At 35.1% G+C, this 288,358-nt stretch overlaps 1 protein-coding gene across 1 annotated transcript; it reads right to left on the reverse strand.

The window, feature by feature from the left end:
- Positions 1–6,320: 6,320 nt before the first annotated feature.
- LOC111178591 (cadherin-10) lies at positions 6,321–131,028 on the reverse strand. Its single transcript, XM_022581436.3, has 11 exons — positions 129,339–131,028; positions 63,207–63,501; positions 61,554–61,673; positions 60,828–60,995; positions 31,748–31,935; positions 29,949–30,202; positions 25,441–25,577; positions 18,739–18,860; positions 13,421–13,529; positions 10,008–10,259; positions 6,321–7,347 (listed from the first exon to the last, which is right to left on the reverse strand). Exons 1-11 carry the CDS (start codon positions 129,567–129,569, stop codon positions 6,857–6,859), a joined length of 2,367 nt encoding a protein of 788 aa, XP_022437144.1. The 5' UTR covers positions 129,570–131,028; the 3' UTR covers positions 6,321–6,856.
- Between the last annotated feature and the right edge of the window lie 157,330 nt (positions 131,029–288,358).

The following is a 288,358-nucleotide window of genomic DNA, read 5'->3' on the forward strand; positions in this document are numbered from 1 at the left end:
GATCAATTTACAAGCAGCTCATGCAGTTCAATACCAAGAAAACAAACAACCCAATCCAAAAATGGGCAGAAGACCTAAATAGACATTTCTCCAAAGAAGAAATACAGATGGCCAACAAACACATGAAAGAATGCTCAACATCTCTAATCATTAGAGAAATGCAAATCAAAACTACAATGAGGTATCACCTCACAGCGGTCAGAATGGCCATCATGAAAAAATCTACAAACAGTAAATGCTGGAGAGGGTGTGGTGAAATGCTGCACTGTTGGTGGGAATGTAAATTGATACAGCCACTATGGAGAACAGTATGGAGGTTCCTTAAAAAACCAAAAATAGAACTACCATACAACCCAGCAATCCCATTACTGGGCATATACCCTGAGAAAACCATAATTCAAAAGGAGTCATGTACCACAATGTTCATTGCAGCTCTATTTACAATAGCCAGGACATGGAAGCAACCTAAGTGTCCATTGACAGATGAATGGATAAAGAAGATGTGGTACCTATATACAATGGAATATTGCTCAGCCATAAAAAGAAACAAAATTGATTTATTTGTAATGAGGTGGATGGACCTAGAGTCTGTCATACAGAGTGAAATAAGTCAGAAACAGAAAAACAAATACCTTATGCTAACACATATATATGGCATCTAAAAAAAAAAGAAATGGTTTTGAAGAACCTAGAGGCAGGACAGGAATAAAGACACAGATGTAGAGAATGGACTTGAGGACACGGGAAGGGGGAAGGGTAAGCTGGGCCTAAGTGAGAGAGTGGCATGGACTAATATATACTGCCAAATGCAAAATAGATAGCTAGTGGGAAGCAGTCGCATAGCACAGGGGGATCAGCTCGGTGCTTTGTGACCACCGGGTGGGATAAGGAGGGTGGGAGGGAGACGCAAGAGGGAGGAGATATGAGGATATATGGATATGTATAGCTGATTCACTTTGTTATAAAGCAGAAACTAACACACCATTGTAAAGCAATTATACTCCAATAAAGATGTTTAAAAAAAAAGAACGAAAAGAAAAATAAATATTTAAAACAATAAATAAACCCTCAAAAAAAAAAAATTGAACCCTAGTGCCTTTTGGCAAGGAAGCAGGAGCATCTTCCTTGGGGCTCTGGTCTTCTGTTCCCTTTCATCATAATCTTTCTCAAAATTTTCCCTGATCAACTGCCCCTTTATCTGACCTTTTTGCAATATTAATTTCCCATCATGACCCAGACCCCAACCACACCAGAACAGAACCTGAAAAGTTAACCATTCTCTGACTGTAGTATTTATTTTATGTCAATTCCCACTATTATAATTTTCAATACTTTGTAAATATTCTAAGCACATTTACTATGTAACTTCGTTTAAATCATCGTTTTGACTTTCTCAGATTTGTGTGCCCTTCAGAATAAATCTCTAATTTCCTAAAGCAATTAGTCAAAATAATTTTTGGCTAATTAACATTTATCCTTAAAACAATACCCAAGTACTATATCAGTCTGGAAGTAAAATGGTTCCTGGTAAATGAGCAAAATAATCACTAAGATACCTCCTATAACTTTGAGTAGTTCACTATCTGGATAAAGGAAGAAGCAGAAATATCATATGCATAATATGTATACATACATATTTAAAATTAAGTATAATATGTGATAAATCCAAAATACAATATTTATGAATTCTTCCAATACGTGTTTGTTGAATACCTAAACAGATGACATGATTCTGTGTATTGGACATCACGATGAAAAAACACAAAATCCATGCTCTCATGAATTTTACATTCTATTTGAGGGAGAGAGAAAATAATCATAGTAAACAAATAAGTCATATAACATGTTAAAACTGTGGTAGTGTTAGGGAGAAAACAAATGCAGTGTAAGAGCAACGGATCAGTCTAGGGAAATTCTATAAGTAAGGTGGACAGTGTGGACCGTAATTAAAACAGCATTTTATAGAGAACTTATAAAATAGCATTTTATAAAGAAATAAGGACATGGCTGGAGATAGAAGGAGTGGTCAGTATAAACACATGAAGTCAGAGGGGAGCAGCAAAGGGTGAGAAGCTGGAGCAGAGTAAATGGGAGAAGAGGTCAAAGCGTTCTGGACAGGCCTTCAGGATATTATAAGGAGTTTGCCTTCTACTCTTGAGTAAAATGAGGAAGCAGAGTTTAGAACCAGGGAGCAATCAAATGGGAAATTCGTTTTGAAAATATTTCTCTGACCTCAGTGCTGATGGTAGAGTATAAGTGGGGCAAGGTGCAAGAGAAAGGCCAGTTAGGAAGTTAATTGCTCCTAACAATGGAGAAAACAGGTGTTGATGGTTTGAGTTGGGTAATGGAAATGGTGAGAAGAGGTGGGATTCTGTGTATGTTTTTTTTTTGTTTTTTTTTTTCCAGTACGCGGGCCTCTCACTGTTGTGGCCTCTGCCGTTGTGGAGCACAGGCTCCTGATGCACAGGCTCAGCGGCCATGGCTCACAGGCCCAGCCGCTCCGCGGCATGTGGGATCTTCCCGGACCAGGGCACGAACCCGTGTCCCCTGCATCGGCAGGCGGACTCTCAACCACTGCGCCACAGGGAAGCCCTCTGTGTATGTTTTAAAGATTAAATGAATCCAATTGCTTGCATGGGGGATTTGCTAGGAATAGTATGGTCACAACAGTTAAAAAGTCTTGATGTTGGGCTTCCCTGGTGGCGCAGTGGTTGAGAATCTGCCTGCTAATGCAGGGGACACGGGTTCGAGCCCTGGTCTGGGAGGATCCCACATGCCGCGGAGCAACTAGGCCCGTGAGCCACAACTACTGAGCCTGCGCGTCTGGAGCCTGTGCTCCTAAAAAAGAGAGGCCGCGATAGTGAAAGGCCCACACACCGCGATGAAGAATGGCCTCCGCTTGCCACAGCTAGAGAAAGCCCTCGCACAGAAACGAAGACCCAACACAGCAAAAATAAATTAATTAATTAATAAACTCCTACCCCCAACATCTTCTTAAAAAAAAAAAAAAAAGTCTTGGTGTTGAGCAAAACATTGGAGTAAAAAAGGAAAGACTTGGCTCTCTCCTGCACCCTCAGTAAAAGTAACTAGATGCTTCTATCTTACACTATTTTCAACTTATAGGGTGTCCAAGCGGGAGCCCTGTACCCCTCTCTGTGGGTGAAACCTGCACTCTTTCAGAGCAATGGGAAGGTCCAGCAGCCAGGTGCAAAAGGACACCAACAGTCTACTTTATTTCAAGCTTGGGAACAGAGGGCATTTCTAATAGATCTGTGGTAGATTTGTAGTAGATCTGGAGGGGCAGCATGTGAGTCAGGGAGGTTCCCTTTGCAGCCACCAGCAGCTGCAGCTTACCTAGTCCTGCAGCACTGCCCAGGGGTGCCCACCCATGTGCAAGGCCACTGGACAGGGAGCTGCAGCACAGGGTCAGCACTGCCAGCAGGGAGGGGGGTGCAGCTGGTGAAAGCATGGTGAAGCCATTATATATAGATACTTAGGTAGATGTGTTGATAAATGAACCCAAATATGTAGATATCCCTAAGTCTCAATTCTATACCTTAAGTTTATTTATTTTAGAGTATCCTAAACATCTAATTACTCACAGTTTATGTCTGGAACTCTTGCAGTTGTGTGACAGTATCTACTTAACATATACAGAGAAACCTCAGTCTAAGAGCATTACTTTATCATTATATAAACGTTCTTTGATATTTCATTGAAAATAGAACCAATGAGAATTGATTAACTTAATCACCATTTCTAATGACCGAAGGTTTATAAATCATTTTATTTCCCTTATCTGAATATTTAAAATATAAAAAAGTGGCTTCCCTGGTGGCGCAGTGGTTGAGAGTCCACCTGCCGACGCAGGGGATATGGGTTCGTGACCCGGGCCGGGAGGATCCCACATGCCACGGAGCGACTGGGCCCGTGAGCCATGTCCGCTGAGCCTGCACGTCAGGAGCCTGTGCTCCGCAACGGGAGAGGCCACAACAGGGAGAGGCCCGCGTACCACAAAACAAACAAAGAAAAAAAAAAAACATAAAAAAAGGATGGCAGAATAATTTCTTTTCACTGTACTTTAAAAAGTTAGTACAAGTTAGGTATTTTGTTACAAATTCTGAGAGTTTTGTTAATTATTTTGCCTTTTTCCCCCCCATTGTCACTAATACAATAATTACGTACATATATATAAATTATATATGATTTATTATTACATTTCTAGGATCTAGAATATTCTTTGATTTTTATAATAACTGCTCAAAATAATTGATAAATGAATACATGGATGCATAAATGAAAAGTCCATAGTTGTATGATAAAATCAACATGTTACTGAGTGACATTTTTCCCCACTCCACATATAGAAGAAATTGTGGACATAGAATAATCTATATATTGGGCCTGCTTTTGGGAGAGTATAATGTAAGGGAAACTTACAGTCTGAGCAGGTCCTTATAGGTGTATTTTTAATTTCAGGATCTCCAAAAAATTAATTATATAACATATCACCTTCATTATCAAAAAATATTAGGATATCTGATACCAAGGACTGTTTCAGTACTCTGAAAAATGATTTCTGTACAATATAGATTTTATATTGCCAAAGAAGCCTGCTAATCAATCTCTTTAAGGAGAATTTTTGGAAACCTGATTTGAATAATGCAAAAGCTCACTGATTCTTTAAATATATAAAAGTTGGATGACAAAATAAATGATAGAGCAAGTTAATGTCAGTCTAAAATTATCTGTATGAGGATAATTAAAAATATTTAAATAAGAATTCCAATTACTGACATCTAATATTAATAAAAGTAACTAATGCTGGAAAATTTTTAACTAATTTTTACTCAAATGAATATTATGGTTTTTTTTGTTGTTTGTTTTTTGCGGTATGCGGGCCTCTCAGTTGTGGCCTCTCCCGTTGCAGAGCACAGGCTCCGGACGCGCAGGCTCAGCGACCATGGCTCACGGGCCCAGCCGCTCCGCGGCATGTGGGATCTTCCCGGACCGGGGCACGAGCCCGTGTCCCCTGCATCGGCAGGCGGATTCTCAACCACTGCGCCACCAGGGAAGCCCAAATATTATAGCTTGAATCATAACTAATGTGAAATGCTCGTGAGATATACCTTCTTTTATCTTTTCCATTTGTTGATGATTTTATTTGAATAAATAAACCTTTTAGCATACTGAGGATTTTCTCAATCTTTTGGGTGTGTGCATGGGTTCTTGGAATATAGGAAGTTGACCAAGTTAGGTTTTACTGTGGTCTGATGTGTCAGCCTTGTAACGTGACTGTAATTTTAATTAGACCACATGGGTTGTTTTTCTTTCGTGACTAGATTACTATGCAAACTTAAATGTCTGTGGTCAGAGGGATATGTGTCTTGCAGCCTGGAAGCTGGGGAACAAAAAGCATTCAAGAAGATTGAAATAATTAATTCTGCATTAAGGATATGTCAATATTGCCCGCTGACTCACTCCAAGAGCATACCATTTTCACTAATTGGAAAGTACACAAATCTTTGGTATTGTTTACAGTAAACTCAGCAGGGAATGTGACTTCCTAGTGTAGGCCCAACAAAGTGCTCCATTTATGAATAAATCATGTTTGGATCTTGAGAAAAGAGGCATCAGTTAGTGGCAGTTGGCTTCCCTGAATCTCAGGAACTCTGGATAATTAACCGCCAGTACTTTTTTATTCCTTTCTATTGAAACATTCATTGACAGAAAAACAGACTTTGTTACCAATATGCAATATGTAATGCATTTTGGGAAACATTACATAATTCCACTGCTGTATCTTAATGGAATATTCAGCATTATTACTGTCATTACTAGGCATTTCAAAGTCACCGTGGGAGGTAAGCCTATTTTCCATTAAAAGATTATTTCAGTATGAAATCTGTCTGAACTATTATTGCCCATAAACCTGAATAGCACAAATGCCATACAAAAAAAGAAAACGTTTTATTCTTTCAGATATTATTTTAGTGAATAAAGGCAAAATGAAATTACTGCATTGCTGGTGTTTGGGGATATTTAGCATAAGGCTGGTCATGTTTTACATTTGCTTATATGGTAAATTTTTAGGTGATCTGTAAATGACTGTCACTCTTAATGTGAAGAGTTTTTCACATATCACAGCATAGCAAGACTCATTGGAAAAATAATTCTTCCCTAAATCATATTAATTTGGTTAGAGCTCTCAATAGTAATGATAATGATTTTGTGTTCTTACCTGTATTCAGTGGAATTTTGTACCAAGATATTTAGTCTGTGGAGAAACTTTTTCTCCCTAGAGAAAAAAGAAGCTAGAGACAAGGTAGTTGTAAAAACTGGTTTATTTTTTTAAAAAATAAATACAAAAATATAAATATAAAACATTAGCCGATAGAATTTGATGAAATGAAATTGCACAAACGTTTGTATACCAGGTTGCATATCACACCTACTAACACCACATGTACATTTTTTTTTTTAATTTAACATACAGAACAGGATATACCTTAAATTTTTTCTTCACCTTTAAGAAACGGAAGCGGCTTGTTTGTGAGGCTGCTTAAGGGAGAACTATCCTGTTCATGTTTCTGAAATTATCTTTTATTTCCTAAGAAGGACAACACTGAATTTCCATAGCTTTGGCTCTTGGAAGTGATTAAATAAAATGTCGTATATATTCCATGAGACATCCTACAGGGAAGAATTAATGTAATTAATGAACAAATTAAAAAGGAAATGGGAAAAAAAATTGTGCTGAGTGGCAGGAAAATTTTCCTGAATATCAAATATTGTGAAGTGGAGACGATGTCGGTAAAGTTACTTCCTCTTGCTTGAGCAGAACATATATCCTAGGTTAAGAGTCTTTGTCACTTTCCCCGCCACCGTACATTTCCGCCAGCTTATTAAACCGAGGCCCCCATTCTCGGAGGTAATCGTAGTTTTGGTCTCCGTCAGTGGTACCTGATTCTAAAGAACTCAGAGATTCCGCGATGGAATCGTTTCCTTCGTAGGCATACGTTGCAAGTGAGTCGTAGGGCGGTGCGGTGGGATCCAGATCGTGCTCTTTTAGCCTTTCATTAATGAAATCCCGGACATCCGTGTTATCCGGAGCTGTCGGAGTCCTCCGTGGGATAAATAAAGTTTCCGGAATAATATCTCGCCGCAGCTTTTTTTCCTCGATAGCTGCAGGATTCCTCAGGGTGCCGATATCAAAGGCCTGGGTGTCCTCCTCTCCGCCACCTTCATCATTATAGCTCACAATGTTGTCTCTGATATCTTCTTTAGACAAGATCAGAGGCTCTTTTTTCCGCTGTCTTTTCAGAGCTGCAAACAGTACTACTATAACTTGAAAAAAGAAAAAAGATGTATTAGAGGTCCATCTGAAACACATATTAATAAATAACGAGTGGAAGTACTATAAACGAGTTTGTTATTTAGGTTTTCTGGAACTGGTTAGAATTTAGGGTTAATTTCGTATTCCCATAATTTTTTTTTTTGCAGGGCTTGTGGGGAGGGGGAGGCGTGAGAGGAGAGGGGAGTGTTGAAGAATTTAGCCAGGATGGTTAGAGTTTAAGAACAGTGGTTCTAATTTACTTTTAAAGCAATGTGAAAGGTTTTTTCAAATACAGTGACTTATTTTATCTATTTTTCTAAGAACTGTTTAAAGATAGTTCCTGATTATACAGACGTTATTTATACTTTGCATTAAATAGTGACATAAGATGTTGTTTAAAAAATAGACACAAATCAAATTCAGCTTCAAATAAAACAATGAAGAAGGGCAAAAATACACCCATATTTTTACATCCTTATGCAATATTAAAAAGGCAGCTTTCTTCACAAGATATGGAGTATCCATATCTGTTAAATAGCTTTGCGGATGGACTTACATATTTTTTTCCCTTACATTGTTACTAGAAGGCCTTAATTACTGGGAAAAAAAGATCACATTATTTAGACATTATTAGTTTAGAAATTTATGAGGTTTTCCATGGAAATATATATCACTCATGAGATCAAAAAAAAAAATTGCTGGATCACATGATGGCAAAGAGTAAATTCAAATTACTACACTGAATTAACTACAAAAATTATGTATGAATTTCAGCTATAAGTATCTTAATGAGTATAGATCCACAAGTAGAAATGTGTATCATTCAGACAGGACATTTCCCTACTTCCATGGGAAGGTATCAGTAATAATAATAATATACTTATTATTTTAGTAATCATAATAATGGTAATAGCATAAAAGATAGGAGAAAGCTAAAATCATTTTCCCTCTGGTTGTATTAATTTCCCACCCTCATTCTTTATCCCCAAACATTTTGGTCATAATCCTTTAAAAATGATGATTTAGAGAAACAGATGTGAATTCAGTTAGATGAGGAAAGGAAGGGAAAATATCTTACCAGGTATATGTATGAAGAAATATCTATATTTATTTAGCCTCATTAGAACAAACATTTAAAGGATATGGGATTTATTACTGGTCTTGACTGAATGTGTCCCCTAAAAATTCATATGCTAAAGCCGAAATAAATTCCCAATGTGATGGTGTGTGGAAGTGGAGTCTTGGGGAAGTAATTAGGTCATGGAGGTGGAACCCTCATGAATGGGATTAGTGCTCTCTTGACATGACACAGGAGAGAGGATTGCTTTCTGCCCCTTGAGGATACAAGAGAAGACAGCCGTCTGTGAAATAGGAAGTATGCCCTTGCGAAACATGAAATCCACCAGTGCCTTGATCTTGGACTTCCCTGTCTCCAGACTGTGAGAAATAAATTTCTGCGGTTTAAGCTACCAGTCTATGATATTTTGTTACAGCAGCCTGAATGAAGGCAATTATGTTATTATGTAAAGTGGTATTAAGTTATGTTTTCTGTTTTATTAACTCAGAACAGTAAGACTTCTTGCCCTCAAGCTTGTGTGAGAGGGCAGACAAGGGACTTTTTTTTTTTTTTTTTTTTGCGTACGCGGGCCTCTCACTGTTGTGGCCTCTCCCGTTGAGGAGCACAGGCTCCGGACGCGCAGGCTCAGCGACCATGGCTCACGGGCCCAGGCGCTCCGCGGCATGTGGGTTCTTCCCGGACTGGGGCGAGAACCCGGGATGCCCGGGACTTTTATTAATGCAACAAAAAAGAAAGTTTTAATCCATTGACAACTGTTCTTGACCTTCAAACTGATTAAAAAATAAATAGGCCACCACCAAGAGAAAGAAAATGTTTATTCTTCAAGTTTTTGAGAAAATGTGACCTTTTCTTTTGGCTAAATTCATGATTTGTGCACACACATAAACTTGTGATGTAACGATTTTAAACCTCAGATTGCTTATGATCAGCTAAAGGATCTTAGCCAGTAAAAAATGTGCTAATAATGAGGATAATGAAACTTACTAAGATTGGCTTCAAAATCCCAGTTCATTTCACTGCTTCTTAAAATAACAGATACAGTGTTTTTTGATTAGAGTCACAAGAATACTCCCAATAGTTTTAAGATAATGCAACTAGAGAGTAAACAATCTGATTTTTAACTCAAAAGCAGTTAAAAAGCAATTTGTTCTGGGTTATAAAATCAAGTATTGTTTTAGGGACAAGTGAACGAGGTAAAGGGCTATGTTAACATTATATAAGTGAAGAGGTAAGATAGTGAGGCCATTGTCCAGCTGTAATAAGAACCAAAAACAGTGGAAATACTTTAGATTTACTGAAAAACTACGTATAAAGACTGACAGCAAGGTGCCTTGCCTTAGCTCAGCCACTCAGAAATTGTGTAACCTTGGAAAACGTTTAGAACATCTCTAACTTTCAGTTTCATTATTTAAAAAGGGAAGGTAATGACTCTGTCTGATCAGATAAAATATTTTAATACAAACAACATTCCACTGTTAATTGATGTCTGTCTTAAATTTGGGGGTTAGTTTTAGGGGAAGTATTTTAATAGTAACATTTCCACTTACAAACACAGTGAAGTAAGCCATCTAGGAAATAATCACGGTTTCTTACCCAGCAGAATAATGATGCAGAGGAGAATGGCGACCAAGGCCCCTGTGCTGAGGCCGGCGGGAAGGAGCAGGGCCTCAGCGCTGCAGGACTGCATGTTGCCTTGGCTGTCACATGCGCACACTCTGATGGTGAGTGTGCCAGTGCTGCTCTGAATCGGGTAATCATTGTCCGATATCACCACAGGCAAGAGATAGGTGCTTATTTCATGTCTACTGAAGCCATTTTTTCTGGTTAAAATTCTGGCAGTATTATCTAAAATAAATTTTAACATATTACAAATGGCTTTGGGGACAATACATTTGTCTCATCCTGATCACCGTGGTTTGACACAAAAATAAAGAGTTGTTTGTGTAAAATACAAAATTGATATCAATTTCCCTATCAAATATATACAAGGCAATTCAAATATAGATAAGATAAATAAGACAGTTTGAAGAATCTAATACCATTATTACTTATTAGATTTTTAACTAATTTCCAGATGCTTTCAAAATGGTGATTTTTTTATAAGTGAATCATTTATCAAGACTATAGAGATGGTAGCATATTGTTTATCACAGTTTTCGAAAAACATAAATATTACACATACCAAAGAAAAAATTATAGTAAATGTTTTTTATTTACAAATGTATGTGTGTGCACATACACAAAACACACATTAATCCAATATTCATGAAGAAAAATATGATTGGGTAAATTTTAACTATAGTTGTACTTTTAAAATCAATTAAGCATTCAAAAACCTTCAAGAGTCCCGATGTATGAAGAACAGTCATCAAGTTACTTAATATTTTTGAACTTTGATTTCCACCTATTAAAATGAATACAGTGTGTAACTCAAAGTATTGGTGGAAGACACTAATGTGGAGTGCCTAACAGACACACAGAAAGAAGTAGGGACTTAATCAAGGCTAGCATCCTCCTACCTAGTATATTGCTACTGATATTTCCTTTATCCAATAACTTACCCAGTATCCTTAAATGTGGGTTGTGCATCTATATAATGATATTGAAAAGTAAAATCAATATATACTTGGATGATAATTTCCTATTCTGTTTGTCCAATGTGCTGGGTCTTGTTTAGCCAATCCCATAAGGATGCTTAAAATGCCAATGTAGGGAAGGGAGTGAGTTAGGCAATTGCTAAATCAAACCAACAGGATAGCAAAATTTAAAAAAAAGAAAAGAAAATGACAATCTTTTTGCAGGTATAGTGGTTGAACATAAAGTAATCATTTCCTAAATTTTAGCAAGAAGTTAAATCTTAGTATATCAGTTAACTACCACATAATCTAGAATAGTAAATTAGCAAAATAGAAGATGTGCATAAGCAAATTTAAAAAATAAAATGTAATCCTGATAATGTTGCAATTCTGACTTTTCTTCCAAGAAGTATTAGGATACAATTCTTCCTTTCTCAGACCTACACTAAAACAAACACTTACATGCATACGGGTATTTTCAGAATCTTCTTGCCTTACTTTTAACTTTTCAAAAATTTCTAAATCTTAATTTTGCCTGCAATAACTTTGATACATTGAAGGGCCAAAAGAAGTTTTACCCTAAACTAACAATTCTGTTTGAATCATTTTATTAAATATTCAGAAAGTCATCATATAATAATGCTTTTGACCTGTAAGTTAGTGAAAACTGAGGCATCTTTAACAATATGATACCAACTGTGGTATCACAGAAGCAGGAAACGTATTTTAAGAAAGATGTAGAATTAAAGATTTTTAAGATGAACATATAGACAAATGCAAGGGTATTTTCTCAAGAAGGTCAACTTTAAGGTGATGTCTATGTCATTGGAATTTCTTTCAAAATTCACCCAATAACAGAATTTATGAAAGATTAGATCAAATATTCCATCAGGCTTTACTGGTATTCTATTTAGTGTATGTTCAGGTTTGTATTCATATGGCTTCCGTCCTTGCTTTGAGTAACTTATGTAGGATCAGGAACTCTACCCAGTATAGGAAATTGCTACTATTTATCAAAAATTAATTAAGATTAGCCTTGAGTTGTTTCCCCAGTAACTGTGAAGTGCGGTGATAAGATGGTACTATTTCAAGTCTCTATTACTTTTTAAAATTGAGAGGTGGCTTGTTGAGATCCGGGGCTCAGTTTAACAAGAACATAAAACAAATTAAAATACAATTAGAAAGTGGTACAATACAATACAATATTTCAGCTCAGTACTAAGAATGTCCTGTCTAAATTCTATGTTTATGTTACCAGATTCAGCGAATTAAAATGATGGGTCCTTTTCTGATATTCAGATATTACATCTGATATTGGGCATTTTGTATTTTATTTGCCAATTCTACGTTAATATTTCTAATCACAATTATTTTAGGTGTCCAGAGGGACAGAAAAGATAGGCATTTCAGAAGCTCAGATTTAGTAAATAGATGTTACCAACCGATGCCTCCCTTCAGCTGATTTGTGCAAAGATCGTACTATATCAAATATCTCAAGTAGTAGTTGCTCAGTGTAAAACTATCCATTATCTTAAACTGCTTTCTGACATTCTGAAATCCACCTAGATATGCTATAGCAACCTGGCTCTACCAGTGTACATACACAGTTAGGAAGGTATTGTAAATATGCCAAAGTAGTTATTAGATTTATTTTAAGAATAATTACATTTATAACAGCTCTAAAACAAGTATGCCTTTTTACCAAAAACTACCTTATATAATTAGTTTTAACATAAATTTGTTGAAGACAGAAAACTCTGATTACATACTTTTGTTTAGCCTAGAATAATTACCATACATATTTTCCAAAGAATAAAGTTGTTTGACTTTTTGAAAATAGTGACCTATTTTTGTATTTTTCCTCAAAAATATGTTTCTGCTTTTTTTGAGAATGCAAGAAATATGTTTAGTATTTTTGATCACAGAGACATTATAAGATTCATATGTTACACAGAAGAATAGTGCATCTTGCCATTGAAACTATGTTTTTGCACCCAATCCCCTCATAGGCTAATGTGGCTACTTTTATTTTTTCTTTGTCTCTTCTATGCCTTTTTGGCTTTGGTGAATCTGCTGCTGCTAAATCTCACTGAAGTTTACACAAGAGTCTCATTGAGCCATTCATTTCTCTGTGTGTCCTACTATTTTGTTATAGGAACTGATTATTCCGGCCTTTCTAATGTTTGCAAGATTCAGTCTTTGCATTAGAACCCATATAGAGTCTTCTTTCACATATTTTATAATCTTAAAATTCAAGAAAGTAACCACTGTTAAGAAATTACCATAATAGCGCATTAAAAATATAATGAAACCAAAATTTTGTAGCACAGATTTATAAATGAATATATCATGTATATGGTTATTGTTACTTCGGGGAAAATTTCTTGATAATGTCACCTTAAATCATAATGAACACGTTCTAAAATTTACCTTCATTGTCTTGTACTGTGAAGTTTGGATTGACAGCTGCTAAACTGAAGAAAAATTTTTGTCCACCTAAAGGATCATCTTTGTCTACTGCACTTATAGTCTGTATTAGCTGCAGAAGAGAGAAAAATGTATATTTATCAAACTTCCATGGGTAGAATCTGCTTTATAATGTGTAATTTTTTAATATCCAATTTTGTCTAACATGTTTTAAAGGACAACTGATTTTCTTCCTTGTGCATGTACCTTTGTTTGAGTTATTCCATCTTTTTATTATTACTCAGATTTAAACAAAGTCTCTCTCTCCCTCCCACTAGTAATTAATTTAATACTAAATCAATTAAATTTAATTATAATTAAAATAATAAATAGTAACATTGTATTCTTTACAGTTTTATTAGATATAGCATTTGAAATAAGTAGGTATTTCATGTATATTTAAACATTTATCTAGAAGATAAATGTATCTAATGTAGGAAAATTTAGAAAATTATTGTGATTAGGGCTTTCCTCTTCATTAAAAGTAAAGTGAAAACTATTCAAAGAATGTAGAGATTTTATAGACAATTACATATAACTTTATAAAGGAAAGACAAACATTACAGTATTATCTACTTTAACAGTAACTGTTCACTTCATTTGCACTGTCAACAGAATTATATATTTTTAAATTCAACATATACATATAATACTATAGGGATTGGTTATTTTAAAAAGGTCAACTCTGATTTATTTTAGGGTAAGAGAATATAAGAAGCTATCGAGTAACAAAGTAGAAAAGTTAACACCTTATACTATAAACAGATGACTGCTTTGAACATATTATACAATTAATTAATATTATACAAATATATATGTAACAGATAGCTATGTATTTTTTGCATATATATCCATTTTGTCCTTAACTTATTTATACAATACCATTTTATGTATTTTTGCATATTTTAATTTTGCAAGAAGATTTCAGAAGTTGTTAAATATGTGTTTCAATGCCTAGTAAATGGTCAAATTTATGTTTAACTGAAAGGAATATATTTTTTACTGCATTAACTCAATTTAATATTCTCTGGATATTTGATGTAAATATTTGTTACTGATGTTTTATTAATTTAGAAAGGATTTTTAAGTTTAAAACACTATGTAAAATAATTAGAAAAAATTAAGGAAATATTTTAAGTATTCCATATTAAATTATTTTTCTTTTAAAGTGTTCTATAAAAATTTAAATGTGGGGCTTCCTTGGTGGCACAGTGGTTGAGAGTCCGCCTGCCAATGCAGGGGACACGGGTTCGTGCCCCGGTCCAGGAAGATCCCACATGCCGCGGAGCGGTTGGGCCCGTGAGCCATGGTCACTGAGCCTGCGCGTCCGGAGCCTGTGCTCCGCAACAGGAGAGGCCACAACAGTGAGAGGCCCGCGTACAGCAAAAAAAAAAAAAAAAAAAAAAAAAATTAAAATGTGATAAAGTTGTGGTACTCCTTAATCATTTATTTCAAAATGATACAAGAAATATAATTGGACCAAACAAAGATAAATGTTTATCGTCTAGAAATAAGTAGCAAAACAATCATTTAAAACTTTAAATAATTTAAAATATATATTTAAAAATCTAACATTATGAAATTTTAGTGGTTATTTAAGATTAAATATAAGCAAGAATTTATGGCTAATGGCTTATCCATTCAATCAAAAACCAAAAGGTGGTATATATATAAAGGAATTCAAGAGAAAAATGTTAAAATAATTTTAACTAATACCCTTTAAGATGTATCTATTCAGTTACAAATATATTTCTTGACTGACTCGTTTGTGGAGCAGTCTAAAATATTTTATTTTCAAATAGTGATTTATAGAAATAAGTTGAAGAGGAAAAAATGGCATAAAGAAATAACATATCAAGAAAGATAGTAGACTAATAGAAATTCTTATGTTTATATATATCAATATTAATATATTAACTCACATACAGATACATAAAAATTATAGAAATGTAAAAGTAGAGCTAATGGTCTTTTAAAATAAAAACTACAATGTCTCATAATAAATTTACATTTGCAACTGTGATTACAAATTACAATTCCAGTTCATTTTTATGGACAAAATAACACAGTTCAGAGAATGAAATGGCCACATCTTTACATATAACTATAAGAAATTATAAAGGTTTACATAAAAATTCTCAATTAAGATGTATTATTTTAATAAAAGAGAGTAGCACTGTATATGGTAGCAATACTTCAGCGATTTGCTAATGTATCTTCATTAAATGTTATAAAGGGAATAAGTAAACTCATTTAACAATGCAGACAAAATAGAATGACATGCTGCAAATCAATATCATATCACAACATACTTTTATGACCAGAAGACTTCTCTATGCAGATGGAGACACTTACTTCCTTTACAAGATAGATTTTTTTTCCGTTTGAGATATAACTTGGCTTCTAGCATTCAACTTCCCCATATTCAGCATTTACCTTTTAATACAGTCTTCCTTTGCATTTCCAGTCATACATTAAAGTCACATTTTATTTCGGTATTTGTACCATAAAGAGTTGCAATAGAAATCAGAAGATGGCAACAAGAAGGAGGTAAAACTGTTTCTCCTGTCTCTCCCTATAAGACCTCACTATTTTATTTCGACTAGAGACAAATTCATTTTGACCCACTGCCAATAAAAGAAGTTGCCACAGTTAGGAAAAAAAAAAAAGGTGATGTCCAGTATCCATTTTGAGCATATGGAAACTAGACACAGACAAGTCATTTATATTTTATCTCCTTAGCAATTATATAATTGGTTTGCATGTTCACTGAGCTATTCTAAAATAATCTTAAATGAACTTGAAGGGTGTTTCAGGGATAAGATAATGAAGTTTGGGATGACAAATGGATTTTAAGATGTTTAGTTAGAAAACTGGTCACTGAGTTTTAACATTTTAGTTTTTTCGGTGAAAAGACTAGTAGTTTCCACTGATGCGAAAATTCCCTTTCCTCTGGTAAAAAAGCACCCTTTTTAGTTGTTAGGGAAGTAACTAAACACTGTTCTATGGAAAATATGTAATAAGATTTTGGGGGTTGGTAAGGGCCTGGAGCTTAGATACTATCAATGGGTAAATATAAGCAGCCTGTCTCCCTGGAGAGACTCCCTGGGAAATCTCTTGTGAGACTGAAATGCTATTGCCCTCTCATAAAAATTAAAAATTATTAAAATATATTTTATTGACTAAAGGAGTAAAGCCTGTGTGAGAGAAAATGGAAGAAAAGAGAAATAGCCAGTCCTCTCTTCTGCCCTTTCCCAAGGTCCCTTGACTCTGTCTGAGATGGAAAAGATGGGAGTTTAGTTGCCTAGTTCAAGCATAAGACAGGACTATTCATACTACATCACTTGTAAATTGCATCCCTTTCCCCGGGGGAAAATCTTCTACCCTTAGGCCAGGGAAAAGGCAAGAAAGGTGGAGAGGGTGGCAATTAGCTTTATTTCTGTCTCATTGAGTCCACACACCAAATGAATCAGAATTAAGTTCTATGTTGTTCTAAGTGCTGCTCTTAAAGAGCACTTAATTCAGAGGAGTACTGGGTGGACCAAACTACTCTATAAATAACTAAAGCACACTCAGAAGTTCCAGAAAGCTCCTATTTCCCCGGAAGGAGGGAAGACAGACCTAACAAATTAATTTCAAGAAAGGCTCAGTGAAGAAGGACTTTATCAAATAACTATTTTGATTTTGCCTGCTAGGATGTCATAACCTAGAATTCCATCAGTGAGTATATTACAGTTCAGTTCAAGCAACAATTTTTCAGCATATGAGACCAAAATGACATCTAACAAACGAGTCTTATTAAAAATAACTACTATGGGAGGCTTTTGCACATGCCGCCAATTAGACAAAAATTATTAATCATGTTTTTCTTGTCAAATTTGTCAAAATAGACTACTTTTTAAAATGAAAATCAACTTTGATTAGATTATTTTCCCTCAATATACCAACTTGTTTTTAAAAGTTCAAAAAATATGAAATTACTGAGCCAGATATAGGTTAAAAGAAAAAAGACATAAGAAAAATAAACAAACACAATCCCTTATTTTGTGTATTTTGAATACATTTGGGAATGGGTATTTATAATGACTCAAATGCTCTGAAAAGATATCTCTTGAAAATCAAATAGAATAACCATACAGCGAGCAATATATGCAGCAGTTGCAAAGTGGGTAATTCATCTCCTAGAGAAAAGGCTTCAACTCATATCATGCTGAGCCTGCCAAGCAGAGGACTATTTGGAATTGTATTTTTAGGGCACACTGTTTCATTAAGAAGTAGGTTGGAAGCCGCTTAGTCCTTTAAATATTCCAAATTAAACATTTCCATAACACTTTCAAATAAAAAAATGAATCCAATTGCAGCAATTTTACCATTTCGAACAATAGACAGGCTATTGAATTCCTGTTAGAATCTTCTGAAGGAAGAATTTGAGCTATTTCACAATCTAATTTGCATAAAAATGTACCAATCACATCGATGTTTATAAAGAGCATCAAATGATGTCAAAACGCAATACAGTTTCGCGATGGCTTCTCTAAAACACATTTGATTCCCAATTATTATTTATAACATGCAGCTTCCTTCTGTGAAGATGGCATTCAAACCAATTAAGAGCATCTCTTTCAGCCATACAGGCTGGGGCTCTTCAAACAACAAAATGAGTCCACTGAGGAAACGACTTAAAGAGTTATAAACAAATCTGGTATAGGAAGAATGTTTTAAAGGACGAAAACGAAGTCATGAAGCACTTTATGTGTTGCTACAATGATGAAATGCAAGTATAAGTCTTAAGAGTGAACTCTGCGGCCCTGCTTCAAAACCGTATTTGCATACATTGGAATATTGATGGAATGCTTTGATGATCCCAAGTATTTGTCTCTGTTTTCCCCAACTTTCATTTCCCATCTTGTGAGCTGTTACCAATATTTATCTAATGGTACAGCAGGATTTATTTTTTCTTTTGTTCGTTTATTTTTGTTTTTGAAAGTTTAAGAAGTTATTTCTTCTTACACTTTAACTTTTGTGGCTACAGTAAAATCTCATATTTACATTAGAACTTTACGAAGGACATATGAAATGTGTTTACACTGTTATTTAAAACATTTTTAACCCTAAAAACATCAGCCTTTGGTTTTGTTTTTTGTTTGCTTTTAATCATACTACTGGGACTTTATATGAGTGATTTTATCTCTGTTCACTCACTCCTCTCAAGATTGGGAAAAGAAAATACTTAACGTCCCTGTTAAAATCTTCCTACACTTTAAAATTCTATGGGTGCTTACCTGTCCTGGTCTGGCATTTTCACATACAAAAGTGTCATAGAACACAGCAAATTGTGGGGCATTGTCATTAACATCCAAAATTCTCACAAAAACAGCCACCCGAGTCATCTCTTTGGGATTGTCTAGAAAAAGGAAAGGAAAAAATCTGTTTAGGAAGACACATTTGTACACCAGATTTAATTTATATAAGCCTCTTGTGGATATTAAGTGCTCACATACAAATAAGCATCACCTTCATTCTACTAACGTAATGAGCAAATGCGATAAAGAAAATTACTGCAGAGCCTAATTAGGTAGTCATGAATTCAGTTATTAATGGGCTCAAGAGTACTATTAATATTTTGAAAAATCTTTTTAAAAGCATTATCCAGTATAATTGAGTTCATATTATATTTGTGTCATTCTCCAAATACACAATATAAGAACAAATATTTATTAAATCTTTATTATATGTCATTATATTTCTTAATTTATACCATTTTTTTTGGATAAAGAGTGATTTTAAATAAATTAGTAACTTGCCCGAGGTCATCTATGTGGTAGTTGTTATATTACAACCTACCCTTCTGACTACTTCTATCACTAAAATGTATTCCAACAGCTACTCTCATCCCTCCTTTTGGAAATTTTAATATATAGCTACTAATTTTACAAATTGGATGGAAATTTACAATGAAATACAAGATTTTAAATGTTTCATTAATACAATTGTTACTGGTACCATTTCAACAATCCAGGCTCAATTTTGTATAACAAAATTAGTTCAATAGTAACATGTAGTGTAATAATCATGATTATTTTTTGGCTAAAATCAAGGGCATCAAAGTTTTCACATAAAAATATGCATTTAAAAATATGTTTTGATTTGTAAATGGGATTTTAAAATATATCTTAGCCTTGGGTAACAACCGCATATTAGTCATAATTGCATTATCTCCACCAAGAATTTTTCTAGGCACTTGCACTGATATCTGAGGTGTTTGGAGATCTTAAATTCAGGTTTATATTCATCAGCCTTTGTGATGTCAAAATCTCAGTCTCTGGATATAGTTCAACTTCTTTGTGAACTTCGGTAAAGTCAAGCTCAAGATCAATATAAAAGGAGAAAGGAGATAATTCGCTAAAAATAAAGCAAAAAAAAAAATAGCAGATAAGCTGAGGGACAGTAGCCATCTTACTAAATGGTCTCTACCAACTTTGGTTATGAATAATATGATTTACCCTTGTGAAATTTATCTGATTTTCTAATTTTATCTAAATAATTTTCAGATACAAAGGTTAAAAAATATTGTCAGGTACAAACAGGGAGTATATCACTACTCAAGAGAATTTATTTCTCCTCCCTTCTCTCCATGTAATTGTAATGTTACTAAAATAATTAAATCAGCATTTAAAAAAAATAACATGTAAGAACTGATTACTTGGCAGGGGTGTTTACAAGGCTGAGTAGTATGAAGCAAGGCAGACACTTCCATCTGAAGTGTATTTACCTTACTTTACTCTTTTCAAGGGAAACTTTAAAGTGCATCTCCTCTTTAACACTCTTGTTTAGTCTTCCTTCAGTCTTCTTAACCCATATGTGTTCAGTTCTCAGGCTCTGATTTCATATTTGCTAATCTATTGCTGCATATTATTCACTTCTTAGTATGTCAGGAGGTTAGAGTTTAGATCCTGGAGTCAAACAGAATTGACCTGATTCCCAGGTCTACCACTTATTCATTGTGTGACTTTGGCCAGTTTACACTCTGTCTCTAATGCCTCAGTTTACTCAAAATGAATCAAAATAGAACTTCTGATCTTATACAGTTATTTGAATAATTAGGTGAGCTAATGCATGGAAACTTCTTATCGAAGTATCAGTTTGTTGGTATACACACAAAACAAATACATGTTGACTATTGTTATTAAGATCCTTTATTATCATTGTCATATCTTCCTTTTTTGAAATTTATTTATCTATTATTTATTTTTGTCTGCGTTGGGTCTTTGTTGCTGCGTGCAGGTTTTCTCTAGTTGCAGTGAGCAGGGGCTACTCTTCGTTGTGGTGTGTGGGTTTCTCATTGTGGTGGTTTGTCTTTGTTGCGTAGCACGGGCTCTAGGTGTGCAGGCTTCAGTAGTTGTGGCACGTGGGCTCAGTAGTTGTGGTTCACAGGCTCTAGAGCACAGGCTCAGTAGTTGTGGCGCATAAGCTTAGTTGCTCCGAGGCATGTGGGATCTTCCTGGACCAGGGCTCAAACCTGTGTCCCCTGCATTGGCAGGGAGATTCTTAACCACTGCGCCAACAGGGAAGTATCACTGTCATATCTTATTTCCTTACATTACTTAAAAGCTTAAGCTATCTTTCTCCACGTAAAGCATGTACACAATAAAAATGTGTTAACTAGCTTTCCTGCAATTCATGTGGGTCTCAAGGGGAGTACATTTGGGAAAAAGTGAGGAGAGGAGAAAAAAATGAGAAAAATGCTATTCTGCTATTTTCCTACCTCCCTCACTCCTAAACAACTTGCTAAAACCCAGAGGCATAGCGTTCACCTCCAAATGAATCCTCAGCTACCCCAAGTTACTTGATGCTATGGGGAAGAGTGGGAAGGTATGATTCTTCTGTATTTTCTAGAATGTGCTCTTTAACCTACTTTTATAGTTAATGGACATAATCTAAATGTTTTCCTTCAATACAAAGTCTTGACATAAAAATAACTCTTTTGTTGGTAGCAATTCAGTTTCTAACTGTGCCACAGAAGCCAAGAAAGACAAAAGTTTCACATCTAAAAAACTGCACTGTCAGTCCCTTCCCTAGCACAATATGGAGATTCTCCAGCCTCTTTACACATAACTCAAGGCTCTTCAAATCAAAAGCTAAATCCATGGGGATAAACACGTTTTGTAAAGCATCAGGCCTGGAGTCACCTATTCAAAAAACAGTGCTTACACTAATCTTTTTACTGGCAGATGCAGCTGCTTAGGTAGAAATAAAAATATAAAGCCTTCCAAGGAAGCATCATACTGAATAGGAGCTGGCATATATTTACCACCTGAGACTCTTGGTCATCCAGCAAACTCTACTGTAGTGAGAATGTGTGAGCAACAAAGGATCTTAAAATGTATGTCCTAAGGTAAAACCATGCCACGTATTCACAGGCTTTTCCATACCTCCAGGAAGAAGAAAGTATAAATCGTTATCTAGAAATCCCAGGCTTTAGAAAGAGGTATCTTTTCTACCTACTTAGGGCAAGGATTTCTACTAGTGAGGAAGCAGGTATAGAAAATGGAGTCCTTCAGTCATAAACTTTGCTCTACTGTCGTCAGAATATATTGCAATGCTTATAATTTAATCTTCAGATGTGGTTATAGGAACTCATTGGTTTCTACATCAAAGTGTTTTACAATCCCTGATTATGACCTTAATTTTAGATTTTATATTCTCCACATGGGATTTTAAAATACTTTTTAAAGAAGAAAAAGAGAAGTTATTCCATGGTATAGTGCATTAAATGATTACCTGGAGTAATACTTTCCATACGATGGGATACACTGATATGAATGTAGAATTAAACTGTTAGAGGCAGAGCCTGGAAACATTGGTAAGAAGTACATTTCCAGGCCATTCTGCACTACTCTGGGCTTGGTGTATGGCACGCTTACCACAAACCCAGGGTTTAAAACCTAGTGAAAACAATTCCTTACATGCTGTTTCCCTCTCACCCTCATTCCATTTGATAATCCGAACAGTATGATGGGCCCCTGACTGTTTGTGGCTTGGCAGGTAGGCATTTCCAGCAGTTACTCCATAGATTGATTTTATTTACGGGCAGAAAGTAGGTTTAATTCTTAAAATGAAGAACATAATTGACTTAGCTTTTTACAGAATTGTCATTACTTCAACTAGCTTTAGAAGTTAAATTTCTCAAAGTATCTGAAATGGAAAATGCAATTCCTAGCTCATTAGGCTTGAATAAGGAGCTTGAATCGAGCAGAGAGCACAAACAATTATGCTTCTGGAGTAATCAGACTGGATCCTCTCGGGCACATCTAAACACTGTGATATGGATACAGATAGAGAAATAAAACTTTCCTGAAGAAAAACTAAAAAATTCTTCAGTTCACCCTGAGAGACACAGCTATTTATATCTCATTATGGAAAAACTGGATTGTTTGGATGGTGGGGTTAATCTATATTTCAGAGGCAGATTTAAGAAAAAATTAAATCTAGTACTTTCTCTTGAGGCATTAAGTTCATTGCTGATGGTCAGTCTAGCCCGGTTCCATCCTTCTGAGACTTTTCGTAATTAAGTCCCAATGCCCTGCTTTACAAATCTTGGAATGATTACTTCGAATAACTTGGTATATGACCTTGATATATGTTTGTGGATTCAGCTTAGTTTTTCAGATCTGAAATGTATAGGCTTAGTTTTTTTTGTTTTTTTTTTTTTACCATGATTCAGTCCCTAATTTATGCTTCTTTTTAAAACAAAGAGTTGATCTATTCCACGCACATATCATAATACAGGAATCAGAAACCATGAACAGGTTTGTGTGTGTGGGCAGGGCTGGTTCATGGGCATGTGTAACTGAGCAGGGCCTCACACTCAGAAGGGACCCACCCACCCTTATTTAATGCTCTGCTGTTGCCATCTCTTTTTTTAAAAAAAAAACAAACTTTATTGGAGTATAATTGCTTTTCAATGGTGTGATAATTTCTGCTTTATAACAAACAATCAGCTATACATATACATATATCCCCATATCTCCTCGCTCTTGCGTCTCCCTCCCACCCTCCCTATCCCACCCCTCTAGGTGGTCACAAAGCACCAAGCTGATCTCCCTGTGCTATGTGGCTGCTTCCCACTAGCTATCTATTTTACATTTGGTAGTGTATATAAGTCCATGCCACTGTCTCAGGTCGTCCCAGCTTACCCTTCCCCCTCCCCGTGTCCTCAAGTCCATTCTCTACGTCTGCGTCTTTATTCCTGTCCTGCCCCTAGGTTCTTCAGAACCTTTTTTTTTTTTTTTTAGATTCCATATATATGTGTTAGCATAGGGTATTTGTTTTTCTCTTTCTGACTTACTTCTCTCTGTATGACAGAATGTAGGTCCATCCACCTCACTACAAATAGTGAAATTTTGTTTCTTTTTATGGCTGAGCAATATTCCATTGTATATATGTGCCACATCTTCTTTATCCATTCATCTGTCGATGGACACTTAGGTTGCTTCTATGTCCTGGCTACTGTAAATAGAGCTGCAATGAACATTGTGGTACATGTCTCTTTTTGAATTATGGTTTTCTCAGGGTATATGCCCAGTTGTGGGATTGCTGGGTCGTATGGTAGTTCTACTTTTAGTTTTTTAAGGAACCTCCATACTGTTCTCCATAGTGGCTGCATCAATTTACATTCCCACCAACAGTGCAAGAGGGTTCCCTTTTCTCCACACCCTCTCCAGCATTTATTGTTTGTAGGTTTTTTGATGATGGCCATTCTGACCGCTGTGAGGTGATACCTCATTGTAGTTTTGATTTGCATTTCTCTAATGACTAGTGATGTTGAGCATCCTTTCATGTGTTTGTTGACAATCTGTGTATCTTCTTTGGAGAAATGTCTATTTAGGTCTTCTGCCCATTTTTGGATTGGGTTGGTTGTTTTCTTGATATTGAGCTGCATGAGCTGCTTATAAATTTTCGAGATTAATCCTTTGTCAGTTGCTTCATTTGCAAATAATTTTCTCCCATTCTGAGGGTTGTCTTTTCATCTTGTTTATGTTCTCCTTTGCTGTGCAAAAGCTTTTAGTTTCATTAGATCCCATTTGTTTATTTTTGTTTTTATTTCCATTTCTCTGGGAGGTTGGTCAAAAAGGATCTTGCTGTGATTTATGTCACAGAGTGTTCTGTCTATGTTTTCTTCTAAGAGTTTTATAGTGTTGCCATCTTAAATTTCTTAATCATTTTTTAACATGAGGTTTGATACTTTCATTTTATAATAGGCTATAAAAATTATGTAGCCAGTCCTGTGTATGGACAAGAACTTTTGCAATTAGAGACAGATATAATTTTGAATGCCGGCTTTGTCTGTTACTAGTTGGGTGAAATTTTGTAAATTTGGTATAGAATTAAGTCATTCTAGAAACAGAATGACTAGTTTCAAATCCCAGTTTTACTACTTCTGGCATTGTGACTTTGGACAAGTTACTAAAATCCCTGGAGTCTTATTTCCTTCTCTGTTAAATAAGGTCAAGAAAAATATTAGGAGGAAAGAATTAATTTAACATTCTTAGAATAATACCTTCACCGAGTGTTTAATATTAGCTCTTATTACTAATACCTTTGTTTCTTCACCTGTAAAAAGGAAGTAATAATATCTATCTCTGTGTTTATTGTTAAATAATGGACTCCCAGCATTTTAGCATAGATTTTATTCATGGCGTCCAAGCAACAATTTTAATAATTTCCCTTTCTCCCAAAGAGAATATCTTTAGTTTCCAATTCTAGATCATTTTTATTAGTTAATATTAAATGTAGATTTGTGGATGCCTACAGCTATTTCTCAGTATATATAGAAACTATTGAAAAAAATTATAGGTGTAGAGAAGCCTTTTAAAACCTTAGATTGAAATTACAACTCATGTGTGCAATGAGAAGAAATTATTCTTAATACAAAATAAAACCTAAAATTATGCTAAATATGATATACATAAAACTCATCTTACTGATTTCAGCAGCGATAACAGTAAGATTGTGCCACTGAGATAGTTCACGGTCAAGTGGCTTTGATGTATAAAGGGATCCATTTCCAGAATGTATGTTAAAGATCCTGTCCAGGTCAGTGTGGCGATCCAAGGAAAATCTGAACATCGAGGGCAGAGAAAAATACAGGGCAGCATTACTGATGGTTTGCAGGAGAAAATGGTGAAATGCAAAGACACATATATAGCGATATATAATAATTTCATGAAAGTACATAGTACTGATCCAGGATGCAGACTGTGTCATGGATTTATCACAAACACACACACACACACACAAACTGACCCTCTCCCATCCTCCCAAAACCTCTTCCCAAGACCTGAATTGACCTTTGTTCTGCATTCAAATGCTGGTCTTCTGAATGTTTGTTTAATTAAATCATTGTCTATTGCATATTCAACTGACCTTGATGTATTTTTCCACAGAACTTGGAATTACAATTTTACATTACCAACGGACATTACCTAGTGATTGAGAACTCTGTTGAAGAATTATTACAAGGATCAAATGCAAAATATCATTCCCACTAGTAAAGTCTTTTAGTAAGAATACTGGAGACAGCATTAGTTCCCTCAGAGTAGTAGATCATCAATTTATGATGGTGTTCAGCAGCTTCAAAGTATGATACCCAGGCAGCTTTGGTTTCTTACCCACATGTATCATTATAAAATGTATACATTTTAACTAGAAATGTTTTAAAAATAGAAAAGTTTGGGATAGGAGTTTTTATATGTTTGTATCAAATTAAATCTTAGTATATATATTACAAAACCAACTATTCTGCAAATTGATTAAAAGCATTGTGTCGGGTGTCATTCCAAAGCCCAACTACAGGTTTATCAATCAGGATGATGTATTTGGGATAAGTTCCATTATTTGGGGGGTTGTCAGCCAAGGTTTAAAAGAGCTGTACCCCTCATTGGTGGTTCCTGCCACTTCACAAGCCTAGTTGTTTACAAATGTTTCATAATTCTTGAGTTAGCAAGCATAATCCCCCAAGTTATCTTTAATGTTCCCTATTTAAAAATTTAAAAAACAAATCAAAATAAATATGACAAAAGGAGGAGTAATATATAGTTATGGCATATATTTTCCTAAGCCACAACTGTCATTTATTTGAAGGAATAAGATATGAAATATTATTTTTAAATAGTATTTTGTAAGTAATAACACAAAATAATTTTGAAAGTGCCATAAAACTTTTTTCTTTTAGTGTTCCAAACTTGTATAATATTTCCAAAGATCAATTGAAATTTATGATCTTTTTGCGGGTTTTTTAATAAATTGCACTAGAAGAATAACTTAACATTTTGATACAGTTAATATGATTTTATTTTTGAGGATTGCTTATTTTAGATTTTTATTTTAAATCAGTTCTAAGTAGAACAGACCAGTAATTTACAAATTTCCTTAATAAACCCCAGCCCTCTCTATTAACACAATATGGATTTAGTTTTGTATTCAAACTACATGCTTTAGCCATTCACAAATAAAGCAAAACATTGTATCTCTATATCTGGAATAATTCACAAATTATATCCCAGGTTGACAAAATTATTTTACTACTGAAAGATTCAATGTAAATTTTACCTCCTCCTTGGACTGTTCCATGATTACCTGAAGTAGAAGCTATTTGTCCCCTTCCATCCTAAAGCACCTTGTACCATCATCTCTGCCATTTACCACATTGTATTAGGAATTCATTTCATCTCACATCTCAAACAGGAAATCAAACATGAAAACGGCAAGCATCATACTTAGAATCTAGTAGATACTCAATGAATCTTATTTCTTATACTGAATCTTCTTTCCTAACAGACTGAGACTTCCCTGAGAAACAAATTAGTAACTGACATGGTGACCCACAAATATTTGTTGAATGACTTCTTTGGCATTTTGGCAAATGATAAGTATCCTTATTTCTACAGAAATATGACAGGAAGTTGCATTATGTAAATCAATATAGAGCATCATTGTCTTTTCCAAATCCATTTTATGTGTGTTTTGTCTTTTTTCTTGTAGTTCAGTTTAAAAGCTAGTGACAAAATTTAAAGGATTATGTGAAATTATCTTGAAGATACAGAGAGATCCTGGTTCTTTTTCAAACCTGATATAGTTATAGTTGATGCTTGAACAACATGGGTTTGAATTTCCTGGGTCTACTTATATGCAGATGTTTTCAGAAAATATAAACTAGAGTCTGTGTTTATTGAATAAATAAATGTGAGGTTGAATCCTTGGACACGGAACCGCGGATGCAGAGGGCCAACTATAAAGTTACACTCAGATTTTTGACTGTGGGGAGGGGGAGAGGGGAGATTTGCACCCCTAATCCCTGAGTTGTTCAAGGGGCAACAGTTTATTTTTCAATTCTCTATCGGTATATTATGTTTATTACCTAACATTTTCATTTAAAAAATCAGTTCCAAAAGACATATTTTAGGTAAATACCTTTGATTATTGCATTAACATCTACAATACATGACATGGACAGTTTATAACATGACTGTATCATCCGATTATCCATCCCTAAATACATTGCTTTAGTAAAACTACTTTACCTCTTTGACTATATATATATATATATATATATATGTGTGTATATATATATACATATACATCTTTTTAATCTGCACGGTCTATCATATTAACATCCAGAAATATTCATTTGCTTTTTCTATATCAAGTTAGCATAAATTCAAATATACAACAACAATCTTAGCTAGACTCCGTCATTAATGAGCAATGAAGTCATTAATTCTGTTGCTTAGTACACATAAATGGATTCTTTTCTCCTGGTCCTGAAATTTGCATCCTGATGAAAAATTTAACTTAAGAAAGAATCCACAGACATATTTTAACATGTAATAACCATTAGTCTATGAGAATATTTAGAATCTATTTCACTGTGTGGAAAAATATATTGCCTCTTAATAATGCCACGATTTAAACTGAACTTTTTTTAAATATTATATTTTATTTTAAGAAGGCCATTTTAAAACCAGGAACACGGAACACAGGCTATTAAAATCAGTTAGGAGCTCTGCCAAGGGAATGCTTGGTAGTATTCAATAGGGAAGAAAAAGAGTGTATGTTCAATAAATGTCTACCGAAGGAATGACAAGAAAAAAAAAAAGCTTTAAAGGAAAAAAATCCAAGGAATGCAGTAATTTCAATGAAGATAAATGGATGGGAGAGGAATTTATGGGAAAATCATGCTGACAGATGGGAGCTGTACTTGACTACCATATGCAGGTTTTGACTGCCAATATGTAACCTGTCATGTATGTGACATGTATGTGACTATAAGAAAATATTTAGGTAAAATTATATAAATCAAATAATAATTTTAATATATATTCATATAAATATATATATAATATGAAGTCAATTGATGATACGGCAGAACCTACAGAATTTTAAACTTTGAGCTAGAGTCACATGGTGCATAAAAGTAGAGGTTCCGACATTCCACTGCTGCATAGTTAGGAGTCAGAGAAGTGTGTACTTGGAAATTATACAACCACTTGAACTCCTACTAGACTGGCCCACATTGTAAAAAGGATAAGCAAAATCAGTCTGCTGAGGATAAGGAAACAAATGAAATCCAAAATAATTGATGGACTAACAGTTTAAAGTGAGCAGTAATTTTGATCCTGAATATTGTATATAGATATTTGTACTTTTCTAAAATGAGAGAACAAATGTCAGTGAAAACTTTGTCTTTCTCAGTTGTATGTTTTTATCACATCTTATATGTTTTTAGGTGCCATAAGAAAACAAAGCAAAACAAAAATTTGAAATGACTCTGACCTTTCTGGAATGTTCTAAACTTTTTGATATAGCCAAAAGAACACCAAAAAAACTTCCCCCTTTGCTGGTAGGATATAGAAGTTTCTGAAATCATAACTACATTGTAACATTGTTATGATTATATAATTTTTAATTATTAAAACTCCTCTCAACCTCATATTATTTAAGAACCCAAAAGCACAGAGAAATTGATTTTGTTACATTGCAGATGCACAGCTGAAATAGTCCCTTTTATCTGTACCAGGCGTCAGAACAACAAATATCTTAAAGAGACAGGCAGATGATACAAGCCAAGTTTCAGTAACTGGCATGATTAAAACGGAATCAAACTATGAAATGTGTGCCTACCCTGCCCCAGTATGCGGGCCTCTCACTGTTGTGGCCTTTCCCATTGCGGAGGACAGGTTCCAGGCGCACAGACTCAGCCTGGCTCACGGGGCTAGCCGCTCCGCGGAATGTGGGATTTTCCCGGACCAGGGCACGAACCCGTGTCCTCTCGTGTCCCCTGCATCGACAGGCGGACTCTCAACCACTGTGCCACCAGGGAAGCCCAGCACAGCTCTACCTTTTAATGCATTAAACGCTTTAAATAGAATCTCATGCTCTCTACATTTACTTCAATTCCCTTTCTTTTCATCCTAAGCATAAGCATAATTACCTAATGGGGCTAGAAGTAGAATCTGGGTCCCTTGCCATCACAGTACCAATGATTGTACCCACTTCAATATCTTCATGAACCTCAAACAGATAGGAGGATCTGCTGAAAACAGGTGGTTCGTCCACATCTTCGATAGAGATTTTCACAATTGCCGTATCTTTAAATGGTCCTAGGTAATAAAAACGTGGATCCACATGGGTATTTTCTGCTTCAACCTTCAGAGTGTAAAGCCTTCGGCTCTCATAGTCAAGTGGCTGTATTAAAAATAATTAAGTAAATAAATCATCAAATTAGATTGAGGGAAATTGAATTATATGTTCCTTCCAAGTTACAGTATGATTTTTAAAGCATAGTTGAGTTGTCAAGTTGTTTATAAACTGTAAATAATTAAAATTAATAAAAATATATAATCTTTACACATCAGGTAGAATTCAATTTTTACTTCTTATGTACTTAAAATGTAGTACTTCAGAACATAGGAAAATGAGATTTTAAATCTTAGAAAAATTGAAAAGGATATTAAGACCTGTCTCATATAGTGGAAACTCATTACAAAACATGGCCTGGTGGATTGTGTGTGTGTTTGTGTGTACGTATGTGTGCTGAGCTGTTGGCTACTGCTAAGTTTTTCTAAGTAAAAAATTCAGTAATCTTTTAAAATATATGTTGTGATATATCCATTCCGTTCAACAGGCTCATGGCACTACATAAACTTGATGAAATTTTGAAGACTAATACAAAACTTTTCAGCAGTTATATGAAACATTGAAAATAAGAAAAACCTTGGGTAAAGAGAAAAATTTTGATAGCTAATTGGTAATTAGGTTACATTATGAAACAAAAAGGAACTTAAATATTCAGTAGGTCACTCCTTTGCTGGTCATTGTCTGTTTAAAAGTGGTTGTGTACCTTGAACTTCGCAATAGACTCTGAGGAGAGTTCCGTGATTAACTGATGGTTACTTTATGCAAATAGAGTGTTCAGGACATTTCATTAGGACATACATTTTACTGGGCCTTATTTTTTCTTATAAGGATGGTACTGAATGTACAATAAAAAACTAGTTACCTTTAAATCATATCACTGAGCATATGTCAGCAGAAAAGTTTAATTTATGTAGCAGAAGGGAAAATGTGAACAATGAAATTATTTTCCAATCCATGCTGTCTCTTTTTATTAGCAACTCTAATTATTGCTTCATACATCTGGATAGATGGCATGTTACTTTTTATGCCTCCAACTGTGATGATATATTACTATTATTAGTTATTAACTAATTTTTTAAGGAAACGATGTTAATAAGGGGCTTTTATTAACGTGGCTCAGAAATACAATCACATGTATATTAACTTGCCTTTTAAATTTTGTAAAATGTCAGGTTTCATGTTTTAATTAACAAAAACATTTGGTCAAAACATTCAAGGAGATCTTTGGCTTTATGTCTCTCATACTTATGCTTTTTTTTTTTTTTTTTTTTTTTTGCGGTACTCGGGCCTCTCACTGTTTTGGGCTCTCCCGTTGCGGAGCACAGGCTCCGGACACGCAGGCTTAGCGGCCATGGCTCACGGGCCCAGCTGCTCCGCGGCATGTGGGATCTTCCCAGACCGGGACACGAACCCGTGTCCGCTGCATCGGCAGGTGGACTCTCAACCACTGCGCCACCAGGGAAGCCCTACTTATGCATTTACATTGGAACATGGTAGGGATATATCTTAATGGACAGAGCATGAGTGGATAATACATATCGAAATCCCTACTTCCTAAACAGTCAGATGATTATTTCTGTTGATATTCTGCACCTTTTTCACAGTGATGATGCCTTCCTGTGTGTCCTTCTCAGTTCTGATGTCAAACATATCAGTCCCATCACCATCAATAATTCGGTATTCTACTTCAGCATTTTTCCCAGTATCAGCATCAGTTGCTTTTACACTTCCAATGGATGTGCCAACTGGGGAGGATTCAAGAACTCGAAGATGGATGGTGTCTGTAAAGATTACAGAAAAGAAGAGAGAGAGAAAGAGATTTCTCCATAGAGTATTCTAAGGTAAAATGTGTATGAGAGAATATTATAAATCTTAAACTCTACATTAGATGTTGACTAATAAGTAGAATACACACAACATGGATAATATAAAGTCTAGGAACAGAAAAAGTGGAAATCTGGGGGATTTGGTCTGTGCCTATTATAAATAGTGAGACCCAATCTCTAACTGTATCAGGAGTTCTGTTTTTAAAAATGAGCATGTTGTCTTTTTTTGCATTTGCACAAGTAACTAGATATCAGCTTTGAGTGCACATATGTACCTGTGTGTATTTATACAATCACAACAAATCACAGAATATACTGTGAATATTTATATATTGCAGTGAACATATTTTAAAATTGTTTTTCTTTTGTTGTTTTTAGTTATTTACTACTCAGTTTATTTCAGCTGCAGGGCAGAACATTACAAAATTCCATGAAATCAGCCATAGTGGGGAAGAATTCCACTTCTATTTGTGACAGGAGACACAAAGGATACTCTGTGGGAGAAATACAAAGATGCCCTTCACTGTGTCAGTGTGTTTTGTGTAAAAACACTAAATTCTGACCAATCCCCTTACATTTCAGAGCAAAACAAGAATTTATCTAAGCCCCTGGTACACCTACTCATGCTTCAGCATGAACAACCTCTCCTGCTAATGAGATTTATATTTTAGTACCTGATCATAAACTACACGCTACTGCCAGATTAATCGACCTGAGGGACACTTCTGGTTAGAGCACCTTCTTGCTCATAAACCTTAAGTAATTCTCCTTAATATACATAATAAAGTCCAGACCTCTTAGCTAGTCATGCTCTTGCCTGACTATATCTTTCCTAATGTGTCTTTCTGTTAGCCACTTCCAGGAAAGATCTGCACCAAACTGGACTTTTCAAAGCCTTCTTGTCAAAAATTAATTTCCTATATCTCTATAGTTCACATACTATTTCCCTCACATAAAATTCTTCCCCCCTCCACGAACCTCAAATAATCATAACACAATTTATCAAATCTGAGAAAATGGGTCTATTATGTGCTGAGTGTTTAGGGGGCTATGGCCCTCAAAATTCCTATGTTGAACCCCTAACCCCCATTCACTACCTCAAAATATGACTGTACTAGAAGATAACGTCTTTAGAGAGGTAATTAAGGTTAAATGAGAACATTAGGGTGAGCCCTAATCTAACATGACTAGTGTCCTAATTTGGACACAGACAGGCACAGAGGAAAGCCCATGTGAAGACAGGGAGAAGATGGCCATCTACACGCCAATGAGAGGCCTCAGAAGAAACCACCTTGATCTTGGGCTTCCAGCTTCCAGAACTGTGAGAAAAGAAATGTCTATTGTTTAAACCATACAGTATGTGGTACTTTGTTATGGCAACTCTAACAAACTAATACAGGCATCTATATCTGCTCAGTTTGAAAAGTCCTTTTCTAGGAGACATCATTAAGACTCAGTTTCTACCACACCCTGGTTAGTCACTTAATGCGTACTTTTTAATTATTTTTGTACATTTTTTCTCTCCATTTATCTCTGGTAACACATTGTTGAATGCAGCTCTCAATTCATTCCTTAGCTACTGTCTGGTTGGCTCTCTTTGCCTTTGCTATTTCTTCTGCTAGAAACAGCTGTTCCTAGATATTCAGATGGCTCATTCACTTTCTTCCTTCAGGTGATTGCTCAACTCTGACCCCTCAGAAGCTTCCACAAATAACCTTACTGAAAACAACTTTATTGAGAAGACCACTCCCAATAACTCTTCATATCCCTTGTCACTGTTAGGCATTATATTATTTACTTGTTTATTTGTGTGTACCATATTATTTACTTGTTTATTTGTATGTACCATGAGGATGTTGTATTGATACATGACAGGGACAACTTTGTAGTTTTTCACCTTTATATTCCCATTGTATTTCTTTGAATGTAGCAGCCTCTACATACTTATTCTTTTTTTTTTTTTTTTTTTTTTTTTTTTCTGTACGCGGGCCTCTCACTGCTGTGGCGTCTCCTGTTGCAGAGCACAGGCTCCGGACATGCAGGCTCAGCGGCCATGGCTCACTGGCCCAGCCGTTCCGCGGCATGTGGGATCTTCCCGGACCGGGGCACGAACCCTTGTCCCCGTGCATCGGCAGGTGGACTCGCAACCACTGCACCACCAGGGAAGCCTCATACTTATTCTTATATTGGATAACTGAGAAGCTTCCTAACTCGTCTACCAGGTGCTATTCTTGGCCAAATCCACTCAAATCTCAGCTACTCTCAGTACACACTGCATCCGTATTATCCCTTCGAAAACAATAATTTAATCAATAATTATTCAGAACTTCAAAACCATTTGATAGCTTTCTTTGTACTTAAAATAAAACATACAGAGGCTGGCCCTCCACAGATGGGCTCCTTTTTATTGTCATTCCCTCCCTTAATTAATAGTCTCCATAACACTCCTTTAGGTTTAGGTCCCCTTTAGGTTTTTAAAATATGCTTTTCTTCTTCAATTTAATACACTTTTCTCCCTCATGAAAGAGTTTCTACACAATATGTTGCCTGGCAACCTCTAGCTCTTTCTTTTGATATACATTTATTTTCACTATGCTTCTACCTCAGAACATCATCAACTCTAGCCTACTTACTTAAACAACTTTCTTTTAAATATTAAATGTTAGAGAAGTAGCATCTCAATGAATTGATTTATTACACTGGAGCCGAAGTAGCCTTTCTAAAAGACAGAAATGATTTAACTTCTCTACTGAAAGCACTTTTTATTGATGTTAGGATAAATTCTTAATTTCTTCATTTGGTTTATAATGTCTTATAAAATCTGGGTTTTAAAAGAAAATCTTTAGTACCATGCTTATCTATTCTCAAACCTAGAGTATATGTGGAATACAGCCAAAAATAAGTTTTTTCAATAAATGATCAGTCAAACAGACTAGAAACATTATAAATACACGGAATACTTAACAAAATAAATGCAAATAATATGGATGTTTCAACTGACTTTTATATATATAAAACCTGTATGCACCATCTAGAGAATATAGATTCTTTTCAAGCAGGCATGAAACATTGAACCCAATTTGATCAAGTATTAAGTTATTAGACAAGTTGGAATACATTTTAATAAATCAGTATCTACTAAATTCTCTGACCAGGACACAATTAAGATAGAGGTTAAAACAAAAAAGATAATCCCTCAAATACTCATATTCTTGAAATTTTAGAAGAATTAAGAAAAACTTCTACACAACTGATGGTTCAAATAAAATACAAATTGGGAGACAAAAAAAATTGAAAAAGAAATTAAAAGAAACTCAAATATGTGGTGAAGAGAAAATGATTCTACTTAAAGACAGTAACTTACAGCTTTATGTGCAAAGTCTTCTGGAGAAAAGAAAAATGAGGACTGTTTTCCAGCTCATTATGTGAGATCAGTATTGTATGCCCTTGATACCAAAACCAGACAAGAAAAGTCCAGTGGTTATATAGTGTGGGTTAAAACTCAAGCTGTACCATACCTGACTGTATAATATTTAGCAAGTTCATTTTAAATTTTTAATTCATAATCTCCTATATAGTATAAAGTTTAGTATGTGAGAAACACTATTCTAATCGCTTTACTATTAACAAAATCCAGACTTTGTTTTAATTTCACCAGCTATTCCATTAAAGTCTTTTCAGAGATCCTACTTTGTATTTAGTTGTCATGCCTATTTATTTTCCTCCAATCTGTGAAATTTCTTCAGTATTTCCGTGCTTCCTATGACCTTGACACCTTTAAAGAATACTGGTCAGTTATTTTATAAAAATCTTTAAAATTAGGTCTGTCTCATATTTTCTCATGATTAGATCGAGGTCATGCATTTCTTTTTTTTTGTCAAGGATATCATAAGAGTGATCTGTTTTCAGTGTAGCATTGGATGCAAATATGTCTTATGACTGTTGATATTAACCTTGATCTCTTGCTTAAGAAGGTGTTTCTGCCAGTCTTTTTCATTTGTTAAGTAAATATTTTTTCTTTATAATTAGTATATATTTGGGGAAATATACTTCAAGATTATGCAAATATCCTATTTTTCCTCAAAAGTCTGCTCATTAATTTTATAATCAATCAATGATCTTCCTTGCAATAACTAATGGTGCAATTATCCTAATGCACCATTAATGGTGATCTTCTATTTTCTTTCTAATGGTGCTTCTAATGGTGATCTTCTATTTTCTTCATTATTTCCACATATATTAATTGGAATTCTTCTGTAAGGAAAAGCTGCCCTTTCTCCCCTACTTATTTATTTATATCAGTAAGGACATTTATTTTATTCTATGTGTTATAATCTAATAACATGGCTATTTATTATTTTGTGCAAGTTCTTACAGGCTTGGTCATTGGGTGATCTTCTAGGTTGGCTCTGGTGTCTTTTCAACATGGCTCCATTATTTTTTTACTTTTTTGCAGGGGGAAGTACTTCCTTAATTCCCAGCATCACAAAATGTTGTGGGTTCATCTTATATTTTCCCTGCCCAAGCCCTGAAATCAACCATGTCTCCAAGTTGAGCCCTGACTTCTTTTAGTGAAGAAAGAACCATGATTTTTTAAATATAGTGTAGTATTCAAAATTTTAGTAAATGGAGCAACTCTTCTTTCATAACATGCAAATATGTCAAAAAAGGCAAAAGGAAGCTATTTGTATTTGAAATGTAAGTCTAATTATGTTTTTGATATAAAAATTTAAATAACAGTAAGTTATTGCCTGTTAACATATTAATTGATCTTTGTTTTAGAGATAAAATATCTGTAAACTTCAAAGGAATTTAGAGTGTTATGATTTAAAATATTAGTATTTAAGGCTTTTCAGCATAAGAGAAAACCCTGTAGTACAATAGAACAAAAATATTTAAATAGAAACACTGTAATATTAGAACTGAATACACAAATCTTTATTTATAAATTCATACTTCTAAAGTAGTTGCACATTTTTGTTTTAATCACAGTCACTGAAAAAGGCCTAGAATTCCATTTCACTAGAAAAAAACAAAACCCTAATGGCCAAACACTGGTCACTAATACAGTGTTTTTCTATAATATAAACAAATTCTTCTTGGAGATTTACTGTCTGAGGAATAGAAAGGAAAGTGAAATTAGAATTCCTTGAGATGGAAGTTAAATGTATCAGACATTATTGGGATCATAGAAAAGTACAAAGAACCCAATCAACTTGCTTCTACTGTACAGCATTTTGAAAATTTGATCCTTGATAAGAAAATAATTATTTAGTTGATTAAAACACATAAAATCAGATTAGGTTTCTGGAAATGTAACTTAATTCAGTTGAACTTTTTAGCTGAAAAACAGTACTATCTCTGTGGATCACAGAGCTAGAGATACACATTTGAAGGTGTTAAAAAAGTATAAGCTCCAAATTGAATGGAAAATGAGAACCTAGAGAAGTAAGTAGAAAACTGAAGCTCACTTTTGGTCTGAAGATATTTGCCATTTTCAAAAATTAATCCTTATTTTTATGGCCTCTTGAAGCAAGAAGAATACATATCAAACTCCAAGCTATCTTCAGGGTAGTTACACAACAGCAAATAGTCTCCACAATAAGTGTTTTGCATTTAGTGGAAGGGTGATCTAGACACAAGCCACCCTTTATGACATTTTGCATTCATTGTGTGGGTTTGGATGACCCTGAAGAGCTCTATTTTTACAGATATAAGCAACTTTAGCCACTAAGGGAGAAAGATGACACTGTGGCCTCCACAACACAAGGGGCGAAGGCTCACAAGGCAGGCTACAATTATTTGGTCAAAAAGTTTGTTCATGTTTTTCCCTAAGATCTTACAGAAAAACCCGAACGAAATTTTTGGCCAATCCAATACTTCATGGAGAATCTATGTGGACAAGAAAACCACTGAGATTATGATACTGGGAGGACCCTTCCTCATTACCGCTCCTCATACCTTTCTCCCTCAAGTGCCTTTTCCAAAAGTGAGAGACATTAATAGCCCTGGAAAGATGTATTACATAGCTCAATGAAAATACAGTTGTAAATACTTGGCTCATAAAGACACAAAGGAAGAAAAATGATGGAGTCAGGTGCCATAAGATATAGAACAACATGCCAAATGCCTGTTGGAGTATACACACACATATACATACATACAGATGTATGCTTATAAGCTAGTAGAAAATTTAGTCAAGGATGTAAATGGAAAAGAGTTTACAGTAGAATAAACAAGAAAGACAAATAAACATAGAGAAATATACTGGATCTTAATCAAGCAATGCAAATTAAATTAAGGACATGATGCGATATCATTTTACACCTACTAAACTAATAAAAATAAAGTCTGACAAAACCAAATGTAAAAAGTATGTGGTCTAAGAGGAACTATTATGCAGAGCTGATTGGTGTTAAATTTGACACAATGATTTTGGGAAATTTTCATTTCCTGGGTTACTATGACAAAGTACAAAAATCTAGGTGGCTTTAAACCACCTAGACAATATGAAATTTATTGTCTTACAGTTTTGAAGGCTAGAAGTCTGAAATCTATGTATCTGGCAGGGCCATTTTCTCCTTGACAGCTCTAGAGAAGATCCTTCTTTCCCTTTTATAGGTTCTAGTGTTTGCCAGCAATCCTTTGTATTCCTTGACTTGTAGATGCATCATTCCAGTTATATGGCCATCTTTTCCCTGTATGTTCACATTGTACTCCCTTAGTGTGTGTCTCTCTGTGTATCCAAATTGCCCCCTTTTTTAAGGATATCAGTCATATTGGAAAAGGGTCCCAACCCTAATGATCTCCTTTTAACTTGATCACCTCTAAAGACCCTATTTCCACATAAGGTCACATTCTGAAATACTGTGGATTAGGACTTAAAAGCATATTTTGGAGGGACTCAATTCAACCCATAACAGGATTATATGTTGTTACATATTAGCATAGATAAAATCCAGCAATGTGCATGAGGAAAATAGCTGCAGAAATGCCATTGTTTGTAAAGTTATGTAAAGTTAAACACGGAATTATTGTTTGTAAAGTTAAAAAAAAAAAAAGAGGAAGGGAACCAAATGTCAAATAGCATGAGAATAGGTAAATAAATTGTTACATTATCACACATCCCAACATAATACAAAATTGAAAACCATGAGCTATAGTTACATCAGAAAAAATGTGGATGAATCTTAGTTGCATCATATTAAGTGGAAAAAGACAAATTTCAGAAAATTATATATGGTGTGATACTATTTTTATAAACCATAAACAAGAACTCAACAATATTTTGTTTAGAAAAACATAAATACTATGTATATATATTTATATATGTGAATAATCTCTCTTGAACATGTACATATATGAGCACAAAATTCAAGGATCATGCATGTGAATGCAAACTATTTTTAAAGTCCTTGTAATGCGTTAAAGTGGTACAACTTATATTCTCTTGTAGTTATTACATACTGCATGAAAATGTAAAACAAACAAGCAAACCGATATACATCATAAATAATTGTCAAATTAAGCATTACTTAAAAGTGTTGTTAGTGTTCCTGGTACTTGATGGAAGTAAACATCTTCTATTTAAAATTCAACTTCAGGAAGAACCCTCTAAGATGGCAGTGTGGGAAAATGCTGAGTTAGCATCTCCCCGCAACTAGGGCACCTGCCACCTGCTGGTGGGGGACCCTGAAGCCCAAGGAGACAGGAGGAAACACCAAGTGAACTGGTAAGACGTGGGGGACTGAGGGGGGAGGAGAAGTGGAGGTCAGACAGGATCGATGCCCCTGAGACCAGGGACATCAGGAGAGGCAGGTGGGAGGGGCCCTCTGGGAGGAGTGGGAGAGGAGCAGAGGGCATTTACCCTGCCCACTCAAGCCCAGGAAGCCTGTTGGGCTCCCAGGTAAGGTCCCCTGGCCTCTGAGACCAGGGGTGGGGGGCACACCTGGGCCCCTTCTGTTCCTTGAGCCTAAGCTCCACCTCCCACAGCCCCCAGGGCCTTTCCTAGCTTGTGGGTCCTAAGCATAGGCTCTGCCCACTGCCCAAACCTCGCCCTTGCTTAGGCCCCACCCTCCACAGCCAAGGCCTCCCCCTCATTTTTTTTTCTTTTCCCTCCTCCTCTTTTTTACTATTGTGGTACTGTTGTACCCTCCAGTTGTTTCATCTATATTTTTATTTTCATATTCTTTCTAACATATCTGTTAGTTTCCTAGTCTAATTTTATTTTTTACTTTGTTATTGTTCTCTTTTTTTTTTTTTATTGCCACCCCACATTGCTTGTGGGATTTTGGTTCATGAGCCAGGGGTCAGGCCAAAGCTCCTGCAGTGGGAGCTCTGAGTCTGAAACACTGGACTAACAGAGAACCTCAGACCACAGGGAATATTCATCGATGTGAGGTCTCACGGTGGTCCTCATCTCAGCACCATGATCCAGCTCTACCCAACAGCCAACAAACTCCAGTGTTGGAAGCCTCAGACCAAACAACCAGTAAGACAGGAACACATCCCACTCATAAAAAAAGAAAAAAAATCACATGGCAAAAAAGTATGTCACAGATGAAGAAGCAAGGTAAAACCTACAAGACTAAATAAATGAAGAGGAAATAGGCAATCTACTTGAAAAAGAATTCAGAGTAATGATAGTAAAGATGATCTGGAATCTCGGAAATAGAATGGAGGCATGGATTGAGAAAATACAACAAATGTCTAACAAAGATCAAGAAGAAATAAACAACAAACAGAGATGAACAACACAATAACTGAAATGAAAAATACACTAGAAGGAATCAATAAAAGAATAACTGAGGCAGAAGAACGAATAAGTGAGCTGGAAGACAAAATGATGGAAATAACTTCCAAGGAGCAGAATAAAGAAAAAAGAATGAAAAGAATTGAAGATAATCTCAGAGACCTCTGGGACAACACTAAACGCACCAACATTTGAATTATAGGGGTGCCAGAAGAAGAAGAGAAAAAGAAAGAGCCTGAGAAAATATTTGAAGAGATTATAGTTGAAAACTTCCCTAATAGGGGAAAGGAAATAGTCACCCAAGTCCAGTAAGCACAGGGAGTCCCAAACAGGATAAACCCTAGGAAAAACACACCAAGACACATATTAATCAAACTAACATAAATTAATTACAAAAGAAAATATTAAAAGCAGCAAGGGAAAAACAAAAATAACATACAAAGGAATCCCCATAAGGTTATCAGCTGATTTTTCAGCAGAAACTCTGCAGGCCAGAAGAGAGTGGCAGGATAAAGTGATGAAAGAGAAAAACCTACAACCAAGATTACTTTACCCAGCAAGGATATCATTCAGTTTTGACAGAGAAATCTAAAGCTTTTCAGACAAGCAAAAGCTAAGAGAATTCAGCGCCACCAAACCGGCTTTACAACAAATGCTAAAGAAACTTCTCTAGGCGGGAAACACAAGAGAAGAAAAAGACCCACAAAACAAACCCAAGGCAATTAAGAAAATGGTAATAGGAACATACATATCAATAATAACCATGAATGTAAATGGATTAAGTGCCCCAACCAAAAGACACAGACAGGCTGAATGGATACAAAAAGAAGACCCATATATATGCTGTCTACAAGAGACCCACTTCAGACCTAGGGAGCCATACAGACTGAAAGTGAATGCATGGAAAAAGATATTCCAGGCAAATGGAAATTGAAAGAATGCTAGAGAAGCAATACTCATGTCAGAAAAAATAGACTTTAAAATAAGACTGTTACAAGAGATAAGGAGGGACACTACATAATGATCAAAGGATCAATTCAAGAAGAAGATATAACAATTATAAATGTTTATGCACCAAACATAGGAGCACCTCAATACATAGAGCAAGTGCTAACAACCATGAAGGGAGAAATCGACAGTAACACAATAATAGTAGAGGACTTTAACACTCCACTTACACCAATGGACAGATTATCCAAACAGAAAATAAATAAGGAAACACAAGCTTTAAATTATACAATAGAACAGATAGATTTAATTGATATTTATAGAACATTCCACCCAAAAGTGGCAGAATACACTTTCTTCTCAAGTGCACATGGAACATTCTCCAGGATAGATAACATCTTGGGTCACAATCAAGCCTTGGAAAATTTAAGAAAATTGAAATCATATCAAGCATCTTTTCTGACCACAATGCTATGAGACTGGAAATCAATTACAGGAAAAAAACAGTAGAAAAACCAACAAATACATGGAAGCTAAACAGTGTGCTACTAAATAACCAAGAAATCACTGAAGAAATCAAAGAAGAAATAAAAAAATACATAGAAACAATTGACAACAAAAACACAACAACGCAAAACTTATGGGAATCAGGAAAAGCAGTTCTAAGAGGGTAGTTTGTAGCAATTCAATCTCACATCAAGAAACAAGAAAAATCTCAAATAAACAATCTAACTATAACTTAAAACAACTAGAGAAACAGGAAAAAAGAAAACCCAAAGTCAGCAGAAGGAAAGAAATCATAAAGGTCAGAGCAGAAATAAATGAAGTAGAAATGAAGAAAATACAATAGCAAAGATCAATAAAATTAAAAGCTGGTTTTTGAGAAGATAAACAAAATTGATAAACCCTTACCCAGACTCATCAAGAAAAAAGGGAGAGAATGCAAATCAATAAAATTAGCAGTGAAAAAAGAGAAATCACAACTGACACTGCAGAAATACAAAGGATTATAAGAGACTACTACAAACAACTATATACCAATAAAATGGACAATCATGAAGAAATGGACAAATTCTTGGAAAGGTACAATTTTCCAAGACTGAACCAGGAAGAATTAGAAAATATAAACAGACCTATTACAAGTAATGAAATTGAAACTGTGATTAAAATCTTCCAACAAACAAAATTCCAGGACCAGATGGCTTCACAGGCAAATTCTATCAAATATTTAGAGAAGATCTAACACCAATCCTTCTCAAACTCTTCCAAAAAATTGCAGAGGGAGAAGCACTCCCAAATTCATTCTATGAAGCCACCACCACCCTGATCCCCAAACCAGAAAAACAATCACAAAAAAGAAAATTTAGACCAATATCACTGATGAAGATAGATGCAAAAATCCTCAACAAAATACTAGCAAACAGAATCCAATAGTACATTAAAAGGATCATACACCATGATCAAGTGGGATTTATCCCAGGGATGCAAGGATTCTTCAATATATGCAAATCAATCAATGTGATACACCACATTAACAAATTAAGGAAAAAAAAACATATGATCAACTCAATAGATGCAGAAAAAGCTTTTGACAAAATTGAACACCAATTTATGATAAAAACTCTCCAGAAAATGGGCCTAGAGGGAACCTGCCTCAATAGAATAAAGGCCATATATTTCAAACCCACAGCAAGCATCATACTCAATGGTGAAAAACTGAAAGCATCTCTACTAAGATCAGGAAGAAGACAAGGATGTCCAGTCTTGCCACTCTTATTCAACATAGTTTTAGAAGTCCTAGCCACAGCAATCAGAGAAGAAAAATAAATAAAAGGCATACAAATTGGAAAAGAAGAAGTAAAACTGTCACTTTTTGCAGATGACATGATACTATACAAAGAAAGTCCTAAAGATGCCACCAGAAACTACTCGAACTAATCAATGAATTTGGTAAGGTTGCAGGATACAAAATTAATGCACAGAAATCTCTGGCATTTCTATACACCAACAATGAAAAATCAGAAAGAGAAATTAAGGAAACACTCTTATTTACTATTGCAACAAAAAGAATAAAATACCTAGGAATAAACCTACCTAAGGAGGTGAAAGACTTGTACTCAGAAAACTATAAAACACTGATGAAAGAAATCAAAGATGACATAGCAGATGGAGAAATATACCATGTTCTTGGATTGGAAGAATCAATATTGCAAAAATGACTATGCTACCCAAAGCAATCTACAGATTTAGTGCAATCCCTATCAAACTACCAATGGCTTTCTTCACAGAATTAGAACAAAAAATTTTACAATTTGTATGGAAACACTAAAGACCCCGAATAGCCAAAGCAATATTGAGAAAGAAAAATGGAGGTGGAGGAATCAGGCTCCCTGACTTCAAACTATACCACAAAGCTACAGTATTCAAGACAGTATGGTACTGGCACAAAAACAGAAATATAGATCAATGGTACAGGATAGAATGCCCAGAGATAAACCTATGCACACATGGTCACCTAATTTATGACAAAGGAGGCAAGAACATACAATGGAGAAAAGACAGCCTTTTCAATAAGTGGTGCTGGGAAAACTGGACAGCTACATGTGAAAGAATTAAATTAGAACACTCCCTAACACCATACACAAAAATAAACTCCAAATAGATTAAAGACCTAAATGTAAGACCAGACACTGTAGAACTCTTAGAGGAAAACATAACAAAAACACTCTTTGACATAAACCACAGCAATATCTTTTTTGACCCACCTCCTAGAGTAAGGAAAACAAAAATAAACAAATGGGACTTAATTAAACTTAAAAGCTTTTGCACAGCAAAGGAAATCATAAACAAGACAAAAAGACAACACTCAGAATGGGAGAAAATATTTACAAATGAAATAGCAGACAAAGGATTAATCTCCAAAATATACAAACAGCTCATGGAGCTCAATATCAAAAAAACAAACAACCCATTTAAAAAATGGGCAGAAGGCCTAAACAGACATTTCATCAAAGAAGACGTACAGATGGCCAAAAGGCACATGTAAAGATGCTCAACATCACTAATTTTTAGAGAAATGCAAATCAAATCTACAATGAGGTATCACCTTGTTCCAGTCTGAATGGCCATTATCGAAATATCTAGAAAGAATAAATGCTGGAAAGTGTGTGGTGAAAAGGGAACTCTCCTGCACTGTTGGTGGGAATGTAAATTGATACAACCACTATGGAAAATAGTATGGATGTTCCTTAAAAAACTAAAAATAAAACTACCATATGACAAAGCAATCCCACTACTGGGCTTATACTCTGAGAAAACCATAATTCAAAAAGAGACATGTACCACAGTGTTCACTGCAGCTCTTTTTACAAGAGCCAAGGACATGGAAGCAACCTAAATGTCCATCAACAGATGAATGGATAAAGAAGATGTGGCATATATATAATAGAATATTACTCAGCCATAAAAAGATACAAAATGGAGTTATTTGTAGTGAGGTGGATGGACCTAGAGCCTATCATACAGAGCGAAGTTAGTCAGAAAGAGAAAAATAAATACCATATACTAACGCATATATATGGAATCTGAAAAACAAAAGTACTGATGAACCTAGTTGCAGGGCAGGAATAAAAATGTAGACGTAGAGAATGGACTTGTGGACACGGTGTGGGAGGGGGAACCTGGGGCAAGGTGAGAGTAGCATCGACATGTATACTCTATTGAATGTAAAATAGTTAGCTAGTGGGAAGCAGCAGCAGAGCACAGGGAGATCAGCTCGGTGCTTTGCAATGACCCTGTAGGTGGGGTCATTGACCCTGTAGGTGTGGGATAGGGTGGGTGGGAGGGAGGCTCAAGAGGGAGGGGAGATGGGGATATGTGTATGCATGTGGCTGATTCGCTTTGTTGTGCAACAGAAACTAACACAGTATTGTGAACAATTATATTCCAATAAAGATTTATTTAAAAATATAAAGTAAAATTCAACTTCAGGTCTCACAAATTTCAATGATTATTAATTAAATATATATATATATACATAATAACAACAAAAGGAAATATAAGTGAGTGTCAGCAGGAAAACAAAAACAAAACACTGAAAAGCAACAATAAAATAAAATTCAAAAGCACAAAACAAAACAAATTAAGCACTTTAGCTGAATCATATCAACAAAACAACTAATGTGGAGTCATCACATGAAGAATATTTTAAAAATATATTCATTATGTTTTAAGGAGTAAAAGTTATAATATTTTTACTAGACAATGAAAAGTGGCTGGCTATATTGATATGAAGCCAAATACAAAACATAGATATTAACAATATAATAGTTGAAGTCAAAACAGTTAAAAAATAATGGATGGGTTAAACAGAAAATTAAAATCACCAAAGGACAGAATTGGTGAACTAGAGGGCAATGGAAGGAAGTACACACAATTAAAAATTAATATATAATTGTGTGGTTGGAAAAAATAAAAGGCATGGATCAAAATGTCAATGGACCTTTCAAGGTAACCTCTGATCCTAGAAAGATATTGAGCAATGTCATCAAAATTTGATGATAAAGTTATTTTGAACCTTGAATATTCACTATAGGCACCATATTAATCAAGTATGATAGCCCAATAAAGATAATTTTAGACTCAGCAAATTTCTCTGCCTTTGGGCTTTTTAAAAGAAACTAATGAATGTATTCCAGGAAAATAATGGGCTAAATCAAGATACAGGAATACAGGAGATCTACAGAGCTACGTATCCAAGTTACAAAAGTGAAAAAGAAATGTCTGGGATGGCAGATTTTCTTGAGCTATAGAGATTAGCCAGCCCATATTGGAAGGGGAATACTGAGGAATCTAGGTTTGCAACTCTGAATGTTGCCAGAATGAAGCTAAGTGCTATAGAGTTTTTCATTAACACATTTTGAACAGCTGTACCCACTGCACATCTAAAGCACAAACCTGTAACATCTCAGAAAATACAACTTTGCTAAAGAGGATCTTTAATAGTCAGTAGTTGAAATCATTACATTGGAAATAAAATGTCTGGCTTTTCTCCTCTAAGACTTTTGAGAGCCAGTGTATGCTTTTGTATACATTTTTGGACTAAAGATCAAACTTTTACAGGTAATAGTATAGTACTTTGAAAAGTGTATTTTAAAAATTGTAGAGCTTTTTCTTAAGACAGTTAAACGGTTCTTAAATATATTTAGTGCTTCAGTGAGAATGCCATTGGGACAGAAAGACAGAGAGGAAGGCTGAGAATGGTGGATATAAAAGAAATTTCATAACAATTAAATTTTCTAAGCAAACCAATAGAGAAACTTTAAAAAGTGTTATCATAATTATATTAAGGGGAGCATAGACTGAGATGCTACTGAACTCCACTTTCATGAATAATGAAAAGAAGTCAAAAGGTAATGTAAAAAATATTTTAAAAATAACAAGAAAATATTACTTAGAGAATTACAGCTTAACCTAGATGAACTAAAAAGAGTAAGAGTTTAAAGTTGTTTTCTGTGATGATTAGAGCTATGGGTGAGGGAGAATGGAATGGGTGGCTTATTTTTCATTTAAAAATTTTATCTATGAATTTAATACTTTGAAGCAAATTATTTATTTATTTTTTTAATTTTTTTTTTTTTTGGCCAGGGTACACAGCACACGGGATCTTAGTTTGCCAACCAGGGACTGAACCCACGCCCTCGGCAATGAAAGCACTGAGTCCTAACCACTGGACCACCAGGGAATTCCCTGAAGCAAATTATTTTTTAAAAAATTAAATAGAAAATTGACCTGATATTATTGGAGATTATCAGGTTATGGTAAAAAGTTTCTGTATCATGGATCTTTTTAACATGGAGAGAGAGAGAACAAAAGAAAAAAAACCAGCTTTTTGGTTTCATTAATTTTACTGTACATAGATTTCACTGGGAGTATTCTCTGGGAATTTGTTCTCCCACTTTTTATTTTTAGCTTGGACTTTTATGAGATTACTTGGATTTCTAGACACAGGCTTAGATTCTGAAAAACTGTCTGCTTTGAACTTGTCATAATAGTTCTGGTCAAGGATCCAAAATCACTTATTACTTCATTTTATTTCTTGGTTGGTGCAGAGACGATCTCCATCACAAAATTTATATCATTTTGATGACAGTAAGCATTATCCATGTTAATTTTCAGTACTTTCTGAGGTTTACCAGGGAAGGGATCATGCTCCATTGATTCACATTATAATAAGCCTAAATCATTTTATATATAAGGGATACACACACACACACACACACACACACACACATAGTGAGTGTGTGTATATACATGCGCAAAAGTATATTTATTTTTCCTTGAAATACTAATAAAAGTGTTTTCAAGGAGTTCCATACTTTGCAGAAAAGCAATGATTAAGATTGAGGTCATTCATCAAAATAGCATAGATTTAGTTCTTCTGTTAAATAATTCAGATAGCTATATTAAAGGTATATATGTTGTATACACATATAGAACACACATATTCATGATCATTTTGATTATATGGTAACTTTAGTAGTTAAGTCATCCAATAAATATTTATTCAGTGCCCAACATATATAATTGGATAATGTTTTCTCTGGAACTGCGTTTATGCTCAGAAAACTATTCAGAGATGAGATTTACTGGGTTTACTTCAAAGTTTAAAAACTGCATTTCTATATTTTAAAGGTATGAAAGAGCTATTCATTCATGTTTTTAAATTTTTTTCCAAGACTCGTCTGTTGAACACAAGTATCTTAGTTTGTCAAACAAAGTGAAATTGCTTTCATTAAGAGCATGCAAGGGTGTTTACCATGTAGGGGGAGGGGATCCAGAAAGGAGACAGATTGTACTGCACACACTGACAAAGGCAAAGTAGCACCTGTCACCCATCTTACGTGTCATGTTTCCTTAAAGACGTCTATTTGTATGCTCCTTATTTTTTATCTTACAGTTGATGAAGCTTTAATTATGTGGTATGCTTTCCTGTCAATTCCAATTTATAGTTGTTTGAAATTCATTCCCAGGTGTCTGATTGAATCATTTGCTTCTCTTTTAAGGTTTAGGGCAGATAAATATTTCTTCCCAGTGGGTATGTTCTTGGTTTGGTTATCGACTTAAGTGCAAGGCACAAATGCAAGGAGGAGAAAGGTAATTGCCATTTCCATATCACCTATGAAAAATTGTATTTAGAAATAAAAAAATGGTAATATTGCAAAGAATACTTCCTAAGGACTGGCCAAAAGATAAGACTACTTAAACAAGTGTATTCTGAGGCTATTAACGACAACCTCACATAACATCTAAATTTTCATTATTAAAGACTTAAAACAATTTTAATGCATTTCTGTTTTCTTTTGTTTGTTGTTTTTTTTTTGATTCAAGATTAAGTATTCCAGGTCACTTTTTCCACCAAAAATTTGATCAATAGAACCTTTGCACTTGAGTATTAAAAACACTGCAGATTTGTGTACTGGAAACAGAAGTAACTGACAGCTCAATGTAAGAGACTTTGGAGGAAAGGCATAAGATGGGCACAGTAAGAGATGTGACAGCGTGACTTCCTCAGGAACAGCAAAATAGATGCCAGAAAACAAATGGGAGAGCTAAGAGAGCAAACACGGCTTTGGAAGCTTGGCAACAGATAGCTGCCGTTTTGTTTTGTTGATAAAACACAGGAAATATAATTGGACTCTTTCCTTTGTTCCCTGCCCTTGTTTCTATTCACATTTACATTAACTCTCTACTTTTCCAGAGTTGTGAGAAAAAATCACCACATATGTGAATAACAAAATAATTTAACATTAGTTTAATTTTTTTATTTGCTTTGTGCGTAATCTTATTGTCACATCTCTACACTGCATAATAATCTCAAACAACACTTGCTCTAAGAAAAATGACACAATTATGCACGTTTATAAACCATTCCATTGTATAATGTTTAAAAGATGTTTTTTAATGAGCTTAACAGGAAGAAATTAAAAACAAGATAAAACTCCTGAGAGGAAACTGCAGAGCAGTTAAGGAAATTATGCAATGCTAAATGGGCATTTAGGAAAAGGAGCTGAGAGCTGAAAGTCACACCAGAGACTGACAGAGGATTGAGGGTTTGGAATTGAAGACTCCCACCAGAGGAGAGGCAGAAACCTATTCTGTGAGCACTAGAGACATGATCACCAACTTAGCTTTGGGCATTTAAGTTAAATTAGAGCAAAATGAGATGCTGCAAGATGTCTTAGTTTCCTGTTCATGCCATTGAAGAAAGCAACAGGACAAAGCTTTTAGAGAAGCTGCCATTGATTCCCAGAGACTAGGGAATCCATCTTGATTCATTTCTTTGAAATTGTCTCCAAGTTAACTGGCATCAATAAATACACACAATTGCAATGTGTAGGAACATAAAAAGTATATAGAATCAGGGCGAGGTTAAGATAACCTTAGAGTCATTCATAAACATATTACATTGTACTAGGTACTCAGTCTCTGCAGTGCGTCTTCCCTGAAATTGTAGGCTTACTAAAAACTCTGTAACAGCCGCTTAACTGAGTCTAAATATATTTGCACAGCTAGTTCTGTTTCTATATATATCTCTCTATACTTACCCAGGGGTATAGTCCAAGTGTGTTCTAGAGGATACCATAACACAAAGGGACTTCGAATCCCCTGATGCAAAAATGCTAAATCGTTTAGCCTAAGGCAACTTTCCATGGGAATAACTGGAGAGCTCCAAGTGGATTTTTGTATAATTTCTATTTTTCTTAGAGAAGTATATATTTCATCATACTTGGGAATCGTACATTTCCTCAGTTATGTCACTCTAAACATTTAGCTTAGCTGAGGTCATCATGTCTGTTCTCACTTATATATCGTGCTGTGTACATCAGATCAACATAGTTCACTGTCTCCTAGGTATTTAAAACCACTATCTTTCTGCAAGAATCTTAATTTAAAACGTTCGAATCAAACTGAAATCCCTGTCTCTCTTCAAACAAACTCTTCTGGTAGAAAACTAGAAAGTATCTTTTGCTCTCTTTCTCCCTCGAACCTTTTATCAACCTAATTACTACGTCCTACGGCTCAACTACTTAACTATATCTCAAATCCCTCCTCTCCTCAGCTTCAGTTCAGACTCTCATCAACCTTTGCTCTTCCGATCCAAGCAATGTGCTTCGTTGCTGCCAGAATAATTAGACAAAATGAAGAACTGTGCCTGGTGCTCTCTTAAAAAATACTCCCTTACATAATATATGTAGCATTTTATTTTTGTATCCAACCCTTTTCATGATGCTGACTCTGCTATATTTCCATTCTCATCTCTCACAACACCTGCTTCAAGCCCTGGGATCCAGCCACACCAAATCACATGCATTTCTCTGAATGTCACCTGTGTTCATTCCATCCTCCCTAACAAAAATGCTCTCCCCCTCAATGCCTGTTTTCCTGCCTGGAAAACACTTAAATATTTTTCTCTTTCCTGGTTCCCTTACGTCTGAAGGGTTGATCATTTTATGATTTAGGCTTTAATTGACAATTATAGTGTGAATGTTATTATATCATTCTCCAGTTATATGTGTGTATATAAGTTTACATGCATATGTGCATATATATGTGTATATGTACATATATGTGCATATATACTTACATTTATGCAACCTATATACAAACTCCACCTGTATACAAAAGCAAGCAAAAGAGTGAAGGAGACTATGTGTGAGGGAAACTACAATATAATAAAATAAAAGTGTATATATGTTTATTTGTGTGTGTGTATGTGTGTGTGAGAGAGACAGAGAGAGAAGTGTTGTGTTTTATAATCTTTCAAACGGCAAACCATTTATGTATATATTCTGTTCCTTATTTCTCTCTATAAAATTATTACTTTATTATTATTTCCTATCATACATCCTTCCACATAGTACGGCTTCAATCAGTGTTTAAAAAATTAAAGAATGCTTCAGTAACATTCTTTCTTTGTAATTCTTACAAATTCTAGGTACTAGGACCATGGGGGAAAATCCTACAAATATTTGAGGCTATTTTTGTGATCACGGTAAAAATCAGAGCTATATCTAACCTATGTAAATTGTAGAACAGTGCTTTTGAATATAAGAATATTCATTTTCTTTAGATTAAAAAAGGGAGAAAAGAGACGTTTTTAATTTCATTCCCAGGCTAAAGCATCTTCCTTGGGACATACCTGACTGTTGCTCTACTTGAAATGTGCTTGATAATTTTAAAATATGCAGATCAGCCCGGGGCCTACATTACCTTAGAATCCCCAGTAGAGGCAAGGTTGACTCTATTTACAAAGCGAAAATCAGCACTTATTAAATCAAACCTCCCTTGTACCAGGCAGGGATAATGGTAGTCTCACAGCTCACTGAAAATATGTGTCTTAAATCCCTGCGTACATCATATAGACATTTCCTTGAATGACCTTGTTTCATGTAAACTTGTTTATCTATCTGCCAAGCAGCATAAGGATCCCAGCAAAGCAGTCACTCATGTTTGGTCCTTGGGTAATGCAAAAGCACTAACAAATAAAGCTTTGATTTTCCCGGGTTTGTATGAAAATGCATGGACATTGTAAGAATTCAGTATGTCCTATTTAAAGTTGTTCCTGTAATCTATATACAAGTAGTGAATCACTGAATTAACTAAAGGCAAGATGTACCAGGGAAGATAAAGAGAGTCTTTGATGTACCAATTTCTTTCTTGGTGTAGTGGTTAGAAGCACAGATTTTTGAATCATCGAACCTGGATCCTCAACCTGGCTGTTATTTCTTTTCCAGCTGTAGAATCATAAACAAGTGATTTAAGTTTCATGTTTCAGTTTTTCTTGAACTAATATAAAGGGGTAAATAAATATATGTTATATTATAATTATACAGATATGAAGATTGAGTTAATTTTATATTTTACCGTGTTTAGTCCATGCTGTAACACTGTGCCTGTTACTATTATTTTTATACTGTTGCTTTATTTTATTTAAATGTGGGCAAATCAGACAATCCATATTTATGTAATTTAATGAGCTAAATAAAGTTAGTAGCCAATAAAGGTCATGCAGTTAAAACAAACAAACAAACCTAGGTATAATCTCTTCTAGGCGCTGAGTGATTCTACAATTGCATAGTATGGCATCTGAATTAGCTATATTTGTGTATAATCTTTAAATATAATTTGATGGAAATATAAAGTGTTGGCATCAAAATACTCAGGAAATTAGAGTCTCATTTAATTTATTTGTACACCCAAGTGCCCATCATCTATAATTTATCTTAAAAAAAAACTTTCCTATAAGTGAGAAATTCTGTGTTAATTTTCGGAACTGACAACCAAATGATGAAAAACGGATTTTTGTTACCATTCTCAATAAGTCATGGCGAAAAGATATAGTAAGCAGCAATAACTTCACTCTTTTGAGTGCACTTGGGCTAGATCTGTAATCTTGCATAATAAATATATCAAATTCTCATAAATTTGATATTGATTACCTATATACATAATATTCTGAAACATCTTAAGAGGTCAAAGATAAATAAATACAAATAAGACCACCACTCAATCATATTATATTTTTTAGCAGTTTATAAATTTTCTCTCCTCATGAAATCCCAGCTCAGCTATTATTTTAATGTGTTCGTTACTGATTCCTGACTTCCACTTGTCCACCTAAGCTGTCTACAAACATGTTTGTGACTCAGTACTAAGTAGATCAGGGGCATGGTTCTATGAGAGCTGGATTTCTCTGGAGGCCATACTCACTGTTAAGTAGGATGAGAAAAATAATCTCCTCTCTTTTCTGTGATACAATGTGTGGGAAAGCAGCTACATTTGAATAACAAGTTGTGGTCTTCTCAAACTATGTTCTAGAGTTGGCTCTTTTTGTGGGTTGGAATTTTTTGCCTGATCTCAGATGTTTAGTCTTTTTTTCTTCTTGAGTCCTAGTAACTGTCCCATCCAAGTACTAGAGCCAAGTCCTAGGCACCAGCTGGTTGACTGGGACCCTGACCATCGACATAACCGCTTTTGTAAACTCTTTTGTTCTAGGCCTGGACCTTCCTTTCTGATGTCTATTTTTCATTTTGTCTTTCTTTTTCTTTTCTTCTTTTTTGGGAACGGATTTGAGAGAGTCTTACCATACAACATTCTCTTCTGTATTAAGACAAAGATGTTGGGAGCTGCTATTCAGTGCTCATCTCTGCAGATCAGCTATTCCTTAATCACTGATTCTGGTCTAGATGAAAATTAGTATCATAGCATTTTTCCAGAGCCGCTTTTTTAAAAGGTCATTTGGTCACAAATCCCATTGTCCCGGGTGTTTTTGCCAAGCCCTACAATGATCAGGTTCCAGTAATTTAATCTCTTCATAGACCTTTTCCATGGAGCCTATTTTGTTTTTCTGATGTTAGGGAAAGAAGGAAGGATGTGACGTAAAAGAGACTAAAATATTCAAGTGAAAATACCAGGTGGATAGAATACAGGTGATGGAGTATAACTTTTGTCTCTGTTAGCACAATGAAACATAGTGAAAGTCAAGGGCCATTGAACATTTGACTGCTTAGAGAGCAGGAACATTTGCTCTGTAGTCCTCATCCATGGATGTTCATTTGTTCAGATGAGGTACATTGCCGAGATTATAGGTATCTCCTGGCTTAAGGCACTTTTATTTCATCTTTTGTGGGCCATTAATGAATAGCAGCACAGCATCAGAGCAATAAAGACAAGATTTGAAACACTGGTCATACTCCTTGAGAAGGAAGAAGGAAGGGGAGAAAAACCCTTGTGTATGGAGAACCTTTATATTTTACAGTTACTACTGAAAACATTTTATATATGACCTTATTTCTTAATTGTAGCACTCTAAGTACTGTACATATAGAAACTGATGTCTAGAGGAGCTGAATTGTCTAATTTTATGCACTTTCAGTTTTTAAAATTATTCAGGCCTCCTTCGAGAAGTCTCCCCTATTCATGCTTCCTAAAATAGCACCCCTGTCATTCTCTAGTCCTTTATTCTGCTTTCTCTTCTGTACGCACTTACCCCATTGCCAGACATCATATTATGTATTCATGTGATTATCACTTTATCTTCTACACCTTCCTCCAGTAGTCCATGTCCTTGGTTGGCCACTGAAGCCCTAATTCCTGCTTTGAGCCTGGACAAAGGAGGCTCTCAAAATTATCTACTGAACCACCCTTATTCCAGGATTTATTTTTAACTATTACAATATATTCCTTTTCTATTTAATTTTCTTGTTCACCTCAGCTTCTTAAAGTGCAGGCATTATTTCTTTGATCGTCTTCCTGACTTTCTTTTATTCCTCAATTTACTACCCTCCAGCTTCTTTGAAATGATTTCTACTAAAACCAATTGGGAAAGATCATCCACAATTACTCCCATTTTGCTATTCAGCACTCATTTTATCTGACTTCGAAGCAATTGTCACATTTGTCCTTTTCTATCCTTTGTTATTCTGGTTTTCTTGTATCAAGTTACAAAAATAGATAAAAAATAGAAAAGCAAACATTAAAGGCATCACCAAAGATAACCCTCGCCACCACTTTGAAGCAGTCCTTTACCATTTTTTTTTTACCTGCACAGAATATGCCCTTTGCATATCCTACATTGGTAATTTTGCTAATTCCCAACTTCATGAACTCTCCTTCCTTTCCTGCCCTTATTGCTTTTAGTAGTCTGAAGAAAGGATTTATATCAAAAGAGAAATTCTCCAGAAAACCTTTCACTGTAAAGGATGCACTCAATCCTCCTTCCCCATATTTGGAAAAGTGCTGCTCTTCTATACACCCATTAAATTCTGTCAGACATGTCATTTCATATTGAAATATTCTCTCCCCTCCTCGACAGTAAGCCACTTGTAATCAGGAATCAAGATGTTAGGGAACTGTTGACGGAAACTGCCCGCCCTGGCCAGGCACAATAATAACTGCTTGCATTGGTTGTTTCACAACAGGAGATCTCGGTAAGGAACAAGGTGCTGCCACTGAAAACTAAATGGGAGAATTCAAGAGGGGCCAAAAGGAGGGAGGAGATGCCAGCCCATAATATGTCCTGCCAACCTCCCAGAAACCCTCATACTAAAACCCATCTTTGTTGAGATGCGCGCACCACCAGGAAGTACCCTGAGTCAGAGCAAATATGGGCACAAGCAAGATGATTGACCAGAGGCAACCGGGAAAGCTAACCCCATTACCATAAAACCTGAGACAACGAGCCACATGGCAGAGCAGTTCTCCTGGGTTCCTTTACCCTGCTGCTCTCCGCCCGGATGCCCCTTCCCAATAAAGTCTTTTGCTTTGTTGGTATGTGTGTCTCCTCGGACAATTCGTTTCAGAGTGTTAGACAAGAGCCCATTCTTGGGCCCTGAAAAGGAGCCCCTTCTGGTAACAAAACTTATTAACCTTCATGGGCTTAATTGCAAGCACAGTGCTTATCAGTGGAAGGTAAGCAATAGATTTTTTTCTTCACTAATTGTTTTTAAAATTAAAGTCACTTGAAATAATCCAGGATTCTGAAATAATTTCAACAGAGATATTGTTTTGGTAGTGAAAATACAATTTAATATCTGGAGCAAAAAACCTAAAAGACTTTTGGAACTCAGTTTTCAGGTGCACCCCAGCCTTCTAATCCATTACCTCTCTTTTAGAATCATACTAAGGTGTACATGTCCTATTAATGTTCACATATTTATATACCTCTAAAATCACTAGAGTATGATGGTAACTTAGGCACACAGTTAGGCGCTTGTTAATTCCAACAATAATTGACTATTGCCAATGTTCCTGTGCGTGTAGGGCTCCCTGATCTAATCTCCCACTAACCTCCTTGTTGTTTGGTAAGATCCAACCACTGTGGTCTTCATTTCTTGATATTCAACTTCTATTCAACATCATTCAACTTCCAACTCAGGGTTTCCCATATTCTGTTCCCTCTGCTTGAAGGACTTTCCCATCTCTTTGTATGGTGAGCCTATTCCATCTTGCAGTGTTTGGATTTAGTATCCCTTCTTGAGCAAGACCTTCCCTTATCCTCTTCCTTGGAACACTTGTGTTCCTCTTTTTAACCAGAACTGAGCCAATACCTTGTATGTATAGAATTGTTTTCTTATGTATCATCTGCCTCCCCTGCTTTAATGAAAGGTCATAGGGACAAAAAAAAGTTGTTGTTTTTTTAACAATATTCATATTTTTTTTCTAAAATAATGTTTGGTGCAAGAGTGTTCTCAATAAATATTTTTAGATAAAAAAATTTCTGATTTCACTTGAACAGTTCCTCAGATAATATCAAAGTTTCTCAACCTCACCTCTGAGACATTTTGGGCCAGGTAATTCTTTGTCATGTGAATTGTAGGGATGTTTAGCAGCATCCTTGCTTACACCCAATAGATGCCAGTAGTACCCACCAGTTGAGACAAACAAACATGTCTTAAGACCTTGCTAAATGTCCCTTGGGGGACAAAACTGTCCCTGATTGAGAATGATTGTTATAGATCCACACAATAAATAAGCTAAACAATGAAGGAGGACACGTAGGCTTTCTCTTGTCCTTGTCCTCTCCAAATGATGGAGATTTTTATCTTCCGCAGATGTACCATATTGGGAAATGTAGAATTTGGATCAATCTGTATGAAAGTTTAAGTTTTGACTCTACTTTTATAGTATTGAAAAATAATAAATATACAGCAGTACTTGCACAAATCAATATTACTGAGCACATAAATACACTAGTGCCAGCCACTGAGTCAAGCGTTTCGTATACCTTAAATCAGCGGTCTCCAACCTTTTTGGCACCAGGGACCGGTTTCATGGAAGACGATTTTTCCACGGATGGGGTCGGGGGGATGGTTGAGGCAGTCATGCGAGCGATGGGGAGCGGTGGGGGGCGGCAAATGAAGCTTTTCTCGCTCACCCAATGCTCACCTCTTGCTGTGCGGCCTGGTTCCTAACAGGCTGCGCACTGGTAGGGGGTTGGGGACCCTGCTTTAAATTATTTAGTCTTACCAATCCATGGGGTAGGCACTGCTATCCAGTTTTACTGAAAGGCACTGAAATGGCACCTTTCTACTAAAAGGTCAGTTCAATGGAGCAAGGTGAAAAAGCTACTAAGTGAAGAAGACAGCATTGGGATTCAAGAGGATGACTCCACAGTCTGTCCTGAACTGTCCCATATGGCAGCCACTAGCCAAGCCACTAACCCTCATGCAGCTATTGACTAGAAGTGTCATTAGTCTGACTTGAGCCTTGATGTAACTGGGAAATACTTAATGAAAGAGGATATTTCAAAGAATTATGGAACAAGAGAATGTAAAACATCTGAATAAGTTTTATATTGATGATATGTTTAAAGGATAATATTGGGTTAAAATATACGATTAAAATAAATGTCTCTCCTGCTTATTTTTTTTATGGCTGATAGAAAATTTTTTTAATATGGCTGATAGAAAATTTTTTTTATTTTTTTAATTTGGCTGATAGAAAATTTACAATTACTATTGTGGCACACATTTTTGTTTTGCATATTTCTATTAGGCAGTACTAGTTTGTCTTCTTTATTATTTCCACTCTGAACCTCCTTTACTTCTTCCGTATATTGGGTATAAGGATAATAACAATGAGTCTACATGAGTTAGTTGCAAGTTTCAGTGATATGCTATATATGAAGGTCTTCATAAACTGTGGAACTCCCTCCAAACCTCGGCTATTTAATGAAATGATATGAGAAATTAAAAACTAGTTTTCCGCATGTTAGGTGACTTAGACTATCAAGTAACGTTTTAATTGCCATGACTGAGTGTTCCCAACAGTAATATATGGTTGCAAATGTTCATAGGAGAAAAGATAATTGAGAAAACAAAGATCCATAAATTATGTTTCCATCTATAATTAAACAATATGAGACAAGATACAGGATGCTCTAAAACTTCTCATAATATATTGTGTTGTACATCTGGAGTTGGTCATGGACTTCAAACCACCTCTGCTATTACTTGCAGTTGGCCTTAATGTCTATAATGTTCGTTTTCTCATTTGTAGAATGGAGATCAGAATACTGACCTCAATGAGTTGTTTTGATAAAATAAAGTAGGTCAGTAAATAACTGATACAGGGTGACATAAAAACGCCATTCAGAAAACATGTTATGCTATTGCTGTTTCTTTTTTTAATTATTATTACTATTATTATTATGTCAGGCTTGTGTAATGTGCCTACCAGATACCAACCACAAATTCTGACTTAACAAAAGAAAAGAAAGTAATTAGTGAATGAATTAATAAAGGTGTTACAGTAGAAGAAAAATGATAAAATGAATTTTTATCAGATATTTTCACCTTTCAAATGTCTAGTTTTTCCATTTAATTAGAATCTATTAATTTGCTTATCAAATGCATAATTTTTAAATGGACTGTATTTTGGACACATGTATATATGTTCCTGAGAATTTAAACTATAATAATCCTTTTAATGGTCATTTATTACTCATAAAATACTTTTTTCACAAATATTTTTGCTCATTGTGGATTATGCAACCACTTAACAGTTTGTTCTCCTATATTTGCATGTCCATTCTCCTGGTAACAGGATCATGCTAAGAGGTGGTTAGAAATACATATAAAATGTGAAATTTAAATTGTAGTGCAACGAGGCATGTCTTTAGACCTGTTCTAAAAGAACTATAAAGATTTATTATTGGTTTGCTTTTCCCTGCTGATGCTAAAGGTAACCTGAAGTTGAAACTTGATAATTTGAAAACAGCATGAGCAAACACCCTTCTCTGTGTTTTGGGCCAAACACCACAGTAGCAGTCCTGAGGAGCATGTACCTTAAATATCTAACAAAATATCATAAAAATACATAAGCATATGATTAGCCCACTCAAGAATATTCTCTCTGAATTTTATAATCTTTCCACACATGTGATTTTAAACAATTCAACTAAAATCATGCACTATTAATAATCAAAGTTAGATAAAAATAGTACAAGAAAAGAGGTGAAATGCTTTTAAAGAGTCAAAATAATACAGTGAATTCTTAGACTGTAATTCTTTCTGTGTAATGCTCTTTAGTATAAAGATATAAATATCACAAAAAGCTATTGCTTTTTACACTTTAATACTTTATCACAAAGTTATTTCAGGCAAAAAACAAACTAAAATTGGGGGATCAATTTAGAAGTTAATACACAGCAAATGTTAAAAATTAAACACACAGATCATACTAAAGCCTGTGTTTTATGCCACATTTCCTAACAACGTGAGATTCCATCTTGAAGTAAAGGGTCTTTTAGATTAGCAGGAAATTGGCTGAGTCTTGGCAGTGTCCATTGAGACCCAATATCATCCTCTCTAGCTGCATGTCTACCAAATTTGTATAAGAAAGGAGAATAAATAAATGTAATTATATGGTCAGAAGCTAATGGTTCTTAACCTCTTCTTGACTTATTTTGAGAATTTGAAGGTTTCATACTAAACCACAAAATAAATCTATAAATAAATCAAAAATACAAAATGTTTTAGTATGACTGCCATTCCAAACACAGATATTACATGCAAGTCTGACACAGTGATATTAAATGGAAGTCTGATTAGTTTGTAAGGTTCCCCCTATGTAGTTCTTTCTGGCTAAGTTCTTACAATATGGCAACTTAGTTATTTTATTGAAAAATTTTACCCTTGGGTTAGAACCTTCCTTATTAAATTCTAAGTAGAAATAAACACGTTCATTGTAGAAGTATAATTTAGTTTTTATTTTAATAAAACATTTCCTTTGCTGACAGAAATAGTTCTTAGATGATAGAGTATATATATGTATATATATATAGAGAGAGAGAGACAGTACATATGTAAACTTACATGTGTGTATATATATATATATATATATATATGGAGTGGTTTTGTGATCATAGATCCCTCTGTCTCTGAATGAACTATGTTTGAAATATTTAACTTCTATCTTTTGATAACAGTGAATTCATCAGCATATATATCTATTTTTTTTCTTCGTTTTTGTGGCACAGTTTTGGTCTGTTTTAAATGAAATGATTGACAATTGCTTTTTCTCCTCTTTTCTGTTTTTACTCTAAAGCTTTTGCCCTGCAGAAACACCATTAAAGACAGCTTACTCTGGGGGAAGTGCGGTGGATTGTCATTGACGTCTGTCAGCGTGATGTTGACCGTGGTGGTCCCTGATAAGCCTCCCATCTGGCCACCCATGTCTTTGGCCTGGATTACCACTTGATATTGCTCCCTGTTTTCTCTGTTCATGTTTGGTAAAGCAGTCCTGATGATACCTTGAAGAAAATGGAAAAACTTTTATTATGCTCATTAAAATCTCAATTATTAGTTGATTAAGCTCACAATTGTAAATCCAAAATAGTAGTGATTTTTGAAAGACGAAAACGCTTTTGTTATTAATTTTTATTGTCTAGAAATTGTAAAAATGATTCTATGTAAATATTTTCCAATTTGTGTTGTTTTTCTATTTCATAAAGAATATCGTATGTGCTATCTAGTGCCCTAAACCCAGATGCAAAAACATAAAAGCAGGTATATTCCCATTAGCTCACTCGATCATTCAACTCTGAGTTCTTAAATCTTTAACTGTGGCATCATCATTCTTCTGTGAGTATTAATGTTAGGATTTTGTTCTTATTTTCCCACCTTTTTTTTTTTTTTTTTTTTTTGCGGTACGCGGGCCTCTCACTGTTGTGGCCCCGTGTCCCCTGCATCGGCAGGCAGACTCTCAACCACTGCGCCACCAGGGAAGCCCTTTATTTATTTATTTATTTTTTACTTATAAATATCATAAAGACTACTAAATGAACAAACACTGATTCATGATTCCTGACCTGTTTCAGGTTCCACAGAGAAATATGGCTGCCCTTGAAGTATGCTGTAAATGACTCTGGCGCTGTTCCCATAGGAAGGGTCATCGGCATCTGTAGCTGTGACTTGCACCACAGAAGTACCTGAAGTATCCAAATTCAGCTTAGTTCTGCACAGTACCAGAAGGAGGAGCAAAAGCACTGGTTTTCATGGAAGACTTCAATGATTTTTGGCTTTAATAATGACCTCTTAAAGAAACATTCATATATAATTTAGATGAAAATAATATATATATAGTGTATTGTAGGTAAACTTTGAATTCAACAACATATTTTATTTAGCCAACAGGTGTATTTTGATGCATGCAATAGATAATGCTACAGTGTATCAGATTATAATAAATGCAGACACTTTACAAATGCTCGGGCTTGATATTTAAATTCATTTTCACATAACAGATTTGCTTTGTGTAAAGGGCATATCTAATCACAAAGGAGTAAGTATGCTCTTTTTTCTCTCTCTCCACTAATTAACTATAAAAATAATTAACATCTGTTCTAGAATACGATTTTATGAATAGATTAAATTCTAAATTTAGAAACAATCCAAGATGATCCCAAGTCCCAAGAACTATTAGAAGCTATTTAATAAAGTTCAAAATATATAAAAGGGCTTTATATTAAGGTGATTGCCAAAAGTCCTTGGGATTTAGTGAAGTAAATATTAAATAATAATCTCTGAACAATGCTTTTGAGAACTGCAGTTGGAAATTTTCTATTAAAATTGTTACAAGGAAAAAATGTATCAGAATTGTTTCATCAGTTTATACTTCTCCCACATTTGAGAAATGATCTATTCTACTAAATCCAAATACATTATCTCTAAAAATGTTATTGTTTTTTGATGTTTAATTTTCTGTGATTCTCTATTTAGCAAAAACATGAAATCAATTTTAACTTTCTTTGCCTACAAATACACCCTCCATTTATTTACATCGAAAAAGGAATTCTATTTTCTTGAATGTTATACTTCCAGTTTTTTCATGCCTTCTGTCTTACTGCCTCTGCAACCTAACTTTAAATTCTGTATCAGTTTGTGATTAGCTGTTCATTTCCGACTGGTTTATTTGAATAAGAGATTTATATCAGCAGAGTTTTATATATAATGGTTAAATTGAAAGGATGTTTTAAAATATTTAATATGAAGTAATAGAAAATCTAATTAATTCCAATGTTCATAACATCTAGATAATCCAGACAAACTCTTTAGGCAGATTATGACTAGAGTATATATGTAGACTCTAGATTACATTTATGGTGTTCTAAGTGTACTTATAATATATTTGGAGTCAGGACTTTACACAGCTGTTCTCCAAATCCATGTGACAAAAATTTGCATTTTCATAGTTTTCTCCTGAAGGTCAATGGTATTTTCTTGGATTTTTGAAGGAAGTGTCTATTTATTGTACTGTAGAAACTTACAAACCCATAGGAAATTAGAAATGCATTAATCCTTTTTTTTCCCTGACTCGTTTCATAATTCAGAAAATTAAACACATACTCTTAGCAGGGAATCAAATATGATTTCAAGTAATTGATCATAATATTTTAAGAATTTCTTGATAATTATTTTTTATACTTTTTGAATACCGTCATAAACACTGTAAATGAACTTACCTACAACAGACATTTCGGGAACACTCGCCGTATAAATTTCCTCTGGGAATGTTGGCTCATTGTCATTGATATCATGGATCTTGATCACAAACTCAGACTCCGGTTCTACTGGCCTCAAAGTTCTTCTGTTAATAGCTTGTGCACGTAGAGTATAAAAGGCCTTTTCTTCCCTATCAATTCTTCTTGTGGCATGAATGTCACCTGTTTTTTCATCAATAATGAAAAGAGTACCAGCTCCATCTCCAGACAAAATATATTTGAGGGATCCATCTCCTTTATCTTGGTCTGAATGAAGCTAGGGGGAATAAAAATGAGTATATCCATGATAATGTCTAAAGATACATAATGCAGAAAGAATTCAAAGAAGGTCTCTCAAGTCACATCTTTGAAAAATGGGGTCAGTTATCTTAGTTCTTGAAATGAAAGTTGAATAAGTATGATCACACTCATCTATATACTTTAAACAATAGGACTAGCCTTTTACATATCAGTGTGATTTTTATTCTAAATGGAAAAAAGTAATAAAAATAAACCAAACACAGCTCCTTTCTTTGCTTTGCTCGGTAAATAACCATTTCCGTAGGCAAATAACTCCTGACAAAGACATAAGTCATTAGTCTTGATATGCTGGTGTAAACATTGCTTCTCTCATCTCTTTCTTTGAGTGGAAAATACTTTTACTCTCATATTATGCAAGAAATTTATTTCCTGTAAACTTATTTTTAATTATTGTATTTCTGTTGGGGAATTAGCAATATTTTAAGAACTGTAAGACAGGAAAAGTTGCATGAGGCATGGCTTCTATGTTAGAAGCCCTACCCATCATTCTCTGATTCACACGAACGACAACAACTGCCCCAGAAATATTTGTGGGGTTCAGAGCAAGAGTACAAATAGATGTCTATATAACACCTGCCTATATACTTTAAAGTTATAAATCAAATTAATAAACTATAAAATAAAATATGCTCATCTAGTCTCCTACCTTGTCAAATCTATCTTAACAACTGCAAACAACAAGTTCTGTGTAGAAACAATGCAATGTAGGGCAAGCCTTTTTCTTGCCTCCTTGCTTATGCCCACAACACTAATCTTCCACAATCTAGTCATCATGTCAAAGAGCTTGAAATGCATTCATGTGGATATATCAGCCTAACCCACATCCCATCCCAGTGCTAATGCTTGTCCAGGAGCCCATGTGTCATGGGCAAATTCCATCTACAATTGCCCTGTGGTATCTGTAGGGGATTGGTTCCAGGACCCCCGTGGATGCCAAAATCTGAGGATGCTTGAATCCCTTACATAAAATGGCATAGTGCAGTAAGCCCTCAGTATCCATGGGTTCAGCATCCATGGATTCAACCACCCATGGATTGTGCACTATGTTTACCACCTGTGGTTGGTTGAATCTACAGACACTGAGCCCACAGATGTGGAGGGGTGATTGTATATAGTTTTTTAACAGATGCACACTAGGCCAGCCCTCAGCATTAAGGGCACATATAACAATGGGTAAATCTGGCCGTTGGTAGACTGACTTGGAGAAGAGACTCTCCAGGACCTAGAAGCAAGTTCAAGGATGTTTGGGTGGGAAATAATGGGTCCCAAGTACTTCAAGGATCGTCTGGAAATGGATGTGCAGGTTCCAGATGTGAATATCCCCCTGCCTGTCATGGAATTCATACCCTGAGGGAGAGACTTAGCCATAGGAGGAACAGAGCATGGCTTTGTAAAACACAAGGATTGTAAGTTTTTCTCTAATTGTACCACCACACCAATAATTTTTTTTTTAATGCTAAGATCATGTTTCCTTATTTGCAGTAAGAGATTATGCTTTAAAATTTTTATTTTGCTTTTTATCTGATAAGAAATAGAAGAAGAATGTGTAGATTTTCCAAGTTTTGATAAAGCATATATTATAACTTAGATATCATCATGCACATGTTGTCTTTTTTAAATTTGAGGTATAGTTTTACAATATTGTGTTAGTTTCAGGTATACAGCAAAGTGATTTTGTTATATATTCTTTTTTAAAATTCTTTTCCATTATAGGTTATTACAAGATATTGAATATAGTTTCCTGTGCTATACAGTAAACTCTCATTGTTTATGTATTTTATATACAGTAATGTGTATCTGTTAACCCCATACTCCTAATTTATCCCTCTTCCTCCTTCCCCTTTGGTAATAAGTTTGTTTTTTATGTCTGTAAGTCTGTTTCTGTTTTGTAAATAAGTTCATTTGTAGCATGTTGTCTTTTTAATATTCATACAAAATATAGTCATAAATTGGAATAGGCATACTGACCTGTAGCCTAGAAAAATAAAAACTGGAGACAATATCCTTCCAGTATGCAAAATGTTATAGAGTTAGATATTTATCTAAGTAGGTTTGACTTTTGCTCTTTAGATTATTTAAATCAACAAAAATTTTAATCTATTTACCTGTAGAAGTATTACACTGATTATATTCTCTTTAAAGTAGAATTTTGTTTCTTTATTTGAAAGTTTCTTTTTCTTTATAGGTGCTTATATCAATGAACTTGGCTGTGAAAACATTTTTATGTGGATATCAAAAATGTTTAACTTAAATAAATATTTAACCCCCTCCCCAATATATTTTATTACTGGTTAGGTAATACAATATATAGGTAATACAATATATTATATACAACTGCTGGGTTTACAAAAGCAGTCTATATTTTTGTTAATGGTTTGTAATAATCAGCATTTAGCCATTAAATTTGAATCGAACTCCATTTTTCTGATTTTTGGATAAATAACTCAGTATTACAGATATAATAGGAAAAAAAACTCCAAATAGATATGTACTTTGGAGAAAAAGATATAGAAGTCAGGTAACAAATAATTTTTTACTGCATTTTTACTTATTCATAAACAACAAAGTAAGGTTGAGAAACAAGAAATATCTGCTTTTAACTAAACAGCTCTCAGAAGTAACATATGACTGTGTTGTCCAGGGAACTACTCTCAAAAAGTCACAAGAAGGGCTTTCCTGGTGGCGCAGTGGTTGAGAGTCCGCCTGCTGATGCAGGGGACACGGGTTCGTGCCCCGGTCCGGGAAGATCCCACATGCCGCGGAGCGGCTGGGTCCGTGAGCCATGGCCGCTGAGCCTGCGCGTTCGGAGCCTGTGCTCTGCAACAGGAGAGGCCGCAGCAGTGAGAGGCCTTCAGTCTTATGGCTTTTTTTTTTTTTTTGCGGTACGCGGGCCTCTCACCGTCGTGGCTTCTCCCGTTGCGGAGCACAGGCTCCGGACGCGCAGGCTCAGCGGTCACTGCTCACGGGCCCAGCCGCTCCGCGGCATGCGGGATCCTCCAGGACCGGGGCACGAACCCCGTGTCCCCTGCCTCGGCAGGCAGACTCTCAACCACTGCGCCACGAGGGAAGCCCAAGTTAGAAGCTTTTTAGTCACTGAAATGCACATAGTTGCTGGGAAACTTTCCAATTATATAAATGTACAATAATGTAGCAATTTTCCAAATGACAGATATAAGCATTGCATATTTCTTATTCTGTCTGGGAATCAAAATAGTTCAAGAAAAGATTATTGATATTATCAATCATCTGATCATATAACTTTGTGATTTGTACTAGACAGTTATGATGTTTATTGTCTATTCATTCAACAATTTTAATTGAGAAATATATATTTACTCTCATAAGAATCAGGTAGCTCTAAAAGTAAATGAACAATTCCATCCTAGTGCTATGGAAGATTCAAACACAGTGTGTAATGGAGTTTCACAGGATAGTCCCTAAGCTAGCCTACAGGAATGAGTGAGGATTTCCTTAAGCATATATCACCTAAGTTACGTGATAAAGAATGAGTAGAGGTTAAAACCTGGGAATTTTTTTTTTGCATTTTACAAATTTTACACCTCATAAAGGACACTGGATGAATATAGAAGGTAGATTCAGAGTGGAGAAGGAAATAAGACAAGATGGGAATCATTAAGACCAGTTCTCTTCTAATCGGTTAGATGTGCAAAAAAAAAAGTTGCTAGTATAGTGATATTTTAATTTTTATAAAGCTCAGTTTTGGAATATGAATCACAGCAGGATTTTTACCTTCACTTATACTACAGAGAGTGAAAATTAAATCTTGTAACTGGACCACATAGGGTAGCAGTTTCCGTTGGATTAGAAAACTGAACATGATAGTTGGGAATCAAAGCGATGAGGGTTGGAAACTGGACTGTTGGTTTCGTGAGTCGGAAATGAAAAGATTTCTACCTTATAATTAAGAGAAACAAATTAGATCTATGAATTTATGTGTTGCTTTTAAGAAACCAGACATAATAATTTTTTCTTGAACTGTGTGAGAGCCTGCATAAAAAAAAGAAAAAGCACTTTCTTTGCTTACAGAGGAAACAATGGAACACTAACACTAGAATAAAAGGAAAAAAGTGACCATATTTGGGGGCTTGACATTAGTCTATGTTATTGAAATATTATTTAAATAAACATATTTGAGAATTGGACAAGGAAAGAGACTGCAATAGATATGTACTATGAGGCAGCGACATGCATTTCTAGATGTCCTAAGACTTGGGAAGTTGCTTTCTGCCCTAGATGAACCTGATGGGAGACAGAGTTAACTACTAAGGGGTATGATGATGATGTTGATTTTCTAAAAGTTACAGAAACAGACCAATGGGCAAAGTTCTTTAATTATAGTCCTCCACCTAAGCTCCCTCTCTCTTTTTCAAGTTTCTCTTTATTATTGTAATTATTTCTTCTTTTGCATACTCTTCCCTCCTTATCCTGGTATTGTCTCTCGCCGGCATTCCTTGTGTGTGTGATAAAATTTTATTTTACATTCCAACTCATTTACTAGGCAATGATCAGACAGGGGTTAGTCGTTATAACTGTAGCTTTCCCACTACTCTTCCTTTTTTCATTTGGCTATTAGTTATCAATACTTGGATTTATTAAATATTTAATTAAACAAAATCAGTTGTTTGTGTTATTGAGAAGTGGGATTATGGATCAAGTGCTAAATAACTTAAAGCGTCTACTCTGAAATAAATTTTATATTGATTTGACCTTGTGCTATTTTATTATGTGAGATATTAAGGTTTCTTTAAACATAGAAAAAAATATCAGATTATTGTGGCTTTAGTTCCTCAGTAACCCCTGTTCTCCTGTGTGAAACATTTGGGCCACAAATCCTCAAGAAGAATTTTATGTTAATACTGACCTTTTCTTCCCTTGAAGAAAGCCTATTAAAAATTCACAACCTGCTGTGTTCCTTGTAAATTCACAAGCAGATAAAGGACATGGCAAGGTACATGACAATTAATGAAAACAGAACAACTGGTACTATGCTGTACATTTAAAAGTCATTTTCCTATTATTTAACTTTTTAAATTTGGATGTGGTTAGTTATAACTCATTTGCTTATATTGATTAGTTTAATAATTAAAACTAAACAATCCACTGAATTTAAATAAATATTTTAACAACAAATTATTTAATGAAAGCTTAGTAATTTTAAATGTGGCAGGTTTTTATAACATTTCATGTAAAGCATTCATTTTAATATATTTGTCTAAAACGAAGTTTGTAAGCTAAAAGGGGTCTTGTGGCTTATATAGCCTAAGGGTGTCTTTACTTTTAAGAGGAAGAAACTGAGATCCAATCAATTTTTTATCACACAGGAGTTAAATTAAGATTACACTTGAGGATCAGTGCTTTGTTGGTGGAACTTTTACTTCTTAATATCAGTTCATTTTTATTTTTCAGTTTCTCACATTAAGTTTGGAAATACTATAAAAGCAATCAAAGTATTGATCTATGAAGTACAGGGAATTTAAGTAATTTGTTACCAAAAGGATAACTGATAAAAGATTTTATCTTATACTTTCCCCCTTGGCTGGAAGAAAAATGAACAAGTTTTAAAACGTAAAAAAAACGTATCTATCAATACTGCCAGTAAAAGTCTGATTACTAGTTCAGAGGAATTTATGTTGCTGTGTGAGATTCTTTCTCATTCAGAATACTGATACACTTTTAGATATTGGTCATCATTGGTATTTGGTTTGATCCCCAACACTGGGAAAAGACAGTAGAGAAAATAAGAATTATATTTGTAGAATTATATTAGGATTGTATTTATAATGTTAGACTAGTTCTTTGAAGGATACATTTTGATAAATGAATCCAAAGGACTATAAGATACACAATCTGAGTTTAACAATATCTTGTTTGTGTGTGTTCATTAACTTCAGAGTATCAGAAATTGTTGAATAGATTTTCTAATGTACAGTGATAATTTTATGCCTGCTGTTCTTTCAAACAGCCAATATAATCTGTATTTCTTTTTTTAAAAAATCCAGAATATGGTTAATATGCTATGCTATTCTGGTACCATCATCATTAGTATTTTGCTCTAATTGCTCTAGTGAGTAATATAATATCAAATGGAAAATAAGGCATTGAATCAAGTAACTTTAAGAGTGCATCCAATAAAAAAATACCAGTGAAGATGGTCTAGCACCAGAAAACAGCTGAAAGCATGTTAAAGCAAATAAACACAATCTGGTCAGAAATAAATAAGCAGTTACACATTTTGTTGAGACTAGGGGAAAAAAGGGAGAGAGGGGGAGCAAATCTCGAATTGGAGTGTGTGACATTTACACAGTAAGATGGAGCATTATTTTAATATTAATGATATAGAAAAATATACATCAATTTTTATGAATCCCAGTGAAACAATTTTTTCTTCAAAAATAGAAATGGAGAGGAGAAATAAAGCTTATCTATCAATGGAATGGACTGTAAAAACAACTACAGTAATTTTAAAATACCCCATATATATGACTTAGATTAATAAACAATTTTCTGAACAATTTCTTTCTGTGACCAGAAGCAAGTATAGAGGATTAAATGATTGATGGGCAATGTTGTCTGTTTAATTTAGTGTCTGGAAAAAAAAAATCAAGTGGTTTGTTTTCTACATTTGACAGAGTTCTCTGGACATCTCCCCCAGGAGTACAAACTCCAGGGGGCGTCCAGATTCAAAAGCTAGAGATTCCTCTTCTTGTTTGGTCTTCTGAGGATGCAGCTTACTGAAAGTTGGCCTTGTGCTTCTGGGCCACACTGATTGATGAGTCCAATCTTGGATCATCCTGCAGTTTGGGGGGGTTTCTTAGACTCCATTAGGAATTACTCAAAACCCTGCAGCAGGTCAGACTTCTTAGCAGAGCGTGCTATAAAATTCTAAATTCTATATTCTCTTCAATATACACAAATCAATCAATGTGATACACCATATTAACAAATTGAAGGAGAAAAACCATATGATCATCTCAATAGATGCAGAGAAAGCTTTTGACAAAATTCAACACCCATTTATGCTAAAAACCCTGGAGAAAGTAGGCATAGATGGAACTTTCCTCAACATAATAAAGGCCATATATGACAAACCCCCAGCCAACATCATCCTCAATGGTGAAAAACTGAAAGCATTTACACTAAGATCAGGAACAAGACAAGGTTGCCCACTCTCACCACTCTTATTCAACATAGTTATGGAAGTTTTAGCCACAGCAATCAGAGAAGAAAAGGAAATAAAAGGAATCCAAATCGGAAAAGAAGAAGTAAAGCTGTCACTGTTTGCAGATGACATGATACTATACATAGAGAATCCTAAAGATGCCACCAGAAAACTACTAGAGCTAATCAATGAATTTGGTAAAGTAGCAGGATACAAAATTAATGCACAGAAATCCCTAGCATTCCTATACACTAATGATGAAAAATCTGAAAGTGAAATCAAGAAAATACTCCCATTTACCATTGCAACAAAAATAATAAAATATCTAGGAATAAACCTACCTAAGGAGACAAAAGACCTGTATGCAGAAAATTATAAGACACTGATGAAGGAAATTAAAGATGATACAAATAGATGGAGAGATATACGATGTTCTTGGATGGGAAGAATCAACATTGTGAAAATGACTCTACTACCCAAAACAATCTACAGATTCAATGCAATCCATATCAAACTACCAATGGCATTTTTCACAGAACTAGAACAAAAAATTTCACAATTTGTATGGAAACACAAAAGACCCCAAATAGCCAAAGCAATCTTGAGAACGAAAAACGGAGCTGGAGGAATCAGGCTCCCTGACTTCAGACTATACTACAAAGCTACAGTAATCAAGACAGTATGGTACTGGCACAAAAACAGAAAGATAGATCAATGGAACAGGATAGAAAGCCCAGAGATAAACCTACGCACATATGGTCACCTTATCTTTGATAAAGGAGGCAGGAATGTACAGTGGAGAAAGGACAGCCTCTTCAATAAGTGGTGCTGGGAAAACTGGACAGGTACATGTAAAATTATGAGATTAGATCACTCCCTAACCCCATACACAAAAATAAGCTCAAAATGGATGAAAGACCGAAATGTAAGGCCAGAAACTATCAAAGTCTTAGAGGAAAACATATGCAGAACACTCTATGACAAAAATCACAGCAAGATCCTTTTTGACCCACCTCCTAGAGAAATGGATATAAAAACAAAAATAAACAAATGGGACCTAATGAAACTTCAAAGCTTTTGCACAGCAAAGGAAGCCATAAACAAGACCAAAAGACAACCCTCAGAATGGGAGAAAGTGTTTGCAAATGAGGCAACTGACAAAGGATTAATCTCCAAAATTTATAAGCAGCTCATGCAGCTCAATAATAAAAAAGCAAACAACCCAATCCAAAAATGGGCAGAAGACCTAAATAGACATTTCTCCAAAGAAGATATACAGACTGCCAACAAACACATGAAAGAATGTTCAACATCATTAATCATTAGAGAAATGCAAATCAAAACTACAATGAGATATCATCTCACACCAGTCAGAATGGCCATCATCAAAAAATTTAGAAACAATAAATGCTGGAGAGGGTGTGGAGAAAAGGGGACCCTCTTGCCCTGTTGGTGGGAATGTCAATTGATACAGCCACTGTGGAGAACAGTATGGAGGTTCCTTAGAAAACTGCAAATAGAACTACCATATGACCCAGAATCCCACTACTGGGCATATACCCTGAGAAAACCATAATTCAAAAATAGTCATGTACCAAAATGTTCATTGCAGCTCTATGTACAATAGCCTGGAGATGGAAACAACCTAAGTGTCCATCATCGGATGAATGGATAAAGAAGATGTGGCACATATATATACAATGGAATATTACTCAGCCATAAAAAGAAACGAAATTGAGCTATTTGTAATGAGGTGGATAGACCTAGAGTCTGTCATACAGAGTGAAGTAAGTCAGAAAGAGAAAGACAAATACTGTATGCTAACACATATATATGGAATTTAAGAAAAATAATGTCATAAAGAACTTAGGGGTAAGACAGGAATAAAGACCTACTAGAGAATGGACTTGAGGATATGGGGAGGGGGAAGGGTAAGCTGTGACAAAGCGAGAGAGAGGCATGGACATAATATACACTACCAAATGTAAGGTAGATAGCTAGTGGGAAGCAGCCGCATAGCACAGGGAGATCAGTTCGGTGCTTTGTGACCGCCTGGAAGGGTGGGATCGGGAGGGTGGGAGGGAGGCAGACACAAGAGGGAAGAGATATGTGAACATATGTATATGTATAACTGATTCACTTTGTTATAAAACAGAAACTAACACACCATTGTAAAGCAATTATACTCCAATAAAGATGTAAAAAATAAATAAATAAATAAAGACATCTCCTGCTAGGACTGCTGCTAATTCACATCTTACAGTGTCTCAACTCATACATTTCTTTTCTGGTACTGTATAGATACCAAGACTACATTGAAGGCATTTATTTAAGCTTTCCATAAACACAGTTTTATAGGGCATTATCTGCTTCTCGACCATAAATGGTATGCATAATACACAGTAGACACATTCTTTCTAATTATGGTATTAGTTTTCCTTTCCAAAGAGAGTTATTGGGGAAATATTTTAGACAAGGTTCATATTCTTTTAGAAGCCTGGCATCTTCCTTCTATAGTTTTGAAGATCACTAAATTATGCAGAGTATTCCCTTGCAGGGTGAAAATGACATTGAACATTTCACACCTTATTTTCCCCACAACTTGAAGTCTTCTTAAGCATCTTAGATTTATAATATGGGAGTATGCATAAATACATGTCTAAAAATTGTTAAGTAAATGCAAAATATTTAAAATCAAGAGATTCATTTTTGATTAATAAGGTCTACAGAAATCAGAGAAGAAAAAATAAAGGGTGATCATCTCTTTTTATGGGCTTCACAGGCAGCTGAGAATCTTTCCTTCCTTCTTTTAATCAAGAAAGGTATAATGATAGGAGGTATGAAAGGAAGAAGAGGGCTAGGGATATGTATTCACTGAAGGAGTTTATTTAAATAAGCATTTTTTGAATCGGATTGAACTAAACTAAATTGAGGAGGGTAATGAGAATTCTGTGTGCCATTTTAGGACTTAGAAGTTTCGGAGATTTTGCTACAGAGGAAGTATTTGAAGCTGTTGGGTTTCTAAGTCTTATTCATAAAGATGCTTCTATCTTGAAAACTATAGACTGACAAGTACATAATTGGATGCCCAAAGGAGAAGGACTAAGCAGCTGCCTGCTGTCGCTAGGGGTTATGGTCAAGACGGGGAAAATGAAAAGAGGTTTGGATCTTTACATTTGTTGGATTTTTTTAAGACACTGGCTGAAATGGGAATCTGGAAAAGGGCTATGAATGCTACCCACCCCCCCCGCTCCAAATCGTGCATGTGTGTAAAATACAAAAAGAATGTTAATATGCGGTATCAGGGAGTACAAATATAGCCCTAGACCACTAAATTAAAAACTTCTATTCTAGGTAGATTTTATATGATTTTCCACATACTCACACACACACGTACATAAGGAATTGAGAAATCAAGGTAAATGTTCTCCTTATGAAAGAGGATTGCTCATTTGGTGGAGAAACGTTCATATCTTCATCAAATGAGGAAACCTAGCCCCCAAACTTATCTGACACTATCATGCCCCTAAAACTTGTGTCCTTCCCCACTACCTTGATTTATCCACCCTGAAAATTCTTACCCATCGATAAAGATCCTATTTATATCTTATCTCCTATATGAGGCATTTTTTCAAACTCCTTTGTAAGGCTGAATTGACCTCTCTTTCCTTAGTGCCCCAATTATCATGTGCGTCTGTTTGTATGAATGTGTATATAGGTATTATATATATGTATATACATATAAAATTTTATAACCACTTCAAATTTTGAACTATTATTTTCATAAGTCTTTATGGAACTACAAATATATTTTGAGGATGAGAACCGAATTTTCTATTCTTATGGACTCCTAACATTTCACAGTACATAATAAGGAATTATTTACTTGTAAAAGGAAATGGACATCAGAGTCAAATACCACAGACATGAGGAATAAAGAGTTCATTTTGTGCTACTTCTTTGGAAAGAAGTGAAATTCTTCTGAATGGAGTGAAATGGAATTAGAAGTCCATAATGAAAAGTGGGGATCAGCGTTACTCTACATTGAAAGTATAAATGTACATAAATAAAATCGTATTCTTCATACTGAAAAAGATTGGGGCTATAAATTAGCTATAAATTCCACTTAACTATGAGATGGTATCAGTGGGATATGATATATACATGGATTACCAGGAGACATATTTACATTTTTCAGTGAAGAGCCAGGGATAGAAATGCAAATCCAAATTTATCTCTAAAACCATATGGTAAGTCATTGTAGACGTCTGTAATTTAATTAAGAGTAGGATAAGGTAGTTAGGTAATAATAGCAGGATGACATTCCCACTGACAACATATAGAACATCCAGCTGGACTACAAAAAAAGAAAAAAATCACATTGCTAAGGCCAAATTGCTATGTAAACAATAGGAACTGAATGGATTAAAACCTGGGAGGAGAGGATTGTTCAGAGGTGAACAGAGGACCTGCAGTTGCATTTTCCCCAGGGGAATTTGCCAGTTCCGAGCCTGGGTTTGGAGGTAAGAACCTGTGATTGTCCCAAGAGCAAGGTATTTCTGGAATACAAGAAGTCAGAAAAGAGTTTAGAGTTCACATGGTAGTGGAGTGAAAACACTGGGGAAGTGAAGGTCCTCAAATGCATTGCCAGTCTTTCCATAAAACATTTGTTGAATTATGAGTCTGTAGATGGCTAAGGGCCAGGCTGAAAGCTTCTGAAAGCTAGAATGTAATTGCCACATTCCCAGAGACTGGTGGTTCTTAGGTTCAAAACAAAAAAAGACTCATGAGGAGGTGAAATTTGAAAGCCCTCCAGGGAATGTCAGACTGAACCTGAGGATCTACAGGGACTTTGCACCTAGGAGTGTTCAACAATTCTTAGTGCCTCTATAGGCTAAAAATACAGACTCACAGACTTGGTCCCTTGAAAAATGGTCACTGCCACAGAGAAAAGAAAGCAAGAAATGTGTTGTTCTTCATGCAAAGTAGCAAAACATACAGATTATTCCCTGCTGGAGAATTCTGTCAATTGTTGAAGGAGCATCAAGCAAATGATTAAAGATCTAAACTGAGAATTTCTGAAGGGCAAAACTAAATATCCTGAGGAATTGGGGGGCAAAAGAGACAGGACCCACTCTCACTTGGAGGGTTCACCTTCTTGGTAAAGGGATAAACAGTGGTAGACGTAGGCTTACCAAATGGCAATTCAATCTGATCTTCCTCAATCCTTGATTGAACTGTAGTGATATATCATTTGCCTTCTAACCAAAGAAATAGAACCAATAGGAAATCTATATTTTTATATATATAATATATATATATATATCCATCTATTTTTCTACATATCTATGTATTGTTTGGAGAATTTTAAGGAATTGGCTCATGGGATTGTGGAAGATACAAAGTCTGAAATCCATCGGGAAGGACAGCAATCTCAAAATTTGTAAGAGTATATGTTGCAATTTTGAGTCATAAATCCACAGGGCAGGCCAGTAAGCTAGAAACTCAGGCTGGGATTCTTTGTTACAGTTCTGAGGCAGAAGTCATTTTTCTTTGGGAAACTTCATGTTTTGCTCTTAAGGTCTTCAGTTGATTGGATGAGGCCCACCCACATTACGGAGAGCAATCTGCTTTAATTATAGTTTACTGATTATAAAGGTTAATCACATCTAAAAAAAAAAAAAGCCTCCATAGCAACATCTAGATTACTGTTTGACCAAACAACTGGTCACCATGTCCTAGTTAAGTTGACACACAAAATTAATGATCACAGATGATAAGCAAATAATCCAAAAAACAATCAAAAAATTCTTTCCAGGGCTTTCCTGGTGGCACAGTGGTTGAGAATCTGCCTGCCAATGCAGGGGACATGGGTTCGAGCCCTGGTCTGGGAAGATCCCACATGCCGTGGAGCAACTAGACCCGTGAGCCACAACTACTGAGCCTGTGCATCTGGAGCCTGTGCTCCGCAACAAGAGAGGCCCCAATAGTGAGTGGCCCGTGCACCGCGATGAAGAGTGGCCCCTGCTCGCCACAGCTAGAGAAAGCCCTCGCACAGAAACGAAGACCCAACACAGCCAAAAATAAATAAATAAATTTATTAAAAAAAAATTCTTTCCAGTGAAAAATAACCCATTATACATAATGTATGGTAGGAAAGGTTACTATTCATGCAAAAAGGCAAGATCATATAACCAATATGAGAGTAAAAACAGAATAGAAACAGACTGTATATGATTAATATATTGTATTTAGCAGACAAAATTGAAAGATAACTATGCATAATATATTTGAAAATGTAAGGAAATAGTGGAAAGAGCAGATGAAAAATGGAGATTGAGAAAAAAATCAAAAGAACATTCTAAACCAAAAATACAATGCCTGGGGCTTCCCTGGTGGCGCAGTGGTTGAGAATCTGCCTGTCAATGCAGGGGACACGGGTTCGAGCCCTGGTCTGGGAAGATCCCACATGCCGCGGAGCAACTAAGCCTGTGTGCCACAGCTACTGAGCCTGCATGTCTGGAGCCTGTGCTCCGCAACAAGAGAGGCCGCGACAGTGAAAGGCCTGCACACCGCGATGAAGAGTGGTCCCCACTCGCCGTAACTAGAGAAAGCCCACGCATAGAAACGAAGACCCAACACAGCCAAAAATAAATAAATAAATAAATAAATTTTAAAAAATACAATGCCTGACATTCATAAATCTATAGATAGTTTTTACAGCAGATTGGATATATAGTAAAACACAAGGTTAGTCTGTTGAAAGGTAAGCAGAGATTGCCATCAAGGAGTTAGGTATATAGAAAATACAAATCTGAAATGCAGAGAGAAAAAATTATGAGAAAAAATAAATAAGATCACTGGATACCTGTGAAACAGAATCAAAAGTTGCAACACACATGAAATTGGATTTCCAGAAAGAAAGGAGAATGGAATGCAAATTATATTTGAAGGAAAAAATGGGTAAGAATTTTAAAAAACTGATGAAAGATACCAAGAAACAGATTCAGTAAAATCTGAGAAACTCCAAAAGGATAAATAAAAGTAAAACAACAAATTATCCCATTATAGTCATATTTTTGAAATTTGAAAACATAGAGAAAACTATAAAAGTATTTGGGAACAAAAAAGATACATTAACTTCAAAACAGCAAGTCTGCCTGTTTCTGAAAAGATATGATGGAAGCCAAAACATGATGGAAAGACATCTTAAAGCAGTGATGGAAAATAATGAGCTACCTGAAATTCTACACTGTGCAAAAATAGGCTTCTCAAAGGAAGTTGAAATAAGTATGTTTTTGGACAAAAACTAAGGGTATTTACCCCAATAGGTATTCAGTAAAAGGAATATTAAATTGGAGTTTTCACAGAAGAAAATGGTCCCAAATAAAATTTGTGAAGGGAATGAAAACACCAGAACTATAATTGTGTGGTAAATATAAATAGTTACTGAATATACAAAACAATAATAGTAATACCTTTGGATGCTAGAATAAAGTACATGACAATAACATAATAGAAATAAAGAAGAGGGAATAAAATTTTAAAGGATTCTAAATTTAAACTGGTTTGTGAAAATACATTGAAATGTGCAGTTTTGATATGCACACTTTTTTGTATGATTATTATTCCTCAATACAAAGTTAGCATAATTTATCTTGATGTCTTCCCACCTTCCATCGGACCCCACCACCTTCACTCACTACAATGCTAGGCTTGTAAATCTGGCTATAATTCCCAAAGGAAATGGATGCCAATATAATGGAATATAAAGAAAAACAGAGAATAATAAAACAAACAAGTGAGTGCCAGAGTTCCATAAATGTCAATATTTTGTAAATTTATGTTGGACCTTTTTGCTTTAAGAAAGAAAATAAAATTAAAATAAACTGTGATTCATTAGTTGAAGTCTTCTTTGCCCTTTCATTCCTTTCCTTACATCTTTATACACATCATCATCTTGAAGACTGTGTGCCTCTTTTCCTTCCATATTTTATGTTTTTGCAATGTGAGTAATAGCACTTATCCTAAACAGAATGCTTCATCTCCACCTTTCCCACAAATCAACTCTTATTTTAGTAAACTGCATGATTATCAAGCCAGTTTTTCAAGCTAAAATCCTAGGGGCCATTGATTCCCCCCACCCCAACTCTACCTATTTATTCCATAAGCAAATCTTTTGGGCTTCAAATGTTTTTCCAACTACTTCTCACAGCCTCCACTGCTGTCATTCCAATACAAGTCACTGTAATCTGTCACTTAAGTTTCCACCTAGTCTCCCCATCTCTATTTGCATCCTTAAGTTTCCACCTAGGCTCCCCACCTCTATTTCCATCCTTCCATGGTTACTCTCCACCCACTAGCCAGAGTGATCATTTAAAAATGCAGATCGGTACAGCCACTACTCTGCTCAAAATCCACCTGTGGCTTCCCATTACATTTAGAACACAGTCTAAACAACGCCTTACCCTCATTTACAACATTCATTGTGAAGTAGTCCTGGCCTGTCATGCTGGCCTCAACTCTTTCCATTCTCCCTTTAACCACTTGAACTCACACTGACCTTCCTATTTCTTGAACATGCTAAGTTTATTTCTACCTCTCGCTTTAGCACTTGCTATTTCTTTGAATGATACACACTTCCTCACTTAATATTTATAGATGATTTTGTGTATTGCTTTTGTGCTTTCATATCTTTTTTCCCTTTGTTTCTCTCGCTCTGTCATTTTCTTCTCAATTTGTAAGAAATTCTTTATATATCTGAATATTAATAATCTGTTGTTATATCATTGCATGTTTCTTCTTTTAGTCTGGGATGTTTCTTTTAACACAGGTAATAGTTTCTTTTGTCCTAGAGAATGTTTAATTTCAATGTAGTTAAATTTATCGAAAATTTTATGCTTATTCCTTTTTGTACCTTATTCAAGAATTATTACCTAACCCAAAGTCATACTTATGTTTTCATATAATCTGTTCACTTTTAATATTTTTAAAGCTTTTCTTTGACATGTAGCTCACTTTTACCATATACACACATTGTTGTGTGTATGTATGTTTGTGTGTGTGTGTGTGTGTGTGTGTGTGTGTGGTGTGTGTGGTGTTAGGAACAGATCAACTTTTTCTAGTAAGGATTTACAACAGATATTTATTAAACCATTGATCTTAATTCCAACTCATCTAAAATTTTTCTATATAAGCACAGGTGTGTTTTATTAATTTTGACCATTATGCCGACAAGAAGAGCATGGCCAAGGCCTAGCTCATGCTGCATCACGCTGCTAATGGTGACTGCCTCCCAGCTGAAGACCATCATGGAGCAGGGCCTCAGTTCACCTTCTCCAACTGCCTAGTGCTGCAGACCTGCGTGGGCACGGTATTCATCTTCCTCGTCAAGTACGACCTCAACAACCTGGCCACTGGCCTGGTCTTCAGCATTGTCGTGGTCAACTCTCCCTCATGGCCTTTGGCGTCTAGAAGCCCGTGATGGATGTGGTGCCCCTGGATCATGCTGGGCCATAGACATCCAGTCCCCAGAAGCTGCCTCGTCCTTGGGGCCAACCTCTCTGCCCGACAGTCTCCAAACCCCCAGAGCCAGGCAGGCTCCCACTGGACTGCACCCCAGGATGAGCCACATGTGGTCGGCCACCCCAGGCAGCACAGGCCTGATCCGGACCTTGGTTGTTCCTCCTGGATCATGGTGAGGTGAGGCCCAGAGGCGGGACTGGAGAGCCCCTGAGAAAGGTTTTGGCCACTCACAGACATGCTGCAGGTTCCAAGATGGGCCGCCAGGGATCCACGGCTGGCCTGGGCCTCAGGACATTTCCAGAGGGACGAGAGACAAACAAAAATTTCTATGTAACCACGGGTATACTTTAGAGCTTTCTATTTTGTTCCATCTGTCTATTGTCACAAATATAGCATTATTACTAATAACACATTCAATTTCTGAAGCTCTGCAATGATTGTTAATACCCATTCAAATAAGTACCCTTCCTTATCTGTCCTTTAAAAAATTGTCTTGAGGGTTCTTGGTCCTTACCACATGTAGTTTTATATCAGCATGTTACTTTCTACTAAAAAAATAAAGAACAAAAGTCTTGCTAAAAATCTGATTGGAATTGCAATGAATTTACAGATTAAATTGGAGAGAGTATCATCTTAAACATGAACACCTCCTATTCTCAAAAATTGTGTACATCTCCAGAGCCTTAGCTGCACAGTAGAAATACCTGATGGAGTTTTTAAAAACCCTGATGCCTGTACCACACCCTAAGTCAATTAAATAAAAATTTCTGGGACCTTTCCATGGGTCCTGATGTTAACGTGGCAAGTTTCAGCTTCTTCGGATACCTGGGCTGGGGGGCTATAATAATTACCATACTAATCTCTGATTGCTGATCTCTTAGGTGCTTTAATACCTCACTGAAACTACAAGCTCATATCCACAGTGGTTTCATGTTGACAGACTGTATATTTCTGAAAGCTTAAGGTATTTTATAAAGAAAAATGCCATGTGGAAACTTTGAAGCATAAATCTGCCAAACATCTGAATAAAGAATTCCTCACCTGGTATGTAAGGGAACTCCTCACCACCACTATGACAAACCAGGAAACATGGGTCCACCTCAGCCCCTCAGAATTTTCCCGGCTTCAGAAATATGCTGACTGGGGGTGACTTGTACTTGGTTTTCAACGCTTCACTTGTGTCTGCTGTTTCTTAAAAACAACCAGCTTAAAATAATCAACAAGCCAATGAGGTATATTTTGGGGTTGTACATTTTGTTCCTATTCAGCTCCCTTCTAAAACTCAACTTTCATTTCCTTTAAATGAAATGTATGTGACAATGACCTCCAAATGTATATATGTAACCCAATCCTCTCCCCTCAACTTCAGCTCTAAATATGCAGCTGTCTAGTTGACATCTTCAATGGGATGGCTTATTGATATTTCACATTTAACAGATCCAAAACAGAATTCTTGTTTCCCTTCTGTTCCATCAAAATAAAACAAAAATTAAAGCACATTTATGTTACTCCCTTAAAGAAAAAAAATTTTATATATCTCCATTTATTAAGGACATATAGCTGCCCTTCAGTATAATTTTATATTTGTTTTGATATCTAGCCCACTTTTTCCATCTGAATTTGTGGGACTCGTTGTTTGGTCTCTAGAGACCTAAGGGCACTAGTTGGACAAGTTTATAAAGCCTCTGGAACTAAACTTCGATGGGTACAAACAAGTGTTATCCACTAAGGACATGAGATTGAGATCCTCCTGGATTCAATACAAAAAATACCCCATATCACCTGACAATTGGGAGACAACCCCTACAGGTGATCAATCTTAAAGTAAAGCTTTTCTAGAGCCAATTCCCAGTCTCCAGAAGCAGGTGGCATTATGAAGTAGACAACTTTCCCCTAGATCAGGGATCAAGAAACTTCACTTTTACCTATTCCCCACCTTTAAAGACTCCCCATACACAAACCAAAAAAATAAATAAAACAAAGAAAAATCACTTTTTCTTATTAATGAACATTTTTTTTTCTTCTACATTAATTAATCATTTATTAGAAGGCTGACTAGAGGTTGCTTGTTTCTATCTACTGTCCCTCTATGCTTCCACTATGGCTCTCTTTCAACCTATGTCTTGCTCTTATTAACACTTACTTTTTCAACAGGTCAGGGGCAAACCAGACACTCCCTTATGCCAGTTTACCAAACCCTGGTCATGTTAACTAATCAAGCTGACTGTTGGTTATGTCAGCATCTATAGTGCAAAAGAATCTGAACTAGTTTTCATTCCTTCCAGTATGGAAGGTGGAGGAACAGGGTATGGTATCCCATCAGTCTGCCTCTTCTTCTAGTGAGTTATTTGGGCCCAGCAAAACCTCTCTAGAAACTCAAGGACTCTTCCTTGCCCTGATAAAGACAATAGGTGAAATTTTTTCCCTTGGTATTGAAAACAGATGTGCCGCTGGACCTTTCCTGGTGACATATCAGGGCAATATTGCAGTCAAACTCTGTGGTTTGATTCCATGGATGGCATATTCAAACCTATCAAGGAGATGAAAAGTGGCTCCAGCACTACCTTTTATGGCACAGATGTTTGCCAAATCACCCTTGCACGAGTTGGGGGTATCTCAGCTGCTCCTCTGATTAGATTGTCCAATACCCCAAACTATACATGGATAGACCAAAAATCTGGATGAACTTGGCCAGATGACAAAACTAAGCTTTATAGTTGCCAAAGCCAAACTGCAGGCCTCCTCTATCAAATATTCCACAACTTGTTCTGCTCTTATAAACTGACAGGAGTACATGGAAAGTAGAGATATGCGGATGCTAATTTTACTAGTAGCATGGAATCCCCTGATCTAGGAAATTATAGATTCCACTCTGACCTTGCTTTTGAAGCACACTGGTCTTTTTATCTTATGTGGTGATAAGATATGTAAAAGGTTCCCACCTAAATGGTCAGGATGTTATGGACTCAGATACTTAGCTTTTTCTGCCACCAGAAAACTTTTCCTTAAATACCAGCCAAATTACAAACTTGAGCTCCTTTGTCCATAAAGGCATGCCACATAAATGGATTAGATGAGAAATCATAGAAAATCTGCTTGTGTATCAACAATCCAAGTTCTTTGTAGTGCTGAGGACCTTATTCCCAAGCTTTGGAACTTATACATTGGAAAAGACGATCTTAAAACTTTTTACAGTAATAGAACCAGAGTTCAATACCACTACGTGAACTTCAGCACTGCTCCAGTCAGTAGTGAACAGCTTAGCCTCCGTTGAACTCCAAAGCACCATGCCCATAATAGATACACTGACTGCCCAGCAAGGAGGGAATTATGGTGGAGAATGCTGCTTCTATTAATTCAAACGGGACAAATAGTATCTAACTTACATCTGTTGAAAGATAAGATTAACACTTTCCATCAGATAAATGAAGCAGAGCCATTTTATTGGACTGATCTATTCCTAGCATTGGGAAGCTGGTTTAATGGGGTGTGAGGAAATGTGCTTCCGTTGGATCCTTTTTGTTTTTTCATTCTCATTTTAATCTATGTTCTTTTCTCCCTTTGCAGATCTCTTACCTTTCAGCTACTAAACCAATTCTGTTCTCCACAGTCATCAGCTAAGCTTTAAATATGTGAAACTTCCAGGGAAGTTTCAGAGGAGGGGCCTGATGGGGTTCAGGGCAGGCTGCTCCCAAATATGTCACTTTGGTATATTGATTATTCTGAATTAAAGTTACTCAAGAAACAGTTGTTGCAAGAAGGACACTCGGGCCCTCCTTTGTCCCCCTGAAAGCTGGAAATAAATCCCCCATGTGAAGGCTGCCCTCCCTGAACCTGGAGGGTAGAAGGCATCCTTACTGCCAGAGATAAGGAATTCAGGACCAAGAAGACTGTGTAAACAAACCTTGTTACTTCTTCATTAATTTACTACCCAGAGCCCAAGCCCCTTTGTTTTTGCCAATTCTTCACAAATTATTGTTTCTTTGTCTAAAAAGTATAAAAGCTGTTTGCTTCAGTCACATCTGTGAGCCTCATAACTTTAGGACTCTGGTACATCCAAAATTAAACTTGTTTTTCTCTCATTAATCTGTTATATGTCAATTTAGTAATTAAGCCAAAGATCCTAGGAGGGAAGAAGGGAAATGTTTTCTTACCCTAAATATTAGTTTCAAACTTTCTTTGTAAATATAATTAAGGTAGACTTTTAAAAACACAGAGTTGATTTTGGTTCTATTCCTCCAGCCCCACAATGATTAATTTTCCTTTCCAACACAATATCTTTGACCCCACTCTTACTTTCTCCTTTCTTCACAAACACAAATTGTCTAAATTCGTCATTTTCTGTGTTTTTTTTTAATTCAACCACAAACTCTTCCACAACTGCCTTAATTTCCTCTCAAGCTGCTAACATTAAACAGCTTTCATCTTTCTGAAGACAATCTCCCAGAACCTTCTGACATGTTCCAAAAGGAACTGTTTGAGATTCAAACTTTGCTTACAGCTGTTAGCCTCTGATTTTTCATCAGAATCCTTTGCCTCTCCAGTCTTTAGTATGTTTTCTTTTTTTGGTTGTTTTTCACTCTGATTTTTGATGTGAAATCCAAATACTGAATTGTACATGTATTCTCTTGTTGGACAATAATATCCAAGGCTGGATATTATTTTTCTTGAGGATATGGAATACAATACTCCATCATCTTCTTCATATTAATATTGCTGTTAAGAAATCTGTAGTCTTTCTGATGCCTGACCTTCTTATAAGATCCATGGATCTATTTTTCTCTGGGAGCTTGTAGAATCTTTTGTTTGTCCAGATTTCTGAAAATGCATGGTATCGTTCTTTGGTGTTTGTATATTTCTATCAAAATTGCAGGTTATACACCAGGCCTTTTCATTCTTCAATCCCATACCATTCTATTCTAGAATATTCGAATGAACTTTTCATTGATATGCCCTCTCTTCCATTTTTCTTATTCTGGAACTCTTATTATTCAGATATTGATCCTCATTGTTTTTCCCTTTAATTTCATTATCCGTTAGCTCTGATTTTCCGTCTCTTTGCCTTCTTGCTTTACTTTCTAACTTACGTTCTGAATGTTATTCTCCACATCATCTATTGAGATTTTTATATTTATCATCCCTTTAAATTCCAAATACAATTTTTTTCTTCTATGTAAATTCATTTTTTAAAAAAAATTATTTGTATGTAGCTGATAGTATTTTCCACAGGTGATTGCAACAATATTTCCATTCTATATCCTATTCCAAGAACTTGCTACTCCCTAATCAAGAGGAAGTGCCCAATAGCCCTCCTCTTGAAGCCCCAACAAGAGGTAGAATCTAGTTCCTCGCCTCTTGAATCTTGTAATAGACAGAATGTAGCCATGGTGATAATACAAGATTTTCGAGACTGAGTCAGAAAATGTGAAGAGACATCTGCTTTGTGAGCTATAACACTTGGACTATACCCCTGAGCCACTGAGTAAGCAGTCCAGCTGTTCTGAAGTTACTAGACTCTGAGGAACCCCTCAGAGTAGAGGAGAGACCACATGGAGAAACACAGAGACTAACAGAGAGAGAGAGAAAGGTCCAGCCCACTCAAGTACTCTATCTTTCCACCTACCATTTGCCTGAAACTTCACAAGAAACTCTAAGCCAGACACGCCAAGCCAAGTCCTTCTGAACATCCTGAACCACAGGAAATATACCAAATAATAAGATCACCGTTGTTGTGGTAAGTCATTAAATTTTATGGTGTTAGGCAGCAATGGCTAGCCAGAAAGGTAATCTATTTTATCAGTGAAACATATGTTAATTAATATTGAATTATATATTAATATATATTAATCCTACATACCTGGAAACTGGTGCTTGTTCATGAGTCTTTTCACTACATATTCTCTAATTCCTTCAAACTGCTTTTTCTCCCTATTTTTCTGTGATTTATAGTAACAGCTTTCTTCAAATGTCTTGACTGATACTTCAACTAGACATATAATGTTTTGTACAAATAATTTTTCTCTCAGAAAATTTTAGAAATTGTGACATTCTTTTAACACCCAATATTGTTATTGAAAAGTCTACTCAGAACCTGATTTTCATTTGCTTATAGTAAAAAAAAAAAAATCTGGTTATATAGTATTTACACTGAAGATCTTGTCCTTGCAGTTTTAAAGGCTTGTGATAATAATTCTAGAAATTAAGCTCCTTCACTTGAATGTTTTATGGAGTCCTTTCAGTCTGATCATTGATGTTTTTCCTCAGCTTGGGGAAAATATATTATATTAATATTCGATTATCTCTACATTTTTTGATTTCTCTCTCTCTCTTTTTCTGTCTCCCTCCTTCCTTTTCTTCCTCTTTTTCTACGTTTTCTATGAGAAGCTTATTAGACATTCTGGATTAATCTTTGAGTGTTTGATTCAGATACAAATTTTAAATCTGCTTTGATTATTTATAATTTGAAATAAAACTTTTGTTTCAAGTAAGTCTATTTTTTTTTTTTTGCAGTACGCGGGCCTCTCACTGTTGTGGCCTCTCCCATTGCGGAGCACAGGCTCTGGACACGCAGGCTCAGTGGCCACGGCTCACAGGCCCAGCCACTCTGTGGCATGTGGGATCTTCCCGGACTGGGACATGAACCCGTGTCCCCTGCATTGGCAGGTGGACTCTCAACCACTGCGCCACCAGGAAAGCCCTCAAGTAAGTCTTTTTATAAAAATGTCCTACTTTTTTTCACTTTCTTAGAAGATATAATTTCATATTCTAAAGTTCTTTACTTTTCTCTGACTTATTTCTTGTTCCCCAGAGAGTGATGCTCTATTTATTAAATGAAGTTCTTCTCTTTTCCGTGTGCTGTGGGATTTTCTAAAGTGCTAGTGACATTTTGTTATTCTTTTAAATTTGTGTAAAATGTTCATTAGAAGCTTAAATGACTTTTTTCTTCTTTACAAGCCTAACTATTAAATGACCCTGAGGACTACACGTTGTCCAAATGGGATTGTCAAGCAGCCAAGCAGTTGGTTGCTGCTAGGCTGACTTGCCCCACTTCCATAGGTTTGTCCACTAAAGACACAATGAGCCAAAATTGATTTAGACAGTTTATAACTGTAAGCAGAGCAGGCACCTTAAGCTTCATGTTTGTATGGTTTCCCTTGCTTCCCAGATCCCAAGGGCTGATGCAGCGTCACAGATCCACTGTGCGTATTGTGGATCTATGTCACAGGAAATCCCCAAGGGAATTTCTAGCACTACCTTAATTTCCCTGGGATGCAAGCTAACCCTCATCAGGAATGAAAGGGAGAGGTTTTTAATCTACTGTCCTGGAACATTGCTGGTGAGTGAGCTATTTTCTATTTGTACTATTCTGGAATTTAAATTAACCTAAGCAAATTGGCTGTTAATACCTGAAAGTGAAGAAATGTGAGAGATTTATGAAAAACTGTCTTCCAACAAGGATAGGATCTGTCTATGGGGATTGAGAACTTCAAAATAAACTGTGCAAATGAGATGCATGATGATGATAAGCTCCCATCTCCACTACTGTACCCAAATACTGGATATTAGTAACACCCAATATGAGAGCCATAATCACTTCTAGGAAGATATCTGATGGGATGTTTTGCTTATACTTAGTCGAGGTGGGAGGTGGAGGAGTAGGAAGGAGAAGATATCAAGGTGGTGGATTGTTGAGGAGGAAGTAAACTAAGCAACCAGTGAGTACGAATTAAAGTTGAAAATAATACTCACTTCCAAATAATACTCATTTTCATCTCAGCTTTCTCCCATACTACTCTCATTAATGTCCACATCTATTCTGTCGATGGGTGGACCTATCACTGTGACCCACTGCACTTTTAGTTGCCCATAAAATCTTCATAATTTTTGTTCATCTGAAATCTCATCAGTTTGTTCCCTGTGCTTCTTATCTATACATATCATTTTCTTCTTCTTTATATGGTAAAGGAAATAATCAAGAGTGAGCTCCCTCATATGTAGGGGACTTACTGTATTAAATAAAATATAACTGTGAAGTTGTGTTAGTTTTTTATTCTTTTGCTGTAGAATCTCCAAATTTCAAGGATATTTAAAATCTACGAAATGTAGTAGTTGTTTTGTATGATTAGATCAAGAGGTCTTTTTCATAAGGTTTAATTAAAATCACTATGCTCCATACTCGCTGAAAAATCTCTCAAAGGTCCCTTAACCACTAATGGTTAAAAAACATTTTGATTGAACTACCCATTAAATAGTAATTACTTGGATGATTTTTTTAATTTAATGAATAGAATATTATAAGGAATAGATTTAAAATATTAATATAATTTAATAGAATATTTAATACATCTTTATTACAAAGCAGCCCACTGGTCTATAATAGAGATCAATGAATGACAGTATGTATGACAATCTATTAATAATTGAACATAATTTCTTATTATTATTATGTATTGATAATTACTACACATTTACTTGTTTTCTAGAGTTGTTTGCAAAAATATTTTTATATATGCTTTCATATTCGAAATGATTTAAAACCAAGTTGATAAGTTTTTTTGTGTGTGTGTGGGTTTGTCATATATGGCCTTTATTATGCTGAGGTAGGTTCCCTCTATGCTCACTTTCTGGAGAGTTTTTATCATAAATGTATGTTGAATTTTGTCAAAAGCTTTTTCTGCATCTGTTGAGATGATCATATGGTTTTTATTCTTCAATTTGTTAATATGGTATATCGCATTGATTGATTTGCATATATGAAGAATCCTTGCATCTGTGGGAAAAATCCCACTTGATCATGGTTTACGACCCTTTTAATGTGTTGTTGGATTCTGTTTGCTAGTATTTTGTTGAGAATTTTTGCATCTATATTCATCAGTGATATTGGTCTGTAATTTTCTTTTTTTGTAGTATCTTTGTCTGGTTTTGGTATCAGGGTGATGGTGGCCTCAATTGAATGAGTTTGGGAGTGTTCCTTCCTCTGCAATTTTTTGGAAGAGTTTGAGAAGGATAGGTGTTAACTCTTCTCTAAATGTTTGATAGAATTCACCTGTGAAGCCATCTGGTCTTGGACTTTTGTTTGTTGGAAGATTTTTAATCACAGTTTCAATTTCATTACTTGTGATTGGTCTGTTCATATTTTCTATTTCTTCCTGGTTCAGTCTTGGAAGGTTATAACTTCCTAAGAATTTGTCCATTTCTTCCATGTTGTCCCTTTTATTGGCATAGAGTTGATTATAGTAGTCTCTTAGAATGCTTTGTACTTCTGTGGTATCTGTTGTAACTTCTCCTTTTCCATTTCTAATTTTATTGATTTGAGTCCTCTCCCTCTTTTTCTTGATGAGTCTGGCTAATGGTTTATCAATTTTGTTTATCTTCTCAAAGAACCAGCTTTTAGTTTCATTGATCTTTGCTATTGTTTTCTTTGTTTCTATTTCATTTATTTCTGTTCGGATCGTTATGATTTCTTTCCTTCTACTAACTTTGGGTTTTGTTTGTTCTTCTTTCTCTAGTTCCTTTAGGTGTAAGGTTAGCTTGTTTATTTGAGATTTTTCTTGTTTCTTGAGGTAGGCTTGTATTACTATAAACTTTCCTCTTAGAACTGCTTTTGCTGCAACCCATAGGTTTTGGATAGTCGTGTTTTCATTGTAATTTGTCTCTAGGTATTTTTTTTATTTCCTCTTTGCTTTCTTCAGTGATCTCTTGGTATTTAGTAACGTACTGTTTACCCTCCATGTGTTTGTTTTTTACGTTTTTTTCCCTGCAGTTGATTTCTAATCTCATAGTGTTGTGGTCAGAAAAGATGCTTGATATGATTTCAATTTTCTTAAATTTACTAAGGCTTGATTTGTGACCCAAGATATGATCTATCCTGCAGAATGTTCCATGTTCACTTGAGAAGAAAGTATAATCTGCTGTTTCTGGATGGAATGCCCTATAAATATCAATTAAATCTATCTGGTCTATTGTGTCATTTAAAGCTTATGTTTCCTTATTAATTTTCTGTTTGGATGATTTATCCATTGGTGTAAGTGAGGTGTTAAAGTTTCCCACTATTATTGTGTTACTGTCGATTTCCTCTTTTATAGCTGTTAGCAGTTGTCTTACATATTGAGGTGCTCCTATGTTGGGTGCATATATATATTTATAATTGTTATACCTTCTTCTTGGATTGATACCTTGATCATTATATAGTGTCCTTCCTTGTCTCTTGTAACATTCTTTATTTTAAAGTCTATTTTATCTGATATGAGTACTGCTACTCCAGCTTTCTTTCAATTTCCATTTGCATAGAATATCTTTTTCCATCCCCTCACTTTCAGTCTGTATGTGACCCTAGGTCTGAAGAGGGTCTCTTAGAGACAGCATATATATGGGTCTTGTTTTTGTATCCATTCAGCTAGCCTGTGTCTTTTGGTTGGAGCATTTAATCCATTCATGTTTTAGGTAATTATCAATATGTATGCCCCTATGACCATTTTCTTAATTGTTATGGGTTTGTTTTTGTAGGTCCTTTTCTTCTCTTATGTTTCCCACTTAGAGAAGTTCCTTTAGCATTTGTTGTAGAGCTGGTTTGGTGGTGCTGAATTCTCTTACCTTTTGCTTGTCTGTAAAGCTTTTGATTTCTCCATCAAATCTGAATGAGATCCTTGCCAGGTAGAGTAATCTGGGTTGTAGGTTCTTCCTTTTCATCACTTTAAATATCATGACACTCCTTTCTGGATTGTAGAGTTTCTGCTGAGAAATCAGCTGTTAAACTTATGGGAGCTCCCTTGTATGTTATTTGTCGCTTTTCCCTTCTTGATTTCAATAATTTTTCTTTGATTTTTGTCAATTTGATTACTATGTGTCTCAGCATGTTTCTCCTTGGGTTTTTCCTGCTTGGGACTCTCTGCACTTCCTGGACTTCGGTGGCTATTTCCTTTCCCATGTTAGGGAAGTTTTCAAATATAATCTCTTCAAATATTTTCTCCGGCCCTTTCTCTCTCTCTTCTCCTTCTGGGAGCCCTATAATGCAAATATTGTTGCATTTAATGTTGTCCCAGAGGTCTCTTAGACTGTCTTCATTTCTTTTTATTCTTTTTTCTTTATTCTGTTCTGCAGCAGTGAATTCCACCATTCAGTCTTCCAGGTCACTTCACTTATCCGTTCCTCTGCCTCAGTTATCCTGCTATTGATTCCTTCTGGTGCTTTTTTCATTTCAGTTATTGTATTGTTCATCTCTGTTTTTTTGTTCTTTAATTCTTCTAGAGGTTTGTTCTTTAATTCTTCTAGGTCTTTGTCAAACACTTCTTGCATCTTCTCGACCTTTGCCTCCATTCTTTTTCCGAGGTCCTGGATCATCTTCACTATCATTATTCTGAATTCTTTTTCTCGAAGGTTGCCTATCTCCACTTCATTTAGTTGTTTTTCTGGGGTTTTATCTTGTTCATTCATCTGGTACATAGCTCTCTGCCTTTTCATCTTGTCTGTCTTTCTGTTTATGTGGTTTTTGTTCCACAGGCTGCAAGATTGTAGTTCTTCTTGCTTCTGCTGTCTCAAGTTGATAAGTTTTTAATCTCAAGATTTTTTCACGTCTTTACTTTAAAAGCATTAATATAAACTATATTTGAAAGTATTCTTATTTTCAAGTTTGCCTAAATCACCTCATTTCCTTTGCCTAAATTCTATGAAAAATATTAATGTGTATGGGTGGTGGTGATGTTGTGACAGAATGGATAGCTTTCTGTTGTTAGTACTATATACTACAACTCTGAACACAGACAAAAATGGGGTTATTAAAATCTATTCCTTTTTTATTTTGTATTTACTATTTTATTTTCTATACTTCAATTTAGATGCTTTCTATTTACCACTAATATCCTGAAAATTTTTTAAGTTGAAATTTTCTGCTCTTTTTGCATTACTTGTAATTTTATTTTGTTGCCAACTTAAGGCTTAATATTTTCCTCCTATTTTAATAGGAGGAATATTTTCCTCCTATTTTAATACCTTAAAATAATCATTCTTATTTCCCATCGTGTCATTTTCAATTCAGAGCCATTCTGTTTTTAGTAAAATAGAACTGAATGCTGGTTGAAAAAAAAAAAGGTTCAATATATGTCCATGTAATTTTGTGTTTAATTTCATTTGTGATCCTCTTCACATAAAAATAAAGACAACACATCATTAAAATTCCATAGCTTAATTTCATTCTTCAGCTAAATTGTTTGCTTGCATCCTTTAGTCATTAGTCAAGGGAAAAGAAAATGAGGTAATTTCACAGAGCTTATTCCCAGTCAGTTAATAAAGAAAATAAAAAAGGCCCAGGATGCCAATAAATATCTCTGTCTATAAAAACAAATAATGACTTCTGCTTCTGCAGCAACTAGATGATGTTCCAACTAAACCCTCCCTGATGAATTGAACAATTACTTAAAAATTGTTATAGTCACTAAACAAAATAAAGTGAATGGAATGGATTGAAGATGCAACTAATGATGCTTAGCAATTTTCTCAAGCAATAATTTAATTTGTTTTTAACTCCTGTGAGAAATCATTACATAAATTTTATATTTTGCTTAAAACTTAACCAACCCTAGAATTCAAGTTTTTTGAAACAAGAGGGAAAGTATAAAAATAAAATACTTTTGTGCTTATTAAAATTTTATGTGATATTATGCAAAATAAGCATAGGAAAAAGAAAATAAATACAAATTATATTTTTAAACTGAGAGTAAAAAATATTGAGTGTAACCAAAGATTATTTAAGTGTTGAAAGTCTGTAAGACTTTTATTAAGTAATGTTGAGAATTACTTATGTTCTTGGGCAAACTTTCTGTAATTGAAGCTGTTTAATACAATGCCAGTATATTTTATCATTTCAGGATATTTGTTTATACAGCAATAACATACAATTTACATCACTAATTTTGTTTGAAACTTCACTGTTATAAGCTATGGTTGGGATTCTGAATTTCCCAGAACATTCAAAATTTCAAATATTCTCCCAAATTATTATTTATGTTTAGCAAGCAAGGACACTATAGCAAAATAATTACAAGAATTTAAGTAAAGTAATAAAATCTATTGGGATGAAAAATTTAAATATCATAATTAGTCTGGAGGACTAATTTAGAGAAATATATTTTTATTTTAGATGACCACACTTTATATGGGCAACTCTATTCAATCCCCAAATGGAGCAAGTATATATTTTAAGAGATATGAAAATTCATAACCCTTCTCAGGGTATGCTTCTAAGATTGAACAACAACAACAAATCAGCGTCAAGAAATAAAGGTGTCAGCATAAAAATTGGAAGATAAAAAAGGAGCAGAGAAGAAAAAAATCAAAGAAATACTGTAAGAAAGGATATCCCAATTATTACAATTTATATCAGTTTGGTTCAAAAAAACACATGTGTGTACAATGTTAGAATCCAGGTGTTCAATGACAGAGAAGACTTTATTTTTACCTTGCAGTGACCTGTCAATATGAAATTTAACATATATTAGTTATCAAAATATTTTACATTTATGTATTTTAAGATTCAGTGTATTTTCTCATGAGCCTAGTTCTACCTCATTCAGCACCCTTCTTTTATTTAACTTTTTTTAAGCAATATTTTAATCTTATCCTTTAAAAGCAAATATTTTGCTTAGGGTGTGTGGTTGGGAGGGTTTGCCTAGGATGAATTATTTGTTTTAACTGGTCTTTTTAGCAGGACAATTCTCACAAAAACATACATTTGATTCCTTATTTTGTTTTATTAGTGCACACAAATAAACATGCTGTTAGGTATTAATGGAATTATTTTTCTCTTGTTTAGTAGAAATAAACAGGTAAAGAAAAAAAGCTGTGGTCATTTTACTCTTCAGGCACATCATCCTACAAACCTACTTTAACCAAGGTATATATCACAGCCAATTTTAGTAATAAATAGATATCTTTTGAAATTTATTATTTAGTCGTGACATTTCTTATTAATTTGTGTATACAAAGGTATATTTGAGCACATAAAAGAAACTATCTAACTTTAAAAATAAATCAACTGAATGTAGAGCTATACAACATGCATACATTGACCCTAGATCAATATCCAGTCAACAACCCTTCCTTCAGACATTTCACTATTGGTCTGATCACACTGGAGTACTTTTTTTATCTTGAGAAATGTGTTTATTGGAAGAGAAAACTAAGAAGGTTTCTGATTGACTGAAAACATATTAGGGGTAGGAAAGAGAAAGTGTGTTCTTAAAATTTGGGTTAGGGTCTTCCCTGGTGGCGCAGTGGTTGAGAATCTGCCTGCCAATGCAGGGGACACGGGTTCGAGCCTTGGTCTGGGAAGATCCCACATGCCGCGGAGCAACTAGGCCCGTGAGCCACAACTACTGAGCCTGCGCGTCTCGAGCTTGTGCTCCGCAACAAGAGAGGCTGCGACAGTGAGAGACCTGCGCACTGCGATGAAGAGTGGCCCCCGCTCACAGCAACTAGAGGAAGCCCTCGCACAGAAACGAAGACCCAACACGGCCATAAATAAAATAAATAAATAAATACATACATACAATAAAATTAAAAAAAAAATTTGGGTTACTATATTACAAAAAATGGATGCATCTGAAAATGAAACAGATTATAAAACAGTAAATTGAAAGGTTTTAAAGAAAAAGAAACTGGTTGCAAAGTGAGGCTTTGAGAACAAGGTCCATATTTCATAAGAAAGAACTATTACAATCTAGTTTTAAATTATTCAAAAAAGGAAGAATGAAAATTTCCATTAGGAACCGCTTTAACTGATTAAAAATGAAAAAAAATCAGTTTATCTTATAGGCCAGATTACAGTTGCTATATTGCTTTTGGCCAGAGAACAAATTAAATGTACAGTCATACATTTATTTCATGCTTTTAAAGTGTGTTTTAACATATGTTTAAAGTCACGTTTTAAAGTATGACTTTTTAATACTTTGTTACTTTCTTTACATTGATGTTAAAGGACTTACCAGTTTTCATCACTTTATCTCCAAATTTGTGACCAAGTGACTATTTCTGTCTTGCCTTTAACTTAACTCTTTTGGATGATTTTACTTTAGCAATCCATGATCCCAGCTGCTCAACTAAAAGCAAGATGTTCTTTACTTTCTGTTGATTAAATTAAAAAAAAGATTATGTTTCATTTGGAAATATTTCCAATTCTGTGTGTGTGTATGTGTGTGAATATTCTTCACATTTCTTTTGGTTCCCATGTTTCCGGCATGTTAAACAGGCCAGTAAAAAATTATATTGGGAAGAAAGCCCATCCACCAACATAGCACATGGCCAACATGTAATTAACTACTTATGCTTCCATTTCTGAGTATTTCCATTTCTGAGCCACTTCCATTTCTGAGTATTTCCTTTTGATTCCTCTTTTCATTTATGTAATTAAAACTGCACTGAATTAAATATTCTTTTTGTTAGAATCTGTTGTGCGTTTTCATTGACATGTGCCCTAAACTGCAATAATGCTATGCACTTGGAAGGGGCTTGATAGATTTTAAAGAGTTTGCATATTCATCTCTTAATTTTGATTTCCAAAATTACAACTTGCATAAATAGATGTTATTATTTCCTTTAAAAATATGGAAACTGAGACTCTGGGAGATTAGGTTATATTTTCAAGGAATCTTGGCTGCTAATGTGCCCTGAAGTTGAAACTCCAGGGTTCTTTCCTCTATAAATGTTGTCACTATTTTAAGAGTAAAGCAATTTCAGGCTGAAATTTATTGCTGATAGATTTGTGCATTCAATAAGAACTCCACCCACAAAAACAAAATAAAATGATGTTGTGTTTTCTCTCTGATGATTTACATCTATTTACTGATAGCTAGTACACTATAGTGAATTAATCCAAGTTTCCTGATAAGATAGTTCTGAATCTTAGCTGTGAAATTTATTAGCTAAGTAAAACTAGATATAATAACTAGTCTCTTTAAGCTTCAGCTTCCTCTTGGTAAAGTAGGAATAGCAATCCCTGTATTGCAATATTACAGCATCTAAATTGCTTAGCAATAACTGGCACACATTATGCCTTCAATAAATGGTAATTTGTACTACTTTTATTATTTAATGCTTAAAAGCATTACATATATTTCATTTTTTGTAAATATAGTGCTAATATTATGTTTATATACATATAGAAAAACATGAATAGAACAGAATATTTATGTTATTTTAAAGTAGAAATCTCAGGGGGATTAAGATAAACTTCATACCATATATTAGTCACTTCTGAAATATGTGTTTGATATAAATTTGTATTTGATTAAGATGGATCACAGACCTAAGTGTAAAACACAAAACATTTATAGAAGAAAGCATAGGAGAAAATGTAAAGAAACTTGGGTATGTTAACATTAAGGTACAATATCAAAGGCATGATCCATGAAAGAAAAAAATAAATAAGCTGGACTTCATTAAAATCAAAGATTTCTGCTCTGCAAAAGACAACGGCAAGAGAATCAGAGGCCAGACCACAGACTGGAAGAAAATATTTGCAAAAGACACATCTGATTAAATATAAAATGATCTCAAAATCAACAATAAGAAAACAAACAACCTGATTAAAAAAGGGATTAAATTAAGAGATTCCTCACTAAAGAAGATACAAAGATGGCAAAAAGCACATGAAAACATCCTCTACTTCATATGTTATCAGGAAATGCAAATTAAAATAACAGTGAGATACCACTATACACCTATTTGAATGCCCCAAATCTGGAACACTAACAACACCCTTGCTGGTGAGGGTGTGGGGCAATAAGAACAACTTATTCATTGCTGATGGGAATGCAAAATGGTGTAGCCACTTGAAAGACAGTTGAAGGTTACTACACATACTTTCACCATATAATCCAGTAAACATGCTCCTTGGTATTTACCCAAAGGAGCTGAAAATTATGTCCACATAATAACTTGCACATGGATGCTTATGGAAGCTTCATTTGTAATTGCCAAAACTTGGAAGCAACCAAGATGTCCTTCCGTACATGAATGGATAAATAAACTCTGGTATATCCAGGCAATGGAATATTATTTAGCACTAGAAAGAAATGAACTATGAAACCATGAAAAGAGGAGAGAAAGAAGCCAAACTGGAAAAGGCTACATAATGTTAGATTTCAACTGTATAACATTCTGGAAAAAGCAAAATTATGGAAAAAGTAAAAAGATCATGGCTGTCAGGGGTTGGGGGCGGTGGGCATGACTAGGTGAAGCATAGAGAATTTTAAGGCAGCGAAAATACTCTGTATGATAACATAATGATGAACACATGTCATACTTTTGTCTAAACCCACAGAATGTACAACACCAAGGGTAATTATAATGTAACCTTGGACTCTGGTGATTATGATGTGTTAATGTAGGTTCATCAGTTCTAACAGTTGTGACACTTTGCGAGTGGTTTTGATAATGATGAAGCTATGCATGTATCAGGGTAGGGGGTATGGGGGAAATCTATACACTTTACCCTCAATTTTCTGTGAACCTAAAACTGCTGTAAAAAAATAAAGTCTTAAGTTAAATAAATAAATGGACAAGTGATAATTCTACAAGGAAGTTATGATGACAAATTTCAGTGGAAAGAGAAAAAAACAATACTATATACACTTTTAGTGGTGTTACAGTAAATTTACTCTGAATTTAAAGGTAATTTGGTGATCAGCTCAAAGCATGCCATAGTAAGTAACCCTACTGCATTCTTCTTTTCCCTTATCTCTTGCTGTGAAATTTAATAGGCTTGTCTCAACTTTTATTCATCCCCTCTCTAATAATTAGGTGGAGATGAAAGAATATACCTATGTTTTTTAATGAATAAAGCTGCGGTGGTATATGAGAAGTTAACATTTTTAGAAAGTTCTTACATTTTGAGAGTAAATGAAGATTGTTTGGAATGATGGAAAATTAAAGCAAATTAAAACCACAGCGTAAAACAACTGACATTATGATCAGTTCACCTCTAAAACATCCTGAAGAAGCTTAAGCTTGGAGCAACAAATCATCATATTTTAAACAAGTCATGAGACAATGACCACAGTAATTAATTAAAAACAGAGATTCAAAACTTTCGGGGAGGCCAGGCTCATGCTTCTATTCCCATGCTCAGGACCATGCACAGGAATTAAAAAAATAAAAACAAAAAAATGCATCTGGCTCTTAATGTTGACCAATTGAATCGAAGTCTTTCTGAGTAGGACTGATTGTTTCCTTTTATTTTTGTTTATAATTTGGTAGATGCATATAATGAAATACTGTGCAACAGTTAAATTCAACACTGTAAGTATAGAAATAATAGTATAAATCTTTAAAATACATAGTGTTAAAAAGAAAAAAGAGAAATGGAATTAGTTTAGCAAAATATCATTCATATAAGTTTTAAAAATACATAGTATTTTTAAGTATTTATAAGGAAACAAGTATTTATAAGGAAACATACCATATGTAAATTATACCCCAACAATTTAAAAATTCTTTTCTTGAAAAGATTTATAGAGAAACGTTAAATAAGTCGAGTTATTATCTCCTCTTCTTATACCTATGAATGTATTTTTTCTTTTTATATTATTAGTCATGTTAATTTAGAATTACAGAATGTAAGGTGTCTCAAATTTAACTTCACCCAACTATTTTGCTTTTAGTCATGATACAACCAGAAATCCAAGGGGTTAAATGATTTGCCCATAGTCATAATGATAATTATGGCAGAAGCATGGGATACAACGTCTCCTAATATACTCTCCAGGAAAATATCTACAAAACTGTTAGCCTTAACTGTGTGTTTTTATTTTATTTTTTCATCAAAAGCAACTTCAAACCTTATTTTCTACTTATTCTACAAAATTCCTGTGGTTAATGTCATATAAAAGGTAAAAAGGCATAATGATTTCCTTGTAAGGTCAAAAGAGGAGAAGATTTTCCATTCTCATAATTTCCATTTAACATAACACTGGCAATCTTAACCATTACAACTAGTAAATAAAAATACAATCACAGGTGTACTAATTGCAATGGGAGAAATAAACTCGTTAAAAAATTTTAAACACTTACAAACTTATAGAAAGTTGGAACTACAATATAAAAACCTTCTTTTTATCTTAGCCATTTGAGGGTAAGTTGTCAATTTGAGGTACCATGATTCCTGAGTTCTCTAGTTGCCATTTCCTACCAACAAGTGAATTCTCTTGCATATCTCAAATTATCTATCAAATCACTAAGGTGGCACTGATATAATATTATAATTCTCAGGCTCCATTTAAATTTCACCAATTTTTCCAATAACATCTTTTGTAGTAAAAGTATTCATCTCAAATTATGTGCTGCACTTAGGCATTATGCACTTTTAAGACATACTAAGAACTAACAGTTCCAGCTTCCGTCTTTGAGACTGAAACAGCTGGTTTTTCCTTAACTTGATGATTTGAACAATTACAATAATCACCCATGAGTTATTTTGTCGTATCTTCCTCTTTACGTTTGTCTGAAATTTCCTCGTGTTGTGATTTAGGTTAGGCGTTTTTGTTTGGATTATTTCAGAAGAGGTCTTATGTTCTTATTGCATCCTGTCAATAAGGACAAATTTCAATTTATCTCTTTACTGATGATTTTTGCTTTGATCAACTGACTCAGTCTTCTCAACTGGAAAATTATAAATTTTCCCTTTGCATTAATACATGTTTTATGGGAAGCTTTTTAAAAAAGCTATGTAAATATTCCACTCCTCATAACATTTTCTAACCAAGTAATTAATAAATTATATCTTCATGAACTAATACTTTCCATCTTCTCCAAGGGGTATAATCCTTTACTAACGTTATTTATTTTGATGTTCAAATAGCCCCCAGTTTGTCCAGTGGGATCCTATTCAAGCTGCTTCTGTGTCCTTTACATGTTTCCTTCATTCTTTGAGAACTTACTTGCTTTCTGACACAACAAGATGGGTTAGGTTTGTCTTGTACACACCCTGCTCCAGCTGTATAATCATCCATCTGTTCCTCTTCATCAAAATTGGTATTTAGAAACAAATATCTGGGGTATTTGGTACACTCACTCTTATTGGGATATTGCTTTCCCCAGGCTCTTTCATGGGATACAACTAAGGAATATTTGTATACTACTATACTGTACACACTATAATGCATACTATCTATCTATCTATATTTCTAATCAATACATATCCATGTATTAAAAACCATGAGTTCCCACCAATATTTCTAATTGCAATCCAACAGCATAGAAGTGATTCTAGTTTTATTCCTTTCCCTTATTTGTAACTCCTCTCTATTAGAGAAAGAATATTTGCTATGGTGAACCTTAATATATTTACATATTTGGTCAATCCTCCTATAACAAATCTCTCATATCTGCCACCATCACTTCTCTCTCAGGGGAGTTCAGCTATGTAACAGGCTCGGATACATCATACTGGTCTTTCCCGTGAAGAAATGCCCTCCTCAGCCCACACTCTGACTCTCACACTGGGTTACTCCACAGTGAATATGCCCACCTCATCCTTTTCTGACTGTCAGTGCACAACAGTCCAAATCCCTATATAATTTTCTTTACTATGCTCAATCTCTGACACTCCACCTCTGGCTGCCATCTCTTAGAATACCTACTTACTCTGATTTTGTTCAAAAACCTCAATGTGTGCAACTAAGACTTTTTTCAGTCCCAAATTTGATGTTACTTTGCTCTGTCCCCAAAAGATTTCACTGAACAGTCCAGCATGGGAATGAAAGGGAAGGAAAGGAGAAGAGGAAAGGAAGGTGTGTAAAATTATCTTTACTCACACAACTTGATTATGTAGGAAGTCCTAATCAATCTATTTTTTTAAATGTTAGGTCTGCTAAATAAATTAATCAAGGCCACAGTATGCAAGGTCAAAATATAATTTGTATTTCTACATACTAGCAAAATACACTTGGGAAATGAACTCTAAAATTCATGCCCTTCACAACAACATTAAAGAACTTAAAACACTGAGGTAAAAATCATAACAGAATACATGTAAGATCTCTACACTTAAATTTGCAAAAAATTATTGAGAGATTTAAAGAAGTCCTAAACAGATAGGAAGATATAACATGTTCATAGATTGGAAGATGTATTATGGACTGAATATTTGTGTGTCCCCCTCAAATACATATATTGAAACCCTAATCCTCATTTTGGCTGTATTTGGAAATGGGGCCTCTAAGAAAGTAAAGTTAAATGAGGTAATAAGGGTGGGGCCTTGATCCTACAGGATTAGTGCCTTTATAAGAAGAGGTACTAGAGAGAGTGAACATGCGCTCTCTCTCTCTCTCTTTCTCTCTCCTACCTCAACCCGCCTCCATGGGACAACAGACACCAAGGAAACGCCACATGAGGACATAGTGAGAAACTGACCACCTGGAAGCCAGAAGTGGAGCTCTCAAAATAAACCAAACCTGCTGGACCTTGATTTGGAAACTTTAGCCTCAAGAACCATAAGAAAATAAATTTCTGTTGTCTAAGCCATTAGCCTATGTTATTTTGTTATGGCAGCCCAATCATATTAATATGTCTATTCTCTCCAACTTGATTTATATATTTAATAAAACCCAAACCATAACCCAGTATATTTAAATATATTTTGATGAAGCTAATATTTATATAAAAATGCAAATGACATAGAATTATCAAAAATACTTGAAAAAATCAAAGTTGGTGCACTTACTTGATTTCAAAACTTACTCTGAAGCTACAATAAGCAAGATAACATACACAATATACAAACAGATCAATGGAACAGAATCAGTCATTCATAATTAGAATACAATATAAATGTTCAATTGTTTTTTGACTAAGGCATATGACATTTCAAACAGGAAAGCGTTTTCACAAACTATGCTAGCACAACTGGTTCACTATATGGATCTCCATATGGAAAAAAGAACAATAGTAAAAAAAAAACACTTTTCACATGTTACACTATACACAAAAATGTATGAAAGATCTAGATGGAAAATATAAAACTATAAATTTACCAGAAGAAAATATGGGGGAAGAATAACCTTATATGGTCTTAAGGTAATCAACATTTTGTTAGACAAGACCCAGAAAGCACTAACCATAAAAAGAGAAAAACAAAACGAAAAAATGGACTTCATTAAAATTAAAAACTTCTCAACATAAAGAAAATGAATGAGCCAGTCAGAAACTGGGAGAAAATTATTTGCAATAAAGAGAGATAAAAAACTTATATCCAAATATAAACAACTCCTACGACTCAATTATAAAATCTCAACAACCTAATAAAATATTGCGCAAAAGTCAAAAAGACACTGCATAAAGGGATTATATATATATGTTATATATATATATATGTTATATATCATTAACCATTTTATTAAGCTATAGTAAGGATGCTCAACATCCTTAGTCACGAGGGAAATGGAAATAAAGAATATATTGCAATTTTACTATGCACTCTATAGAATGGCTCAATATAAAGACATTACCAACACCAATGTTATCCAGAACATTGAATAATAGGAGCTCTCATACATTAGTGGTAAAAGTTTAAAATGGTACCACATCAGGAAATCAGAATTTTCTCACTAAATTAACTGTATACCTAATCCATGACTGGAAACTTCACTCTATGCATTTGCCAAACACACAAACACACACACACACACACACGTACACAAAAGGACCCAAATACCTATCAACAGGAGATTGGATTAACAAGTTGTGGCATACTAATACAATGAACACCACTCAGCAATAACAAAGAATAAACCACTGATAAATACAACAGCATGCAAAAACCTCAAAAAATATTATGCTGACGAAAGAAGTTACATGCAAAAGAATACATGCTCTGTAAATTCATTTTCATGAAATTCTAAATGAGGAAATACCAATCTCTGTTGAAAGAAGTCACAACAGTGGTTGCCTGTTGTGGGTAGGAGGTTGACTAAGAACGAACACAGGGAACTTTCCAGGGTGATGGATATTTTATATCTTCATGTGATTGCAGAGGTAGATGCATTTGTCAAAACTTATCAGATCATACTTAAGATCAGTGTGTTTTGCTATAGGTAAGTAAATTATACTTTAAAATTTGAAAATGCTTTTCTTGAAGAGATTTATTGAGAAAGTTTAAATATGCCAACAAATATTATCTCCCCATTCCTATAACCATGTAACTATGTATACATTTCTTTCTTTCTTTGCTTTTAATTTAGCAGCTATGTTAATATAGAATTATAGAGTGTAATGGTATCTCAAATTTGATCTCACCCAAATACTCCATTTTTAGTGATAATAAAACCAGAAACCCAGGGAATTAAATGATTTTCCCAAGTCTTATGATCTACTCTCTCTAAAAATATCTACAAGACTGTTTACTTAACTGTATATTTTTAATTTTGTATTTAGCATGAGCAATTTCAAAAAACTTTTAAAAAGTAGGCTTGTTACAAAAATAAAGAATATAGAATACAAATCAAAGGGAAAAAATATTAATATATTGAGTGTACTTCTATAAAGAAATATTGGGCATAGAGAACATATTCTTAATTCACATGAAAAATCATTCAAAATAAAATAACTTTAATCATTCCAATTAAAAATGGGCAAAGAACTTGAATAGACATTTCTCCAAAGAAGATATACAAACAGCCAATAAGCCTATGAGAGAATGTTTAACATCACTAGTCCTTAGGGGAATTCAAATCAAAACCATGTGAGATCCCATTAGGATGCCTATTATCAACAAAACAGGAGAAAAAAAAAAAACTGTTGGCAAAGATGTGGAGAAATTGGAACCATTTTGCATTGTTGGTGGGAATGTAAAATGATGCAGCCCCTGTGGAAATACTATGTTGGTTCCTCAAAAAATTAAATATAGAATTACCATATGATCAAGAAATTCCACATCTGGGTATACACACAGGAGTACTGACAGCTGGGACTCAAACATATATTTGTACAACAGAATTATTCCCAATAGCCAAAAGTGGTAACAAACCAATGTCCATCAACAGATGAATGGATAAACAAAATATGGTACGTACATACAACAGAATATTATTCAGCCTTTAAAAAGAATGGATACCTGATACGTACTATCAATACAATACGACTGAAACTTGAAAACATTATGTTAAGTGAAATAAGCCAGACAATGAAAGACAAATATCGTGTGACTCATATGAGGTACCTAGTAGATAGGCAAATTCATAGGCAGAAAATAGAATAGTGCTTACTAGGGGCTCAGGTGAGGGGGTAAAGGCAAATTATTGTTTAATAGATACAGAATTTCAGTTTGGGCTGATGGGAATTCTCTGAATGGATACTGGTGATGGTTGCTCAAAAATATGAATGTTTCTAATGTCACTGGATTAGAAACTTAAAAATGTCACTTAAAATGGTTAAAATGGTAAATTTTAGGTTATGTATATATTACCACAATAATGAAATAATTTTACAAACTTTATTATTTTAATATAGTTGATGTGTAAAGTCTTTTATACTTATGTGAAAAGAAATGCAATAAATGCATGCCTCTAAAGATTTATTATTTTGAAAATAATTTTTATTGTCATAAACATAGCTTTGCCTCAGAATCATTAAGGTAATTTTGAAAACAATTTGTGCACATTTATATTGTTTAAAATGACTCCATACTGTTTCTTAATTTAAATTATTTATTTTTTTACAAAATTTTAGTAGATTTAGTAAATGTACTTCAAATATATAAAGTTTTCAAATTGCTATTCTTTATTGGGGAGATATTGTCATCTGTGTGTGTTTGTGTAGGCAGGTATGTATTTTCTTTGAAATATATTTTTGTCTGAAAATGATCCAATTTTTTGTTGCATGGTGAATCCGTTATTTTCTTAGAGATATTAATTTATAGAAACTTTTGCTATGTTTTTAACAGTGATAAAAATCTTTGTATAAATTTTGTTTTCATTGAAAACAACAAGGCTAAAAATATTTATTTGTGGTTTGTGTAGAGTTGTCAGCCCCAGTTCTGCCTTGAAGAACAGAATGTTGCTCCAGCTGTGTGAAACCCCTTCACAGATTGTCTCAACTCCAGAGAGCTGTCTCACCCAAAGTCACCATTTCTGAGGGAAGCTCACATCCAGAATCTGATGGAGGTAGAGGTGTAAGGGGTTAGCCATTTCAATTTAATGAAAGAAGATTCTGATGGGATATTTACACTCCAGAGACCCCATGAGGTGGGCTGAGGCCATTGGGCCTGCATCACTGACTAACTCTCTCTTCATTCAATCCAAATTCTCACATCTCCCTTCCACAGGTGTTTATGCCAAATAAAAACTCCTTATATGTGTTGTGAAAGGCTACATCATGCAACACCCAAAATATACACTGCTGAAATTTATACTAGTAAAATGCTGTCTGTATTTTTATCTAATCAGATCCAAAATTTTAAAACTATTGCTACAGAATATCTACAAAATATATGCTTGTGGTACGCTTGTGCTCCATATTTTTAATCAAATTTGCTTTGGAACCATTTAAATGTTACCAATAAGGAAAAAGTCTACTTTTGTGAATGCTTTGAAATAGTGTTGATTTTTCCAAAGGAAGTTATGATCTGACCAAACTCACTGTAGTGTGAGATTAAGAATTTATTAGTAGCTGCTGATTTTGAAGTCCTACTGGCTTCTTACCTATTTTAATAAAGATTGGTTCCTGACACAGCCTTTTTTCAAAGTTTATTCTAAAAGAAAGAAGAGAGACAGTGTCCATTGGCTCCTTCCTTCTCTTAGAAGTTGCAAATTACCCAAAATGGAATTCTGCATCAGTAAAGATCCAATTTAAGAGTTTTGGAGGAGAACCAATCTTTTCTCACTTTATTGTGGCGCTCATGATAATCAGCATCTCAGTGGTCAGTTGTGGGTTGTATATGAAGGGTAAATATATTAATAGTTTATATGCTTCAGCACATTTTAATAGTGAGATTCATGATGAACCTTGAAGTTGTAGAGACACAGGGAAAGATTTTAGGAAGTTGGCCCAAAAAAAAAAAAAGATGTAAGTAATAAAAGGAACAGCTTCAATTAAACTAAGAAGAGATTAATTAATGCTAAAGGCCACAGGGGTCAGCAGCAAGAAAATGCCTCAGAGAAAAGAATGAGTGAAGAATGATGTGACAGAAAATTAAATTAATTTAAGTCAGAGGCCAGGAAAGCATTATTATTCAGTTCTGAGTCAAGGTCAGTATAAGATGAAAAAATTAAGAAGAAATTCCATGAGATCCATGAGAACTGAAGTTAAGACACTGGTTAGCAAGCAAGAAAGAAATTAATAACGTTTATTGAGTATTTACAATATGCCAGAAAACATACTTAATGTAGTCCATATTTATTATATTCAATTCTAGCAATACCTTCATGAAAAGAATGCTACTGTACAGTGGTAAACTGGCAAAACTTTAACAACTAACTCTCCAGGGGAAGGAGGCCTGATTTGTACTGTCTGACAATTTCTGTGGTGTAAATACCACACCATACTCAATTTAAAACTACCACCATGGCATTAACTGACATGGGAACACCCTGAAAAATTTTAAATGGGCTCTTGCAAGCAGGCATGAACTAGCTCCAGCACACTACTACTGTTATGTCTGGTTTAAAAATGAAAACACTAACACAAATCATAAATCCAGGCAAGGGTGGACTTAAATTTATGTAAAGCTTTTCTGATTCAAAGCTCCATGATATTTTTACTAAACCAGTCTTCAGGAAAAACAAAACAAAGCAAACGAAAAACGTGTTGTCTGGATGACTTTGGGGAAGTCAATATTGTCGTAGTGTTGTGCCTGGGCTAGAAATTAAAATTAATTAAGAGCTTAAAAGGACCTGAGAAACTCAAGAGATGGAGTTAGAAGAATAAAATTATCTATCCTCTGGGCATCCAGAAGGGAGCTTTTGAAACTTGCGTTACAACTTCTAGTTTAAAAATAACAATATGTAGAGATTTCCCTCTTCCTCTTCTTTAAAACACATAAAATAATTTAGGAGATCAATAAGAAAAAAATGCTTGCCTTATCCTTGAAGAAACTAAGGAACTCCCTAAAGTTACCTATATGCAGTGAATTTTTAAAGGCAGAAAGAAAAGACACTAAGAAAGAATACATGGAGCTGAGTATCTAAGAAAACTTTAGCAGAGTTGAATTTGACAAAATATTTAATATTACATGGCAAGAAAAAAATCAAGGCCATTTTATTTAGAAAAAAGGTAATGGTTATGTGGGCTGATGACAGGAGTAAAGGGGATCAGTTTTGGCACAGAAATGGCAGGTAAAATGAATCAAACAGGAAAGTCATATTTGCAGGAAACTATGTTAGCATGAGACTGAAAGAGAAAAAGATTTATATTTTGAAAAGTCCAAGAGCCACTAATTTGAGCTGGCTGCAAAGAAGTATAAAATCAAACAAATGAAAGCCTTGCCTCTTATTCACACCACATTCACATTTAGCTCACATCATATTCACATATACAGAGAATTCCTGTCTTGCACTCTTACCTCTGCTTCACATATTACCTGTAAATAACTGGACTAGGGCAAACATTGTATTCAATAATTACTAAAACGGGACCAGATTGGAATTTGTATAATTGTACTAGAATAAGAAAAAAAGAGCAAAAGAATAGGATCAATAGATCAATACAAAATGTGGTTATCAGGAAATTATGATGAAACAGACATGAACAGTTTTCTTTTACAGTGTAAAACAATTTTTATGGAACTCCAAAATACCATACAGATAATGATCTATGTAGTAAGTTGTTTTAAACCACATAAGAATGATGAGCACGACATGCAGGATAACAGCATGAACTGTTAAAAAAAATAACAAGAAAATGGGTTTCATACGATGTGTCCAAATATTGACCTAAGGGTTGATATAAGATAATCTAATAACAGAGGAAGGGGTTAAAATATAAACGGACAGGATTAATGGGGGGAAAAAGTGAGGAGAGTAAAATGAAATGAACAGAAAGGCAAAATTGGAAACAACAAAAGAGAAAGTAGAACTTGCTATAAACATAGTAGATAAAAGAGAAGACTAGACCCAGAAGAGCAAGCAAAATGAGTTCGAAAGATAGAGCCAAAAAGATTTAGAGAGAATAGGCTGAAAAAGAAAAATCACATGATCATATCAATAGATGCACAAACACTTGACAAAATCCAGCACCCATTCATGTTAAAAATTTTAAGTACACAAAGAACAGAGGGGAACTTCAACTTGATAACGAATATCTACAAAAAACCTACAGCTGGGCTTCCCTGGTGGCGCAGTGGTTGAGAGTCCGCCTGCTGATGCAGGGGACACGGGTTCATGCCCCGGTCCAGGAAGATCCCACATGCCGCGGAGCGGCTAGGCTCGTGAGCCATGGCCGCTAAGCCTGCACATCCGGAGCCTGTGCTCCGCAACGGGAGAGGCCACAACAGTGAGAGGCCTGCGTACCGCAAAAAAAAAACACCCAAAAACCTACAGCTTATATCATACTTAAAGGTGAGAAATTTGAAGCCTTCCTACTAGGATCAGGTACAATGAGAGGATAACCCTCTCACCACTGCTTTTCAACATGATACTGGAAGTTTTAGCTAGTGCAATAGGACAAGAGAAGGAAATAAAAGGTATACATATTGAGAAAGAAGAAATAAAACAGCCTTGTTCACAGATGACATGACCATCTATGTAGAAAATCTGAAAGAATCAACAAAAATCCTCTTGGAACTTATAAGTGATTATAGCAAGGTTGCAGGATACATGGTTAATATACAGAAGTCAAGCATTTTCCTATATACAAGCAATGAACAAGTAAAATCTGAAAGTAAGAACACAATATCATTATATAGGACCCCCCAAAATGAAATACCTATGTATAAATCTAGAAAGGATGTACAAGATCTATATAAGGAAAACTACAAAATTCTGAAGAATGAAATCAAATAAGAACTAAATAAACGAAGAGAAATTCTACGCCCATGAATAGAAACGGTCAATATTGTCAAGATGTCAGTTCTCCCCAACTTGATCTATAGATTCAATGCAATCCCAATTAAAATCTCAGCAAGTTATTTTGTGGATAATGACAGATTGATTCTAATAGTTATATAGAGGGGCAAAAGACCTAGAATAGCCAAAACAAAATTGAAGGAGAAGAATGAGATTGGAGGACTGATACTACCAAACTTCACGACATTATAAAGTTACAGTAATCAGGACAGGGTGGCGTTGGAGAAAGATTAGACAGATCAATGGAGCAGAATAAAGAGCCCACAAATAGACTTATGTTTATATATTTAACTGGTCATTGACAAGGAGCAAATGCAATACCATGGAGCTAAGAGTCATTACAGTAAATGGTGCTGGAATAACTGGATATCCACATGCAAAAATCAATCCAGACACAAAATGACATCCTTCACAGAAACAAACTCAAAATGGATCACAGACTTCATTGCAAAATGCAAAACCATAAATGTCCTAGAAATTAGCATAGGAGAAAACCTAGATGACCTTGGATACGGTGATACCGTTTTAGATACAATACCAAAGGCACATGTATGAAATAAATAACTGACAAGCTGGACTCCATCAAAATTAAAAACTTCTGCTCTGTGAAAGACAATGGCAATTGAATGAAAAACCAGGCCACAGACCAGAAGAAAATATTTGGAAAAATGATACCTCTATAATAAAGGACTATTATCCAAAATACACAAAGAACACTTAAAAATCAAAAATAAAAAAGCAAAAAACTTAATTATAAAATAGGTCAAAAACCTTAAGAGATACCTCATCAAAGAAGGTATACAGATGGCAAATAAACATATGAAAAGAGTCCCACATCATATGTCATCGGGAAAATGCAAATTTAAATGACAATGAGATATCACTACACACCTATTAGAATAGCCAAAATCTAGGGCACTGACAATTCCCAATTTTTGGTGAGGATGTGGAAAAACAGGAACTCTCATATACTGCTCATGGGAATGCAAAATAGTATAGCTGTACGCGGGCTTCTCACTATTGTGGCCTCTCCCATTGCGGAGCACAGGCTCCGGATGCGCAGGCTCAGCGGCCATGGCTCACGGGCCCAGCCGCTCCGCGGCATGTGGGATCTTCCTGGACTGGGGCACGAACCCGTGTCCCCTGCATCGGCAGGTGGACTCTCAACCACTGCGCCACCAGGGAAGCCCTGGAAGAGAATTTGTTGGTTTCTTACAAAAGACTCTCACCATTACGATCCAGCAATAGCGCTCCTGGGTATTTAATGAAATGAGTTGAAAACATGTTTACAAAATACCTGGACATGGATGTTTACAAAGGCTTTCTCCTATAATTGTCAAAACTCAGAAGCAACCAAGATATCCTTCAGTAGGTGAATGGATAAAACTGTGGTACATCCAGACAATGAAATATCATTCAGCACTAAAAAAAAAAAGAGCTATGAAGCCATGAAAACACACAGAATAACCTTAAATGCATATTACTAAATGAAGTAAACCAACTTGAAAAGCTACATACTGTGTGATTCCAACTATATGACATTCTGGAAAAGACAAAACTATGGAGACAGTAAAAGATTATTGGTTGTCAGGGTTAGGGGATGGGGAGGGATGAATAGATAGAGTACAGAGGAAGTTTATGTCAGTGAAATAGTCCCTATGATTCCATCATAATGATACATGTCATTATACTTTGCCCAAACACATAGCATGCACAACATGTACAGTGAACTATAAAGTAAACTATGGACTTTGAGTGATTATGATGTATCATTGTAGGTTCATCACTTATAACAAATGCACCACTCTGGAGCGGGATCTTGATAACGGGGAGGGTATGCATGTGTAAAGGCAAGGGATATATGAAAAATATCTGTACCTTCCTCTCCATCTTTCTGTTAACTTGAAACTGCTCTGAACAAAGTCTTAAAAAGCAATTTTAAACAAAAAGAGAAAAAGTTACGAGAATAATTTTACAGAAGATGCCATTTTAATCCAATAATCATAGTGATTACCAGTAATGGCACAAATTGAAGTCTTCCACCCCCGATAAGATGCAATAAGAACAGCATCATTTGTGTGATTTCCTGCTGAAGATTCATAACCCAAATCTAATCATGAGGAATCATCAGACACACACAAATTGAGGAACATTTCAGAAGACAAGCGGCCTGTAATCTTCAAAAGTGTCAGGATCATGAAATCAAAGAAATATTGAGAACTTTATCAGAAGACAGAAAGAAACCAGATGCATGACAACTAAATGCAATGTATGATTGTGAACTGCCTTGCTTTTCTGTAAAGGATGCTATTGGAATAAGTGGCAAAATTTGAATGGGGTCTGAGGTAGATGTTTATAATCCATCAATGTTAATTTCCTGATTTTGATGGTGTGTTGTGGTTATATAGGAGAATATCTTTGTTTGAAGGAAATAAACACTAAATTATTTGGTTGTGGAATAAAATGACTTAGAGAGAAAATAAGAGAATGAAAGGAGTTGTTTCCAAGAAGAGATCACAACAATGAGGGAAACAACTCAGAAGACAAAAATAAATAAATAATTTAACTTCATACAAATAATCGAATAATCTGTTTACAGATACATACTCAAATGGTAAAATACAACATATACTAGGGAAAATATATTTGAAACTCATAGTAAAACTCATAGGAAGAGGGCTTCCCTGGTGGCACAGTGGTTGAGAGTCTGCCTGCCGATGCAGGTGACACGGGTTCGTGCCCCGGTTCGGGAAGATCCCACATGCCGTGGAGTGGTTAGGTCCGTGAGCCATGGCCGCTGAGCCTGCACGTCCGGAGCCTGTGCTCCACAACGGGAGAGGCCACAACAGTGAGAGGCCCGCATACCACACACACACAAAAAAAAACCTCATAGGGAGAGACTCCATTTTCAGACACAGTAGAGAAGTTATTTGGAAAAACTTATGTTCAAAACAATTGAAAATACTGGAGAGAATATAAATAACAGTTCCTTTAAAGTAGTAAAGACAAGATGTCAGAACAAAATGTAACAGGAAGTAAACACCTAGGTCAGTAAGTAGAACAGCAGATCGTAAAGCTGCGCTTTCTATGAGAATATGTTTATAGGAGAAAACTTGCTTTTCAGCTTTGTTGCACTTCTTGGGTAAGAGGTACACATATCAAGGCCAAAGATGTATACTCAACATTCAAACATTAAACAGTTAAAACAAGTTGCTCATGCTATGGAACTGGAGAGAAAATTACCTTACCGTAAGCAAAACTAGAGGAATAAAGGAAAGAAAATACATAAGTAATTAAAGGTAAAGAAAAAATAACTGGCCCTCGACAGTAAGAAGCTGGCCTTCGCCAAGATTTTGAGCCAGATTAAAAACCTGCAAGTAAACCAGAGAACCCTAAGATTCAAGATAAAACTTGAAAGCAGACAAAAAGGAGCTAAATATCTTCAAAGGAGAAGCAGATTGTCAGCTGATTTCTCAGTAACAACAATCCATTCATAATCCAGGGGACAGAAATGTTCCTTGACGTGGCTGTCACTCTCACATTCTATACCCACAAAAATTAACTTTTTAACACAAAGTCAAAAATATCCTCAGATAAACAAAGCTGAAGATTTCATCACCAGCATATCTACTAATGAATATACTTATTTCATAACAAAGGCAAATGATCTCTAATTGAAAGTTGATATGTAAGAAGGAATAGTGAAGAAAATGTAAAATGTGTGAATAAATCTGAACAAACAAGGAACGTAAAAGACAATGACAGTATAAGTCATGTTGGAGGAAAACAGCGCTAAAATATTCTGTGATACTTTTACAAACCAGCATCCAGGTAACGTTATAGATTAAGGGAATTCTTAAAAAAGATATTTTACAGCAACAAACTTATAAAGGAGTATGAGAACTTGACGAAGTCATTAAAAAAATCATGTATATGATGAAAAGAATGTAAGCACGAATCAAACTACTGTAATCTATTTTTATAAAATAAATGATTTAATTATCAATATTTCTAATCTTTTAAATTACAGCACACTCAATAATATTAGTTTTACCTTTTTTATTTCCTGTAAACTAATAGCAAGAATTAGAAGGGTTTTGGAGCTTTGACAAAAAAAATTCTAAGGTAACAGAACAGTTTTAATTTTCCCCAATGATTATTAAGATGATGTGGCACGGTTTCAGCATGCAAAGACATTTTTATGGTCCCATATGAACCCACGAAAAGAGGACTTTCTGTACTGTTACTCCTAAAGAAGCCACTAACACAGGCTCACCGTACTTTTCTTGTGCGTGTAAAGGGCAGAAAGTAAATATTTTAACATTGAGGGCCACAAACAGCCTCTGCACCATATTCTTCCTCTTTTTCCTTTTTTTCTTAAATCCAGTCTTAAAAACATATACAAATTCTCTTTAGACCATGAGCTAGGAAGCCTTCTGAATTTAGCCCACCAGCTTATTTCAAAACATATTTAACAGATGCCAAAAATACAATTTACAAAATCTAAGTCAAGAAGGAAAGAGAGCCTGAGTAGCCCTATAACCATTAAAGAAAATGAGTCAATAGCCCACGTTTCCCTATAATAAAACTATTGTATCAGAAGGTATTTTTAATGAATTCTAGACAACATTCGTGAAAGCATTAATTCAATTACACACACAAATTATATAAAGTAATAGAAAAAGTGGTAATATTTCCTATCTCATTTTATGTGACTATCATAACTTTGATGTCTAAATACAATAAAACAGTTAAAAGAGTTTAAAAAGTAATTTTACTGAGTGATATCTTGTATGAAAATGAATGATTTTATAAAAGTAGAAATTGTAAGCAAAGAAAGAGCAAGTGGAATACGATAATGTAAAGTTTTATATCATTACCAAGGTAACTCTTTCAAAATCTGCAAGTTTAGTTCAAACAGGAAAAATCATTTAAGGTAATTGCTTGGATTAACATATTGAAGGGAAAATAAACAGTTCATTATATGCATACATATATTTGACAATATTTCATATTCACTTATGATTAAAAAACATAAAACACTAGGATTAAAAGGAAATCCCTTAGTGTGATAAAAATACCTTTAAAAACAAACTTAAGAAACTTCACAATTAATGATAAAATGTTGAACATTTAAAACAACTAAGAACAAAATAAAGAGATCCCTCTCATGTCATCTATTCAATATTCTACTGGAGTTTTTAATCAATGCAGAAAGACAAGTAAAAAAAAATGTTTGTTTTTCTTGATCCCACTCACACTCCTCCCATCAGAGAGTGCTACAAACATCTGCTTCCTTTGCAGCAAGACTCTAATGCTGCCTGTGTGTACTTGCTCCAATTTCTCTCTCTCCATTCCCTCTGAAATGCACTGCAGAAAGAATTCCGGGCCCACCACAGCACTGAAACCATAAACACCAAATTCACCTAGAATCTCCATGAAACTGAAGTCAGTGGTCAAATCAGAACTCTCTACCTCCTTGACTTAGCAGCTTTTGACTCAGTTAACACACTCTGTTCTCCAAACATTTTCTTCACCTGTCTTCTAAGACACCCCCAGCTCTTAGGTTCCCTTGCAGTTCAAGGAATATTCATACTCAGTTGTATATGTTGGTTTTTCTTCTTTCCTCCCATATCATCCGCCACCTCACACATGTCTGAATGTGAGTTTGCTTCTAAATAAAGCCCTATTTCCACTTCTCACTACATTCACATTCTTAATATCTAACAGTCCCATGACTTTAAATACCAGCTATAATGCTGATGGCTTCTAAGAGGTCCCATTTTAGTTTTCCTGAACTTGTATTTGGGCTGGCCAAAAAGTTCCTTCGGGTGTCCATAACATCTTAATGGAAAAGCCTGAACGAACTTTTTGGCCAATCCAACACAGTCTCAAAACTCCCTTTATCTTAATACATCTGAAGACGAACTTGAGCTCTTACTCCTAATGCTCTCTAAATAAAAACAATCAATTTTTCAGTTGCTCAGGCCAAAATGTTTTGAGTCATCTGTAACAATGCTTCCTAACATCCATGCTACATAGATTTCTATCGTACCAACTTTAAAGCCAGAAGTCAGACTGATATTTTTAAAACTTATTTCATATAATGTCAGTCTTCTGCTAAAAAGTCTACAATATCTTCCATCTTAGAGTAAAAGTGAAAATCCAATGTCTTGTGTATTAGTTTCCTATTGCTACTGTAAAAATTATGACCAGCTTAGTGACAAAACACCACAAATTTATTCTCTTGTAGTTCTGGAGGTCAGAAGTCTAAATACAGGTGTTGGCAGGGCTCTGCTCCTTCTGGAGGCTTCAGATGAGACTGTTTCTTTGCTGTTTCCAGCTTCCAGAGGATGTCTGCATTCCTTGGTTCCTGTTTCTTTCTTCCATCTTCAAAGCTTGTTACTCTAACCTCTGATTGCATTGTGACATCTCTTTTTTTCTGACTTTAACCCTCTTGCCTCACTCCTATAGGGACCCATGTGATCAAATGGGGATTGCATAGGAAATCCAGGGTATAATCTCCCCCATCTCAAGATCCTCAATTTAATTACAGCTGCAATAGTCTCTTCTTGCTATTTAAAATAACATATAATGAATTCTGAGAATTAGGATGTGGATATCTTTGGGGCAATTATTTTGTCTACCACACTTTGTAGGATCTGGGCATCCTGTTTTCTTTCTGCCCTTCCCTTCTACCACCTGTCCCTTGCCCCCTTTTCTCTAGGCACATGTACCTCCCTGCCCTTTCTTGAATATTCATGAGGAATTTCCTGATTTAGAGCATTTGCAGTAACTATTTCTTCCTGATGCAAAAAATATTCCTCTAACAGCTGCTTAGTTACCCCTTTCACTTCCTCCAAATCCTTTGCTTAAATATCACCTTCTCAGTAAGAAAGTACTGACTACCCCACCTGCTCTGTTCCATTCCTCAATATCCCTTACCTTGCTTTCTCTCTTCTTTTCTGATAGTAACCTTCATCATCTAACATACCATAAGAGTAATATATTTATTATGTTTGTCTTTAATTTTTTGCATTTCCCACTAAAAATGTGAGCTTCGTGACACAGGGTGTGTTGTCTTTTACTAAGGGGTGTGACCTGGTCACCTAGAGAGTGCCTGAAAAATAATTGGTGCTCCACACCTATTATGGATTTGGGAATGAAGCAATCAATAAGCAAAAAATAGATGACCTGAAGAAACAGTTGATAAAACACTTGAAAAACTTGTTCACAGTGATGAAACTTCATTGTTATTTAGGAAAATACAAATTAAATCACCAGTTTTGAAAAAAAAATTTCTAAAAATGTCAAGCTTGGGTCTCTTTGTAGAACAGAAGAAATTCTCGTATAGTGCCAGTGGGAGCAGGTATTGGTTAAAACTTAGGAAACTAAAATGGCAGTATTTGGAAAAATTGAAGCTAAGCACACACTAGAGATCAGCAATTTTATTCCTAATTATATACTCTGAAGCTATTTGATGTACATAAGTATCAGGGTGCATGTATAGAAATGTTCACAGAAGCATTGTTAGTAAAGTCAAAGTAAGGGGAAGGGGCAACATCGTATCTCCATTATTGATAAAATGTATAACTAAATCCAAACACATTCACATAAAGAAATCCTCTGCACAAAAATATGGTTTAATTTCATAAAGCTATTTGAGCGAAAGAAGAAAGACACAAAAGAATATATGAACTGTGATTACACTCAATTTCAGAAACATTTAAAACTCCAGCGTGTTGTTTATGAGTGGCTACACAGATGCTCAAACTATAAAGAAAGGCATTATTAACCCCAAATGAATCTTATTGCCACCTTTAGAAAGGAGAAATGATGTTGTTACTAACAGACCCACACAGAGAGTTTCTTAGGGGCCATGAGTTTTCCATTTCTTCATCTGGGTTGAGGTCACCTGATTTGATTTATACTTATTCATTAAAGTTTATATGTGTGTTTTATTCAACTTTCAGCATGTATTACATTTGAAAATGAAAAAAAAGAATTAAAGGTCAATTAATAAGGAGAACTTATGGATCAAAAGAAAAAAACTAGATTATTAACAGAAAAATTGGTGAAGGATATAAACACTCATTTAAAGAAATGTGAGGGTTTCCCTGGTGGCGCAGTGGTTGAGAGTCCGCCTGCCAGGCAAGGGACACGGGTTCGTGCCCCGGTCCGGGAAGATCCCACATGCCGCGGAGTGGCTGGGCCCGTGAGCCATGGCCGCTGAGCCTGCGCGTCCGGAGCCTGTGCTCCGCAACGGGAGAGGCCACAACATTGAGAGGCCCGTGAACCGCAAAAAAAAAAAAAAAAAAAAAAAAAAAGGGAAATGCTTTAAACACATGAAGAAATGTTCATTCTCACTTAAAATAAGAGAAATATGTTTTCATTTACAAGATTAAAAAGCTATTAAAAATGATGATAATACAGAGATTGGATACAATGGTGGAGAAATACTTAACTTTCATACCTTGCTGTTGGCATGATAAATTCAAACTGCATCAGTGGAGAGCAATTTAGCAATACCTATGAAAGTTTAAAATTTCCAAACTTTTCTTCAGCATTTCACTTCTAGTCATATTCCTAAAGATATACCAGCACTCTGTGAAATAACATGTCATATTATTATATTAATAAATATTTTTAAATGATTAAACGTTCTTCAAAAGAAAAATGGTAAAACAAATTATGATACATCCACTGGAAAGAATACTATGCAGCTACTATTTTTTTTTTAATGAAGGATGTCTTTATGTCCTGAAATGGAATATGTCCTCAAGTTACATTTTTAACTAAAAACAAACCAACCATGTTTTATAACATGGCATAAAGTACACCACCATTTATGTAAAAACAAAATCATAAATACTTATTAAATAATTCTATAATGTCTCTTGGAATACGTAGAAAAATACAAAACAAAAACAAAACAGAACTGGTAAATGCAGCTGTTTCTTAGGAGGAGAACTCTGGATGCCTGAGGATCCTGGTGGGAGTCTTAGTTTTAACTATACAACTTATTTTGCCTTTTAAATTTTATTCAAAGTGCATGCATTATCAATTCCACACATAAATTAAATAATAAACACATAACAACTACAAAAATAAATTTGACTTCTCTATGAAGTAGCAGAAATAGTCCTGTTACCTATGCAATTTTAGTTTTGTACTGATATCATTCAGAAAAGAAAGTCAGCTAACTATCCATCATTGTACTGCTTAAATAAGAATATAATTGCTTCTGGTGAAGCAACACATAATATTGATAAAATAAGAATATTACTATTAATAATGGTGCAATGAGGGGTAATGATGGTTAGTATATACTCTGGAGTCATAATTTCTGGGCTAGAATCCCATCTCTACAAGTTACTTGATTGGTGCCCTTAGACACTAATTTAGACAAGAAGGACATATTTTCCTTACTTGTAAATAAGAAACAATAAAAAACGGTTGTTGGACTCTTAAGTAATAATAAATAAAATACATTTTAGAGGTATCATTATCAGGATATGTCAGGATGTTTCAGAATATTTTATATTATTTTTAGTTTAATTCTCACATCAAAAAAACCTATATGTGATAGTTTTTACACTGTTATTTTGCTTCCAGAAGTATGTTAAATAGTAGTAGTGAGCAAAGTGGTTTTTTTAAAAACTTATTTCACTCCTGTTGGTGATTTAAGTGGGAATACTCTCTTTGTTTAGTAATTATGTATGATGCTGGCTGTCAGCTTAATAGACCAATTTTTAATTTTAATTTTTACCAAGAGTGAGCTCACCTGTTGCACACATTCACATTCTCTCTTTCTGTCCATATAATAACATCCCATCTCCAGCTCTTCATCATTTCAAACTCTCTCTCACTCCTACTTATTTTATCTTATTGATAACATGCCTATGAGAAACTGATGTGTTGCTTCCTTCTGGGCTAAACCAAAGCCATCCGACTCCCATTTACATCAGATTATTGCAACAGCTCTCTCCTTGGTCCACACTGATCTCTAAATTGCTACAACTTTCTTCTTGATGACTTTGCATCACTTAACAGGATTAGTCATCGATTCTTTGGAATTCTGTTCTCCTTTGGCCTCTATAATAGTCCTAGTCTTGCCTCTCTGCCCCCGCCCCTTCTACTTCTTCTTGGATGTGCTCTATCTCTGCCTTTATGTTATTTGACTTACAATCATGTCCTTGACCTTTGCTTTATCTCTTTGTTGTCTCCCTTTGGAAGCTCAGCTCTTAGGAATGCATGTATTCAGTTAGTCCATGATTCACAACTCTATCCCTCTGCTCTGCTGGACTCAGGATAAACCAACACATGCAAACTAGATTTGGTGCTAAGCTTTTTTTTTTTGCGTTACACGGGCCTCTCACTGTTGTGGCCTCTCCCATTGCGGAGCACAGGCTCCGGACGCGCAGGCTCAGCAGCCATGGCTCACAGGCCCAGCCGCTCCATGGCATGTGGGATCTTCCCGCCCGGGGCACGAACCCGTGTCCCCTGCATCGGCAGGCGGACTCTCAACCACTGCGCCACCAGGGAAGCCCAGTGCTAAGCTTTTGATGGTTTGTATATACTGACAGAATTGGTATCAAGGAAAATTGAAAAATTCAGTGGTCTTGGAGTTTTGGCGGGTGTTTGGAAGCCACAACACTGAACTGAGGAGTTCACTAATGGAATTTAAGCTAAACGTCAGCCAAAATAGGAAATGTTCCTTTAGATAAAAGGCTATAATAGTACATATTCTTACAGCTCAATTTCCTACTTGGTAAAACAATTTTAATCCTGGGCTGAGATTTAAGACCTGCATTTAAAATCCTAAATTTAATAGTTTTACGTAATCTATAAATGCTTAAAGTATAGCTTTAAAAGTGAGGTTACTGAAAGAATTTTACTAAAGACAGAGTCTGAAATTTGCATAAAGTGCTTTTCGTCTTGTTGATTAGAGTTCTAAGGAGAGAACCAAAGGTTTGTATATTATATCCCAACAAAATCACTGTTCCCTTCTCTAAACTTAGTCCATCTTCCTGGAAACTTTTATGTTTTCTTTATTTTAACTTTTATTTACAATTACCAGGAGCCATGGAATGCAGTTACCCAATTAGCAACACAATAATAATACCACCAACAACAATATTAATAATGATAATAATAAAAAATTAAGATTAAATAATATTCTTTGATAAAACAAAAGTAGAAATTTAACTACATTATGTGAATATTTAATAATTCACTTCAGAAAATTTATTGAAGTGCTCCCTCCTTTTCTATTCATGCTTTCATAAGAAGCAACTGAGAATTTGAATATTTGAACATATTCTAAGTATGAGACATTGAAGAGCAAACATAATAACATACATCCACTTTCATTTTCTTTACTGAAAAGTACATTATTCTTTAGTACAAAGGGGACAAAATTTAATTGAATATATAATTGTATATTGTCTCCAAGAAAGAAAATAAGAGGTCTTTGGTAGAAATTCTTAATACTATAATAATAATTTCCCATGCTTCATGGCCATTACACACTCACCTGTTACTGATAAATTATATTAAGATATTTTTTGCAGAGCAAATTTTTATGACATTTCAATACATTTTTCATCTACAGAGATTTCTCTCGAGCTTTACCTAAAAGTCTGGCTCAATTTTCACATAATCTTCATTCAGAGATGACTGTATTTCTTAAAAGTTCTATATTTGAAAAATGATGGGTTAAATTGTAGATTTAGTATTTTTGAACTTTAATATTTTTAAATAATAGGTAAAGTTTTTAAAAGCTTATTCGTCACAGAAAAATACTTTGAGTTGTTTTTTTATTATCAATTATTATCATCAAAGTCCTTTCATCTACTTCCAACTATTACTACTCTATGTGAATTAATTGGCCTAAAACCACAGAAATAATATTTTTTAGAAAATAAATTCAAATGTCTTATCTAAAACATAATCCAATAAAACTAAATTCAAGGGACATAACATAGAGAGGTAGATTTTAAAAGATGCTGTGTGACAAACTGAAGAAGGAGGAAAAAGAGATGAAGAAGCCTTCTGTGTGGAGGGGATTATAAAATGGTGAGTACAAAACAGGGATATACAAAAATAAGACTATGATGGGAAAGAAAAGATGGAAACAGCATCTCTGGGTTACTAATTCAAGAGTGAAAAAAGAGTGGAAGGGTGGACTTCTCACAAATCACTAGAGTACAGTAAGGGCAGTGAGTGTGGTAAATGTGTTTAGGTGGTGCGGGTGTACTGTTGTTTCATGAAGGTTATACAGTGACAACACGTTATGTAAATAACTTCATGGAAGAGTTTAGTAAACATATGTTATCACTACTACCAGTAAGAACTTTTAAGTAAAAGAATGATTGTAGTTATTTATATGAGTATCCCATACTTAATTCCATTTATCTTTTTAAAAAGAGTTCAATATTTGACACTTTGCTTGAAAATGCTAACAAGAAGTCTATTTCCCATTAAACTGGAAAAAATAGAATGCTTACACATTAAACCCAAATTCAAAACTAATTTCCTAAAGAAAAGTAACTAAAACATAGTAAAGGGTTCCCCTGGTGGCGCAGTGGTTGAGAGTCCGCCTGCCAATGCAGGGGACACGGGTTCGTGCCCCGGTCTGGGAAGATCCCATGTGCCGCGGAGCGGCTGGGCCCGTGAGCCATGGCCGCTGAGCCTGCGCGTCCGGAGCCTGTGCTCCGCAACGGGAGAGGCCACAACAGCAAGAGGCCTGCGTACCGCCAAAAAAAAAAAAAAAAAAGAAAAGAAACCATAGTAAAATCTCTATATATGAATAACATGCTATAATGTTAGTATAGAAAACGCTTAAACCAGTGTTACTTGATCACTTACAGGTTAACATGAATTAGCAAGGCTTCCCGAAGGGCTTACAAAATCTTAGGTGCACGTTCTTTTTTACAGCCTCTATTAGTTTCAAAACATCTATGGGTGGCTCTGATGTTCTACCAAGTGTATCTGGAATGCAACTTAAGATCTTCCTGAATACTGCTTTGCTAAAATGTTATAGTGAGCTTTGAGGAGGTGAGCATATTTTTCCAACATAACCTCTGGCTGAAACATTGAGAGATGCATTCTGAGAGTTAAAAACCAAGAGGTGGTCTCCCTGGAAAACATTATCAGGGTTATGCAGTACATGCCTCTATTTAAAAATGCTTTAATTACCTCTTGCTTGAGGATTAGTACAAAAAGTCTTTATAAATTCTAATTCAGGATCATCTTTTTTTTCTTGTGGTCTTTACCTATCAGGGAAATAATGTCTATATTCACCCCAAAAGTCCAAATGTCTCCTCATCAGGAAGGTCTTTATTAATCATTTAATCTAAAGGACTTTCTGTTGATGTCTATCAAATCATCCTGATTTATTTTCTTTTAGGACATTTTCTAACTAAAATCACTCACTGTATTAATTTGTTTTGTGCTCAGTCCTTTTATGGTTGTCATTAATAGGGTTCAAATAGAAAATAACTATATACCAAGCCCTCTCCTACTCCCATCTCACCACTAAAGCAGGCCTATCTGTTTGTGTGTGTGTGTGTGTGTGTGTGTGTGTGTTTTATGCAGATTCTCTTCATCATGTTTGTATTAAAAAAAAGTCACCTGGAAACTTTTAGTCTCAATAATATTACAGTTTTTAAAAGGTCCCAGAGAGTGTTCCCAGCTCTCTAAACTCTAATAAAACATAAATTTTTTCCATGAGTTCACTTGAGATTTTCTTCCCCTGTAGGAAAATAGCAGTGGGGAGGTCAGGACAGCTTCTTCTGTCTTAGTTCCAACTACCCCTTCCCCTGTTGCAACCAGGTTTGACTTGATTGTACCTATATTATTAAGGGCAAAACGCATACAGTTGATATTGCCAGACTTTGTGAATGTTTGAAGTCAAGTTATTCTCTCATGAATAATGTTTTTTCAGTTTCTGGAAGATATCTCTTCTAGAAATTTCCAAGAATCACTTCATTATAAAGCATTGCACATTAAAAAACTCTTCCGAAGAAATAAATAAATAAGAACTTGACACTCCAGTTTCAACATTTAATAACACACAGATTCGTGTAATACGAATCCCCAAACTATTTTATTTCCACCTATTTACAAGTACTGCAGAAATGAAACATGGCAATATTTGGCACTTACTGTTTTGTTCGAGGCTTTTGGGGTCTGTGCTGTGTCTGAGACAAAAAGAGTCCCATAACTTCCTGTTATCCTGACTTATTATTCTCTCCTTCTCTTAAAGGCAGACATTTTGTGAGTAGAGAAATTATATTTTCACCACAGTACTTAATATCAGAGTAGTACCTGAGTAGTAACAGGTCTTCTAGATATTTGTTGACAGAATGAATAAATAATTCATTCATAGTGGGTGTGTGCAGCTCACAAGTCTACAGAGAAGAATGACCAAGAGACTGGAGCCAAACATATGCTTTAAGAATTAGACAGAATATGAATAGGAAAGTAGGTCTTGAGAGAAATCCAAGTTAGGGAAAGCAAATTCTTACAGCAACTCCGAAGGGAAGAAACATGATGATAATTGAGAGCATATTCAGAAACAAGAACCCAGAAAGAAGTAAAATAAAGACTGAGCTGTTGAGGAAATGTAAAAGGCTCTGGAAAACTAAGGAAGTTGAGGACAGGGCTTCTCAGTCTCAGCACTATTGACATTTAGGACTGGAGGTCTGCCCTATACATTGTAGGATTTTTAGCAGCATCCCTGGTCCCTGCCAGCTTGAGGCCAGTAACAACCCCCTCTACATAGTTGTGAAAATAAATAATGTCTCCATATATAGATGAATTTCCCCTGGATGGCAAAATAACCCCCAGTTAGAATCATTAATTCAGGGTATTTTGAACTCATCATGCTCATTAAGGGGCCATGAGGGCAAATAAGACAGTACTAAAGGTATAGAGTTGAGATAGACCAGAAAAATATATGGCTCATTGTATCATTTTCAATCATGGAACAGGTTAGAGTCAGAAAATGAAATATTTAATAGTGAATTGAAATATTGAAAAGTCAAGTAACCAGCAAGACACTTGTGCAAATAAAAGCAGTTGGTTCCAAAGAGAAAAACCTGTTAGGGACAGGGAGAAAGTTTCTATTGGCTACTCAGGAAGGGGGATGAAGGTTCATATTGGGTTATAAACTATGGGAGGACAAAGCCATGGTAGACTATGGGGAACCGTGTATCCCTTGGTAGAGGTGAGCTTAAGTAATCATCTAAGGACAGAAGAACTATAAATACCTATAGTATTCTTAATCTGCTAAAATAGAGAGCACAATTATTGCTCTAGCTCTTTGAAGCCATCAATTCTTCAGGAAAAGGGATATGAAATTAAGAAATAATTAAACGTGGTTTCTGTTTTTCAAGAATGCTAAGCAACTGAGAACCCAACAAGACTTACAGACAACAATATCATATGATATCGATTATACCTGGAATCTAAAACATGATATAAATTAACTTACGTACGAAACAGAAATAGACTCACAGACATTGAAAAAAAACTTATGGTTACCAAAGGGGAAAGGAGGAGGGGAGGGATAAATTAGGAGTTAGGGATTAACATATACACACTACTATATATAAAATAGATAACCAACAAGGACCTACTGTATAGCACAGGGAATTATACTCAATATTTTGTAATAACCTATAAGGGAAAAGAATCTGAAAAAGAATATATATATGTATTATATATATGTATAACTGTCACTTTGCTGTACACCTGAAACTAACACAACGTCATACATCAACTATACTTCAATTTAAAAAAAAACAACCTATCATTGGGAAAAGAAAAAAAGAATCTATGTGTCAAATGTATTCTGCATTTATAGAAGGATGATATCAGTGAGGTACTATAAAGTCTGAATGGCCTGGAGGCCCCAAGAATCTCTTTCATGTCCCCACATGGTACATGCTTTCATTATCCCAAGAAGATATAGACAGTTGCCTTGATTATTTACTAAAATTATTATTATGTTTTTACTTCCTGGAGTGAATTATTTTACTATGGTGGCTCAGAATCAGGTTTATCATTGTCCAATTACATTATTAATTTTTTGGTGTTTTTTCTTAATCTCTGGTTTTGATTAAAAATCTATTTTTAACATGTTTTTCTCCACTTGAGAATAATTATTATATAAAGTGCAAAGTTTGTACAGTAAATAAAATTAGTAATTCACTTAGAACTGTATGTTTGTTAACGGCTAAAAGTAAATTCAAGAATATCTAGTTTATTGTCATTATTTATTTGAATATTTGGAAGCCTAAAATTTTGAAATTATCTAGGCAACTGAATCAGGCAATGGGAACCTGTGATAAGAAGTTACATTAGGACATTAATAAAAATAGCTTATAATCACAATGTTTCTCAAATCTTAAATTGGTAAATTTAAAGATATTTATAGAAGGTTGAGATATAAAAGTAACATAGGGCAAAAGTAGATACTTGAAGTTTAAGTTTTAAACCTCTTGCTTTGGAAGGTAAAGAAAGGTTAGCAGGCATTGTCCTATATAGGTCAATATTCTGATTATCTCACTGAAAAGAAAAAAAAGAAATTACACCAAATATATTTTGGTTTAGAATACATTTGATTGAATGATTTAGAGGAAAATATTTTTTTGCTCATTGAGAGATGAACAAAGAAATGCTTTGAGTTCACTGCTGGTTAGCTAGTTTCTTCATAATAGCCATGGCAGTGACAATTCAGCCACTAGCTTTCTTTCTCTTTTTCTCTTTCTGTCTCTCTTTACTTCTTCTTCTTCTTTATTTTTATATATAAATGGGTTTTTAAATGCTCAAACACTTCACATTTAAAATGTAATCATATAAAAATTATATATATAAGTACATTAAATATATATATATATATATAATGACTGACATGATCATACTATAGATGAGAAAATGAAGGCCAAGAGAAGTTAATTGATTTCACCACTGAAAGCAAAAACAATGGCAGAAGAAAGTTTACATATAGTTATTCTGATTGGCAGTTATATGCTTTTCCTAAGCTTTCCTCCGCTTTAAGCCAATGAGAAGTAAGGGGATTTTCCCTTTGCTTCAACCTCTCAAGCAGTATTGGGTTTTTAATCTAAGAAATTATATGCCATCCATTCTTTGTAGAATTTATTGGCTAATTGTTTGGTATTTAAAAAATTTTGCCCCTCTTCATGCATGTGCTTTTCAGTCTTGTCCCCACTCAACCAGTGTAATTCTCTCCATTGTTCCTACTCTGAGCTCCCACCATGTTTTCCACAACAATGGAGAGTTTATCCGTGTCTTCCCATAAATCTAGTAATTGGGACATGTATTATTCCTACCTGTGAACTAACCTAGAGACATTGAATCTCTCAGCATCAATATCACATGCCTACTTTAAATGAAGTAAAAACTGAAAGTAGAATTTCTGAAAGGATGAATATGTAATAAATTTATTATAAGTAATGTTGGAAAGAATATCCAGGGAATTTAAAATTTTTTATGCTTCATGAAGAAAATATATCTTAGCCCCCAATTATATTCATTAAAATGTATGTTTATAAAAATATTCTATATCTCATAATTGCCTTTTCGCATATGCAAATCTATATGTTTAAAAAAATCTATATGTTTACTTCTAATATAAGATCTTTTTTATTGTGTTTTTTGTTTGTTTGTTTGTTTGTTTTTGTGGTACGCGGGCCTCTCATCGCCGCGGCCTCTCCCGTTGCGGAGCACAGGGTCTGGACGCGCAGGCTCAGCGGCCATGGCTCACGGGCCCAGACACTCTGCGGCATGCGGGATCTTCCCAGACCGGGGCACGAACCCGTGTCCCCTGCATCGGCAGGCGGACTCTCAACCACTGCGCCACCAGGGAAGCCCTAATATAAGATCTTTAATTGTATAAGTAATTAATACAATATAAATACTTAATAAAAAGTAACACACATATGTACTACAAACAAGGGAAATTTAAAAATAACTATTTCACAGGTCATGACATGAATAAATGATAGAAATACAAAATTGACTTCAAATACAAGCAAAAAAACAGATGCTTTGGGTATTAGAAGTAAACTCAGAGCTACAGCATCTAATATATGTCTGTTGATCTGGTAGTTCAGGGCATACTTATAGAAGAAACTGGTGAACACATTCCATAAATTCCTTATGCCTCTCCTCATTAAAGAGTTTTCTGGCTTGCTTTTATAGAGCAGAGTAAGGAAGAATAAAATTTGAGTTGCATATCAAGATGCATGTATCTTAAGTATTTACCAGCTTTAATAGCCCACAGTAATTTAAACTCTACATTAAAGAGCTAAGTGGCACCAGATGACTCTGGGAATTCAGTTCAATACAACTCAGGTTAATTCAACCAACTAAATATTAAAATCTACTCTAAGAGCTAGAAACAAAGAGAGATACGAAGTAAAGTTCTTGATTTCAAGTTATTGATATTCTTTGGGGAAAGAACAAATGAAAGTACATAGAAGTACCTTGATGATCACAACAGAGTACATAATGCAATGATAATTCAATTTACCAACATTTATTAAATCCTCATTAAGGACTAGGTGAAGGAAAATGTACGCAAATAAACAAATAACTGCTATGTCCAGGAAGAGCCAAATAAATCTATTTATAGTTTCTATGGCTCAGATTTCAGTTATTATATTTTCATAAACTGAAAGTTGCCTATTGCAGCAACCATAAAATTTACCTTAACCCTCTGAGCTCAGGAATTCTATCAGATGACCCTGTGATAAGTCCACTACTGCATGCTTTCTGGTAAAATTGCTTAGGTTGCTGGCTTTTTTCTTCACCTTACAGTCAATATGACATTTAACCTTTAATGCTATTTTTCTCATACTGTCAGACATTTTTTTAAAAAACTGAAATAACTGGAACATGAAAAAACCTATCAAAGTGTTTTAAAAATCAATGAACATGTATTTTCTCAAAAATAGTTCTTCTTAGAAGACAAAAACTTTAAAAGCCCAGTTTTAATTATGTGAAAGAAGCTATTAAAGTTGAGGTTGATGCAAAAGTCACCAACACAATCATCGATCTATCATAATTTTATACTGTTGACATGTGCTATATGAACATGTGATTATATCTGTTTTCCTTTTGTGTGTTTAACTTTTTTTCTTTGATATAGTTTCATAAACTGTCCATAAAAATAACATTATTAAAATGATTTTTTTCTTTAAGATATTACCTAATTTCGACTAGATTCAGATAGTGCCAAGAAAGAAAACTGGAAATTAATACAATCTAGTGTATAAAAGCATCCATTGTAACTTTTATGTCGTATTTGTCCTTCCAGTCCTAACCAAAGCTCATTTTCCTCACCATCTTTTATAACTGAATAGCATGAAATCGCCTCATGTCATCATATCCCGACAAGTAAACTACTTTTTCCTGCTTGTCTTCCCATTTATTCTTCCCTTATTTAAATGTACCCATGGTAGGACTTTAGAAAAACAAGTAACGCTCATATCTGGAATAAGTTTTCTTATAAGTAAGCATTATTTTGACCTTAGGTCATATTTTTAATGACATTTGTTTTCTCATTCTGTAGAATATTAAACAACTTTTAAATATATCTTTTCTTCCTCACTGAATTCAACGGCAATGTGAAATATATATAGGTATATATATATATATATATATATATGTATTATATACATGCATTGTTATTTTAAATACTAGATTGCCAGATAGTTTTCTCTTGATCATTGATTTCTAACTACAAATTCTGAAATTGCAATTTTTAGTTCCTCTTTAATACATGAGGTAGTAGGCAGAATTAATTCTAGTAAATGAATTCATACACTTATAATGCTATATTCATTACATAGTTTTTCAAATTCTAATTTGTATTCCATAAACAAAAACCGCTTTAGGGATATTTAGAGAATCAAATTTGTAAGAATGGCAATCTTGATAACCTTCAAATTTTCTTTATGAGACATATGAAAAACTGGAATGTAAATATTTGCCATTTCAACACAGACTTACCTTGCCTACGTATTGATAATCAGATCCTGTATATTCCTCCAGTAAGAAAAATTGATTCCACATCCAACCACGCTTCTGACGGTGCAGAATTTTGCCATCACTTCTAGGTACGCGTGCACCTAAAATTCTTTTCTGGGGCATAGAAGTCCTTCTGAACATTATCTCTGGAGAACAGAAATGTGGCAGGCATACCCAGAGTAGAAACAGTAGCAAAAATTGATATATTGTCATAGTTCACTTCTTGACAATTCCCAACGTGGATGAAGAAAAAGCAGTCCTATATTATTGGGTTGAATTTTACTGTGTTTCAACTCGTTTCCAGCATTTCATCAATGTTTTGGACATGTTTCCAAAAGCTTCAAACAAATAAACAAATAAAAAAAGTCAGTTGACAACATTATGAATGTTACCTGTCACTTTAAATTTAACATAACAAATATTAATAATAGTAACCAAAATATTTGCTTCCCCTCTTTTACATAAAATAATTATTAGTTTGGAAACATTATTTACCTAGTAACATGTCTACAATTTATGAAAATATAATTGTAAATAATTTCTTTCAAACAAATTCTAAAGAAAGGACATATTTAGCTTTTATTTCTTTTGGCACTTTACCAGTTTTCAGGAATTATAACCCCTATATAGAGTGGATATGTAGTTAATTTTGCACGTCAACATTTCCAGAGTAACAACATAATTAAAATTTTTAAAATAAAATAGTGATTTTAATAAACTACAGGAACTATGCATCTGTCATGCAGTGTAATGATATTTAAATGATTTTTAAACAGCAGCACAGTTTCTTCAAATTTAATCCAGCTCAAAGGTAAAAGTAAAGCCAAAAACAAAACCACAAAAACTTAGTGTCTTCAGCTGAAGACCTCTCCCTTCTCCCCTCTTAGGTCGGTCTGTGGAACACCTAGAGCTTCATAGAGTAGAAAAAAAAAATCTCTACTACAGTAAATCAACATGACATAATTTACACTATTATATAGAAAAATTTAATCATGTTGTCAGCTACACCTTTGACACTTTTGCACAATGTGTCCACTTCTGACCACCTCCCTGCCCCTATGCTGACCTAGAACTCCATGATGCCCCAGGCTCCTCACTGCTCTCCGCCTGCAATTATTTCTTCTCAACAATGTATCCGAGGTAATCCCACTAAAATGGGATTGCTCTGATGGCTTCTTACCTCACTTTGATTAAACCTAGCATCTCACAAATACCTACGATTCTGTATTCCATTTCATGACAGATGGTCACTTCTCTGACTTCATGCTATACTTCGATCCCCCAGGCCACTCCTCAAAATTGACTCCTTTCCAGCCAGTGTCCTTGCTTCAGCCTGCAACACACTTCATACGCTCCTCTCTTCAACCAGGACCTCTTTACTTCTTCCCTCCACCTGGAAGGCTTTTCCATGTAGTTATCCATGTAGGTAGATCCCCTGCTTCCTTCGGTTCTTTCTTGAAACCTCCCCTAATTTGCACATCCCAATACACTACATGTGTTTTATTTATTTATTGTGCACATATTCTGTCTCCCTACCATCATCCCATGAAAGAAGGGAAGTTTGCTCTTTTCTTTGCTACTGTTTTCACATGTCTATAACAGAACCTTGCACATAGTAGATGCTCATTAAACAGTTTGAATGAATGAATTGTAAGTTGATTCAAACATCTGAGTATCATTACCTCCTCTATGTAGTTAAACGCAAACATTTATGCATGAAAATAGTATTTTTAAATCATAATTATTTTTATTTTATTATTTATTTATATTACTGTTAGAATATTTTTATTTTAAACATTTCTCTGTATTTTTTTTGTTTTGTTTTCTGTTAGCTATGAATTTTATTTCAGGATATGATAAAATACTATAAAAAAGTGGTTGGAGGACCAAAAGGATTGAGTTTCATTTCTCAAATATGACAATGTATTCTAAGTACTCCAGCATTTATATTTATGCTTTCATTTACAAAGATTTCTAAGTAATCTGTTTACTTTTTTGTGTGCTTGTTTTATTATTAGGATGATTTTAAGGTTAATGCAAACATGCTTTAGAAATAAGATTAATGGCGAAGCAGTATTTCCCCAGAGTGTACTAAATGACAGTGGAGCTCTCCACAGCACATGAAGCATTCAACGTGACAGATGTAACCTGTATTAAAATCTGTCATGTAAAATGCTGTACTTGGAGTATAGAAATTATCTGATACATAAAATGGTTTTACATCACAAGGCACTGACTTTACAGAAACTCAAATTGATTGGATTCTAAGTAATAGGAACATTTACTAAAATGATATCTGACTTTTAAAATGTATGAGGACATGCTAGACAGTGTTCTCCAGAAAAATATACTGTTCCTAAAAGTTAAAAGAGAGTTTGCATAATTGAGGGTTTCTGCTAAAAGCTTTAAAACTTATTGAAGCAACATTCTCATTTCAATTCTCTTTTTTCAATTTAGAAATATTTGCAAGCAATTGTTTGCTATATTGGTGATCATTTTCAATACAATTACAACCTTACCTATAACTTTAGAAGCTTAAGTACCAATATTTTTAGGAAAGAGTAGGTGGAGATTGCATCTGTAAAAGTTGTTAGTAAATAATTGGAGCATCACAAAAATATAGAATCATTTTTCTTCATTATTGTTCTAGTTTCTATTATTTCATAATAAATTTTATGAAGTCTATCATTAAATGCATTTTAATACTGATTTAAGATAATTAAAATGTTTAAAATATATTTTACATAAATATTATTTGATAAAACCATTTCAAACAATGACAAGATTAAATTAAAATAAGAAATTTAATCTTGATTAATTAGATTTTTGAATTTATTTCTTTAATAGATTGGGCTTTTTGTCTCGTGTCTAAAAATCTCTGCCTAACTCAAGGACAAAAACATTTCCTCTATGTTTTCTTTTAGAAGTTTTATAGTTTTGGTTCTTACAATGTAGGTCTATGGTCCAATTTGAATCAAGATTTGTATATGGTGCAAGATATGAATTGAAGTTCTATGTTTTACTTATGAATATTCAATTGCTCTAGCACCATCTGTTGAAAACTCATCCTTTCTCCACTGAATTGCCTTTGCACCTTTGTAAAAAATCAGTTGTCTATATATGTGTGTCTATATATTTTTGGACTCACTAGTCTATTACATTTGTCTATTTGTTCATCTTTACACCAATAGCACACTGTCTTGATTCCTATAATTTATAAGTCTGGAAATCAGATAATGTTAGTCCCCCAAATTTGGTCTTCTTTTAAAAATTTTTTTGGTTATTTTAGAACTTTTTGCATATTCCATTTAAATTTTATAGTTATCTTGCAACTTATATGTAAAAGTCTGTAGGGATTTTGATGGGGATTGCATTGAATCTTTAGATAAATTTGAGGAAAATGGACATCAGAGCAACATTGACTCTCCTGACCTATGAACACTGTATGTCTCTCCATTATTGAGTTCTTCTCAGTCATGTTTTGTAGATTTCCGTATATAAGACTTCTTCACCTTTTGTCAAATATATCCTGAGTATTTTCATTTTTTCATGCCATCACTTTATTTTATTTTTGTTTTCAACCACTTTATTGAGGTATGATTGAAATACACAGAGCTGTACATATTTAATGTATACAACTTGATGAGCTTGGACATTGATCTTTTACACTGTTGATGGGACTGTCAAATGATATAAACTCTTTGAAGACAGTGTAGTAAGTTGAATAATGGCTCCTCAAAGATGCTTATATCCTGAATCCTGACACTTGTGAATATGCTACCTTACATGGTAAAAGGGACTTTGCAGATGTGACTAACTTGGGGATTTAGGAGATTATCCTGGATCATTTAAGTAAAACCAATGTAATCACAAGGGGCCTCATAAGAGGGAGGCAGGAGATCAGAGTCAGTAAAAGAGATGCTCACAGAAACAAGTGGTTAGAGTTTCCTGAGGAAGAGGGCAGTAGCCAAGGAATGCAGGAAGCCTGGAAGCTGAAAAAACTAAGCAATGGATGTTCCCCTGGAGCCGCCAGAGGGAACACAGCTCAGTGGAAAATTTGATGTTAGACTTTTGACCTCTAGAAATGTAATAGACAAATTTGTATTGTTTTAAGCCACTCAGTTTGTGGTAAGTTGTTACAGCAGCAATAGGATAGGCAGATTTTTTTCAGTGTTAAAAATATATCTATAATGTAACTTAGGCTTCTACTCCTAGACATTTATGCAAGAGAAATGAAAGTATACTCATCTAAAATATGAATGTTTATAGCAATGCATGGATATAGGGAAAGCCTGGAGACAAGCCAATGTCACAGGTGAATGGATAAACAAATCATGCTATATCCATACAATGGAATGCTACTGAGCAGTTAAAAAAGAATGACATTTTCAGTTCACATGTAAGGAGCTTGGAAGCTAACACTCCATCCTGACAACAACAAAAAGCTGAATGGACTAAAAAATATTAACAGCTCTTCTTGGATTCGTAACAGAGGAGAGGACTCAAGGCAAACTACTGCTCCCAAGATTGGAGAGACAGGTGAATAGAAGGAAGCACAGCTTACCAGACCAGAGACTCATGAGCAGAAACCATCGAGAACCAGTAATGGAGTTAATAAAACTGAACTGTAATTGATAAATTTCTGGACATTCAGTGTGCACAACTCTGAGAATTAAAAACTCCAGGGGGAAGGTCCTTGACATTGTGAGATTTACCTCCAGGAGCTCGACCAAGTTCCCACAGTAAATATCTGAGAAAAATCCCCTTGTGGTTTCACTCTGTTCTTAACAAGGCCTGCCCTCAGGGGAAACTACTTAACCAGAGCCTAACCTAATACTGCTGGAGTATTATCAGAGCCTAATTTACCTGGGGGAAGAGAAAATCCAATCCAGCCCACAGTAACCATCCAGTCCCTCCTAAGAAGTGAGAAAATCTTGAGAAACATTTGTGACTTCAGTCCAGAGGAATAGGCTCACTGAAAGACTGAGAACTCATCATAGGCTATAGAATGCTTCCCCTCCCCCATCCCTACTATCACATTATTAAGGATTATTTACAGCAGCTCCATTTCCCAGTACATCACATCCTGCTATCAAGAGAAAAATTACAAGGCATGCCAAAAGGCAAAAAGCATAAACTGAAGAGATAGAGCAAGCATTAGAATGAGACATAGCAGGAGTGTTGGGATTATCAAACCAGGAATTGAAAGCAACTTTAATATGTTAAGCGCTCTAAAGAAGAAAGTAGACAGCATGTAAGAACAGATGGGCTATGTAAGCAGAGAGATGGAAATCCTCAGGAAGAACTAAAATGAAATGTGAGAGAGGAAGAACACTGTAAATGAAGAATACCTTTGATGGGCTTACTGGTAAACTGGGTATGGCTGAGGAAAGAATCTCTGAGCAAGAGAATGTATCAGTAGGATCCTCAAAAAACTCAGACATTTGTCCCTAAACATTCGTTCAGGTCCATAAGATGTACAACACCAAGTGTGAACTCTAAGGACTTTGAGTGATAGTTTAGAGTAGGTTCATCCTTAGTAAAAAATGTACCATTCTGGTTATGGATGTTGATAATGAGTGGGGATACACATGTGTGGGGGCAGTGGGTATCTCGGAAGTCTTTGTATCTTCTCAATTTTCTTGGAAATATAAAACAGTTCCAAAAACAAATGAAAAATTGATAAACACTCACAAAAAGAAATAAAACTAGGAAATTATGCAAAACAAACCAATAGTTAATTTGCTTAATGATAATTCTTCCTAGGTATGTTCTATGTTGCTAGAAGCCTACTTATTAACCTTTTCAAAACATTGCTCCTTCAGTATAAAACCACAAATAATCATACTTCCAGTAACCTGACTCAAAATATAGAACATCTTTGACACTTCCATTTAACCAAGTACACCTCTTACATGGTCAGACAATATATTCCCTTGCTTTTGTTTTCTTTCTCCATGGCTCTCAGCTCTCTTCCCCCAACACCGCCCTCACCGTTTAATGTGCCACCACACTGTTTTAAATCATCATTTCATGCAACCGAGTGAACAATATCTACTAACAGGTTTCTTAATCCTAATTTTTCTTATTTAAAATATATCATAGAGGGCATTATTAATATATAAATTAATTTTTAAAAACCCACTTCATCAAGACCCAAATCAATTAAAAATTTTAAACCTGTCTATTACTGGGAAGATAACATCTGTACTTGATAACTCATTGCAATATCTCGAACCAGATGATTATTAAAATTTATTTCACGTTATTTCCAGTTGTTTAATTTCAAGTCTGACATGTAACTTCTTATGTGTATAACCTACTCCTCCACTAATATATAATTCTCAATCATGTCTAAGTAATTATATTTTATTGGCTTTCCCTCACTGGCGAATAGCATGTTGCTATGTATATATATGTGTGTATGTGTGTATCAGTAAACCTTTCTTGAATTAAGTAATTAATATGCTTGTAAAGGAGGCTTTCTGAATAGGTTGGACTATTTACAGTGAAAAACAGAAGCTAAATTTTAGAGTATAAAAATAGTATGTAAAGAAACTGTACTTGTAAACAGTTATAATTAGAAGGAATCAAGTTGGTTGAGACCACAGTTAAACTATCTCTTGGAATGAAAATGCCACAAATTAATGAAATTCTATAATGTCATTTTCAGTTAATAAATTTCATTTTCAAGAACTTCTTACAAAACCACATTTCTTTATTTTACTCTTAAAAATAATTTAATATGAATACCACATGAAGTTTAAGATTATTAAATCATCCCTTAGCATTCTGCATTCCCATAATTCCAGTGCTTCCCAAACTTTAATGTATATTCACATCTCCTGGGGCTTTTGTTAAATGTCTGTTCTCATTCAGCAAGTCTTGGGTGAGGCGCAGATTCTGCATTTCTAACAAACTCGCCTGTAATGTCAACGCAGCTGAACCACTTGGAGGTTCATCTTCAGAACATGTTTATGACTTTTTCCTATTTAGTGCCTCACAGCCCTAGTATGTTGCTTATTACGCTGATGGGAAAATAATATATAAGGTGACTACTGTAGGAAGATCAGAACATTTTTTTCTAAATAATCAGTCATTTTCTGGATTTTTTTAAACTAGAAGAATCTGTTTGATTCAAGTCAGCACACACTACAGCAATTATTCTCATGATCATATTACAAACTATGATTTCCTTTATATGTACATTTTAAAGCATCTGTCCCACTGAACCTTATTCCATGTCTGTAATCACAGAGTCTTCATTATTCTTCTGAAATATTTATCACTACCATTATTTTCTCTATAGCATGTTAATTTTATTATATAGGAATCCAAGAAGAGCAGATCACAAAATACAATATAATAGTCATTTCGACACATCTCAATTATTAATTAGGTCTCCACACATAACAGGTGATCAATTAAGCTGTAATCCATTCTCAATAAAAGGAATTAGTCATTCTTCAAGTTGGTTGATTATGTTGATTAGAATCTTAATGTTCCAGCTTTTATTCCCTTTAATTTTACCATTTATAATTATAATAGAAAGTGCTAAAGATTACTGAGACCATACCCAAGCCTCTATGGATGAACAATTTTAATCCTTTTAGAGTTTCATAGCACCAATACAATCTAATGAAATTTCAACACTGAGAAAAAAGGAACATTTTTCAGGTGTGTTTATACAATTAAAATGAGCCAGTGCATACTAAATACTTCCTTTTTATGCATCTGATACCATTTTATGCATCTAGTATAAAGCACTTTGTGAGATAATTGAAACAAAGCATTACACTAAGGACTCAAATAATATGAGTCCATATGCTTGATCATATTTTTCCAAGAGTTCATTACACATTACCTACTGTGCTCTAATGTCATAGAAAATATATAATTCTACATTGAATATTTATCACTCTCTTTTAAGTATGCATTTGCATATGTATCTCTGTTTAGACTGTAAGCTTAAAGCAGGGCCTATGTCTTGCATCCAAAGTTGCTAATATAGGGATTGCACAAATTGTTCAGTAAATATTTTTAAACTGTATTGAATATTATTATTTTTTCTAAAATATTTCAGTGAGAAGGAAACTTGGTCCCTTCCCCTAAAAAAGCACAACAACATGTCGAGGACCATTTAGTGCTTATATCCTATTTATACATAACATCACAACACTCACACAAGACATTAGTCAAATAGGCAATCAATATATCATTGTTGAATGAAATATGAAACATAAAGGTTTGCTAGTCTCAGATAAGTTATCAAACATTGTTAGGATTGTTGCCAATACAGACAGAATTCCAAGAAGCTTTGATCCTTGCTATTCTCAGATTCAAATCCCCCTTCAAGAGAGACCTTTTGAAATTAATTTTATTCTCCAGGAATGTGACCTGCACATAAAACAGAAATACACTTCTCTAGCTATACTACATGCTAACGTCTTAACAAGATAATTTGCAAAACCAGATATAACCCATATAAATTCTGGGCAATGGGTGGATAAAGCATATGGCAGGTGTAAAGAGAAGCATTGCTGAGTGAGACACATAACTTGGTGTGGCCACTTTTCTCTACGATTCTTGCTAATAAGCTAAAGAAGAGCACCCAAAAGTTCTTGCTACTCTCTCAGCAGCCTTTTTAACTCTAGCAGCCAGTGTGACAGTCCCAGATGTAACTTGATCCACGCTAATACAGCTGTGACATTACACCTGCTGCTTCCTGGAAGTCTCATCCTGCTGTAGTAGGATTTATTTCATTACGTGGAAACTGATAGCAAGAATGCTCTTAGGGTAATTTACAGATGTTAGGATAAAAGCCATCTGGTACCAAATTTTCTTTGATCCAAGACTTGAACTGTTTCTAAAAAGCAATGAGTGAAGAGATACGGAGAGTTTGGGAGTTTGATTAGGAATTCCTACCCAAGATGGGGTCATTCCTCACTTACACATTATTAATAGAACATCAAGAAAAAATATCCATAGCTGGAAAAAAGAACCCGTTAAACATTATTTCCATTCAAAGTTTTTTCTATGAGGACCTTCTGTGCATGTACTAATAGTGTATAAACAATCACTGCACACTTTAGCTTGTTCTACTATGTGAATGTGTGAAATATGCACTAAATTGGGCATTGCAAAATGAGTTCTTGCTATTATACCTGAAAATGCAAAAACTATACCTGATACTCATTTGTGAAAATTAGTCAAATGTGCAAACATGGAGCTATATTATTGGCCATTAAAAATATACTTAAAGGTACAGTTATTACGTGAGAATAAGCACAGTGATCATAAGACAGATCTTTGTGGCATTGATGAGATAGCCAGGCTTAAATAAAAGCACTAAATTTTATCAGCACTACTTTTTTTTTTTATTAAGTAATTAATTTATTTATTTTTGGCTGCTTTGGTTTTCCCGTGCAGTGCGTGGCTTTCTCTAGTTGCGGCGAGTGGGGGCTACTCTTCGTTGCGGTGCACAGGCTTCTCACCACGGTGGCTTCTCTTGTTGTGGAGCATGGGCTCTAGGCGTGCAGGCTTCAGTAGTTGCGGCACGTGGGCTCAGTAGTTGTGGCTCACGGCTCTACAGCACAGGCTCAGTAGTTGTGGTGCACAGACTTAGTTGCTCCGCGGCATGTGGGATCTTCCCAGACCAGCGCTTGAACCCGTGTCCCCTGCATTGGCAGGTAAATTCTTAATCACTGCACCATCAGGGAAGCCCTCAGCACTACTTTTTAACTCTATGCTTCAATATTTGCACAATACTAGAAAGCCCACTTGTAGATAGCCTACGTTACGTGGAAGCCCATTACATAAAAAAGGATTAGCTCCAAGATTATGTATCTGTAGCTGAAATATACAGCTGGCATAGCATTGCATTAGTTAAATTTCAACTTCTGAGGGCAGAAAGAGACTAGATTGTCATTTATTTCCATTTTTCATAATGCTTGGCTCAATGCTAAGTGGTACTTTCATCACAGTTTTCAGCTGAACTAAAAAGAGAATACAAGGTTTCTTTATTTTCTAATATTTACTTATTAAACTTTTTAGAAAGTATCAGTGCCTAAGTATAGACTCTACACTAAAACATACTATTGGCTTTGTAAATATTTGGAGTAGTAAGGTATATTATATTAAGCTCCCCGATGAACTAGTCATACAAATTGGTGTGCATGTGTTTTTACTCATCTCAGTAGAGTGTGTTTAGAATTTTCATTCTATAAATTGGGCTACTAAGGTTTAGAATTATTCTCTTGGCAATGTTTATGGAGTATTGTCTCTGTGCCTACATTTGGCAATACGAAAGTTGTTAAATTTTGGTGAAAAGCAAGATGGTTCTCACCATCCAAGAATGAACAGTGTGGATGGGTGAAAAGAGCACCTAATCCAAACATGGGTGGGCTGAGACATCTTTTTGGAGGAAATCATGTCCTAGCTGACACAGGGAAGAGGAACCAGGGTGTCATTGTGTGTGTACATGTGTGCATGTTGTATGTGCATACATATGCACAAGGTTGCACATAAGTGCAGGTATTAAACTGAGTTGTGGCAATGCAATGGGATGGAATTGTGTTCCATGAATTGGAAAAATGAGTCATGAGTACATTACAGGTCATGATCAGGGGAAAAAAATGTGCAAAGCTCAGAGGAAAAAGAAGCATATGCACTGATGGAATGAAATGATATCACTTTGATTGTATGATACAATTCTAAGATGACTAAGTTCAAATCTAAATTTAGCTCTAGGCCTGTTACAATGTGAAGTCCAAATCTTCTAACCCTTCAGCCACAATTTTCTCAACCATAGCCAGGGCTATATTATGACTTTTATGGGCTCTAGACAGTTTGCCTTCGTGGGCTTTTTTGTTGATAAAACAATATTAGAAAATGTTTTACAACTGCATTCATATAAAGACACATATATTAATATTATATATTAAAGCATTGTCTTTGACCTAAAAATTCAATGTTTTCTCTTACTTAAAAAAAAAAAACATTTTCATGGGCCCCTCCCTTAAAAATCATGAGGGTCCTAAGCCCACTGTGCCTACTCTGCCTCATGGAGAAATCCACACTGACCTTAGCAGCAAAACATACGATCAAGTACTTTTAAACTGAGCTTCAGAGATAAGTTTTTTTTCCCTATAACTCAAGCTGACAGATATGGGAACAGTTTCAAGAGTAATGTTATGTGATGTGCTCAGTCTCAGTTAGTGTCATAACCAGAACTATAACTCAGGTCACCAGATTACCCTTGCACTGTTCTGAAAGGTCCTCCATAATTTAATAATGAATAGATGTTACTATGATTAAAGCTTACACTTTAATCCTCTTATCTAGAAGACATCCTGGCTAGCTTCCAGTGCGCTGAGCACAAATAAGACAGACCCACTGGGAATGGGAGATTTCTGATACCACAGGAAGTGGGTGAACTACAGACCACAGAAGTACTGGGACACATACAGTAAGATTCTGGGTAAAGAATATTATTTAAAATGTTAATAATAATGTATTTAGACATGTAAATTCCACAGATTGCTTTCAACTTGAAAGACATCATTGACATGTTGAATTTTATATATAAATGTGCTATTCAAGTCCCCTTGAGAACAAAGATTCAGTAGCAAATATTTTTTCAAGAATTATGTCTCTGGAAGGAACGTTGGGATTGGCTAAGATTGTAAATTAGCTAATAAAATGGGGAGTTTCCATTGCTCAAATGCATTTTGAGCATTTCAAATGCAAGCAACAGTTTGATTTTTCATTTGATTAGGTCGAATTATCCCAGGGGAAAAAATGGATAATAAAAATATGATAAACTATAGTAAGCTTACAATAAATTGCATTGTATATTTAATTAGAGTTAATTACTAGGAAAAGTAAATTGTTTCCAAATACTAGGAAGCTTAGTATCCTAGTTTGTAGGCTATCACAATGGGTAATAATGTAAAACCTGAAAATATACTATGTAAAAGAAATTCATTTGGAATAGAAAGAGATAGGTTGAAAGAAAGTAAAAGAATGAAAAATATTTATTGTGAAAATACTGACTATAGAAGTGTGGATTGGCTAAATTAATATCAGATACAGTAGACTTCAGAACAAGGAATATTGCTAGAGATACAGGCTTTACATTATGAAAAACAGCCAAATCACATAGAAAAGACATCATAAACATGTATGCAGAGCTTCAAAATACATTAAGCAAAAACTGATAGAACTGAAAGGAAATAAAAAGTAAAAAAATACACAATTATGGTAGGAACCATCAGCATTCCTCCCAACAATATCAGAATAAACATTTGTTCAAGTACACATATGAAGTACAGTAAGAAGACCATACTCTGGGTATAATACAAGTCATAGTATATTTAAGAAGACTGAAATTATATAACACATCTCTGAGTACAACAGATTTAAATTAGTAACTAATAAGAGGAAGAGAGATCTGAAAATCCATAATAGTTGAAAATTAAACAAAAACTATTTTTTTTTTATGGGCCCATGGACTATACTTTTCAGTGGCACTAATCTCAAAATCACATTTCCCTAGTAGGTGACCACTGCGTTCTTTAGTATTTTTAATCCAGAATCCAACCAAGGATCACACATTACATTTGGTTGCCATTTCTCTTTGATCTTTTTTTTTTCACACACACACACTGTATTTTATTTTTACAAGAGATAAATAAGCTGACACCAAACATTGTAAATAGATGACCACAACAAAAGCAACAATGATTGCAATTACCAAACATGAAATATACTCATACTATGTCATAATATTGCCATTCAGTCCAGTAATCCTCCACTGTAACAACTCCTTTACTTTAAACAACAACTTTTTAAAATCCCATGGGTTAAGAAGGAAGTCTCAAAAGAAATTAGAGTATATTGTGAATTGAATAAAAATGGAAAAAATCCTATATATTTCACATTTTGTGGGGTGTAGCTAAAAATTGCTTAGAGGGAAATTTATAGTATTAAATATCAACTTCAGTAAAGAGAAACATGTCAAATCAATTATCTAAGCTTCTCTTTTAATAGACTGCTAAAAGAAGAAATTAATACCCAAATCAAAAAGACAAAGGCAATAATACATGTGTGTATGTACACACACATGCATATATATACATACACACACATATGCACATATATGTAACCATGAGTGAGACTAGAAACAGAAACAATAGAGAAAATTAATGAAACCAACAGTAGAAGAGTAAAATGGGTTATCACTACAGATCCTACAGATATTAAAAGATTATTTAAGAACCATTTCTAAAAGTTCCACACTCATAAATTTTAAAAAGTAGATGGAGTACACAAATTCCATGAAGACTCAGACAACCAATCTCAGTCAAAAAGAAAAAGATAACATCAATAGGTCCATAAATATTTAAAGATTGAATCTATATGCTCCGGACCCAGAAGGTTTCACTGGCAAATTCAATCAAACATTTAAGACATTTACCAGTTCTACACAAAGTATTTCAGAAAGTACTAGACTGGAAGAACACTTTCCAATACATTTTACTAAGGCATCATTACTCTGACTCTGAAATGATAAAAGCCATTACAAGAGGGAAAACAAAATAAAACAAAACAAAAACAAAGAAGAAGAGCAATAACCTTCATGAAGATAGAATACAAATTCTTACCGAGATATTAGCACATGAAACTCAATGATATGTAAAATTATATCTTGACTTTACCCCAGTAAAGTAAGTTCAACATTTGAAAACCAGCCACTGTAATCATATTAAATGATTTTTTAAAACCTATGATCATTTCAGTTGACAAAGAATATTTGACAAAATCCAACCTCCCACATGATAAAAATTCTCAGTAAACTAAGAATAAAAGATAACTTCTTCAACTCATATAAAGCACTTACAAAATCCTAACATACGATCATACTTAGTTATGAGAGACTAAATGTTTTTCCCCATGTGTTTAGGAGCAAGTTGTGGAGATGTGCTCTTACCACTTACATTCAACTTTAAACTGGTGGTCCTAGCCAAAGAAGCAAAGCAAGAAAAAGAAATAAAAAGCATACATAGAGAAAAGTAAGAAATAAAACTGTCTTCATTTGCAAATGGTATGATTCTGAACATGTGAAACCACAGGCAATTTGTTTAAAAAGCTACTAAAACTAGTCAATGAGTTAAGCAAGTTCACAGGAATACAAGGTCAAACAAACAAAAATCAATGGCATTTTTACATATTAACAATTAGCAATTATAAACTGAAATAAAATTTAAAATCATACCATTTACAAAAGTACAAAAAAAAAGAAATATTAGGTAGAAATCAAACAAAATCTATGTAAGATTAATCTACTGTTATTTACAACAGCCAAGACATGAAAACAACCTAAGTGTCCATGGATGGATTAATGGATGAAGAAGTTGTGATACATATACATAAAATGCAATATTAAGCCATAAAAGTGAGGAAATCCTACCATTTGCAACAACATGGAGGGACCTTGAAGGCATTATGGTAGGTGAAATAAGTCAGAGAGAGAAAGAAAAATACTATATGATCTCATCTATATGTGGAATCTTAAAAACAAAACAAACACAAAACTCATAGAAAAAGAGATCAGATTTGTGTTTACCAGAGGCAGTAGCTGGAGGAGAGGGAATTAGAGGAAGGTGGTCAAAAGGTACAAACTTACAGTTATAAGACAAATGAGTACTAGGATTGTAATATACAACATGATGACTATGGTTAACACTGCTGTATGATATATAGGAAAGTTGTTAAGAGAGTAGATCCTAAGAGTTCTTTTCACAAGGAGAATACTTTTTTCTTTCTTTGTATCTATATGAGGTGATGGATATTAACTAAACCTCCTGTGGTAATTATTTCACAATATATGTAAGTCAAACCATCATGCTGTACACCTTAAACTTATACAGTGATGCATATCAATCATTTCTCAATAAAGTTGAATAAAGTATGTTCACAAATGTTTTGACACTCCTCCTTTCAAAGGTAGAATAATTCTCCTCCTCTTGAATGTGGGCCAGCCTTAGTGACTTGCTTGTAGCAAATAGAATGTGGTGGAAGTGATGGTATATGACTTCTGAGGTTATAGAAAGAATACAGCTTCCTCCTGGTACTTTCTTACTTTTATGTCACTCCCGCAGGGGAAGCCATGCCACATTGTGAGGTCACTCAAGAACCCTTGTGGTAAAGAACTGAGACCTTCCCCAAACAGCCAGCATCAACTTGCCAGCCCCTGGAGGAAGGTACCTTGAAAGTGGGTCCTCCAGCCCTAATCAGACCTTCACATGACTACAGCTCGGGCTGACATCTGACTGCAACCTCATGAGAAGGTCAGAACCACTGAGCCTAGTTGCTCTCTGTGATTATTGTTGTTTTAAGCCTCTAAGTTCTGGGGTAATTTGTTATGCAGCAATAGATAACTAATACACTAGGTTTTCAGTAAATACATAATGAATAAATTTTTTAAAAAAAGATCTGTATGCTGAAAATTACAAAGTCTCATGGGAGAAACTGTAAATAAATAAATAAATAAATAAATTTTATTTATGATCTGGATAGAAATATTGTTCAAATGTTAATTCTCCCTAAATTGATCTGTAGAGTCAAAAAAATTCCAGAAGGATATTCCTGTCGATGTTGACAAACTGCTTCTAAAATTTATATGTAAAATCAAAGGAAATAAAATAGCCAAAGCAATCTGAAAAAGAGAAACAGAGTTGCAGAACTCATACTATATTGTTTTAAGACTTATCATAAAGCTACACTAATCAACAGAGTAAGATACTGGTGAAACATTATGTACATAGACCAATGGAAGAGATCAGAGAGTCCAGAAATAGACTCACGCATATGATTTCCTAGAAAGCTCTAAATATCATTCAATGGATAAAAAATAATCATTTCAATGAATAGAGCTGAATCAATTTAAATGCAAGCCATATTTTATTCCATTTATAACAAATAAATTGAAGTGGACTATCAATCTAATGTAAAAATCTAAACTATAAAACTTATAGAAGAAATCATAGGAGAAAAACTTGCGTTTTTTAATTCATAAAGATTTCTTAGAGATGATACCTAAATCTTGATTTATAAAAGAAAAATAATTGACAAATTTGTTTTTATCAAAATTAATAGCACTATCTCTTCAGAAGACATCATTAATAAAATGAAAAGACAAGTCATAAACTTGGAGAAAATAATTGCAAAACACATATCTGATAAAGCATTTATCCATGCTATACTAATTAATATCAGAAGTCAATAATTAGAAACAAACATTCCAATTAAAAATGGGCAAAAGACTTGAACAGACATTTCAACAAAAAATATACAGATGACAAATAAGCATATAAAATGATGTTTAACATCTTTTTTCATTAGAAATGAAAATTTGAAAATTGAAACCATAATGGGTACCACTATACTACATTAAAATTGCTAAAATAAAATTTTAAAAAGACATTACCAAGTGTTGGCAAGGATGCAGAACAAATGACACTGCTATTCCCTGCTGGTAGGAATGCAAAATATTATAGCCATTTAGAAAACAAACTGCAGTTTCTTAAAATATTACACATGCACTTAGCATTTGATATAATATTCCTATCCTAGATACTTGTCCAGGAGAAACAAAAACATTTGTTCACATAAAACTATATGTAAATGGTTACACCCACTGCATTCATTATTCATTATCATAACAAACTGGAAACTACCCAAATGGCCTCAAACGGGTTAGCGGACAAACAAACTTTGGTGTATCCATACAATGTCTTGCTCTTCATCAATCAAAATGTCTGAACTATTTATATATGCAGCAACATGGATGTATCTCAAATGCATTATGTTAAGTGGAAGAAACCAGGCTCAAAAATCATATATAGTATATGATTCCATTTATAACACATTCTTGAAAAAGTAAAAGTATAGGGATACAAAACACAGCAGATTAGTGGTTGCTAGGGCCTAGTCACCACAAAGTAACATACAGAAACTTTTGGGGGAGATGGCAGTGTTCTCTATCTTATCTGTGCTACTTGTTATAAGTCTGTATATATTTGTCAAAATTCATAGAACTTTACCTTAAAAAGGATGAATTTTACTGTATGTAAATTACACCTTTGTACAAATGGCCAACAGGTACATGAAAAGATGCTCAACATTACTAAACATCAGGGAAATGGAAATCAAAACCACAACTGAAATCTCACCTCGCACCTGTCAAGATGGCTATTATGTAAAAGGATAAGTGCCATTTTTAAAGGATATTTACTTTCATTGCACTTTCCTTTATTAAGTATTAAATCATTTAATAATTAAAATCATTTAAGAATGTGTACTTTTATAAATTATACAGGAAACAAAAATTACTGCATACTATTTACACATCTAAATATGGAGTATCGAGAAAAGTTTTATCCCTTTGAAATTTTATTCAGATAATGGATCCTTTATTTTACTCTGAGACACTGGTGTCCAAAGAAAAAGATGCCCTAAATGATATGCCCTGTCTTGTTTCCTGTTATTCTTTTACTCTGGCTAGTTATCAGTTGTCAAAACAACAGGCCAAGCCTAACACCTAACAGTGTGCCGAATATCTTTTGAAAAAATCCTCCATAATCTCATCAGGACTTTATATCCTCAGCTTGGCCTGGATACTCAAAGTTTCTGAAAACAGGGAGTCCGTGCAATAGTGCATAAAATATGAGGGCTTTGAAAGCCCGTGCCTGCCTAGGGGAGTGTGTAATTTAATAAAGTGTTCATTGATGTCAGCACACTGACTCATCACACTTGTGTTGATGTCGCAGCCTGCAGCACAGAGACTCCTACTGCTAATTAGATGACTGAAGTCAGATTACATTTCCCTCGGAGATATACAGACACAAAGGTGGGAGAGTTAGTCTCAAAGGGATTTTTGATTTACAAGTATCTGATGGAACAGAACAAAAATAGGGTAGGGCACACTTTAGGGACAGCCAACAAGGGAAATGAACTCAACAGAGTTGCATTATTTACAAAAGCGAAAGTTATAAAAGACACCATCAGGCTTCTATAGTTCCTACTTTATTCAGACACAAATTTCTAACATAAATTATAAATAAGGATAATATTTTTATGACTTACATGCTAAGCTTTTGAACAATCCCTTATAAATCCCAGAGAAATTCAAGAGCTATGAGTTGAACTTCCACATGTTGGATTTTACGCTTTATTGTCTAGGGATGTCCGTTAATTTTACCTTTTATAAGACAAATACCGTATGCTAACGCATATATATGGAATTTAAGGGGAAAAAAAATGTCATGAAGAACCTAGGGGTAAGACAGGAATAAAGACGCAGACCTACTGGAGAACGGACTTGAGGATATGGGGAGGGGGAAGGGTGAGCTTTGACAGGGCGAGAGAGAGTCATGGACATATACACACTAACAAACGTAGTAAGGTAGATAGCTAGGGGGAAGCAGCCGCAAGGCACAGGGATATTAGCTCGGTGCTTTGTGACAGCCTGGAGGGGTGGGATAGGGAGAGTGGGAGGGAGGGAAAAAAAAAAAAAAAAAAAAAAAAAAATTTTACCTTTTATAATTACATTCAAAAATGTCAAATGAATGATTTCTCCAAAAAAGTTGAATTATGTATCAGTCACAGAGCTACGAAGGACTTTGCATTTAAGATCATACAAATGAAAGTTTTGCTCATATTGAAACAAAAGCAAATAGTCTATGATGAATTTCCTAAAAGGGTTATAATACTTTAAATATTTTATCTCATAGCCTTACCTAAATATAAAAAGATTATCTGGTGATGAAAATTTATTAATTTAGTATAGTTGTAAAGATAATTTTATATTTTTTAAGCAAGCCCTCTATTTTTGTTCACTTTTTATTTGATAACCTCAAAAAGGACATTTGTGGCATGTGGGATCCTCCCGGACCGGGGCACGAACGCGTGTCCCCTGCATCGGCAGGTGGACTCTCAACCCCTGCGCCACCAGGGAAGCCCTCAAAAGGACATTTTAGCTGCCTGACAATGTTTTGAATCCTCAGTTTGCTGTTGAAATACCTTGACAAGAAATGTTACTGTTAGAAGAAAGGACACTACTAAACATTGTGTGTGAGGCAATTTTTTGTATTTTTCTAATACTAACCTAGACACATTCTTACAAAATAAAGTACATTGCAAACAGAATTATCCAATTTTAAACTGGTGGTAATGAGAAAAGGTATGGAACAGTAATGGATTTGTTAGCAAACTGAGCCATCTCTCTTGACTTTTCTTACTTGTCAATACAACATGTGTTGCTCTTTAATGGCTTGATTTACTTATGTTTCGAATATTTTAGCAAAAGATTTTAAAATATAACATAAGAGTGCATATTGTATTGTTCTGATCTTTCTGTGAAAAGAAACCATTAAATTTTTTATCATCCCATCACTTAATTAATCCATTTAATGAACAATTTATCACAGTATCACTAAAACAGATACTGTGATAAATAATCAGGATTTAAAGGTACACCAATACTCTTTTAAATAAGCTTAAAACTCATCAGGGAAAAAAGACATATTAACATTACAAACTGAATAAGCAGCATTTTTGAAGTTATTAAAATCTGTGCATATAAAAAAATTCCCATTACATGTTTCTCATTGCTACATCCCAACTGACTTAACATTATTCTTTGGATTAGAGGTTTCAGATGTTAGGTGCCAAGGGTGTGGAAAGAATAAGATTGTGATTACTTAGCATGAAATTTAAAATTGTATTTTCTTCAGCAAAAGTATCTGTATTTGAAGAATAAGTGCCTTGAAAGTCAGTAATTGGTGAATTTGTAAAGCTATACTAAGAACCTCAGTTTGGAGAGAACTAAGGATCTAATGTAGGAGAATTCCCATACCACTGGGAAGGGAGAAATCACTATGTATTCTGAAGAAGGGCTCTCAGAAAAATAATAGAACGGCAAGTGGTCAAACAGAGTCAGTCTCCCGGCTCCTGGCACTTTCTTCCTCTTCTATGCCTTTAGTCAACATCCTTAAGGCTTGGCTGAGGGGTGGGGAAGAAAACTTAGAAGCACAGACTGGGTAGTAGATAAAAGATAACTGGTGAATGCATCTAGCCTCACAGAGCCTCATGTAATCGAGCATGTTGTGAGAAGGCAACTCTTAACCCTGTTAAGGCATAGAAAACTCTTTAACTCTATATTAAGGCAAGATCCTGGAGGGCGGGAGTGGAGATCCACTCATCTTGTGGCTGCCCAAGACAAGCCTCATATATATGTTCCCTTCCTTACTAAAACCATTACCTACCAATCTGGAGTTATCTGCCTCTATCTTCCACCTCTGCTTGCCCTCTGTGTACAGGGGCCAGTTTGAAATTTCACCTGGTAAACTCTCAAGGTTGCGAACCCACAGAACCAGAACAAAAACTGGATGGCAGAGATGAAAAGATGAGAAAGCAGGACCACAGATTTCAGCAGCAGATTACAACAGGGCACTACTAGACGCCAGCACAACTCTGGGGGCATCGACCAAAATGATTACCCCTCAAATGATTACAGTGTAGGTTTTTAAGGACTAGCTAATTTGCAACAGAAAGAAATAGGAATCCAAAAGACCATGTGCCACCACCAGGAGGCTATCTATCTGAGCTTCCTTGCAATGATACGATTCCTGCTCTTCACTGCTAGATCTCTCCCTGCATACACATTTCCCAGCCTGGCTTGAGCCATCGATACCACTACCAGCAGTCCCCTAAATCCACCAATCAGCTGACTTCACCTCTATGGTCAGTCACCCACCAGAATTACTGATCACCATGCTCACTGTCTGTCAGATATCTGGTCATCTCTTCCCCACCAGTCTTAGAATTCAGACAATAGGCTTCCGGGAAGATGGCGGACGAGTAAGACGCGGATATCACCTTCCTCCCCACAGATACACCAGAAATACATCTACACGTGGAAAAACTCCTACAGAACACCTACTGAACACTGACAGAAGACCTCAGACCTCCCAAAAGGCAAGAAAGCCCCCAAGTACCTGGGTAGGGCAAAAGAAAAAAGAAAAAAACAGAGACAAAAAATAGGGACGGGACCTGCACCAGTGGGAGGGAGCTGTGAAGGAGGAAAGGTTTCCACACACTAGGAAGCCCCTTCGCGGGCGGAGACTGTGGGTGGCGGAGGGGGAAAGCTTCAGAGCCGCAGAGGAGAGCACAGCAACAGGGGTGTGGAGGGCAAAGCGGAGAGATTCCCGTACAGAGGATCAGGGCCGACCGGCACTCACCAGTTCGAGAAGCTTGTCTGCTCCCCTGCTGGGGTGGGCGGGGATGGGAGTTGAGGCTCGGCTTCGGTCGGAGCGCCGGGAGAGGACTGGGGTTGTGAACAAAGCCTGCAGGGGGTTAGTGCACCACGGCTAGCCGGGAGGGAGTCCGGGGAAAAGTCTGGACCTGGTGAAGAGGCAAGAGACTTTTTTTTCCCTTTTTGTTTCCTGGTGCGATTAAGAGGGGATTAAGAGCGCTGCTTAAAGGAGCTCCAGAGACGGGCGTGAGCCGCGGCTAAAAGTGTGGACCCCAGAGGTGGGCATGAGATGCTAAGGCTGCTGCTGCCACCACCAAGAAGCCTGTGTGCGAGCACAGGTCACTATCCACACCTCCCCTTCCGGGGAGTCTGTGCAGCCCGCCACTGCCAGGGTCCCGGGATCCAGGGACAACTTCCCCGGGAGAACGCACGGCGCACCTCAGGCTGCTGCAACGTCACGCAGGCCTCTGCCACCGCAGACCTGCCCCACACTCCGTGTCCCTCCCTCCCCCCGGCCTGAGTGATTCAGAATCCCCGAATCATAGGCTCCTTTAACCCCGTCCTGTCTGAGTGAAGAACAGACGCCCTCCAGCGACCTACATGCAGAGGCGGGGCCAAATCCAAAGCTGATCCCCTGGGAGCTGTGAGAACAAAGAAGAGAAAGGGAAATCTCTCCCAGCAGCCTCAGAAGCAGCAAATTAAAGCTCCACAAACAACTTGATGTACCCTGCATCTGTGGAATACATGAATAGACAATGAATCATCCCAAATTAAGGAAGTGGACTTTGAGAGCAAGATTTATGATTTTTTCCCCTTTTCCTCTTTTTGCAAGCATGTATGTGTATGCTTCTGTGTGAGATTTTGTCTGTATAGCTTTACTTCCACCATTTGTCCTAGGGTTCTATCCATCCGTTTTTTCTTTTTAATTTTTTTTCTTAACAATTATTTTTTATTTTAATAACTTTATTTTATTTTACTTTATCTTTTCTTTCGTTCCTTCCTTCCCTACTTTAGACAACAAATCATCCCAAATTGAGGAGGTGGACTTTGAGAGCAAGATTTATGATTTTTTCCCCTTTTCCTCTTTTTGTGAGTGTGTATGTGTATGCTTCTTGTGAGATTTTTTCTGTATAGCTTTGCTTCCAGCACTTGTCCTAGGGTTCTATCCGTCCGTTTTTTTGTTTGTTTGGTTTTTTTAATTTTTTTCTCTTAATAATTATTTTTTATTTTAAAAACTTTATTTTATTCTACTTTATCTTCTTTCTTTCTTTTTCCCTTCCTTTCCTCCTTCCTTCCTTCCTTCCTCCCTCCCTCCCTCCTTTCTTTCCTTCTTTCTTTCTTTCTTTCTACTTCTAATAATTCTTTCTTTCTACTTTTTCTCCCTTTTATTCTGAGCCGTGTGGATGAAAGGATCTTGGTGCTCCAGCCAGGAGTCAGTGCTGTGTCTCTGAGGTGGGAGAGCCAACTTCAGGACACTGGTCCACAAGAGACCTCCCAGCTCCACATAATATCAAATGGCGAAAATCTACCAGAGATCTCCATCTCAACACCAGCACCCAGCTTCACTCAACGGCCAGCAAGCTACAGTGCTGGACATCCTATGCCAAACAACTAGCAAGACAGGAACACAACCCCACTCATTAGCAGAGAGGCTGCCTAAAATCATAATAAGTCCATAGACAACCCAAAACACACCACCAGACGTGGACCTGCCCACCAGAAAGACAAGATCCAGCCTCATCCAGCAGAACACAGGCACTAGTCCCCTCCACCAGGAAGCCTATACAACCCACTGAACCAACTTAGCCACTGGAGACAGACACTGCAAACAAAGGGAACTATGAACCTGCAGCCTGCAAAAAGGAGACCCCAAACACAGTAAGAGAAGCAAAATGAGAAGACCAAAAAACATGCAGCAGATGAAGGAGCAAGATAAAAACCCACCAGACCTAACAAATGAAGAGGAAATAGGCAGTCTACCTGAAAAAGAATTCAGAATAATGATAGTAAAGATGATCCAAAATCTTGGAAATAGAATAGAGAAAATACAAGAAATGTTTAACAAAGACCTAGAAGAACTAAAGATGAAACAAACAATGATGAACAACATAATAAATGAAATTAAAAATACTCTAGATGGGATCAATAGCAGAATAACTGAGGCAGAAAAACGGGTAAGTGACCTGGAAGATAAAATAGTGGAAATAACTACTGCAGAGCAGAATAAAGAAAAAAGAATGAAAAGAACTGAGGACAGTCTCAGAGACCTCTGGGAAAACATTAAATGCACCAACATTCGAATTATAGGGGTTCCAGAAGAAGAAGAGAAAAAGAAAGGGACTGAGAAAATATTTGAAGAGATTATAGTTGAAAACTTCCCTAATATGGGAAAGGAAATAGTTAATCAAGTCCAGGAAGAACAGAGAGTCCCATACAGGATAAATCCAAGGAGAAACACGCCAAGACACATATTAATCAAACTGTCAAAAATTAGATACAAAGAAAACATATTAAAAGCAGCAAGGGAAAAACAACCAATAACACACAAGGGAATCCCCATAAGGTTAAGAGCTGATCTTTCAGCAGAAACTCTGCAAGCCAGAAGGGACTGGCAGGACATATTTAAAGTGATGTAGGAGAAAAACCTGCAACCAAGATTACTCTACCCAGCAAGGATCTCATTCAGATTTGATGGAGAAATTAAAACCTTTACAGAGAAGCAAAAGCTGAGAGAGTTCAGCGCCACCAAACCAGCTTTACAACAACTGCTAAAGGAACTTCTCTAGCAAGAAATACAAAAGAAGGAAAAGACCTACAATAATGAACCCAAAACAATTAAGAAAATGGGAATAGGAACATACATATTGATAATTACCTTATGTAAATTGACTAAATGCTCCCACCAAAAGACAAAGACTGGCTGAATGGATACAAAAACAAGACCCATATGTATGCTGTCTACAAGAGACTGACTTCAGACCTAGAGACACATACAGACTGAAAGTAAGGGGATGGAAAAAGATATTCCATGCAAATGGAAACCAAAAGAAACCTGGAGTAGCAATACTCATATCAGACAAAATAGACTTTAAAATAAGGACTATTAAAAGAGACAAAGAAGGACACTACATAATGATCAAGGGATCGATCCAAGAAGAAGATATAACAATTGTAAGTATTTATGCACCCAACATAGGAGCACCTCAATACATAAGGCAAATACTAACAGCCAAAAAAGGGGAAATCGACAGTAACACATTCATAGTAGGGGACTTTAACACCCCACTTTCACCAATGGACAGAACATCAAAATGAAAATAAATAAGGAAATACAAGCTTTAAATGATACATTAAACAAGATGGACTTAATTGATATTTATAGGACACTCCATCCAAAAACAACAGAATACACATTTTTCTCAAGTGCTAATGGAACATTCTCCAGGATAGATCATATCTTGGGTCACAAATCAAGCCTTGGTAGATTTAAGAAAATTGAAATTGTATCAAGTATCTTTTCTGACCACAACGCTATGAGACTAGATATCAATTACAGGAAAATATCTGTAAAAAGTACAAACACATGGAGGCTAAACAATACATTATTTAATAATGAAGTGATCACTGAAGAAATCAAAGAGGAAATAAAAAAATACCTAGAAACAAATGACAACAGAGACACGATGACCCAAAACCTATGGGATGCAGCAAAAGCAGTTCTAAGAGAGAAGTTTATAGTAATACAATCCTACCTTAAGAAACAGGAAACATCTCAAATAAACAACCTAACCTTGCACCTAAAGCAATTAGAGAAAGAAGAACAAAAAACCCACAAAGTTAGCAGAAGGAAAGAAATCATAAAATCAGATCAGAAATAAATGAAAAAGAAATGAAGGAAACAATAGCAAAGATCAATAAAAATAAAAGCTGGTTCTTTGAGAAGATAAACAAAATTGGTAAACCATTAGCCAGACTCATAAAGAATAAAAGGGAGAAGAATCAAATCAATAGAATTAAAATGAAAAAGGAGAAGTAACAACTGACACTGCAGAAATACAAAAGATCATGAGAAATTACTACAAGCAACTGTATGCCAATAAAATGGACAACCTGGAAGAAATGGACAAATTCTTAGAAATGCACAATCTGCCAAGACTGAATCAGGAAGAAATAGAAAATATGAACAGACCAATCACAAGCACTGAAATTGAAACTGTGATTTAAAATCTTCCAACAAACAAAAGCCCAGGACCAGATGGATTCACAGGTGAATTCTATCAAACATTTAGAGAAGAGCAAACACCTAACCTTCTCAAACTCTTCCACAATATAGCAGAGGGATGAACACTCCCAAACTCATTCTAGAGGCCACCATCACCCTGATACCAAAACCAGACAAGGATGTCACAAAGAAAGAAAACTACAGGCCAATATCACTGATAAACATAGATGCAAAAATCCTCAACAAAATACTAGCAAACAGAATCTAACAGCACATTAAAAGGATCATACACCATGATAAAGTGGGGTTTATTCCAGGAATGGAAGGATTCTTCAATATACGCAAATCAATCAACGTGATACACCATACTAACAAACTAAAGGAGAAAAACCATATGATCATCTCAATAGATGCAGAGAAAGCTTTCGACAAACTTCAACGCCCATTTATGATAAAAACCCTGGGGAAAGTAGGCATAGAGGGAAATTTCCTCAACATAATAAAGGCCATATATGACAAACCCAAGGCCAACATCATCCTCAATGGTGAAAAACTGAAAGCATTTCCACTAAGATCAGGAACAAGACAAGGTTGCCCACTGTTACCACTCTTATTCAACATAGTTTTGGAAGTTTTAGCCACAGCAATCAGAGAAGAAAAGGAAATAAAAGGAACCCAAATTGGAAAAGAAGAAGTAAAGCTGTCACTGATTTCAGATGACATGATACTATACATAGAGAATCCTAAAGATGCTACCAGAAAATTACTAGAGCTAATCAATGAATTTGGTAAAGTAGCAGGATACAAAATTAATGCACAGAAATCTCGGCATTCCTATACAGGAATGATGAAAAATCTGAAAGAGAAGTTAAGGAAACACTCCCATTTACCACTGCAACAAAAATAATAAAATATCTAGGAATAAACCTACCTAAGGAGACAAAAGACCTGTATGCAGAAAATTATGAGACACTGATGAAAGAAATTAAAGATGATACAAATAGATGGAGAGATATACCATGTTCTTGGATTGGAAGTATCAACATTGCGAAAATGACTCTACTACCCAAAGCAATCTACAGATTCAATGCAATCCCTATCAAACTACCACTGGCATTTTTCACAGAACTAGAACAAAAAATTTCACAATTTGTATGGAAACACAAAACACCCCGAATAGCCAAAGCAATCTTGAGAAGAAAAACGGAGCTGGAGGAATCAGGCTCCCTGACTTCAGACTATACTACAAAGCTACAGTAATCAAGACAGTATGGTACTGGCACAAAAACAGAAAGATAGATCAATGGAACAGGATAGAAAGCCCAGAGATAAACCCAGGCACATACGGTCACCTTAACTTTGATAAAGGAGGCAGGAATGTACAGTGGAGAAAGGACAGCCTCTTCAGTAAGTGGTGCTGTGAAAACCGGACAGGTACATGTAAAAGTATGAGATTAGATCACTCCCTAACACCATACACAAAAATAAGCTCAAAATGGATTAAAGACCGAAATGTAAGGCCAGAAACTATCAAACTCTTAGAGGAAAACATAGGCAGAACACTCTATGACATAAATCACAGCAAGGTCCTTTTTGACGCACCTCCTAGAGAAATGGAAATAAAAACAAAAATAAACAAACGGGACCTAATGAAACTTCAAAGCTTTTGCACAGCAAAGGAAACCATAAACAAGACCACAAGACAACCCTCAGAATGGGAGAAAATATTTGCAAATGAAGCAACTGACAAAGGATTAATCTCCAAAATTTATAAGCAGCTCATGCAGCTCAATAACAAAAACACAACCCAATCCAAAAATGAGCAGAAGACCTAAATAGACATTTCTCCAAAGAAGATATACAGACTGCCAACAAACATGTGAAAGAATGCTCAACATCATTAATCATTAGAGAAATGCAAATCAAAACTACAATGAGATATCATCTCACACCAGTCAGAATGGCCATCATCAAAAAATTTAGAAACAATAAATGCTGGAGAGGGTGTGGAGAAAAGGGAACCGTCTTGCACTGCTGGTGGGAATGTCAATTGATACAGCCACTGTGGAGAACAGTATGGAGGTTCCTTAAAAAACTACAAATAGAACTACCATATGACCCAGCAATCCCACTAGTGGGCATATACCCTGAGAAAACCATAATTCAAAAAGAGTCATGTACCAAAATGTTCATTGCAGCTCTATGTACAATAGCCTGGAGATGGAAACAACCTAAGTGTCCATCATCAGATGAATGGATAAAGAAGATGTGGCACATATATATACAATGGAATATTACTCAGCCATAAAAAGAAACGAAATTGAGCTATTTGTAATGAGGTGGATAGACCTAGAGTCTGTCATACAGAGTGAAGTAAGTCAGAAAGAGAAAGACAAATACCGTATGCTAACACATATATATGGAATTTAAGAAAAAAAAATGTCATGAAGAACCTAGGGGTAAGACAGGAATAAAGACACAGACCTACTAGAGAATGGACTTGAGGATATGGGGAGGGGGAAGGGTAAGCTGTGACAAAGCGAGAGAGAGGCATGGACATTTATATGCTACCAAACGTAAGGTAGATAGCTAGTGGGAAGCAGCCGCATAGCACAGGGCGATCAGCCCAGTGCTTTGTGACCGCCTGGAGGGGTGGGATAGGGAGGCTGGGAGGGAGGGAGACGGAAGAGGGAAGAGATATGGGAACATATGTATATGTATAACTGATTCACTTTGTTATAAAGCAGAAACTAACACACCATTGTAAAGCAATTATACTCCAATAAAGATGTAAAAAAAAAAAAAAAGAATTCAGGCAATAATGTCTGGTTACCATTATAATGCAAGATGAGGGTACAGAACAGAGGAACAGGGAAAGAAACCCAGTAAAAGTTACCCACCTTATTTTAAGGGGCCCATGGACCCAGAAATATTCCATATTAATATAATGCACTGGACATTTTTACCTAGCTGATCCTTGTTTGCAGGACCTAATTTTATCTTGAGACAGTTCTGAAAAATCAACTTTTATATGACCAATTATCATGTGCCAACCATTGAAAAAGGTACTTTCACAAATGCTAAGTTCATTCTTAAAATTCTGTAAATTAGATTTCTAATTATATAAATCGGACAAATAAGGCAAGGAATCCTCAAGAAGCATGAGTTGGGCTATAGAAAATAGCATCATATTAAATAGCTTCTTAAACATAAATTGAATTATGTAATCTTAATTTCAATAAACAGTCATTTTATGGTCCATTTAAAAACTATTGACTTGGTCATCTGTATTTTTGCTTCAATTGTGCTAATTGTATTTGATTAAATTTAGAGATATTTAAATATTAATGCGTTCTTTTCATATTATGAATACGAATGTTTGGCTTCTATTTCAAAAACACTTATGAATAAAACATTACTTTTCCTCTGAATGGAAAAGTGAAATAGATCTACCAAGTGGAATTATGATCCCTGAATATAGAGATTTTATATTGATTTAATTTATTTCTGGTGAAATCTTCATACTAAAATCAATAAATATTTCCTGGCAATATTCTCATCCTCAATGTTTTATTTTCCTCAGTCCAAAACCCCAAGATTTTAAGTGCCTTGTTCTTACTTTCATTTATTGTGTGGGGAAGAAAGACGGGAAATGATAAAGAGGTAAAGAAATGCAAATTAAGCGGTGAGATTGCTGAGGAAGTAGGGTTGCTGCCCCTTTAATTGATCTCCCTCTTAAGAGTATAATAATTGTTCCTCTACTGTCACTGAAGCATCAACAATCAGTGTTTAGTAAAAGAAAATAGAAAAAGTACAAAAAATCTTCTTCAGAGCCAACACTGGCTGAGTGACTATTACATACCAGACATGTTTCTATAGTTTAAATATTCCTTCATCTTATTTACTGTTCCGATTTTCATCCCTAGGATCTAGCGTGGATCCTTGGGTATACAGTCACTCAATAAATTCTTGGAAAATAAATTTTAATTTTTCCCTAACAGGATTCTTACAACTAGGTTATATTAAATATTAATCTGATTAACTTGATAAATCAAAGAGGCTGAGGAATTAAGTAACATATCTAACGCAATAGAACTAGTAAGTGGCTAAACTCAGATTTTGAAACAGACTTTCTTTCCTGTTTATTATACTATCTTCTAATGATAGACTGTTCATAGCTTATAAAACAACATGAACACAGTTATAAGAGAGAGAATAAACAGGATCATTAGAAAAGTTGTTAAATTCCTGTCTATTTTTCAGAGTAGATTTTTTGTTCGCAGTTGCAGTAGGTATACATCTAAATCGTTTCCAATGATCCCTTCCTCTTGATATTCACACCCATATGTAGTCCCTTCCTCTTGAATGTAAGCTGGCCTAGTGATTTGCTTTTAAAAAGTACAACGCAGGAAAGGTGAAGGGATATTATTTTCAAAACTTGCGACCTACTAGGAGACTCTACTGCCTTCTCTGCTTTCATGTTTGCATCAATAAGCTGCCTTGAGGGAGAGGATCATGTGGCAAGGAACTGACCCTGGCCCATGGCTCACAGCTCAAAAAACTGGGATCCTCAGTTCAATAACCGGTAAGGCACTGAGTCCTGAGAACAACCATCTATTCAGTTGCTTACGATCATACAAACATATATAGGAAAGAGACAAAGGGTCCTAATGGCCCACTGGAAGTAAAAATAGTTTCTTAAACCACAATAAATGCTATAATTATTGTGGTTCCAACTGCAATAAGGTATTGTAAAAAGGAAATTTTTAAAAAGCTTAAACATTTTTTTTGGTGTAAACCCCATTTCTTACGACCTTATCTGGACAATTCAAAGATGCATTTTTTTTCACATTTTACCATCTCTGAATATAGAAAATGTCTTTTAATTGATGGTAGCTGAATTGAAAGACGTTTATTCTCATTTTTAAAAAAAAATTTTATTTTAGTATAGTTGATTTAAAACGTTGCGTTAGTTTCTACTGTACAGCAAAGTGATTCTGTTTTACATATAAATATATCCACTTTTTATATGTTTTCCCATATGGGTCATTACACAGTATTAAGTAGAGTTCGCTGTGCTATACAGTAGGTCCTTATTAGATATCTATTTTATACATAGTAGTGTGTGTATGTCAATCCCAATCTCTCAATTTATCCCTCCCCCATTCTCTTACTGACACAATGTATCAGTGCTCATACAACTGATGAACCATAATAACTTACAAATGTGTTAATGATATACATTGTCAATATTCTTTTTTGTTCTATAATATTGATATAAAAAACCAAGTTCATGAAAACAGTGGCCCTTAGAAATTCAAAAGTCTACTTCTGAAGCTATACAGCCCTAACTCTATACACATATTTCTTACAGCAGTTTAAATATTTTTTTTATTTGTTCAAATTTATTGGTGCTGTCCCATTTAATCAATATAGTGAAATTTATATGACACAAATTGAACTTTGGGAAAAGTAAGGTAGGTTTTTAGTCCATCAAAAAATGTATATGGTAATGACAGCCTCTAATGGAATATTACTATTACATTTTTGAGTCTTTTTTAAAGGATGATTGGATTTCTTTATCATGATGTTGCAGTACCTGTTTGGAGAGCATGAAGACACAACCCTCTGAGAGATGTAACTCACATCTACTGTTTCTAGACAAACTGCAAATAACTGATTGTCAGAATCATTGTCATCATCTAGGATAATCCTAGAGTACTTCCATATAGAAAAAATGTTAAAGAGTCCAAAGTAATGATTTTCATTCTACCTTTACTGGAGACATCTGTTTCTCAAAACTGAAAATGGTTAACTGAAGTGCAAATCAGCAGTAGAAAATGCATGGAGAGTGGCTTAGGTATCAACATTGAACCTTTACCACTTCATGTTTTGTTTGACTATAGCTGTAGTTAGTGAAAGTACCTTTAAAAAACTCAGGAGAAACAAGTATTTGTACTTTCTGCTGTTAATACATATATGAGCAAGTATAAATAAATGGGTGGTTAAATAAGACTCACTTTCACAGCAAAATGATTCACTTTTATAGCCTTTCTACCAAAAAGAGAGACTAAATCATCTTTATTTTCTATATGTTCTCTTTCTTTAGTTTCCAAAATTTTGTTCGTTTTCATTGTATTCTTTGCTGTATGGTTTGGCTTGCAAGCATCCTCTTCACTGAAAAAAAGGAAATGACAGCTTTCATTTACCATAAAAATGAAAGACTATCCCTGGAAATATTTGGGGCAGCTGGTGAGGACATTCTTGGTAATTAGGAATTGGACAGTGTTGCAACATAGGACATCCCGGTGAATATCTCAAGCTTTAAATAAATTAATTTTGGGCACATAATTAATTTGGGGCACATAATTTATTGGTCATTAAAGAACCAGTCTCTTATGAAGATACAATACATAGCACAGATGAAGTTTTTTCACCATTTTTTGACATTTGCAGAAGCCAACAAAATGGGTCCAGGATCAATCTCACCATATTTTCTCTGCTGTTGCCTTGCCACAACCTGATGAAGCTAGAATTTAGTTTTGTTTTCCAGACAAGGTAAACAGAGAACCAAGCACAACCAGAACCAGGAGGCTAATGGTGTCTACAATAATTCTCTCTGCCTACCAGATTAAAACGTGGTATTTGGGGCTGAATCCTGGAGACCTGTTTAAACTGGAGTGTAGCACGAAACCTATGTTTATCTTAATTTTCATTTTGCACCTGCTTGTTCTGTGAAAATCGAAGAGAATAGGACTTATTTTCTTATGTAGCACCCCCCCTGCTTTCCTACTGCCTAGAACAGTAGCTGAAGAAGATGTGCAGGCTTTGACTTCAACCATCAAGCCATCTTCAACAGCAGGAGTCAAGTACTTGGAGGTATTTGCATCTTCTGATATCACTGGTGCATGTGACACCTCCCCAATTCATTAACATACATTCTTAACTAGGCTTTCTTTCTTTTTAATTAACTTTATTGAAGTATACTTAGTATACAGAAAATTGCACATATCTAACATATACATTTTGATGAGTTTGGACATATGCATAAACCTGTGATATCCTTACCACATACAAGGTAATAAACCTATCCATCACCTCCAAAAGATTTTTTGTGTCTCCTTGCTTTTTTTGTATATGTAGTAAGAACGTGAGATCTGCCTCCCTAGCAAGCTTTTAAATGCACAACAGAGTACTGTTAACTGTAGGCCCTATGTTGTACAGCACATATCTAGAACTTATTCCACTTTATAAATGTAACTTTAGACCCATTAAACAACTCAGTTCCTCCTCCCTACATCTTCTCAAGTTGCACAAGTACTCACAATGCATTATAATACAGTTCCTGCCTATTGCTCTACATTCATCTCTCCTCTATTTGTATTGATTGATTTTCTTTTGGTACACTGGCCTCCATGCATTTCACCCAATACCTCAAGCCCATTTTTGTATCAGGATATTTACATTTGCTGTTCCTCCTGCACGGAGAGCTCTTCTGCTCACATTTCACATATTTCATATTTCACATATTTCACATTTCTCAAATCTCAACTCAAATATAACCTTCTTAAAAATTTCTGACTATTCTACTTAAAACTAGCCCTCAAAGACATTTTCTTTCACTTCATGTCATTCATTACTTTCACAGATTTCATCACAGTGTAATATTTTTGTCTATTGTTTAACTATCAACTGTCCCCCTAAAATATATTCTACAGGAATACAGGAAACTAATATTTATTTTTTTTCTTTTTGCAACCCCAATGCACAGAGCAGTCTTGGCATGTTTGTAGAATGATGTTCTGTTAGCAAACAAATCAAATGGAACAAAGAAATGAAGAATAACAAGTCTTTTCTAAGACCAAGGAGCTTCCCTGAAACCTATATTTATCAGGGATGGTGCTTCCTCTGGTCAATATAATGCCCCAAATAATATGAACAGACCTCTCTAACCTTCACTTGATTTCCAGGTAAAGTTTGAATTCACTTGCAAGTCTACCCATTAGACTGACTCTTTTTATACTGATGATGTCATAAATTAATTCATTATGTAATTCAACGAAGTGATCAAGGTTGAGCATGCCATATCTTTTGGAAATTATGCCTTGAAGCATGAAGTTGTCCTTACTGTGATCAGCCATAGCAGATATTCACTACTCAAATTTCTTGGCAATTAGAGATTATGATTTTTTTCTTAACATCTTCATTGGAGTATAATTGCTTTACAGCAGTGCATTTATTTCTGCTTTATAACAAAGTGAATCAGCTATACATATACATATATCCCCATATCTCCTCCCTCTTGTGTCTCCCTCCCAAACCCCCATCCCACCCCTCTAGGTGGTCACAAAGCACTGAGCTGATCTCCCTGTGCTATGAGGCTGCTTCCCACTAACTACCTATTTTACATTTGGTAGTATATATAAGTCCATGCCCCTCTCTCTCTTTGGCCCAGCTTATCCTTCCCCCTTCCCGTATCCTCAAGTCCATTCTTTACATCTGCATCTTTATTCCTGTCCTGCCCCTAGGTTCTTCAGAACCACTTTTTGTTTTTTAGATTCCATATATATGTGTTAGCATACAGTATTTGTTTTTCTCTTTCTGACTTACTTCACTCTCTATACAGACTCTAGGTCCATCCACCTCACTACAAATAACTCAATTTTGTTTCTTTTTATGGTTGAGTAATATTCCATTGTATCTATGTGCCACATCTTCTTTATCCATTCATCTGTCGATGGATACCTAGGTTGCTTCCATGTCCTGGTTATTGTAAATAGAGCTGCAATGAACATTGTGGTACATGACTCTTTTTGAATTATGGTTTTCTCAGGGTATATGCCCAGTAGTGGGATTGCTGGGTCATATGGTAGTTCTATTTGTAGTTTTAAGGAACCTCCATACTGTTCTCCATAGTGGCTGTATCAATTTACATTCCCACCAACAGTGCAAGAGGGCTCCCTTTTCTCCACACCCTCTCCAGCATTTATTGTTTGTAGATGTTTTGATGATGGCCATTCTGACTGGTGTGAGATGATACCTCATTGTAGTTTCGATTTGCATTTCTCTAATGATTAGTGATGTTGAGCATCATTTCATGTGTTTGTTGGCAATCTGTGTATCTTTGGAGAAATGTCTATTAGAGATTATGATTTGACTACAGAATTTTTCATTTATCTTTTCACATTGCCAAGGTACTAACATGCTTTCTCTTTTAATTACTCCAAACAATATCCATGAGAACTATACTTTTTAATGCAGTGTTACCTATAATTATTTTATCTGTTATGCTTTTTCAAACAAAAGTATATATTCCATTACAATGCATGGACTTAGTCTTTTTTTTTTTTTGGCAAGTTTAAAAAAAAGATGGGGGAGTCTATTTGTAGTAATTTTTAATAGGTATCCAAGTTTAGTAAAAAGGTAGACTTTAGTTATCTCAAGACCAAATAATATTTAAATGTTCACTATTTAAGTCATTAAAAGAAGAATGACTTTTTGTGTTTCCTGAGGCTAACGAGAATCAGAAATTTGTTTTTTCAGCAATAAATTTGTATTATGGTTTTCAAGACTGTTTGCATTTTAAGAGAAGAACACTGAATATGGGTTCTACACTTGGGGATTTCTTAAAGCTGAATGACAAAACAAAGGAGAAGAAAGTACAAAATTAGTCAGTATAAAAAGAAATCTAGCACTGGTAAATATCAATGAAATCAGTACAAAGTAAAAGCTATTCCTAGATTGGAATTACTTTGGAAAATCTGAACAAAACTAATGCTTTCCATATTAATAAGTATTGTACAATCAATTGTTCCTATTCTGTGAGAATTTAGATGTGGAACAAAATGAAATTTGTTCTCCAGAATACTTTGGTAAGCATTCAGATGTTTTCATTGATTCCAGATAAACAGGAGTATCAAATTCATATATCCAGTAGGCCACTGGACTAAGGCCAAAGTCTTGTGTTTACCAATTTGTATGTCAGCTAAATTCACTCTGTGGTATGACCATAGATTACACTGGTGCTCAGACTGTATGCACTATTTTTTCCTCTAGCAGCTGTCTTATGCATATACCTTTCTTTTTTTTCAAGAATATCTAAGCAAGACATGTGATTTTAGAAAAACACAAATCTCTCATATTATGATTCCATTTAATTTAACATCTCATCCTTTTAAAACACATATCCCTTTAGTCAATCTTTGCATCAGTCATTCCCGAAAAAGAATGGCAAATCCAGCCCCTTGCAAATGCATCAAGTTGTGTATTCCTAGTGCATTTATGACAGAGTTTTTTAAAAGTAGCACTGTTGATATGTTGAACTGAATAATTCTTGGCTGTGGGAGGCCATCCTGTGAAATGTAGGATGTTTAGCAGCCAACATCCCTGGCCTCCATCTCCCAATGCCAGTAGCAATGCTCCCTGCTTAGTTGTGACAGAAAAAAATGTCTCCAGACAGTGCCAAATGTTCTCTGGGGGAGGAGGAGGAAAATTGCGAACAGTTAAGAACCACAAGATTGCAACATTGCCTAGAGTATTTATATTTAGGTGAATAATTTAATTAAGCACTGAAAGCAAACCCTAAGCAAAATGTGTGCGTTTAAAGAAAAAAGGAAGGCTGAAATCAGCACATGGCTAAAGTCCTGAAAAGAAGTAGGCCTTAAGCATATGTTTGCTAATTAATTTGTATGAAGGCTTACAATGGAAGCCAGTATTATTATAGGATATTTTTCTGTTTTTCCATTTCTAAGTTATTTTCATAAAACCTTGAAGTTCAAGATGACCTCAGAGTTAATCTAATCCAAATCAGTAGTTGTAGAAATGCAAAAAATGAGTCACTATTCCCCAAGGGTTCATACTAGCATAGCTGATCCAATACTCCGAAACTCTAGACTCCAGTCTCACACCAAATTCCTCAAACCTTCTGTACACCCTCAAGCACACACTTAGGCTCTCTCCAGCAGTACACTGAACCGAAACTCAAGAAAACATTGAAAAGCTCCTTTACACTAAAGTGTGTGTGTGGTTGATATGGCTTAGTAACTAAATTCCATTCTGTTTTAATTGGTATAGAGACAAGCTGGAGAAATTGACACTTGAGGTTTTATGTGGGAGAAGGCAGAGGCAAGAATGCTTAGGTTAGGAGGAGCTCAAAAAGTCACTTTCAGTAAGCAACAGCATACAGTATATATTAGAGGTTGTATCCTGACTCTGTCTAACCATCTATCTTTATTTTCACCTTGGTTTTCATTGAAATGCATTAACTCAACATACCTTTACTGAAGAAAAAATGTCTTATAATGACATTAAAACATAATTTGTGGTCTTTTTGATGACCACAAGTGATCTTGGCTTATTTGATATTTTTCAATACTAACAATACTCCCCCAAATTAAAAAAGAAACAGTTGATACTAACTTAAAACACAAAAAAATACATATGTTCATGTAAGTTGGCTAATGAAATTAGTTGATTAGTTGAAATAAAATTGGATCCTCATAGCCTAGGGATGTCAACATAAATCCCAAATGATTAAAGAGGAAACATACATGAAAGTTACTAAGAGAGTAAATCCTAAGAGTTCTCATCACAAGGACAAATATTTGTTTCTTTTTCTTCTACTGTGTATCTATATGAGATGATGGATGCTCACCAAACTTATTGTGCTAATCATTTCATGATGTTTGTAAGTCAAATCATTATGCTGTACACCTAAAACTTACACAGTGCTGTATGTCACCTATATGTCAATAAAACTGGAAGGAAAAAATGAGTAAAAGTGAAAATAGTGTTTAATATTTTTTCAGATTGCCTAATGAAAACAGAACAAAAGAATAGAGAAATATCTAACTATAAACCAGTGGAAGATGTTACAAAGGAATAATTAAACAACCATTTCTAAGTCTTCATTTGCTCCTTCTATTAAGATTATATATCTATACCCTTTGCCATGTACCACCGAAGAGAAGTTGTTGGGTTAATAACACTCACATCTGCACCCCACTCACTTTCATCCTGGCCATCTAACTTGTTTAGGCCAGCTGACTGGCAGACCCAGGAGCAAGAAAACTACTAGGATTTTGTTTTGTTTTGTTTACACAAAAGCTTCAAAGAAATAACTGACAAATGTAAGCTTTGGCTATATTTCCATATAGACATTACTTTCATTATCAATAGAAAAAAGATGACTTTGGTACTTTTAGGGAGATTTTTTTTTTTAACATCTTTATTGGAGTATAATTGCTTTACAATGGTGTGTTAGCTTCTGCTGTATAACAAAGTGAATCAGCTATACATATACATATATCCCCATATCCCCTCCCTCTTGCGTCTCCCTCCCACCCTCCCTGTCTCACCCCTCTAGGTGGTCACAAAGCACTGAGCTGATCTTAGGGAGACATTTGGAGAAAAAACATGAGACAACATAGGATCCGAATGGAATCAAAATCAAAATGAATCAAAAGGTAATTATAAAAATATTATATCACAAATATATCTAAGGCATTTTAAAAAGGTCTTTAAAGAAAAATTTAATACATTAGGGAGATAATAAATGTAAAAGCTATAATAATAACAAGCTTACACATTTTAAAGACAATGTGCATATTTGGAAAATAATACATGCAAAATATATGATAAAGGATTAACTACCTCTAAGGAACTTTGTAATTTGTACAATGTACTTTGACAAATTAATAAGAAAAAACCATGAGGACCACAATGAAAAAAATAAGTAGAAAAATAAACAGGCAATGCCCAAAGGAAAGATAAGAATCAGGGTATTATATATTTGTCATTATATTTACTGACAAGTCTATTTCAAATATCCTTCCAGTGTTGACTGAATGTCCTGCTTTATAATTCTTGACTCCCAAGGAAGAATTCCAAATAATAGATTTCTTAGCTTCCTTTGCAGTTAGGAAACCCACATGTGAATTTGGTTCCACAAACTTGATGCATCAATATCCTAAATGATATATAAATTGGTAGGAGGAGTGGCTGCAGGCAACAGAACTTCAGGGCAATAGAAGAAATGTTCACTTTATTATAAGGCAAGATACAGCTGATGGCTCAAAAAAAAATCTAGCTGAAAAATGAAATTTTATCATCCCATGGTTTGCAGTAGCAAAATAGCTAATTAAATTATGATCTAGAGTAAAATGTCCACTGAGCCACGAGACTTTGAGAGATCACGTGGCTGTTTTGAGAGAACAATATTAAAGGGCATGAGGAATGTGTAAACTGTGCAGGTGAGTTGATTGTTTCAAACTGTACTGACAGCTTGAAAGAAACAACAAGCGTGAAGTCCTAAGTCCTGGCTCAAGACACAGAGAGAAACCAGGGGAATTTTATGAATGATGAAATAATCTTGTATCATCTACAACTGTAGACTTAACTCAGAGCTCCAAACTCAAAAGTTTGATCATACCAATTATAAAATTTAAAAGTTTGTTACATACACAGTCTCATTACTACCACAGTATAGGAAAGCTAGTAAATCGATTGATAACAAGAAAGATTCTGAATATTGGAGCAGGAAAATGTGGTAGGATCCAGATGGCTCAGTGTCCCCCAACCTCCAAACATCTGAATCTTCCCTGTGAGAAGAAACAGCCCTTCCTTCCAAGTCCAAGAAGGCCTATTTTGCTTTTGCTTAAAATCCAATAACAACCTCATCTGAGAGAGTTACCTTTCCAGGGAAAACTATTCTTATTATTCCCATCCTCCACCACTTCTAATTATCTCCTGATCTAAATTAGAATCAGAATTCAACATGCCCCAGGGAGACAATTACAAACTCAAATTCTAGAAGAGATGATTAAGCATGAAATCATTGTAATAATTTTGGATTTGTATCAGCAAAAATCTAGAAAATATGTATAGGAATAAATTTTGAAAGTACTAAAGCAAGGATTGCAGAACATAATTTTAGAATGCAACATTTATTAATATGGTTGCCCTTCCCATCAATTTAGAATTGTTGTGCTAACCTCAGCACATGATAATGGGGTTTGCTTTGTTGCTTGGTTTGCTAATTAAAACATGGACTTAATGATGACTCTGAGACACCCCAAACTCTTTGGTATTTTGTGTATAAAAAGACTCATCTAATTAAGGAAATGAGAATATTAGAGTGGTTTTATCATGTATAATTCATTCAACCTATTCTTTACATCTCTTAAGAGAGGATGGCAAATGCTTTCTACCCTGTGTATTGAGAAATACATGGATGACAGCACACCAGCATCTTTAAAAACTATTGTTGAGGTTGTTCTCTGTTAGCTAGAACTGCTGCTAAGAGATTTTGCAGCAAATAGGCTCTCTTATTCCATGAGCAGAATGAGATCCTTGGGTGTTGAGACCAAATAATATCAATGAACCATCAGATGCAAAATGTAATTTCTGTAACTAATAGTGGTGCCACAAGAGAGCATTTTTCAATGGCTAGTTGACCACAGAATCTCTAGAACTGAAATATATGTACAGAACTCTAAGGTCTACATGATTTATGTAACAGGAAAACCTTGTGGTTGGTCTGGTAGAAAAATGATACCCCCAACTACAACAGGGATGTATAGCTCTTCAGCCAAATTCTGGACCTGAGTCCAGATTGAGTCATTGCAAAGATTCAGGGCCCAGTGAATGATTAAGTATTTAAGTACACCTGAGTGATAAACATGATAACAGCACAAATATCTTTTCCAGCTTTTCCAAATGAGACTGTGGACATTTTCTGGGCTAACTATGAACTATGGGGAGAGAAATAGCTGGACATTTTGAGAATATTGATAAAAGCTTCAAGCTCATGAAAATACCTAAGGCACAGTTTCTAGGCATGTTAATTGGAATAAACATGCTCAGAGACTGGAAGAAAATCCCCAACAGCTAGCTAGCATTCATTCCTTTACCACTTTCTTAATCTCAGATTTAGATTTTTATATTCCATTCCTACTTTCTCAGCTCATGTGCCTCAAGCATAAACTTTACCACATCCCAATTTATAAATTCCAGTAATCCCATGCCCCTCGCTTCTGACTGATTCAAGCATAGGATTCTGAAAGGATCTCATCAGTTCTTCTTAGTGATATCACTGGTTGATAGATCATAGAGGTCTTATCACTGGAGGAATTCAAAACTGTGAATGGGAGAAAAGAGAGACAGAAGGAATCTGGGTCCTTGACAAGCACAGAATCCTTATACTAGGCAACTGTACAGCTGACCTATCTCTGGCCTTCTACTTTACTGAATCGATAGGTTTTCTTAAAGATCTAACAAGATTCACTAACTGGAGGTTTACTAAAATTTGCAAACAAAATCATTTTAACTTCCTGTGACAAGCTGTGGATGTATAACTGGAAATAAGGTAGTCTTTTCTAGTTTAGCTCTATATAAAATAATGTATTTTTTATGTATGAATTTTTTTCCTTTGTTTTCAAAAAATTCAAAATTTTTTGTTGATGAGAAAGCAATTCTTTCATTAAGCAAAAAGAATGCTGGCCATCTTAACATAATACTTTGAGTTTTAAAAAACATCTTAATACCATTAATAACTTGGCAAGTGTGAGATTTTTCTAAATAAATTTCCAGCTATGATGACATTTAGTGTTCACTTCAGTGGGATTAATACTTTCTAAGAATTTGCCATTTGAATGCCTGAGGATGTGTTTTGATACAGGTAATATCTACCTCATTAGAACCAGTAGTATTAAGATTTATTCACAGGACATTTTGTGAAGGTTTTTAAATTTATCAGTACACTTATTTATTAATATTTTGTCATGGTTTTAACCTGTTATTTGAGGATTTCAAAAATAATTTTTAAAAAGGCATAAATAAGGATTTGAAACTTTGAATATTAAGTCTAAATCACAAATTTTATCCAGCCAACAGTTTAAATCCTACAACTTCAAACAGTTTAAATCCTACAACTTCATTAATATAATTCATATTTCTAATAAACACTGATAACTATTTTAAGTTAAATAATTTATGCCTACATTTGCTTCCTAAAATTAACATGCTCACACATAATTTATATTCAATTTCATAGAAGAGGGTTTAATTCACATCTTGCTAAAATGTGTAAATGGGTGCTTAGTTAACTTTCCTGTGTTCTTGCCCTTTCAATCTAAAGATACAAGATAACACTTACAAATATTTAAGAATTAGGGAATTCCCATCACTATTTTATATAACTGATCTCACCAATTAAAAATAAACTCATGTTTTGATTTATTTTTAAGTTTGACAATTTTAGTATATTACTGAACAATCCTATAGAACACACTAAAACAATAAAGAATAACAATTATAAAAATTAAAATTTTGACAGAGGCCTTTGAAATTTGCAAATAGTTCAAAATTAAATAATCAAGTAATTATTTTATCAAATACATATTGAGGATGATTAAGACGACAGGAAATTTAACACCGACACCACAAAATGCCTCTAAATACTTCCAATTATTTCATTTAATTTCAGTATAAAATAACAGTCCAACAAGAAAACTAATTTAAGAAAAGGATATGTTCTTGTAGATACTGAGTTCCATGATTGTGAATAAACATTTGATTAAACTGCCGTAATACTCAAGCATTACTTAGATAACTACACAATATAATTTTTCTCCTCTATGATTCTATGAAGTGGCCAGCACTAGTTAATCAACCACTTGTTTAATAAGTTAGACAGTTATCAGTTAGATGGAACCAGTACCCCCTTAAAGTCATTATGTCAGAATAAAATTAGGCCAGAGTTTAAGAGATATAGCTAATACAATTTTAGAACCTTAATGAAAATATGAAGTTCAAAAAAATAAAGGTTTCCTACTTATCCACTTAATATTTATGCATAAAGACAGTATAGTCATATGAGTTTTAACAGTGATATTTAAATTATTAATTAAATATCATGTTAATTGAAAGGATTTTAAAACGAGTGGTGATGAAGCACTCAGCAACCAGCTTTACAGTTTGAACTTTAAAATGGTTTGAACTTTTGCTTCATAACTAATCACCCTTCAGTAAACATTCCTCAGTGCAGTTTCCAGAGACCTAGAAATCATTGCCATCATGTCCATGTTAAATTACTTTAACCCAATATTATCCAAAATTATGCTTATAGTAATAGTTTATTTTTCTGAGATGTGCTCTTAAATGAACACATGATGCATCACCTCATTATCTACACATAATGGGGGGAACACACTGAGATTGAACACTGGTGAATTTCAGGGTGTAATCTACCCTTGCAGCAATTGAAGGAGATATAGGTAAAATCACAGAACATTTTTGACAGTGGTATACAAAATGGAGGTGGGGCTGGAGACAGCCTAATTGCTAAGATCCTGCCTTAGTCCTTCTGGGCTGCTATAACAAAAATGCCATATGGCTTAAACAACAGACATTTATCTCTTACAGTTCTGGATGCTGGGACGTCCAAGATCCAGGCACCAGCAGATCTGGTGTCTGGTGAGAATCCTCTTCTAGGTGGCCATTTTCTCGCTGTGTCCCAACGTGGGGAAGGGGCAAGGGAATTCTCTGGTGTCTCTCAAATCCCATTCATGAGGGCTCTACTTTCATGACCTAGTCACTTCCCAAAGGCCACACTTGCAAATCCCTTCACATTAGGGATTAGGTTTCAACATAAATTTGGGGAAGATACAAACATTCATTCTCTAGCAGCTCCCTTATAATTCTAAAACTGCATGGCTCTGTGATTAAAACCCCCTTTACAAGGTGGCCAACTTGGTTTATAGGTACATTGATGATGATGAAATAATGTAATGCCCTAATGAGTCTTCTCAAAAAGTTTTAAATTCTCCTATAATCTGAATCATAATTATTAAAAATACTTATAGATAATTATATATATATATGCATATGCTTTTTAAAATTTATAATCATAAATTCATTGTAAAGGAATTCATTGTAATTTCTCATTTATCTTTTTCTCTACCTCCACCTCCCCTCATCCCCACAGCTAAGACAGAATATTAGCACAATAAGTGACTTGGGATTGACTGACCCTTATCTCCTTAAAAACAAACAAACAAACGAAGTGTAGCACACAGCAACTTGGGACTGTTTTCACACATCCTGACAGAAACTTTGATGTTTTGACTTCCACATCTAAAGAGAATAAGACTGATCATGTTAAATTCAAATAAATTTCACTAAATACAAAGGGCATAATCTTCCATTGTCAATGACTTTAACCCCTACCCCTGCAAAAAAAATAATAATAATTCATAAGAGGATTAATATTTTTAAGCATCTGGAATTCTTCCCAGATGAAAATTGTCCACAACTTTAAAAATTATAAATATTTCTCCTTTTATGTCTTTAAAAAGAAAGAAACGTGTTAATATTAGAATGTATATCAGAATATAAGAGGTTATAATATTGGTAATGTATGTTAAATATGGGATGTGCATTGGTATATAGAAAGTAAACTATTATATTTCTAGTAGAAATAAAATTTTATAATATACCTGTATATGTAATCATATGTACTTTGGAAAAAAGAGAATCTGGCATTTAATTTCTTCCTAACAATATGCACAGAGAGAAAGTTATACACATCTGGAATGCTTAAAAATGGTTTAAAATTTCAGAACAGTTTCTACAATGCCAATATGATAGTCTATGAATTCAAGTATTGTTATGTTAATGCATGTATTTTAAATATAGCAAATACTGCAACAAAAATTCAAATAACCAAAAATCAGAGTTTAGACATGTTAGTAAAGCAGCATATTTGCTTCAGAAGTCTCTTTCTAATAAATCAAAATAAGCCTCATTCTAACTCTTCTTTTTCATCTCCTTCTACAAATAAACACCATCATTAAGTTGGTATGTGTGTGTCTGTATGCATTTTTTTTCTGTTTTCACCAAACTGTGTGTATCCAAAAACAACATATAATTTTATTTTGTATTCTTTCTACTTAAATAGTATCACACTGGGCTTATTTATTTTTGTTTGTGTTTTTTAATCTTTGTTAGCACTGAGGTTTGTTCATTGAAAGAACACTTTTAGCAATAAAATGAATAAAGTATATTTACATGTATCAAAATAGATGCTTCTCCACAAGTATACTGTAAGTTCCTTCTTTTTCAATCTTATCTTACTACCTCAGACATATACCTTTTATTTCTCACAGATGTTAACATATTAATTTTTATCACAGTATACATAGCAATAGTTTTTCTAATATTCCTGAATTTAGATTTCTTCCTGTTGTCTTTTTGTCAGACAGCTCAAAATGCAGTATTTAATTATTTATGCCTATTACATTTTAACAAAATTATGTACATTATAAGAAGATTCCACATTTCTACAAGATATAAGTAATCCTTTTAAATAATCCAAATCTACTGAGAAAGAACAGTATTAAAAAGCACACTTCTGGGGCTTCCCTGGTGGCGCAGTGGTTGAGAGTTCGCCTGCCGATGCAGGGGACACGGGTTCGTGCCCTGGTCGGGGAGGATTCCACATGCCGCGGAGCGGCTGGGCCCGTGAGCCATGGCCGCTGAGCCTGCGCGTCCGGAGCCTGTGCTCCGCAACGGGAGAGGCCACAAGAGTGCGAGGCCCGCGTACCGCCAAAAAAAAAAAACAAAAAAACCCCAAAACTTCTTCATTTTGTTTAAAATGAAGAAGGCTTATTTATGAACCAGTTAAAAAAACACCTTGCATAAGACACATAACATGATCATCTCAAAATCTGGCCTTTGAATAAAAAGGAAGGCCTCTAAAAATGAAGAAGCATATTAACACTGTATTTGATTTAAAATCATATAAATCCAACTATTTTTTAAGGCAAGTAGTAAGGACAAGACATATACTTGTCGAAGTTGTCAGACATATACTTGTCAGACATATACTTGTTTGACCTTTATATATTGTTTAGAGTGACTACAGGTAATCAACTCTGAATGTGCCAGTTATATATTACCAGACTTAAGGGACAAAGTAGGTTTTTTTCTCCTCTCATCACCACAGTTTTGTAAATGGTCCCTGTACCAGTCAGTATTCATATTAGACATAAAGAATGTTGACAGAAGAGGCACAGACAAAATATACAAATCCCATAAAGCAGCAATTAATTCAACTGACTGACTAGCTCTGGACAGTTTGTTTCAACTTTTGAAGGTTTATGGAAAACTCTGTTTTAGTTTCATCCTATCGTCAAGGTCTAGCTGCCAGCATAATATACAAGACATTTGGACTTATTAGCATTTGACTTAATATTTTGAGGTTGAAACTGGGATATATCTGCCAGCATGCAGCAAACACTGGTAGCTCTGATGAATTCAATTCAGGAATGAGCTTCCTTCAGCAGCTGTCTACTCAACGACAGTCAGAACTTCCAGGTCAGGGGAGTCGCTCCTTAGAGGGTCCATAAGCGCCCTTGCCGCTCACCCTTCACCCAGAATACTGACATGTGTCCGAGCAGCAGTGGGGAGAAAGAAAACCAAAGAAGTGATCTAGTCTCCTTGAAATCTCCAGTATTGATTGCCATCTAGAAACAAAGCAGAACCCCCATATCTGTTTGTTTATTTAAGCATTCAACCAATGCACATGGATTAAGAGGACACAGAGCTAAATAAATCAAACAGTATTCTGGGCCAGCACTGAGTTTACAATTTAGTGGAAGGACTTAAACAATAAGCACAATAAGTAAATAACACAACAGAAACAAAACAAGCAAATTCACTGTCAGCAAGAAGTCTGATTTCATTGGGAGGATATCAAAAATAAACATAGGGAATAAGTAAAATATTAGTATGTTGAGTGTGGGAAGTGCTTAAGAAACACCAAAACTGGAAAATGGCACAGGGAGTGTTGAAGGATTTCTACTTGAATTAGGGAAGTCAGAGAAAGCCTTCCTGAAGGGTCATGTTTGAGTAAAGACCCGAAGGAAAGGAGGCATGCATGTAAGTGTATATGTACAGGTGTATACGAAAATATTTTCCTGCAGGAGAAACATCAAAATGCAAAGGCTTCACCTAAAGCAGGAACATGATAGAAAGTTAGATGATTAGCTAGAAACCAGGCTGGCAGAAGTGGTGAGAGTCTTGGGAAAGCAGAAAGAGATGGGGTTGAAGAGGGAATGGGGATCAGAAGATAGAGAAGTCTCGCCAGCTCTTGCAAAGTCTTTGGCTTTTACACCAACTGAGATATTTGCACAGAATAATCTCACTTCCTTGGGCTGAGAACAGGTTGAGGTAGGGCAAGCACAGAAACAAGGAGACCTATTTGAAGGGTATTTAGTCCTATCTGAAGGTTATTCGGTCAGGACGAAGACTCCAGAAAGAGTCGGCACAAACTCAAACACAGGAGTCACAGCTGACCTTTGACAAAATATATTCACTTGATTTGGTGAATGATCAGTGACCAAATTTCTTCGGTTTCTGGATGTTGTGGGCAAGAGTACACAGAGTGGGTCAAGGAGATATTCATCGTAAAGGGGCTGTGAGAATTTGCCAGGAGGGAGCGGATAGGAGTATGAGGGCAGAAGAGACATTCTCCTAGCTAAGCTACATCAGATTCATTAGCTCTGTTGATACTAAAGGATCTGTTCCAGTCGGGTGCAAAATTTGGAATACATTAGGATGGATGAGAATGTGCAGAATCAGATATGTGCTTTAGCCAAATCACTCTAGCTTCTGAGTAGAGAATTGATCACCATTTCAAACCTTTGCCAGTCTTGACAGTAATAATCATGATGTACTTTAAATCCAATAATATCAACTTTTGGATACAGACTCTGTCTTACTCCTCTCCAGGTCCCCAGGACTTAAAAATTCTAAGACAGAAGAGGCATTTATGGAGGTGGCAGTATGGTGTCTCTCAATATTTATGAGACACCAAACACTGCTTCATGTACTTTAATGACAAAGAAATCAAAATACAGGTAGTTAGGGAAAAAGCCTTCTAAAGTCAGGTTTATATTTTACCCATATATTCTTAAAATAAAATATTTGCTTGGAATCATTTCATTTTGTAGAACTCAGAAAAAAACATATCATCCAGTTTAATTCTCTGATTTCTAAAAGAGGATTCTGAGACAAATAGAGTTAAGTGACTTACATATTTGACCTTAGTTCTGGCACTTTCTAGGCTATAAAAAATGTGAGATAGCTTCAAAGAGTGCTATGATTATCGCCAAGTGTATGGAAAAGAAGAAGAAAAGAAAACGGTTATGCCTCTGCCAGAAATGAGTATTATTTCGCCTTTCCTTTGTGTCACACAGGAAGCAGGTATAGGACTGGGAAATAGAGCGACGGGCTCGGGGCAGCGTCAGTGTTCATTCACAGCCAGCTCCAAGCCAGCGGTTCCTAAAGATGCAGGGAAGCCAGTCAGGCACACTCCCGATGGGTGGACTAGTTTTATTTAACAGTTTTGAACAGCTGGAGAGCACACAGCTAACGACCACTTGAGCATGAAAGTGTCTGATGGTTGCATATAAAATATGGCATGCAATGAGGAGAAAAGGTAATAACAATATACAACAGAACAAATGTGCAGTGACAGTTCAAAACGCGTAAATTGCATAACAAATTTTAAAAGAGAACCCTCGTTGTGATGTGCATTCTTATAGTGGGATATTTCTTTCAAATCAGAAATAATTTAAACAATTAGAGAAAATCTCTCTTTTCAATCACCTCAGAGCTACGTGAATGGAAAATAATGCAAAGTTAGCAATAGAGAATCAGAAAACCCCAAACAGGGAGATTTGTAGGTTTGGCAGGAGTTTTTTCAACAGCGTTTAAGCATCATGTGCACAAAAATATTTATGAGAAGAAACAACCCTCTGGTCAGAGTACCTCTTACCTCGCAGAAAAGGAAAGCTATCAGCAACAAAGCAAGCAGAAGGCAACGCTGAATTCCAAATGCTATTGCAGGGTGAGCTGTACTTTTAAATAACCACATATGTGCTTTTAGAGATTTGTCTCATGGCTCATGTCTTTTTTTTTTCTTTCACACAACTGTCAACTATATCAATGATGAAAATGAAAAATGTATCACTCAAAACGATTTTTTTTGCATTTTCTGAACTGTACCTTATCTAGTGAGAATGAAAGTTCTCTCTCCCTTTTCTTCCTAAGAAATACATTTCTGTAACATTTGTTCACTATCAAAGTACAGCAACAAGTTGAAGGGAAAAAACGGGACATAGACAGATAACCACACAGCAACCATTTTTTTGGGAGCTCACTAGGTGCTCCAAAGTATAGTAAGGGACAAAATCCAACATAAAGAAGCAGCGTCCTGTTTTGAGAAATAAATCACTTTTGGACCGATAACACCACCTTCTCTGCATTGTTTCCTCCATAACACTTATTACAACCAGCCATATTAAATATTTCTGTTATTTAGATTTTTATTGTCTGATCCCCTCTCTAGAATGTAAACTCCATAAGGTCATAGATTTTAGTCTATCTTACATATGGATTTTTTCCCGCTGCTTCAATAATATTTAAATGGATCAATAAAAAATATCAAATATTGCTGAAAATTGTTTAATCAAATTGTGAGTAAACAACATAAACAAAGGGGGAGGAAAACATAAATTCTCTGAGACATTTAATGTCAGCTATGATGAGGTGGTCACAGAGGTATGAGGTTCCTATGTCAGTACACGAAATTGCATTGGTATTTCCATATTAATCACCACACAATTTTCAGTCTGGAAACTCTGACATCTATTAAATCATGAAAAAGGTGGATAGTGTGAAAGCCAAGTTCTCCACATACTTCAATTATACCAGGTCTGAGGGCACTCTTTGAAGTTTAAAAGAGATAAATTTAGGACAAATAATGCGAAGTGCCATAGTACTTTATTTATTAGGTGGAGTGCTCATGGAAGTAACACAGGCTGAGAATATAATAGGTTCATAAAAGCTTTAGATAAAACACATACAATAGGGCTTCCCTGGTGGCGCAGTGGTTGAGAGTCCGCCTGCCGATGCAGGGGACACGGTTTCGTGCCCCGGTCCAGGAAGATCCCACATGCCGAGGAACGGCTGGGCCCGTGAGCCATGGCCGCTGAGCCTGCGCGTCCAGAGCCTATGCTTCGCAACGGGAGGCCACAACAGTGAGAGGCCCACGTACCGCAAAAAAAAACACAAAAAAACCATACAATAAATCAATTCTAGACTATTCAAGTGAAGTGACCCAATATACCATTAATACTGCTTTTATCTTTGCCAAAGTACAGGGCTCTCCTTGTTCTGTAGTTATATCTGAAGTGATTGAGTTTGAATATTTTCAGACTGAAATTAAAGAACCAGGTGTCTTGGTAACATGGGCTAAATAGCAAGAGTTGATGAGGTGCCATGCTCTACCCATAACAAGGACCCAATGGCTGTTGAATAAATTAAATTCCTGCAGTCAGGGTAAAACTTCCAAATGAGCATTATGAAAATGGGGTTATATATATTCACAAATTCACAAACATGAAAACGTACCAAAGGCTGTCTCAACCAGAGAGGCATTCTAGATTTTGGTACACAGAGAGGTTTGTTTTGAAGCATCTTAGTCTTTTGGTTTTAGGGATCTATCTTCTCTCACATCATGATGTCCATCACATTGTAAAACGTTAATCTTAGCTTCAGAATAAAATACCATCATTATGTATTACTCTCCATCAGTAATGTTTTAATTGCAACATTTTTCCTAAGTATTGAAAGATCACCTCAAATTTATCGTGGGCGTTTATGTTGAATTGTGTTCTCTTATGATAGTTGCTGCTTCATGGATGTGAATGACTTGCAGAATAATGTTATTGGAACATGTATAAACTAAGCATAAGAGCTTATATATATTTTTTGTAAAATGATAAATATTTGTGCCTGTAATACAACATAAAAAGTAATATCTGCAAGCAAAAATCTCAAAGCTAATAGCATTCAAATTAATGTTAATTTTATGTAACAGATTCTTTTGGTTCACCAAAACTAAGTGCTTGATAAGTGTGAATATGGCACCAAGAATTAAAATGAAAATTCTTTAGAGATTAATACACATAGAGCAAAGTAAACTCTTGGTTCACTTTTCTCTAGGTGGTAAAATTTTCAAATAGTTCACATAATTCATTGCAACATCATTTGAAGCTCATTTGGCAAAAACCTATAAGATATAAAATATTGCCACCCCTGTTCTTTTTGCAGAAACCTAAAGGTGGTATGAAAGCAACAATGATAACAATAGAAAAGTGGATCCTGAAATAACATGAGAGTTACTTGTTACAAGATAGCTATTCACCTTAAATATATGACTATGTGAAGTATATTCACATTATCATATGAAAGCGCACAGCTTTCAAATTCATACAACCTGAATCAGGTTTGAGAAAAACTGGGCATTGTCACAACCTCAACATGAACTCTTTAAAAAATATAATATCCTTCTTATGATTAGAGCCACGTGGGAAAGAAATGTTATTGTTTTTCTCATAATAATTACTCAGTTTACTAAAACTCAGTGAGTAGTGTGTCTGCATATACAAGGACTTGTTAGTTGCTGTTGTTTATTTTTCCTTTATATAAAGGGACAATGAGTGGGTCATCTTATGCTATGAAGACAAGTTTAAGAGTTTGGAATCTTTCATTTTTCATATGCTCAATAGGAGTCATGATGAGTGACAAGCTCTGTTAAAATTAAATTTTTTTTCAAAAATTAATCCATATTTATGATAATACTTTCTAACGAAATTATGCGTATACAATGAAAATGGTTCTCTGTCGACACATGAATCCCTTACTTCTGTTCCCAGAAGCAATCATTGTGACTATTTTCCTATGTATACCTGAAAAATATCTTATGTACTTCAAAAATAGCATTATACGTTTATTTCTCCAACAGGGAGCATTAAGAAAAAAAAAAAACTACTACATAATGCTAAGAGAATGATACGAAGTCCACGGAGGAATTTATGGCTACTTTGTAAGTTATGGTTACTTTAAGTTTTTAAGTTGTTTTAGTGAACCTTTTCCTACCTACAAGGCAAGTCTTTCTTCATCATTCACAAATTTTGACAACTCAATTGTGCATGTTACTAGAACAGGGCTTAAAATATGGCACATTTGTTGTACTTTTACATCCTAAAATCCTACTTATTTTTAGGCCAATGTTATCTCATTGAAAAAGAAATAATAAAAATAAGTCATTAATAAGTAGAAATTTTATAAAAAGGAAAACAGGAGTAGAAATAAATAGATGCTACATCTTCTCCGCTCAGGAATGCACATATGACTTACATAAATATGGGGTAAAGGTTAAGAACAGAAGGGCAGGGACAATATTATCAGAGTATGCATTCTGGGTCTCTCACTAGCTTTGTGATTTGTGAAAGTTATCTACCCTCTCTGTGCCTCAGTTCTCTCATTTATAAAATGGAGACAATAATATTACCCATTTCCTTTAACATGATGATTAAAAGAAATACTGGACAAATCATTCTGTATAGCGTCTAGCACTTAACAAGCTCTCAATAAATGATAGTTACCTTTATTATGTGTATTATCAATATTTAATCATTTGCTTAAAACTTTGTAATAACATAACTAACATCTCTTACAAATAATCACTATTAGTGAAAGCAAAATGATAGCTTCAATTATCATATTAAGAGTATGTACTGTACACCACACAGCACTAGCATATTTCATGTATTATCTCAGTTAATTATAAAAAAAAAGTCATGACGTTAATATTGTCTGAGTTTTCATTTTACAGTAAGGAAAGCTTTGATTATTCCTATAACATTTAATAATAACACAGGAAAGGGAGTTTTAAGACATAAGTTCTACTTTGTATTTTGCCAATAACTAGCTATGAGATTAAGAGCAAGTTGTTTTCTCAGGAAAAAAACCAAAACAGAATTTGAAATAAATAACCCCCAGTCACACAAATGAGCTTATACTAAAGGGGAATTTAAACAAAACTATCTGATACATCAAAGATGCTAATTCATTAGTGTGACCATCAGTAGTTTTAATAGCTTTGGACACCAGAACACTATGACCATGCACAGACCAGAGAAAATTACACTTTCATTGATGGGAGAAAATGCTAGACAGAAATCAACCTTGAGGAACTATATATGAAGTGGAGGAAAATGGCAGATATCAAATGGTAACTCACAGCATATATGTATTTGAAAGCACATATAAGAAAATTGCTAGGGATGGAGAATGGGCAGAATCAGACATGGTATTTATTAGGATAATTCCACTGGCACTCTCAGGTTGGTACCTGGGGGAGACAAGAGTTTTGGGTTGACTTTGAAGCATTTGGATTTACATTAACCCCACCATTGGAGGCATATAAAATGCTAAGAATAATGGTTGATTCTTTTTTTTAACCTTATTCATCCCAATGAGTTCGGGGTAAAATAAGACTTTTTAAATGGACTTTTAAAATGGTACCTTTTTATGAACTTTTTAATCATGTCTAAAACCCTTAGTATTCAAGTTTCTTCATAAATATAGCTTTCTCAGCATAAACCCAGCTTGGTTCCTTAGTGACCAACCAAATCCCCATGTTCATTCTTGTCTCTGCTCACAGTGATATAAGCTCTGGAATACCTGCCCCTTGCATACACTCTGTGTATCCTCCAAGCCAAGGTCAAGTAACAATTTCATCTCCCTCATTACTTCAGTTTTCTGACTTATACTAATGAATCCTAATACTTACTGGTTTAGAGTCATTTTAATGCTTAACTACATACCACAGCCTGTGCTATTTTGCTTCTCAATAACATAATGTTTCTTACTTGTTCTATTATACTCATCTTAGTGTACAACATGAAGCTCTGTACATATGCGCTTAACCAATAAATGGCTATAAAGCAAGAGTCAAAAAAGAATAACATAAAAATATGCATATTTCAAAGTGAGTAATGTCCCTTTTAATGCACCTGCCTTCAAAAACATAAATTTTAAATGTATTTATGAAACTTTCCTTTTAAAATTGATTTTAGAATATGTTTGTGGGTTCAGACGTTAAAAACAGCATAGTAATTTCTAGTTACAGTTATTTATCTGATGTGCACATTCAAATAACCCAGGAAAATAAATTAAATATATACAGCCATTCCTTTAATAATTAGTGATGTTGAGCATATTTTCATGTGCCTCTCGGCCATCTGTATGTCTTCTTTGGAGAAATGTCTATTTAGATCGTCTGCCCATTTTTTGATTGGGTTGTTTGTTTTCTTCATATTGAGCTGTATGAACTCTTGGTATATTTTGGAGATTAATCCCTTGTCAGTTGCATCATTTGCAAATATTTTCTCTCATTCTATAGGTTGTCATTTCTTTTTGTTTATGGTTTCCTTTGTCATGTAAAAGCTTTTAAGTTTAATTAGGTCCCATTTGTTTATTTTTATTTCCATTACTCTAGGACACAGATCTAAAAAAATATTGCTGTGATTTATGTCAAAGAGTGTTCTGCCTACGTTTTACTCTAGGAGTTTTATACTATCTGGTCTTACATTTAGGTCTTTAATCCATTTTGAGTTTATTTTTGTGTATTGTATTAGAGAATGTTCTAATTTCATTCTTTTACATGTAGCTGTTTCAGTTTTCCTAGCACCACTTATCGAAGAGACTGTCTTCTCACCATAGTATATTCTTCCCTCCTTTGTTGTAAATTAATTGACCTAGGTGTGTGTGTTTATTTCTGGACTTTCTATCCTGTTCCATTGATCCATATTTGTTTTTGTGCCAGTACCATACTATTTTGATTACTGTAGCTTTGTGGTATAGCTCAACATTGCTAATTATTAAAGAAATGCAAATGAGGTATCACCTCACACTGGTCAGAATGGCTTTCATCAAAAAGTCTACAAATAATTAATACTGGAGAGGGTGTGGAGAAAAAGGAAACTTCCTACACTGTTGGTAGGAATGTAAATTGGTACAGCCACTATGGAGAACAGTATGGAGGTTCCTTACAAAACCAAAAATAGAACTACCATAAGATCCTGCAATCCCACTCCTGGGCATGTATAAAGAGAAAACCATAATTCAAAAAGATATATGCACTCCAATGTTTACTGCAGCACCATTTACAACAGCCAAGACAAGGAAGCAACCTAAATGTCCATCAACAGATGAATGGGTAAGGAAGATGTGGTATATATGTATAATGGAATATTAGCCATAAAAAAAGAATGAAATAATGCCATTTGCGACAAGATGGATGGACCTAGAGATTATCATACTAAGTCAAATAAGCCAGACAAAGGCAAATATCATATGATATTGCTTATATGTGGAATATAAAAAAAAAAGACACAAATGAACTTACATGCAAAACAATAATAGACCCATAGACATAGAAAACAAACTTACGGTTACCAAAGGGGAAAAGAGGGAGGATAAATTAGGAGTTTGGGATTAACAGATACACACTACTATATATAAAATAGATAACCAACAAGGATCTACTGTATAGCACAGGGAACTATACTTAATATTTTGTAATAACTTACAAGGGAAAAGAATCTGAAAAAGAATATATATATACACACACACATATATATCAATATGTGTGTGTGTATATATATGCCATATAACTGAATCACTTTGCTGTACACCTGAAACTAACACATTGTAAATTAACTATACTTCCATAAAAAAATAAATAAATAAAATAAAATATGTATGGCCATACCATAACTCCAAAAATTCTGATAAAGTAGGTCTGGGGTGGGCCAATTGTGAATGCTAAACGAATAAGATAATAATCAGTCAATCAATCAATCAGGATGAGAAAAAAGCTGCTTTAGAGTTTGTATTTGTAAAAAAGAAAATTGCTTTAGGGTAAAGGAGAGATCCAGAATATTATCCAGTGAAAAGGAAGATGCCTTTTGTGTTTTTAACGGTTGTTTAATCTTTCAATTATTCTATGGTAATATGTCTATAAAATGTAAACCATAATATATGTTGTACTTATCTGACGCATGAATTTCCTTATCACACATCTGCTACTATGTGGGAGTTACTGAGCTAAGTGCTGGAGTTGTAGATAAAAATCAACATGATCCTGGTTTTAAGAAAGTAATTATATATTAAAAAAAGAAATAAGACAAACACACAAAAAAAATTCAAGGCAGATGATTACTCATGGTAAAGAGAGGTATGAATAAAAAGTTGTGAGTTTTCCAAAGCTAAAGAACCCTTTTAGCAGGAGAATGCAAGGAACAACTTAAGGAAAAAATAACTTTTGAAGCCTACCTGAGTAGTATGAGTTTTACCAGGCAGAATCTAGGGGCAAAGTGACCAATATAAACAAAGCTAGAGAGATAAAAAATAATAATAATAAAATAATACACAAAGTAAGGACAATTCACCTGAAACTGAGAGCTGGTGAACTTGTCTTTACTAAGAGGCAAATTACAGGGGTTTGGGCAGAGGGACTTACAATGATTTAAAAGAAGAAGGAAGAATTAGATCATATTAGGTTAAAGAATTTGGATTTTACCCACAAGGAGTAATAATGCTGGGAATATTTATGAGGAATCTATTAATTACAAAACAAAAACAATTCTACTAAGTGCTTTATAAGTATAGTTTCATTTAATCCATTCAGCAGGTTTAAGAAGTAGCCATATTATCTCATCTTCCAGACAAGACTCTGAGGCTTAGCTAGATTAAATATCTTGGCCAAGATTCCCAAACTCCTTGGTGACAGAAGTAATACTCTATGTAGATCTGCCCAACTCTGGAGAACAATTTACCACTATGTAGCAATATCTCTCAAAATGGACTTGTGCAGAAAAATCTTTGAGTGTATGAGTGACACAAAGTGTCACAGCTTTAAGGGTTTAGCTTTAATCTCATCCCTGAAGGAGTCCGTTCTTGGACTCAAACATTGGCATATGCCCACATCTTTAACGTCATAGTACCCTGTGCTGACACTGTTCCTTGCAATTATCAGACTATATTTTAACTTCTGTTTTGATGGTCTCCCGTAAAACACCAGAAGGCATTCGAGGTTGAAAAGTTTGAATATGACTTATTTTCCATCACATCTTGGTCCCTAACATACTGCCTTCTCTATAATGGAAAATCGGTAAGTATTATTGAATGAATAATTATATGAAAAAAATAAATTAAGAAAAATATATTTAGGAAGGGTTAGAGGGGAAAGAGAGAAGATCAGCTAGGAGGATTTTGGATGTGCAGAAAGCTGTTTCTTATTTCATTAATTTCATCTCTTAATAACCAATGAAATAACACTCACCTTTCAAGCCCCCCTTCAGCTCCCCCAGGATTAAATTGCCATGTTCCCCCACCTACATTCCCCTAAAATTTCATTCATCCTACAAGCAAAACACTAATTTACAACGTATTTACCTTTATTGCTCTTTCCTACTATATTTTCATTTCATTGAGGAAGGGACCATATTATCTACAACTGTATCTCAAGTTCCTAGCAAATTCTATAATATATATTAAGAACTCTAAAACATGATTGAACTGTGAAGGAAAGATGTAATTTTAATCTCTTCTGTAGTATTGAGTTGAAATGTTAAAAAGACCAATTTTATATTTGTTATACAGTTAGAATTAAAAGGATTTATCAAATAAGCATATTTGGGGGTGGAGAGTTAAGATTAGAGACAATGCATTTTTAGCTCTAGGACAGTGAAGAAATTTTTAAGAAGTTTAAAAATGGTCTTAGGATGATGGTTAATTATGGAAATCTCCCTTATCACTTGAAGCTAAATTATCTTGGGCAAATAGGTATGCTACGTTTTAGACTAAAATTGAGAAGGAACTAGAAATTTCTAGGTAAAATTGTCTTGAGTTATTTCTTGGTTTTACTCACCAGAGGAGAGATTTCTATATGTTTCTTTCAATATCTATGATTATCTGTTTACCATTCATTCTGCAAAAAAAGAGACTTTGCCTTAAGCAATAGCACTAAATGTGAATATGACATCATTACAAGGCTTCTTCTAAATTTTAAACATTTCTAACCTCTTAAATACACCATTTCAATTTCTGTCTCCCTTTTGGAGTTGAAATATATACTTTACATATTTGTTTAAATTACACAGTGTGCACCACTGCATAGAATGAAAACCCTGTCAGTCTTTTGAGAATAAAGGCAAATCAATAGTAATATCTCTTAGAATAGAAGCACTTTTGTTGACAGAGGGAACATGGTTTAATGGGAAGCAAAGTAATCTTCGTTTTCAGTGAGACTGTTGGGCAGTGCATGAGAAATGACGTGCTCTGACCACCTGTTTTACATCAAGAGCCAGCCTGGCAAGTTCAGAACAGAGAGAAAATGATTTGCTTTATAAAGATGGGAAACTCAGGGCATTAACACAGAACATACAGATAATCTTCACAAGACTTTTTGTTATTTTATAAATTTGTCTTCAGTTCCCATTAAGTTCCATTCTTTTAAAATTAATCATCCCAGTGCCCCAAAGACAGGCAGTTCAGGAACTCTTGACACTGAAGCCTGTAAGTATGACTAGGCATTTTCATGTCCAGTCTTGGAACTGAAGTCTTACTCAGGTTTTAATGATAATGATGATGAATGGTAATATTTTAGGATGGTAACATAAGTGTGCCATCCTAATAGGTAGGTAGGTAGAGATAGAGAGAGAGAGCTATAGATATAGCAATAAATTAGAGAACTTCTTTTGCTTATCTATTGCTATGGGTGATGTACAAAGAAAATTCATTCTGATCAAATTTCTTTATTTTTACCCTCAGATAATAAACTAGATAATGAGGAAGAAAACCATATAAGAAATCAGTGAGGGTTCTGGATTTAAAAATCTAGAAGTCTTATTTTTGGTTTCAAGAAAATAATAGTATTGTTTTATTTTTAAATGCAGGTACTTCCTGGTAAAATTGTAAGAGAAATAAACAATGGGCCCTACCCTCATGAAAGTGTGTTGTTAGGTTACAAAAAACTTAGTAAAAGAGACATTTGGTGAATATGTATATTACACTATGCAAATTATAAATTACTCTAATATTTACGAAAAAAAATGAAAGCAAACAACTTGTCTCTCTGAATTTCCAGTGAGCCCCCTGAAAAACACATTCAATGACCAGGGGTTACTGGCAGTCGTTTCATGCTTTTCATGCAGGTCGCATATTTACATTTAAGTTTTACAAAATGCAAAAATCACAATAACGCAGCCCCGGGTTTCTTTGTGCTGCACACCAGAGGATACTGGAAGGAATTTTGCTTTGAGAACATTAAATGTTTAAGGAGTCATTAGTGTCGACTTGCAGCTGCACAGTAAAAGTATATTTTGGTTTAGAAATTATATCTTGCCTGAAAAGTGTTGTTTAAAATATTTTGTTTAGATTTTTGAAAAACAATATTTTTATAATTCATATAGACATGTAAATATTAAACATGAACCATCTGTAATGCCATTGTATAACCCTTAATATAAGTTCACATTAGTTTCAATGCTCCCAAGTGCAGCGTTCAGTTGGAAAAGAATCTGGAGTTTTCCCTAATATACTACATGATGGCCACAAGGGGGCGCCAAACACCTAAGTATGTTTTACCTCTTGTCGAATAGAATTTTACCAGAAATATTAGCAGCAATTTACCCTATAAATGGGTCAATACCTCAGAAACATAAACTCATTTCAACCTTCTGATTAAGTTTTGAAGTCGAAGTTATATTATTTTAAAATGCAGACTTTCAAAACAACACATTGAATGGTTGAAAACCTTGAAGAATTTGATGGATTTTGAAAGGAAGTGATTTAATCTGCATACTTATTCAACGTTTCATTTACTTAGGTTTCAAAATTAATTTCTCCTGTAGTTTCACACAATTTTATTCTCACTTGATTCCCAGTTAAATGAAAGTAAATATATATGCGAGTGAATGAACTTTTTCTCTAGCATAATTAAAGAATTTTAAAACTAAAGAGAAAGCATGACTAATTTTTAGCCCTCGGGAGGTCTAATTGTAAAAGTACATGCCTTTAGAAAGTCAAGTAAAATGAAGTATATATTATTATTAGAATATTTTAAATTAGCTATTCTAATCAATCAGCCATAAAGTTAAATTGCTTAGCCAAAACTATAGTGAAGCCATGACAAAAAAAGTATTATCAAATGATCACAGCATTAATAAACACGTTATGAAGAAGACTGTGACTTTGATTAAATAGTAAATAATTAAATAGATAATAAATGTAAATATATAGCTATGACCAAAAATGAGAATTATCTTCACTATGTTCACAAAATTATATTTGTTGGCTAGGATTAGTAGTCTCTATTTTGACTCACCTCACCTCTACATGTGGGTGGGTAAGATAAAAGGCTAAGTTTATTCTTTTTTTTTTTTTTTTTTTGCGGTACGCGGGCCTCCCACCCCTGTGGCCTCTCCCGCTGCGGAGCACAGGCTCCGGACACGCAGGCTCAGCGGCCATGGCTCACGGGCCCCGCTGCTCCACGGCATGTGGGATCCTCCCAGACCGGGGCACGAACCCATGTCCCCTGCATCGGCAGGCGGACTCTCAACCACTGCGCCACCAGGGAAGCCCGCTAAGTTTATTCTTTAAATATGTTTAATATGTTTAAATTTCTAAAACAAATATATTAATGAGCCCGGAATTATAAATAAAACTAGAAAATTTTTAAATGTGATATAATTCTGGATTTTTAAAATGAAGTTTTAAAAAGAAAGGAATTTATAGACTTTATGTAATTCCATAGAATTCATTCCAGATGCTTTTTAATATACCATATAAATAGAGCCACAAAAAGGCAGAAAAAAACAGAAACAGTGATTTTTCATTGATTTTCATATTACCTTAAATGTGAAGAATGAAAAAATGAACTATCTAAGTAAAACCTGTTAAAATTTTCACATTTTGCAGCAGATTCTGTCTCCATCAGACGGTTTCTTGGACCTAGTCTTTCAGCTTGTAATAGAGACTTTCTGACCCACTGACCTTTCAGCTTGTAATACAGACGGCAGAACTATTCTTGAGATTTATAGGTATCAAAACTTTAATGGGATTATTTCTGTTAATGCACTGACTCTGTTCATCATCCTTGTTCTAATTTTCATTACTCTGACCTCAAGAAGGAGAATCTGTGAAAGGAACCATTACTGCAGTATATTCAGAAATGGTTCATGTTTCACCTGAGTGAGCTTATGTGGCTTACAGAACTCACAACACTTAGTGTCCATCTTTCTAATGCTTTCTCTCTTCTGTCCCCTTTTTAGGTCTTTCACATCATTTTCAAAATTTGAATCCATTAATTCCCTAGTTCATGTGATTAACTATATGTGATTCTGAGAATGTAGTTTAAGTTTTCAGGTTACATTCTCACTTTACGCAACTGACATTTTCACAATGGTTAGGGAATGATTATATTTTAACAGTAATATGCTGAGTCCTTTCCAGTTACAATAATAGGTTGTATTAGCCCTTTCCAATTGGAACAATAGATAAACTGTGTCCTTGGAAATTATTTGGTTCAAACTCCCATTTTCACAAACAAACAAAAAATTTGGAATGAGAAATTTATGATGTTGGCAGTAGAATTAGTGACAAAATCAGACTTCAAACACCATGTAGTTGTCATCTCAACACAAATTATTACATGATACAAATTAAATTTGAATTTGGTAGCCCAAGTTGCACCATATGCTATGGTTAAAATAAAACACGCTCAATATTAATGAAAAGCATAGGTCACATTAATTTACAAATAATAATACCAAAAAAACCCAAGGTGACAATAACAATAATATGTAGCACTAGAACACCTATTGTGCGTCAAGAATTGTTAGTACTTTACAGTTATGGTTTCTTTCAGTCATGACAACTGCACTATCATATAAGTACAATTATTTAACCCCATTTTACAGATGAAAAAACTACCAGGAATATTAAATATTTGGTAAGTGACACAGCATTTGAACCCAGTTTGGTGCCACCTTCCATGCTTTCATCCTTGTGAGTAAACTTAGGTAAGAGTCACTACATTTATTAAGAAAGGCAATCTCAGTGCTTCTGGCATGTAGCCTTAACACTGTGTCATCTCCCTATTAAACATGACCTTTATCAGGTATCCTCACGAAATAATATTATATAGAAGAAACTTTTTGACAGAGTGACCAAGTTTGAAACTCAGTGGCTTCTATGCAGTGAATATTTTGCTTGTTGGGGTGTGAAAGCTTCTGTTCATAAGAATTTTTAGCAATAGAATTTGCCTGGTCTTCAGATATGTAGGCTTTTCATTTAGGCTTCTCGTTTGGGATTGGAATATTAGTCTCAAATTTGAGTCCTTGCTGCAGTATGACAATCGGTTACTGCACATGTGAAGTGCAAACATGGATCACCAACCACCATGGCTGCTCCTAACTGAAGCACCAATTCAGAATCCACCCTCGGGCCTGCACTGACTGAACACTGACTGAACAAATATGCATCTTAAACTAATCTGCTAACTCATTTTGATAGGTTCTTGAAAGATGTCATGTGGCCTTGAATACAATAATACAGCTTATGAAAACAGGTGAAATTAGAACCTCATGTTACTCATTTTAAAAGTACCTGATACTCATCGTTCTTGTATTAATCAAAACTAGAATATAATAAAAAGTAATGTGATTAATTATTTAATGCCTCACTGCAGAAAAGGTTTTTGTTCTGTTTTGTATTTCTTCCCCTTCATTCTCGTATCTGGCTGTTTGCACAGTGTCTGGCTCATGGTAGGCATTTAAAGAACAGTGAACAGAAAAATGAAAGAATTAATTAAACAAGATAGTGAGAAGTTTCTTAGGTAGTTTACATAATAGAAAATCAAAACCGAAAAATCTGTGTTAGGCAGAGGAATAGGTAACTGTCCAACGACATTCTGCTAATTTAATACTTTTCCATGATAACTGAAATATTTAGAACATAACTACTAATATTTCTATTATAAATCATATGATATTTAATTGTGAATATCTCACATTAAAACCACTTCTCAAGCACAAAATTTATATTAGATACATCCTTATATCTCTGGGTGTAGCACTAAGGGAATGGCTCGTAGGAACCTCCCCCTAAATGAATAAAATTAATTAGAAGCTAAGAAAAAATTGAGCAAGTGATTGTTTAGATACCAGGAGATCATTTAAATTTATTGAGTAAAAGGCAAACGAAAAATATAACACATGAAAAATAATAAATATGTAGGTATACATGATAGCTTAAAATCAAAACACAATGATTGTGAATTTTGCATTATCATATCTTAATTTATTAGCACCATTAAAAGCCGAACATTTCCATAAGGATTTTGAGGGAGCAGTGGTTTATATTCAATGTTTCAGTTTGCTTCTAGAAAAGACGAGGCTCTTCTCATTCATACTTTGTTCATCTTGGACATACCTAGAAACTGGTTTGATCCAACCCCTACCTAAAAAGCGGTGAATTAATGTCTTTGTTCTGAAGTCAAAGACAAGTCTGTGGTCACCATTTCTCTAACTTCACATCTCCACGGGTCTAGATGCCCAGCAGAGGTTGTATGCCTAACACTGACATATCTTTGCCCTAAAATAGAAAACATGTTTTTCACCTACTTTGTTCAGACTTCATACTCAATTATGGAGGATAATCCAACTCAAAGAAAAAAAGTCTAGCTAAGAAACCATTTTTCTTAACTTAGATTTTAGGGATATTTCATTTCCCCAGTATTTGTCTTTTTTCTTTTTTTTTTAGTATTGAAAATACTTACTAGTGTCTCTTCCCAAGATAGTGACATTTTACAAATTGATAATAAGATAAGATTATGTAGAAGTATCTAGTTAAATATTGAAAAATCAGGGCATATTTTAAAGGGCACAGTAGCCAGAGGAGAATCTTAGAAAAATGTAGTTCTCTTTCAGATGCATCCATCCAAAACCTTGGTCAGTATGTTAAAATGTTGAAATTTTAGGTCAGTAGGTTAAAATGTAGAAATTCTATAAAAAATCTCCGTTCTTCACTCAATCAGGGGAAAAAAGAAGAAGGAAAAGAAGAGGAGAAAGGGAAGGGGTTTCCAAGTATTTGCCTGTGGTTGGCATTCAATGTTGAACAAATCTCCAAAAGACTCACTGAAGCCTTGTTGAAGGGAGTGGATAAAGAAATCAAGACTTTCCATAGGTACTTATTCACTGGGAAAGGATTTTATTCAAAGTTAGGAAGCTAGATGCAGACAGAATAAATGTGCACTACACATTAAAAAGTCACTCTGGTGACAAAATACAGTTCAAGACTACAGAGCAGGAACAACCCCCAACTTAGAAGGCTTCAGAAAGAAGTAAAACAAAATATTATATTTTACTAGGCTATGGTTAGTCATTGTGTACTCAATTTCTGCTTATTTGATTAAATAAGTTGATATACACTTGGTTTTATTCTAATGGTTCCTTTTCTTTTTATGTCATTGCAAAAGCAAATAAATATCACACTGTTGGTATGAAAAGATTAGTAATTCACAGTCTTTATTTTATTAGCAATAGATTAAAACCAATGAGTTTGAAGGAATAAAATTTAAAATTTTGGGTCTATTTAAAGCAAATATTTTAAATAAAATAATTAATATACTATACACTTAGATTTACATGGTAAACACAAAACTATTAAAGTCCCTCAGATAGTTCAAATGCTTTCAAGTCAACCTATATGTGAGGCTATTAGTTTAAAGCTGGTACTTAGAAGTCAAATTATCCAGAAACATTATGGTACTCCATCTAAATTTGAAGTCTGATCCAAGAATTATGGAAACATTCTTTACTTTTAAAAATCCCAGAAGTTACCATGGTTTTCACATGGGATTGATTGAACTTGATTTTATTAGGAGTAGAGTTACATAAAAAAGGAGAATCAGTCACATTTTTGAAACTTATGATACTAGCATTATGCAAAAAATGCACTCAATAACCTAGGCAAATATGTTGATTGCCCTTGATCTATTCATCTAACTCTTCCAAATTTCAACTTCAATTCTTGTATTTATAACTACCATATGAACATTGTAGAGAATTACCAGAATAACCCAAGTTAAAACATTGACTTTATTCAGTTTATTGGTTATTTAAATTCCCCACATGTTCTGCTTGACTTGATTATTGTTACGGTTTTTTGTTCCCCAAATTTTCAACTGGAAGCAAGGTAGGAGCAATGTAATTCTTTACTCTACAATATCTAGAATAGACGTTTGCTCATTTTAAATCAGTTTACATTTTTAGATTACACACTGGTAATATCTGTATTTTGCAACGAAGAAGAGTCAACAAGTCTAATGAAAGACTGCTTTCTGAAAACACACAATTTATGTTTAATGTATGTTTAAAATCAGGGCTCTGTCAAACTATTTCAATATTCTCTGTTCCAGTAAATCAACAAAGATTCCCAATCAATAACTGATGTACTGAGTATAATAACTTATGCCTATGCATCCACATTCTGATACTTAGGAGAAGTCATTTCACTAATAAATGCTGAATTCCCATACTTTGCTTGCTAGTGCAATAAACTACTTTGGTGCCAATTTCAACTCCTTAAAAGCCTAGGTGTTATAATGTTTATAAAAATTGCTTTCATTTGAAAGGACACGCTCTAGTCAACTGAACTCTCATATACTTTATGGTATAATGCAAAGGATAATGTAATCAATCCAATGTGCAATGTGGCAGACGATAGAATACTGGCCATAAACATCACAAGATTTACAGAAATATTATTTCATATAGGATAATATAAAAAAAGCACAAGAGAAAACTCATTCAAAGACGTCTGTAATTGTCATAAATGAAGAAGAGGAGAAGAAAGGAAGGGAGAAGGAATGAGAGAGGGAGAAGGAGGTGGGGGGCAGTGGAGGAAGGGAGGAAAGTCAGCAGGCCTCTGAAATGTTTAGACATGTCATTAATACTGAATTTCCTGTTATGAAGCAATGTTGTTGTATGATACCTTATAGCCTATTGCTTAATCCTGCCCTGAAAGTGGAAATGTTATTTAACTTTATATTTCTGCATCATATAGAGTATGTAGTATCAAGGCTTCTTTCTAAAAAGAACAAAGCAGGGGCGGGGTAGGGGGGGTGGATTTCAAATTGAGATCACATGGTTTGGTTAAGCGCTTTATACTGTTACTGACAAACTCTCTAAGGACATAATGTCCTCTGCTATAAGGGACTGCTATATGAAGGTACTTCAGCCTCCCACAGACAGTCATTATTTTCAAGGAACGCTACACTTTATTTCGTAAAATGCAGTACAATGGAATTCTATTTTATTCGTTCTTACTCAATTTTCAGTTTTCCCTTTCTTTAAATCCCTTTCTTTAAATATTACCACCAATAGGTAATATTTAACAAATGTCTCTTAGTGATATAGAGAAATTCACATACATTGCAAGCGAGAAAAAGTAAGAAGACTGGTGAAAACAAAGTACCTTTATTCTTTAAAAAAAATCAAGTTACTTTTTCATGAGAAGTTGCATTGAGAATAAAGAGGTAATCAAAAGTTATACTGAAACATTTTTTTTAAACTCAGATTATCTTAACCAATCAATGCCAATATTACATTAAAATAATGCATTCCCAGAAATCTACAACTTTTAATGTCATAGATATGATTTTCTTATAATGTTTGCCTCTTGAGTTAGTTGGACGAAGAAGGTATGGCAAAGGCAAAAATGGCATCACATGTTTTAGATACCCTTATGAAAGACAGCACAACTGGATTATAAAAGGGCTTGCGGTCTCATACTAAAACATCAAGTGAGCTGAAGCTACTCCAGGACAAGAAAGGAAGAGGAGAGAGGTGACCCTGAGCTGATTTTGTTATCTTAGAAAACAGGCATTCCTTGTAGACTTGTTTGAAATTTTCTCATTCAGATGCGTGATAAAAAAAAATCTGTAATTCTGAGTGTGGAACTTACTGGAGGTAAAAGCAGGGATTGTTATATCACTGCTCTGTAGACATAATTCAAATGCTTTAATTAGGAAAAAAAAGGCAGATCTAAAAATGCTTAAATTCAGAACTTTTTTTCTATCTGCATATTTTAGGTTATTGTAATTATGAAAAAATAAAATTTTCTCCATGAACTCACTGGTCCGAATTAAGTGTGAAGAAAAGGAAAAAGATTTTTTTATGTTAACTTTCATTTCTCAACTATGAATTCATAATGCTATTCTTTGGACTCTGATTTTTTTTTCAAAATATTCATAAGAGGGACTATACACACTTAGTACAGGGCTTAATCTATGCCACCATTGCTCAGTATAAACCTAACAAGAATGAGGGCACCTTTCTTGCTACTTGGGTTTTAACTTCAGCCTATTTCAGGCATGACTGTTAAATATAATATGGTTAGTGAAGTGACTTTTCTGAAACCCTATTCCAGATAATATTTTAGTTTAATCAGAAGTAGAGTTTTCAAAAATAGACCTGGAATCTGGAGACCAAACAGCTGTATAAAATTACTTATGACTGGCATAAATAAGTTTTATTTCTCTACTTAATACTTTGTTGTTTCAGTATTTTACGAGAACTTCTGTGTGGCAACAGTATTAGAATGTAATTTGCATGGTAGAAATAAGAATATATTATGGTCAATGCTTTTGAAACCCAAGGGCTAGACTAGAGGTAGTTGGTTTTACAGCCCCACTTTGTACTAATTGTTTACTCTGCAATGCTATTTCTGATAATAACATTTAACAGAAATATTGTTCACTTTGCTGCTGAATCAGCATCGTCAGAGCGAATGCTGTTCCCGTGCTGCAGCCTAGCGGAATGATTTGGTATAAAAATAACATATTCCAGGAGCACTGGTTCTATCACTTGCTGCAAAGTAGGTTAAGAAACATATGAAATAAGTCATATGCCCAGAAACTCCCAGATCATATATACTCTGTCTCAGTCATTTGTTTATATGGGAAATTAAATGAAGACCAAAAAACACATCCTAGACTCTGAACAGGGTTCACACATGTTGGAATTAACCTTTCAGTTTCAAATATTCTCTTTTTCAACACGGGAAAAAAAAAAAAAAGCACACCTCTTTCAGATACACTAACTTTCTTAATATTGTGCCAGAAATGCATATCTCGCTAAACAGAAAAACAATTTTCTATCCCTTTTTTCTTTTTTCTTTAAGAAAATCTTAGTGTAGGTGAAAATCTAACAGAACAATATTAAATTCAATACCTGTATAGTACTGTTCTTATCAACAAACAGCTAGGTTCTATAAACATCTAGGAATATCACCTGAAGCATTAATCAGGTACCAAGCAATCTAACCACACATATACATGTGCATATGGATGTCATACAGGTTATGTGCGCCTCTCCTATGTCCCTGCGGGTTTTTTCTCTCTTTTTTTTTTCTTTTTCAGGCGTCTAAGTGTATGGAATTCTATGCTTTGATTGGAGTCAGGGAAGGCATACACATTCACAAGGGAAGTCAATATGTTAGCAGCAAGTATTTGAAACCAGAGAAGTATCTGATTTAATGAAAGCAGACGTTGACTCACACTTTAAAAACACATCCAAAAAAAAAAAAGTGAAAGCAAATGAAAGAAGCATTTCTTTGTTTTCATCATCAGAATGGATTTGTATTTGATGTGTTCCTAAGCCACAAACACACTCTGCTTAGATTTGTGCACTTTCTAACACCTTTGCTCCACACCCACCCGCCAATAAACCACTATTTCCTTATGCATTACACATAGAATACGTATGTGCCACCTTTACTATGCTACAGGGAAGGGGGGCAAGCAGATTATCTATGCAATTTACCATTTACCTATTTCCCTATGACACAGACCTCTTCCTATTTTCTTCGTACTTTAACTAAAAATGAACCTAGAGCTCTTGTCCATGACATAATGTTTTCCTGAAAGTTCTACTAATTAAAAATCCTCACCATACCAGACCTAAAAAATGAGCACACTCTTGCCAAGTGTTATTCACCACAGAGAAGCTCTTGTAGCCACATTTTAAAGCAGGATAGACAGGGGGATGCTGTGGAGGGAGAAACTCTACTAACATATATATTGAAGTATACCAGTTGTCAGCATCAGAGGGACAGATTATTTTTAATATAGATCCTTCAAGAAAAACACAGCAAGAAAAAAACATGCAGCTCCAAACAGCTGAGAGTAATGCATGTGCCCTTTTGGATAATAGAAGCTCTTACTGGAATGAAGAACAATTATAGGAAATAGATCTGCTTTTTGGAAGCAAAAGACAAGAGGTCAATTCTAAAATGACGTTTGCCTGTGACTGCACCTGTAGACCCCCCTTTTTAATGATAAGAAGATGGTAGGTTTTTATTGCAGTGGCATAAAAACACTTTCAGACTACCGCTTTTTCCCATACTTACAGGGCTATCAATAGTTACTTGTTGGGGACATGCATTTAGTCTTGCAATGTGCTGCATTAATTTAACACCACATAAAATATGGATTTTATTGCAGCAGAGACAATAAATGCTGCAACTGCTGACTACATGCATTTAATCTCCCCTCTTCATCTTTCCCCTCTCATACTTCTGACTCAGATACAAAATGCGAATCTAGGAATTATGCCTATTCTATTTCTGATAAATGCCAATCTATCTTATTTATGTAGATGCTTAGTGACCATTGACAGGTTCAAGGCATCTGTCTTCTGCCTGTCATTTCTCCTTATATTGAACCTTCAATGAACTACGACTATAAATAAGTGCAGAGTGGGCCCATTCATATGGAATGCAAAGTAATGTTCGGTGATAGAGTTCATAGCAACAATGTTCTTTTCAACGGATTTTTTAAAATTAAGATGAACAAGTATGAGCGTGACAAATTACACTCCATAATATATTTTTAGCATTTGTTCACAGTGAATGAATTCATAAACTCTAACATAATGACCCACTGTTGAGCATAATATGTAATTTATCCAGTTTTAGATTACCTCTTCAGATATTCAAAGCAGTTGTTTCTAGAATCCAATATATAGTTTTATGCTTAGTAATTTTCTATGTATTAAAGATAATTATTTGAAAATAACTGCTGAATACAACTTAAAAACAAACATTTTCCCCCAAGGAAAGAAAATAAGAGACCTTAAGGGAGTTAGGGGAAAAAAAGAGAGAGAGAGATTGACAGAGAGAGAGAGAGAGCGAGATGAAGTCTTCCTACCTTTTTTTATCAGCTTCTGGATAATGGAAGTTGGTTCCAGCCAAAATAACCCTGGAGAAATTGTCACTATGTCCCCTTTTTGTTTGTTTTCGGCTGTTATTTTCTATCACTGATTCTACTTCAATCTAACTCAAGCTTTCTCTCAGCATCACTTTTAACTCTGGACGGCAGGGAACCGAAAAAAACGGGGGCGAGCTCTCTCTGATTGGCTTTCATTCAGTGCTTCTGATTAAGGGAGAAAAAAGAAAGAAAAGAAAAGAAAAGAAAAGGAAGGAGGGGGGAAAAACCCTTCCTCACTCGGAGAGAAAGGTTCTGCTGATAGAGCTGCAGCACTCGCCATGGGAAGGTTAGAAGTGCTGGCTTTTGCAAGCACACAGCGATTTGCAAGTGAATGCGAGGGGAGGGCGCAGCGCAGAGGAGAGCTTTGGATGAAAGGCGTCCCCTCCCCCGCAGGGCAGAAAGACTCTCTGTTTCAAGGCTAAGGTAATCAACCCAATCTAATCCGGCTGTGTCAGTAATACAATCTCAGAACAGGACTGCTTCTTGCAATTCCTTTTAATAGATACTTCTTCATCTGATATATCTATTCGGGCACCATCCTTACGCCAGACTACCAAAATACATGAACCGAGTGCCAAGTCACACTGCAACCAGATCTGACACGTTACCAGAGTGATTTTTGGTGCGGTTTAAATGATTTATTTTTGCTTTCAGGGAACTTTCTTTCCTTGATTCTCCAAACACCTTATTTTTGTTGCTTATTTTCATACTAGAACATACCTTGCTCATCGTTTGGGGATGTCCGTGAGCCAGTCTTGTCTGCTTAATCTTACCTGCTTTGCCTTTTTATATTTTATAGATAAAATATTTTATTCATAATGTAAATATTCAATTAACGCTATTAAAATATTTAGATTTGGGGCGTAACAGCATCTTTCCTTTTTTTTTCTTTTAACTTTTTTTCTCGGAAACTTAACTGTCATGCCCAAACCTGTGGGGGGCGGGGGGGAGGGGGGAGATAATAAATACATTTGGGTGGTTCTGTTTACTTAACCATCTAACTGTTCATCTCCCTATTTATCTCTACATTAAGTTGGAATGAACCAAAATCTTACCAAAGGATGTCAGTATAGCTCCACAAAATAATGAGCGTCCTTATATTTTTCTGGCTACATGTAGATTCCTTTTTAAATGAATAAATTACATAAACATGCCATAAAATAATAATATACTATAAATATAATCGTAAAGCTGGAGGAGGAATTATGAAGATAGTAACTTTTTTAGAATACATGATTCTGCTCAGAAATGTTAAATGATTTAATTAAGGTCACAGAGCTAACTAGAGTTAAAACTAGAGTGACAGAGTTAAAACTAGAATGACATTTATATTTTATATTTATATAAACATGTTTATTAAATATAAAACATATATACTTATGTATATTCATAATTCCAGTTTAGTACTGTTTCTGAGATGTCATACTACCTCCTGGTAGACTATTTTATTATTCTAACCCCAGCAGACCCCTTATATAATCAGCTCAACTGACAACTCAGTCTGGGGGAGAAAAAGGGTGTGGGGATCCTAAATTAGATTTCAAAAAAGTTTTAGTATACGCAAGGTTATTATATGACCAATGTTACCAGCTAGTTTAATATTTTAAAATATCAAATATTTCGGTTCAACAAAATGATATTTAGAGCCAAAAGGGACTTTTTTTTTTTTTTTTTTGCGGTAAGCGGGCCTCTCACTGTTGTGGCCTCTCCCGTTGCAGAGCACAGGCTCCGGACGCGCAGGCTCAGCGGCCATGGCTCACGGGCCTAGCCGCTCCGTGGCATGTGGGATCTTCCTGGACCGGGGCACGAATCCGTGTCCCCTGCATCGGCAGGCGGACTCCCAACCACTGCACCACCAGGGAAGCCCCCAAAAGAGCCTTTTGAAACAATTTTACAGATGAGGGCATCTGGAAAATTGTGATGACCCTACTAAAGTTGTGTGATAATAGAGCAAGAATTCTTACACTTGTCTCTAGATCACTTACCCATAGTTTTTTTGTTTTTGTTTTTGCTTTTGAACAGAGGACCTTAACTTTAGAATAGGATAAAAATAAATATTCCTTTTTTTTTTGTAATGTATTTGTGTTAATATGATGTATGTATGTGTTCAATATAATACTGCCATTGACATATTAAAGTTGGTTGTCAAGAGAAATTATAGAATGTCATAGTCTATATATAAATTGTATAGTGTTTAATTAAATGCAACAGGTCAGGTGCATACATGTATGATGGCATTTTACTAGATTAATTATTTTTGTATGTTTTTTGTTAGTTTCAGAATAAATGGCTGCATAGTATGAGGAGTTGCTTATATTACATTTTCAGTGGTCCAGTTGAGAAAATAACCAAAGACTGATCTCATATGTAAAATGCTGTTTTATTAATGAAAATACATGTTGGAATGATGTATTCCCCAAATACTGATAATAGTTTTCTTTAACAAGATAGAAGTTTACTCTTCTCTTGCATAAATTTCTGAATTGATATGATTTCTGTGCTCTGTGTAGTCATCAGAAACTTGGGTTCCTTTTCTCTTGATGGTTCCTTTTCTCCTAGTCCTGAGGAGTTGAACTCACATATATGATATAATAGCAATCACCCCCACATCCACTTTCTAGAAAGAGGAATAAAATAAAGAAGGAAAGGATGCCCTCTTTCATTAGAATCTTCTATGGTTTCCTTAGCTGGAAATGAGACACTTGGCCACAAATTGTTTCAAGGGATGCTTGGAAATGTAGTATTTACTCTGGAAAGCTATTTGCCCAGCTAAAACCACTCATACTATTAGAGAAGATGACAGAATTGGATAAAAATAGCAGTAGTGTCACCATATCTATGTACCATATAGCAGCATATTTTATTAGTTTTAAGAGAAAAAACAAAATTTTGTTCTGTTTAAAATTTAAATTTTGTCATAATGTTACAGAATGGTATCCATGCAATATAAATTTTACTAGCATTTAAAAACTTTGAAGCATGAAACAGTGGTATCACCAGTTATTGCATTTTCTGTTTTGTGATCAGATATGTATTAAGTAAATAATAAACAAAACATCCATGTATCCTAAAATTCAGAATGTGTAGATACAGATATGAGAGAGAGAGAGACAGAGAATTTGAACGAGTGCATTAAAATGTATCCCATTTTTCTTAATGCCCTCCTTGTGCAAGAGAGACTCATATGGTATCCTATTGAATAAAAGCTTTAGTAATAAAAATTAAAATAAAGTATAAATGAAATGTTGGCTAAAAATTAAAGCTTCTGATAATTTTTGCTTTATTAAGCAATATCATTTTTCAGTTCCTTGTTTCTTTCACTCTATACATGGTTTAACTTGGGATTCTGCAAATTTCTCTATTTCTTTTGTCTTCTCTGGAAATCTTACGTAAACTAGTCCTGCGCGTTAGGTAAAGCTTCCCTATGGTCACAAATGTTAGGAAATGTTACCCCATGGAAAGTCAGAAAAAGGAACAGTAAACTCTGTATAAATGGGACAAATGGGTCAGTGCCTCACAAAAGTGTCCCTCAATGTAAGGAAAGGCCACATGACCATTATAAGCAAATAAAAGCTAATGAAAACTTTAAAAAATATATTTCCATAATTTAAAAACTAAATGTGAAATTGCACAGAAAATGCCTTACTATAGTAATAAAACACTCAAGAAATTGAAGAGCATGCTGTCATTATAATAAGGGACCCTCTGAAAGCTGACCCTCTTCATTGCAAATGTAAAAGACCCAATTTGGTTAAAATCAGTTAACTAAAACAACCTTCCATTCCATGTGGAATTATATGCCTAAAAGTTGTCTCACTGTTGCTAAACAATAAGCATCAATCCTTAAGGTGTCACCTGCTAAACAGCTACATACTTGTTTTAAAACAACAGCTTCTCAGCTACCTTTCCAGGGTTCCTTTTTCCTTTTTTTTTTTTTAGAAGCAAGTTAATTTCACATGCATTTTTTTCTTTTCTTTTCTTTTTTTTTTTGAATTTTATTTTATTTTTTTAGACAGCAGGTTCTCATTAGTTATCTATTTTATACATATTAGCGTATATATGTCAATCCCAATCTCCCAATTCATCCCACCACTACCACCACCACCCCCGCCACTTTCCTACCTTCGTGTGCATACATTTGTTTTTGTTTTATACTCTATTCATTTTTCTCTTTCTGACTTACTTCACTCTATGACAGTCTCTATGTCCACCCATGTCTCTACAAATGACCCAGTTTCATTCCTTGTTCTTGGCTGAGTAATATTCCATTGTATATACGTACCACATCTTCTTTATCCATTCATCTGTCAATGGACATTTAGGTTTCTTCCATGACCTGGCTATCGTAAATAGTGCTGCAATGAACATGGTGCTGCATGTGTCTTTTTGAATTATGGTTTTCTCTGGGTATATGCCCAGTAGTGGGATTGCTGGGTCATATGGTAATTCTATTTTTATTTTTTTAAGGAAAAATAAAAATCCAGGGTTTCTTTTAATGGTATTAGAGATTATATCAATTCCACTATAACAGGAAGTTAATCAAACCTAGTTCTCTATGGTTATGAAATGAGAATAGAGAATGTCTACACTGCTTCACTCTCCACAAATACATTGGCAGAGAAATAATTTGGCATAGTTTGTTTGACACATTTTTTCTAATCTCCTACCAGCCTGCCTTACTAGACTCTAGAGGCTGGAAAATTTTAAAGTACGTTCTCCTGGCAGTGAGTGGTCTGGGAGGGGGTAGGGTGATTCATATTCCATTTTTTAGGTGTCCTCATCATATTAGAATTAGAAATTGAATTAGAGAAAGGCAAGGTGAGAGGCATTATTTTGGCCACCATGGATAATAGCTGAAGAAGCATGGTTTTGCAGTCACCCTTACCTGAAGCAGCTGTTTGGATCACAGCAATGGATGTGTGATTTTGGGGGCTAGAAGTGCTCTTGATGATAGTCATCTAATCCTCTCTTTCTATTCATGTTGTAAACTACCATCTATCACTCAGAATGAAATAATAATAATTATTATTATTTTACTTATTTATTTTGCCTGAAGTAGCTGGAGTAGTTTCTGTTATCTGCAACTGAACTCTTACTACAACCTGTTTGTAATGATAACCTCTGTTACTAATACTATTTAACCATATGTCAACATTTCTTTGATCATGCAGTTTGGGAGTGGGACGAGGGAGGCTTGAGCCAGGAAAAATTAAAGTATCAAATAGCCAGTTATGTTTCCAAAAATATAATTATTATGAAAAACAATCAAGAGTTAATGAAAGAACATGTGATCTTAAATTTATTTTGACCCTCCTGCCCCCTTCTCTTTATAAGCCACCATGTTCTGTGTACTTTAGGTATAAAGGTCAGGGCTCATTTTCTTCCTTAGATCAAACCGAAATCACATTGTTTGACTTCTTTCCTACTATTTTTAATGTAAAAATTTTTGGTGACACATGAAAAGATTTACAACTAACTTGAATCTTATTGTCTTAGCGAGACAGAAAAAAATAGATTGAATAATTCTCATGTTGATTGAAAAGTAAATTCTTACTCAATCTGACTGCTTCTATCTCTACCTGAATAAGGATAGTGGCTTATTTTAAATTTTGAAACACTGGTGAAATGAAAGTAATTAGGACTGAATTTTCCACTGTTTGGTTATGACTTAAATTTATACCTGAGAAAGTGAATAAAAGGAAAATCTTTCAAATAAAAAAAGTGGAAAACAATAAATCATAATTCTAATGTGTTTGCAATTGCATTTAATGGACAAAAATATAATCTCTTATGTTAGATTTTAAGTTGTACAGTTAATACAGAGACTAGGTCTGAGTGGTAAAAACATTTTAATTAATATTATCACTCTGAAAAGAATTCTAAGAATTCTTAGAATCTTTTTAAGAAAAGGCAATATTTTTAAATAAATTAAATATCTAAGACTAGAAAAGTCACAACTATTTTTTATTTCTTCTCTCTTAAAATATTTCATTCCTCCTCTTCCTTTCCTTCACTTATTATTTGTCAATAAATGTTAATTTTGTGACATTTTACCCTACACGTAAGCTATCAAATTAGCTGTGAGCTTGATGGGTGTTGGCAGAAGACATGAGACTCCTAAGTCAGAGACTAAAGGCAACGGAAGCAGCATGGCTATCATATCTGTGTCCATGTTCTTGGTCTCCACATCTCATTTGGGCAATGCCTGAGATGGGCAGGTGAATGTTGCACAGGCAGTGGGTTTGCATTGTAACTGAGGGACACCAAGGTTAGGGAGCACTGCTTTTTTTTTTTTTTGGCGGTACGCGGGCCTCTCACTGTTGTGGCCTCTCCCGTTGCGGAGCACAGGCTCCGGACACGCAGGCTCAGTGGCCATGGCTCACGGGCCCAGCCGCTCCGCGGCATGTGTGATCTTCCCAGACCGGGGCACGAACCCATGTCCCCTGCATCGGCAGGCGGACTCTCAACCACTGCGCCACCAGGGAAGCCCAGCACTGCTTTTTATATAATGGATTGTGAACAAAACTGCCTGAACTCCAAAGGGAGATATTATGTTTACGTTATTGTAAAACATGCAAATCCCTCTACCCTGGTGGAAACAATAACTCATCATTCAAGGGTGTTTCTATACAAATGTCTTTAAAGAGACAGCTCAAAGAAAAGGGAGTTTAGTACAAAAATCTGAGAGAGACACATGGAAAATTGTCTCCCCAGATTATTATTTGTTGTTCCAATGAGAAATGTCAGCTGGAAACTCACCTATTTGCAGCATGTGGTCACCCTAGTCTTTAGGAAAATTCTGCACATAACTGGGCATTCAACCTATAGAACCAAATATGTGGCCTGTGACAAAGACTCCCTCATTGATCAAACTTTACTCAGGCTCCCCTGAACTCTTTTACAACTAGGCCTGACATTTGGACTTCCATGCTCAACTCTGCATTGTTCAATTTTAGCAAGAATCCTGCTGAGTCAATTTAATTAAAATCCCCACCCTCAATATCTGATCACCTTCAATTTTTGATCAAGTTCCTCATGCTCTATCATCCCCCAGGTGATGTCTGATTACTCTGTTCTGCCTTTAGCAAGAATTTGATTAGGTCAATTTAACCAGAATCCCCCCTCACCGCTGATGTTTCCTCTCAGTAATTTTCCATCCACTGGCCCCATCCTGCTCCTTGGCTATAATTCCGACTTACCCATGCTGTATTCAGAGTTAAGCCCAACCTTTCTACTCCACAGCAGACCCCACTGCAGTGGTCCCTATACCCATCTCGATGACCCCTTTGAATAAAGACTTCCTTACCATGCTTTAGCAAGTATCACTGAATATTTTTTTTCTGTAAAAACTTTCATTTATAAGATAAATAAGTATTAGGGATGTGTAATGTATAACATGATAAATATAATTAACACTGCTGTGTTATATATGAAAGTTAAGAGAGTAAATCCTGTGCTCTCATCACAAGAAAAAATACTTTTTTCTCTTTCTTTAATTTTGCATCTACATGAGATGATGGAGGTTCATCAGACTTAATATGCTAATCATTTCATGATGTATGTAAATCACATCATTATGCCCTACACCTTAAACTTAGTGCTGTATGTCAATTATATCTCAATAGAACTTGAGGAAAAGTAGTAATGTTTTCTTTAAATGTGTGGAACAATGTTCACAAATGCAGTCTATGGACCAACAACATTAGCATCATCTGAAACCTTGTTATAAATGCAGATTCTCATCTTCTCAGACCTACTGACTCAGAAACTAAGGGGGTGGTCAGCACTCTGTTTTCAAATGTCTCAAATTGATCCTGAGAGCTGAAATCTGAGAATCACTGGCCTACAGTTGCTATAAAGCAATCTAGGAAAGGAAGAAACCCCAACTTAAAACTCACGATTTACAATTGAGAGAACTGTTTATGCAGTCACTCATTATTTTTAACACATATATATTATATGCAGAAGCACTGCAAAACATTGTGCTATTTATGAGATTGTAGGGGAGAGCTATAATCATGATCCCGGCTAAATGAGGACGTAACCATCTAATGAGAGAGACAGAAATGAAGACAAGTGATACACGAAAGTAAATGAAGGGAAAGAAGGGGGAATTTGCCAAGTGTGTGATGAATGTGGAAGTAGTTACTCTCGAGCTTCCAAAATATAGTGTTACAACTCCTATAAATGTCAGTTTTGGTTTTAATTTCAGCAGTCAACATGCTAGAGGGAGGACAGCAGTGAAAATGCCTGGTGATGATACTCCATGCCGGCAGCATGTTGATTAAACAGAGTCCCACCAGAATTACCAGGAGAACAAACAGAAGAAGGAGGGGTTCTGAACTCCTGTCTTACAATCTCCAGTGATGATGGTAGCTTGCTTGGCATGCAAATGTCTGTTCCTACCCGATACCCTCTTGGGATTACGCTCAGTCCTGTGTAATCCTTCATGTGATAATATGGAAGAGCTAGAGGTAATGAAACGAGGAGAGGAAACAGGGGAAGGTGGAGGAGTTTCATAGATTCCAAAACTAAAGGAAACTGAAAATATCTTCTTCCTTATAGATAGGGCTGGCTTTGTGGGCCTGCATCCTGTGTAGTCACACAGGGCCCCATGCTCAGAAGGAGCCCACTCCTGGTTTAATGTACTGCTGGTGCAGTCTTGAGTTTCTTAGTAATTTTTGAACAAGGGGTTCCACATTTTCATTTTGCTCTGGAACCTATGATTTTGTAGCTGAACTACTTATAATACTAATGCATTATGATGTCATTCATAGACTGAAAAGTTCCCATGATAGGTGAGTCTTTGAACAGTAATCAGTGTTGACATTTAACAGACAAACACATCGATAAATCTATTTGTCAATAGTAAACAAGGACAATAAAGTGTATTTGACTCCTGTTAAGCAGGGCTTGACTCTATAACATCTGATCTCTAGTGTCAAGACACTGGCATCAGGCCTCAATGATATCAGTAGGTAAAGTTTCATTCATCCATGTATTCACTTATTCATTTTCTAGCTACTTATTGAGCTGCTACAATGCATCATATATTTTGTTTATCACTGGGGATGTGATGTAATCAATAGTTCACTTAGCTCTCAACTGCACAGAGCTCACTCTCTAGTAGGAGAAAAGAATAATTATTTAATTTCATAAATTATCATATTACTATTCACCGTGATAAGTACTGTGAAAGAAGACACCACTCTATTGCATCTTATAAGGGTCTTGACCTAACTGGGGAGGGGCTAGGAAGAGGGTCAAAGAAGTTTCCTAGATGAGGTTGAGGCTTGAGGTGAAATTAGAAACATGATGGAATGCCCTTTACTCCAGTGACTGTTAGAAGAAATCATTGTGTGTGTTGCCTGGTAACACTTAAATCATGCCCTCCTAGCACCTAATTGGCCAAAGTAGTTTCCTTACTGCAGATATATGTAACCACTACAACAATAGATTCCTAATTTACCAGACATATTATGCATACATGTATCCTTTTTGTTGCCCTAAGAACATCTTGCTCATGCTATATAGGTCATTGAAATAGAGCAAAACACACTTCAACTCCTACAACGTAGCCCCTGCAAAAGTGCTTTAATCTTTGCCGACTTTTCAACCACTTTTCAGCACAAGCAAAACAAATCAAAAACAAAAGCAAAACAACACAAAAACAAAAGCAAAACAATGACACCTATTGAACCACATGTATTTTAGGAAAATCATGGAGAAAAAAAATCTGTGTTGGTGCAAGTCATTTATATAGTGACTACACCATTGTTTAATTTTATGTAAAGATTTATTTATTTTTGATATCATGGTCCCTGCATCAAGATATCCTTTGGCTGAAAAGTCACCAAGATTTATCAAGTATTTAGATTTCTTTAAACACAATCTGATACAGCCGACAGTTAGACCAAGGGCCAAAATAAATGCACCCTCACGAGAAGTTTTATTTTTAGATAAAGGTTTATATTTCATAAATTTCTTCATTTAACTGATACTGCAGCTATTCAGCTAGATACAAGATCTCAAGCTAAGTACAGTTGCTTAACATTTTGCATTTTTTATCCTAACTTAATTAATGCAAATGATTCAAATTCTTTGCAAAAATTACAAGATCAAAAGCAATTTCTAGGTGATTTGTTAAAATTATTAGCAATTCAATTACTGCCTAGTTTAAATATTATATTAAGAAATAGGGATTTCCCTGGTGGTGCAGTGGTTAAGAATCTGCCTGCCAATGCAGGGGACACGGGTTCGAGCCCTGGTCCAGGAAGATCCCACATGTCATGGAGCACCTAAGCCCATGCACCACAACTACTGAGCTCACGTGCCACAGCTACTGAAGCCCGTGCGCCTAGAGCCCGTGCTCTACAAGAGAAGCCACCATAAGGAGAAGCCCGAGCACCACAGAGACAAGAAGACCCCACTCACCGCAACTAGAGAAAGCCCGCACGCAGCAGTGAAGACCCAATGCAGACAAAAATAAATAAATTTAAGAAACAAAATAAATCAAAGCAAAAGAATGATCACTTGTGAAATTCCTTAGTTGGTTTCTGTAAATACTGCTCCAGGAGTGGAAATTTTTTAAGTGTGTTCTATATCAACTTTATTTTTGTTATTTGTCATCATTCTAGTATAGTAAAAGGGCTTTTCTGAAAAGTACAAATAAAATAATCAGTATTTAAGAAAAACAAGAGAACAACATAATTTAACAAAATAAGTAGTGCTAAACATAGAATTCCAAAACAGGGGGAAAGATTTATGATGCAGAACTATCCGTGACTTTCAACATTAACTCATATCTAATAGCATCATAATAACCCAAAAAGTTTTAAAGTGTTTGTACCGACATGAGACTTATAGTATCATAATCATCAAAGTATGTTTAAACATTATTACTTTTTTTTATTTATCAAAAAGAATTCCTTCCTGTATCTTAATCCTGAACTGCCTTTCCCTCTCTCTCGCAAACACCCCCCTTCATAAGTCGTCCAGACCTATTGACATTTTTTTGAATAAGTTCCTGGTCAGTCCAATATTAATCAATCTAGATGTTTTCAGCTCCTATATCTTACACTGGGGTTGGGAGAGGACAGCAGCAAGGAGAGAAGACCTGAACTGAGGAGAATATGCAGGGACCCAGAAGTGGGAAAGAACTGAGTTTGAATCAAAGCCCTAGGATAGGGAGGCCTCCAAGCTTGGCTTCATCACTGGAGGCTTCTGGTCCTAGCTTGGAACAGGTGGTTGTCACCACAACAGTGGGCTGTTCCCCCTCATTAAACCAGGATGTAGGATAAAGTGGACTAAGCTAAAATAACGGTTTAATCCTAGCATTTAATCTTAAAATTCTATGTACATTCTTAAGTATCTCTGTCTTTGTCTCTCTGATCAATATATTCTGTCCTTTAATTAATTCTCCTTTTCTTTTGTTTTTAAGGGAGAAAATTATACATAAATAGAAACCACTAAAAAATTTATGAAATTGATAACCACATACAGGTAAAAAATTTAAATCTTTATTATATTAGCAGTATTGACACAGCTAGGTGAACCATACATAATATGTGGATGTATTCAAATTTAGCACAATATACAGTCACATATAAATGGCTATTTGATATCAAAAGAGAAATACATTCCAGCTATTAATTATTAGAGCTTTGAAAATCTTTCTCATGACATTATTACCTTTTATCCTCTGTGTTCTTATTAGCTTACCATGTACAGTGCAAATAAGATTACAAGCCCCCATTTTTGAAGCCCATAGAAATAAATATGTAGTTTTTGTTTATATGCAATCCCTCAAAAATATAACATTGTTTATATGCAATTCCTCAAAAATAAAATGTAATCAAAAGTTAAATGATAAAATTTGAGATAGATTTATGACCATAGCCAAAGGGAATAACTTCAGATGATAATTATTTTAATATGTGTTAACACTTTTCAAAGAAAAGACATTGATGTGCAGTACTTTTCGTATGAAATGTTTAGACGTCATTGTTTTCTCCAGTGACCCTACCACCTACCCACTTTGGAATCTTCGGGGTACCATCTAGCTTAGCAGTTAATATGCTATTGTGTGTTTTGTTTTTTTTACAGAATTAAAGTGTCATCTGATAACAAACTTTCAATACGAGCTTTGTTCATTTTTCTATACTTAACCTACCACTCCTTGGATGGTCATGGAAGAAGTGGTCCTTTGCTGACAGACGGCTATGATGAAAACGTAAGGCATATTATTTCACTATACCTGCAAATTCTGTTCGGCTATGATGAAAACGTAAGGCATATTATTTCACTATACCTGCAAATTCTGTTCTTATATTCAAATGAAATCACAGATTTGTTTAGTAATATTTCTTAATTTCAAAATCAAATCTACTATTCCTGCTCATAAGTATCTATTTTAGTTATTAAATGCACCTGACTTATTTATTCACTGAACAAATATTTCTCTAATGCCTCTAATATCCCAGGGACTATTCTAGGACTTAGTGATAGAGCAGTAAAGAAAATATAGAAAGGTTCGTGTCAAGAAACTTGCATTCAAGTAAGGGGAGAAAGAAAGTAAGCAAATAAACAAGCATATACTAATGCCAAAGATGGTGATAAGTGCTATAGGTAAAAATAAAGCGGGTAAAGAGAGACGGTAGACAAAAGAATGGCACCCAAAGATATCCACAATCCAATATTTGAAATTTGTGAATATATTACCTTACATAGTAAAAGGGACTTTGCAGACGTGTTTAAGTTAAAGATCTTGAAATGAAATGTTTATCCTGTATGATTCTGGCAGACTCAATATAATTTCACGAACCTTTAAAAGCAGAGAACATTTCTCATCTCAAAAAGCGATGTGAAAATAGAAGAGAATCAGTGAGACGGTGGTATGAGAGGATGGAGGAGCCAAGGAATGTGGTCAGTCTCTGGAAGCTAGAAAACACAGGAGAACAGAGTCTATCCTAGAGAGAAAGGAACACAAAGCTTGTTGACATCTTGATTTTAGTCTAGTGAGACTCGTGTGGGAATGCTGACCTACAGAACTGTAAGATAATAAATTTGTGTCATTTAAGTCACCAAATTTGAGGTACTTAGTTCTAGGAGCAATAGAAACCTAATACAGGAGATCGAGAGAGACTGGTAAGTATGTGCCTTTTCGCACAACACCGTTAGAAAAGGAGTCTTTGATAATGTGATGCTTGAGCAGAAGTGAATGAAGCGAAACCAGCCATCTGCCTACATGTGGGAAGAACTCACCAGGCAGAGGGAACAGCAAATGCAAATGTCCAGAGGCAGAAACTTGCTCAGTTATTTGAAGAATAGCATAGAGACCATCAGGACTGAAAAGCAGTAAATTGAAAGTAAATAATTCTGTAATGAGATGAGTGCTGGCATCAAGGAGTCAGCCTTGTGGGGCTGGTTACATGCAGGCATTTTATTCTAACTGAGATAGGGAGCTTTTGCAGGTTTGGGGCAGAGGAAAAACATCATCTGATTTAGATTTTAAAATGGGTCATTTTGATCACACCATGGAGAACAGACTGAAGGAAGGGGAAGAGTAGGACTGGTCAAGCTGAGAGACCAAAAAAGAGACTTCGATGATGTTCAAGTAGAAGATGATAATATCATGGAGGAACAGTTATATTTTGTATATACTATAAAGACAAATATGATAGGACTTGATGATGAATTACATATTAGTGTTAGGAAAAATAAGAGAGGGATGACTCTGGCTGCCAGATAGAATCGCCATCCTGACATGAGAACTGAGGGAAAAGTAGATTTGGAACCAACCAAAGTATTGGTTTGGTTGTCTGTTTTGTGATTTTTAAACATTTCTTCTCCACACCTCACATATGTTGTATTTACCTGTCTTTTTCTCTGCCTTCAATATCACACATGACTATTATTGCTCAGTTATTTGCTCAGTTTTCATTAATTTAAAATTTTCAGAATATATAATACTTTAGAAGAGACCATTAATATTTTCATGCTGGATGCACCACTTCTGTGTTGCTCACCTGGAAATTTATAGCTTCAGCGTTTTTTGCTTACCTATCTTCCTAACCATCCTGAAAATTATACATTTTTCATTTGAGTATTTTCTAGATAAAACCTAATTTGAAAATCGAAATAAAAATGATATTTTGAAGGTATATGCAAATTCACTGAGATGAAATTTCACAATTATAAAGTTCTACTCTTTGATTTTCTTAGCCATTGCAATTGGTTCCCAGGTGCTAGGATGTGGGAATGAGCACTTTTGTTCTATTAGGTGATAGGTTTCAAACATTAAAAATAACTACTATCATTTTCATGAATTCAAAAATGTCAGCATCATATATTACAAAAACATCGTACTAGGAACAGTAGGCATAGATTTGTATACTTAATATTAAACAGTGAATTAAGAAGAATAAAGTTGAAAGTAATTTGTATTTAATTAAAACATCTACAAGAATTGCCAATTGTTGAAAAGTAGATCTCAATAATAAACTCTCTCCAGACCCATATGAAGTACCTAAACATGTAGATATGAAATTAAAAATTGTACACAAAATAAGATTTACTTTAATGTAACTGAAATGTGCATATCTCTCACTATATTTTAGCAAAGTAGTATTTTTAAACATTTACTGATCAACATAAACACCCATTAAATCATCAGTTGAGAAAATAATTTTAATGACAGGTAATGAAATTATTTTGATTATATATTTTGTAGATTATCATCAAGTATCTGAAGTATTACTGAGTTTAGATATTCTTAAAGAAAAAATATATATATATTCTTACCTACCTGGGCATGTGAGCCTTCTTCAGGCTTATATGTGTTCCTACATTCACTGAACTTTGATAATGTCATGTAGGCATACACATGTGGGTGAATTCTTATAAGTATATAGTGTGAAGAGCAACACATAGATGGAAAAAAGGAATATTCTATTAAATAACAAATAGTTTATAATAAATATTAGTACCAGCTGAGTCATGACCTAGGTACTGAATTAATAACATAATAATAAAATATGTTCACTAATTTATGTCTAAATATAAAAATATAATTTATACCAAAAATAATACCTCTTTCTGTTTCAGGATAAAACATAGATATTCTACAAAATTCAGAATTTTAAAAATAGTAGAATTAAGTTACTATTCTGCTAATTTATTGAAATAATCTAAAAATATGCCAACCCAGAATAGCTTTCATTAATCTGATTGTTTTTTGAAAATTAATGTGAGATGTGATCAACAGCCATGCAAGGCAGACCACAATGTCATCCACCTTAAGATAATTGTTAGTCAACAGAAATTTTTTTTTCCTTTTCCTGCAAATACAATTTAGTGATGTCAAAATTAAAATGCACAGGTTTGCTTTCCAAATGTTTAATTAATGATTGTTCTGTATAGGCCTTTTTTTTCACCAAATTAAATCACAAAGTTACTAATTTTAATTTATTCCATACATTTGTTATAAGGTCTTTTAATTATAAGTCAAATCACCAGTTTTTATCTTAGTATTTGTCTATCACTTTAACTCAACAAAATTTTTCTGATGTCTTTTGAGAATGGACTAATTGTGCTATTTAAATATTCTCTGATTTCCTGCATGATGACTTTTTCTTTTAACTTTTATTCTTTGACTACATTATATGACCTCTTTTGTAACATATTAATTGTTAACTAACTCACTAATTCATAAAACCGTAGATCGAGTGGCAAACTTGGGAGTGAGCCTCTCCAAAATCATTGTTCGAGAGTTGAGTAAGAGGTGTCAGAAAAATATTAATTCTTGCATGAGACTAAAATGCTGATTTTTAGCAAAGTCAAGGCCTGTCAAACGACTGGATACTTAAGCACTTATTTATTCTTGTGCATGCTACCACAGAATTAGAAGCACACTAAATCACATGACCTTTGGGTCTAAGGCACTTGCCAGCTTGGAGTTGCATGTTTGAAGCAGAGGATTAAATCTTCAAGAGCACGTGTGTGTGACAATAATGCACTCTTATGTAGAGTCCTTTGAGTGATACTCCTCATCAACCCCCTCTGTAGACTTTCCAGTTTTATCTCTATCTTTTTTTTACATAAAAGACTGGTGATCTATTTGCACACTTAACGTTTACCTCATTCCCAAAATCTAAGAAAATAAGTACTCATGTTTTCAAGCTCACTTTCCAAGGTTAGGGTACCAAACTATGGCTGATGGATGGAATTAATAGGACAGTAGAAATCAAACCAATGACCTCGGCGGTTGTGTTTTGATTTAATGTGACCTCACCAATTGGAAAACCAGTTTTTATGTACTCTGTAGAATTATTATGGCTCTGTAGGCTGTAACTTACCTGACAAAGGTTAAGGCACATGGGTCAATGTAGACTAGAAAGAAGCTTTCATCATGATAATTTTTCCCTGAAATAGAGTTTTGAAATATTATTTTTGGTGCAGGGTATGTTTCAATTCCCTAAAGAAGTTTTTATATTTTTATCTACAAAAAGTACAGTATGGCACAGAATAATAAGTCCATAAAGAAACAAAAAAAAAATACAGAGTTTTATCTTAAGGTAATATATCTTTTTTTTTTCCAAAAAAAACAAACTCACAAAAAACAAAAACCATGTGTTTAAGAGGCCAGTGGCCTCTATTTTTCATGTATAAACTGGTAAACAGCCAAGGGTGTTTGATTCTAGTTTCTTTACTTGCACTGCTTTCCTAAGAAACCTCATCCAAATCTAGGTTCTGAAAGTTTCTAATGTGTTGGAGTGAATGAAGGTAGGAACTATAATTAAGACCTGTGGGAGATTATTAGTTCAAGCTTGGGGATGTTTGTTTTTGTTTGTTTGTTTGTTTTCCCTATGTTTCAGTTTTTAAAACCCACACAAAGTTAGGAATTAAAGAGACTTACATGAAATTATTATTCAGTACCATATTCTTATAGCAGACCCATATTCAAGCATAGAGTTATTTCTAGGTGTTTGTGTACTCAATATTATTGTCATAATAAAAGTCCTACTCATTTTCTGAAAGGTTAATACCAATAAAATTTTTAAATATTTGTTCTGAATAAAGTTTTAACAAAGGCAATTTGGAAAACGCTCCATATGCATGCACTCAGGAAAAATTTCTTCTAAGATAACTCTTCCAAATATTGTTTCATTTATAGAACTTTACATGGAAAAATTCCACTATAAATTGATCACCATCTGACAACATTTTATATTTTTTCTCTTATTTAAATTTTCATTACTGGTCAATTATAAATGTAAAACTGCCAAACAACCACTTACTCACTCAATAACACTTTTAAGGGACTGAAGAGATTATATAAAATAACACAATATGTAGAAAATGTAATGCTATATAAAGCTATGTTTTGCTGCTTTAAAATATACCAGCTTTTATGTTTGGGGCTGTATCAACCAAAGAACACAACAACTACTTGAAATTTTTAAAAAAGCAGTCAACTTTTTTTTTTTTCAAAATGTTAAATAACATTTTTAACAGCTTTTGAAAAAACTTCACAGGATTTTAGTCCTGAGTTACACAAATTTTGATTTAATGTAGACACTGATTGGGTCTGTCTGGTGGACTAATCACGGTTTCATTTAGAAAGGCCTATTTTGATTGAAGCATTTATATGTGTCTTTGGTGCTTAATTGATAATGTCTGAACTGAGATATGTTTGTTTGGGAGATAAGATATCAATCTCAGTATATCTGGAAAGCTAACTACGTTATGCAGAATCCTGTATGTTATTTTTCCATGTCTCTTTTTTCTCTCATCTTGGGATCAATGCTAGTAATACAATGGTGGTGATTAGAGTTTATCTTATCGATGGGAAAACAGGTGAAATGTTTCACCATACTACCTTACATTAGAGGATGTGTGCAGTAGTTCTTAGCTTTAGGGCTCTGTCACTCAGTGGGTGTTTGACATTGTGCAAGTGACTTAAACTTCCTCTACCTCTGTTTCCTCATCTATAAAATGAAGGGAAAAAAATGTCCCTATCTCAATCTGTATTATTTCTGCAATTTTAATGCTTTAAAAATACAACAGCTGCTATGGAAAATAGTATGGAGGTTCCTCATAAAATTAAAAGTAGGAGTACCATATGAGCCAACAATCCCACTTCCGGGTATATATTCAAAAGAATTGAAATCAGGATATCAAAAAGATATCAGCATCCCCACATTCCATCACTATGCACCATAGCTAAGAAGTAGAAACAACCTAAATGTCCATCAACAGATGAATGGATACCAATAAAAATGGTATAAAAGTACAATGGAATATTATTATGACTTTAAAAAGAAAAAAATTCTGCAAAATGTGCCACCATAGATGAACCTGGAGGACGCTATGCTAAGTGAAATAAGCCTGTTAGAAAGATAAGTACTTATCTGAGGTATCTAGAATAGCCAAATACATAGAAGTACATGTAGAATGGTGGTTGCCAGAGGCTAGGGGAGTTTCTATTCAACAGGAATAAAGTTCCAGTTTTGCAAAATGAATAAGCTCTAGAGATCTGCCGTACTACATTGTACCTATAGTCAACAATAGTGTATTACACACCTAAAAATGTGTTGAGTGTAGATCTTCTGTTAAGTGTTCTTACCACAGTAAAATACAACTTAAAAAATTACAACAGCCTGGCAACATATTTGAATCATTAAAAGTTTTATGGGAATGAGCCCGGCAATCTTCCTCATCAGTGCAAAACAGTGTTTCTTTCAGAATATGCTTGCTAATCTCAATCAGTCTTCCTGAAAATCAACTGCTTCAGTGGAATACAGTAAAACCTTTCTAATATTTTGGCTTACTTTAAAATATCTTTAAGTTCATTTCAAAAATCTCTGAAAATAAAACCTAGTATATTATTCTTTGAGAACACGTACACACATAATTTTATTTCTGATTTCAAAAATGATGACATGAATATTAGCTATCAGTAAATCAAATGTAACTTTAATCAGTGAAAATGAGTTACCATTAGTATGTTAAAAGGATTTTAGATTTGCTTCATTTTATGAAGGATAGGTAGACCTACCTGAAATCATTATTTCATTTAAATAAAATTAAAGATTTAGTTAAAAGAATATAACCATAACAGTTTGCTTCTTAGAATTCTTGGAGGAAAAACCCTTAAATATCCATGATTAAATTATTTAGATTTAAGAATACTGTATTCATATATATTTCATTGAAAAATAATTTTTATATATCTACTATATATTCAATTTATGTTTACGTATCAATATTGCCAAATATAATATTTTTAATGGGTAGTAATGCACTTCCTTCCAGGGAGGGAGCGAATTTTGTTGGATGATTATCATTGTAAACTAGTTCAGAGAGGCTTCTAATATGGTGGTTCAACTGGGAACTAGGTCTGAAGAAGCTGAGCATGAGCTAAATTGTATAGAAAAAAAATAGGCAATGGGTTTCCCTGGTGGTGCAGTGGTTGAGAGCCCGCCTGCCGATGCAGGGGGCACGGGTTCGTGCCCCGGTCCGGGAAGATCCCACATGCCGCGGAGCGGCTAGGCCCGTGAGCCATGGCCGCTGAGCCTGCGCATCCGGAGCCTGTGCTCTGCAACGGGAGAGGCCACAACAGCGAGAGGCCCGCGTACGGCAAAAAAAATAGGCAAGAACTCCCATTTAAATCTCTTTGGAGGAAGACTCCCTAGGCAGAGCTGGTATGAAGTGGATGTCTAATGAGATTTTAGATAGGAAATGCTCTCTTGTGTAGTAACACTCCATTCCCAGATGCCCAACAACACATTCACTCAAATCAACATTTTTCAATAATGACATGTACAATGGGTTTCATTTAGGAAAATGCTAAAGATGTACACTCCAGTGTTGGCTTAAAGCAGAAATAGGGTTTTTTCGAGCAAGGATAGCCATACCTGGCTCTCAGTGTGTGTGTGCACATGTGTGTGTATGTGTGCTTTCCTCATGCAGTTCAAAATCAGAGTGTATTTCTAAGATACAAAATAATTTATCAACAATTCTATGCTTTTAAATATATGTATTAAAACTAAACTAAACCTATAGTTCACAGAAATGTTTCTTAAACTACTATTTTCTCTCTCTTCCATGAACTACCCTCATACTCTGTAGCTATTCCTATATGACCTCAATTACCCTCTTAATCCACCCTATACAAAAATGTCTTTCTTATTCTTCAGTTGAATGTATTGTTAATGCATTTTCCCTTTTTCCTTCTTCATTATGTAAACTGTATATATATTTTCACTTTAACTAGGGACATACCAGGTTAAAAAAAATTAGCCATGTATCTGTCTATCCTGGTGGTTAGGAGTTTTAGGCACACATAAACACATAGAAAGGGTCAAATAACAATATTTTCTTTCAATCACTTTAGCAGGCTAAAGTCTCCCAGAGCCTAATGAAAAAGGAAAGCAAGAGATTCTTCAATCCCACACATCATGGCCATTTCAACATTCAGCTTCCTGTCTGTTCATGCTTAGCAACCTGCACTTTTGGAGCTCCTGTCCATGAAAGGACCACTTACTCTTAGGAAGCATAATTAAATGGTTAAAGACATGGATCCATCAGCCAAAATTCCAGAGTCCAAATATTTGCTTTGTATCAACCAGCTATAAGATGCTAAGAAAGTTATTTATCTTTTCGGCAACTCATTTTTCTCATCCATAAAATGGGAGAATATAATAGTCCCTACTTCATAGCCTTGTTTTAAAAATTAAGTTAGGGGCTTCCTTGGTGGCGCAGTGGTTGAGAGTCCGCCTGCCGATGCAGGGGACACGGATTCGTGTCCCCGTCCGGGGGGATCCCACATGCCGCGGAACGGCTGGGCCCGTGAGCCATGGCTGCTGAGCCTGCGTGTCCGGAGCCTGTGCTCCGCAACGGGAGAGGCCACAACAGTGAGAGGCCCACATACCGTAAAAATTAAGAGTTAAATTATACTCAGAATTAGGGAATTAGTGGAAATAAAAAGGAAGTATGTAAATCCATTTTCACCACACACAAAATGTGAAAGAAGATTGCCTGTATATAGAACCAAAGATTAAAACCCAGCTTATGTGTTTTCAAATGCACCATTAGTAATCTATTGTCCAAAGAATAACGACAAAAGAAAAACAGTCCTTTACATTGTTTCCCACTTATACCATAGTATAATGTAGCACTCTTCAAATAAACTAACTGATAAAAATCGTATTTATCACCATCATCATCACTGTCATCATTATCTTCCTTAGAAAAACCCACTAAGCTCTTTCTGAGCTTAGAGAAAAGAAAAAATGTGAACAAAGAAAAAAGAAGACAAGAAAAATATTCAGTCAAGTTTTTATGTTCAGTAACAAAATATACCTTTTTTCTTTAAAAGGAAAATAGAGGGAAAGTTTCTATATTTAATGATTTCAAATTAAAATGTGTTCTAACGTTATCAATTTTCCCCTACGTGTTTTTTAATAGTTATGAATGCATTGATCGAAACCTAGTATATCTCCCTGAAGGTTTCATTTAGTTATATTCTGAATGCTTGCAAATCTCTGTGTTTGATTAGAATTTCACAGAATTACAGATGCACTAATCCAAAAAATATAATTTCATTATACCATTTCAGTAAGCACAAACATGATTATGAAAAATCTGTTTTATCTTTCCATAATTGTCAAGATATGGCCTACACATTTTTCCAGATTTGTTTTCACCTAAAAAAGATCAATAAGAAGGCCGCAATTAACAGAGAGCTATGGTAAAATATAGGAGGATATTATGACAACATAACTAAATCAATTGAATGTTTGAAACTTCTCATCTAAATCATAAGCTAAATGTAATATGGCATTTGTGCAAATTATTTCACTTTTCAGTTGCTGGGTAAGCCAGAGTCTAGGGATAAAGTGTATCATATATAAGCTTATTTATCATGGCAATATAAATAAAGCACCATTCCATTTTCTCTGACTTTAATTATTATAGTTAGAGATTACAATTTAAACAATTTGCATAATAATTGTTGTTTTGGAAAAAAAAAGAAGACTGCTTTTCTCTTCCCCACTTCCAGGCAAAATTTTCCTAAGGGAAAATTTCTAAATTTTCTAGTGCTCAAACTGCTTACTATAAGGCAAACATTTCCATATATTTGAGGTAAAGTAAAAAACTGATAAAGGCTGGTGTAATTTCAAATCAAATTTAAAGTTTTAGAAATTCTGTTTCTCACCATCCTACTCATTTCACATTGAAAATTTTCAGCCACAGAGATATATCCAGTTTGGTTTCCTGTGCAGGTCTTAAAATAGCTATGCAATCTTTATTGTTGATATCAGGGGTATATCATTTAGGAATATTATTCAAAAAGTGTGAATCTTTGTTGTTCGAAAGTGCTGCAATAAATAGAAGCACACAAATCTTTTTAGCTTTTGGCACTCACAGCACACTGAGAATAGAATTATCACTCAATCAGCAAAGATTATTGAAAGAAAAGTATGTTTGCAACATTAATACATGATTCTAGAAAAATAATAACATAGATAGACCAACTTACAATCTGCAGAACACTCTCAAGTATGTTTTTCAGAAGGGGAAACTGAGACCAGAAAAGTTAGAAAATGTGTCAAAGTTACAAAGCCAAGTGTTAAGCCAGAACTGTAACTTATATCTGTTTGAGAATAAATCTTAACCTCTTTTAATTCCTTTATGAACCGTTTAAAAAATAGCCTTTAACTTTGTACTTATCATGAAGAGGTATGCTCTCAAGTTGAGGTAGCATGAGTAATATATGACTCAAAGAGTGAGAAAGCTAATCCAGTATGAAAAGTAGTGCTAAATCATGTTTTAAATATCAGGAGTGTTAACAGTTGTTGAATTATTCTTTATTTAGCAGATAGAACTTGAATTAGATCATAAAGGAACAAACAATTTGAATAGTTTAAAACGCATGATTAGGCAAGGGCCAACTGTACTTATTTTGAATAGAGGTAATTGAATGGCATATAATAATTTCAGTACTTCCTCCAAGTACAGTTGTATGACATTCCATTTCTACTAAAGAGGTGTGTGTGTATGTATGCATATGTATATATGAATACATATGCAAGTTTATGTGTGTGTATAGTTTGTGTACAAAATTGAACAAAATTAAATGAATTTCCAAATTTAGGGATAAACCGCAATTCAAGAGTTATGATTATTTCTATTATTATCATAATCATCTAAATATTTGTTAGCATTTTAAATAAAATGTCAATAGGAGGTTGCTATCAGTAATAACAACACAGCTATCAGACAAATCTTCTCACAGAGAGAAATTATAACCTCTGGACAAAATATATTAAATGAGTAAACAGATAAAATTTAACTATTTGAAGGAAGGAAATAGAAAATCACTAAAAGGAAAGCACTGGAAGAGAAAGAAAATTAGATAGATATTTGAGTAAATTCAACCCTTTGGAAAAAAAGGGAAATGTACAAAGTGAAATTCTTAAAATGCTTTAAATTTGAGTGAAATTCTCAGTCCATGGGACACAAATTGACTAGAAATCAAGCAGAAAGCTGCAGTCTTAGTAATTTAAGATGTTAGAAGATAGAGTTCTCAGCTGCCAGATTGACTGGAAATTGAGAAAGGAAATCCTGTAAAGAAAGAAGCCACCCGAAAGGAGCAATTCCACAATTTCCATACAAGTCTCTTTAAATCCTTAAATGAATCCTGACTTACACATGTAAAAGACGGACTTCAAGAAGCCCATCAGAAGGTAACCACTGGGGGACTTCCCTGGTGGTCCAGTGGTTAAGAATCCACCTTCCAATGCAGGGGACATGGGTTCAATCCCTGGTCAGGGAACTAAGATCCCACATGCCACAGGGCAACTAAGCCCGTGTGCTCTAGAGCCTGCGTGCCACAACTAGAGAGCCCGTGTGCCACAACTACTGAGCATGCATGCTCTGGAGCCAGTGCACCACAACTAGAAGCCCACGCACCACGGCTACTGAGCCCGCACACTCTAGAGCCTATGCTCCACAACTGGAAAGCCCACATGCTGCAACTACTGAGCCTGTGTGCTCTGGAGCCCACATGCCAAAACTACTGAGCCTGCACGCCGTAACTAGAGAGAAGCCTGTGCTCTGCAATGAAAGATCCCGCATGCCACAACAAAGATCCTGCATGCCTCAACTAAGACCCAATGCAGCCAAATAAATAAATAAATATTAAGAAAAGAAAAAAAGAACATAATCACTGGAAGGGTAAAACTCTAAGCTGTAGGAGAGACAAAATACGGAGTGTGAGCCCCAAAACATTAGAAGGGACATGGTTAGCATTTCAGATTTATTATTTAAGACTCAGAGTTCCCACACCTTAAAAGTAAGACTATACTGCAGGACTAAAGGAGCAGTCCTAAAAAAAAAGCTTAATACTGAACTTCCATAAGTTCAAGGTGACAGTCAGTAATTTAATTTCATACTAGAAGCAAAACAAAACAAAACATATGTTCAGAGAAGATAATAGAATTCAGAGTCTCTACACCTTATCATCACCTTTTCACTATCCAGGTTATAGTGAAAAGTAACTATACATGAAATAACAGGAAATGTGATCAAAGATCAATAGAAAAAGCAGTCAATATAAATAGAATTGAGATAACGTGGGTTAGTTATAATGAACAGACAAGAACTTTAAATCATATAGTAGGTAGAATCCTAAAATGGCCCACCAAGATTTTCTGTTCTAATTCCTGAGAGTGTATATATGGTATGATATGATAAGATATCACAGCAATGATTATATCATGTAACATGGCAAAAGAGATTAAACAGATAAAGTTAAGGTTACTACTTATGGTAATTAATATTATGTGTCAACTTAGAGGGGGTGTTTGGATGAGATTAACATTTCAATCAGTGAATTTTGAGTAAAGCAGATTATCCTCCATAATATGGTGGGCCTTGTCCAATCAGTTGAAAGCCTGACTAGAATGAAAAGACAGGCCTCCAGGACAAAGGAGAATTATCCAGCAGACTGCCTTTGGACTTTATCCATACCACTGACTCTTCTTGGTTCCTAGGCTTCTGGCATTCATACTGATATAGCATCATCAACTCTACTGCAGGCCCACACTGCAGAATTGGACTTGCTGGCCCCCATAATCATGTGAGACAGTTTCTTATAATGAATATCTTCATGTTTGTGTGTTTACATCTATATATCCTATTGCTTGGACCTATTCTAAGCAAATTCACCCTTTAAAAGCAAGCAGTTGTCTCCTTGCTTGATTTGGAGCACAAGAAGGATCTGACACATTATTGCTGGCTTTTAAGATGGAGGGGCCATATGTAAGGACTGGACCAGCTTCCAGAATGTGAGAAGGGTCTCTAAAAGCTGAAAGTAGCCCTAGGCCAGGAGCTAGAAAAAAATGGGTACTTCAGTCCTACAACCACAAATAAATTTATTCTGCCAAAAATGGGAATGAACTTGGAAGTGAATTATTTCCTAAAGTCCTTGGGTAAGAGCCCAGCTCAGCAGACACCTTGATTTCAACCTTGTAAGACCCTATGCATTTAGTAGAAACTAATAGAATACACCCGAGTTGATGACCTACAAAACTGTGAGATAATGAATAGGTGCTGGTTGAAGCAGCTAAATTTGTAGTAATTTGTTATGGAGCAATAGAAAAATAATACAAAGTAGGTATTATAAATTCTTAAGTCATAGACTTAAATGAAAATGTAGTAATAATAAACAAACAGACCATTTCATAAAAGAAGTAGAAATTATACCAAAGAATCAAATGAAAATTATAGAAATGAAAACTATAATAACTAAAATTTTAAAAAAAATGCATGGACTCAACAGTAGATTGGAGATGGCAAAAGTAAGGAATATGAACTTGAATGAAGATCCACTATGAAATAAAAAGAGAAACGCAAAACAAAAAGTAAAAAATAGAAAGGAACAGAACCTCAATGAGCTGTGAGAAATATCAACTGGACTAACATAAATCTAATTGGAGTAACAGCATAAGTAGAGTAAAAGAACGGGAAAGAAAAAAATTATTTGAAAAAATAATTACTGAAAGTCCTGCAAATTTTATGAAAACATTATATTAGAAATCTAAGAAGCTCAGTTAAACTCATATAGGATGAAGAAAGGACCATATAAACAAGCTACAGAAAATAAAAGCTAGAAAAATTTTGAAACTGATTTTTTAGAAAAAGCACATAATATATGGGAAGCAATGATAGGAAAGACAGTAGACTTCTTAACTCAGGAATAAACTAGTACATAATAGAACAAAACAAAAAAGTAACTGCCATCCCAGAACTCAAGATCCAATAAAGACATTCTTCAAAAATGAACACAATATAAAGACAATTTAGGAAAAACAAAGGTTGAGGAAATGCCTGCACTATAAAAAAACGCTAAAGAAAAATTTTCAGAATAAAAGGGAAATTGCACAAGATAGAAACTTGTATTTATAGAATTAAAATGAAGAACACCCAGAAAAGTAAATATATGGGTAAATATAAAAGACACAACTTTTTTTTTTAGCATCTTTATTGGAGTATAATTGCTTTAAAATGGTGTGTTACTTTCTTCTTTATAACAAAGTGAATCAGGACTTGAGGACACGGGAAGGGGAAGGGGAAGCTGGGAAGAAGTGAGAGAGTGGCATGGACATATATACACTACCAAATGTAAAAAAGACACTACTTTTGTTTCTTTTAAATTACTTTAAAAAATAAATGACTGTTAATGAAAACATTAAAACATTTTAAAGATTCTCTAATGACACTGCAGTATTGACCTAAGATTTGTAAACTTCATCAATGAAGCAGAAGACAGTCTAGAAATAGCCCACATTTATATAGACGATTGATTTTCAACATAAGTGCAAGAAGTTCAGGATAAAAGAATGTCTTTTCAACAAATGATGCTTCATCAACTGTTGAAAAAATGATGATCCTAAATCCTTGCCTAATTCCACACAGAGCAATTAATTTGACATAGGTGGCAAACTGCAATGTAAATGTTAAAACTATAAAACGTCTGAAAGAAAATATAGGAAAGAATTTTCATGACCTTGGGATAGACAAAGATTTCTTAGACTAAAAAGAAAAAGTGTATAAATTTGGTTTTATAAAAATTAAAGTATTCATATTTTGGATTTCAGTTCCAATATGTAAAGAGCTTGAAAGTCATCATATCTGTGTTTATATCAAGAATTAAATTAACAAACTGAAAATAAATAACTTTTCTTGGACCCATCAGAGAACTGAGGTTGTAGCACAAACCATCCACTCTGAAATGTGGAAAAGGAGGCAAACAGAGAGATTCACAGCTGAGATCTGCTTACTTGGAGAACAGTCACTGTAGCCATAATCTTGAAGGCCATTTAAAGGTAATTTTGATGAATTTTTGGAGTTTAAATGTGGACTACCTTGCGAGTGAGAAACACCTGGGGCTATGGTCTCGGGGGGTTTCCACAAGTTTGTGGACTTTATCTTCAGAAAATTCACTAGGTTCTCAAAGATTCCCTCATAACTCTGACAGTGGGGAAAGACTAGTCATTGTAAAATATGCCTAGAGCATTCTCCATTATAAAAAAATTCTCCAGGGTAAAAATGTTTTATCAGAGCCTTATTCCATTGAGAGAAGAGCTTTTCTTTCCTCCAAGTCCATCTCGCATAGACTTCCTGTCTCAGATAAGGGAAGAAAAATGCTATACCACCTAAAAAAACCACTTGTTAAAGTCATTACCCAGACACAGAAGCCCACTAAAATGCTAAGATTTAATCATAAGATTTTAGAATGCTTCCCTTTCCCCACACTTGACCACCATACCAACAGGGCTCCAGAATAGTAATAGTGTATTGCTGCTGAAAGAGGGGCAAAAAGCAGACTGCCTATGAGGAGGAATATTGAGGGAAGCCCAATGTTAAGATAGCGAAAAAAACACTAGAAGTGTTGGAATCTTCTGGCACCTACAGCTCTAGCAAACATTAAACACAGTAACTCCTAGCCAGAATACACAAATCCTCATATTCAAGGCCTATTACCTCAGTTCCTAGAACCCATTAAACATGTATGGCTTTCAATGAATATTAGGAAACCTGCCAAAAGGCAAGAAAACATAAAATCTGAAGACACAGAACAAGTATCAGAACCAGACTTGGATATGACACAAATGTTGAAATTATCAGACAGGAAATTTAAAGTAACTATGAATAATATGTTAAAGGCTCTAATGGAAAAAATATAAAATCATGTAATAGATGGGTAATATAAGCAGAGAGATGGAAACTGAGAGAATCAGAAGGACATTCTAGAAACTACAAGCACTATAACAGGTTGAAGAATGCTTTGGAGGTTCTCATTAGTGAACTGACTTAGCTAACGAAAGAATCAGTGAGTTTGAAGACAGTTCAATAGAAACTTTCTAAACTGCAATGAAAGATAAAAAATGACAAAAAAGAAGAAAAAGAACAGAAGAGAACATCAAAGATATGTGGTCTAATTTTACATGGTGGAACATGTAATTGAAATACTAGAAAGAGAAACAAGAGATTGGAGCAGAAAAAATATTTGAGTTAATGATGGCCAAGAACTTTCTAAAATTAAAGCAGACTGCCAACCAAATTACAGTTTTAGGAAGCTCAGGAAACATCAAGCAAAGTAAATTCAAAACCAAATAATGAACCTAGGTAAGTATATTCAAACTGCAGAAAACTAATGACATAGAGAAAACCTTAAATCCCAGGGAAAAAAAAAACCTTACCTGAAAAGGAACATTACAATGACCTCTTATCAAACACTAAGCAACTATGCAAGCAAGAATAGAATGAATTAATATATTTAAACTGGGCTTCCCTGGTGGTGCAGTGGTTGAGAATCTGCCTGCTAATGCAGGGGACACGGGTTCGAGCCCTGGTCTGGGAGAATCCCACATGCCGCAGAGCAACTAGGCCCGTGAGCCACAACTACTGAGCCTGTGCGTCTGGAGCCTGTGCTCCGCAACGAGAGAGGCCACGACAGTGAGGGGCCTGCACACCACAATGAAGAGAGGCTCCCGCTTGCCACAACTAGAGAAAGCCCTCACACAGAAAGGAAGACCCACACAGCAAAAATAAATTAATTAATTAATAAACTCCTACCCCCAACATCTTCCTATATATATATATATAAACTGTTGGATGACAAAACAAAAAACTGCCAACCAAGAATTCTGCCAAAATTTTTTTCTGTTCAAAAGTGAAGGAGAGGGCTTCCCTGGTGGCGCAGTGGTTGAGAGTCCGCCTGCCGATGCAGGGGGTGCAGGTTCGTGCCCCGGTCCGGGAGGATCCCACATGCCGCGGAGCGGCTGGGCCCATGAGCCATGGCCGCTGGCCCTGCGCATCTGGAGGCTGTGCTCCGCAACGGGAGAGGCCACAACAGTGAGAGGCCCATGTACAGCAAAAAAAAAAAAAAAAAAAAAAATGGAGGAGAAATAGACTTTCTCAGATAAACAAAAACTCAGAGATTTCATGGAGAGCAGACTTGTCATGAAAGAAGTGTTTTAAAAATTTCTTTAAGGGGGAAAGAAAACAAAGTAAGTCAGAAACTCAAATTTTCATAAAGAAAGGTAGAATGTCAGGGAAGGGATAAATGAAGATAAAATCTTTTATTCTTAATCTAAAAGATATTTTTTAAGAGAATAACATATATTAACAATGTATTGGGTGATTACAGCATATATAAGTGAAATGAATGGCAGTAATGTCATAAGGGATTGGAGGAAGGAATTAAGAATTCTTGTTTTACTCTGTTATAAGGTACTTGTACTTTATATGAAGTGGAATAGTGCCAGTTGAAGGTATACTTATATTAGTTAAAAATGTATATTGGAAACTTTAGTGCAACTACTAAAATTAAATGGAACAATATAAAAAGCTCAATTAAATCCAGATAAGGCAGAAAATAAAGGGAAAAATGAACAAGATTAATGAATAGAAAACAGTTACAAAATGGTAGATATTAGTCCAACTATGTCAATAATTATTTTAAATGTGAATTTTCTGAATACACCAAATAAAAGACAAATTATCAAAATGCATAAAAATAATAAGACCCAATGATTTGTTGTTTGTAACTCATAAATAAGTTAAAGTAATGGGATAAAGATATACCATGTTAACTCTAATAAGAAAGCTGGAATAGAAGAATAGCTATATTACTTTCAGACAAAGCAGACCTCAGAAGAAAATTATCAAAAAAACAAAAAAAACACACAAGACATTATATTATGATAAAGGGATCATTCTCCAAGATAGCATAACAGTCTTTTTTTTTTTTTTTTTTTTTCCGGTACTCGGGCCTCTCACTGTTGCGGCCTCTCCCGTTGCGGAGGACAGGCTCCGGACGCAAAGGCTCAGCGGCCATGGCTCACGGGCCTAGCCGCTCTGCGGCATGTGGGATCTTCCCGGACCGGGGCACGAACCCGTGTCCCCTGCATCGGCAGGCAGACTCTCAACCACTGCGCCACCAGGGAAGCCCACCCATAACAGTCTTAAACATCTATGCAACTAAAAGTAGGACACCAATAGCATGAGGCAAAAACTGATAGAACTGAGGGAGGCATAAAGAAATCTACTATTATAATCGGAGACTTCAACAGTCTTCTGCCAGTAATTGATATATAAAGTAGGCAGAATATCAATAAAGATATTGTTGACTTAACAGCACCATCAATCAACTAGATGTAATTGACACTTATAGAATATTTCATCCACCAACATTAGAATACACATTCTTCTAACAAACTGTACATCCATACAATGGACTGTTATTAACGATAAGTATAAGCTATCAAACCACAAAAAGCTTGCCTATTGGTAAGTAAAAGAAGTCAGTCTGAAAAGACTGCATTGGAGCCTGTATTATTCCAATTCTATGACATTCTGGAAAAGGCAATAATATCGAGATAGTAAAAAGAACAACAGTTTCTAGGAGTTTGGAGTGGACGTGAGGTTGAATTACTGAAGCACAGAGGACTTTTTAGAGAAATGAAACTATTCTGTGTGATACTGTAATGGTGGGTACATGACAGGGTAGATTTTTCAAAATCACAGAACTTTACAGCACAAAGAGTAAAACGTCTATATATGCAAATTTTACAATATTTTTTAGAAGGTCTGAGTATATGAGAATGGAAACCAGGATGTGACCAAACAATCTACTTGTATTACAAATATATGAAACAACCTCACTGAAGGGAGTCAGGGAAAAAAACTACTAAGAAGTAATTCTGGAAATGAGTGAATTCTGTAAGACTAAAGGCAAAACCAACTGTGCATTAGCATTTCCCTCTAGCTGATAAAGTTGTTTCACATGGGCGTAATGGTTAATAATTCTGATACCCCCTATACAGTATACTGTAATTGAACAAATAAGTATACTATTGCAGATTGTGGGAGCCAGGTTTCCTACTGATGAAGTGGGAAGTTAGAGTTAAACAAGGGTAGGAGGATACAATAATCTATGAACTCATGTTTAGCTTAATATAGATACAGAAGATTACATATAGCAATAAATATGGATGTGAATCTATACAGGTTAGTATAGACATATAAATGTCCTTGTTTTGTCAGCTGTGATGGCTTAGAAACAGTGACACCAGTAGTAACAAGCATGTCGTACACCCAGAGTTTGGTTTCTAATACCATTCTCCATTAAAAAGAACCAGGGTTCCTTGGAGAAATGGCTGATTCTAGGACATAGACAGAAAATATATAAGATAACCCTGAGACATTCTGTAGTGCCAGAAAGTAAGGCAGTGCTCAAAAAATGCATACATAAACATACAAAAAGATGTTCAGCATCGTATGTCATTTGGGAATTACAAATTAAAGCAACAGTGAAATACTACTACATACTTATTAGAATAACTAAAATCCAAAACACTTATAAAACCAAATGCTAGAAAGGATATAGAGCAACAGGAACTCTTATTCATTGCTGGTCAGAATGAAAAATGTTACAGCCACTTTAGAAGCAGTTTGCCGTTTCTCACAAAGCTAAATATATAGGCTTAACATATGATATGGGCGTCATTCTTTCAGGTATTTATCCAAATGAATTGAAAATGTATGTCCACACAAAAACCTGCATTAAAAAACTTACAACAGGTTTCTTCATAACTGCCAAAGTTAGAAACAACCAAGATGTTCTTCAATAAGTGAATGAATAAACAAACAGTTGTACACCCATACAATGCGATGCCATTCAGTGATAAAAAGAAAAGAGCTATCAAGTCAGAAGAGACACGAAGGAATCTTAAATGCATATTGGTAAGTGAGAGAAGAACATCTAGAAAGGCTACATACTGTATGATTCCAAGTATATGATACTCTAGAAAGTGAAAAACTGTAGAGACAGGGGAACAATCTGCCAGGGGTTCAGGTCAGAGAAGGCGGCAAATAAATAGTTGGAGCACAGTGGATATTTAGGGTAGTAAAACTATGAAACTGTAATGATGAATACATGACATTATGCATTTGTCAAAACACATGGAATATACAACACAAAAAATGAACTCTATTGTAAACTAGATTAAATTTAGTTAATAATGTATCAATACTCTCATCAGTTATAACAATATACCTCAATAATGCAAAATATTAATAATAGAGGAGACTAGGTAAGGGAGGAAAAGAGAAATACAAGAACTCTTTATGCTTTCTGCACACTTTTTCTGTAACCCTAAAACTGCTCTAAAAATAAACTCTATTAATTTTAAATAAATAAATAATAGACCATAAACACACACACACACACACACACACACACACACACAAATAACGGAGCATGTCAAAGGGAGACAGAAGTCAACTGAAAGAGTTTCTGATAGCCAATGTCAACATTTTGAGCAACTAAATACATAAAGTATTGTTGTATTACAATCAAAAGTATTAAATATATGCCATGAGTCCATACTAATAAAAACAAATTATTGAATCAATAAATAATAAGGGAGAAGACACAAATCTCCAGTGCCAAAGAATGCCAAATAATTGATGTAGATACTCTACCCTCAGGGTGTTGCATAACTTTTCACCCCTTAAGTTTGGGCCGTGTATAGTGAGAGTCTTCCAAAAAATACAGTAAGGACTTAATTAGGGGAAGTGGTTAACTTGACAGGGGGGAAACCTGATGAATATTACCTCAGCCAGGTCATCAAGGTCACCATCAACAATAACAAGTCAGGTTGATACTATGTATCTTATGATGTGATAAAAATGGCACTTTATCTTCATGGTCTTCCTCTCACATATTCATAACTTCAGTCTATTTATGAGAAAAATACTAGAGAAATCCCACTTGAGGAACATTCTACAAAATCCTTGACCAGTGTGTCTCAAAATAGTCATGGACATCAAAAACACTTGAGAAACTATTACAACCAAGAGGAGCTTAAGGAGACATAGCTGCTACATGTACTGCATGGTATTTTGGAACAGAGAAAAAGATATTAGGAAAATAAACTAAGGAAATAATAGTGTATTGATATTGTTTCATTAATTTTCACAAATGGACCATACAAATATAAGATGTTATTAACAGGGGAAACTGGATGCGGAATGTACGGGAATGTTCTTGTACTATCTTTGCAGTTTTTCTGTATATCTAAAGTTATTCTCAAATAAAAAGCTTATTTTAAAAAATATTCACTGCTTTTCAAAACTCCTTTAAGTAAATGAATAAGCACACCAAAAATATATATGCCAGATATTTATAGTCAGGATATATAAAGACTTCTGATAAACTAATAATAATAATAGAAAACAATAAAGTTGCCCAAAAAACATAAAGGAAATTATATGAAAGGCCAGAAGATTATATGAAAGACCAATAAGCAACTGAAAAAGTACTCAACATCATTAGTCATCAGAGAAATGCATATTAAACTATCTCACACCCAATAAAAAGGGTAAAATTTAAAATACTGTATGCGCCAAATTTTTATGAGGCTTGGAGCAACTAAATCTCACAAACATTGCTGATGAGAATGTAAAAGGTTGCAACAACTTTGGAAATGTTCAGCAATATCTTATAAAGTTAAAAGTACACCCACCTCATAATGCAGCAAAAACCCTTCAAGGTATTTAACCAAGTGAAATAAACACCTAGGTCCACCAAAATGACTTATTCATGTGTATTTATAGCAGATTTATTAATAATGGACAAAAACTGACAGCTCAAAATTCCTTGAACATGGTAATGAATGAATAATTGGGGTATATTCATGACACAATGGAATAATCCTCTGCAATGAAAGGAATGGACCTTTGGAACATGTAAAGCATGGCTGAATCTCAAAACATCATGGTGAACAAAAAATTGGAAACAAAATAATACATACTCTACTATTCAACTTATATGAAGTTCAGGAACAAGCAGTTTATTGTATGTAAAATTTATCTTAATATACCATTTGTCATATTGGATGAAGAGCTACTAGACTATGTGTTGTTTATAGATAACTATGGTTAATATCGAGAAACAATTTATTTTTGCCACAGTTTATTTGATTATTTTATAAGTAAGTTGATAACAGATTCCTTTTTTGTTTGAAGTTTGTAAGACATGGCATGCTCACTTACTTTTATAAACCATGAATTCACAAGGGATGACGTTTAAAATACCTATGTATGTATACATTTTGGGTTTTGAATTATTACCCTCTATTTATGCAATAGCAGTACCTGAAATGTGCCATGTTTTTCCTAAAAAAATTCTTGCAATTCACACTGAGAAACTGAAGGCACAAGAAAATAATGGGTGAGATGTTCTATGTTCCCTATTCACAAGAATAGTGCTTGTTGCATTCTGGGGAAAGAAATGTCAAAGTGTATACAATAGAAAAAATGTACTATAGAAATAAGGGCAGCAAAAGGACAGAAGGTCTAGAATGACAACCACAATTTGTAGGTTGCAGTACAATCTACACATTAGTAAGAGCTTACCTGGGTGATATGGTTATGTCCCTCAGGCAAAGAGATCCTATGGAGGGCAGATGGCATACTATTTCCCTGGTGTCAGAATCTAGGAATGTCTTTTTTAATGAGTTTATTTTAAATAAACATTTCTCCTTCTATTGAAGTATTATACTATATACTGCAGAAAGCAGAAGGGATGATGATGCAACATAAAAATTTAAAACAGCAATAAGAAGCCAGGGCAGCAGGTGCGCTTGGCTGAAGAATGCGAAAGACACAGTGTGGCACAGACACAGGCATTTTATAGGGAGAAACAGTTGGTAACAAATAGGTTGGAAAAGGGAACACATCAATATGATCTTGGATTGGGGTCTGAGAACAGAAGTAATACAGAAGTAATATTTATGTATTTTATGTAGGGTAGAAAATCAAGTGTACATCTCAGAAACAAAAGCAAAGCAAAAGATAAAAGAGTTGGAGATAGACTCTCATTATAATTATGCAATTACAGAAATAATTGTAACTACTGGTATACTAATGCAGAGGTGGGCCAACTATGACCCACAGGCCAAATCTGGCTAGTGACCTATTTAGTATGGCTTAGGAAATAGGAATGTTTGTTACATTTTTAAATGATTGTAAAAAAGCAAACAGAGAGACAAACAAGCAAAATCCAAAGAAGAATATACAGCAGAAAATGTGGCTGCAAAACCTAAAATATTTATTTCCTAGCCCTTTACTGAGAAAATTGTTCTCCCTATGGACTAGTCAATTATTCAATATTTAATTAATCCAATCATTGCTTTGACTTATTTTCTTGGACTCATTAATAAATATTTTTAGCGCCTACCATGGGCCAGACAGATAGTATGTCACATGCTGGGGGAACCATGAGGAAGGTGACAGTCTAGAATACTGTCCTCCTGCAGGTAAAAGGACCAAAAGTTAACAAATATTTAGAATATAAGTAATTACAATAATGACAAATTCTGGATAAACACATATACATTTTTTAGCAGGGAGCATGTGTCACAGGATTTTGCCTAAGCTAGAAAACCATCCATGGCTTCCATGAGAAAGTAATCACTAAATTGCTGGCTGATGGATAAATATCCTTCAGCCTAGTAAGGAGGAAGAGGATAGAAGAAGGAAGAACATTCCAGATAGAGCAGCATGTGTAAAAGCGTTTTGGAGTGAATGAGCTTTGATGCATTTAGGAAAAAAATAAGGTCACTCTATTTGGAACACAGATCACGAGGAAATAGAAAGAGTTGAGGTGAGATGTGACCAAAGAAAGTAGGAATGAGATTTTGCAGTGTCTTGTGACTATGAGTGGTTGACAGTGCTTGTTTGTTTATTTCTTTTGTCTACCCAGCTTGTGGGTGGGGCTAATCTTACCCTGACTTTCTGTCTCCAGCCCAGAGATCAGCAGGAGACCCAGGCTTAGCAGTCCAGGGGTTGGTTCAGGGATGTGCACATAAAAAATATCGAGATCATCTTATTACTCTTTGGACATTTATCAGCGTGATGTATTGGGTATAGAATATAATTTCTCTTTCTCTGAAAACTCAAGCTATAATATCATGAAAGTCTGGAGATGTTACTGGCATCTTGAATCCATATGCAGAGGTCTGCCTGAGAATAAAGTCAATGAAAAGAAAAATATCACTGAGAGGGAAAAAAACAATTGACTCAGATCCCTGAGGACATAATAGGAGCATCTATTCAACCATGTCTGAGAAATATATCATTGGGTTTTTGTCATCTTTGTGAAACAATAATTTAGTTGCTTATTAAATCTTTTGAGTTGGATTTTTGTTACTGACAGCTGGAAGAATCCTTAAACATTCTGGATTTTATAAACCCATAGTTGTGGTAATTTTACCCCACGTTTCTTTTTTTTTGCGTTACACGGGCCTCTCAATGCTGTGGCCTCTCCCATTGCGGAGCACAGGCTCCGGACGCGCAGACTCAGCGGCCATGGCTCACGGCCCAGCCGCTCCACAGCATGTGGGATCTTCCCAGACCGGGGCACGAACCCGTGTCCCCTGCATCGGCAGGCGGACTCCCAACCACTGCGCCACCAGGGAAGCCCTAAAGTGTTCTTTTTAATTTTCTCATTTTGAGGCAATTGGGAAGAAATGAAACAAAGTGGAAATCTGTGCAAGAGAATTTTCTTCAGAATGCTGTTCAAACAACAATTTCTCCCTCTTCCTAATGGAAGAGGGAGAAAAATACTTAGGTGTACTTGTTCACTCAACATACATTTATTAAACAACCATTATGTACCTGACATTTTTCTAGGTGCTAAGGATATAAAAGCAAGTAAATTAAAAAAAAAAAAGTCCCCTGCCCTCAGACTCCTTGTTTTAGAGAACTTAAGCTTAGTTATTGATAAGAGCTTAATTTAAAATACAAAATAAATCAGTAATAACACAATATAGTTCTGTATATACTGAATATTAAAACACTATAATTTACTAACTTTGCCACTATAATTCAATTCCAATTTCTATGATTGGGATTTAGAAGGAAATGAGCCAATTCATGTGAACTCTGGCTTCTGATATAACAACCTTTACAAGATACAAACACTGAGGTGATTATTCTGCTCTGATTTTTCCAAACTTGAGCTCCTACAATTTATATAATATTGCAAGACTTGAATGAATTGCTCTAATTCTCTTTGGACAAAAACTAAATGGGGACTTACATGGTTGAATCAGTAGTTGCAGAGGAGCCAGTGTCAATGTATCATTAGTTACCTCCTCCCTCAGGAACAATTCCTCCCCCAGCTAATAATGGAGATATGGGTAGTTGGTGTCACTTCTTTCCTCATTCAGAGAATTGTTCATAGTGGGTCTATGCTAGCGCACTAGTGCTCTGATTCAGGGCACTTGAACCACTGCGAAGGTTCTGGAGATGAAAGATATTTTGACATTGATGAAAGTAATTGAAGACGATACCAATAAATGAGATAGTCCATGCTCATGGAATGGAAGAGTTAATATTGTTAAAATGTCCTACTAGCCAAAGCAATCTACAGATTTTCATTGCAATCCCCATCAAAATACCATTGACAGTTTTGACAGAACTGGAACAAATAATCCTAAAATTTATATGGAATCACAAAGACCCCAAATAGCCAAAGCAGTTTTTTTGTTGTTTGCTTTGTTTTTTGTTTTGCGGTATGTGGGCCTCCCACTATTGCGGCCTCTCCCGCTGCGGAGCACAGGCTCCAGACGCATGGGCCCTGCGGCCATGGCTCACGGGCCCAGCCGCTCCGTGGCATGTGGGATCTTCCCGGACTGGGGCACGAACCCATGTCCCCTGCATCGGCAGGCGGACTCTCAGACACTGCGCCACCAGGGAAGCCCGCCAAAGCAGTTTTAAGAAAGAACAAAGTTGGAGGCATCATGTTCCTTGATTTCAAACTATACTACAAAGCTAGAGTAATCAAAACTGTACTGACTCAAAAACAGACACATAGACCAAAGGAACAGAATAGAAATTCCAGAAATAAACCTATACTTATATGGTCATTTAATTTATGACAAAGGAGTCATCAATAAACAGTGGGGAAAAGACAGCCTCTTTAATGAATGGTGTTGGAAAAACTTGACAGCTACATGCAAAAGAATGAAACTGAACCACTTTCTTACACTATATACAAAAATAAACTCAAAAGAGATTAAAAACTTAAATGTAAGATCTGAAACCATAAAACTCCTAGAAGAAAACATAGGTAGTATGTGCTTTGACATAGGTCTTGGAAATATTTTTTTTGTATCTATCTCTTCAGGCAAGGGCAACAGAAGCAAAAATAAACAAATGGGACTACATCAAACTAAACACTTTTGCATAGTGAAAATCAACAAAATCAACAAAACAAAAAGGCAACCTACTGAAAGGGAGAAGGTATTTGTATATAATGTATCTGATAAGGTGTTAATATCCAGAATATATAAAGAACTCACATAATTCAATATAAAAAAATCCAATTGAAAAATGGCAGAAGACCTGAACAGACATTTTCCAAAAGAAAATATACAGATGGCACATGAAAAGATGCTCAATATCATTAATCATCAGGAAGATTTAAATCAAAACCATAATTAGATATAACCTCACACCTGTCAGAATGGCTATTATCAAAAAGACAACAAAAACAAGTGTTGGCCAGAATATGGAGAAAAGGGAACTGTTACGCACTGTTGTTGATGGGAATGTAAATTGGTGGAGCCACTATGGAAAACAGCATGGAGTTTCCTCAAAAAATTACAAAATAGAACTACCATACAATCCAGCAATTTCACTTCTGGGTATTTATCCAAAGAAAATGAAAATACTAATTTAAGAAGATATATGTGCCCCATGTTCATTATAGCATTATTTATAATAGCTAAAATATGGAAGTAACCTAAGTATCCATTGATAGATAAATTGGATAAAGAAGATGTGAGATATATATATATATATATATATATATATATATATACCACATGGTTGCAACAGCATGGTTGGATCTAGAGGGTATTATGTTAAGTGAAATAAGCTAGACAGAGAAAGACAAATACCATATAATTTCCTTATATGTGGAAACTAAACAAACAAATAAACAAAACAAAAGAGAAAAAGATTCATAGATACAAAGAACAAACTAGTGCTGGCCTGAGGGATTGGGGGTGGGAAGTTGTGCAAAATAATTAAAAATGGATTAATAGGTACAAACTTCCAGACATAAAATAAAAAAAAGTCATGGGGATGTAACATACAGATAGGAAATATAATCAATAATATTTCAGTAACTTAGTATGGTGTAAGAGGTTACCAGACTTATTGTGATCAATTCATAATGTACATAAATGTTGAATCACTATATTGTACACCTAAAACTAATATAATATTGTATGTCAACTATACTTCAATTTTTTAAAAAGGTGATTTTGAACTAGGTGAATATGAGATATGAATTGAGTTAGGAACACTGAAATGGCCACACTAGTACAATTTCCTTTGAATTTGTTTGACCCTGCCCCTTTATTCTCTACCCCCCAAACCATTCTCAATAGGTTATAAGCCCCTAGAAGAAAGAGACTGAAATTTGTCCACTAGATGATGCCTAGTGTTTGGAAACAAACTTAACACCTTGTAGGTAACAGATGCATTTTTAAATTAAATGAATGAATGAATCAATGAATGAATGAGACCACCAAATGAGTAAGATTTGAAGGACATATCCAGATATATAGTTGAATGTTTAATAACATCGTAATGTCTAATAAACATTCAACTATATATCCGAATACTTTGTTCTAGAAATAGTGTGTGTATAATTGTACCATTTTAGTTGGCAAATAATTGAAACCAGTAATCTTTTGTGGGAGTAGAATATGAATCCATGAATACAGTATGATCTGGCCTGGGATGGGAGGAGGAGATAGGAGTAGTACAAGGCCTTATATCCAGAAACACCTCCCACTACAAATACCTGAATCAATATCTCTGCCATTAATATAATCATAGTGTGTTAACACAGCAAAGGCAGAGGCCTGATGAGGTTCCCCTTAAAATGCACATCTATCATCTGTAGGAAAAGAGAGCAAAAAGACCAGTGTTTTCCACTAATGTATCTATGGTCCCTGACATACTATCACAAATTCATCTATTATGAAAGCTCATCACCAGCTTAAAATGAGTGGAGTTTGGGTGGGAAAATATGGAAGGAGACAGAACAACAACAACAAAATGAGTAAACATAATCCAAGTTCAAGAAGTGTGAGAAAATACAAAAAGTTCAGCAAAACGCCTAGTATGAGACCTAAGTAGCAAAAAAGTGTTCACTAAGCATTTGTCACTCAACTGATACTCAAAAGTGCTAAAGTATAGCTAGTGGGAAGCAGCCGCGTGGCACAGGGATATCGGCTCAGTGCTTTGTGACCGCCTGGAGGGGTGGGAGAGGGAGGGTGGGAGGGAGGGAGGCGCAAGAGGGAAGAGATATGGGAACATATGTATATGTATAACTGATTCATTTTGTTATAAAGCAGAAACTAACACACCATTGTAAAGCAATTATACCCCAATAAAGATGTTAAAAAAAAAAAAAGAAAAAAAAATACTGTGATAGCGATGCAATTATTCTTGGGGTTTTCCTTTGTTGTTGGGAAAAATAGGCTTTAACTGAAATGATGTAAGGATAATAAACAGTACATTGCATGTGCAAAAAAAAAAGTGCTAAAGTTAATAATGTATTTAACCCCCCAATTAAGTATACTTTGAGTATATCTGCTGGGATATTCCTAGATAGCCAATGGAGCTTGTATGTTTCCATGTAGAGCACTAACAATAGCAAGAGTCTCAGTAGAGGCTTGTCCCAGATCTTCCTCTGCTGAGCCAGTAAATGATCCAAAGCAGCAATGAAGAATACATGCACTGAAGGAATGGATTGACCAGGAGAGTCAGCTCTGTCATGGAGGCCTGTGTGTCATGCTCAGAGGGGGCCAGGCATCGATCAGGAGCTACTGCCAATGGCTTAATGATCTTTTCATTTATTTCACATGAGCTGGAGTGGGGTTTTGCTCAGGGATGGAGTATAAATGGAGAGTGTAGGTCCCAGGAGATGATAATGGTCCTGCTTCAGGGTAAGCTGAGGCATGCATGCCCACTAGTTTAAAAGAATTCTATTTTGTTTCATGGCTTTGCAAAGCATTATAAATAATACACTCAGCAGATGTCGAATATTATATACAAAATTTAAAAGGAGATTTGGGTATATGAGACTCTGTATAAGAACAAGTAACTCTTTGTAAAGAACAAGTAACTCATGCTCTTGGTGTGTCTATCAAAACACCACTTGACTGGCACAACACTGATTGTCAAATGTCTTTTCTTTGGCATTTATACTCTGTCCCCAACCAGGAATCATCCCTGTAACCTATTTACTCTTTTCTCAGCTCTCACTCTGCCGCCTTCTGCTCCTTATTCTCTGTCTCTTTTCATTTGTGGATTTGATCAGTTTACAGGGACAAACATAGAATCAGTGTTCTCCACAGGTTAACGAACAAGACTAAAAGCTTATGGATTTAAAACAGCAGAGCTATTATGTAAATACTTACATATATGAAAAATATCCCTCTGTGAGAGGGAATAAGTTAAAAGCGTACAGCCTAAGTGTAAGGTGACCCTCGTATACTGCAAATAATATATCAAGGGAAATGCCACTTTTTTACATTCTATTTCACTGCTTGTGAGCACAGATCAATTAAAGACAGGGACCAGTAAAAATTTTGTGTTGATAATCTAGGCTAAATGCTATGCTTGTGTATAGATTCTTTGTTGTTTTAGCTCAACTGAACTTTATGCTTCCCCCTGACACCCCGTTGGTTTCCAGCATATGTGTGTGTATGTGACCTTTTACTATTTACCACTTAAATATCTGTTCCCTTGACTTTTGCCAGCTATATACGAAGTGATGTTCCCAGGTATATTTTTGGTCCTGTCAGCAGGTTAAGTATCAGAAAGAACATAGCTCTGGATTTCTCAAGAAATTCTCCTCTTTTTCCCTTTGAGTTAACCAGCTGACACAAATATAATTGATTACAAGTCTAATGTATGCTCTTACAATTATTTATATTTAAAATTTTTTCTTCAATTTAATTTCAGTATCCAAACCATATATCTTCAAAGGGGATAGATCCTTGCAAAGAAAAGGGAGACATAAGATGCACATTAAATATTTGAGACAAATTGCTTTAAGATAGTGGCTTGGTAATTTCTTTGTTGTGTTTTCTGCTTATTTCTTACTTTGCCCAAAATAAAATAATCTGAACTAGCTGTAAAATGAGATAAATGGTGACATTAATGGGATTTGGGGGCCCTCATCAGGATGGAAAGGAAAGTCAGAAGTTCTTAAAGCCTTAAGTATGTCTCCTGTAAAACTAATTTCCTTTGGAAGCTATTTTAACTCCTTCTGCCACATGAGTATTATTTACTCTTGAGTTTGTTACTGCTCTCTTTATATATCCCTCCAGTGGTCCTAAATAGTGATAGAAGCCTTGAAATTTGTCTAAGTTGTTAAAGTATAAAAAAGAGTAATTTAGCTACATGAAGTATGTGGCCTTGAAAAAATTACAATAAGCATTTCTCTTCTTTCATGTTTAACTTTTTTTTTTTTTCCAAAGACATTTTCCTCTTCCTTGAACAGGATAAATTTCAACTGGCAAAGCCACTAATACTCTCACCCTCACTATCTAATGATAACTGTATTCAGATGCAATGGTCTTTGACAAATTGTATTCTGATGTTGAATGTATCCAGAACTTCTTTGTTCTGAATACGGGAAGATGAAATCATATCTAAGAACATTGTATACTGTGGTATTTTTATAGAAAACTATGTTTTTATCTGTTTATTTTGGGCAGCATATTAACATTACCCATAGAATGACTTTGAAAACAATAATCCTAGAAATTCAGTAAGCTATGATTTGGGCTATTGTTGTAAAGTTCTCTGATATCAAGACCCATAGAGAATGATCATTTTGTTTGGCAAATAACCATTTAATTCCAAAGGGAATTAAAACTTGTCTCTAAAAATCAGATTTGTAATCCAGATAAGAAAAAGACAATGAAAAGAAATCCTTGGAGTATGTTCAAGTATGTTCATCTCACATATTTAAATTTTCCAGCTGAGCTATCATTGATTTCCTGAAATAAATTTTTACGTACGGGGTAAACAGGGTTAAGTTTTTTTAAACCATGAAAAGATGAAATTATAATTTTAAAAAATTACTTTTTAAATAGAACAAACTGCACATTTTATTTCTGGAAGGAAAATTACCTCATCTCTAGTTTAACCTATTTCATCTATAGACAATGGTATAATCACTCTTTTTAATTATGTTAGTACTGGATATATATAAACACATATCTTTGTTTATTTTATATGTATATAATATGTATTTTGAAATAATATAAATAAGGATATTGAATATTTCCACTGCTATATAGTGTATTTAAAGATGTATTCATTAATATTAAAAAAATATAGGTGTTTTCATGAGTGTTGAGTGAATTATACTCTTCTCATTAAATATTATCATATAGTAAACTAGTGACATTATACAGATAGTTGTTTTATATATTTTCTCAGCAAGAAATTAGCACTAATTGAAGCAAAAATCTTATCTGTTGATTATATTTTTTAAAAAATTGTAGATGAGAAGATCCAAGAATAAACTTAAAGTCATTTATATTTGATGTAGTGCTTTCATATATATTTCTTCCTAAAGTGGATAAGTGATAATTATTCAGAGATTTTGAGCCCACTGAAATACTTGCCCCCAGTGATATCAGGAGAACTCAAATAAAATATATTTTTGCCAAAAACTTGTGCACTCCTCTTTATCCAGGATTAACTAAATTTGAATTTTTCCCCAACTTTTATCATTTAAGCTTAGGCTAATTGAATGAGTTATTAATCTTCCTAGTTGAATAGCAGGTATGTAGAGCTTTAACCCTTTTGTACTACAAATATAATCCAATAGGGTTTTTCACAATACCTGACAGGCACAAATCACTCTGCTTTGTTCTCTGAGTATCCAGTTTCTATAAATATGCTCTTCAAGTTCAGAGTCATGTACTAATCAGATCACAAGTAATCCAATATTTTAGCCATCTTTTATATTTTTTCAAAGATTTGTGGAAATTTAATAAATATTGCAATTTTACCAATAAAGAATTTAAATGTCCTTTTCCCAAAATCACTAGAATTAATACAAATATCATTACATCAAAAGACAAAAAAGATTTTGACATTGCAATTAAGTGTTACTATGTTTTAATTGTTACTATGTTACAAATATATTTCTAAACTCTTATAAAACAATGAGTGTAACAGCTAAAATGTTTCAGAAGAATTGTGAGACTTGTCTTCTCTAGTGTAAAACCATAGAAGACACAGAATCATAATAGAGTAGCACTGTTGAAAATAGTTATGAGGAATCTGTGGAATAAAACAGAGTGATATAATTTAAAAATCATCATACATAAATGAGAGGGACAACTGTTTAAAAGTGGCTCTTGTTAAATTGACCTTAATGAGTAATGGAATATTGCCTGCCATATCAGTAAACAAAGGATGTCACAGTCATCAGTGACTGCAGCTACAGCCAATGGTGAGCTGGTGAGCACTGAGGGGACTCAGGAAGGAAAAGGGTACCTGCCATATAGCAGCCATCAAACTACAGCCACTCCCCACAGCGAGCCTGAGGAAACTCAGAATGAGAAAACACAGGATACTGGCCCCAGATAGCTGAGGTGCATTTCAAAGGAATGATTTCAGTTAGCCCAGACTCTTGCATCTTCCCATACATAGAGAAGAGCTAAATTCCTTAACTTGAGATATCTGGTTTTCTTTAGTTCACAATAATCTCTTGACGTTCAGACTACCTGCCCTTTGTTGCAAAACTTCTATATATTCTGGCTCCCCGTCCCCCGCCGTCACCTCCTCGGAGCAGTTTTCTCAGGGTTACTTGAGATGCTGCCTCCCAGGCTTGAAGTCCTAAAAATTCCCGCTGAATAAAACATAACTCTCAACTTTTAAGTTGTGAATACTTTTTTAGTCGACAGTAGTATAATTTCTGTATTAAGCCTTCCCCATTGTCTTAGCTCAGGCTGCTATAACAAATACCATGGACTGGATGGCTTGACCAGCAAACATTTATTTCTCACAATTCTAGAGGCTGGAGTCCCAAGATCAAGGTGCCAGTCAACGTGGTTTCTAGTAAGAAACCTCTTCCCAGTTTGCAGACAGACACCTTCTTGCTGTATTCTCACATGCTGGAGAGAGAGATCATTTTTCTGCTGTTTTCTTATAAGAACACTAATCCCATCATGAAGGCTCCAACCTCACGAATGAATTACTTCCCAAAGGCCCCACCTCTAAATGGGGATTTAGGATTCAACATATAAATTTTAGGAGGTCACAAATAGTCCAAAGCACCCAACATCAAGTTAATAAAGTTTATAAATGAACACTAAAGAGTTAAATGTAGCCAATGAAATGATAAAATATAATGTTCTGACCTCCATTAAAAATAAGTAAACTGTTCTAAACAGAACTTCAACAAACTCCCACTTGTCTGCAAAAAAGAGAAGCAAGACCAAGGGATAATTGTTGAATCTGACAATCTACAAAGGAAATACAAAAACAGTGTTACATATAAAACTAGGAAAAAATTTGCAAGAAAATATGAAAGGCAAAGTGTTAAAATTCATAGTATATGAACATTTTAAATTACCATCACCTAGGGAAAATGTACAGTTAGTCAATTCCAAGAATAAGAATCAAAGATATTCAACAAAACTTTAAAGTAAGACATTAAAAAACTACCCTTTTTATAATTACGGCCTTTGGAAAGAATTTATTTTATATTTTAAAAATAAGATATAGCTTTAAGTTGGTGAAAGGTGAACATGGCAGTATTAAAAATAATGTAGTAACCCATATTATTTGAGCATGCATTATGTGTAGGACTTTAGTTATAATGTATTACCAATTAATCCTCCCAACATCTTAGAAATAGGCATCATCATTAACATTAAATAGAGGCACAGAGAGGTTCAAAACTTGTTTAGTTTTCATAATCTGTGGAATGGAAGAACAAATATTCAATTTTAAGCTGTCTGGCTCCAGAGGACAAGTTCTCAACCACAAAGTTGTGCTTGTAAGTTTCAACAATATTTACCAGTTATGAGCACTACATTTTGCAAGACATTATGGTAATCACTTATACACAGCATGTCAAGAAATCTCTAGAGTTTATGTTCTTCTTGGACTAGACAAGGGAACTGAAGCTCAAATAACTGACATAAATTTCCAGTTGACAGAGGTGCTAAACAACGCAACTGGGTGTGAAATCCGAAACTCTTGCAGTTTCATGCCCTTTCCATTTTGGTATATGGTCTTTCAATTTTTCTCTAAAGAAGAAGTAGACTATAAATAATTTTTAAAAATCAGTAATTTAGACCATGTTACTTCATTTGTAGGAAACTCTACTAGGGAAATAATAAGAAATGGAAATAGCATTTTATATTCATAAATGTATGGCAACCATGATTGCAAAAAGATAGAAGCAATTCAAATATCTAACTATAGAGAATTACTAAGTCAAAACACTAGCTAATATGTAGCTATTGAAAATCAGGTGTTCAAAGAATATTTAAGGACATATACATGTGTTTTCTCTCTACATGTATGCACCAAGAAACAGTAATGGAGGAAAGTTCATAAAAACTATTAGCAGTGATTTACAAAATATTCTATCATGTAATTTAATTTTTTCTTTGTAATTTCTCTTTTTTTTAACTTTCCTGCTTCCTGTTATTTATTTTGTTTATGTGACCTAGGAAAGGAGAGGAATGGCAAACATAATAGCAGTATGCCAAAAATAAAAGGAAAACAATTAAAGAAGTTAAAACTAAAAAGAAAAGGTGTATTTCTTCTCATATAATGAACATCTCAAGACAATTGGGCAATCCATTGAGTCTTTAAATTAGAGCAGATCTGGATGATTCTGACAGTGTTCAGACTTTGTTTTCATCCTGTGAGATACTGAGATTCACTAGGGAAACCTAGCATTCCAAATGTGTTAGAAAATACATAATGTGTCAACACATTGTGACATGGGAGTAATACTAGTAAAAGCTGTTTGGGTCTATTAACAGAAAACCAGTTCATTCCAATAGCAGGAAAAATATGAGCACATTCCAGGTTTTAGTCTTTCTTTCTTTTTCTCATTTTTTTTGTGCTTATTTGCATCTGTAGCATTATTTTATAAATTAGAAGGAATGGTATATATTTTTTAAGACATCTATGATTTTTATGGAAATTTCTCCCTCATTTGAAGGGGGTTATTTCCAAATTATAGCCAGAATTATTTTATCTATAGTTTTTTTTCCCATTTATATTACCTCATTTTCTCTCTCTATTGCATCATCTCTAACACTACCATTCAAACAATAAATGAGAGAAGAATATTTTGCAAAATTCATGAATTGGCCTAATACTGGTTCATGAAATTTATTCGTTGACAGATTCACTATTTCTGACTCTACCTTTTCCCAAGTAATAGAAAAAGGAGGAAACAAGAGCAATAGGTGGGTGAATCTGACCTTACCAATATGTGTCCAAAGGAGGCAATATCTACAGATGTAAGTAGATACATCTACATTCAGTAGGTTTCTTTTTGGTTAACAGGTGAAATAATTGACCTGCCTCTTCCAACTTTACCTCCACTACCTATGGGGACAAATTGCACAGAAAATACGCTTAATGTTTATTAGCTGTATTATATTAGTTATTATTAGTCACTTTTATTGCTATTTCTTAAGTTTAAATTTGCTTAGAAGCATCGAGTATATCTCTTTTTCTCTCTACTGATTGAACTCTGAAGGTTCTAATCTTGGCCAATACATTGATTTGCTTCCATTTTGTCAGTAAACATTTTGGAGAGATGACAGGGGAACCTGTCTGGATGTACACTGATTATTGCAGTTTCTACAGAACTGTGTGTAACTAACGTGATGTATGACAAGGTGACCCAGTGATAGTGATGGTAGTGATAACAAGTGGACTAGAGATCCCAGCATAGTTGTCACCTCAATTTAGTAAAGCAGAAGAAAGCTCTGCAGGATTTTTTTTCCCTTGGGTATCTTGTTTTTCACTTAGTTTGCTCTTTCATTATTATTATTAATTGAGATTAACTTATTTCCTCAATCTCATCGTTAATATGCTAAGACATGTCAAATATGTCTAATTACAATGAACAATTTGAATGCATTCTATTTTAATCTTATTGATTATATTGATCTGTTCTAATCCTCAAACAACACAGCCAAAAATGCGCCATCCATTTCAGCAAATGAAACTTCTAGGTGAAGGTTAATTACAAGGCTTCTAAATGAAACAACTGAAGAGAGACAATGATCAATTGAAAATAGACCCTAATAGAGTATGAGCATTTTTCCTTACAACATAAGGGTTGGAATTATAAGCCACAGATGCTGGTTCCCAGTTCCCTATGCCAGCTGGGGGTACATTTGATCCCACTCTTTCCCACTGGATCTGAAAACTGCTTAATTATCCTTGTATTCTAATGACTGTGTTTGAAGCAGGGCATCGAGATCTAAATCCTTTCTCTGATGCAAGGAAGGGTTTGGTTTATCTGGCTAAAGAGAAGATTATTTTTTTTTCTTATGCAGATACATATTAGATTTTGATATAGTGGAAAAAAAGCATATTTACATTCTTCCAATTAAAAAAATGCAGTAAATCTGCTGTGTGTGTGTATGTATGTTTGTGTAGGGGATGTTGGGGAGGGAGAAGCAAACTGGCACTTTTTCAGGGACAGTCTAGCTATTTGCTATTCCGCAGTTGCTTCAGGAGTCTGTGGTGGCAGCTGGTATTGCTTCTCTGATGGCCATGCTTCCAGGAAACAGCAGAGAGCTAAGACTTAACCTAAAACAATAAACTCAATCCTATTAACAAATTACTACTCCTCCCCCTTTTATACTGATCCCTTTCCAGAAAACATCTGTCTTCTTGGTCTCCCTTTTGGATGCATAAAGTCACTTCTAAAGTTCACAGCTTCCTGAATATTTTTCTGTTCTCTATTTAAAACTGTGTTTTTCCCACCATTATCTGACAACCTTTCGGCAGCAGAAGTTAGTGCTGAATAATAGTGCCTACTATTTAGTTTTACTGTCTCTGGCAAGAATACTCTGCTCACATACTAAGCAATGAAGAAGATGCATGACTAATGAGGAGCAAACGTTATTGGGGGAAATGCTATGAAATAAGATAAAACCTTCAGAGAAATGTCATCCACCTCCTAGAGCCCTTTTTCTAATTTCTCATTTTGTGCTAGGATAGTATTTTATTTTATTTTATTTTAGCTCCAGGGTATTACTAGTTTTTCTCTTCTGTATGTTATTTTTTCCCCTCAAGAACCCCGCCTTGCACTTATATTGCACATTTATCCATTTACAGTTAACTAAATACATTTCAAGACTCATTGATCTCCACCACTGCTTCCCCTCTCCTTTTATTTTCCCTGTTGAAATCCATGTTCTTAATTCAGATATATTTTGAATATATTTCTTTGAGGATTTTCTTCAGATAGATACCAAAAAGGTGCATTCTTTTAATTTTTGTTATTGTTCTAGATGCCTTTCTTTTGTCTGACATGTTTGGTATTTTGGTTGGAGACACGATAGTTGGATCACAGTCTGAACTTCTCCATAGGCTGTAGATGTTTTTCCTTTGTCTTCCACCTTCTGTTGCACATGAGAATTCCATTTATTTCTTTCATTTTTGCTCATGTGTAATCAGTTGTTATTGCCTGGAAGACTTTTCTTTTTTTTTTTCTTTTTTTAGTTTGTAAATGATAGGATTTTTACCAAGCTATTGCCTCTCTTTTCTCTGTTCATTCTCCAGTAACAGCTTGATATATAGCAGGTACATGAGAAACATTCAGAGTACATAAACAAATAATTGCTGAGTGCTTGCTAATGCTAGCTACTCTGCTAGTTAACAAAATAGGTAACCTCACCCCTGGCTCATTGAGTTTGGACTCTGATAAGGAAAAGTGAAGTTAATCATTTAGTTATGGTAGGAAATACCTAGTTGGAGCTGTTTAGGGATTCAGTTAAGTTTTCTCTGTAGAAGTAAATAAATGATTGTTTTAATGGACTGCGTAAAGTCATCTGGGCTTTTCCAAAAAACCTACAGTATTCTTTTCTCTGTTTACTTAAATCGTCATAACCACCAAATAAGAAAGAGGGTGCTATTCTCCTATTTTGCATCCTTGTTTCCTTCATCATTTGGGCATCTAGTTGGTTAGTTATTGCTAATACACACAGAAAGTGATTTTGCTGAACCTAAGCCAGCATTCGTGTCGATCTCCAGTCTAGGAAAGATTTTAGGGTTCATCCAGCTCATGTGAGGAGCTAGAGAGTTATTAGATTTAGGGGTGGGCAGGAGTCAGAAATACCTGTAGACAGAAGAAAGAACATATGTGTAAGACTAGAAACAAAAAAGAGAATGAAAAGCAGGTAAGATATCAGGAAGTACATACAGTCATATTAAAAGTATGAACTTGAATGCAAGGAGGAGGGGCTGGAATGGATTCATGATGTGAACTGACCTGAAAAATCACTCTAGGAGGTTCTGTGGACAAAAGCGATGCTGGACTGATCTGTTGTTACCTGATAAACACACATGGAAAACATACAACCCTTATTTTTATGAAATGCTTTCCACTTAATCCAAAACAATAGCAATAAGGACAGCTGTCTAAAAAATAGCCTAATAGTTATAATGGAGCCACTCACTTTTTGGAATGAAGGGAAATGTTCTCATATATTTTTGTACTTGATTCATATCTTGGCTGTCATAAAACATATTAGCCTTTGTTTAAGGTTTAGCTGCTTTTTCACTTTTGCAAGAATCTCTTTGGAAAACAGTTGGGTGTGGGAGGTTTCCTGAGACTCGCAGGGTATCTGCTGACGTTCTAACTGATATTTCCTTAAAAAATAAAATAAACCATGAGAACATTGGCCTGACCAAAATGGACAAATGTTCCTAACAAAATAGAAAAGCAGCTCTTTTTATTGATACACTTTAGCACAGTTGGCTAGGAAGAGGAGTATAATCAAAATACATCTTATTTGAGTATTTGTGAAACTTGAAAAGCTAATATTTTCAGGTTATTTAGAAATTATCACAGAGTAGTAATTTAAATGTTCATATTCAAATCTTTTAAATGTCAATTAATATTAAGATGTGTAATTTTAAAATATACAGCTGTTCTACAGAAAGCTTTTGGGGTTCTCTTTTCTTCATTGAGAAGATCACAGTCAAAATCTAGTGCAACACATCTGATTCTCTTCAAGCAATATACTCGTAAAGGCCAGAAAGTATATTCAACTTGTATGTGGTTTGTGAGGATATGTGTGTATGTGTTTGTATGTGTGCAGGCATATGTCCTGCTGGATTAGGTTGAAAGCTTCTTCAATAAAAAATTCTACAACACAGAATTTTGGTATGCTCTTTTTCTTTTAACATGGACCCTTGAAAATAAAGGACAGCTGCTACTTTAATAATTGATTAGTTGACTGGCATATCTCCTAGTTCTAGTATCATCTAGCATTTTTTTTTTCAGTTTTACTGAAATCCTGTTTCATTGTTTTCTTTAATTTTAAAATAATATAGGCACTTTTTTTTTTTCCAGAAAAAAAGGCAACTATCCTAGAATGGCTTAAAAGTAATTTCAAAGTTCTTTCAATATACAACACTCCCCAGAGGTAAAAACATTCAACAGTTTATTATTAATTCTTATAGATATTATTTCAATTACTCTTGAATTATTAATTTTAGGCATTACTGGCTATTTGACTCTTTCATCCAATATGTGATTAAATAGAATATTATTTCTAGTTCTTCTCTCCTCAAAATATGATTCTATTTTTTTTTTAAATTTTGTCCTTATCAAGATAATTTCTTTTGACTTGAAACTATGTAAGATGAGGACATTTGTTGCTCAGACTTCTATTCACCTCTCCTTTTCCCCTTAAACCTCCAAACCTGCATCAGCGACATCTTCAGTTTTATTGTTTATTTAAACCTGTTTGCACTTCTAATCAGAGTTATGCATTCTCCCTCCCAGAGAACACTATCCTCAAAATCTGTGGGGAGTGACTCCTACCTGTATTAAATTGTTTTCATCTACATTATTCCATCTCCCCAATTCAATTCTTTTTCTGTCACAGCCACCCATACTAATATAAATAATGCAAGTTTTTCCAAAACTTATCTGAATTTTTCCACTTTAATGCTCTTCATTTAGTTTTTATATCAGAGTAATGTTGTCCTCCTAAAATTAATTTGGATTTCTTCCTCCTCCATTTTCTCAAAATATTTGCATAGGACTTGTAGTATTTCTTCTTTAAATGTTTGATCAAATTCATAAGCAAAGCCATCTGTAGAAAACTACACATTTCTTCCTGTAGGAAGAAAGTGTTTTATTATGTTTAATTTTTTAATAAATACAGGCCTATTCAGACTTACTGTTTCATCTGGAGTCAATTTTGATAATTTGTGTGGTCAAGGAATGCAACCATTTATTCTGTTTCTAATTTATCGGCATTAACATTTTCATAATATTCCCGTGTTATTTTTTTGTGTCTCCAGGATTCGTAAAGATGTTTCCTTTTTCACTCCTGCTATTACTAATTTATATTTTTCTCTTTTTTCCCATGACGAATGTATCTACAGATTTATAAATTTTATTAATACAAAAAATAAACTTATTGTTTCATTGATTTTCTCTTGCTTCCTTTTTGTCTTATCTTTATTATTTCCTTTCTCCTACTTATTTGAATTTAATTTGATTTTTTATTTTGTATTTCTTCTTCTGTATGTCAGTAGGGAAAAAAATTCTCTGAGCTTTCACTCATCTGAAATATAATTAATTTAAACAAAGTTTTTGTGATACAGAATTCTAGACTGACACTTTTTCCACTTTAAAGATGTTATCCCATTGTCTTCTAACCTGTTTCTGATTAAAATGAAGCTATCATTAAAATTGCTGTTCCCCTATATTTAGTAAGCCTTATTCATTGTTTGCCTTTTCTTCTTTTAAAGTTGACTTCCAACATGTTAATTATTATATACCTAAGTATCATTTTTAAAAAAAAATTATCCTTAGCAATTAGTCAAGCTTTTAGATATGTAGGTTTATGTTTTTTCAAAAAATGTGTGAATTTTTCAGCTAATATTTAAAACAAAATTTTTCTGCACAATTTTATTTCTGGGATTCCACTTCTGTTACAAAGCTTAATATTGTCCAAAATGAAACAGTGTTCATTGCTTTCAAAAAATTTTATTTCTTGATTATGCTTCAGGTTTGATAATTTCTATCAATCTAAATTTATTTTTTCTTCTGTAGTCTCCAATTTGCTATTATGCTCATTTAGTAAATGTTTCATATTCTACATTGTCATCTTCAATTTTGAAATTTTCAGTTGGTTCACTCATATTGATTCAGTTGCTCTGCTGAGATTGCCTTTCTCTTCAATCATTATGTCAGTCATTTTCTTCATATAACTGAACATGCTCACAACAGTTTTTTAAAGTCCTTGTCTGCTAATTCCAGTATCACACAGTTTGTTTTTTGAATTGATTATAATTTTTCTTACTTCTTCACATGAAAAATTATTTTTTCAACTTTATGCCGGACATTTATTATGACATGTTGGAAGTTATCTGAATAATGTGGTATCTCTATAAAAGGTTTTAAGTTTTGTTCTGGCAATGAGTTAAATAACTGGTAAATTATTTTATTCTTCCACACTTGATTTTATTATTTGTTTGAAAATCCTATTTCTGTTTTGACCTTATTGTTAGGATGTGACCTTTATCTAGCACATGGACTTTATTTCTAAGGCATGGGTTACTGTGGTGCAAATTAATTTATCCTCAGCCAGGATTCCAACTTCTCCTAGCACTGTATGACCTTTAGTATCTTTATTCAGCTTGCAGCTCCAGTAGCAGTCCCTCTCTGTTAGCCTCATAAGGGTTTGGCACATAAAACCACAGATCAGCCTTAGGCAAAGATTCATAGATATCTCCATGTAGACAGCTGGTGCTCACCTCTGTGTATCTTTCTCCTCTCTTTCCTCTTCAGCGTTCTGCCCTGAAAGTTTCTACCATTTCAATCTCTGCTTCTTCATGTCAGCAAGAGCACTGTGCTCTGCTTTACCTCTTTTTCCCTGTGCCCAATACTAGAAAGCACTCCCAAGTAGAAAAATGGAGGACAGATGGACTTCAACTTGAATGTTTCTCTTCTCTCAAGGATAGCACTCCTTTTGTCCAATATCTAAAAATAGTGTCCTTTCATTTTTAGCAAGGCTGGTACCAGTTATCCCATCACCACTGGAAGTTGAATTTGAACTCTCATTAGATAATTTGGTTAATACCAAAGTTTTAGCATTTGATGTTTTTCTAATAATGGAAGCTACAATCATAAATGTAACTGATGCTTCAGATTAAATCTTTGTTTTCTGTTTTTAAATTTTCACTCTTCAAATCTGACAATGCTATAAGCTATCCAAAGACATTTCCTGGGTCTTTTTTTATTGCTAGATTTCTCTAATTTAAACTATAACTATAATAGATGTGTCATATTTTATATAGAGTAGAAATTAATTAAACATATTGTTAAATTACTTGCTGCATTTTAATATTCCTTATATCTATCTACTTCTCTCCATCTGTACTAACACCATCATACTTCACACCACATTTAGGTATGACTTTTTCTTGATTGCCATTTTATTTTCACTACAGTTGACTTTTTAACCACGCTAGTTCGTCAATAATGTATTCTTCACATTATAGTCATAGTGATTCTTTAAAATGTGTATATAATTATGCCATGTCCCCATTAGAAAACATTCAGTAATTATCTACTGTTTCTAATATAACATTCTATGACCTAGCATAACATTATAAATAATTATGAAATAATACCTCTTTAAAATCTCTTTTTTTTTTTTTTTTTTTTTTTGCGGTATGCGGGCCTCTCACTGTTGTGGCCTCTCCCGTTGCGGAGCGCAGGCTCCGGAAGCGCAGGCTCAGCGGCCATGGCTCACGGGCCTAGCCACTCCGTGGCATGTGGGATCTTCCCGGACCGGGACACGAACCCGTGTCCCCTGCATCAGCAGGCGGACTCTCAACCACTGCGCCACCAGGGAAGCCCAAAAATCTCTTTTTTTTAATATATCCAATTTCCTCTCTTATCATTTCTCTATTTCCTATCCAATTCACATTGTATGGAATAGGCATACTTGAATATTGGCAGTGATCCTTAAAGCTCTGTTCTTTCTTATTAAACTTATTTATCCTGTATTACTTTAACATAATATTATTTCACTGTTTTAAATGCCTGTTTACTCACATTTCGTTGCTCATTGTATTCTAACCCATTTGAGGACAAGGGAAGAACAATACTTAGTATGATTATTAGTCAATAAAATCTATTGCATCATCAAATAATGTTATTTAAAGCTTGTTGAGCTCATTCAGAAGGTAAATGGGATGAATTAAAGGTGCATATTTTAAGATACTTATAATTTTCAAATTATTAATAAATAGCACCCAAGCACATTTAAAAAATATAAGTGATAGAATGGGAAGTCATTAACTTTTAAGCACTGAATGAAATTGTTTAGTACAATAATTAAAAATAAAATTAACGTTAACATCTTGGTGAACTGCATTGCAAGAAGTAATTGTCTGCTTTCATAGTGTAATATCTTCTATATTTTTTTACTGAATCTTATTTTTTAGTTATAGAAAGCATGAATACTGATGGTTAATTACACAGAACTAAAAGAAATATTGGTGAATTACTGATCCTTACTTGTGGATAAACACTGCATTTTAATAAGAGAAAATGAGAACAATAAAATTTCAGTTAGATATAGATAACTACAAGTACTAAAGAATTTTTGTTGAATGAATCAGATAATAAACCAGTGCATAAAGGTACTTATAAGATTTCTTCTCCGACATGAATCCTGACAAATGGATTTGAAGTACAGTTAATTTGGAGTGCTGTTTTCAGAAGGGACCCAGAAAAATATTGTTCAACTTGAGATCCAGGCAGTATAGATTCTGATGAAAGCAATAAAGTGACCTTCAATCAACACTATCTTTGTTTTCCTGTCTGATATTGTCAAAAATGTTGTGAGCAATAAGGGCAGAATGATCACACGAACAGATAAGAAATAGTAAGTTCTTAAAATAAACAACCATATGCTCCAGTTTTTGAGAAAGGAAGTAGAGTTTCCAGACAAAAATGGAGAAAATCTTTAGGGAAGTAGGCCAGGACAGAAAGAGATAAATAAAGAAAGAGGTATGGAATTACGAAAGCAAGTTTTTTAAGAAGTTTGATTAAAATAGTGGCATAATGAAAAAAGAAAAATTATGCATTATTATACAACATAATAGAATTTTTTTATCATCTCATACTCTGTGCAGAACAGTACTGTCTTAGCCAGCTCTGGATGCCGTAACAAAATGCCATACACTGTGTGGCTTAAACAACAGAAATTTATTTCCTCATCGTTCTGAAGGCTGGAATTCCAAGATCAAGGTGTCGGTATGATCAGGTTCTGGTGAGATCTCTCTTCTTGGCTTGCAGATGGTAGATTTTTTATTGAGTGCTCCCGTGGCAGAAGAAAGATAGGAAGCAAGCTCTCTGGTATCTCTTGTTATAAAGGCTCTAAAATGCAATGAATTGTTTATCCCTCTGGAGTCCAAAAATTACTGAGGTCAGGGTTCTGAGAGAAATAAAAGGAGCAGGTAGTTGTGGAATGGAATTCTTAATTTTGAATTTGTGGAGGATTATCAGTTATTGGTAAGAAAGGTCCAGCTGTGACCATGCATAATGTGGATGGAAGATAAATTTATGTGATAATTCATTGGAGTAGAGAATATCAACTCCAGGATATTAGAAAGATCATCCATGGGAATATTAAAATCATCATGGTTCAGGACAGAAATATTGGAAAGAATGTCAGCAAACTAAGGGTCAAAATCTTCAAGAAATAAGAGCATATGTAGATGACTCCAACATGATCAGGTAGTAAATGGAATAATCTGATAGCATTAGCTTCGAATATGGCTTTCATATTATGCTTAATCAGTGCTATATTCTATGTTGGGCATTATCAAACAGCAAGTGTCCAGAGAAATGTACTGAATAACATAAAGTACCTAGAGACACATTCTTTCACTTATTTCATATATCTTCAGGGAGAAGAACTAGTTATAATGGATATAAGTTATAAGGTAAATGTCAGCTCTAAAAATTCAACATTTTAAACAATGGTTTAGTTTAAAAAGAATGAGCCACAAGTCACCGAATGTTCAAACAAAGTCTGTATGACCATCTGTCAAGCATTCTGTAGAGATTACTTATTTTCATGGGAAGCCTTTTTTACCACTTCAGTATTTTACCCTTGTAATAGAAATAGTAGGAAAATACCACACATTCATCAAATAACACACACACTCTCTCTCCCTCCCTCCCCATCTCCTACCCTCCCTTCTTTCTTTCTTTTCATCAAGTTCCTGGTAGTGTTCTAGCTGCAGTGGATAAACAGTTAAAAATATGTTGTCATTCTAGGTACTATAATTTGCGTGTAGGACCAGGAAATCAAAAAATGGGTATGCATATCTTCAAATAGAGTTCTGTATATGGTGCATGAAAGTACAGTCAAGGATGACTTTACAGAAGAGAAAATTCTAGAGCTGGCTCTATAGAATGAGGAAGATTTTGATGGTTTGAGAAAAGGAAAAGCAAATTATAGGAACCAGAAAAAGGATTTGCATAGATGTAGAGGCACGAAAGAGTAGATACTAGGAAAAGGCCATGTTAACTCTGATGGGGGATATTTGGGGTGGAGGAGGAGAGTCATGAGGATGAGTGGAAGGAGATGAGGCAGGGGCTTAGGCAGGAGCTTGATCATGAAGATCCTTACAGTTATATTCTGTAACCAGCAAGTTTATGCTTTGTTGGTTGGTTGATGGCTTATTTTTCTTAAAAATGCAAATGTCTTTAGTGGGACAGTGGGGTCCACCAAGCTTTTGTCCCAGTAATCCTCCTAAATTTCATCTGTACCGACTCTTTCTTATCCTTTTTGTTTGTTTGTTTTGCGGTACGCGGGCCTCTCACCGCTGCGGTCTCTCCCGTTGCGGAGCACAGGCTCCGGAAGCACAGGCTCAGTGGCCGTGGCTCACGGGCCCAGCCGCTCCGTGGCATGTGGGATCTTCCCAGACCGGGGCACGAACCCGTGTCCCATGCATCGGCAGGCGGACTCTCAACCACTGCGCCACCAGGGAAGCCCTCTTATCCTTTTTAATGAAGGTAAAATCCTTGTGCTCTACCCCGCCCCCCCATCAGGTTCTTCTAAAACTATATGTTCTCTTTTGCCTCAGAGTCTGGTTAATGCTATTCTCTCTATTTGGGACAATCATTTCACTCAGTATTCTCCATGATATACTGCCTTTTTTCTTGTCACCCTCAATTGGAAAATTCATATGCAAGTTTCAAATTACGTTTGATTACAAAGCCTTTGCCTGACTGAAGCATTGCTGGGTCCTCAATTTATGGACCTATATAGGAATTTTGCTTCCATTTTTATGGTACACATTCATTCCACATGTCATTGTGAGCTAAACTTCAGTCTTCCATCTTTGACTATAAACTCCAGGAGCTCTGTATTCTCTTTATTGTTGGAACTCAGCCTAATGAATGGATGTATGAATGGGTGGGTGGCTGAATGGAAATACAAAACAATGCTGTGAGAGTATGGATTCTTTTCTGCAGGTGATTCAAGAACAGTGGATCAAACAGGGAAGTGACTCCATCCAATGCGTGTTTTAGAAAATTGTCTTTAGTGAGCCTGGGAAGGAAATTTGGACAGAGACAGGATTAGAGGGCAACTATCAGTATATGAGTTAAGAAGATATTTTAATAGTTTAGGAAAGGAGATTGTCAAGAAATAGCAGAGAGCATGAAGTGAAATAAATAGATTACAGAGATATTTGATGGTGTACAATAACTAATTGGATGTATAGAATGAGAGAAGAGTGATGGTGGTGGTGATGATGAGGATGACACAATCCTGGCTGATTAAATAAGCAGATGATGGTTTATTTCATCGGAACAAGTATTGAAATAAGAATAGTTGCTCAAGGCAATAGGTCCAGTTTTCAATAGGCTTAAGCTATTCATGTAGACAGAAAATTGACTTTACAATAGATCTCTCTACATAAGTTTGGACAGGAAATCTAAATTATAGAATCAGTATATAAGAGATAATTTTTAAGTAATGAAATGAATAAGGTTTTAGCAGGCAGAAGCATAAAATAAGAAGGGAATTGGGTAGGACATTACTTCGGGGAGCCTCAACCTAAAAGGACTGAAAAAAAAAAAAAGCTGAGATAACAAATTTATAGGACAACAAGGAGAAAATAAAATCTCCTGGAGCAACTGATAAAAATATCAGATGTGGCAGGGAAGTCAAATAAAATAGAGACTGAAAAGTGCCCATTAGATTTCATCTCACACAGGTTATTTCTGCCTATTGTCAGAGAGGTTTCAGTCAAATGGTAGGGCCAGCAACCAGACCACAAAGGCTGAGGAGTGATTGTGAGGAAAAAAGTTAATAAGAGGATTGGTTCCTCCATAAAGAAATGTACCTGTGTTAGGAAAGAGAAGGAAAACACCACAAGGCATTCACGCTGGCGAAAGGGTGTTTGTTAAAATGATATTTGCCTCAATTGCAGTGATATTCCAGAGCAAAAACAATTGTCTTGCATAATGGAACAATATCCACCAAATTCTATTACATACACAAAGTGCTCATTCTAAAAATATTAATGCTTGCCCTGCTAAAATGTATATAGCATCCATATTTTTGTTTCAGTATGAATGTACCTGTATTTGTTATCTAATATTTTAACCTGAACCTTAAGGTGATAAAATCAGTTTGATAGGCACTAAAAAGTATTTTGTGACGTTGAATGGATGTTGAAATCTAAAACATCTCTGATACTCTTTCATCAACAACTAGTTTGGGGTGCTGAATAGATAATGCGTGTCTATGGGAGTTTACTTTTAGATGTCTACATACCATTAGGAGACAGGATTTCTGTCTTGGTTCCTCAGTAGACAATTTATCATTGACAGTCACTTTTGTTAAGACAGCAGTCTAATTTTTAAACGCTCCTTTCCTCACCTTCAACTAGTTACAATGTCACTTTGTGTATTGTCATAAATATTTCATGTTGGAAATTTGTCAGGAAGAGAAAAAAAAGCAATATGCACCTGGTTATTCCCCAAGGTCTATTCTCTAATACCTAAAGTCTCTTACAATAAAGAAATTAAGTAAATTATAGTACACTAACTTGGCAACATATTATTGTCTTTAAGATTATCGTGAAAAATTTTGTGACATATAAACATGATATAAAATTCCATTAAAAAGAAGACTATACAATGATTTGGTCATTACTATTTCAGCCATAAAATATGCATATCCCTATTGACAATATTTAAAAGATAATATGCAAATATAAAAATAATTGAGACATTTTTGATTTACAGTGTATTTTATTTTCTTCAGAATTCACTTTGTTTTTCAATAAGAGACTTTGTCTTAAGCTCTGCTGCTGCTATTCTCCCAATTTATCCAACTGCATGTAAGAAAGCTAGGCAAAAATTGTCAGCAATTAATCTATAACACCAGTAATCAAGAGGTTTCTTAGTTTTTTCTACATGATATTAAGGTAACACCTTAATATTATTTTCTCCACAGTATATTCATCAAAGAGTCACCTTTCTCTACATGTAAATGGTCCATACAAATCTCTTTTTCCCTAGGATTCCACAAGTGATCTCAATGATTCTTTATCTATGACAGAAAATACAAAGACATTTTGGTTTTCTTGAAGATTGCATTCTGCTCTTGGGTTAAAGAATTGTTGGGCACAAAGTTTCAACTTCACAGATGGTTATTAGACTTGAGTTGCCCTGAGACAGAATCCTTATGTTGCTCTGTGTTATTCTATATTTGGAACTAATTGTATTTTCATTCAACAAAGGATTCAAACACATGCAATTAAAAACAAAGTGCTATTCTTCCTTTGATCTAAATAGAACAAAAGTCATGAATTTTTTTGTTGTTGCTAGCTTTTAGAAATTTATTATTTAATTAATAGGCCTATAACTGGGCATCAAGCTAACATATATGAAAGTGAATTGAGAGAGAAACATGCAGCCCATGTCCTGGGTGAACTCATGGAGGCGGGCATGCATCAACGTCAGGTCCAGAGTGCCTTCAGACTGGTCCAGGCTGGTGGCCAGCAGGTGCGGGACTACAGGGCTCATGGTAGAATAGGGTCAGCAGGATGCCACTCACACTTCAGTTGGTTGCCCAGTAAGAGTTTCACCACTTGTATATAATGGGACTTTTCTCACATGTTCACTTCTTTTAGCCTTTTGATTGCCGTCCTCAGTATTCTCCCAAAGGAATTCTGGAATAAACACATTGTGAAAAACTGGGCCTTTTTTTATTCCAGGATTCCCAAAGTCAACCCAGCAGCGTATTAGGACTAGATGTGATTTCAAGTAAATCCTTTGAAGGGTAGATAACATTGCCTCAGCCTTGCAGGGAAGCTGTGAAGACAGTGGAGGTTGCAGCATAGGAAACAAGAGAGCTGTGGTATTTACAGATACTGGTTAAAAGCCACTATGGGGTCTGTAAATTCCAAGATACTTCTGGGATATGCATATTCTCTGTGCATGTAGATAAACCAGGTTTTGGCAGACTGGGGGCAGCTGTCTGACAGAGATGCAAATGCTGGCTGCTGGGAGAGCAAAGGGGCTGTGATAGTATCTGTTATGCCACAGTTTATATAACTGTAAGTATATACGCTTTTTTTTCAGTTGTCTTTTCAATAAATATATTTCCTTATTTAAAAAAATGGGCCGTGGTGACTTTGCTTGAAGAGCTATATACCGTGGTGACATTAATATGGCCTTCTTACGCTTACTACCTTTCTCTGTAGTCCTTCTTGATCTCACATTCATAATATTGAGAAACATATCTCAGGAGGCCTGATGATGTTTTTTTTTGTTTGTTTTGGGGTTTTTTTTGCAGTACACGTGGCCCTCACTGTTGTGGCTTCTCCCATTGCGGAGCACAGGCTCCAGACGTGCAGGCTCAGCGGCCATGGTGCACGGGCCCAGCCGCTCCGCGGCATGTGGGATCTTCCCGGACCGGGGCACGAACCTGTGTCCCCTGCATCGACAGGCAGACTCTCAACCACTGCGCCACCAGGGAAGCCCTGATGATGTTTTTTGATTTACTAGAAGATATCTTCCAATAACCCCGGGCACAAATACTGAACTAACATCTGGATGGATGGATGAGTTAACCTTTTTTTGACTAAAAGATCCAAAAGATAGGGCAGGATCAATGAGATAGGCTGATCATATCTAAAAGAGGCCCAGTGGTTTTATCAACATCATTTTCTTTCTTGGCAAATCTCACTAAGCTCTGATACAAATTACGTAAGGTTTAATACAATATCAAATTTATGATTCTCCTCTAGAATATTAATTTATATGAAGTCACTGAATCATACAGTTTTGAAGTTAGAAGAAACTATGATGTTACTTAACTCAGTCCTCTCATTTTAAAATTGAAGAAGCCATAGTTGAAGAGATAAAATATCTTCCCAGGAAAGTGTAGATTTAAAAATATGAAGGATGTTACTTTTGACTCTCTGCTCAATTATTTCCCTGACCCTTCTTCTTTACATGCTATTCAATTTTAATAGTGTTCCCTTCTGTCTTTCTGCAATGTGAATATGTTTTTATATAGTAGGCACTTATGGCTATATCAAAAAGAAAGTTCAAATCATGTTTCAAGTAGATGTGCATTATGTTGTAGCTTATACAGCTTTCTATAGTATATTTTAAAAATTCCTTCTTATTCCATAATTAGCTCATATGGTAGTATAAGATTGATCGTTTGATTTTCTAAGTGGGTATAAAATTTTAAACATATACAGCGGTTCTAAGGAAAAGTACCTTTTCTTTTCCCCTTCAAAATTGTTCTTCATAGTGATATGTGATCAGGAAGGCAAAAAATCTCAATTTTCTAAACAGCGTACATGCACAAGAGGTCACAGTTAAGAACTACCTTGGGAGTTCTAGTTCTGAATTTCCTGAATTTTGTGGGTTTAAATCATAATTTTAATGTTCCATTAATGCAATGTGCTTTTTTCTTACACTGAATTGTTCTATGTCTTTTATTCTGCACTAATGGACATTGTGTTGATTTCTGTGAATATCAAGGCGAGTTCAATATTCTGGTAAAACTCTTTTTAGTTCATGTTTAATTTTTTAAATCCTTTTGGTTGAGTTTGACTAAGACAATTTAAAAGCTGTTCTATCAATAACTATTTTTTTATTTTATAGAAAAAGACAGAGCAGTATGGTTTTGTATATTTAAAATTAAAATGTGCCTTCTGAAAACTTTGAAAAATGTATGATTTATTTTATTGCTTTAGTAGGTTTAAAATACCATTAAATCATTAGACCAGTATCTTTGTCATTCAAATTTAAAACCATCAGACTGTCCATCATAAAAAAAAACAACAAATAACAAAAACTTCAATTGAACATGAATATGAATTACACTTATACTCACAGTGCAGCTCTTTAATTCTGAGATACTCTGTGAATTTCTTATAGAAGTGATCATGTTTTAGTATAGTTTTGTATAATCAGTCAGAGTTCTGAGTTAGTTGCTCAATAAATATTTATTGAACTATAGTTCTCAAGTTCCTAAACTTATTATATTTATCTCTATTCCCTATCCAAAAATATGCCTCTTTATTTTAAATCAGAGGTGGTACACACCAATTCCAGTTAGCTCAATGATAGTTCTAGTACTGGGCATTATTCTGCAGCAAATTAAAAGGGAAGAAAGATGTAACTTGGTAATTATCTATAAACTTATTACATGAAGACAGACTAAACTTCGTGAAAGCAAGGACTGTGTTTTGTTTACCACTCTGAGCCAGTAGCTAAAATGTAACGCTATTTGAAATTGGCTCCCTAGATCTCAAAATGGTGTGTTTACTACATATGACAAATCTAAGGTATTTCCTATACATATTTTACTTATAATTTTTTCTTAGAATGCAAATACTCGACATATAAAGTATATGAGTTTTTGATGCATTAGAATTAATAGCAACAGACAGAATCATCAAAATAATTAATGTTGTATGAAAAATATGGAGAAAATCTAAATAGGTAAGCTACTTTCAAAGGGCTACATACTTCCAATGGGCCAAACACAGATGACTCTTAATGTGCCACAGTATTTAATTCTCATGTTCACAAGGTTATTCTTTGTTTTTTCAGATGTGAAACAATATTTTGATAGGTTAAATATCTTGGCAAAGGATAAAGTGGGGAATCCAGGATATGGTAACATAAAAAACTAAATGCACAGCAAAAACAAAATACAGTTTTTGGCATTATCAAAGTTGAACATCTGTATATTCCTTGACTGACAGTTTTATTCCTAAGTGTACATTCAACAGAAATGTGTACTAATATTCACCAAAATTTATGTGCAAAAATGTCCATAGCCTTACTCATGATATCCAAAACTAAACTGCAAAATCTGCATATATATATGTGTGTGTGTGTGTGTGTGTGTGTGTGTATGTATATATATATATATATATAAACTGGGTAGGTTCATACATGGAATTATTATACAGTAATGCTAATGAACAAACTACACTTACATGCAATAAAAGAGAGATCTCAGAAACATAATGATGCACTGAAGAACGCAGATATAATTTTTTGCTATATGATTCCATTTATATAAATTTCAGAAACAAAGAAAATGAGTTTGTGATTTTGAAGTTAGGCAGTGACTGGAAGGCGAACTTTTCAGGATAATTTTGACTGGTAATTTTGTTTCTTGCTCTGAGTTTTGGTTATACAATGTGATCAGTTTGTAAAATTCATTGAATTGTACATTTATGATTTGTGAATTTTCTTATAAAAATCTACACTAAAATTTCAGTTAACCAAAAAAATGCTAAAATGAAAGTGAAATATATTCTGGGGTTATGTAGATTTAGGTCCAAATATATCTCTAGTTTTACTTTAAGTTGCTTTCCGATTTCAAGTGGGGAAATGAGGGTGGACCACCTACATTATAAAATTGCTTTAAAGATTAAGACCAATGATTATACTACTCATGGCATAAAATAAATATTTAGGTAATAACTATTAGGTATTTGTTTTTATGTAAAAGTTCAAATGCATAATGAGCACAGAGCTGGAAATCATATTTACATCTGATTCTAATGGCCACAGTTTTTCCTTCGGTCATATTATCTCTCCTACTATGACTTTTCTCTTAAGGAAGAATTACATGTTACAGAAATTAAGGAAAATCATTATAGCCTGGTATTTTTAAAAGCATGAATAGAAAAATATTCAACTATTATCAATCACTTTCAGCCTAAACTTTTTTTTTTTCAAGTCTAGGATGAAAGAGAAACATATTTCAAATTTAATTTGTTTGAACTCTCAGTGGCCTCAAAATGACTAGTCATGCCAGTACCAGACATTCTCGACAGTGATTTTGATTTACCAGTTAGTATTTTCTTTCATTAGAGTTCAGGATCTGATGACTTGCAACTTAACTAAAAAAAAAAAAAAGAAAGAAAAAATTAAAATTAAAGAGAGAAAAATTGAAAACGGTCTACACAGATCCCTTTATAATCTGTCACTGCACTCCCAGGTAACGTTGAGTTCTCTTGCATAGCAGCTTGTATATTTCTCTGTCTTCTGACAAAACAGAAAGATACTGACAATTTTTTTAGGGTACACTTTCTCATCTGTGCAAAATGTCATGATTTCTTGTTTGACTCACCAGGTCTCTTGCAGGTGGTCTTTGAATGACTCCAATTTCTCCTCTACCAACTGGTTTGTTGAAATTCAAAATAAGTGAGGTTCATTGAAGCTAGAATACAGAATATCTGCCTGTCATCATTTTAAGAAAGTGTAAATAAACTTCCTTGGCATATCTTGGATGTAAGTTAAAACAATACAAATTTAATACAAATTTAACTGCATAGCAATGAGGGGAAGACAGGTCAGGAGACAAATATGGAACCTAGTTCGAGAGCTGCCCACTAGTTCCCAGAAGGTTCTGAAAGGATTAATACAGATGTAGACACTGACCAATTAAAATGGTTTTGCGGGGCTGAAGATTTCTCACACATAATTCATTGCAATGCCTACCAGAGAAACCAGGGTAGTGATGGTGGGGTGTCAGGATTATAACCACTGTGTGCATTTACTACCCTGGGCCATAAATGGTTGTCCACTGATGAAGGTGAGTATTTGACATTTAGGACATATATCCATTTAAAAAGAGAAACCTAGTTCCTCACATTGATTCCACCTAGAATTTGTCATAGAGTAAAGCCTTGGGATTGTGGATAAGACAGAATTAATGAATAAGAATAAAGTCCAACCAGGGTTGAGTGAAAAATTAACAACTGCAGGGAAAATAGATGCCTAGAAGAGGTTTTTGTGACACTGGAACCATGTCTGATAAGCAGCAATGGAACACTGTAGAAATAAAATTTCATCTCTTTGTAGCCTAGTGCTGATAGTAAGACTATTCTAAGCAACAATAAATGAGGCCAGGTTCTTACAACACTTAGCATGCTTGTAAACGTTTTCTTTTCTGGGAATATAGGCAGGGCTGCTTCTCATGAAAGTTCAGATATTTGGAATTCTGGGCAACAGAATCAGGAATATGAAGTTCACTTGACACTTTCCTAAAATATTTTTTAAAACATAATTGTATTCATTTTTGGAATAGATTTTTTTCCCCAGAAAAGTCAAGCATATAGAATAAGAGAATAAATTAATGGTTGCCTAGAGTTGAGTGTGGAAATAGGGAATGAGTGAAAATGAACACAAGGCAGCTTTTGGAGTGAGGGAATTTTCTAAACCTGGTCTGTGATGATGGTTGCACAACTCTGTAAATTTACTTAAATTATTAAATTGTACAATTAAATGGACTTTAATGGTATGTAGATGGTACCTCAATAAACCTGTTTAAAACAATCTTTTAATTTAGACTTCTTTGGTTAACAAACTTCACTCCTCACTGTCTTTTCTTTATAATACACCATTTTCTTTACTTTTTCATTTTGTGTGATCCCTTATACTTAATAAAGACCCTCAAGAAAAAAAAATCCCAAACTAGACTTAAGATTCCTTGACATCACTAAAATTATCATTTTTTCCCTCTTTTCATGGAAAGCAGAATAGAAAGACAGATTAAATCAGTGTCTGTTTGTCTTAAGCAAGACACAAAAGGTTTCTCTGGGCTTTTACCATAATATAAGCCTGTATTCTACAATGAAAGTGAGACTATGCAGTGCCTGCCAATATCCTTTTATAATCCTTTTTTATGTTAAAATCATACTAGCCTGTTTTTTCACAGTTCCATAAGAGAATAGGAAAAAAGCCACCCCTTTTTGCCTTTTGTGTATGAGAGAATTGATATGGAATGACTAACCTTGAAGGAAAATAGAAAAAGTGTCAGAACACTCACTCTCACTTGAAAGCTTTCCTTGGAAATAAGTTTCACAATATGCTTTCCCAAAATCCACTGTAGCCCACAGACGTAACTTTAACTTCTGCTCTACTTTTTCAAGTAAGCAAGGCCAATTCTTTGGGTCAAGACTATTTGATGATTAGACAATCCCACTTTCAGGCAGAGGGCTTAAAGCAGAGAAGATGACATTTGCATATACCATGCCCCTGAACTTGATAATATAGGAAAAGCCTATGGTAAAACACATGACACATCTTTATCTCTAAGATTTCTGCTTTTTCTTGTTACCAAGAGCAATAGAATTTAAATTATGGCCTGGATTTTGTGTGGGATGAAGTTCTAAATTTGGAAAAATTCAAGGGCAATTTGAAATATTCAAGAAACATTTTTCAAGAAGAGCTACATGAGTGAAACTTTGACAGAACAATTGCATAATTGCAAAAGCTTTTGGAGACACTTTCAAGATGGTGGAGGAGTAAGATGCAGAGATCACCTTCCTCCCCACAAACACATCAGAAATACATCTATATGTGGAACAACTCCTACAGAACACCTACTGAACGCTGGCAGAAGACCTCAGACTTCCCAAAAGGCAAGAAACTCCTCACGTACCTGGGTAGAGCAAAAGAAAAAAGAAAAAACAGAGACAGAAGAATAGGGGTGGGACCTACACCTGTGGGAGGGAGCTGAGAAGGAGGAAAGGTTTCCACACACTAGAAGCCCCTTCGTGGGCGGAGACTGCGGGTGGCGGAGGGGGAAAGCTTCAGAGCCACGGAGGAGAGCACAGCAACAGGGGTGCAGAAGGCACAGTGGAGAGATTCCCGAACAGAGGATCGGTGCCGACCAGCACTCACCAGCCCGAGAGGCTTGTCTGCTCACCCGCCAGGGTGGGCGGGGTCTGGGAGCTGAGGCTCGGGCTTCGGAGGTCAGATCCCAGGGAGAGGACTAGGCTTGGCTACGTGAAAACAGCCTGAAGGGGGCTAGTGCACCATAGCTAGCCGGGAGGGAGTCCAGGAAAAAGTCTGGAATTGCCTAAGAGGCAAGAGACCATTGTTTCAGGGTGTACAAGGAGAGGGGATTCAGAGCACCACCTAAATGAGCTCCAGAGATGGGTGCGAGCCGCAGCTATCAGCAAGGACCCCAGAGACAGGCATGAAATGCTAAGGCTGCTGCTGCAGCCACCAAGAAGCCTGTGTGCAAGCACAGGTCACTATCCACACCTCCCCTCCTGGGAGCCTCTGCAGCCCACCACTGCCAGGGTCCCGTGATCCAGGGACAACTTCCCCAGGAGAACACATAGCGTGCCTCAGGCTGCTGCAATGTCATGCTGGCCTCTGCCACCGCAGGCTCGCCCCACATCCAGTACCCCTCCCTCCTCACCGCCTGAGTGAGCCAGAGCCCCCTAATCAGCTGCTCCTTTAACCCCATCCTGTATGGGCGAAGAACAGACATCCTCAGGTGGCCTACACACAAAGGTGGGGCCAAATCCAAAGCTGAACTCCAGGAGCTGTGCAAACAAAGAATAGAAAGGGAAATCTCTCCCAGCAGCCTCTGGAGCAGTGGATTACATCTCCACAATCAAACTGATGTAGGCTGCATCAGTGGAATACCTGAATAGACAATGAAGCATCCAAAAATTGACAGAGTGGACTTTGGGAGCAACTATAGACTTGGGGTTTGCTTTCTGCATCTAATTTGTTTCTGGTTTTATGCTTATCTTAGTTTAGTATTTAGAGATAATCATCATTGGTAGATTTATTGATTTGGTTGCTCTCTTCCTCCTTTTTCTTTTTATATAGATATATACATTTTTTTCATTTTACGTCTTTATGAGTGTGTATGCATGTATATGTTTCTTTCTGTGCTTTTGTCTGTATAGCTTTGTTTTTACCATTTGTCCTAGGGTTCTGTCTGTCCTTTTTTTTTTTTTTATAAAGTATACATTTTAGCTCTTGTTATCATTGGTGGATTTGTTTTTTGGTTTGGTTGCTCGCTTCTTTCTTTCTTTCTTTTTTAGTACTTTTTAACTTTTTTATTTTTAATAATTTTTTAACTTTTTATTTTAATAACTTTTATTTTATTTTTTCGTTCCTTCTTTCATTTTTTTCTACCTTTTCTTCTGAGCAGTGTGGCTGACAGACTCTTGGGGCTCCAGCCGGGTGTCAGGCCTGGGCCTCTGAGGTGAGAAAGCTGAGTTCAGGACATTGGTCCACCAGAGACCTCTGGGCTCCATGTAATATCAAATGGTGAAAGCTCTCCCAGAAATCTCCATCTCAATGCTAAGACCCAGATCCACTCAACAATGAGCAAGCTACAGTGCTGGACACCTTACGCCAAACAACTAGCAAGGAACACAACCCAATCCATTAGCAGAGAGGCTGCCTAAAATCATAATAAGGTCACAGACACCCCAAAAACACCACCAGACGTGGTCCTGCCCAGAAAGACAAGATCCAGCTTCATCCACCAGAACAGAGGCACTAGTCCCCTCCACAAGGAAGCCTACACAAGCCACTGAACCAACCTTAGCCACTGGGGGCAGACAACAGAAACAACAGGAACTACAAACCTGCAGCCTGCGAAAAGGAGACCCCAAACACAGTAAGTTAAGCAAAATGAGAAGACAGAGAAATACACAGTAGATGAAGGAGCAAGGTAAAAACCCACCAGACCAAACAAATGAAGAGGAAATAGGCAGTCTACCTGGAAAAGAAATCAGAATAATGATAGTAAAGATGATCCAAAATCTTGGAAATAGAATAGAGAAAATGCAAGAAACATTTAACAAGGACTTAGAAGAACTAAAGAGCAAACAAACAATGATGAACAACACAATAAATGAAATTAAAAATTATCCAGAAGGAATCAATAGCAGAATAACTGAGGCAGAAGAACGGATAAGTGACCTGGAAGATAAAATAGTGGAAATAACTACCCCAGAGCAGAATAAAGAAAAAAGAATGAAAAGAATTGAGGACAGTCTTAGAGACATCTGGGACAATATTAAATGCACCAACATTCGAATTATATGGGTTCCAGAAGAAGAAGAGAAAAAGAAAGGGACTGAGAAAATATTTGAAGAGATTGTAGTTGAAAACTTCTCTAATATGGGAAAGGAAATAGTCAATCAAGTCCAGGAAATGCAGAGAATCCCATACAGGATAAACCCAAGGAGAAACACGCCAAGACACATATTAATCAAACTAACAAAAATTAAATACAAAGAAAAAATATTAAAAGCAGCAAGGGAAAAACAACAAATAATATACAAGGGAATCCCCATAAGGTTAACAGCTGATCTTTCAGCAGAAACGCTGCAAGTCAGAAGGAAGTGGCAGGAAATATTTAAAGTGATGAAGGGGAAAAACCTAGAAGCAAGATTACTCTATCCAGCAAGGATCTCATTCAGATTCAATGCAGAAATTCAGATTTGATGGAGAAATTCAGATTCGATGGAGAAATTAAAACAATTACAGACAAGCAAAAGTTAAGAGAATTTAGCACCACTAAACCAGCTTTACAACAAATGCTAAAGGAACTTCTCTAGGCAGGAAATACAAGAGAAGGAAAAGATCTATAAAAACAAACCAAAAACAATTAAGAAAATGGTAATAGGAGCATACATATCGATAATTACCTTAAATGTAAATGGATTACATACTCCAACCGAAAGACATAGACTGGCTGAATGGATACAACAACAAGACCCATATATATGCTGTCTACAAGAGACCCAGTTCAGACCTAGAGACACCTATGGACTGAAAGTGAGGGGATGGAAAAAGATATTCCAGGCAAATGGAAATCAAAAGAAAGCTGGAGTAGCAATTCTCATATCAGACAAAACAGACTTTAAAATAAAGACTATTACAGTAGACAAAGAAGGACACTACATAACGATCAAGGGATCAATCCAAGAAGAAGCTGTAACAATTGTAAATATTTATGCACCCAACATTGGAGCACCTCAATACATAAGGCAAATGCTAACAGCCATAAAAGGGGAAATCAACAGCAACACAATCATAGTAGGGGACTTCAACACCCCACTTTCACCAATGGACAGATCACCAAAATGAAAATAAGTAAGGAAACACAAGCTTTAAATGACACATTAAACAAGATGGACTTAATTGATATTTATAGGACATTCCATCCAGAAACAACAGAATACACTTTCTTCTCAAGTGCTCATGGAACATTCTCCAGGATAGATCATATCTTGGGTCACAAAGCAAGCCTTGGTAAATTTAAGAAAATTGAAATCGTAACAAGTATCTTTTCCGACCACAATGCTACGAGACTAGATATCAATTACAGGAAAAAATCTGTAAAAAATACAAATATATGGAGGCTAAACAATACACTACTAAATAACCAAGACATCACTGAAGAATTCAAAGAGGAAATCAAAAAATACCTAGAAACAAATGACAATGAAAACACAAAAACCCAAAACCTATGGGATCAGCAAAAGCACTTCTAAGAGGGAAGTTTACAGCAATAAAATCCTACCTCAAGAAACAAGAAAAATGTCAAATAACCAACCTAACCTTACACCTAAAGCAATTAGACAGGGAAGAACAAACAACCCCCAAAGTTTGCAGAAGGAAAGAAATCATAAAGATCAGATCAAAAATAAATGAAAAAGAAATGAAGGAAACAATAGCAAAGATCAAAAACACTAAAAGCTGGTTCTTGGAGAAGGTAAACAGAGTTGATAAATAATTAGCCAAACTCATCAAAAAAAAAAAAAAGGGGAGAAGACTCAAATCAATAGAATCAGAAATGAAAGAGAAGTAACAAGTGACACTGCAGAAATACAAAGGATCTTGAGAGATTACTACAAGCAACTCTATGCCAATAAAATGGACAACCTGGAAGAAATGGACAAATTCTTAGAAAAGCACAACCTTCCGAGACTGAAGCAGGAAGAAACAGAAAATATAAACAGACTAATCACAAGCACTGAAATTGAGACTGTGATTAAAAAATCTTCCAACAAACAAAAGTCCAGGACCAGATGGCTTCACAGGAGAATTCTATCAAACATTTAGAGAAGAGCTAACACCTATCCTTCTCAAACTCTTCCAAAATATAGCAGATGTAGGAACACTCGCAAATTTATTCTACAAGGCCACCATCACCCTGATACCAAAACCAGACAAAGATGTCACAAAGAAAGAAAACTACAGGCCTGTATCACTTATGAATATAGATGCAAAAATCATCAACAGAATACTAGCAAACAGAATCCAACAGCACATTAAATGGATCATACACCATGATCAAGTGGGGTTTATCCCAGGAATGCAAGCATTCTTCAATATACAGGAATCAATCAATGTGATAAACCATATTAACAAATTGAAGGAGAAAAACCATATGATCATCTCAATAGATGTAGAAAAAGCTTTGAAAAAAATTCAACACCCATTTATGATAAAAACCCTGGGGAAAGTAGGCATAGAGGGAACTTTCCTCAACATAATAAAGGCCATATATGACAAACCCCAGCCAACATTGTTCTCAATGGTGAAAAACTGAAACCATTTCCTCTAAGATCAGGAACAAGACAAGGTTATCCACTCTATTATTTAACATAGTTTTGGAAGTTTTAGCCACAGCAATCAGAGAAGAAAAAGAAATAAAAGGAATCCAAGTCGGAAAAGAAGAAGTAAAGCTGTCACTGTTTGCAAATGACATGATACTATACATAGAGAATCCTAAAGATGCTACCAGAAAACTACTAGAGCTAATCAATGAATTTGGTAAAGTAGCAAGATACAAAATTAATGAAGAGAAATCTCTTGCATTCCTATACACAAATGATGAAAAATCTGAAAGAGAAGTTAAGGAAACACTCCCATTTACCACTGCAACAAAAAGAATAAAATATCTAGGGATAAACCTACCTAAGGAGACAAAAGACCTGTATGCAGAAAACTATAGACACTGATGAAAGAAATGAAAGATGATGCAAACAGATGAAGAGATATACCATGTTCTTAGACTGGAAGAATCAACATTGTGAAAATGACTATACTACCCAAAGCAATCGACAGATTCAATCCCTATCAAACTACCAATGGCATTTTTCATAGAACTAGAACAAAAACTTTTACAATTTGTATGGAAACACAAAAGACCCCAAATAGCCAAAGCAATCTTGAGAAAGAAGTATGGAGCTAGAGGAATCAGGCTCCCCGTTTTCAGACTATACTACAAAGCTACAGTATTCAAGACAGAATGGGTGCTTCCCTGGTGGCGCAGTGGTTGAGAGTCCGCCTGTTGATGCAGGGGACACGGGTTTGTGACCTGGTCCTGGAGGATCCTGCATGCCACGGAGCAGCTGGGCCTGTGGGCCATGGCCGCTGAGCCTGCACCTCAGGAGCCTGTGCTCTACAATGGGAGAGGCCACAGCAGTGAGAGGCTTGCGTACCGCAAAAGGAAAAAAAAAGACAAAATGGTGCTGGCACAAAAACAGAAATATAGATCAATGGAACAGGATAGAAAGCCCAGAGATAAACCCATGCACATATGGTCACCTTATTTTTGATAAAGGAGGCAAGAATATATAATGGAGAAAAGACAGCCTCTTCAATAAGTGCTGTTGGGAAAACTGGACAGCCACATGTAAAAGAATGAAATTAGAACACTTCCTAACACCATACCCAAAAATAAACTCAAAATGGATTAAAGACCTAAATGTAAGGCCAGACACTATAAAACTCTTAGAGGAAAACATACAGAGAACTCTCTATGACATAAATCACAGCAAGATCCTTTTTGACCCACCTCCTAGAGAAATGGAAATAAAAACAAAAATAAACAAATGGGACCTAATGAAACTTAAATGCTTTTGAACAGCAAAGGAAACCATAAATAAGATGAAAAGACAACCCTCAGAATGGGAGAAAATATTTGCAAATGAAGCAGCACATGCAGCTCAATATCCGAATAAAAAACAACCCAATCCAAAAACGGGCAGAAGACCTAAATAGACATTTCTCCAAAGAAGATATACAAATTGCCAACAAACACATGAAAGGATGCTCAACATCACTAATCATTAGAGAAATGCAAATCAAAACTACAATGAGGTATCACCTCACACCAGTCAGAGTGGCCATCATCAAAAACTCTATAAACACTAAATGCTGGAGAGGGTGTGGAGAAACGGAACCCTCTTGCACTGTTTGTGAGAATGTAAATTGATGCAGCCACTATGGAGAACAGTGTGGAGGTTCCTTAAAAAACTAAAAGTAGAACTACCATATGACCCAGCAATCCCACTACTGGGCATATACCCTGAGAAAACCATAATTCAAAAAGAGTCATGGGCTTACCTGGTGGCACAGTGGTTGGGAGTCTGCCTGCCGATGCAGGGGACACGGGTTCGTGCCCCAGTCTGGGAAGATCCCACATGCCGTGGAACGGCTGGGCCCATGAGCCGTGGCTGCTGAGCCTGCGTGTCTGGAGCCTGTGCTCCACAGTGGGAGAGGCCACGGCAGTGAGAGGTCCGCATACCGAAAAAAAAAAAAAAAGTCATGTACCACAATGTTCATTGCAGCTCTATTTACAATCGCCAGGACATGGAAGCAATCTAAGTGTCCACTAACAGATGAATGGATAAAGAAGATGTGGCACATATATACAATGGAATATTACTCAGCCATAAAAAGAAACAATATTGAGTTATTTGTAATGAGGTGGATGGACCTAGAGTCTGTCATACAGAGTGAAGTAAGTCAGAAAGAGAAAAACAAATACTGTATGCTAACACATATACATGGAATCTAAAAAAAACAAAAAAACCCTGTTTTTGAAGAACCTAGAGCCAGGACAGGAATAAAGACGCAGGCGTAGAGAATGGACTTGAGGACACAAGGAGGGGGAAGGGTAAGCTGGGACGAACTGAGAGAGTGGCATGGACTTACATATACTACCAAATGTAAAATAGATAGCTAGTGGGAAGCAGCTGCATAGCACAGGGAGATCAGCTGGGGGCTTTGTGACCACCTAGAGGGGTGGGATAGGGAGGGTGGGAAGGAGATGCAAGGCGGAGGAGATATGGGGTTATATGTATATGTATAGCTGATTCTCTTTGTTATAAAGCAGAAACTAACACACCATTGTAAAGCAATTATACTCTAACAAAGATGTTTAAAAAAAAGAAAAGAAAAAAAAAGCTTTCATTTAACCTTCATATAGGAAAGCAACTTGAACAGGTATACAATTCTTCAAATATCATTTTTTATTCTATATGCCCAGTACATGTGAGAAAACACAAGTTTGAAACCCCAAATTTTTATTTCTTTTCAGGTTTCCTAAGAGATTTTTTAAATTCTATTATTGTAGCAATAATTTGTAGTTAGTTTTAAGCTATGACCCTCTTTAATTTATTTTCTAGAAATTTTCATGTACTCGGTTTTTCACAGGAAAATATTTCTTCATGAAAACTTTAATTTTAGGCTCTGTTTTTCTTTTTCATTTTATTTCTTTTTAAATTAGTATCAATTATCTGAATGCTAGCTCTCTATTCTCTGTCCTCCATCATGTTATCCTTTTATTTAATCTTGTATATCCCTTTGGCCTTCTCATCTGTAATCTGAGAAGGTTTCTCCCTTTTTTCCCAGATCCGATTCCATTTTCTACAGAATAAATCCTGCATTTACTTCCTGCAATGTAGGTTTATTTTTAGTTTTGTGGTAAACATTTCTCATATCACTAATTTTCTTTAATCTCATGCTATTGTATATATATAAATATATATATAAATATATTTATCTGTTGGCTCCTCATGGTCTTCTGCCTCTTCAAGGGGACCATGCTTTTTTTTATTGTAGTAAAAAAAAAAACCTGTAAAATTCACCACCTTGGGATTTCCCTGGTGGTGCAGTGGTTAAGAATCTGCCTGTCAATGCAGGCATCACGGGTTTGATCCTTGGTCCGGGAAGATCCCACATGCCACGGAGCAACTAAGCCCGTGCACCACAACTACTGAGCCTGTGCTCTAGAGCCCGTGAGCCACAATTACTGAAGCCCGTGTGCTGCAGCTACTGAAGCCCGTGTGCCTAGAGCCTGAGCTCTGCAACAAGAGAAGCCACTGAAATGAAAAGCCCGTGCATCGCAACGAAGAGTAGCCCCCGCTCACCACAACTACAGAAAGCCTGCACAGCAACGAAGACCCCACGCAGTCAAAAAAGAAAAAAAATTCACCATCTTTACCATTTCAGATGTACAATTCAGTAATGTTAAATATATTCACACTGTTATGAAACAGATCTCCAGAAATTTTTCATCTTGCAAATCTAAAAGCCTAAACCCATTAGACAACTACTGCTTTCCCCCTCCCCCCAGGCCCTGGTAACTACCATTCTGCCTTTTATTTCTATGAATTTGACTCCTTTATTTACCTCATATAAGTGGAATGAGACAGTATTTGTCTTTTTGTAACTGGCTTATTTCACTTAGCCTAATTTCTTCCAGGTTCCTCCATGGTGTAGGATGTAACAGGACTTCTCCTTTTTTTTCCCCCTCAGCTTTACTGAGGTATAACTGACAAAACTGTAAGATATTTGAAGTGTGCAGTGTGATAATTTGATATATATAAACATTGTGAAATAATTCTTTGCATTGACTAATTAAAGACATCCTATCACCTTTCATTTACTTTTTCTTTTTTGGTAAAAACATTAAAGTTTTACTCAGGAAATTTCAATTATACGATATGCTGTCTGTAATCAACTATAGTCACCATGTTATGCATTCGATCCTCATACCTTATCCATCTTATAACTGGAAGTTTGTATCCTTTTATCAATCTCTCCCTGGCTTTTTTTCACTTAGTATAATGCCCTCCAGGGTCATCCATGTTGTTGCAAACGACAGGATTTTTTTTTTTAGGCTGAGTAAAATGGCTATAGTGAATAGTGCTACTATACACATGAGAGTACAGATATCTCTTAGAGATTCTGATTTCAATTATTTTGGATATACCCAGAAATGGGATTGCTGGATCATACAGTAGTTCTATTTTTAATGTTTTGAGGAACCTCCATGCTGTTTTCTATTACAGTTGCACCATTCTACAATTCCGCCAACAGTGCACAGGGATTCCCTTGTTTCCACATCCCTACCAACACTTGTTAATTTTTTTTTGGTAGAAGCCATCCTAATGGGTGTGAGGCAATATCTCATTGTAGTTTTGATTTGTGTTTCCCTGATGATTAGTGATGTTGTGCATCTTTACATACGCTTATTGGCCATCTGTATATCATTTTTGGAGAAATGACTCCTCAAGTCCTTAGCCCATTTTCTTAATTGGGTTATTTGATTATTTTGTTCTTAACTTGTAGTAGTTCTTTATGTATCCTGGGTATTAACTCTTTGTTACATCAATGATTTGTAAATATTTTCTACAATTCCATAGGTTGTCTTTTCACTTTATTGATTTTGTTCTTTGATGCACAAAAGTTTTTAATTTTAATGTAATCTTACTTACCCATTTTGCTTTTGTTTCCTATGCTTTTGGAATCATATCCAAGAGATCATTGCCAAGTCCAATGTCATGAAGATTTTTCCCTGTGTTTATTTCTAGGAGTTTTATACTTTTAGGTCTTATATTTAGGTCTTTAATCTATTTTGAGTTAACTTTTGTATATGGTGTACTCAGTGTTATTCTTTTGCATATGGTTATCCAGTTTTCCTAACACCATTTGTTGAAAGAGACTGACCCTTCCCCATTGAGTGGTTTTGGTACCCCTCTTGAAGATATTTTGACCATGTATGCAAATGTTTATTTCTGAGGTCTCTATTACATTTACTGCTACCTATACCCTTTAATTCACAGGATGAATTTATGATTGAATCGGACACCTGAGAGAGAAGACTGTATTGAGGAAGCAGCAAAAATACTCTGTACCTGGTAGAGATGACCTGCATCAGCAGGGAGTTTCTCTTCTATTACAAGGTCTGTGCTTTGGTCTAATCCTTGGCAATCTTAAAGTCACAGCCAAAGTATATTTTTTCTTAATTCTTTTTCATCAGCCTTATCATTATAAAGTGATACTTTAAATAAAGTGATCATTTGAAATGTACATATTCCTCTAACTGCCTGGCATATTAATTTTGCATACATATTTATGTGAGTTATAACCTAGTTTTGTAGTCCTATAGGCATTTTAACCAAGAAAATGTTAAAGCAGTGATTGTTTAAAACATCTTGTTAGAATACTTTAAAATGACGAATACATGTTTACTTTATAGATTATTTTATAATCTGATGTACAATGAATCAACAACTCATTATCAGGAAACCAATCTTATATTTCTTTAAGATGTCTTAAGTTTTTTCCTAGCTAACTATAAATATTAGGCCCTATTCAGTTATATTCCTAAGAAGATTAAAATTTGTATGACTCAGCCTAGTCCAGATCTAGCTCTAGATTGGAATACACATCCCATTTTTAGGAAAATGTCATGGTTTGCATCTCCATATGGCAAACATCTTTCCGGCTTCATCATCTTTCTGATCCTGCCTACATTCACTCTGGTATAACTCATTTTCTCTTTAAAATTTTTTCTACAAGTTGCTCTTCAATGCCTTCACATTCCTCTTATCTAATCATTCCTGAAACAAGTTCATCATGATCCTCCACTCTTCTTATGAAAATGAGTCTCTAGGCCTTGGGGCCTGTTCAACTGCTTGTTGAACTACATTTATATGATTTTCCCCTGTAACATGATTGAATTTCTAATGACCTTGTGCATAGCCCACCTCTTCCTCGGTGCTATCACAACCCTGACCACCCAAAAAGAATTTATCATCGCAATAGGTTTAGTGTTGTCTTCTATGGCTACATACATGGAATCCGGTCTTTTTATTCTAATGCTATATAATCACATTAATATTGATTTTGAAAAAGAATTTCAGATTGTCTTTTATAAAAATTGTCTGATCTTTAAGGTATGTAAAGACAGAAAAGTTAGATCCCCAAAAAATTAATTACATTTCTCCAAATTTTCTCAATTCCTTTATATTCTTCACCTAAAACCACATATTAATAGTTAAGGAACTAACCAAGGAAGAAATATAACTTTTTATTATAATTTTTGCCTGTATTGTTTTTTATGAAGAAATGCTTCTAAACTCAATAAAAGAAAATTTCTTCACAAATATTTTGTTTATTATGCTAAAAAGTTTCACAACCATTTTGATGGTTCTACACAATTTAATGCCATGTATTAGGTGATAGGAATAGAAAACTAATGTACTATGACTTCAGTGGGCTTCTAATTTTGTGAAAACAGAAGATAAGTTCATAAAAATATGAGTAAAATTTATGCCAAAAGATGAGTAGTGAAACAGGCAATAATAAAAGCTAATTATCGGGATTACTTTTGCTTTGAAATAAAACATGGCCATTTATAGCACTGACTATAATTAAACAATTTCAGATAAAAATGTTATTCCTGTATCCATTAATCAACAATATTGCATTATGATTTAAAATTAATTTAAGTATTATTGCAGTCTCTATAGATTACTGCAATTCATTAACTTAAAGTGAAGTCTCCTCGTGAAGCATCAAGGTTAAACGAAAGTGTCCAAAAATATGTCTCTATTTTCATAATTTACTGTTCATTATAATTTAAGATTTATCTGAATTGTATTTAGGCCCAAATTAATATTTATAATTCAATGATAGTTATGGTATGAAGAAATACAGTAAGGTTATAAGGTTAGTGAATTTAAATACATATTTTGATTTAGTAGTTTAGGGAATGGCTTTGGAAAATGCATTCTAGTAAGCATCTTAGGGAATTCTGATGTGGGTGGTCAAAATCCTCACTTTTCAAAATTCTGACCTAGCAACCCACGGAAATAAAATTATAACAAAAGGTGTAGACTTTAGATGATTTGCCCGAATATCATTTAGCATTTCCAATAACTGCTAAGCTTCTTTGATCCGGGTGTTTTCATAGCATATAGATACAATATGTCCAAAATGGAGTCATCCATCTCCCAAGCATTCTATTTGTCCCTATTTCTTATGTCATTCGTAACACATTTATACTCACTGTACTCTTTCTTTTTCTCCAGCCTTATAGCCAATGCTCCGTTTCAACTCTCCTGAAACTCATTCCATTTCCCTGGACTACTGGATTAAATTTCCAGTGACTTCTTAACCCCCTGTTCTAATCCACATAGCAAAATGGTGTCAGACTAATTTTCCTTAAGCCACCCCAATCATGATACATTTTGAATAAAATCTTTTAAAGAGTCTTCATTATATACCAAATGAAATATACCTTAATTTTTTATGTGAAACCTAGAATTATCTGTCCCCAAGCTGACTTTTCAGTTTTATCTATTCATATTTCTTGTTACATGATCTGTTTTATTTTGCTTCAAACTAGAAACCAACTGAACTGTTCACTATACACTACTTGAGTTACTCCACTTTCCCATTTTATGTTTATGAAAGCCCCAAGGTCAGAACAGTTCCTGATTTACCCACCTGAAAGCAGGTCTTCTAAAACCACATAATAACATTTGTTCTTTTCCCATTAATCTTATATTTAACATTATGTTAAATAATGACTTACATATAAGTCTAGTTTTCTTTTTTAGAGCATTTTTCTAAGAGTGTGGCATCTATTTCAACTTCATACACCCTCAGAACCTATTTAAAGCTCTCTAAAGGATAGCCACTAAAATTTTCAACAAATTTTTCTGGGTTCCCTATTTCAGCTTTTACTTCTTTTGAACCAGTGCCCACAAGCTAATACGTATTATTTCACATCAATAGAGTGTATAGAAATGCAGTCATTGCATTTAATGTTTAATAAACACTTGCATAGAACTTACTTTTGCCTGACATTCTTTGAATTATTAAAGATATTGCATATATTCCATGGGAAATTCTTAATGTTATTTTATACATAAGGTGACTATGTAAATCACAATATATTTTATTCAAAGCAATATTGAATATATCAGTACAATATAGAAAACTGAGCTTTATGTAAAATAGAAATATTCTTCCATCATATCAACTATAAAATAAAGCATGGGAATTTAAATCAACTGTAAAAACTAACATTTACTTTACAATGAAAATAGGTATAATATAGGTAATTTAAAGAGATATTTTCAGGTTATGAACTCTTGAGGTTTCTGTGAGATCTTTATGCAGATACATTAGCTTTCTATACCTGGTCATGAAGAATTATATAACAGTCTATGTACTGCTAATTGATTTAAAATTATCATCTAATATGACTTTTCCTTTAGAAAGTCCCCTAAGTATAAAAATAATTATGTGATGGGAATGATTATAATGATTATAATTTCTTGAACATCTATGGAATTTAATTTGCATGTAGATTCTCATTTTGAACTAAAACTAGGCTTTCTTTATCTATGGAGGATCATCAGTGTGAATTAGTCCTGTATTTATACTAGAACAGTTTCATTCATACTTTTGACACATACACAGAATTGGCAAAAAAAAAAAATTTTTAAAGAAAAGAAAGTTTATAATTTCAAATTTCAAACCAAATATCCCCCAAATCAGGTGGTAGAGAACATAATTAGTTAAAATTTGGATGGGGGGTGGGTGGGTGGCAAGGGAATGTGAAAAATATTAAAATAACTTTTCCTCTGTAATTATTTTGTTTTATGAAATTGGTTTTAAAATAGTTTTTTTTCATTTAATGTTACTTTGACTCAGGTTTTAACAGCTTTAATAAGCTATTAGAAAATTTTGTGTAGGTGTCATGTAGGTAATTAATCGTATGTATCAGCTGTTTTTTAATAGGGTTCATTGTCATGTAGATAGTGTATAAAGACATGGGACTGGAAGTTATTCTGAAGGTGAGGACAATAGAGAAGAGCTGAGGCACTTTGTTCATTCTTGGGGCACTCCAACCTTTAGGGGTAAAGCAGTCAATCGTTTCCTCCTCCGTGACTTTACTTGCCTCAGGCAGATAAGACTTGGTACATTAATTATATTTTTAATGAAAACATTTTATGGATGTCCTTACAGTTATCTTACTTAATGGAGAAAGGTAAAAAAAAGAAAGAAAGAAAGAAAAGAAGTCAGAGAAATAGGAAAATATCAAGTAGAGTATGTGGTTAAAAGAATTAAAAAGAGAAGTCCAACCCTCCATGCCAGCTCTAGGCACATGAGGCTACTACCTCCTAGGTACCTGCAATAATAAACAGAATAATACATGCATTGATTACTATGTTCCAGGCACTGTTTTGAACAGTTTATTCACGTTCATATCCTTTAATCTTCACAAAAATGCCTTGAGGTGGGAACTACTATTAGTTTTACATTATAGATGAGGAAATTGCAACGCAGGGAGGTTGAGTAGTTGCTAAACACCACAGAGCCCTGTAAGTAGTGGGAGTCAGAAGTCAACCCAGGTAGTGAGAGACCAACTCAGGAAGGGTAGAAGCAACTCAGATAGTCTAGCTCCAGCATCAGCATCCAGGATTTTTTAATTCTCTTTTTGCTATGGGTTGAATCATGCCCCCTAAAAAGATATGTTGAAATCCTAACTCTCAATACCTCAGAATGTAATCTTTTTTGGAGAAAGGATCATTGCAGATATAATTAGTAAAGTTAAGATGGGGTCATAATGAGTACAGTGGGCCCTTAATCCAACATGACTGGTGTTCTTTTAAGAAGAGGAAAGAGAGACAAAGGAGAACGCTATGTGAAGACACAAGACACACAGGGAGAAGACATCCATTTGACAACAGTGGATGAAGAAATTGGAGTGATGTGTCTATAAGCCAAGGAAAACCACCAGAAGCTAGGACAGAACCATGGAACAGCCTCTCTCACAAAGTCCTCCAGGAGCAACCAACCTTGTTAGCATCTTGATTTTTGACTTTTAGCCTCTATAACTGTGAGAGAACACATTTCTGTTCATTTAAGTCACCCAGATTGAGTTAACTTGTTAAGTCAATCTTGTAACTTGTACTTGTTACATCAGCCCTAGAAAAACTAGCACACTTTACAGACATTCTCTTTCTCAGAATTTTATTTTGACATTCAGTCCTTATTTTGCATTTTATTGTAACCCTTGCTTTCATTCAATATAAATAGCTAACTGTCTACTATACGCAAGAAAAACTGTTGGAAAATTGTGAGAAATGGCATAAGGTTGGAAAAGATAGAATATTTATTGGAAATAGTAATAGTTCATAAGGATGTAAGTAAAGAAGACACACATGTACTGGTTTCTGAAGTAGGCTGCTATTGAGTGATAGAATAGGAAATTTGGACTTTGTTTTGCTTCAGAATGTCATTGCAAGTGTCTGGCCTGAGGCATAATGTGACAAGAAGTATGCTTTAAGAAGATCAACATAACAGCAAAAATTAGATCTTATGGAGTAGGAACAACTGGAGGCAGCATGAATAGTTCGGGGACTGCAAGTCCAGGAGGTAGTAGTGTAGGTAAGACACGTGAAGACAACTAGTATTTGAGAATAACTTTTGAAAAGGATTCTGGGGAAGGAGAACACAGAGGATATAATAATTGCATTATGTAGAAACAGGGAAGACAAAGATAATTTCACGTTTCCATCCTGGGTGAGTGAGACTCTAGCCGTGGCATTACAAAGACAGTTTGTGGCAGAGATGTATTTTGTTTTATTCTGTACTTAACGTTGATCTTTTAAAGTTTGCATTACTGGTGACACAGCTTAAATTATAATATCTTAAAGGTAGCTAGACATGCATAACCTAATGTGGAAGAGAAACAGAAATAACAGCAGCTACCATCATTTGGCTGACTGTGTAGTCTGGGCCAATACTTCTGTGAACTGCAACCAATATTACACACACTTAACAGATAAGGAAAAATGAGGCGGAGGAAGGTAAAAATAATTTACCAGTTGTGCACTATTAGTAAGTGAAGAGCCAAGACTGGAACTCAGGTTATCATACTTTGGACTTTGGAGTCATCCTCATTTTAAAAATGATAGCTAAATTAGATAATTAGATGAGATTCATGGAAACCCAGAGAGAGTCAGGAGGGTCAGAATCATAGTGTTCAAGATATATGAAGTAACACACTCCAAAGGGAGTATTTTCAAGTTACTTAGAAGAGAGTGAAATCTTCCCTGCCTAGCCTTGGGTGTTTTTCTTTTTAAACCAGAGATTATTTTAGTTGAAATGACCATCAAATGGCTCTAGTATCCATTTTACATCCATTAGATTATATATATATATATCTTGAACTATTATTTATATTTAAAAATTTAAGAATTTTAAACAGAAAAGACATAAAGGTCTTACGCTACAAGGTTAGTCAGAAATGTACACATAAGGCTCAAGTCATTTAAAAGTGTGTTATTCTTTTCCAGGACAGATGAGAAAAAAGTTTCAGTAAAATGTAAATAAAATAATAGTAGCAGTGTGCCAGAAATGGATATAGTGTTCCATGCATGTTATAGTTCCCTGGAGATTTTGACTGAATGGATTACCTTTTCTACTCCTCCCCTTAACCAGCTTTGACATGAGTGTGGTAGACTGTTAAGTTTCTATATTTAGCCTACAGCTGAGTGAATTTCACTGAAGTGTGAAGTAATTTTAAATATGTTTTGTACAAAAGTTTTGCTTAATTTTAAAGCACTTTGACATCACAGTGAATAAAAATTGCTCAAAACAGCAATCAGTGTAGTTAAATACACTGACCATGTGTGCTTTTTAAAATATGGAATTATGCTATTATTTTGGGCCCATATGGGAAGCAACATTTGTTTAATTATGGTCAAAGCTAAATAATTTGTATAAAAAAGAAATATTTGGCATAGTAATACATAGTATTTAAAATAAGTCTCATCACCATAACCTTAATAGATTCAATAGAAAAACAACGGTACAACGGTTAACTAAATGCTTTTTGAGCTTTCAGCTTTTGCAGAAAGCAATGGTGGTCTTCAGTTCACTGCGAGTAAATTGACCTGATTTCTCTGCAAGGCTTAGTCTATCACAGGTATTTTTAGTTAAGCCAGCTTCTGTGAGAAATATATCATCATAATCTACTTTAGAATATTATTTGGTAAGGATTATAGCAGCAATATAAATTACTTATAAAAGAAGGAAAATATTACTGCTGTGATTCTATGGCAATGATGGTTATTTCATTTTCTTTTTAGCTATCTGCAAACCCAAAGGTAATAACCAAGCACTAATGTTAAGACATGTCCATTAGAAAAAGGAAATTATACCTTGAGCAGTAAGTAGTTAATGAACAATGGAAATAATAACCTACTTCATTTGTGACTTGACTCTTCAATAACTAGCAATATACTGGAGAACATTATAGTGGAATCTCACTAAAAATGTTTGTATTGATAATTTTTTCAGCTTTACTGAGGTAAAATTGATACGTAGGAATTGTATATATTCAAGGTGCACAACTTTGTTCATGTATTGCTCTCCTGACCACAGTGAGCATCTTTATGACAGTTAATATTAATTCTCCAGCTAGTAAATCACATACCTGCATATCATCAGGGTCAGTTTCTGAAGATTTATCTTATTCTTTTATTTGGAGCATATTTACTTGTTTCATTATTTTCCCTGACTCTCTCTCTGTGTTGGTTTCTGCACATTAGATAAAACAGCCACTTCTCTCAGTCTCCACAGCCTGCCATTGGAGAGGAGATGACCCCCACCAATCAGATTGGCCAGAGATTCTGGGTGCAACTGAAACATTTGTGCTCATCCAAACCACTGTCTTTGTTCTTACCGGTTCCCAGGAGACTAGAGTATGCCAAGTCTTTTCAGTCCCTGAGACATGTGAGATAGCAGCCCATTCCCCAACAGAAGCCAGAAAACTTGGGGTGCTAGATATATGGTCCAATTCCTTCTCTCCTAAGGGAGAAGCAGTTTATCACCTGCTCACTCTTCACTGAACTGGGAAGAAGAGCTGTGGCATATGCTTGCACGCCCATTCAGACTACATGATCTTCCGAACTGTTGCCGTACTCTCTGTCACACTTAGGGGCCTAGTGAATGCTGAGCCCCATCAGCTCTCAGGGACAGGTGTAGTAGAAGCCAGTCTTTGGGTAGCAGCCAGAAAAGTTGAGGGTCTCTACATATAGTCCAAATCCCTGTAGGGAGAAGCTAGAGCCCTGGTTTTATTGCTGGAGTAAACCAGGGAGAGGAGCCCTGGGGTGTACCCACATACCTGTTTAACTACCAAAGGACTTGTGATTGTCTGTCCATCATCTCCCAGTGATGGATAAGTTAGAAGCCAGTCCCTTGGGCAGCAGCCAGAGAAACCAGAGCGCTAGATGTGCAGTCTGACTCCTTCTAGGAAGAAGCTGGGAGCTGGGCTTTATTGTGACAGTGAGTGGGGAGAGGGGTCACAGGAAAAACCCACATGGCTGTTCAAAACCACTGCTTTGTTCTCTTTAGACCCCAGGAGACTAGTGAATGTCAGGCCTCATCAGCTCCCAGAGACAGTAGAGTTAGAAGCCAGAAACCTCAGGAAAAAGCTGGAGAAGTCAGAGTGCTGGATGTGTAGTCTAACTCCTTCCAACGAGAACTGTAGTCTTAGTTTTATTGCTGGAGCGAGCTGGGGGAAGAAGCCACAGAGAGTACCCACAAGTTCCTTCAAACTAGGGAACTAGTTCCAGGGAACTAGTGACCAATTGCCTCAGCAGCTCTGGAAGATAGGTGAGTTAGATGCTGAACTCTTGGACAGCCACTGGAGAGTTGGGATTTTTGATGTGCAGTCTAATTCCTTTCAGGAAGCACTTGGGAACTGGGTTTATTGCCTCCTTGCTCTGCACTGACCAGAGTGAGGAACTGTGGATGCACCCAATAAAAACCACCCTTTTCTCTCTGCAGTCCCAAGGGACTAGTGAATACTGGGCTGCTAGCTTCCAGAGTCAGGAGAGATAGGAGTCAGTCCCTTGGGTAGCAGTCAAAAAAGTTGGGGCAAAAAAATTTCTCAAGGTTTGAGGGAAAAGGAGGCTACTTGGAATGTAGGCCACTTGAAGAGTTAGAAGAAGGGATACTGGCTACCCTTTCCTCACCCTGGGAATCCCCATGATCCAAAGAAGGCATTGAGGAGGATGGTTCCGGGGTAAGGGGGTGGACCTGTTATTGCAGCAAACTTGTGGATTAACCAGGTAAGTTTTCAAGATAACTGACAGGTTTTTCTACGGTGACTATATAATTTTTAATCTAAATTATCCCACTTTTGAGAGCGAAGAGAGCTAAATCTTCACACCAGAACAACAGACGTAAACCAGGACTGACCTGGAAAAATTGGGATGTAATGTCACCCAGTTATGACCTAGCTATTAGAGAGCTCTGTTGTAAACATTTATTTTCTAAAACGTTCTAAGCCATTAAAGGGGAATAAGCATTTTAAATCCCTGCTTGTGTCATGTCTACTATATCCCTTCGGTCAAAGGAAGTCATATGGCCAAGCCCAAAATCAAGAGGCAGGGAAATATACTCTGCTCACAGTGAAGCCATGGAGAGAGTGAGGATGCAGGAAGGGATGAAGGGTTGTGGCCAATAGTTCAATCTACTAAATCTTCTGTCACCTGGAATTCTAGATGCTTTAGCCACCAAACTTAAATACAATGGTAGTTAAAGCTGAAAGAGACCTTAGACCTGGTTCCTCATTTTGAAGATTCCAAATCTGAAGCTCAGAGAGTAGAAATGACTTGCCCAAGGTCATGTAGAAGCTGTGACTCTGTCCAGACTTAAATCCAGAGTGTGACTCCTAGGCCAGTGTCCTTTCCATTCTAGTTTTTGGCATGATCTATGTTTATCAGTATGAACAAGAGGGCATAGATCAAGGAAAGTGGAGTAAAGTCTGATTGTTTGTGTATGAATATTCCTGACCCAGTCTTCTTCTGGAGTCATATCCTCAGCTCATTTTTTA

The sequence above is a fragment of the Delphinapterus leucas genome, chromosome 3, assembly GCF_059928025.1.
Source record: "Delphinapterus leucas isolate spDelLeu-1000000601 "Yukka" chromosome 3, BTC_Dleu_Yukka2, whole genome shotgun sequence".
In the NCBI taxonomy this organism is placed as follows: Eukaryota; Metazoa; Chordata; class Mammalia; order Artiodactyla; family Monodontidae; genus Delphinapterus; species Delphinapterus leucas.

Excerpts from the sequence above, each read along its gene's own strand:
- LOC111178591 (XM_022581436.3), bottom strand. The coding sequence starts at position 129,569 with ATGACAATATATCAATTTTTGCTACTGTTTCTACTCTGGGTATGCCTG. Across the intron at positions 60,996-61,553 it reads CTCTGTGGAACCTGAAACAG|GTATCATCAGGACTGCTTTA; the intron begins GTCAGGAATCAT and ends ATTTTCTTCAAG. Across the intron at positions 10,260-13,420 it reads CACAGTACAAGACAATGAAG|ATAATACTGCCAGAATTTTA; the intron begins GTAAATTTTAGA and ends AATTTATTTTAG.